Below are 235,000 nucleotides of genomic sequence, written 5' to 3'. Positions count from 1 at the left end.
GTACCTACTTCTGCAAATCTTCTAATAAAGTTTTCAATCAATCAATCAATCACACACACACACACACACACTCACAGTACGAAGGTCTGGTTCCAGATGGGGTTGAGGGTCTGCTTCCTGATGAGGGTCTGGTAGATGTCGTCAGGGGCAACGGCGTCCTTCACCACGGCCTTGCGGGGCTTGTTGTCTCTGGCGCCACGCGCTCGGCTCTCCTCCACATCCTCCAGGATGGTCAGCAGGCAGTAGGGGTCGCTGAGGCCTGGAGGACACACACACACACACACACACACACACACACATAGAGACATACAGAGAGAGACAGACAGACACACACACACACACACACACACACACACATACACACTCACACACACAGAGACACACAGAGAGACACACACACACACACACACAGACACACAGAGAGACACACAGAGAGGCACACAGAGACACACACACACACACACACACACACACACACAGAGGCACACAGACACACACACACACACACACACACACACACACACACACACACACACACAGAGAGACACACAGAGACACACAGAGAGAGACACACACACACACACACACACACACACACACAGAGACACACAGAGACACACAGACACACACACACACACACACACACACACACACACACACACACACACACACACACACACAGAGACACACAGAGACACACAGAGACACACAGAGACACACAGAGACACACACACACACCCCAGTCAGCTGAAAGTGTTCCTGTCTACATTGTTATGATGTTGTACCACAGACCAGAGAGAGGAGGACCTACCACTGATGTCTTTTCCCAGAATGCCCTTGGCCTCCTTCACCGTGGCCATCAGACAGTAGACAGGAGGCTGTGAACCAGACACACAACCACAATTACTACACTTCCTAACACACCCACCCATACCATAGATAGATAGATATAAAAAAAAAAATCATGCAACATATATAAAGAAAAACTGCATTCTGTTACAATGCTCCTTCAACTTGGAATGTACTTCAGAAACAGTTGAAACTCAGCATGTTCATTCATTCCAGTCTCTGACTTTAAACTGTGTGTTACAGAGACTTTGAATCATACATGCACATGTGGTTATCCTTTTATGACTGACTTATGACCGTTCACACACACATTCACACACCAATGGCGGCAAGCTACCATGCAAGGCGCCGGCCCGCTCATTTGGGAGCAATTTGGGGTTCAGTATCTTGCTCAAAGACACCCTGTTCTCACCTCTGCACTGTTGACCCGGTCCACCAGCCTGCTGTGTTCTGCCTCTGTCATGGAGAAGGCCTGGAGGGGGGTGGGGGGGGTTGGCAAGGGGGGAGGGGGAGGCTGAATGTGGTCCTCTGTGGCTCAGCGGGCTACCATCGCTAAGGTCGCAGGTTTGATTCCCGCAATTATAGAAATGTACTTAACAAACTTTCAGAGCACACATAGAGCACTCGTGTGTGTGTGTGTGTGTGTGCATGTGGAGTGTGTGTGTGTGTGTGTGTGTGTGCGTGTGGAGTGTGTGTGTGTGTGTGTGTGTGCGTGTGGAGTGTGCGTGTGTGTGTGTGTGTGTGTGCGTGTGGAGTGTGTGTGTGTGTGTGTGTGTGTGCGTGTGGAGTGTGTGTGTGTGTGTGCGTGTGGAGTGTGTGTGTGTGTGTGTGTGCGTGCGTGTGGAGTGTGTGTGTGTGTGTGTGTGCGTGTGGAGTGTGTGTGTGTGTGTGTGCGTGTGGAGTGTGTGTGTGTGTGTGTGTGGAGTGTGTGTAGACCCAGCTCACCTCTCTGATGTATTGGTGCAGCTGGCGGTCAGTGAAGGTCTCTCCTGAAGGCCTCCCCATGGTGTGTGTGACGGTGTACAGGAGCTCCTTATACAGGGGCTTCAGCTGAGACGGGGGGACACCAAGGGAGGGAACAGTCAGGGCTTTCACACTGCCAAGGAACCGTCCGGCGCGTTCAGACAGAAAATAAATTGGTTCGGAGGCTGAAAAGTTGGTTCGCAGCGGGAACCAGAAAGTACAACCGTGACGTCGTCAGTGGGTGTGTCTATGACATCGTCAGTGGGTGTGTCTATGACATCATCAGTGGGTGTGTCATATTCTAGGCTGCAGAGACCAGCAAGAAGGAAGGAGACAACATGTAGTCTAATCTAAATCTAATCATTAGTGATCAAAACAATATCCAAAGTTTCATCATTCTCTCTATCTTCCTCACATGCTCAGAAAACACACACACACGTAAGCCATTTTTATTCCAGTAACGGGGCAGCTGGTTAGTACGAGAAGGTGTTTAGAAAGTGTCTTTTGTTTTGTTTCATAGAAACAAAGGAGGGTGCGTGTGAGGGGGGCAGGGTGCATGCGGGGGGGTTGCAGGGTGCATGCGGGGGGGTTGCAGGGTGCATGCGAGGGGTTGGAAGGTGCATGCAGGATGGTTGCAGGGTGCATGCGGGGGGGTTGCAGGGTGCATGCAAGGGGTTGGAAGGTGCATGCAGGGCGGTTGGAAGGTGCATGCAGGGGGTTGGAAGGTGCATGCAGGGGGGTTGCAGGGTTGCATGTTTATTATGTCAGAACCGTGTATCAAACACGGTGCTCCAAGTAATGCTTGCATAATTGACTCTTAAGACCGGTACACACATAAAGATAATCTGGCCGATTTTGGCCCGATTTCCCCCCTTCCGACCAAGGACAGCAAACGCCCGATTATGGGATGGCTCTAAAGATTATCCTACAAGATTATCCTGTGGTGTGAGGTGTGTTAAGAGTCAATTTCTCCCAACAATCTGCTCGGAAAATGGTCGGGGCCAACGATCGTAAAAATTAAACGTGTTCAATATTAACGATCGTCGGCCCGACCATTTTCCGAGCAGATCAAAACGAAACTGACAACTTGCGAGTCGCGAGTCAGATTGTGACGTGGAATGGAATGTAGTCAATCAAGAAGCGAGCTGACTGACGCGTCTTCTTCTTTTCGTTCTTCAGAACTTTATTTGCCCTGTCGCACATGGCTGCCTCTACAGGTCAGTCAGGGTACTACTACCCTGATCACGCCAGATTTCTGGCTTGGGGGACGAGACTCTAGAGTCTAGAGTGTCGTAACGACAGATCTTTATGTATGTGGTGTGCTGTATTGGGAATATCGGAGCACACCGCACACAATATGATCAAAACTGTTCAATCCATGATTTTTTATCTTCATGTCTCTCTCAGATAAAAAAATCGGGGGGGGAATCGGCCAGATTATCTTTATGTGTGTATGGTTAGATGGTTAGTTGTACCTCTTGCTCCTTGTGTCTTTGCTCCTTCTCTTCTGGGTTCTCCTCTTCCTTAAAATCCTGGGAACACATTGGAGAGATACCACCTCAGACATCCTGTCTCCTACTGGTGTGTGTGTGTGTGTGTGTGTGTGTGTGTGTGTGTGTGTGTGTGTGTGTGTGTGTGTGTGTGTGTGTGTGTGTGTGTGTGTGTGAACTATGTTCAAGGAAATAGATGAATGCAACCTACTCTCCTGTCCTTCAGCCTCCTAGTCATCCCCAGTCTACGAGCATGGCCTTGGGATGCCTGGGGGAGGGAGGGAGGGAGGGAGGGAGGGAGAAAGGGAGGGAGGGAGAGAGGGAGGGAGAGAGGGAGGGAGAGAGGGAGGGAGGGAGGGAGAGAGGGAGGGAGGGAGAGAGGGAGGGAGGGAGAGAGGGAGGGAGAGAGAGAGGGAGGGAGGGAGAGAGGGAGGGAGGGAGGGAGGGAGGGAGGGAGGGAGAGAGGGAGGGAGAGAGAGAGAACAAGTAATAGAAAGTCAACAATTCAGCTCCATACATCGTATTACAATGTGAGATTACAGGGGATGATGGTTGTCATGGGGATGATGGTTGTCATTACCTGTGTGTGTCTATGCTTGGGTGAGCCTCGAGTCTGCATGGAGGAGAAAAAAAAAGGAGAGAGACAGCTGATCACTCTCAGCCCAATCATACTGCTAATAGTCAACCAAAACTGCACCTAATTTGATATATTAATATATTATTATTATTAATAATAATAATAATCATAACTTTTTATTTGTATAGCGCTTATCAAAACAATATGATATATTAATATATTAAGAATATGATATATTATATCCTATCATTCCAACTGCAAAATGAACATTAGGAGAGTGAAAGTGATAGCGATCAGAGAGAGGCAGAAAGAGCAGTGAGGACATATCATTTACGTAACCAGGCTAAGCAACACTGGAGTTTTCACAGCGGAACATTCCCATGCAAATAACACGACTGTCAGCCAGACTGAGGGGACTTCCTCATTGAGGCCGATATGGAAACAACCGCCAAGGCTCTGAGGTGAACACTGCTACTACCCTGCTACTACACTGCTACTACCCTGCTACTACCCTGCTACTACCCTGCTACTACCCTGCTACTGCCCTGCTACTACCCTGCTACTACCCTGCTACTACCCTGCTACTACCCTGCTACTACCCTGCTACTACCCTACTACTACCCTGCTACTACCCTGCTACTACCCTGCTACTACCCTGCTACTACCCTGCTACTACCCTGCTACTACCCTGCTACTACCCTGCTACTACCCTGCTACTACCCTGCTACTACCCTGCTACTACCCTGCTACTACCCTGCTACTACCCTACTACTACCCTGCTACTACCCTGCTACTACCCTGCTACTACCCTGCTACTACCCTGCTACTACCCTACTACTACCCTGCTACTACCCTGACTACTACCCTGCTACTACCCTGCTACTACCCTACTACTACCCTGCTACTACCCTACTACTACCCTGCTACTACCCTGCTACTACCCTGCTACTACCCTGCTACTACCCTGCTACTACCCTACTACTACCCTGCTACTACCCTGCTACTACCCTGCTACTACCCTGCTACTACCCTACTACTACCCTGCTACTACCCTGCTACTACCCTGCTACTACCCTACTACTACCCTGCTACTACCCTGCTACTACCCTGACTACTACCCTGCTACTACCCTGCTACTACCCTGCTACTACCCTGCTACTACCCTGCTACTACCCTACTACTACCCTACTACTACCCTGCTACTACCCTGCTACTACCCTGCTACTACCCTGCTACTACCCTGCTACTACCCTACTACTACCCTGCTACTACCCTGCTACTGCCCTGCTACTACCCTGCTACTACCCTGCTACTACCCTGCTACTACCCTACTACTACCCTGCTACTACCCTGCTACTACCCTGCTACTACCCTACTACTACCCTGCTACTACCCTGACTACTACCCTGCTACTACCCTGCTACTACCCTGCTACTACCCTGCTACTACCCTGCTACTACCCTACTACTACCCTACTACTACCCTGCTACTACCCTGCTACTGCCCTGCTACTACCCTGCTACTACCCTACTACTACCCTGCTACTACCCTGCTACTACCCTGCTACTACCCTGCTACTACCCTACTACTACACTGCTACTACCCTGCTACTACCCTGCTACTACCCTGCTACTACCCTGCTACTACCCTGCTACTGCCCTGCTACTACCCTGCTACTACCCTGCTACTACCCTGCTACTACCCTGCTACTGCCCTGCTACTACCCTGCTACTACCCTGCTACTACCCTGCTACTACCCTGCTACTACCCTACTACTACCCTGCTACTACCCTGCTACTACCCTACTACTACCCTGCTACTACCCTGCTACTACCCTGCTACTACCCTGCTACTAACCTGCTACTACCCTGCTACTGCCCTGCTACTACCCTGCTACTACCCTGCTACTAACCTGCTACTACCCTGCTACTACCCTACTACTACCCTCCTACTACCCTCCTACTACCCTCCTACTACCCTCCTACTACCCTGCTACTACCCTCCTACTACCCTGCTACTAACCTGCTACTACCCTACTACTACCCTACTACTACCCTGCTACTACCCTGCTACTACCCTGCTACTACCCTGCTACTACCCTACTACTACCCTGCTACTACCCTGCTACTACCCTGCTACTACCCTGCTACTACCCTGCTACTACCCTGCTACTACCCTACTACTACCCTACTACTACCCTGCTACTACCCTACTACTACCCTGCTACTACCCTACTACTACCCTGTTACTACCCTGCTACTACCCTGTTACTACCCTGCTACTACCCTGCTACTACCCTGCTACTACCCTGCTACTACCCTGCTACTACCCTGCTACTAACCTGCTACTACCCTGCTACTACCCTGCTACTACCCTACTACTACCCTGCTACTACCCTGCTACTACCCTGCTACTACCCTGCTACTACCCTGCTACTACCCTGCTACTACCCTGCTACTACCCTGCTACTACCCTGCTACTACCCTACTACTACCCTGCTACTACCCTGCTACTACCCTGCTACTACCCTACTACTACCCTGCTACTACCCTGCTACTAACCTGCTACTACCCTGCTACTACCCTGCTACTACCCTGCTACTAACCTGCTACTACCCTACTACTACCCTACTACTACCCTGCTACTACCCTGCTACTACCCTACTACTACCCTGCTACTACCCTGCTACTAACCTGCTACTACCCTACTACTACCCTGCTACTACCCTGCTACTAACCTGCTACTACCCTGCTACTACCCTGCTACTACCCTGCTACTACCCTGCTACTACCCTACTACTACCCTGCTACTAACCTGCTACTACCCTACTACTACCCTGCTACTACCCTACTACTACCCTGCTACTACCCTGCTACTAACCTGCTACTACCCTGCTACTACCCTGCTACTACCCTGCTACTAACCTGCTACTACCCTGCTACTACCCTGCTACTACCCTGCTACTACCCTGCTACTACCCTGCTACTACCCTACTACTACCCTGCTACTAACCTGCTACTACCCTACTACTACCCTGCTACTACCCTACTACTACCCTGCTACTACCCTGCTACTAACCTGCTACTACCCTGCTACTAACCTGCTACTACCCTACTACTACCCTGCTACTACCCTGCTACTAACCTGCTACTACCCTGCTACTACCCTGCTACTACCCTGCTACTACCCTGCTACTACCCTACTACTACCCTGCTACTAACCTGCTACTACCCTGCTACTACCCTGCTACTACCCTGCTACTACCCTGCTACTACCCTACTACTACCCTGCTACTAACCTGCTACTAACCTGCTACTACCCTGCTACTACCCTGCTACTACCCTGCTACTACCCTACTACTACCCTACTACTACCCTCCTACTACCCTACTACTACCCTGCTACTACCCTGCTACTACCCTGCTACTACCCTGACTACTACCCTGCTACTACCCTCCTACTACCCTGCTACTACCCTGCTACTACCCTCCTACTACCCTGCTACTACCCTCCTACTACCCTGCTACTACCCTGCTACTACCCTGCTACTACCCTGCTACTACCCTGCTACTACCCTGCTACTACCCTGCTACTACCCTGCTACTACCCTGCTACTACCCTACTACTACCCTGCTACTACCCTGCTACTACCCTGCTACTACCCTGCTACTACCCTGCTACTACCCTGCTACTACCCTACTACTACCCTACTACTACCCTGCTACTGCCCTGCTACTACCCTACTACTACCCTGCTACTACCCTGCTACTACCCTGCTACTACCCTGCTACTACCCTGCTACTACCCTACTACTACCCTACTACTACCCTGCTACTACCCTGCTACTACCCTGCTACTACCCTGCTACTACCCTGCTACTACCCTGCTACTACCCTACTACTACCCTACTACTACCCTGCTACTGCCCTGCTACTACCCTGCTACTACCCTGCTACTACCCTGCTACTACCCTACTACTACCCTGCTACTACCCTCCTACTACCCTCCTACTACCCTCCTACTACCCTGCTACTACCCTGCTACTACCCTGCTACTACCCTACTACTACCTTGCTACTGCCCTGCTACTACCCTACTACTACCCTACTACTACCCTGCTACTACCCTGCTACTACCCTGCTACTACCCTGCAACTACCCTGCTACTACCCTACTACTACCCTGCTACTACCCTGCTACTACCCTGCTACTACCCTGCTACTACCCTGCTACTACCCTACTACTACCCTGCTACTACCCTGCTACTACCCTACTACTACCCTGCTACTACCCTGCTACTACCCTCCTACTACCCTCCTACTACCCTCCTACTACCCTGCTACTACCCTGCTACTACCCTACTACTACCCTGCTACTACCCTGCTACTACCCTGCTACTACCCTGCTACTACCCTGCTACTACCCTGCTACTACCCTGCTACTACCCTGCTACTACCCTGCTACTACCCTCCTACTACCCTCCTACTACCCTCCTACTACCCTCCTACTACCCTGACTACTACCCTGCTACTACCCTACTACTACCCTGCTACTACCCTGCTACTACCCTGCTACTACCCTACTACTACCCTGCTACTACCCTGCTACTACCCTGCTACTACCCTGCTACTACCCTGCTACTACCCTGCTACTACCCTGCTACTACCCTACTACTACCCTACTACTACCCTGCTACTGCCCTGCTACTACCCTGCTACTACCCTGCTACTACCCTGCTACTACCCTACTACTACCCTGCTACTACCCTCCTACTACCCTCCTACTACCCTCCTACTACCCTGCTACTACCCTGCTACTACCCTGCTACTACCCTACTACTACCCTGCTACTGCCCTGCTACTACCCTACTACTACCCTGCTACTACCCTGCTACTACCCTGCTACTACCCTGCTACTACCCTGCTACTACCCTGCTACTACCCTGCTACTACCCTGCTACTACCCTACTACTACCCTGCTACTACCCTGCTACTAACCTGCTACTACCCTGCTACTACCCTGCTACTACCCTGCTACTAACCTGCTACTACCCTACTACTACCCTACTACTACCCTGCTACTACCCTGCTACTACCCTACTACTACCCTGCTACTACCCTGCTACTAACCTGCTACTACCCTACTACTACCCTGCTACTACCCTGCTACTAACCTGCTACTACCCTGCTACTACCCTGCTACTACCCTGCTACTACCCTGCTACTACCCTACTACTACCCTGCTACTAACCTGCTACTACCCTACTACTACCCTGCTACTACCCTGCTACTACCCTGCTACTACCCTGCTACTACCCTGCTACTACCCTGCTACTACCCTGCTACTACCCTGCTACTACCCTGCTACTACCCTGCTACTACCCTACTACTACCCTACTACTACCCTGCTACTGCCCTGCTACTACCCTGCTACTACCCTGCTACTACCCTGCTACTACCCTACTACTACCCTGCTACTACCCTCCTACTACCCTCCTACTACCCTCCTACTACCCTGCTACTACCCTGCTACTACCCTGCTACTACCCTACTACTACCCTGCTACTGCCCTGCTACTACCCTACTACTACCCTGCTACTACCCTGCTACTACCCTGCTACTACCCTGCTACTACCCTGCTACTACCCTGCTACTACCCTACTACTACCCTGCTACTACCCTGCTACTACCCTGCTACTACCCTGCTACTACCCTACTACTACCCTGCTACTACCCTGCTACTACCCTACTACTACCCTGCTACTACCCTGCTACTACCCTCCTACTACCCTCCTACTACCCTCCTACTACCCTGACTACTACCCTGCTACTACCCTGCTACTACCCTGCTACTACCCTGCTACTACCCTGCTACTACCCTGCTACTACCCTGCTACTACCCTGCTACTACCCTGCTACTACCCTGCTACTACCCTGCTACTACCCTCCTACTACCCTCCTACTACCCTCCTACTACCCTGACTACTACCCTGCTACTACCCTACTACTACCCTGCTACTACCCTGCTACTACCCTGCTACTACCCTACTACTACCCTGCTACTACCCTGCTACTACCCTGCTACTACCCTGCTACTACCCTACTACTACCCTACTACTACCCTGCTACTACCCTGCTACTACCCTGCTACTACCCTACTACTACCCTACTACTACCCTGCTACTACCCTGCTACTACCCTGCTACTACCCTACTACTACCCTGCTACTACCCTACTACTACCCTACTACTACCCTGCTACTACCCTGCTACTACCCTACTACTACCCTACTACTACCCTGCTACTACCCTGCTACTACCCTGCTACTACCCTACTACTACCCTACTACTACCCTGCTACTACCCTGCTACTACCCTGCTACTGCCCTGCTACTACCCTGCTACTACCCTGCTACTACCCTGCTACTACCCTACTACTACCCTGCTACTACCCTCCTACTACCCTCCTACTACCCTCCTACTACCCTGCTACTACCCTGCTACTACCCTGCTACTACCCTACTACTACCCTGCTACTGCCCTGCTACTACCCTACTACTACCCTGCTACTACCCTGCTACTACCCTGCTACTACCCTGCTACTACCCTGCTACTACCCTGCTACTACCCTACTACTACCCTGCTACTACCCTGCTACTACCCTGCTACTACCCTGCTACTACCCTACTACCCTACTACTACCCTGCTACTACCCTACTACTACCCTGCTACTACCCTGCTACTACCCTGCTACTACCCTGCTACTACCCTACTACTACCCTGCTACTACCCTACTACTACCCTGCTACTGCCCTGCTACTACCCTGCTACTACCCTGCTACTACCCTGCTACTACCCTGCTACTACCCTGCTACTACCCTGCTACTTATCATAGATGTTGGTGGTGTATCAGTTCTTGTCTTGTTAGATATGAGTGCTGCTTTTGATACAGTAGATCACACTAGATCTAATACATTGTTTAGAAAACTGTGTTGGTCTCGGGACTTTTAGAGTGGTTTAAATCTAAATTTATCTAACTGGTAGGCATTTCTCTCTGTTGTCCTGGGAGACTCTGTTTCTGATAATGTTGACATCACATGTGGGGTCCCTCAGGGGTCTATTCTTGGTCCCTTGCTCTTCTCCCTGTACATGATCCCATTAGGTGGAATCATCAGAAAACATGGTGTAAATTATCATATGCTGATGATACTCAGCTGTACATATCAGTATTGCCTGATAATTCACATGCACTCAGCTCACTGGAGAATTGTCTCTGAGATATAAAACATTTTCTACAACTAAATCAGGACAAAACTGAGATTCTTGTCATTGGACCAAAACCACAAAAAGACAAATTGTCGAATACAATGGGAACCTTGCTTTCAAACTGCAAACATGAAGCTAAGAATCTAGGTGTGAATATTGCAAAAGTTAGACATTTTCTCCGGCAAGCTGATGCAGAAGTGTTAATGCATGCTTTTGTTATTACATGTTTGGACTATTGTAACAGTCTCCTTTCTGGTCTTCCGAAGAAAGCTATTGGCCAACTGCAATTAGTCCAAAATGCAGCGAGAGTTTTAACCAAAACAAGCAGACGAGCTCATATAACTCCTATTTTAGAGACTCTACACTGGCTTCCTGTTAAGTTCAGAATAGATTTCATGATCCTTCTGCTTGTTTATAAAGCTCTCACTGGCACAGCACCAGAATATCTGAAAGACCTTTTGCTAGCATATCAGCCCAATAGAGCTCTCAGGTCTTCTGACGCTGGTTTTCTCTGTGTACCACATGTACAAAAGAAGAGATTTGGTGAGGCTGCATTCTCATTTTATGCACCCAAAATGTGGAATGCACTGCCAGTTTACATTAGGGATGCAACCTGTTCAAGTCAAGCAAATATGTTCAAGTCAAGACTAAAATCCCATCTTTTTAATATTGCCTTTAAATGACTAAATAAAGCAGATTAAAGCACTTTGAGTTGCAACGTTTGCAGGAAAAGCGCTATACAAATAAAAGTTATTATTATTATTATTATTACTACCCTACTACTACCCTGCTAGCCTAATGGGAAAAACAAATGGGAACCTCCTGTACCATCATTAGGAGTGTGAGCTTGACACACATGAAAACACACACAAACACATGCACACACACACACACACACACACACACACACACACACACACACACACACACACACACACACAAGGTCTATTCACAGAATTGCATCAGTGTTGACGGGTAGTTTCCCTACATGTAGTTCAACTGTCAGTTTAACTGCATTTTGCAGTAACTTGGTGGCAGTTAAACATTAAATGTACATTTTTTACATTAAGTAATGATTGCTCCCAATGAGCGGGCCGGCGCCTTGGTAGCTTGCCGCCATTGGTGTGTGAATATGTGTGTGAATGGGTGAATGAGAGGCCGTTGTAAAGCGCTTTGGAATAAGGCGCTATATAAGTCAGACCATTTATTTTGACAAACAATGGGCTGGTTTCAGGGCTTGAGTCTAGTCCTGGACTAAAGCACACTTTCAATGTAAAATCTCCATTGAAGATGCTTGTTAGTCTAGGATTAGTCCTAAGCCTTGTCTGTGAAACCGGCCCTAGGTTTCTCTCAAGGGCAGCTTTAGTGTGGTTCAACTCCTTCCCCTGTGAAGTAATGTGTAATCTTTAAAGCTTCCTCCACACTCAGTATCACTTGATCTGAACCAGAATCTGCAGTATGATTCACAGCAACAACCTCTCTAAAAATACCAAATGACCACTACAAAATGTTTCCATAGCAAGTACACTATTAGGCTTAAGCCTAATCCTAGACTAAAAAGCAATGGAGATTTTACATTGAAAGTGTGATTTCGTCCAAGACTAGCCTTGTCTGTGAAACTGGCCCTATATCTAATACTCTAATGACACGTTTAAGATGAGACTATTCAAAATATCTCAATGAACTATAACTTCATTTTAGCCAAGAGGGAACTTAACCAAAATAATTTGACCACTTGGTATTGTCAAACCACTCAAAACATCAGCAGGCCTATACTATAACACATAGTTAACACACACACACTGACTTAAACCAAAGATGATAAACAAATCATCACAGCACAGCATCGGTTTAGACCTCCATCCCATGCCATCATAGAATGACAATGGATAACACAACACACATGAGCATCCATACAGCACATCTATGTGTTGTAGTTACATAGAATATGACATTGGGTTCTTGCCTGTTGGGGTGGTGTTAGTAGATGTTCTGCTGGTGTGGTGAGACCGTCCTGCGTGGCCATCATGGTGTTGGCAGCAGACAAGCAAGCCTTCCTGGCGCGGCAGTGTACAGTGTTGTGGCAGGAGGCAGAGAGAGGCTCTGAGAGGCAACGCAGCACTTAACTAGCACACGGGAGGCGGAAGTCATGCACTTCCTGTAGAAGGTGGCCACAGTTACCAGCTGCAACTGTTTCTTCATCTGTGTACAAAATGCCACCTACCTCCCTGCAACACTCTGACTGTTAGGACACATGCTAAACAGCTAAACAGCCCGGTCATTTGACTGTTAGGACACATGCTAAACAGCTTAACAGGCCGGCCATTCTGAGCTAGATTTCACCACACCCAGTGATGGTGAGTGATCCAGTTAGGTGTGACTAAACATTGGTATTTTAGTATTGGTATTTTTGTAATTGAGTTCAGGGTAAAATAATTTCTTTAGGCAGAATGGTATATTCACTAAAAGCTGAAGAACTTTCAAATGGTTTGATGCTATTTTCAATGATGTGAAAAATCTGACTGTAAAATGGTGGAATGTAAAGATTTATACACTGTTCATTTCAAACTGGTTTTCACCTCACTTCAGTGACGGTGGGGGATCAAGTTAGGTGTGACATTAACTCATTAACATACTCTACAGGCGGGTCATTTTAATTGTTATTTACAAATGTTAGCCTCACTAAGATAACATCTCCAGTATTTTCAAGAGAGACCAGTTTCAGCAGGGTCAAGGGAACATAACAGTTGGAATGCTTTGACTACTGCTTCAGACCAGAGCTGAGGGACAAGTCACCCCCAGGCTGAGACCACAGGCCTGGGACCAGAGGATAAGACCACAGGCCTGGGACCAGAGGATGATACCACAGGTCTGGGACCAGAGGATAAGACCACAGGCCTGGGACCAGAAGATAAGACCACAGGTCTGGGACCAGAGGATAAGACCACAGGTCTGGGACCAGAGGATAAGACCACAGGTCTGGGACCAGAAGATAAGACCACAGGTCTGGGACCAGAAGATAAGACCACAGGTCTGGGACCAGAAGATAAGACCACAGGTCTGGGACCAGAAGATAAGACCACAGGTCTGGGACCAGAGGATAAGACCACAGGTCTGGGACCAGAGGATAAGACCACAGGTCTGGGACCAGAGGATAAGACCACAGGTCTGGGACCAGAGGATAAGACCACAGGTCTGGGACCAGAGGATAAGACCACAGGTCTGGGACCAGAGGATAAGACCACAGGTCTGGGACCAGAGGATGATACCAGGCCTGGGACCAGAGGATAAGACCACAGGTCTGGGACCAGAGGATAAGACCACAGGTCTGGGACCAGAAGATAAGACCACAGGTCTGGGACCAGAGGATAAGACCACAGGTCTGGGACCAGAGGATGATACCACAGGTCTGGGACCAGAGGATAAGACCACAGGTCTGGGACCAGAGGATAAGACCACAGGTCTGGGACCAGAGGATAAGACCACAGGTCTGGGACCAGAGGATAAAACCACAGGTCTGGGACCAGAGGATAAAACCACAGGTCTGGGACCAGAGGATAAAACCACAGGTCTGGGACCAGAGGATAAAACCACAGGTCTGGGACCAGAGGATAAGACCACAGGTCTGGGACCAGAGGATGATACCAGGCCTGGGACCAGAGGATAAGACCACAGGTCTGGGACCAGAGGATAAGACCACAGGTCTGGGACCAGAGGATGATACCAGGTCTGGGACCAGGATGATACAAGGTTCCTTCAACACAGAGGTTGTTACTGTCCTTTATTTTCTTACATCCCGCTCTATCATTCACTTTATTTTGCTTGTGGGCACGCACGCACGCACACGCGCGCACGCACACACACACACACACACACACACACACACACACACACACACACACTCACACACACACTCTCTTTAACACATCTGTACACATCTGAATATTTTTGACACATCTGTACACAGATCAGTGTTTCATATCTGTACACAGATCAGTGTTTCATATCTGTACACAGATCAGTGTTTCATATCTGTACACATCAGTGTTTCATATCTGTACACAGATCAGTGTTTCATATCTGTACACATCAGTGTTTCATATCTGTACACATCAGTGTTTCATATCTGTACACAGATCAGTGTTTCATATCTGTACACAGATCAGTGTTTCATATCTGTACACAGATCAGTGTTTAATATCTGTACACAGATCAGTGTTTCATATCTGTACACAGATCAGTGTTTCATATCTGCACACAGATCAGTGTTTCATATCTTTACACATCAGTGTTTCATATCTGTACACAGATCAGTGTTTCATATCTGTACACAGATCAGTGTTTCATATCTGTACACAGATCAGTGTTTCATATCTGTACACATCAGTGTTTCATATCTGTACACAGATCAGTGTTTCATATCTGTACACATCAGTGTTTCATATCTGTACACATCAGTGTTTCATATCTGTACACATCAGTGTTTCATATCTGTACACAGATCAGTGTTTCATATCTGTACACATCAGTGTTTCATATCTGTACACAGATCAGTGTTTCATATCTGTACACATCAGTGTTTCATATCTGTACACATCAGTGTTTCATATCTGTACACATCAGTGTTTCATATCTGTACACATCAGTGTTTCATATCTGTACACAGATCAGTGTTTCATATCTGTACACAGATCAGTGTTTCATATCTGTACACAGATCAGTGTTTCATATCTGTACACATCAGTGTTTCATATTTGTACACATCAGTGTTTCATATATGTACACAGATCAGTGTTTCATATCTGTACACATCAGTGTTTCATATCTGTACACAGATCAGTGTTTCATATCTGTACACAGATCAGTGTTTCATATCTGTACACATCAGTGTTTCATATCTGTACACAGATCAGTGTTTCATATCTGTACACACATCAGTGTTTCACAACTGTACACAGATCAGTGTTTCATATATGTACACAGATCAGTGTTTCATATCTGTACACAGATCAGTGTTTCATATCTGTACACATCAGTGTTTCATATCTGTACACATCAGTGTTTCATATACAGTATCAGTTACACACATACAGTATCAGTACACAGATCAGTGTTTCATATCTGTACACACATCAGTGTTTCATATCTGTACACAGATCAGTGTTTCATATCTTTACACATCAGTGTTTCATATCTGTACACAGATCAGTGTTTCATATCTGTACACATCAGTGTTTCATATACAGTATGTACACAGATCAGTGTTTCATATCTGTACACACATCAGTGTTTCATATCTGTACACAGATCAGTGTTTCATATCTGTACACAGATCAGTGTTTCATATCTGTACACATCAGTGTTTCATATCTGTACACAGATCAGTGTTTCATATCTGTACACATCAGTGTTTCATATCTGTACACAGATCAGTGTTTCATATCTGTACACAGATCAGTGTTTCATATCTGTACACAGATCAGTGTTTCATATCTGTACACAGATCAGTGTTTCATATCTGTACACAGATCAGTGTTTCATATTTGTACACAGATCAGTGTTTCATATCTGTACACAGATCAGTGTTTCATATCTTTACACATCAGTGTTTCATATCTGTACACAGATCAGTGTTTCATATCTGTACACATCAGTGTTTCATATCTGTACACAGATCAGTGTTTCATATCTGTACACATCAGTCTTTCATATCTGTACACAGATCAGTGTTTCATATCTGTACACATCAGTGTTTCATATCTGTACACAGATCAGTGTTTCATATCTGTACACAGATCAGTGTTTCATATCTGTACACAGATCAGTGTTTCATATCTGTACACAGATCAGTGTTTCATATCTGTACACAGATCAGTGTTTCATATCTGTACACAGATCAGTGTTTCATATTTGTACACATCAGTGTTTCATATATGTACACAGATCAGTGTTTCATATCTGTACACATCAGTGTTTCATATCTGTACACAGATCAGTGTTTCATATCTGTACACAGATCAGTGTTTCATATCTGTACACATCAGTGTTTCATATCTGTACACAGATCAGTGTTTCATATCTGTACACACATCAGTGTTTCACAACTGTACACAGATCAGTGTTTCATATCTGTACACAGATCAGTGTTTCATATCTGTACACAGATCAGTGTTTCATATCTGTACATAGATCAGTGTTTCATATCTGTACACAGATCAGTGTTTCATATCTGTACACATCAGTGTTTCATATCTGTACACAGATCAGTGTTTCATATCTGTACACATCAGTGTTTCATATCTGTACACAGATCAGTGTTTCATATCTGTACACAGATCAGTGTTTCATATCTGTACACAGATCAGTGTTTCATATCTGTACACATCAGTGTTTCATATCTGTACACAGCTCAGTGTTTCATATCTGTACACATCAGTGTTTCATATCTGTACACATCAGTGTTTCATATCTGTACACAGATCAATGTTTCATATCTATACACAGATCAGTGTTTCATATCTGTACACAGATCAGTGTTTCATATCTATACACAGATCAGTGTTTCATATCTGTACACAGATCAGTGTTTCATATCTGTACACAGATCAGTGTTTCCCGGCCATGGCCAGCTTCTCCCTCAGCTGTAACATGTGAAGCTCTTCTTCTGTCTGTTCAACAACACTTATCAGCATATCGCTCCAGATGACTTTCTCTCCAAACACTGACTTCCTCAATGTTGCTTTGGGCTTCTTAGTGGAACATTTGACTCTGTATTATGTCAGACGACAGGATTAGAATAATTATTACATGCAAATAAATACTGAACATAGTCGCTTTGCATCGGGATCGGAAGATATCTATGGCAGTATGTACAAGTGTAATATAATATTTATTATAGGCTACGCCCACCCATGTCATAAGCATTCATGTGGTTTTGAATTATTATAGCAAGATGTTGCACTTTAAATGCTTCTTCACCAATGAATTAATGTAGTAGATTAGTTATAGTTATAACTACTTTATAATGATTTGCTATGAATTATTATCTTATTATTAATTTTGCAATGCACTTAGAGCATTACCAGAATGTTCCAAGAGCCTGGAGGTTGAATGCTCAAACCTTGCTGCACAGTAGAGGAAACTTCTCTCCACTTCTGCTTGGTGAGGATGGTGGGCTGCACTTAGTGGGCGGGACCACACACACACACACACACACACACACACACACACACACACACACACACACACATGGTTATGACTCAGTTTGTCTGACACATACATGGTCATATGGAGCTGTGTGGGCATGAAGAAAGGTCATATAATCAGCCGGATCACAGTAACAAACCTAAAGCCTGCTGTCTTTAACTACATATTTAAGTTTCAATTGTTTTACTCCCAGGGATTACTGTACACATCTGAGAACTAGAACTCGTTTTTGATGCACTAAGCATCTTTGTGGTATTTTCTAATTGCCCACTCTGTGTTTATTATTGTTATTATTATTATTATTATTATTAGGATTGTTATTGTTATTGTTATTATTATTATTGTTTTTTTTATTATTGTTGTTGTTATTATATTGTTATTATTATTATTATTATTATTGTTATTATTATTATTATTGGTAATCGGAGGTGACGTCACCGTGGGCGTAACGCATGCAGGAAGTGCAGGTGCATCATCAGCACCATCACCTACTAACCCAGCAGCACCACAACACAGTCTCGTCTGGTCTGGGATCCAGTTTGGCTTTCAGACAGCGGAGAGATTCGGCTGTGTTTCACAGTCTTCTGTCTTTTCCTATCCTGCTCACCTCAGTCTACCCAGGGCGACATCACCCTTACCCTGCCTGGGGACGTCGCCATGTCTCTGAACCAGAACAGCTCAGAGTCTGGAGGAGTCATCATCAACAACAGCGAGAGGTAGAGATGCTAGTTCATGTAGCTAACGTAGCATCTGTCTTTGTATTTATGCGGTGTTGCTGTCAGCGTTACCCTTCTCTATAGTTGACCTATATAGTATCTATCTCTAGTGTGTGTTACTAGAGCTGCTCTACCATGACGTTGCGATGGATTTATGTCCCGACCAGCCCCGTAGCTCCACATGCTGCCATGACAACAGCTGCGCTGTCTGAGCTAACATAGCCGCCTAGCTAACATGTAGCATCGTACCGCATCGGCAAACATGATCCACTCTGATCCTGATGTAGCTAAATGACACCATAGCTACACCATCACCTACATCACCTACATCATCTACATCACCTACATCATCTACATCACCTACATCATCTACATCATCTACATCATCTACATCACCTACATCATCTACATCATCTACATCATCTACATCATCTACATCATCTACATCACCTACATCATCTACATCACCTACATCATCTACATCATCTACATCACCTACATCATCTACATCATCTACATCACCTACATCACCTACATCACCTACATCATCTACATCATCTACATCACCTACATCACCTACATCATCTACATCACCTACATCACCTACATCATCTACATCACCTACAAGTAACCATGCTGTCGCTCTGAGAACGTTGGTGCCTCCACGTCTCTTGTCCAATCAAATTACTTGGTTCCATTATGACGTTAAACCCAGTGTGCGCTCCGGCAAATTTACGAACGCGGCCTGTCAGAGAGAGCGCTACACCAACATTTATTTTTTATTTTTTAAATTTGTTTTTCAGATTTTATCCCCTTTTTCACCCAATTTGGTAGCCAATTGAACCCAACCTAGCATCATCCAATTATCCCCTGCCTATTGCGTAGGATCCGCCGCACGACCCCCGTGGCCGGCAGCCCCAGAGGAGATCGCCAGGCAGACTAGCTGACTGGCTCCTCGAGCCCAGCACCGTTATTCCGGCACCCCGGGGGCGCTGTTGCGCGACGGATCCTTGTCCGGAACTATTCCTATACCGCCCTCGAGAGCGGCCGCCCAATATGCCGCTCTCTGTGTGTGCCCCAGCCATATCCGGATCTGGCGAGCTGGGATTCGAACCCAGTCCCCGGTGGGCAGCTTGCACTAGTGGCTAGTGCTTAGACCGCTACACCACCGTGGGGCTACACCAACACTTTTAATGAATGGATTGAAGAGCCGCACACAGACAGCCAAAGAGCCGCCGCGGGTTGGCCACCCCTGATCTACAGGGAAAGTCTCAAAGATCTACCCGTCGATCCGACGGGTTGGTGACCACTAATCTACATCATCTACATCTAGGGATGCTCCGATTTATCGGCCACCGATTTAAATCGGCCGATTTCACTCCAAATGACTCGATCGGTGATCGGCAAAAATGGCCGATCGCAAAAACCGATCTTTTTATTTATTTATTTATTTCTGGGGAAGACAGATAACTGAACAGAAAACATAGGAGGACGTAACAGTATGTAAACCATGAAGGCCACGTTTATGATGTCTTTTATACAGCCATATCGACTGACTTGGGCTTCAGGCCCTAACTGGGTGATAGGCCAGACTTTTACTATGCCATAAAAATGGGTCTGCGTTTGCTTGGTGCCTAATGGATCAAAACTTTTGTCTAAAAAGCAAAAAATATGTAGGCTATCCAGTCAGTAGGCCTACAGTTATGTATTTTTAAAAAAAATCGGTATCGGTTGATCTTGAGGAAAAAAATCGGTGATCGGTATCGGCCCCAAAAATCCAGATCGGAGCATCCCTATCTACATCATCTACATCAGGGGTGCTCACACTTTTTAGGCTTGTGAGCTACTTTTCAAATTACCAGCTCAACAAGATCTACCAACCAAATAAAACATATTGCCATTGCTGCGAACACAAAAATGTACTGTAATAATAACAAATTAAGGCCACGCTACACTGTTTCAAAATCAAAGAAGAGATTTATTAAACTATATAACAAATATTCACACTGGTAGTCCATTAACATTAACTCAGGAGCTCTGAGTGGTTTACACCAGACTGGCCAGTGCCAAGCCAGGTGCCATCGACGTCTCCGGGCGGCGGAGTGTGTGTGTGTGTGTGTGTCTGTCTGTCTGTCTGTCTGTCTGTCTGTCTGTGTGTGTGTGTGTGCGTGTGTGTCTGTCTGTCTGTGTGTGCATGTGTGTGTGCTTGTGTCTGTCTGTCTGTGTGTGTGTGTGTGTGTGTGTGTGTGTGCGTGCTTGTCTGTGTGTGTGTGTGTGTGTGTGTGTGTGTTGTGAGGCGGCGCGGGGCTGAGTGATGCCCTCTCCTGTGTGGTCCAGACGGGAGGCGTCCCCGGCTACTTTTCTAAAAAAAATATTTAAATGTTTTTTTTTTCCAATTTTTTTTTTTTTTTTTTTTTTTTCAATGCCGTGTGATCTACCCACACTACCTTCGCGATCGACCGGTCGATCGCGATCGACGTAATGAGCACCCCTGATCTACATCATCTACATCATCTACATCACCTACATCACCTACATCATCTACATCACCTACATCACCTACATCATCTACATCATCTACATCATCTACATCACCTACATCACCTACATCATCTACATCATCTACATCACCTACATCATCTACATCATCTACATCACCTACATCATCTACATCATCTACATCACCTACATCATCTACATCATCTACATCATCTACATCATCTACATCACCTACATCACCTACATCATCTACATCACCTACATCATCTACATCATCTACATCATCTACATCACCTACATCACCTACATCATCTACATCATCTACATCACCTACATCATCTACATCACCTACATCATCTACATCACCTACATCATCTACATCACCTACATCATCTACATCATCTACATCACCTACATCCTCTACATCACCTACATCATCTACATCATCTACAACATCATCTACATCATCTACATCACCTACATCACCTACATCATCTACATCACCTACATCATCTACATCACCTACATCATCTACATCATCTACATCACCTAATTGCCTGTCGTGCCAAATACTCACTCCCCTATACACACTACCCTCTGCGCTTATGCGTTCGCTTCGTTCGCTTCCTTTCAATACAGCTTATTTAATTTAGTTAAAATTAGTGCTAATACCATACCACCATACCAGAACATCACAGCAGGAACAACCTATCTCAAAAAAGCGATCGTATTGTAATAAACCAATCCTGAAAGTTCTCTGTCGCTTACCAATAATCAAACCTAGAGAAATCAGCTACGAATGTCCCCTCCCCTCGCAGGTTCATCACAGTATATTACATAAATGTATTACTGTTGTGTTTTGGATGTTATCCCTAGTGCCATTCTGAGGTTAGCATTGCGATGTGTTCGTCTTAACGTTTACAAACTAAAATATACGATCGCTTTTTTGTGATATGTTGCTCCTCTTGTGATGTCCTGGAAACGAACGCATCAGCTGTCAGCGTCTTTTGTATTGATCAGCTGTCATCAGTGTTATTACGGGTACGTTCGTAAATGCACGAACGGTCAGTTCGCTCGGACAAAACCGTGTTTTCCGTCAGAGCACCCATCTCTGAGCGCTCCCAGAGCGCAGAGCTCTGAACTTTGGAACTTTGTTATGTTTTGATATGTTTTAATATGAGAAATTCGAAGTGGTCAGTTTATGAAAATAATACCATAAGATACGCCATATTGTGACACCCCCCCCCCCCCCAAAGTCCAATCAAAAATGAATAAATATTAGCATCATAAAACAGCAATTTGGAGAAATGCAACACCAGCACACTTAAAAACCGAACAATGTTAGTTGTAATGTACAGTTTTGTAGCCTACTGTTTGTTCTGCACCGGACATGTGTGAAATTGCAGCTGTTCCGTAGCAGTCTGTTTGTATTCTCTGATGTTGTCTGAGTTTGTTTAACACTCAGAAACAGCATTTTTATTCACATTCACATGGCTTTTCTGCTCTCTGGTAAACTAATGATAATGATATTCCAACTGCCCAGTTAAATCCAATCTATTATTTGGCATTCAGTGACATGCTTTTTAAATGATATAACACAGAATATTAGTCAACATTAATATTCAGGGAAGAAAATGGGGGGCGGTAAGAGGCCTGGATAATGGACAGGGGGGCGCTGGCCCAAAAAAGGTTGAGAACCACTGATCTACATCAACTACATCATCTACATCACCTACAGCCGTAATGACACCATAGATACATCACCTACATCACCTACAGCTGTTCTTATCTATGCCATTTTTCAGGTTTTCTGCTCGAAATGACATGCCCACAGTGAATATAGAATATCTCCACAATCACAAGGGCCTTCATAATGATCTTGGTATCAAATGAAAGCTAACACCTGTGGGGTGACTGTAGAAGTGTCAGAATCCAAATATATGTTACTATGTCAGAGTAAATAGAGCTAGAACATTGTGAAAAATCTCAAATTCACTCTCGCCTAAAGAAACAACAGCTTTTAGAGTGAATATCAGCTTGGAAACCTGACTGAATAAGCCCAAATCATCTAGGAATCAGTACTCCAGGGTCTGATGAGTAGCCTACTTGTGCCAAATTAGATGCTAGTAATGTGAGCCAATGCAACTTTGTACCTGTTTTAGTACAGGTATGTTTAGGCGGACAACCAAATTGTGCCATTTGGAGACATTTTGGCACCATCAGTGTATCAGACTTTCTCATGTATCAAGACTGTAAAATTGATTATATTTCATTGACCTATCACTATAGGTATAAATTGCATCCAAATCCAACTGTTTAGACTCTGTTTCCATCAAGCAGGGCCTTCCTGCGCGGTTTTCTAATAATTCTAATAATTAAATTAATTTTCTGTGCGCTCTTCTGTGCGCACAATGGCCTCGTTTTCACACCAGCTCCGTTTACGCAGTGAATTTTCTCCCGAACCCATTGGTCAAAATGTCATGATTGACCACTCATTTGAAGAGTCAGAGCCAATAGAATCGAGCAGAGGCGGAAAAAAAGACTTTCGAGGACCAATGATATGGAAATTCGGGGGTTGAAACCAAGCATGCTTGGTTTTCCTATGTGACGTGGCTGTAAACAAGGGCTTGTGACTCGCACTGTATTTACCGGTCGACGAAAAAAACGATATGGACGTTTAGAATGGAATCTAATTAATCGTTTGCGATATCGATGAACATTATTGATAAAGGTAAGCTCTTTATATCTGTTATGTTAAACATAGACCCGACTTTTCCCCCAAATATGGGGGAGTGGATAACACCATCTACATCACCTACAGCCTTAATGACAGCAGTGTTTCCTCTATATGCATTTATTGGTGGCGGGCCGCCACGAATGAATTTCCTCCGCCACCAAATGATTCAGACAGTCCACTTTGATTCAGGCTGCGCAGAAAGGCAGCGAGTTATTATGACCAGAGAACAGAAAAAAAGCATGTGTCCCTGAACACTCCGCCAATCACTGTGAGTAAACTGACTCTGAGAATGTCCTCACGTCACATTTTACCGTAATACCCTATATGTTGGTTGAAGTGCAACATCTCAGCTTTCAGGGACAGTTGGATTTTTTTCGATAGCACAAACCGTTTAGAAATTACGGTAATTACAATGTCGGGTGCGGATTTGTGCCGGCGGCGGTACATTCGGCGCAGAAGTGGTATCTATACCAGATAAATAATAACCATTTGCTTACGTAATTTTTCGTTTGTTTACATAGTCTGAAACTACAGATGGTAAGCTTTCAAATGATGCGTCATACATTGAAATCGGAAAAAAAATCAAGACGACACGAGTATTTGAATGTTTGTTTGTATCATGTTTTGCTCAAGAATGGTGACTGCTAAAAACGCTGCTAGCGGCTAACGTTTCGTTCTAAAACGAAAGTATTGTAACGTCCCCACTTGGACAGTGGTTGAAATAATGACAGATAGCTTCTCTCATGTAATCTGTGGGTTAAAAAAACGTATAAATCGTATAAAAAAACGATTCTTATGTGCCGTCACTTTAGCAACGACACAGTATTGTCAAGGGGAAAAGAAGGGGAGACGATTTTTTTATTGACAACGGAATTACATGCTGGAAAAACATGCAGCTAAAATTCAGGGAACATTTGGACAATAAGAGACACACAGGAGAAGTACGGGAAAACAGGGCTGATGTGGGTGTCATCAAAGGTAAGAGTTTGTTTTCTTTAACTCAGCTGATACTCAGCTGTTTACCGAATGCTCCATCTGACTGTGATTTTACTTCTGTAATGTGGTGGGTTGACATAATTCACTCACGGAACTATAGGTTGAGAGTATTGTTCCGTCCGCAGTTGAGTGCGTAGTACCCACGTTGTTTAGACTGTTCTATTTACTGCTTGAGTGTGTTGTTGACAATCGTTAATGTCCTTCATTAAACATTTAGCTTTGTCATTTGATACGCCGCCTACGACTACCATCTCTCTGCACTACAGTAAACAGTTCATCAGTAACGTTAGCCGCTTTTGTGCTCATGTAGGCCTACTTCGTATTATATTATAGTTGATGATCTTTGTGTGTGTGTATGTGACTGTCAGTCACAAGTTTATATTCTGTATATTCATTATTTTTTTTATTTTTTTGGGCCATCCTCTAGTTTTGGCTGAAATTAGGTCGTTGTTTTGAGCGCGCGTGCACGCGGGAAAAAAAAATCGGGCTATCCGCCACCAATGGAAAAATTCCTGGAGGAAACACTGTGACACCATAGCTACATCACCTACATCACCTACAGCCTTAATGACACCATAGCTACATCACCTACAGCCTTAATGACACCATAGCTACATCACCTACAGCCTTAATGACACCATAGCTACATCACCTACAGCCTTAATGACACCATAGCTACATCACCTACATCACCTACAGCCTTAATGACACCATAGCTACATCACCTACATCACCTACAGCCTTAATGACACCATAGCTACATCACCTACATCATTTACATCATCTACATCATATACACAGCCTTAGCACATAAGGTGAGGAAGTGTGCGTTGCAACAGCATTAGGCCTCAGGATGTCAGGATGTGTAGATGTTGTTGGCCAACATAAAGCTGTTCCAGAACATTCTGGCTGTGCAGCACCTGTCTTAAACGTGGTCCAGGTAGATAAACCTATTAGCTGTTGTACCAGTAACCTTAGATAACCAGTGGTCCAGGTGTATAAACCTATTAGCTGTTGTACCAGTAACCTTAGATAACCAGTGGTCCAGGTAGATAAACCTATTAGCTGTTGTACCAGTAACCTTAGATAACCAGTGGTCCAGGTGTATAAACCTATTAGCTGTTGTACCAGTAACCTTAGATAACCATTCCGGGTCACCAGGCGTCTTGGCTGTAGTAAGCCTATTACAGTTGACTATTTACTAGAAGTAAGAAGGGGACCACGTTTGGTGACTGGCTGGACAGTTACATGTCCCCCTGATCTCATGAGCCTGCGTTTGACTTCTCAGTGTATGGGGGGGAAAAACCAAGTGACTGTCAGGTTGATGAACATGTGTAAGTTGTCAAATGTACATGTAATGGAAAGTATTCACAGACTTGTTCATAAGTGTGTGTGTGTGCGTGCGTGCGTGCGTGTGTGTGTGTGTGTGTGCGCCTGCCTGCCCACATCTGCAGTCTGCTGATGAGCTATGAGAACGTGGAGCTGGTGTTCTGTGAAGCAGACAGCCTCCCTGACGCCTTCAGGAAGAGTAAGAAGGGCAGCATCTACCTCACCCCCTACAGGGTAAGACACCCCACACTCAACCCCTGATCCACCCCCCCCCCCCAAAAGCACTGCTCTAGTTTTGGGACGACTGGATACAATGTAAGCAATATGATGAAACTTCCAATATATCATAAGACAAGGTGGAGGGACATGGGTATTGAATACAGGTAGGGATTAGTGTTGTCACGATACCAATATTTTACCCTGCGATACTATACCAGCCCAAGTATCACGATACTGAGTAGTATCGCGATACCGCGGCACTTTTGTAACACTTTTTATTTTTATGAACATGCAATGTATTTATACAAGTTACAATAACTTAATGAGTGGTGCATGAATAATATGCATGTAATGCATTACACTGTAACTCTACAGGTAAGTAAAAGTACTGAAACCGATATTTTTGTGAATAACATGTTTATTAATAAGTAGTTTGAAACATCAAACAGACCAACTGGCCTTTTGCAAGAGTATAGCAAAGTAGGTGTGTGTGTGTGTGTGTGTGTGTGTGTGTGTGTGTGTGTGTGTGTGTGTGTGTCTGTCTGTCTGTCTGTCTGTGGGGTCTTTTTCACTTGAAAAGTAAAAGCAAACACTGGCATATCAAAAATATAGAGGGCTACTTCCAAGTTTAGATGTAATAAGCTCATGAGGTAAATGTATATGTTCATACAAAGGCTACACAGCAGCAGGATGATGATCAGTGATGATGTATAAATGTATCATAATGTCAATGATTCACTAAATTAGACGCAATTATGTTACGAGGCCGAGAATTTTAGTAGAATAGTTTTGCTGTGATATGATTGGACAATTTCTATTTTGGGGCGTGGCTTAGCGATAGGTCCATTGCATTTTATCAACATAAAAGTGGTTGTCAGATACATTAGAAAATATGACATTGGAAATATCCCCATGCTCTGAATGCATTAAAAACTGAAACTTGTTTATCATTCTAAACGGAGATAGAACCTTATCATTCTAAACGGAGATAGAACCTTATCATTCTAAACGGAGACAGAACCTTCTCATTCTAAACGGAGACAGAACCTTCTCATTCTAAACGGAGACAGAACCTTCTCATTCTAAACGGAGACAGAACCTTCTCATTCTAAACGGAGACAGAACCTTCTCATTCTAAACGGAGACAGAACCTTCTCATTCTAAACGGAGATAGAACCTTATCATTCTAAACGGAGATAGAACCTTATCATTCTAAACTCACGACTTGTTCTTGATTTGCTATTATTATTTCCTCCGGTTCAAGTAGGGGGGGGGGGTACCGTACCGGCGGCGTGTATCCCCCGACAACCACGTGGGTTTTGATTGACTCCGTGGACTAACCAATCAGCGTAAACCGGCTGAATTCTTTTTACTCGCGCCCAGACAGACATCCAGATAACGTCAATATGGTAATATTGTGACTGCGGAGATGTGCGCGAGCAAACAAACTGCGATCTGTCACAACGGTGTCGCGAGCCAGTCTTGTCCTCATTAGCAGAACCAGTGAATTTGGTAATAGAGGTAACACATTGCCCCGCTGGTACCGTGTTCAACACGGTAGTATAGTATTCCACGGTAGTACCGTTGTATAAAGCTTATGGTATAGTAGGCACCGTGACATTTTGGCACCGCGGTATATCGTTGGTACCGGTATATCGTGCAACACTAGTAGGGATAGGGGTAGATTTAGAATTAGGCTATAGACTCTCTCAAAAGATGATAAGTAGTATTGTTGTAGTTTTATATCAAATATGCTGAGGATTGAAGTCTAGCTACATTCTGGGAAATTGAGCACTAAAGGGAGGCCTTTCCCTTCCTGTAAGAGATGTGCCTGTGAGAACTGTGATTGGTTAAGCAAGAAGAGTGATCTCATAATCACTTTCACATCGTACTGTACAGGGTTTCCGTTAACCGGTAATTCCCGGACTTTGTCCGGTAAAAGTTGTTGAAGTCCGACAAATTGAAAACTCGTCGGACATAAATGTCCGGTGAAAATAATTCCCTCTAAGCACAATTTGAATACAATTCGCTAAAGTTCACATTCTGATTCCTTCTATTTTAAAAAAGACGAATATATAGGCTATGTATTTATTTTATTATGATATGATTTGACACCGGCATGATGATGACTCCTAATGTGTAGGCTGCCTATGCGAAACAGCGGTTGTTTCCGGTGTGCGCTATAACTCGTGCACAATCGAGTCGAGGCAGAGAGGAGGATAGCGATGTTTCTCTCTGTGATAGTGTGATTATGCAAGCCTTTTCTGAAAGGGATGAGAACCCGATTGTTTCAGCTTCTCCCAGGGAGAAAGTGATAGAGTTACCATCCTCCCCGAGTCCTACCATACCATCCGCTGACAGCCTATCTCTGCCTGTAACCGGCGAGCGATTGCGTGTCGCTCAAGTAGCTGATCAGTCATTAAACAAATGTTTTTTACATGCAGCTAGTGAGGAATCTGAAATAGGGGGCAACGTAGTTTATTTCCTTAACGATGGGATATTAATGCGTAAATGGTCTCCTCCTAATGCAAATGGTTGTGAGTGGAATACTGTAAAACAAGTGGTTGTGCCTGTGCCAGACAACAGGTGTACAGGTAGCACATGAGAGCCAGTGGTCAGGACATTTAGGTATAACTAAAACTTATCAGCTGATATTGAAACATTTCTTTTGGCCCGGACTGAAGGCGGATGTTGCCAAGCACTGCCGCTGTTGCCATACTTGTCAGATGGCGGGTAAGCCTAGTCAATCCATTCCACCCGCACCATTGCATCCCATTCCTGCTATAGGGGAGCCATTTGAACGTGTAATAATTGATTGTGTTGGACCTTTGCCTAGGACTAAAAGTGGAAGTCAGTATTTGCTTACTATTATGTGCGCTGCTACTCGTTTTCCCGAAGCTGTTCCGTTGCGTAACATATCAGCCAGCTCAGTGGTGAAAGCTTTAACAATGTTTTTTTCCACATTCGGTCTTCCTCTTGTTATACAATCTGACCAGGGCACTAACTTTCAGTCTAAGCTTTTCAAACAAGCCCTAAGAACGTTAGGGGTACGATGTCACGCCAGAAGCCTACATGCTTGCACTGTTCAATAAAATGTTATACATCTAGACATTGTGGTATTTCTTTATATACGTATCCCAGCCTGCCTATTGTTTCTCAATAAACAGTTATGTTCTCCTCATTGACATACTCCCGAGTCCGATTAAGTATGATTTGACAGGCAGCTAAACGAAATGCCTTCCCAACCAGCGAGACCTGGTTATAGAAATGACGTTGTTTTATTGATTAAAAAAAGGGTAAAACTGGAAAGAGAAAATAGAAAACTCACATTAATCCCAAACAATTTAACAAACTTCAGTTAACGTAATGTGGAGTCTGTTCATTGATCGATGCTGTCTGTTCAGTTCCCAGTGAGGCGCCCGTTCAGCGCTGGACATAATGGCATAGCGCGCATGCGAATCATGTTATATTATTATATATTATATAGCTCGCATCTAATCGTATCGGATGAGAAATAGACATTAAATGGCATATATAGGCCGCTACACAACAGTAATCACAGTGACAAACAGCTATATTAGATTTTTTTTATTTTTTATTTTTTTTATATTTTAATATGATGACCGGAATATATCACGTTTGTCCGGTAAATCGAAATCTTCCCGGACACGATGTCCGGCGGCAATTTTTTCTAACGGAAACCCTGGTACTGTAGCAATGACAATAAAGACCATTCATTCATTCATAAGGCAGTCTTCTATAAATGTGTGTTATATAAATATGGGCTTTTTGACTGCTATTTTCTCTCTGCGCTCATGTGACTGCTTAATAAAAGGCCTCTTTTGAGTCAATTGATTTAAGGTCTTTGTGCTTTATAAGTTTTACTCAATCTACTAATAATCAATTAAATCCACAACAGTATCATTAATATACAGTGTTTCCTCTATATGCATTGATTTGTGGCGGCCCGCCACAAATAGATTCTATTCCGCCACTAATTCATTCAGTCCACTGAGTCGTTGTTTTTTTGGGGTGGATGGCGAGATATCTGGGCTCACTCATGTGGCTAGGCTAAGGCTGGCTGTGTGTGGCTAGGCTAAGGCTGGCTGTGTGTGGCTAGGCTAAGGCTGGCTGTGTGTGGCTAGGCTCAAGCTAGCTACAGCTTAGCTCGGGTGATTTACGCTTGTTTTCCGCTAGAGTGAAAACGCGCACGTCTTTGTTTTGAGCGCACGCCAAAGGTGAGTGCCCCTAATGTGGAAAATCCTGGAGGAAACACTGTGTATACATATACTATGTATCAATAATGCTAACCTGTATTTGAGAAGGTTTGACTGGCAGGTGAGATGTGAGCTGAGATTGTCGCCCCCCCAGGTGATCTTCCTGGCTAAGGGCCGTGACGCCCTGCAGTCCTTCATGATGCCCTTCTACCTGATGAAGGGCTGTGAGGTCAAGCAGCCCGTGCTGGGGGCCAACTACATCAAAGGCACCGTCAGCGCAGAGCCCGGAGGTGTGTGTGCGCGTGCGAGAGTGTGTGTGTGTGTATGTGTGCGTGCGAGAGTGTGTGTATGTGTGCGTGTGCGTGTATGTGTGCGTGCAAGAGTGTGTGTGTGTGTGTGTGTGTGTGTGCGTGCGTGTATGTGTGCGTGCAAGAGTGTGTGTGTGTATGTGTGCGTGCGAGAGTGTGTGTATGTGTGCGTGTATGTGTGCGTGCAAGAGTGTGTGTGTGTGCGTGCGTGCATGTGTGCGTGCGAGAGTGAGTATGTGTGTGTGCGTGTGTGCGTGCAAGATTGTGTGTGTGTGTGTGTGTGTGCGTGCAAGAGTGTGTGTGTGTGTGTTTGTTTGTATGTACGTCACTGGTATCTTTCACCAGATCTAAAACAGCCGTGTGTGTGTTGTGATCCTGTCTGTGTTTTTTGAGCGCTTGTATAACTGTACTACATATCTGAGAGAGCAGTAATGCTAAAAATGCTAAATGCTAAAAATGGATTGAAAAATAAAGTGAACCTTTGACCTCTCTGCTACACTCACTGGAGATGTGAAGCTTGTCTTACCTGCTTTAGTCGTGAGAACATCAGGATTTTGTTCAGAATCAGAATCATTTTTATTGCTTATACTTATATAGAAGTACATTCGATCAGAATATACAAAAAAACAACAACAATGTAATAAACAACACTAAGCAAAAATAGTTTAAAAAGACTGGAGGTCCTAGCAGAGACAACCAGTCTTCAGGTGACGGATGTAGCAGGACTCTTTCGTACAAATGACCCAATAAGTATGGATCTCCTTTATGGCCAGATGGTTGTTGTGGACCAGTGTGTGTGACGTGTCCTCCTCTCTCCACATCCAGGAGGCTGGGAGGGCTCGGCACACTTCAAGATCATCTTTGCTGCAGGTGGAGCCATCGAGTTTGGCCAGTACATGTTACAGGTGGCAGCTCAAGGTACAGGAGCATGACGAGGACTGTATTAGAGAGAGTAGAGTGGTGGTGATGGTGGAGGAGGAGGTGGTGGTGGTGGAGGAGGTGGTGGTGGTGGTGGAGGAGGTAGAGGAGGAGGAGGTGGTGGTGGTGGAGGAGGAAGTGGTGGTGGAGGAGGAGGTGGTGGAGGAGGTAGAGGAGGAGGTGGTGGTAGAGGAGTTGGTGGTGGTGGAGGAGGTAGAGGTGGTGGTGGTGGAGGAGGAGGTGATGGTGGTAGAGGAGGAGGTGGTGGTGGAGGAGGTAGAGGAGATGGTGGTGGAGGAGGTAGAGGTGGTGGTGGTGGAGGAGGTAGAGGAGGTGGTGGTGGTGGAGGAGGAGGTGGTGGTGGAGGATGTAGAGGCGGTGGTGGTGGTGAAGGAGGTACAGGAGGTGGTGGTGGAGGAGGTAGAGGAGGTGGTGGTGGAGGTGGTGGAGATGGTGGTGGTGGTGGTGGAGGAGGTGGAGGAGGAGGTGGTGGGGAGGTGGTGGTGGTGGAAGTAGTGGAGGAGGTGGTGGTGGTGGTGGTGGAGGAGGTAGCGGTGGTGGTGGTGGAGGAGGAGGTGGTGGTGGAGGAGGTGGTGGAGGAGGTGGTGGAGGTGGTGGTGGTGGTGGTGGAGGAGGTGGTGGTGGTGGTGGTGGAGGAGGAGGTGGTGGTGGTGGTGGAGGAGGTAGAGGTGGTGGTGGTGGTGGTGGAGGAGGTAGAAGTGGTGGTGGTGGAGGAGGTAGAGGAGGAGGTGGTGGTGGAGGAGGTGGTGGTGGAGGAGGTAGAGGTGGTGGTGGTGGAGGAGGTAGAGGAGGTGGTGGTGGTGGTGGAGGACGTAGAGGAGGAGGTGGTGGTGGTGGTGGAGGAGGTGGTGGTGGAGGAGGGAATGATGGAATCCCCACCAGCTGTATGGATCCTGTAGTACATATCACTCTGATCGGCATCTTAATATTGAATTCATCCCCACGGTCATGAGCTGAAACCTTGACAATTGTCCAGATGTAGTATTTCCAGACATGGGGTGAGCAGGGTTAGCATGTTGAATGTTAGCTTTAGCTCTCCCCTGCGTTCACCTGTCTGCTCTTCTCTCTTCTCTCTCTCTCTCCCTCCCTCCCCCCCCCTCTCTCTCTCTCTCTCTCTCCCTCCCCCCCCTCTCTCTCTCTCTCTCTCTCTCCCTCCCCCCCCCCCTCTCTCTCTCTCTCCCTCAGCGTCCAGAGGACAGCCGGTGTCGGGGGGGTTCGGGGGGGGCTGCCCCTACATGGCTAACGGAGCATACGCCTACCCCCCCCCCTCCAACGGCATGTACCCTACCGGCCCTCCCCCTGGCTACACCTACTCCAACCCCCCTCCCCCAGGTAAGACCCCCCCCCCCCCCTGGCTACACCTACTCCAACCCTCCTCCCCCAGGTAAGACCACCCCCCAGTTCTGAATACTTGATAATAATAATAATAATAATAACGCTTTATTTGTATAGCGCTTTTCCTGCAAACGTTGCAGCTCAAATTGCTTTAATCATTATATAATCATAAGTTAATTATTTAGTCATTTAAAGGCAATATTAAAAAGCTGGGCTTTTAGTCTTGACTTGAACATACAATATATCTCAAAAGTGAGTACACCCTTTAGATTTTTGCAAATATTCTGTCATATCCTTTCAGGGGATAACACTATCTTAATGAAACTTTGATATAACTTAAAGTAGTCAGTGTGCTGCTTGAATAACAGTATAGATTTATTGTCCATTGAAAATTACTCAGTACACAGCTGTTAATGTCTAAACAGCTGGCAACAAAAGTGAGTACACCCCATAGTGAACATGTCTAAATTGTGCCCAAAGTGTCAATAGTTTGTGTGACCACCATTGTTATCTAGCACTGCTTTAACCCTCCTGGGCATGGAATTCACCAGAGCTGCACAGGTTGCTTCTGGAATCTTCTTCCACTCCTCCATGACAACATCACGGAGCCCACGGATGTTGGACACCTTGCAATCCTCCACCTTCCTCTTGAGGATGCCCCACATGTGCTCAATTGGGTTTAGGTCTGGAGACATACTTGGCCAGTCCGTCACCTTAACCTTCAGCTTCTTCAGCAAGGCCGTTGTCATCTTGGAGGTGTGTTTAGGGTCATTATCATGTTGGAAAACTGCCCTACGGCCCAGTTTCCGAAGAGAGGGGATCATGCTCTGCTGCAGGATGTCACAGTATATATTGGAATTCATGTGTCCCTCAATGAAATGCAGCTCCCCAGTGCCGGCAGCACTCATGCAGCCCCAGACCATGATGCTGCCACCACCATGCTTGACTGTAGGCAAAACACATTTGTCTTGGTACTCCTCCAGGGTGCCGCCACACACGCCGGACACCATCTGACCCAAACAGGTTTATTTTGGTCTCATCAGACCACAGGACATGGTTCCAGTAACTCATGTTCTTGGATTCATTGTCTTCAGCAAACTGTTTGCGGGCTTTCTTATGCATCGGTTTCAGAAGAGGCTTCTGTCTGGGGCGACGGCCATACAAACCGATTTGATGCAGTGTGTGGCGTATGGTCTGGGCACTGACAGGCTGACATCCCACTTCTGCAACCTCTGCAGCAATGCTGGAAGCACTCGCACATCTATTTTTGGAAACTAACCTCTGGATATGACGCTGAGCACGTGGACTCAACTTATTTGGTCGACCCTGGCGAGGCCTGTTCCGAGTGGAACCTGTCCTGGAAAACCGCTGTATGATCTTAGCCACTGTGCTGCAACTCATTTTCAGGGTGTTGGCAATCTTCTTATAGCCAAGGCCATCTTTGTGAAGCGCAATAATCCTTTTTTTCAGCCGCTCAGAGAGTTCCTTGCCATGAGGTGCCATGTTGTCCAGCATTCAGAGAGAATTGTGCCCAAAACACCAAATTTAACAGCCCTGCTTATCATTTACACCTGAATCCTTGTAACACTAACGAGTCACATGACACCAGGGCGGGAAAACAACATCATTGGGCACAATTAGGACATGTTCACTATGGTGTGTACTCACTTTTGTTGCCAGCTGTTTAGAGATTAACAGCTGTGTACTGAGTAATTTTCAAAGGACAATAAATCTATACTGTTATTCAAGCAGCACACTGACTACTTTAAGTTATATCAAAGTTTCAGTAGGATAATGTTATCCCCTGAAAGGATATAACAGAATATTTGCAAAAATCGAAAGGGTGTACTCACTTTTGAGATATACTGTATGAATGAATGAATGAATGAATGAATGGTCTTTATTGTCATTACTACAGTACAGGTACCAAACAACGAAATTTAGGAGGGGTGGCTCCCCTGGTGTTAGGAAAGAAAAAAAACTTTAAAAAAAAACACAAGAAGGGAAGGAGCTGGTTTACATAAATAAAGGCTATGTACACTATCCACTATACTATACTGTACAGATAGACGACTAGGGTTGTCATATTGCACATAGTGTTATTGCACATTTATTTAAAGTGTCGCAGTTTGCAGGCTTGAAATGTACATATTTGTGCCTCAGCACTACACCTGATTTTTTCAGTCCAGCAGCTGCCATCAATCCGTCCAGACTGTCCAGGGCCCAGAACCTAGGTCTTTGCTGTGTTCAGGGCCTGGACGGCCCTGTGGTAGAAGCTGTTCTTCAGTCTGTTTGTCCTTGCGGCCATGGTCCTGAACCGCCTTTTCGAGGGCAGCCGGGTAAAGTGTTCGTACCCAGGGTGGGTTGGGTCCCTGGAGATCTTGGAGGCCTTCCTGAGACAGCGTGTGTTGTACAGCTCTTCCAGAGAGGGGAGGGGGGCGCCGGTGATCTTCTGGGCTGTTCTCACGACTCTCTGTAGCGCATTTCTCTCCGCGGTTGTGCAGCTGGAGAACCAGTTGCAGATGCCGTAGGTGAGGATGCTCTCCACTGCGCCGCGGTAGAAGGTCACCAGTATCTCCTGCTTGCTGTGTTCCTCTCAAGATGTATAGCCGCTGTTGTGCCTTCTTGATGGTGGCTTTTGTGTTGTCCTTCCAGGCCAGGTCATCCTGCATGTGCACCCCCAGGAATCGGAGGGTTGAGACTCTCTCCACGCTCTCTCCGTCGATGAGCAGGGGCTGGATCTCGGACTTTTTCCTCCTGAAGTCTACGATGATTTCCTGGGTCTTTGACTTGTTCAGCAGCAGGTTGTTAACCTTGCACAGCTTGCTCAGTTGCTCTACCTCATCTCTGTACGCCGCCTCGTCCCCCCCCGAGATGCATCCCACCACGGTGGTGTCGTCTGCAAACTTTACGATGGAGTTGCTGGGGTGGACGGGGGTGAAGTCGTAGGTGTAGAGGTTGTAGAGGATGGGGCTTAGCACGCAGCCCTGAGGGGACCCAGTGCTGAGTCTGAGGGCTGTGGAGGTGTGGGGGCCCACCCGCACCCTCTGGGGGCGGTCGGTCAGGAAGTCCTTGATCCATGCACATATAGAGTGTGATAGACCCAGGTCTAGTAGTTTGGTCACTAGCCTGTCTGGAAGGATGGTGTTGAAGGCGGAGCTGAAGTCCACAAAGAGCAGTCTCACGTAGCTGTTTCCCCTCTCCAGGTGGGATAGAGTGGCGTGGAGAGTCGTCACGATGGCGTCCTCTGTGGACCTGTGGGCTCTGTAGGCGAACTGGTATGGATCCAGGTTGGGCGGGAGGCGTGTGAGTATGTGGGCCCGGACTAGTTTCTCGAAGCACTTCATGATGATTGGTGTGAGTGCCACCGGGCGGTAGTCGTTTAGGCAGCTCACCGTGCTGTATGTGCTGAGGTTGCATCCCTAATGTAAACTGGCAGTGCATTCCACAATTTGGGTGCATAAAATGAGAATGCAGCCTCACCAAATCTCTTCTTTTGTACATGTGGTACACAGAGAAAACCAGCATCAGAAGACCTGAGAGCTCTATTGGGCTGATATGCTAGCAAAAGGTCTGAACATATTCTGGTGCTGTGCCAGTGAGAGCTTTATAAACAAGCAGAAGGATCTTGAAATCTATTCTGAACTTAACAGGAAGCCAGTGTAGAGTCTCTAAAATAGGAGTTATATGAGCTCGTCTGCTTGTTTTGGTTAAAACTCTTGCTGCTGCATTTTGGGCTAGTTGCAGCTGGCCAATAGCTTTCTGAGAGAAGACCAGAAAGGAGACTGTTACAATAATCCAAACGTGTAATAGTCATAATATTGATGACATTAATACCCAGCTACCTGTCTGTCTGTCTCTGCAGGTGTGTTCTACTCCACCCCCCCAGCGTTTGACGGCCCAGCAGCCTACATGCCCCCCCCTCCCTACTCCGCCCCCCTGGGGCAGCAGCCCCCCCACGATCCAGACCTGCCCTCCACACCCGCAGGTCAGACCTCAACACTACTAGCCTTGTTTTCTCCATTCGCCTAACTTCATAGAAACTGTCTCTTGCTTCTCTCTCTCTCTCTATCTCTGTCTGTCTCTCTCTCTGTCTCTCTCTCTCTCTCTGTCTTTCTCCCTCCCTCTTGCAGTTCTCGTTCCATTTTGCTGGTGTCTTTCTTTCTCTCTCTCCTCCTTCCATCTTTGTCACGAGTTCAACCCCACTTGTGCAATAAGTAATTACCTTGTTGCTTGCTGTGCCCAAGCATTAATGAATGTTCCCTCCCCCCCCCCCCCAGCGGAGGCTAAGGCAGCTGAAGCCGCAGCCAGTGCCAGCTGTGCCACGCTCCCCCCCACCCATGTGTACCTACCACAGGTACGCCTGTTTCCAACCCAAACGTTACTGCTACCACAGTCTGCCTTACAGTCAGGCTCACAAGAAGGTGTTCTGTAGTTTTTATAACTACAGTTACTATTTGTAGTTCTTTCAGTCAGGTTCTGTATTAAAAGCCCCCCCCCCCCCCAATAGTGTTTATGTCCTGTTCATTTCAACATCGTTTCTGACCAATGAACACAAGGCAGCAGCCAGCTGGGACAGCGGTAGAGAACCAGTAGTCCAGTAGCAGGCAGGCCCCTCAGCTCCACAGCAAGCCCCAGGTGCTCCAGCTGTACCTCTCAGAAGGAAAGCACTCAGTGTCATTCATTAGTTACCTCAGAGTTATGTCGTGGATTTAATTGATTCTTACTAGATTGAGTAAAACCTTATAAAGCACAAAGAGCTTAAATCAATTGTCTCCAAAGAGGCCTTTTATTAAGCCAAGTCACATGAGCGCAGAAAGAAAATAGCAGACAAAAAGCTTGGTCATGAGGTCATTATTCTTGGGAACCAATCATATTATACAAATCTGTGATTGCACAAGTTATGGGCCCTGTCCACAGTCTAAATTATTCACTGCGCCACAGATCTTGGTACATCTCTTACAGGAAGGAAACGGGCCTTCCTTGAGTGCTAGATTCGCCAAAATGTAGAGAGACTTAAATTCTCAGTATAAAATGATATAAAACTACAACAGTTACCTCAGAATATAAGATAAGATAGACTTCCTGAAGGAAGTTTTTCTTAGACACCCACAGTACAGCGTCTGCTGGTCGAACAACAACACAACAACAAATTAAAAGAAGCAACGAAGAAAATGTAAAGTTGAAAGTTCTGTCTACCTACTTACTGTGTAACTGTGATCTTGTCTTCCCTTCTTCCCACTCTTCCAGGACAAGCCTCCTCCTTACTCCCCTCCTGAAGACAAGAAGACTCAGTAGTGCTTCTTCACTCCCGCTCTCCCTCTCCTCCCACGGCCTGTACCCTCCATCCTCATCCCTCCATCCCTCCGCTGTCTCTCCTCCATCCTCATCTGACTATCTCTATTCCTCTTCTTCCTCCCCTCCCTTTCTCTCTTGCCACTCTCGCTCACATTCCTGTTAGTGATGTTTAGCTCTGACCAGCTACGTTAGCTCCTGTTAGCTCATGTTAGCTCCTGTTAGCTCAGCTCCACTCTCTCCCGGCTAGCGTGCAGGCCCCATTCTTGACTCACATTCCTGACTCTGACTAAAAAACAGTATTATTACGTACAGCTCTTCTGGAATGGATGATATGATTGTAGTAGTTTTGGGCCAAAGCTGTCAGGACATGGTAGATACGCTAGGTTTCCCGCGTCGCTAAACAAGACAATGACAAAGTTGGCTAAAGCAGAAAACAAGACCTCCACCCAGGCTAGAGATGTTACGAGGTAGACGTGGTGAGTAGCTTATTCCTTTTATGAGACTGTTGACCTATCAAAACTGGACTGAATGAAGTCATTTCTTTGCTAATCTATCGGGGGGGGGGGGGGGGCGGGGGGTAGCTTAATGCAGTTGTATTTTTTTTTTTTATACTTTTGATTCAAGTGTACAGGCTTTTAATGTGTCGTTAAAACGGAAGGAGCTGTAGAGACACTTGAGAAAGAAAATAAAAAAGTTCTCTCAGCAGGACTAACCTGGGTCAGGTGGTATAGAGTCAGGTGGTATAGAGTGACGTTGTTGTGCAGATGAAGGGGCCAGAATGACCCGTACAGAGAACAGTCAATCCCTGATCCTAGATTAAACCAGACCGAGGGAGGGGGAGGACTAGGTAGGGGTAGGGAGGGCTAGGTAGGGCTAGGGAGGGCTAGGAAGGACTAGGTAGGACTAGGGAGGGGTAGGGAGGACTAGGGAGGGGTAGGGAGGACTAGGGAGGGGTAGGGAGGAATAGGGAGGGGTAGGGAGGAATAGGGAGGGGTAGGGAGGAATAGGGAGGGCGAGGGAGGACTAGGGAGGGGTAGGGAGTCCTAGGGAGGGGTAGGGAGGACTAGGGAGGGGAGGATAATCTGCTACAATGCGTAAGTGTGCGAATGTAGAGCAGTCGCCCTATGATGTCACGTCCTGTCTGGTCACCCCTCTCTGAACATTCTAGAAACACACCCACCCACCCAACATCACTCTGCAGTGTTGTAGGTTCACAGACTAAAGCGCTGGTCCGTAGATCTTCTCTGGTGCTGCAGTAAGGGTTCAGCTTCTCTCGTGGTGTAACAGCGTACCTGACACGTAGATCTTCTCTGGTGCTGCAGTAAGGGTTCAGCTTCTCTGGTCCGTAGATCTTCTCTGGTGCTGCAGTAAGGGTTCAGCTTCTCTCGTGGTGTAACAGCGTAGATCTTCTCTGGTGCTGCAGTAAGGGTTCAGCTTCTCTCGTAACACATGTAACAGCGTACCTGACATGTCTCTGAGGTCCGTCTGATCTGAGCACCTTAAGTATCCGGGCCTCTCTCTTTCTCTGTCTCTCTCTGGCACAAGACGGCTGAGTCTTTGCACTTTCTGTATGCTATGCATCGGGGGCCCCTGTTTGCTGTCATGGCTGTGTGTAAAATAAGTCATATATGGCTATATTTATTTCAAACTTCCCACTAATTTATTGAGTGACTTTTGATTTGAAAACGGTAAAAAAAGATGCTATTCCAAGAAAAACGAAAAAAACAAGCATGGTGTCAATTGATTGTTACTAATATGCATTGGATTGGATTTTATTAAACTGATCTTGTGTGATATGAAGAGTTTCAATGTTATTATTATTATTTATTTTTTTATTTTTTTACATAATTTCTTTTGTCTATCTCACATATGGTATGTTATATACCTGGTTCCAACACAACATAACATAACAAGCTAACATTGACATCAGCTTCAGAAAGTCAACAGGGATGTCCAGTGAAAGGCCCGCAGCCTTTAAAGAGTTGTTCCCTCCTCAGGCGGAGAAGGGTCCCTCCAGTAGTCCTGTCCTGTGCTTCTGGAGACCTTGTGCAAATCCACATCAGCGTTCCCAAGACTTGGCAGTGGCTTCAGGAAGTATTTAGATCCCTTCACTTTTTCCACATTCTTTTGTGTCATAGACTAAATGTAAAAATGATTAAATGTTGTTTTCTTTGTCATTATGGGGTGATTCAATGTGTGGATTGATGGCAATAATAATAAAAAAAAAAAATCGGTCTATAACACAACAAAATGTGGAAAACGTGAAGGGGGGGGTCTGAATACTTCCTGAAGCCAGTGTATGTATCCTACCTGTCCAACGTCCTGGGTGGTCCTGTGTCCCAGACCAATCCGGGGTCAGAGCATAGCTGTGAGCTCTGTACTCATCGTCTGTGGTGACGTCTTCAGGTCCAAGAGGCCCGTACAAACATCTGGACAGTAACAGAACAATCTCCTCACAACTGTCTGTGTCCAATGTCTGTACTGGGGGGGGGGGGCGACAACTGGTTTGGTTCCTGTTTTGGAGTGGTCCCTTCTGTAACTACACTAGTTCTATCTGTGGCAACCAACCAAACAACCTTGATGTGTTTAGTTCAACAATATGTTCTCTAAAAACGACATCTTCTCTACCTGACTGATGAAGTCTTCTCTACCTCTTATGGGAAAACGGGGGTTGTAGTTTTAAGTAAGAGGACGGAAGGTCTCACATACACAGGGGTAGGTCCCTATACACTTAAGTGGCTTACTTTCCTAACACACGGTGCTGTGTGTAACCTACAGCACTACCTCCTATCTCAACAGCCTGGAGAGGTGCAAGCAGCTCCACCTAACCAAATGGATGGGCTTCCACCTGTCCAGACCTTTTACATCTACAGTGTCTGTCCCTTCTCTTCCCTCTCCATGTCTCCCTTCTCTTCCCTCTCCATGTCTCCCTTCCCTTCCCTCTCCATGTCTCCCTTCCCTTCCCTCTCCATGTCTCCCTTCCCTTCCCTCTCCATGTCTCCCTTCCCTTCCCTCTCCATGTCTCCCTTCCCTCTCCATGTCTCCCTTCCCTTCCCTCTCCATGTCTCCCTTCCCTCTCCATGTCTCCCTTCCCTCTCCATGTCTCCCTTCCCTTCCCTCTCCATGACTCCCTTCCCTCTCCATGTCTCTCTTCCCTCTCCATGTCTCCCTTCCCTCTCCATGTCTCCCTTCCCTTCCCTCTCCATGTCTCCCTTCCCTCTCCATGTCTCCCTTCCCTTCCCTCTCCATGTCTCCCTTCCCTCTCCATGTCTCCCTTCCCTCTCCATGTCTCCCTTCTCTCTCCATGTCTCCCTTCTCTCTCCATGTCTCCCTTCCCTCTCCATGTCTCCCTTCCCTTCCCTCTCCATGACTCCCTTCACATATCTCAGAGAAGAAGACTAGGCTAAGACCAGGGGAGGCTGGTGGAGGTAGAGAACGGAGGACTGAGGCTCATGGGAACGAGGGATCCGTTCCATGCATTACAACGAGCCCGACCTCTACCTCCCCCAGCCTCCCCTGGTGTTCTACCTCCCCCAGCCTCTCCTTGTGTTCTACCTCCCCCAGCCTCCCCTGGTGTTCTACCTCCCCCAGCCTCCCCTGGTGTTCTACCTCCCCCAGCCTCTCCTTGTGTTCTACCTCCCCCAGCCTCCCCTGGTGTTCTACCTCCCCCAGCCTCCCCTGGTGTTCTACCTCCCCCAGCCTCCCCTGGTGTTCTACCTCCCCCAGCCTCCCCTGGTGTTCTACCTCCCCCAGCCTCTCCTTGTGTTCTACCTCCCCCAGCCTCCCCTGGTGTTCTACCTCCCCCAGCCTCTCCTGGTGTTCTACCTCCCCCAGCCTCCCCAGGTGTTCTACCTCCCCCAGCCTCCCCTGGTGTTCTACCTCCCCCAGCCTCTCCTTGTGTTCTACCTCCCCCAGCCTCCCCTGGTGTTCTACCTCCCCCAGCCTCCCCTGGTGTTCTACCTCCCCCAGCCTCCCCTGGTGTTCTACCTCCCCCAGCCTCCCCTGGTGTTCTACCTCCCCCAGCCTCCCCTGGTGTTCTACCTCCCCCAGCCTCTCCTGGTGTTCTACCTCCCCCAGCCTCCCCTGGTGTTCTACCTCCCCCAGTGTTCTACCTCCCCCAGCCTCCCCTGGTGTTCTACCTCCCCCAGCCTCCCCTGGTGTTCTACCTCCCCCAGCCTCTCCTGGTGTTCTACCTCCCCCAGTGTTCTACCTCCCCCAGCCTCTCCTGGTGTTCTACCTCCCCCAGCCTCTCCTGGTGTTCTACCTCCCCCAGTGTTCTACCTCCCCCAGCCTCTCCTGGTGTTCTACCTCCCCCAGCCTCCCCTGGTGTTCTACCTCCCCCAGCCTCCCCTGGTGTTCTACCTCCCCCAGCCTCCCCTGGTGTTCTACCTCCCCCAGTGTTCTACCTCCCCCAGCCTCTCCTGGTGTTCTACCTCCCCCAGCCTCCCCTGGTGTTCTTCCTCCCCCAGTGAGCTCTATTTCTCTCCCAGCCCAGGACTCAAACAGCCCTTTTTGATATTATATCTCATCAAGGTTTTGATGAGTAGCCTAGCTAACCCACAGTAGCAGAGTCCTATAATAGTGCTGGGTCTGGGCTCGAACGAAAGTCAGCTCTCAAGGAACCAGGAAGGGTATTCCATCGACGTCGCTAAAGGTCAATCCAGGCTTATTTTGATCAATCCCGCAAGATTTACAAAAGAATCCAGCCTAATTTTGAGAACTCTTGCGAGACTTATCAAAATAAGCCTGGATCTTTCCTTTAGCAACGTTGATGGAATACCCCCCTGGTTAGTAGCCATTGTCGTCGTAGGCAAGGTGGTATCTTGCGGACCTTGTGGGCCTGTCGTTGAAGGTAGACGCTGCCTCTACCTGACCACTGATCCAGGGTGAGGGTTAAGTCTGGATTTTCGCCCCCCAAATGGTTAGGGTTAGAACCGCGGGGACGCTGATTCCTCACAGACAAACTTCCACCTCGAGCAGCCTCGTGTCTGTCCACCATTTAGTTTTTCCGTTACATAACCGAAACCTCCGCCGCTGCCGTCGCCCCTGGTTACATAACCGAAGCCGTCGCCCCTGGTTACATAACCGAAGCCTCCGCCGCCGTCGCCCCTGGTTTTACTACCCTCCCCGTTTTCCCGCCCTTTTCCAGCCGGCTATGTGGAGCACAGCGTGATGCTGACGCCCTCCCCTATCCAGCAGGCGGGGAACAGCTCCTGGGTGAAGGCGCAGTGGAAGGCGTGCAGCCGGGCCTGGCCGTCTCCGTAGTAGGTCAGCGTGCCCGCCTCGTAGTCCAGCAGCATGCCGATGCGCCGCTGCAGCTGCGGGGGTCCCGCCACCACCACCTCCCTGCGGCCGGCGTGCCAGGCGCTCAGCTGACGCTCGTCCAACTGCAGACTCCAGGACAGCTCGTTCATCCCCACCATGCACCTCTTCCCCTTCTCCTTCCGGGGGATGCCCTCGTACGTCACCTGGGAGGAGGGGGGAAACAGGATGTGATGTCAGTAGCATCCAGAGCAGCGCTGCTAGGATCCTGATGAGGGTGCGCAAATATGATCACATCACCCCCATCCTCAAATCACTTCACTGGCTCACTCAGAATTGAGTTCACGGTCTCCCTCCTCACCCACCAGTGCATCCATGGAACTGCCCCCCCCCCCCTACCTCAAGGAACTCCTCCATACCCCTCAGACCTCCTCACGCTCCCTCCGCTCTGCTGCCACCAACCTCCTCAAGACCCCCAGGACCAAGCTCCGCACCATGGGGGATCGGGCTTTCTGCTGGGCTGCTCCCAGGCTGTGGAATGCTCTCCCTGACCACCTAAGGGCACCACAGACTGTGGATGCTTTTAAATGAGGCCTTAAAACCTGCCTTTTTAATAGAGCCTTTTATTTAGCCTTTTTAAATTTAAATCTTTATTGTTTTATTATTTTTATCTTTCTTCTTGTTTTTAATCTGTAGCACTTTGAGATTTCAAATAAAATGTATTATTATTATTATGTAATGTTGTTATTTCAGTATTTACCCACATGCTCCTGCTATTTAACCCCTTACCATTCGTGTATGATTAGCCTAAAACACCTAGCCATTGTATACCCAAAGTCAATTGGAAGCTGTTCTGGAACCATCTGGAGTAATGCATGGGGTTGGTCTCCTTTGGAAGGTAACACTCTGAAGTTTGTTCCTCAAGAGTAACAATGACTAAGTGGCACTGGCATTGAGAAATACATAATACATAAAAAGTTTGAACACACTGAAATAAACGGTTTTTTAAAAATCATTTTCACCTAAATATATTTTTTGTAATGTAAACAAACCTTGTATAATGTTGTCAGAATGTTAGCGATCGGTGGTCAACTATAAGGCTTTATTGGTGAGTTTGATCAAATCTGTCAATGTAGTGTGTTTGTTATTATTAGTCATGTATTATTACTTGTATATAAAAACACTAGAAGCGATAAGACTCCTGGGCCCCCAGCCCAGCTATGCCTACAGTCTACATTCACATCTATGGCTCTCACCCCCAGGTAGGCCCAGGGCTATGGTTCTGGTTCTTACCCCTAGGTAGGCCCAGGGCTATGGTTCTGGTTCTTACCCCCAGGTAGGCCCAGGGCTATGGTTCTGGTTCTTACCCCCAGGTAGGCCCAGGGCTATGGTTCTGGTTCTTACCCCCAGGTAGGCCCAGGGCTATGGTTATGGTTCTGGTTCTTACCCCCAGGTAGGCCCAGGGCTTGGACACCTCCAGTTCCCAGTAGTGGCGCCCCCTGGTGAAGCCCTGGAAGCACAGCACCTGCCAGGTGTGGTCGAAGCGGGCCTCGTGGACCGGCACCGGGCGTGGCCCCGACGTCAGGTGCTCCGCCCGCCGGTTCTCCTGGGAGAGGAGGAGGTGCACGTTGGCCGTGCGGGGGTCAAAGGTCAGGGAGCAGCGGTCTGCGTGGGGGAGGAGAAGGGAAGATGTTGACATGAGGGAGGACATAGATGGTCTGCTAGACTGTGTCACAGACTATATCAAGTTCTGCGAGGAGAGCATCGTCCCCATTAAAAAGGTACGGTGCTTTCCTAACAACAAGCCGTGGATAAATGGGAACATCAAGAACCTTCTGAAAAGGAAGAGGAGGCTGTTTAAGGCAGGGGACACTGAGGGAGCCAGGGCCACTCAGAAGGAGGTGAAGAAGGAGCTGAGAGCAGCCAAAGAGGAATACAGGAGGAAATTGGAGGGCGGGCTAGTGGCCCACAGCTCAAAGGAGGTGTGGAAGGGTTTCAAGAAGATCACGGGCCACAAGCAGCCACATACTGTGGTGGAGGGGACCCGAGAGCAGGCGGATGACCTGAACTGCTTCTTTAACAGGTTTGACCAACCATCCCCCTGTCACCCCCCACAGCCCTCTCCTCCCCTCTCCAATGTACCGCACCCCTGGCAACAGTAGCCCCCACTCCCCCTGACCCCCTCACACCCCAGCAGCAATTGCCTCCCCTTACCAACACCAGGAGCCAGGGAGCATGCTTCACACCTGGAGACACCGGTACTCACAGCTTTATAACATCTGAGCAGGTGAGAAGGCAGCTCTCCAGGGTGAATGTGAACAAGTCCAGAGGTCCAGACAACATCAACCCCAGGGTTCTGAAGGTGTGTGCTGCAGAGCTGGAGGACACATTCCAACATCTCTTCAGTCTATCTCTAAGACTGAGGAGGGTGCCACAGCTCTGGAAGACCTCTTGCATCGTCCCAGTGCCAAAGAAGGGACGGCCCAGCACCCCAAACGACTACAGACCTGTCGCCCTGACACCACAGGTCATGAAGATCCTGGAGAGGCTAGTGCTGCAACACCTTAAGCCCCAGGTGAAGGACTTCCTGGACCCCCGGCAGTTTGCATACCAGGAGAGCATGGGGGTGGAGGATGCCATCATTTACATGCTGCACAGGGCCTACACACACCTGGAGAGGCCACAGAGCATGGTGAGGACCATGTTCTTCGACTTCTCCAGTGCATTTAACACTATCAAGCCATCACTGCTGGCTGACAAACTAGCAGTGATGTGTGTGGAGGACTCCCTGACGGCTTGGATCCACAACTACCTCACAGACAGGCGTCAGTATGTGAGACTGCAGGGCTGTCAGTCTGAGGTGGTGGTGTGCAACACCGGTGCCCCCCAGGGAACTGTTCTGTCACCCTTTCTCTTCACCCTCTATACCTCCGACTTCCAGTTTAGCTCCGACCAGTGCCACCTGCAGAAGTTTTCGGATGACTCCTCTATCGTCGGTTACATCACAGATGACAGGGATGAGGAGTACAGGGCCCTGGTGGAGAGCTTTGTGCAGTGGTGCGACACCAACTACCTTTTGCTTAACACCAGCAAAACAAAGGAGTTGGTGGTGGATTTTAGGAGGAAGAGAAGGACCCCAGCCCCCATCACCATCAAGGGGGTGGAAGTCGAGAGGGTGGACTCCTACAGGTACCTGGGAGTACAAATTAATAACAAACTGGACTGGACTGACAACACCGAGGCTCTTCTCAGGAAAGGGCAGAGCAGACTGTTTTTCCTGAGAAGGCTGAGGTCTTTCGGTGTCTGCAACAAGCTGCTGCAAATGTTTTATCAGTCGGTGGTTGCCAGCGTTCTGTTCTTCGCCGTGGCCTGCTGGGGTGGAAACATCTGTGCCAGGGATGCTGCGAAGCTAAACAAACTGGTGAAGAAGGCCAGCTCTGTGGTGGGGACCGGGCTGGACAGCCTAGAGGTGGTGGCAGAACAGAGGATGGGGAAAAAACTGGCGGCCATGCTGGCCAATCCCTCCCACCCGATGTACTGCGAGCTGGCGGGGATGAGGAGCAAGTTCAGCCACAGATTTGTTCTCCCCCGTCAAAGTACAAAAATATTTGGACAGTCCTTTGTTCCAGCTGCACTCCGACTCTACAACCAGGCCCTGCAGGGTGGGGGAGACCTGGAGCTGGAACTTTTGGAACTTTTTACTTATTGAGCCTGCACTGTTTTATGTATTTTATTGAATGTTTTCTGTTTTCTGTATTGAATGTTTTCTGCCCTAACTGAGCTGTTTGACAACAACATTTCCCCATTGGGGACAATAAAGGTTTTCAATCAATCAATCAATGATTGAAGAGAGTCTCTCTCTCTCTCTCTCTCTCTCTCTCTCTCTCTCTGTCTGTCTGTCTGTCTGTCTGTCTCTCTCCCTCTCCTCTCCCTCCTGCCCCCTCTCCTCCTGTGTTTAGGTGAGCTATGGAAGCAGCTTACAGGCGTTGAGGCCCTCCTTCCCTGCAGGGTGGCAGGGGGCCGCGGGGCTGGGGACCACGGCCAGGACAGGACGCTTATCCTGGGGGGAACCTGGGGGAAGGAGAGAGGGAAGGCGTTAGAGCACAGACACTGACCAGAGAAAAAGAGGAGAGGACACTGACCAGAGAAAGAGAGAGAAGGAGAGAGAGAGAAGGAGAGAGAGACAGATAGAAAGAAAGAGAGACAGAGAGAGACAGACAGACAGACAGAGGGACAGAGAGAGGCAGAGAGAGAGAGAGACAGAGAGAGAGAGGGAGAGAAGGAGATGAGTACACATCCACCCCCTCTCTCTCTCTCTCTCTCTCTCTCTCTCTCTCTCTCTCTCTCTCTCTAGTCCAGAGCGTAGGCGTGGGTCCAGGGTGGTTACCTTGCTGGTCCTGGCCCACGGCGGTGCTGACAGCCTTCTCCAGGTCCTCTGCCACCAGCTTGGAGGCCCGGGTCAGGACCTCGGTGACCCCGCTCAGCCGCTCCTGCAGGGTGGGGGTCACCTCCACCTGGATGGGCTTCAGACGGGGGACCTCCACCAGCCTGGACTCCTGCAGCAGGATAACACACATTAACATGGATCAGAGTAGAGTAGAGTAGATCAGAGTAGATCAGAGTAGAGTAGAGCAGAGTAGATCAGAGTAGAGTAGAGTAGAGCAGAGTAGAGTAGATCAGAGTAGATCAGAGTAGAGTAGAGCAGAGTAGATCAGAGTAGAGTAGAGTAGAGCAGAGTAGAGTAGATCAGAGTAGATCAGAGTAGAGCAGAGCAGAGTAGATCAGAGTAGAGTAGATCAGAGTAGAGTGGAGTAGAGTAGAGCAGAGCAGAGTAGAGTAGAGTAGATCAGAGTAGAGTAGATCAGAGTAGAGTAGAGCAGAGTAGATCAGAGTAGGAGGAGCAGAGTAGAGTAGAGTAGAGTACAGTACAGTAGAGTAGATCAGAGTAGAGTAGAGCAGAGTAGATCAGAGTAGAGTAGAGCAGAGTAGATCAGAGTAGAGTAGATCAGAGTAGAGTAGAGCAGAGTAGAGCAGAGTAGAGTAGAGTAGAGCAGAGTAGAGCAGAGTAGAGTAGAGCAGAGTAGAGTAGATCAGAGCAGAGTAGAGTACAGTAGATCAGAGTAGAGTAGATCAGAGTAGAGTAGAGCAGAGTAGATCAGAGTAGAGTAGATCAGAGTAGAGTAGAGTAGAGCAGAGTACAGTACAGTAGAGTAGATCAGAGTAGAGTACAGTAGAGTATATTATATTAGAGTAGATCAGAGTAGAGTATATTAGAGTAGAGCAGAGTAGAGTAGAGTAGAGCAGAGTAGAGTATATTAGAGTAGAGCAGAGTAGATCAGAGTAGAGTAAAGTAGAGTAGAGCAGAGTAGATCAGAGTAGAGTAAAGTAGAGCAGATCAGAGTAGAGTAGGGTATAGTACAGTAGATCAGAGTAGAGTAGAGCAGAGTAGATCAGAGTAGAGTAGATCAGAGTAGAGCAGAGTAGAGTAGATCAGAGTAGAGTAGAGTAGAGCAGATCAGAGTAGAGTAGATCAGAGTAGAGCAGAGTAGAGTACAGTAGAGTAGATCAGAGTAGAGTACAGTAGAGTATATTATATTAGAGTAGATCAGAGTAGAGTATATTAGAGTAGATCAGAGTAGAGTAGAGCAGAGTAGAGTATATTATATTAGAGTAGATCAGAGTAGAGTATATTAGAGTAGAGCAGAGTAGAGCAGAGCAGAGTAGAGTAGATCAGAGTAGAGCAGAGTAGAGCAGAGTAGAGTAGAGCAGAGTAGAGCAGAGCAGAGTAGAGTAGAGTAGAACAGAGTAGAGTAGAACAGAGCAGAGTAGAGTAGATCAGAGTAGAGTAGAGCAGAGTAGAGCAGAGTAGAGTAGAGCAGAGTAGAGTATATTATATTAGAGTAGATCAGAGTAGAGTAGAGTAGATCAGAGCAGAGTAGAGTAGAGTAGAGCAGAGTAGAGTAGAGTAGATCAGAGTAGAGCAGAGTAGATCAGAGTAGAGTAGATCAGAGTATATTATATTAGAGTAGATCAGAGTAGAGTATATTATATTAGAGTAGAGCAGAGTAGAGCAGAGCAGAGTAGAGTATATTAGAGCAGAGTAGATCAGAGTAGAGTAAAGTAGAGCAGAGTAGAGTAGATTAGAGTAGAGTAGAGTAGAGTAGAGCAGAGTAGATCAGAGTAGAGTAGATCAGAGTAGAGTAGATCAGAGTAGATCAGAGTAGAGTAGATCAGAGTAGAGTATATTAGAGTAGAGCAGAGTAGATCAGAGTAGAGTAGAGTAGAGCAGAGCAGAGTAGAGCAGAGTAGAGTAGATCAGAGTAGAGTATATTAGAGTAGAGCAGAGTAGAGCAGAGTAGAGTAGATCAGAGTAGAGTAGAGTAGAGAAGAGCAGAGTAGAGCAGAGTAGATCAGAGTAGAGCAGAGTAGAGTAGAACAGAGTAGAGCAGAGCAGGGTAGAGTAGAGCAGAGCAGAGTAGAGTAGAGCAGAGTAGAGTAGAGCAGAGTAGAGCAGAGTAGAGTAGAGTAGATCAGAGTAGAGCAGAGTAGAGTAGATCAGAGTAGAGTAGAGCAGAGTAGAGTAGAGCAGAGTAGAGTAGAGCAGAGAAGATCAGAGTAGAGTAGAGTAGATCAGAGTAGAGTAGATCAGAGTAGAGTAGAGTATATTATATTAGAGTAGATCAGAGTAGAGTATATTATATTAGAGTAGAGCAGAGTAGAGTAGATCAGAGTAGAGCAGAGTAGAGTAGATCAGAGTAGAGCAGAGCAGAGTAGATCAGAGTAGAGTACAGTAGAGTATATTATATTAGAGTAGATCAGAGTAGAGTATATTACAGTAGATCAGAGCAGAGCAGAGTAGAGTAGATCAGAGTAGAGTAGATCAGAGTAGAGCAGAGTAGATCAGAGTAGAGTACAGTAGAGTAGAGTAGAGTACAGTAGATCAGAGTAGAGTAGAGTAGAGTACAGTAGAGTAGATTATATTAGAGTAGATCAGAGTAGAGTATATTAGAGTAGAGCAGAGTAGAGTACAGTAGATCAGAGTAGAGTAGATCAGAGTAGAGTATATTAGAGTAGAGCAGAGTAGAGTAGATTAGAGTAGAGCAGAGTAGAGTAGAGTAGAGTAGATCAGAGTAGAGTAGAGTACAGTAGAGTATATTAGATCAGAGTAGAGTAGAGCAGAGTAGAGTAGAGCAGAGTAGCGTAGAGTAGATCAGAGTAGAGTAGAGCAGAGTACAGCACAGTAGAGTACAGCAGAATAGAGTAGAGTAGAGTAGAGCAGAATAGAGTAGAGTAGAGCAGAATAGAGTAGAGTAGAGTAGAGTAGAATAGAGTAGAGTACAGTAGAGTAGAGCAGAATAGAGTAGAGTAGATCAGAGTTGAGTAGAGTAGAGCAGAGTAGAGTAGAGTAGAGCAGAGTAGAGTAGATTAGAGTAGAGCAGAGCAGAGTAGAGTAGAGTACAGTAGAGTAGATCAGAGTAGAGTACAGTAGAGTAGATCAGAGTAGAGTAGATCAGAGTAGAGTACAGTAGAGTAGATCAGAGTAGAGTAGAGTACAGTAGAGTATATTGTATTAGAGTAGATCAGAGTAGAGTATATTAGAGTAGATCAGAGTAGAGCAGAGTGGAGTAGAGTAGATCAGAGTAGATCAGAGTAGAGTAGAGTACAGTAGAGTATATTATATTAGAGTAGATCAGAGTAGAGTATATTAGATCAGAGTAGAGCAGAGTAGAGTAAAGTAGAGCAGAGTAGAGTAAAGTAGAGCAGAGTAGAGTAGATCAGAGTAGAGTAGAGCAGAGTAGATCAGAGTAGAGTACAGTAGAGTAGATCAGAGTAGAGTATATTATATTAGAGTAGATCAGAGTAGAGTAGATCAGAGTAGAGTAGATCAGATTAGAGCAGAGTAGATAAGAGCAGAGTAGATCAGAGTAGAGTAGAGTAGAGCAGAGTAGATCAGAGTAGAGTAGAGTAGATCAGAGTAGAGCAGAGTAGAGCAGATCAGAGTAGAGTAGATTAGAGTAGAGCAGAGTAGATCAGAGTAGAGTAGAGTAGAGCAGAGTAGATCAGAGTAGAGTAGAGTAGATCAGAGTAGAGCAGAGTAGAGTAGAGCAGATCAGAGTAGAGTACAGTAGAGTAGATCAGAGTAGAGTAGAGTAGATCAGAGTAGAGTAGATTATATTAGAGTAGATCAGAGTAGAGTATATTAGAGTAGAGTAGATCAGAGTAGAGTAGACCAGAGTAGAGTACAGTAGAGTATATTATATTAGAGTAGATCAGAGTAGAGTAGAGTAGATCAGAGTAGAGTATATTAGAGTAGAAGAGAGTAGAGTAGAGTAGATTAGAGTAGAAGAGAGTAGAGTAGATTAGAGTAGAGTAGAGTAGAGTAGAATGGAGTAGAATAGAGTAGATTAGAGTAGATTCAACTTTATTGTCATTGCAGAGTACAAGTACTATACATCGAAATGCAGTTTAGCATCTAACCAGAAGTGTAAATAGTGATATAGTGCAAAACATGAGAATGTAGACAAAATAGGATGCGTACAGTTATGATGTGATATGTACAGTTACGGTAGATATGTACAGTTAAGGTAGCTATGTACAGTTAAGGTAGCTATGTACAGTTAAGGTAGATATGTACAGTTAAGGTAGCTATGTACAGTTAAGGTAGCTATGTACAGGTAAGGTAGCTATGTACAGTTAAGGTAGATATGTACAGTTAAGGTAGATATGTACAGTTATGGTAGCTATGTACAGGTAAGGTAGATATGTACAGTTAAGGTAGATATGTACAGTTAAGGTAGATATGTACAGTTATGGTAGCTATGTACAGGTAAGGTAGATATGTACAGTTAAGGTAGATATGTACAGTTAAGGTAGATATGTACAGTTAAGGTAGATATGTACAGTTAAGGTAGCTATGTACAGTTAAGGTAGCTATGTACAGTTATGTACAGTTAAGGTAGATATGTACAGTTAAGGTAGATATGTACAGTTATGGTAGATATGTACAGGTAAGGTAGCTATGTACAGTTAAGGTAGCTATGTACAGTTAAGGTAGCTATGTACAGTTATGGTAGCTATGTACAGTTAAGGTAGCTATGTACAGTTAAGGTAGATATGTACAGTTAAGGTAGCTATGTACAGTTAAGGTAGCTATGTACAGTTGTTTTTTATTTTATTTTAACCTTTATTTAACCAGGCAAACATGTAATAACAAATTCTTATTTGCAAATGCAGCCTGACCAAAAAGCAATGGCTCTTTGGGGGGGGGGGGGGGGGGGGGGATGGGAACTTATATAGCGCCTTTATCCAAAGCGCTTTACAACGGCCTCTCATTCACCCATTCACACACACATTCACACACCAATGGCGGTAAGCTACCATGCAAGGCGCTCACTGGGAGGAATTTGGGGTTCAGTGTCTTGCCCAAGGACACTTCGACATGTGGCCAGCCGGGGCTCGAACCGCCGATCTGCCAACCTTGCGATCATTAGACGGCGGCTCTACCTCCTGAGCCACAGCCCCCTATGAGGCCTACCTGTATGAGCTGGGTGTCAGGCAGGGCTGCTAGGAGACCTACCTGTATAAGGCCTACCTGTATGAGGTCTACCTGTATGAGACCTACCTGTATGAGGTCTACCTGTATGAGACCTACCTGTATGAGGTCTACCTGTATGAGGTCTACCTGTATGAGGTCTACCTGTATGAGGTCTACCTGTAGGAGACCTACCTGTATGAGGTCTACCTGTATGAGACCTACCTGTAGGAGACCTACCTGTATGAGACCTACCTGTATGAGGTCTACCTGTATGAGGTCTACCTGTATGAGACCTACCTGTATGAGGTCTACCTGTATGAGGTCTACCTGTATGAGACCTACCTGTATGAGGTCTACCTGTATGAGACCTACCTGTATGAGACCTACCTGTATGAGGTCTACCTGTATGAGACCTACCTGTATGAGGTCTACCTGTATGAGGTCTACCTGTATGAGACCTACCTGTATGAGGTCTACCTGTATGAGGTCTACCTGTATGAGACCTACCTGTATGAGACCTACCTGTATGAGACCTACCTGTATGAGGTCTACCTGTATGAGGTCTACCTGTATGAGACCTACCTGTATGAGACCTACCTGTATGAGGTCTACCTGTATGAGGTCTACCTGTATGAGGTCTACCTGTATGAGACCTACCTGTATGAGACCTACCTGTATGAGGTCTACCTGTATGAGGTCTACCTGTATGAGGTCTACCTGTATGAGGTCTACCTGTATGAGACCTACCTGTATGAGGTCTACCTGTATGAGACCTACCTGTATGAGGTCTACCTGTATGAGACCTACCTGTATGAGGTCTACCTGTATGAGGTCTACCTGTATGAGACCTACCTGTATGAGGTCTACCTGTATGAGGTCTACCTGTATGAGACCTACCTGTATGAGACCTACCTGTATGAGGTCTACCTGTATGAGACCTACCTGTATGAGACCTACCTGTATGAGGTCTACCTGTATGAGGTCTACCTGTATGAGGTCTACCTGTATGAGGTCTACCTGTATGAGGTCTACCTGTATGAGGTCTACCTGTATGAGGTCTACCTGTATGAGACCTACCTGTATGAGGTCTACCTGTATGAGGTCCACCTGTATGAGACCTACCTGTATGAGACCTACCTGTATGAGGTCTACCTGTATGAGACCTACCTGTATGAGGTCTACCTGTATGAGGTCTACCTGTATGAGACCTACCTGTATGAGACCTACCTGTATGAGACCTACCTGTATGAGGTCTACCTGTATGAGACCTACCTGTATGAGACCTACCTGTATGAGGTCTACCTGTATGAGGTCTACCTGTATGAGGTCTACCTGTATGAGACCTACCTGTATGAGACCTACCTGTATGAGACCTACCTGTATGAGGTCCACCTGTATGAGACCTACCTGTATGAGGTCTACCTGTATGAGGTCCACCTGTATGAGACCTACCTGTATGAGACTAGGGCTGGGTTCAAAAAATCGATTTCCCGATTCTGAATCGATCTTCATTAAATGAGCGATTATCGATTCATAAATCCCGAGATCGATCTTCTTCTTTTTTCTTTTCTTTTTTTTTTTTTGCTTGCAGCTTCAACCCGCAACGAGATCTCGTGGCCAGATCTCGCGCTACAAGAATTTATCATATCTCACGCAACGTGAGGTCTCAACACTAAAATCTAAAAACATGGCAGGGACACTCAAGTCACCACCAGGCTTAAAGTCAGATGTCTGGGTGCATTTTGGATTTTAAAAATGTGACGATAGAGATGAGCTGGACAAAAGCAAAGTCATATGTAAATAAAAAGTACATTCATGTAACTGCTTTGGAGTCAATTCATTGATATGTTTAACAATGCTACATATTATAGGGTTCCTTGAACCATTTATAGCATTAGTTCGGAGAATCTCTTTCATATTCAAGCAAAAAATGTATATTGTAACTAGATCGAATCGGAATCGAATCGAATCGAATCGGGAGCTGTGAATCGGAATCGAATCGTTTTGGGAAATCAGTGGCGATACCCAGCCCTATATGAGACCTACCTGTATGAGGTCTACCTGTATGAGACCTACCTGTATGAGACCTACCTGTATGAGACCTACCTGTATGAGACCTACCTGTATGAGGTCTACCTGTATGAGGTCTACCTGTATGAGGTCTACCTGTATGAGACCTACCTGTATGAGGTCTACCTGTATGAGACCTACCTGTATGAGCTGGGTGTCAGGCAGAGTGCGCAGGGCGGCGATGTGTCCCTGGCTCTCTCTGACCTGCTGAGCCCGCTCCTGCAGCTCGGCCAGCCGGGCCTGGGCCTGGGAGAGGACCGCCTCCGTCTCCTGCTGGATGAAACGCTCCGTGGAGTCCTGCTTCTCCGCCAGCACCTTCAGCAGCATGCTGAACTTGGCGCTTACCCAGTGGGACGTCTGTTGTAGGGTCACCTAGAGGCACGGGAGGGAGATGTTAGGTCACCTAGAGGCACGGGAGGGAGATGTTAGGTCAACTAGAGGCACGGGAGGGAGATGTTAGGTCAACTAGAGGCACGGGAGGGAGATGTTAGGTCAACTAGAGGCACGGGAGGGAGATGTTAGGTCAACTAGAGGCACGGGAGGGAGATGTTAGGTCACCTAGAGGCACGGGAGGGAGATGTTAGGTCACCTAGAGGCACGGGAGGGAGATGTTAGGTCACCTAGAGGCACGGGAGGGAGATGTTAGGTCAACTAGAGGCACGGGAGGGAGATGTTAGGTCACCTAGAGGCATGGGAGGGAGATGTTAGGTCAACTAGAGGCATGGGAGGGAGATGTTAGGTCACCTAGAGGCACGGGAGGGAGATGTTAGGTCACCTAGAGGCATGGGAGGGAGATGTTAGGTCAACTAGAGGCATGGGAGGGAGATGTTAGGTCAACTAGAGGCATGGGAGGGAGATGTTAGGTCAACTACGTAGAGGCACGGGAGGGAGATGTTAGGTCAACTAGAGGCACGGGAGGGAGATGTTAGGTCAACTAGAGGCACGGGAGGGAGATGTTAGGTCAACTAGAGGCATGGGAGGGAGATATTAGGTCAACTAGAGGCATGGGAGGGAGATGTTAGGTCAACTAGAGGCATGGGAGGGAGATGTTAGGTCAACTAGAGGCATGGGAGGGAGATGTTAGGTCAACTAGAGGCATGGGAGGGAGATGTTAGGTCACCTAGAGGCACGGGAGGGAGATGTTAGGTCACCTAGAGGCATGGGAGGGAGATATTAGGTCAACTAGAGGCATGGGAGGGAGATGTTAGGTCAACTAGAGGCATGGGAGGGAGATGTTAGGTCAACTAGAGGCATGGGAGGGAGATGTTAGGTCAACTAGAGGCATGGGAGGGAGATGTTAGGTGAACTAGAGGCATGGGAGGGAGATGTTAGGTCAACTGAAGGCAGGGGAGGGAGATGTTAGGTCAACTGAAGGCACGGGAGGAAGATGTTAGGTCACGTGTCGTGGCGTGTAATAAACTAAGGACACAGTGTTGTATGTATGGGGTATTGAATTGGGGGGGGGTAAGACCCTGCGACATACCAGCGTCATGTCCAGGGGGGGTGTACTTCTGCTTCTGCCCCCTAAGTGCCGTTAGGCTCCAGAACCATCGGTTCTCAAGGCTGCTTACTTACTTACAGTGTTGTATGTCCTGTGTAACATGGTGTAACTACAGTGTTGTATGTCCTGTGTAACATGGTGTAACTACAGTGTTGTATGTCCTGTGTAACATGGTGTAACTACAGTGTTGTATGTCCTGTGTAACATGGTGTAACTACAGTGTTGTATGTCCTGTGTAACATGGTGTAACTACAGTGTTGTATGTCCTGTGTAACATGGTGTAACTACAGTGTTGTATGTCCTGTGTAACATGGTGTAACTACAGTGTTGTATATCCTGTGTAACATGGTGTAACTACAGTGTGAATACATGTGTTTAGTGTCACTTCACCTTGGCTTTGGCCAGATTCTCCGTCAGCTCAGCGATGCTCCTCTCTGTCTCCTCCATGCGTAGCCCCAGGTCCATACTCTTGCTCCTCAACAGCAACTGTTACCACAGAATCACAACATAACAACTGTTACCACACAGTCACAACATAACAACTGTTACCACACAGTCACAACATAACAACTGTTACCACACAGCCACAACATAACAACTGTTACCACACAGTCACAACATAACAACTGTTACCACACAGTCACAACATAACAACTGTTACCACACAGCCACAACATAACAACTGTTACCACACAGTCACAACATAACAACTGTTACCACACAGTCACAACATAACAGCTGTTACCACACAGTCACAACATAACAACTGTTACCACACAGAATCACAACATAACAACTGTTACCACACAGTCACAACATAACAACTGTTACCACAGAATCACAACATAACAACTGTTACCACACAGCCACAACATAACAACTGTTACCACACAGTCACAACATAACAACTGTTACCACACAGTCACAACATAACAACTGTTACCACACTAGGGCTGCAACAACGAATCGATTAAATCGATAATAATCGATAACGAAAATCGTTGGCGACGAATGCCATTATCGATTCGTCGTTTTTTTTTTTTTTTTTTTTTTTTTTTTCGGGTTTTGTTTCCATAACAAACCTACTTCCTGTTGACGCACGCCACGCTGTCTTGCGGCCGGTGTAGGCATCGCGAATCATAGCGAATCATAGCGCTACCTATGGCCGGAAAGGGTAGAACCTATGACTGTCCTATGACTGTCTGCTGTCAGGACATGCTAGTGAGTTAGCTAGCAGGGTTAGCTCGCTGCTGCCGCTAGCTGACTGTCACTACGCTGCTCGTCCAGCTGTAGTCTGCGTAGCTGTGCTGAGAACCAGAGCACTAACTATGTTTCTATAGAGGAGGGTTACACTAACTATGTTTCTATAGAGGAGGGTTACAGCTAACTTCCTATTGTTTTATTATATAAGTTCTGCTGGGCTCAGCCCTTCCATGGTCTCCTGCTCTCCATGCAAATGCAGAGTGAGGCACTGACTGTCGCCTAGCCTATTGTATGGAGTGAGAGGACACATTGCATTGTTTTGGAGCATATCTGTTATATAAAAACATTAGTGTCTTGTCTGTAGCCTATATTGCACTTTGGGTTACTGACCTTTACATTAAGCAAAGTTATTACCTAAAACAATGCATGTATTGAGCTAGAGTTCAACTACTTTATTGAAACAATCTACCGCCATAGTCCATGGCCTGTTGTTAAACTTATTTGATGTAGCAAAGCCTTTTTTATTTATATTATTTTTTATTTTTTTATTAATACTTATTCATTTTGCACATGTATATGTATAGGCCTGGCTGATTTAGAAAACATAAAATACAATTTGCAAAATAAATATAAAAAAAAAAAAAAACTTTTTTTAAAATCTTTTCCCCCCGCTTTTTGTGTATCCGATTAATCGATTAATCGATAAGATAATCGGCAGATTAATCGATTATCAAAATAATCGTTAGTTGCAGCCCACACAGTCACAACATAACAACTGTTACCACACAGTCACAACATAACAACTGTTACCACACAGTCACAACATAACAACTGTTACCACACAGCCACAACATAACAACTGTTACCACACAGTCACAACATAACAACTGTTACCACAGAATCACAACATAACAACTGTTACCACACAGCCACAACATAACAACTGTTACCACAGAATCACAACATAACAACTGTTACCACACAGTCACAACATAACAACTGTTACCACAGAATCACAACATAGCAACTGTTACCACACAGTCACAACATAACAACTGTTACCACACAGCCACAACATAACAACTGTTACCACACAGTCACAACATAACAACTGTTACCACACAGCCACAACATAACAACTGTTACCACACAGCCACAACATAACAACTGTTACCACACAGTCACAACATAACAACTGTTACCACACAGTCACAACATAACAACTGTTACCACACAGTCACAACATAACAACTGTTACCACAGAATCACAACATAGCAACTGTTACCACACAGTCACAACATAACAACTGTTACCACACAGCCACAACATAACAACTGTTACCACAGAATCACAACATAACAACTGTTACCACACAGTCACAACATAACAACTGTTACCACACAGCCACAACATAACAACTGTTACCACACAGTCACAACATAACAACTGTTACCACACAGCCACAACATAACAACTGTTACCACACAGCCACAACATAACAACTGTTACCACACAGCCACAACATAACAACTGTTACCACACAGTCACAACATAACAACTGTTACCACACAGCCACAACATAACAACTGTTACCACAGAATCACAACATAACAACTGTTACCACACAGCCACAACATAACAACTGTTACCACACAGTCACAACATAACAACTGTTACCACAGAATCACAACATTACAACTGTTACCACAGAATCACAACATAACAACTGTTACCACACAGTCACAACATAACAACTGTTACCACAGAATCACAACATAACAACTGTTACCACACAGCCACAACATAACAACTGTTACCACACAGCCACAACATAACAACTGTTACCACACAGTCACAACATAACAACTATTACCACAGAATCACAACATTACAACTGGGCCCTGTTCCTACAACGCTGATTAAATCAGATCTGGGTTTAAATCAGATCCGGGCTCTAATTTCAGCTTGCATTCCGTTCCATCAATGTGGCTCAAATAATTTGCTGCTTGGTTGCTATGCAACCAATCCTTCTGAACAAACCTGGTAGCGACCAGGTTTACGGGCTGGTTTAGGTAATACGTGCGTCAAAAATGTCTCACAGGCGGAAACTACATCCCGAACGAAAGTGTCTTTTAGGAAATATTAGTTCCCACTTTTTACGAGATAGATAGATAGATAGTTTGATTGTGTAATAGATAGATAATTTGATATTTTGAAAGTGTAGCCAGCTAGAGGTCCGAAGGTTTCCGGTTCGATACTTGATTATTATTTTTATTATTTTTATTTTTTTTACATTAAACCGAAGCCTTCATGCAAATCGATTTACAATATATCTGTCTAAGTGTATCATCTATCCATCAGTAATCATAAGGAAAATAATCTATGCCAAATCCAGGGTCCAGTTAGAAGAACATCATTTACTACTCAGAAAGGCTTCAAACACCATTGTAATCGTGTCAGTTCTTGTAAGTTAGCCTACACCATCATTTTACAGCCTACATACCTTTTTAGATTAGATTTTAGATTAGATTCAGACAACGAAGTGCAGTAAAAAGTGTGTCAGAAGAGGGATTTGAACCACCGTCTTAAAATGACGAATTAATACCATGGCAGCTGTCAATACCACTATGCCATCGTGACAATATGACTGTATGTAGCCTGCTGCTGATATCACCACAGTAGTAAATATTCATTTATTAAAATATGAACATATATGAACCTACGCATTTAATCGGTCAGCAATTTCTTGCCAAACCATTTTCCTCGCCTTGTTAATTAATAGCCGCTGCGCAGGCTAGTATCTTCATTTCGACAGTCGGCTCTTCTGGGCTCTTTATGTCTGTGTGCACACGCCCAAATCGAGTATTTCCAAACCGGTGTTCTGCACACTGATGACACAAGGCTGATCCTCGTTCGAGGAAACACTTGAGGCTTGAATCCCAATCACGAGTTGCCTGAACTTTTAATTTAATCGCCGATATACTAATCCAACGTACGTGGAATAGCCCCCTGTTACCACAGAATTACAACATAACAACTGTTACCACACAGCCACAACATAACAACTGTTACCACACAGCCACAACATAACAACTGTTACCACACAGTCACAACATAACAACTGTTACCACACAGTCACAACATAACAACTGTTACCACACAGTCACAACATAACAACTGTTACCACACAGTCACAACATAACAACTGTTACCACACAGCCACAACATAACAACTGTTACCACACAGTCACAACATAACAACTGTTACCACACAGCCACAACATAACAGTGAGTCTGAATGATAGGAAGCCATGTTAGAATTCAACTTCACACAATGTTTTGAAGCGATTTACGATCCGGGGCCTCCAAAACATTTTCTATTGATTAGGCAAAGGTAGGTTTGAGGGGGGGGGGTCTACTAGTACTACCCTGTCTAGGTACTGGACGGAAACACTGATCCGCATACAACATCCACAGCACACAGCATACTCCCCCCACTGCACTAACAATACTTTATGACTACCTGACTACCTGGTCACCACCTACCTGAACTCTAGACTACTCCACTGTGAAGAGAAATAAAGTCTCACTTCACTTCACTTCGCACCATATTGCAGTCACACCGTATGACAGTGTGTCACATCGCACTGCAACCTGCACAGCGTTGTTGCTGTAGTATTTTGTTTACAATAAGAATGTTGATATGCTGATTCCTGTTCTGCTGCTTTCACCTATTCTCTCTGACGCTATCGTTGATTGTTGTCCATACCCAGCTTATTCTTTATATCCTGCTTATTCTATTATTGATTTTGTACATCTTTTTGTATTTCCACTTCTTCTAATTATTGATTTTGGATGTCTACTGCAATGCCAATGCCTAATTGAACCTGTACCCAGGAATTGTACTCCTTGTATCTGTACATTGATGTAATAAAAGCAATAGACCTATCGTTAAGCCACGGCCCCTTTGAAAACTCGGACAAACAAACAACGCTCGCTCAAATTCTTCACTGACAGTGACTGACTGACTCACCGTGATTGAATGACATTCAATGACTTACAATGGCGGGAGTTCAAATTTCTGATTTACCACAGCAAGTAATAGACATGTTTTTTTTAAAAAAGATGACAAGAATATTTAGTCTAGAAGCTTTTCACCATCAGATATTAGCGAGTTGTTTGTCAGAGTTTTCGGACCTGTAGTGACCTGTAGTATTTTGGGGGCGTGGCTTAGCAATAGGTCTATTATTTATTTTTATTTTTTTGATTTTATCCCTTTTTCACCCAATTTGGTATCCAATTGAACCCAACCTAGCATCCAATTATCCCCTGCCTATTGCGTAGGATCCGCCGCACGACCCCGTGGCCGGCAGCCCCAGAGGAGATCACCAGGCAGACTAGCTGACTGGCTCTTCGAGCCCAGCACCGTTATTCCGGCACCCCGGGGGCGCTGTTGCGCGACGGATCCTTGTCCGGAAATAGTCCTATACCGCCCTCTGGAGCGGCCGCTCAATATGCCGCTCCCTGTGTGCCTCGGCCATATCCGGATCTGGCGAGACCGGGATTCGATCCCAGTCCCCGGTGGGCAGCTTGCACTAGTGGCTAGTGCTTAGACCGCTACGCCACCGCGGGGCACTGCAATAGGTCTATTCTGACACGGTCTGATACTCGCCTCTCTGTTCTCCCTCTCCACCTCCAGCAGCACCTGCCTGTGGTCCTTACACTCCGCCAGGGCGCACTCACAGCACACGCACAGGTTGTCCCTCTGGCAGTAGTACACCAGGGGCTTACTGTGGCGCTCGCACAGCTCCAGAGGGGCGGTCCTGGTGCTCTCGCCCCGCATCACAGGGGCGGCCGTGTCTCTACCGGACGGGCCGGTGGCGCTGGTGGCGCTGGCCTCAGCCAGGACAGAGAGGGAGACGTTCCGTTTGAGGACGGGACGGGTGGCGAACTTCTCGTTGCAGTTGGGGCACTGAGGCCCGATGTCGGCCTTGCTCTTAGCGTCCCAGTGGGCCGTGATGCAGTCCCGGCAGAAGGTGTGACCGCACGGGAGGGTGGCGGGGAACCGGAACCGGTCCAGACAGATGGCACAGGACAAGTTTGGGTTATCCATCCCTGCAGGTTATGGTTGTGTAACAGCACACACCTTCAGATCTGTAGGGAGATGAGGAGAGAGGTGAGGATCTCTCGGAGCTAAATAAAATAAAGAATAAAAGTGTCATGCTGTATGAGACAATGTAGAAGTGGACATTTATGTTGATGACACAATACTACCTAGCCAGTAGCCCCCCCCCACACACACACACACACACACACGCACACGCGCACACACACGCGCGCGCGCGCACGCGCGCACACACACACGCACAGCACAGCTTAGCTTAGCTTAGTTTAGCTAGCTACTGTACATAGACAGCTGACTAACAGATGGAGATATGAGCTCAGTTCTAATAAAGGCAGCACGTTTACAACAGAGGGTTAGGGTTAGGTGGAGGGTCCTCACCAGGTCAGGACATGGATGTATAATGGATGTAGGGCATCTGTCAGCTGGGATGCTGCCTCGCCACAATGATGAAGCTCCATCTTCTTCTTCTTCTTCTTCTTCTTCTTCTTCTTCTTTTTATTTGATTGGCGGTTGGCAACCAGCTTAAGGTGCATTACCGCCACCTACTGGACTGTGTGGCGCATTACCACCCCCTACCGGACTGTGTGGAACGTTAGCTTGACAGGGGGGGAAATGTAAATGAAAGATATAAACAAAATGGTGGGGAGGGGTAGAGTTAAATCCTACCTATCAATCCTGTTTCTTTCAAATATTTAATTATTTACTTTAACTGTGTTTCCAAGTAAGTTCCCTACAGTAAACCTTAACTTAACCTTCTGAATTGCTGTTTTCAGGAGCTTTCTCTGTTCTTCATATTTTCCACATTCCAGCAGCACATGCTGAACAGATTCCGGGTTATTGCAGTGTGCACAAATGCCGTTTGGGTGTTTTCCTATTCTGTAAAGTGTGTCATTCAACCCAGTATGACCTATCCTGAGCCGGGATATCACTGTCTCTTCTTTCCGGTTCCTGCCCATCCTACTTCCTATTCCGACTTTCTTTTGAATGTTAAACAAATGCCTTCCTGTTTCATTTCTGTTCCAGTTTTCTTGCCATAGTTCCTGCATGTGTATTTTAATGATTGATTTTACCTCAGCTTTACTAAGTGGAATATCCATTTCTATTGTTTGTGACTTAATTGATTGCTTAGCTAATATATCCGCATCTTCATTTCCTTCTACCCCTACATGAGCAGGAACCCAAACAAAGCAAACAGTGATGTATCCATACTATATATTACATACATTAAATGATGGATCTTGAAAACAATATCCTGTCTGCATGATTTCAACGATCTGATACTTGACAGTGCTGCCCAACTGTGACGCGATCTGGTGGAATGACCAAAGAGGGGGCAAAGTCATTTTCCTGTTTTTTACATATGCTTAAACTACAGATTGTAAGCTTTCAAATGATGTGTCATACATAGACATCGGGAAAAAATGTAAGACAACATGAGTATTTGAAACTTGTTAACCCTGAAAACTAAATCCTGAGGAAACGGCTTTCAAAGATTTGGGACTTTTTCACACCTTCACACCGGCAGGTAATGGGCGGTAACAATAGCTGGTCAACCCCACCCCCAACCACTCCCCCTCTAGATTGACAGCTATCAGCTGTCAATACTGGTCACTGGGTCAGACAGCTATAGTTATACAGCTATAACATTATTACCTAGCAAGGTATTACCTAAGCTAATTACCCAGCTTATTATTATTTATGGTTGTTGTAACTGTTATTGTTAGTCTTTTAATGATACAAAAAAGTCTTCAATCAGAATCAGAATTTATTTTACAGTACACAAGAATAAAAATATTTCGCTTTGGTTCTTCAACAAGGTACATAGTCACAATAATAAGTAATAAAGTGATAAGTATAAGTGATGGTAGTCGCACTACAGCAGAACAATGGTGCGACAAGCTGTGCAAAGTACAATCAGTGTGCAAACATTAGTGTTAGTCACTGGGTCAGATAGACTTTTCAAAGAGAAGTTTACAGTACTTAGCTAGATATTGCCATCTACCCCCAGTTTACTTAATTTGATTAGCAATCCTTCCTTCCACAACATATCATAAGCTTTCTCAACATCGAAAAAGACAGCTAACACCATTTCTTTGTTAGTTTGAGCTTTCCTAATTTCTGACTCAAGACGTAAAATGGAATCCATAGTATTTCTTCCTCTACGGAACCCACTTTGAAAAGGAGAGAACAACTCTTTACTTTCTAAATAGTATGTTAGCCTTTCTGTAATCATTCGCTCCATAGTTTTCCCTAACTGTGATGTAAGTGCTATTGGTCTATAGCTTGATGGATCTGATGGGTCTTTACCTGGTTTTAAAATAGGTACAATGATTGAGTGTTTCCATTTGTTTGGAATTTTACCTGATTCCCACACTTTATTAAACAACTTTAATACTAAATCTAATGCATGATCCTTCATATGAGCTAACATACTATAGCAAATACCATCCTTCCCTGGTGATGATTGCCTCCTCACATTTACAGCCCTTTTTAATTCAAGCAATGTAAAAGGTAAATCTAAACTATCCCTTGTTGCACTCTTCTTTACATTAACATCTATATTCTGAGCAAGAATTGTATCCCTACGGTGTCTAGCATTTACTGTTAAATTTCCTGAACTGTGAACTTTCACTAGTGTTTCTGCCAGAAGTTCTGCCTTATCTTTATTACTGACTGCTGATTTATTGCTACCTGTCAACACTGGTAATAGTAACGGCGGATTTCCTGGAGAAATACAGCATTGACAAGGACATCGCCAGGCTACCGGGAGAGCACTGGTTCACAGTCCCCTCCCTGAGGCGGAAACGCCGGCGGCGAGATCGTAAGAAAAGGCGAGGCCGTCGGGGAGGCCTGCTAGCAAGGCTGAGGAGAAGCCCAAACAAACCAGCATTGCCAAGCATTTTCCTCTCTAACGTCAGATCCCTGACGAACAAGATGGATGAACTGAGACTACAGGTGGCCAAAAACAACATCGTTGGGGATAGCTGTGTGATTATTCTGACCGAAACCTGGCTAAATGACAACATTGTGGACGCTACTGTTAGCTTAGAGGGGCGCACGCTACATCGCGCTGACCGAACGGAGCTTAGCGGGAAGTCAAGAGGAGGTGGGATCATAATATCGACGAAGGATAGCTGGTGCTTAAACACGAAAACTGTAAGTAGCCACTGCTCCCCAGACCTGGAATACTTGACTGTTAAATGCCGACCCACATACCTCCCTAGGGAGTTTAACGCGGTGCTAATTACATGTGTGTATATAGCGCCTAGCGCAGACAGCAAAGTAGCACTGGCGCGTCTATATGAAGTCATTAGTAGCCAACAAAGCACTGATCCACAGGCTATTCACATCATAGCGGGGGACTTTAATCATGTCGACCTGAAGGCTGTACTACCCAAGTTCTATCAGCATGTAAAATGTGCAACGAGAGGAGAAAAAACACTGGATAAGGTATACACCAACATCAAACGTGCTTACAAGGCTAGTCCGCTAGCTCATCTAGGCATGTCTGACCATGTGTCAATCCTCCTGATCCCTGCATACACTACAATGGGGAAAAGTGCTCCCATCACCACTAAGACTGTCAGAACCTGGCCAGAAGGGTCCGCTCCACTGCAGATCTGCCTAAATGACACCCTATGGCAGGAATATGAGCATGAGGACCTGGAACAGTACACGTCGTCGGTTCTGAACCACATAGTGAACTGCACCAACTCAGTCACCGTGGACAAACGGGTCCGGGTCTACCCCAACACGAAGCCATGGATGACTGGGAAGGTCCAAAAACTGATAAATGAGAGGGACAACGCCTTCTTCGCAGGGAAGCGCACACCGCTGTACAGCTCCACCAGGGCCAACCTAAAGCGCGGCATCAAAGCGGCCAAGGCAGAGCACAGAGAGAAGATTGAGGAATGCCTCCTGAGCAACGACTCCAGGCGGATGTGGCAGGGGGTTCAGCAGATGACAAACTTCAGAGCCAACAGGCTCACAGCCGCAGAGGACGACCCCCTGCTGGCGGGAAAGCTGAACACCTTCTACGCCCGGTTCGACGAGGGGCGAACGGAGGTAACCACAACACAAACACCACTCTCTCCAGCTCTCAGCAGCCTCACCCTCACAGAGCATGAGGTGAGACGCGTACTGAAGGCGGTGGACCCCAGGAAAGCCTCGGGGCCGGATGGCGTCCTGGGACGGGTGCTGAGAGACTGCGCCGACCAGCTGGCCGGGGTTTTCACCAACATCTTTAACCAGTCCCTGTCCCAGGCCACCATCCCACCCTGCCTGAAAACCTCAACTATCATCCCAGTCCCGAAGAAAAGCATGGTGAGCTGCCTAAACGACTACCGCCCGGTGGCACTCACACCAATCATCATGAAGTGCTTCGAGAAACTAGTCCGGGCCCACATACTCACACGCCTCCCGCCCAACCTGGATCCATACCAGTTCGCCTACAGAGCCCACAGGTCCACAGAGGACGCCATAGCGACGACTCTCCACGCCACTCTATCCCACCTGGAGAGGGGAAACAGCTACGCGAGACTGCTCTTCGTGGACTTCAGCTCCGCCTTCAACACCATCCTTCCAGACAGGCTAGTGACCAAACTACTAGACCTGGGTCTATCACACTCTATATGTGCGTGGATCAAGGACTTCCTGACCGACCGCCCCCAGAGGGTGCGGGTGGGCCCCCACACCTCCACAGCCCTCAGCCTCAGCACTGGGTCCCCCCAGGGCTGCGTGCTAAGCCCCATCCTCTACAACCTCTACACCCACGACTTCACCCCCGTCCACCCCAGCAACTACATCGTAAAGTTTGCAGACGACACCACCGTGGTGGGATGTATCTCGGGGGGGGACGAGGCGGCGTACAGGGATGAGGTAGAGCAACTGAGCAAGCTGTGCAAGGTTAACAACCTGCTGCTAAACAAGTCAATGACCCAGGAATTCATCGTAGACTTCAGGAGGAAAAAGTCCGAGATCCAGCCCCTGCTCATCGACGGAGAGAGCGTGGAGAGAGTCTCAACCCTCCGATTCCTGGGACATCACATGCGGGATGACCTGGCCTGGAAGGACAACACAAAAGGCACCATCAAGAGGGCACAACAGCGGCTATACACCCTGAGATGCCTCAGGAAAGAACACAACAAGCAGGAGATACTGGTGGCCTTCTACCACGGCGCAGTGGAGAGCATCCTCACCTACGGCATCTGCAACTTCCACAGCTGCACAACAGCGGAGAGAAACGCGCTACAGAGAGTCGTGAGAACAGCACAGAAGATCACCGGCGCCCCCCTCCCCTCTCTGGAGGAGCTGTACAACACACGCTGTCTCAGGAGGGCCTCCAAGATCTCCAGGGACCCGACCCACCCTGGGCACGTACACTTTGTCAGGCTGCCCTCGAACAGGAGGTACAGGACCCCGGCCGCTAAGACAAACAGACTGAAGGACTGCTTCTACCACAGGGCCGTCAAGGCCCTGAACACAGAAAAGGCCTAAGTTCTGGGCCCAGGACAGTCCGGACGGATTGTATGGCAGCTAGTGCTGAGGCACAAACATGTACATTTTCAAGCCTGCAAACTGTGACACTTTAAAATAACGTGAAAAAATACTTTTGTGCAATATGACAACCCTAGTTGACTATCTGTGCAGTATAGTACAGTGGATTGTGTACATAGCCTTTATTGATGTAAACCAGCTCCTTTACCTTCTTGTGATTTTATGCTTTTATGCTTTTTCTAAAATGTGTTTTTTTTTTCCTTCCCTTTCCTAACACCAGGGGAGCCACCCCTCCTAAATTTCGTTGTTTGGTACCTGTACTGTATTCCTGTACTTGTATTCCATTCAAATGGAATGTGTGATTACTGTAATAACCTAGAATCGGTGCAGCATGTATTACTGGAGTGTGAGGATTATGAGGAGCAGAGAGCCCCCCCCCCAATTTTGTTTATTTCTTTCATGTTAAGTTTTCCCTGTCAAATATACCGTCCAAACACAGTCCGGTAGGTGGCGGTAATGCGCCTCAAGTTGGTCGCAAACTGCCATTCAAACTGAGAAGAAGAAGAAGAAGATCTTGCGCACATCGTCATCACTATCGTCATTCCAAAATGGCGCTGCGTCTGGTGTGTGTGTCTGCGCTGCGGACGGGGACAGGTCTAGCGGTCAGGACATTTGGCACAGCAGGTGAGATTTAGTTTTGAGACAATAACATTCTGTTTCTGTAGTGTTTAACTGAACATGATGGATGATCTGGGTCTGGTTGTGTCGCTGGCGGCTACCGCTACATGTCCATCCCTGACCAGACGGTCTGCAGGGTTAGGTCTACGGCTGTCATCCTGTCCCTCTATGTCCTGACCAGACAGTCTGCAGGGTTAGGTCTACGGCTGTCATCCTGTCCCTCTATGCCCTGACCAGACAGTCTGCAGGGCAGGAGGCTACAGCTACATGTCCATCCCTGACCAGACGGTCTGCAGGGTTAGGTCTACGGCTGTCATCCTGTCCCTCTATGTCCTGACCAGACAGTCTGCAGGGTTAGGTCTACGGCTGTCATCCTGTCCCTCTATGTCCTGACCAGACAGTCTGCAGGGTTAGGTCTACGGCTGTCATCCTGTCCCTCTATGCCCTGACCAGACAGTCTGCAGGGTTAGGTCTACGGCTGTCATCCTGTCCCTCTATGCCCTGACCAGACAGTCTGCAGGGTTAGGTCTACGGCTGTCATCCTGTCCCTCTATGCCCTGACCAGACAGTCTGCAGGGTTAGGTCTACGGCTGTCATCCTGTCCCTCTATGCCCTGACCAGACAGTCTGCAGGGTTAGGTCTACGGCTGTCATCCTGTCCCTCTATGTCCTGACCAGACAGTCTGCAGGGTTAGGTCTACGGCTGTCATCCTGTCCCTCTATGCCCTGACCAGACAGTCTGCAGGGTTAGGTCTACGGCTGTCATCCTGTCCCTCTATGCCCTGACCAGACAGTCTGCAGGGTTAGGTCTACGGCTGTCATCCTGTCCCTCTATGCCCTGACCAGACAGTCTGCAGGGTTAGGTCTACGGCTGTCATCCTGTCCCTCTATGCCCTGACCAGACAGTCTGCAGGGTTAGGTCTACGGCTGTCATCCTGTCCCTCTATGTCCTGACCAGACAGTCTGCAGGGTTAGGTCTACGGCTGTCATCCTGTCCCTCTATGCCCTGACCAGACAGTCTGCAGGGCAGGAGGCTACAGCTACATGTCCATCCCTGATCAGACAGTCTGCAGGGCAGAGGGCTACAGCTGTCATCCTGTCCCTCTTCTCCAACCTCCCACGGGTCCTTGAAATCATTGAAAGTGTGTGAATAAAAAAAATCAAGGTCTTAAAAGTTTTTGAAAATAGACGTGGGTCATTGAAAGTGCTCTGAATATGCAACACTCCTCTGAATATGCAACACTCCTCTGAATATGCAACACTCCTCTGAATATGCAACACTCCTCTGAATATGCAACACTCCTCTGAATATGCAACACTCCTCTGAATATGCAACACTCCTCTAGTCTCTGGACCTCCCTGGCCCCCAGGTCTCTAGTCTCTGGACCTCCCTGGCCCCCAGGTCTCTAGTCTCTGGACCTCCCTGGCCCCCAGGTCTCTAGTCTCTGGACCTCCCTGGCCCCCAGGTCTCTAGTCTCTGGACCTCCCTGGCCCCCAGGTCTCTAGTCTCTGGACCTCCCTGGCCCCCAGGTCTGTGGCAGCTCGTCATTGTGTCCATCCATCCACATCATGGTGTCGTCTTGTTATTCTAACTTGCTGTTTGAATGTTTATTATCACAGCAGTCTTACGTCGCCGGGCAGCTCCACTGGGCCCCATGCCTAACCAGGACATAGACCATGAGAACCTGGAGGCGTTAGAGAAATACCGCAGCTACACCCGCTACCTCAGGAGGGCGGAGGAGGCCAGGAACCAGCCTGCCTGGTGGAGGACATACAGACAGTACCAGGACCTGGAGGAACCTGACCATGGTAGGAACCCTGACCCTGACCCTGACCTTGACCATGACCATGGTATGACCCCTGACCCTAACCCAGACCATGGTATGACCCCTGACCATGACCCTGACCATGGTATGACCCCTGACCATGTTATGTTTATTTTTTATTTTTTATAATGCGCCTCCCATCCAACTTTTACATCGGCCCGGGGCGCAGCCCGGGTAAAGGAACAGATAAAGACAAAGACAAGGAACACAGAAAGCAAACAGACACAGACGACTTAAACGTAAATCTCAGGCATACAATTCACAACAAATAGGGAGTAGACTTGGGGAATATCATTTAGGAAGAGGTGGGTTTTTAACTTGGCTCTAAAGGAGTCCAGAGTGGGGGCAAACTTGATGGCAGAAGGGAGCGCGTTCCACAGGGTCGGTGCTATCACCGCAAAGGCACGGTCACCGGTCACCCTTCCTCTTGAGGTACGTGGGACCCTCAGGCTGAGTTGGGCGTCGGACATGAGCCTGGGTCTGGGCCTTGAGGAGGTAGACTGGTCCAGGATGTCCTTGATGTAGGGTGGGGCGAGACTGTTGAGAGCTTTAAAGACAAAGGTGCAGATTTTGAACTTCACTCTCTTCTTCACTGGGAGCCAGTGCCATGACCCTGACCCTGACCATGGTAGGAACCCTGACCCTAACCCTGACCATGGTATGACCCCTGACAGGAACCCTGACCCTAACCCTGACCCTAACACTAACCCTGACCCTAACCATGGTAGGAACCCTGACCCTAACACTAACCCTAACCCTGGTAGGAACCCTGACCCTAACACTAACCCTGACCCTAACCCTGGTAGGAACCCTGACCCTAACCCTGGTAGGAACCCTGACCCTAACCCTGGTAGGAACCCTGACCCTAACACTAACCCTGACCCTAACCATGGTAGGAACCCTGACCCTAACACTAACCCTGACCCTAACCATGGTAGGAACCCTGACCCTAACACTAACCCTGACCCTAACCCTAACCATGGTAGGAACCCTGACCCTAACACTAACCCTGACCCTAACCCTGGTAGGAACCCTGACCCTAACACTAACCCTGACCCTAACCCTAACCATGGTAGGAACCCTGACCCTAACACTAACCCTGACCATAACCATGGTAGGAACCCTGACCCTAACACTAACCCTGACCCTAACCCTAACCATGGTAGGAACCCTGACCATGACCATGGTAGGAACCCTAATCCTGACCATGGTAGGAACCCTGACCATGACCATGGTATGAACTCTGACCCTAACCCTGAACCCTAACCCTGGTATGAACCCTGACCCTGACCCTGACCCTAACCCTAACCATGGTATGAACCCTGACCCTAACCCTGACCATGGTACGAATTCATGGTCATTTGACCAACTTCAGCAATGCTTCTGACAACACGTCTGTCTGCCCCAGCACAGAGGTACTATAGTAGCCTGCTCCTCTCTGTCTGACTGCCCCAGCACAGAGGTACTATAGTAGCCTGCTCCTCTCTGTCTGACTGCCCCAGCACAGAGGTACTATAGTAGCCTGCTCCTCTCTGTCTGTCTGCCCCAGCACAGAGGTACTATAGTAGCCTGCTCCTCTCTGTCTGACTGCCCCAGCACAGAGGTACTATAGTAGCCTGCTCCTCTCTGTCTGACTGCCCCAGCACAGAGGTACTATAGTAGCCTGCTCCTATCTGTCTGAGGGGTTGCTGGTTCAAGATGTTCTAGGCTACTAAATGAATATACTAGGCAAACAAAACAAACCCCTCCTAAAGACCTCTTCATCCCCACAACTCCATGTACAGTTCAGGGCTTAAAGTTCTCCGGCACGGTGCCGGATTTCCGGCGTGGGGGAATTTTGAGCAAAGAAAATTAAAATAAATCACATGCTATTTGTAAGTGTAATTTAAAGAGTCATCTTCAGCAAAGAGACAGTTCCGCCTACCAATGGTATCACATTGCTCAAGCCAACTAACGACTTCTAGCCAATCGGAGGCAGAGTAGTGGGGCGGGCATTAAGAAGTTTGAATGAGTGTAATGTTAGCTTGTAGAGACGTTCGCTTTTAGCAGCCCGCTATCTCGCTAACTTTAGTAAGAGTCTATTTTTTTTTTATGATTAATAGTTTTTTATTATTTTCAATTAACAGACAATGAACAAACATCCATTACACGTAACAGTTGACATTGAACAATACATTAAAAAGACAAAAAATAGACACAACAAAACATAAAGGTGATGTACAGCAATGTAAACCTACAGCATTGTCTAACAATCATACTTATAGCAGTTTACTTTCACTTTTTACATTTGGGATATTATTTATAATTAAATTAAATAAATAAAAATAAATAAAAATGTTGCTATTTACATGAGCTGGAGTTGCCATTATTTCTCAATATATGCGTGATACTGCCCCCATTTCAAGCGGTATTCCTCCACCTTATCTAGCAGCCTATATGATAATTGTTCTAGGGCTGCCAGCTGCCCAAGAGAAATGTGCCACAGAGACGGTGCTGGTGCTGTTGAGGCCTTCCACTCTTTAACTAATAGTTTCCGTCCTAGCATTAACGCTGTCTGGATCCAATTGGCGAGTGGTGGAGTCACCTCACTTAATGCTGTGGGGTCACCCAAAATAAAAAGACTGGGGGTGAACGGAATGTCAAGGCCGACAATTTTTTCCAGATAACCATGGATGGCTAGCCAAAACTCCTGGGTTTTTGGACATCCCCAAAGCATATGCACTAGAGTACTATTCCTGTCCCTACACCTCCAGCACTCCGAACTGTCGACCAGACCCACTCTATGTAGCCTTGATGGTGTCCAGTAGATTCTGTTAATAATCTTGAATTGGATCAGTCTCGTTCGGAGTTCCCTTGACATTTTTTTCCCATTCTTGAGAATTCTTCCCCATTCTGCCTCTGTAAATGATACATTTAAGTCTATTTCCCATGTTAGTTTAAGCGACCATATGTTTGGGTCTGAGGCCACTAGGATCCTCGAATAGTAAGCAGAGGCTTCATGACCTAGTCCAAAGATGTTCAGAAACCATTCAAGTGTATCACCACTAGGTGGGGCAGTTGTGGGGGAGCCAAATGTTTGCACCATTAAGTGTCTTAGCTGTAAATACTTCCAGAATTGATTGTGTGGTAAATCAAATTCCCTTCTAAGAGCCTCAAAAGATTTTAGCGTTCCATCCTGGTATAGGTCTCCTAGAACTTCGATACCTTTTTGAAACCAGGGCTTCCAAAAGAAGGGCGATTTATCTATACACAGCTTGGGATTCAGCCAGATCCCAGCAGACTGGTGAAGATAGGGGTCAAATTTAAAGATGTAAGCAACTCTCTTCCAAACCCATTGTATATGGGATACAATAGGGTGCGATCGATTCTCTTGGGCTAGTCTGGCCGTAATACAGCACCTGAGTGCCAGAGGGGTGCAGATTGCACTTTCAATATGGAACCACGGGGGGGCTCTCTCTGGAGGCAGAGTCCAGTGTGCCATGTGCCTGAGAGTGAAAGCATAATGGTAATATAACAGGTTAGGAACACCAAGACCTCCTCGGTCTACAGGCCTCTGCAGTTTCCGCAGGCTCATTCTAGGACGTTTGTTGTTCCATAAGAATTTATTACAAATTTGATCAAATTGTTTAAAGTAGTGTAGTGGGATTCGGACTGGGAGAGCTTGTAACAGGTAGTTAAATTTAGGAACACAGGTCATCTTTATTATATTTACTTTGCCCCACATGGAGAGAAATAGTGGAGACCACCGCTCTACATCTGCCCGCAGTTTATCCAATAGGGGGACAAAGTTTATTTTAACTAAATCAGCCAGTGAGGGGGGGAATGTTAGGCCAAGATATCTAATGCCTTTCTTCGGCCAAGAAAAGGTGCCTGCTTGAAAAAGGGATTTGGGACAATATGGCGAAAGAGGAAGAGCCTCCGACTTTGTCCAGTTCACTTTATAACCTGAAATAGATGAGAACTTGTCAATGATTCTAAATAGGGAGGAAAGAGAGCGTTCTGGATCTGAGACAAATAAAAGAATGTCATCCGCATATAGCATCAGTTTATGACATCTATCACCGATTTGAATGCCTGGAAACGTGGGTTCTCTCCGGATAGCCATTGCTAACGGTTCGAGAGCAACAGCGAAGAGCAGAGGGGAGAGGGGGTCCCCCTGTCTCGTACCCCTACCCAGCTCAAAGGGAGATGACATAATGCCATTGGTAAGCACTGATGCCGTAGGGTTAGTATATATAAGACTAATCCACTCTATAAACTTCTTGCTGAAACCAAAGCATTCCAGGGCGGAGAGCAAGTATTGCCACTCCACCCTATCGAACGCCTTCTCAGCGTCCAACGAGATGGCGGCCATGGGAGAGGCATTGTCCCGAGTGGCCCACATAATATCAACAAATCTCCTAACATTGTCTGCAGAGGAACGGGAGCGTATAAAACCGACCTGGTCGGGGTGAATCAGAGAGGTTATCACCTTGTCAAGGCGGTTAGCCAGAATTTTTGATAATATCTTACTATCGCAGGAGGTTAAACTGATAGGTCTGAAATTCTTACAATCTAAAGGGTCCTTCCCTTCCTTCAAAATAAGGGTAATAATGGCCTCCGATAGAGTAGGAGGAAGTTTTCCCTTTTCCAGGGCTTCGTTATAGGTGTTTAGTAGTAATGGAGCAAGTTCTTTGGAGTAGGCCTTGTAGAACTCGGCCGTAAAGCCATCTACACCTGGCGCTTTACTTGAAGGTAGGTGCTTAATAACGTCAACTATCTCCTCAATAGTAATATGTGAGTCAAGACTCTCGAGCTGGTCCTCAGATAACGACGGAAGATTGAGAGTTGATAAAAAAGAAGTGATGTCTGTTTTGTTCACCTTTGACTCAGAGGTGTAAAGGTTTACATAGAAGTCACGGAATGCACAATTTATTTCTTTGGGGTCATAAAGAAGATGCCCATTGCCCCCCCTAATGGCTGGAATAGTGCTCCGTGCTTCTCTTTGTTTAATATATCTGGCGAGTAGTCTACCGGCCTTATCTCCCTCCTCAAAATATTTTTGTCTAGCTCGAAAGAGACAGAATTCAGCCTTTTTGGTCATAATTGAATTAAACTCAAATTTTTGTTTAGTCAACCTGGTAAGATTGACAGATGATGTATTTTTTTTAAACTCTGACTCTGCGGCTTTGATCTGTTTCTCTAGTTCCTGTAGTTTAGCATAGTGTTCCTTCTTTTTAAATGAAGAATGTTGAATTATATGACCTCTCGAAACAGCTTTCAAGGCTTCCCAGGCTATCCCTGCAGATGGGGCTGTTGGTAAATGTGTTTCTGTATAGAGCTCGATTTGTGATCTAAGTGATTCCTTAAAAGTCTCATCCAGTAAAAGACTAGAATTTAGTCTCCATCTAGTCGACCTATTCTGCCTATTAACGGACAGTATATGGAGAAATATTGGACTATGATCCGACAAGATTATATTGCCGATGTCACTCGATGCTACAGCGGACAACAATGACTGAGAAACCAGAAAGAAGTCTATCCTAGAGAAAGAACGGTGGGGGGAAGAGAAGAATGTATAATCGCTTGAAGACGGGTTTTGTAGCCGCCAGACGTCCACCAGGCCAGACGCCCTGGACAAATCTTTGAGCACCATATGCGCTCTAGAAGTGCGGGTTAATGAAGAGCTATGATCCAACACCGGGTCCATTACTTCATTAAAATCGCCACCCATAATAATGGGATAGTCTCCCATATCATTCAATTTCTTTTCAAGTAGTCCAAAAAATGCAGGGTCATCTATATTTGGGCCGTACACATTTGCTAGTATAATATAGTTACCCTGAATCTCACATAGCATCAGTAGAATTCTCCCTGCCTTATCCGTACTCTCTCTTAGACATTTGAATTGTAGAGTCTAGTAAGATTTTTTTTTAGTAAGAGTCTATTAAAATGGAAGCCAAGTTTCTTAAACCTGGCGAAGACACAGCTATACTAGAACAAGGAGTAAGGAATAAATGGCGCTGAGCATAGATAGAGGAGAGTAGTGGCGGGAAGCCTTATGGGACGTGGTGCCTCAAACTGAGGGAGCTGGGTGCTTGTTTCTGTACGCCGTGCTCAAAGAAACTCGTCTACGGCAGTAGTGGGAAGAAGGTTATTGCTCGACATGCCTCAGATCCCGGTCACCAAGCTTCGGTTCGAGCGCTTGCTCATACAACAACCTTGCCGGGAGCGACGGCTACAGGTACCACTTAGGGATGGGACGATTATCGTGTTTATCGTTAATCGCGATAAAAACACCCGCGATAACTTTATCGTGGAGAATTTTAATTAGTTGAATAATCGTCATAATCGTTTTTTTTTTAATTATTATTATTTTTAAATGACTGGACTTTTTAAATAGGCACTACATTTTATAAACACTGCTTTGTCTGTCTGTTTTTATTGTATGTATTAATGTATGTGACCTATGTGTGTTTTTTTGGGGGGGGGGTTAATATTTCACAGTGTTTCACAGAGACATGTACACAACAGGACATAACAACAACAACTAGTATCCGTGGGGGAGGTTATTGTCCCATTAATAGTAGAAAACTAGTTTTGCACTTTGTTATGCAGTACATTGTCCATAAACAGAAAATGTTTAAAAACAAAACAAAAACAAAAAAACAGGGGGGGGGGGGAGGAGGCCATGTCACATATCAGAAATAAACAGAAAAGAAAATGACACAACAAATGCCATACTATATGGGGGGGATCACCCCCATCGGAGACAGCATCCATGTCTTACAGTCCTAAACACAGCGGCAGCACAACACCAGCACAGTAAATAATATTGTGACCCATACATTGTAGATCTGTTACACATTAGTCTTGTGTACTTTCTTGAGTGTAATCCACCAAACCTTTCATTACAATGGCAGCCAGGCTGGTACCAATATAATCTAAGAACGGAGACCAAATCTTATAGAATGTCTTTATCTTAAACTTAGACCTATATGTCAGATATTCCATAGGAATCATATCAAAAATTACCTTGTGCCATCCAGCTATTGTAGGCGGTTTGCAGTCTATCCATTTCAGCAATATATTTTTCCTTGCACAAAAAGTGAGGATACACAGAAGTCTTTTGGAATGCATACTTTTAAGTTGTTTGTCTGGGAACCCAAACAATAGACACATGGGGTCCTTATCCAATGTAACATCTAGAATTAGATGAATTTTATCCACTATACCTTTCCAGTAATCATCTATATATCTACAAGTCCAAACACAATGAACAAAGCTCCCAACCTCGGTAATACACTTTGTACACATTTCCGATTTGTTATGATCCATTTTATGTCTAAGTTGGGGAGTAATCTGCAAACGTTGTAGTAGTCTAAATTGCGTTTCCTTCGTCCTATTACAGATTGAGATGTCGTTTGCCGATTGCCATATTAGTGACCAAGTTGCTTCATCAGTATTAATGTTCAGGTCATTATTCCAGTCTTTGGGCGTAAATGCAGGTTTGCCTTTATCATATTTCGAAAGTGCTCTATACCCAAGCCCCAGAATGCCTCTCGTCTTTCCAGCAGAGACTATCTCCTCCAGCGGAGAGGGTTGGTGACAGAGGCCAGTGTCTTTTTGGCTATTTAAAAAACTTCGTATCTGAAGGTATCTGAAAAACTCATTTCGTGGTAGGTCATATTTCTTACATAATTGGTCAAATGAAAGTAGTATTTCCGTATCATATAAATGTCCGATAGTAACCATCCCTTTGCTGTCCCACCGCTTGAAACCCCTATCCGTGGCACCAGGGGAGAAGTCTATGTTGCCCCAAACTGGCGAGAGGGAGGATGTCATAATCGTATGTTATAAATAAATAGTAATATAATTGAGATTTCTCACATTTGCACTTTAACCTATCTTGAAGCTTTCAAGTCTCTAAGCCACAAGGCTAGCACTCAGTTTGATGACAGAAAAGTGTCAGTGTTCAAGTTTTGTTTGACAGTATTTTTTTCCTTTATTTATGCAGTGATACCTTATAATTTATCATTACCTTATTTAAGATTTTATTAAAGATTTTTATTTTTGTCAAGATGTTTTTAAAATGATGTTAATGTTATTAACATGATTCAATAAAAATACAACAAAATCTAAGTTAAAGTGATTACAGTGTGTTTTATTGGCATTCTAAAAAAAAGTTTTTTTTTTTTTTTTTTTTTTTTAAATTCTCGCGATAATATCGTGGATCGCGATTATTTTGCCCACGATAATCGTGACATGACCTTTTCTAATCGTCCCACCCCTAGTACCACTTCATCTTCAATGACCGACCGTGTTTGCGAGCAAAAGATCCGAGTGTGCGCGTTTATAGCTGAGCATGATCTGTCTTTCACAATGGCTCAGCCACTCGTCGATTTGTGCAAGAAGCTACCAGAAGACAGAAATGCACTGACAAAGCTGTCCGTTTCCAATCAGCACGCCAGCTATTTAAACACACATGGCCTTTGTCCCGGAATTTAAAAAACGGCTGTGTGAAAAGCTTAAAAAAAGCAACGTTTTCAATGAATATCGACGAAGCTACTAGTCTTAACATGGACAAAATCCTCAATGTCCTTGTTCGTTTTTTTGATGATGATCTGGCCAAAGTAACAACACAACACCTAGCCAGCAGGAAAGTAAACATCGCCAACTCGTCAGCCCTCATGCAGGAGCTCAAAGATATCCTGGAGTCCAATGGTCTTGACTGGTCACTAGTCATCAGTATTCTACTTGATGTAGATCTATTGATCTATTGTTACAGTGATAGTGGCTTAATAAGTGATGCAATCAGTTTGGCCTTAAGTGATTTAATCAGTTTGTTCTTTTAAAGACATCTAAATATATTATTTTATTTTGTATTGAGTATAAAACAGTATTAATGCATTTTAACATTGAGAGATATATTTTGTATTGACTATAAAATAGTATTAATGCATTTAAACATTGAGACAAGAATCTGTCTTCTGTACCCGCTCTCCCAATATCTCAAACTGTGACCCCCCTCCCCAAGTTTCAGGCACAGGATTTTTTCCCACTTTAAGCCCTGACAGTTTCTCTACTGTAAAAAAAAAGAAGGGGAAAAAAGTAATTATTCCTCCTTCTAGCATTGTGGCCCCTGGTCCTATAGCACAGCCCTTGTTTTTCTTATGATGATGATGATGATGATGATGATGATGATGATGGATAGATGATTCACTTACTTAGACAAATATACTTTGGATAAAGGTGTCTGCTAAATGTCTCAAATGTAAATGTGAAATGGGATCTTCTTCCCCTGCCCATCCTATTGCTACGTTGAGATTGCTATGCAGACATTTCTGTAGCTTATGACAGCATCATGTATACAGAGGACGTTGTCATGTCTCTCTATCTGATGAGCAGCCTGTATCCGCTAGGAAGCGGCTGTGGCTCAGGAGGTAGAGGCTGGCGGAGGTAGAGGCTGGTGGAGGTAGAGGCTATGGCTCAGGAGGTAGAGGCTGGTGAAGGTAGAGGCTGTGGCTCAGGAGGTAGAGGCTGGTGGAGGTAGAGGCTGGTGGAGGTAGAGGCTGTGGCTCAGGAGGTAGAGGCTGGTGGAGGTAGAGGCTGTGGCTCAGGAGGTAGAGGCTGGTGAATGTAGAGGCTGTGACTCAGGAGGTAGAGGCTGGTGGAGGTTAGGGATGGACGGTTTCCAATTATTGAAACCGAAAAACCGTCAAAGACTAAAACCGGGGTTTTCCGGTTAACCGAAAAAAAAATAATAAAAAAATAAAAAAAAATAAGGAAGAGCGCCAATTTCAAATAATTGAGCCCTACTGCTACAATACACTCATGTCGAACACCATTAAAACACCGTAAGCACAGTCGCAACACATTTAGGCTACTGAGTTTCACAAATATAAGTGGAAAGGCAGACTTTTGTAAGCTACACCATACATGAAAACACATGAACACTTAACACACCAGCTCCGCTGATCCAGGGTGCACGCCTGCACGGAAGATCATCTCTTGGAACAGCGTCTTCATTGAATGAACTGCTTTCTCAATATCTTGGTTCTTAGACAAAGTTTCAGCTGCTGCTCAATGTATTTAAATATTTGAATACTGCTCAATAATCACTGAAATATTAGACTTAGAATTATGCAGTGAACATACTTAAAGCTTTTCATAAAAACCACATGCCGCGAGACTGACTCGTCCTGAACTGTCGTAAGTCAATCAACAAAGAATGCCCCATCAAAATAAAAGTGCCCATGGTAGAGCTGTCAAAATAGAGCTTTCAAAATAAATGTACTAATACAGATAGAGATAAATACAGAACTACCTTTGCGTCACTAAGTGACCGCGTATCTTCTGAGACATGCGTTCTGTCATCACTTTCAGTAGCGCCTTCACACACAGTGGCGCTGTGCACAAACACTCTTGATCCGTATATTGTTTTATTATATTGTGGTTTAGTAAATACTGCACTTGGAGTTACATTCAATGCATGATTTGTGCTATAGAACATAAATAAAGTTTGATTGATTGATATCAAATCAAATCACATTTTATTTCTATAGTGCATTTCTCACAAAAGTGACCCAATGCGCTTTACAGAGAGCAGCGAAAATGATCTTATTAAATGTAAGCGAGTAATTGTAAAAAAACCTTTCCTATCTACCAATAACTGAAGGCAACTATCTTTCCCGTAGAGTGATTCGTTACCCTTAAATATAATCCCAATTAGATATTAATCCTCAGTTATTCTTCACAACTGACCAAACCTCTCACTCATTGCGCGGCAGATTCAGACTGTATCAGTTATTTTCACACACGACAAACATGTTCCAGTTTTATTCTTATTCTATTTTATTCTTCTAAAAAAAAAAGAAGAAAAAAAAGAAATCCGGTTTCAGACGGTTTTGATAAAAAACCGTTTCTATTTTTATAAACCCCGGTTTTCGATATAACCGAAAAACCGTCCATCCCTAGTGGAGGTAGAGGCTGTGTCTCAGGAGGTAGAGGCTGTGTCTCAGGAGGTAGAGGCTGTGTCTCAGGAGGTAGAAGCTGTTGGAGGTAGAGGCTGTGTCTCAGGAGGTAGAGGCTGTGTCTCAGGAGGTAGAGGCTGTGTCTCAGGAGGTAGAGGCTGTGCCTCAGGAGGTAGAGGCTGTGCCTCAGGAGGTAGAGGCTGTGCCTCAGGAGGTAGAGGCTGGTGGAGGTAGAGGCTGGTGGAGGTAGAGGCTGGTGGAGGTAGACGCTGTGGAAGTAGAGGAGGTGTCTAACTGTGTGTGTGTGTGTGTGTGTGTGTGTTGTAGGGGCTGAGCGGGTGAACATCGGACTGCCACATTACCGTCCCTCTAGGATGAAGGAGGCGCGGGAGAGGAAGAGGCTGGTCAAGGAGAACAGAAGCAGCGTGGAGCTGGAGAGAGCTACCCGTCTGAGGACCTGTGAGTCCCTCTGGTCTAACCCTGGTCCTAACCCTGGTCCTAACCCTGGTCCTAACCCTGGTCCTAGCAGAGATTATTTTTCTTGCGATGACTGATGGACAGATGATTCACTTACTAAAGCCCGGTACACACATAGGGCTTTCACACCGGCAAAGAACCGTGCCGGTTCGCATTCGGAAACCTCCGAACGTTGGCGCTGTCTGGCGAACGACGTTCGGAGATTCCCAAACGCGAACGCGAACCGGCACGGTTCTTTGCCGGTGTGAAAGCCTTAACAGCGTTATAATACTATAATAATACTGTAAAAAGATATAAATGTATAAATAAATTATATAATCTTCATTTAATTATTTTGTTATTTAAAGGCAATATTAAAAGGATGGGTTCACGCGAGATTTCTGGCGTGGGGAACGAGACTAGAGAGTCTGGAGTCTGTCGTAACGATAATCTTTATGTCTGTGGGGTGCTGAAATGGGAAAATCGGCGCACACCACACACAATACGATCAAGGTTGATAAAACCTTTAATTAACCTTTTTTAATTGAAAATGTTTATTGTTTTATCTTGTTTTTAATTGTAGCACTTTGAGATTCTTTATGTAAAGTGCTTTACAAATAAAATGTATTATTATTATTATGGGTCATTGAAAGTGCTTGAATTCCCCTCTCTCTCTCTCAAAAAAAAAAAGTGCTTAACTTAACACAGTAACTTTACACATATTTCACAATATATAGTTTTGCTGTGCTGTGGTTGAGAAGGCAAGAGACCATCTAGTGTTCACACATTCAAGCCTCTATTTTAATTGTTGTCTGTGAGCGGATAGTTCCTATTATATCAATTCTCATCTAGATCTGTCTCAAACTATGCCGTGTTGGGTCCTTGAATTTGAGGGAATTGAGTCTTGAAAGTCCTTGAAAAGTGCTTGAATTTGATGTTTCAGAAGGTGTGGGAACCCTGTAAAAAACAAACCAACCATTAGTATTGTTAGAAGTGTTGTGTGTTTCCCTCTCCAGTCAGGATCCCTCTGGGCCGCGTGCAGGCTGTCTGGGAGGAGACCTGCGGGCCTCACCAGGTCCAGAAGCTGGCCGACCACTACGCCGTGTACAGGGATCTGTTCCCCATGGCCTACTTCGTACCGCGCGTCCCCCTACTCATCCACTATGGCCAGGAGAACAGCGCACAGGTGCATTATGGGAATCCCCTGACTCCGACACAGGTGAGAGAGACAACCGGGAGGGGTGATTTCCTGCTGCTGTGTTTTGACGGCGTGGTCCAGTCTGATGACAACCCCCCCTAACACTAGAACAGCCATGGTGGGGTCATTAACACTAGAACAGCCATGGTGGGGTCATTAACACTAGAACAGCCATGGGTGGCAGTGTTTCCTCCAGGATTTTTCACATTAGTGGCGGAGCGGTTATCTTTCGGGTGCACGCGCTTTAAAACTGGCGCTCAAAACAAAGACGTAGTTTCACCAAAAACTAGAGGGTGGCAACAATTATTAGGGAATATTGCACTACGGTCATATGTTTAGGTGCACGCACCGGAAAGGGAATTAGATAGACTACTGTTCTAATGTTTACACCTGCATTCGCCCTGCTCAGGACTTGTTTAATTATTGTCATTTCGCAGAGTCATTTCATTAACGCAAATGAACAAATGGAATATTGTTCTTATTTATAATTAAACAACGTGATGCAGTCAAGCAGACAAATCCAGCAAAGAGGAAGGCTCACACGGACATCGGCAAATAACGCCACCCGGGAATCTGTATACGGACATCGGCAAATAACGCCACCCGGGAATCTGTATACGGACATCGGCAAATAACGCCACCCGGGAATCTGTATACGGACATCGGCAAATAACGCCACCCGGGAATCTGAATAGCCTACGGACATGTCGTCAAAGAACAGAACTGGTAATTAACAGAACTGGTATAAGAACATGAACCAGAGAACAGCAGTAAATGCAATAACCCACAGTCGTCGCTGATGATGTTGCATTTTCGATTAGGATACGTATGGGATTAAAGGCACCGGCGTGTGTCCCGCTAAATTCGGACCAATCACAAAACTGTTTTGAAAGCGCGTCGCCTCGTGCCGCGCGCCCGTTGAGTCTCGATTGCAGTGTGAACACAAACGACGAGGTTAATTGCAACATTGTAACATATTGTAAATAACTACGCCCTAAATTGTAACGAAATGTTGGTCTGGAAGCGGCCTAAATCTAGCTTCAATCTGCTTTTTTTCTGTTCTCCGGTCATAATAACTCGCTGCCTTTTTGTGCAGTCTGAATCAATTAGTGGCGGAGGAAATTCTTTCGTGGCGGCCCGCCACAAATAAATGCATAGAGGAAACACTGGGTGGGTCATTAACACTAGAACAGCCATGGTGGAGTCATTAAAACACTAGAACAGCCATGGTGGGGTCATTAACACTAGAACAGCCATGGGTGGGGTCATTAACACTAGAACAGCCAAGGGTGGGGTCATTAACACTAGAACAACCATGGTGGGGTCATTAACACTAGAACAGTCATGGGTGGGGTCATTAACACTAGAACAGCCAAGGGTGGGGTCATTAACACTAGAACAGCCATGGGTGGGGTCATTAACACTAGAACAGCCAAGGGTGGGGTCATTAACACTAGAACAGCCAAGGGTGGGGTCATTAACACTAGAACAGCCATGGGTGGGGTCATTAACACTAGAACAGCCAAGGGTGGGGTCATTAACACTAGAACAGCCAAGGGTGGGGTCATTAACACTAGAACAGCCATGGGTGGGGTCATTAACACTAGAACAGCCATGGGTGGGGTCAATAACACTAGAACAGCCATGGGTGGGGTCATTAACACTAGAACAGCCATGGGTGGGGTCATTAACACTAGAACAGCCATGGTGGGGTCATTAACACTAGAACAGCCATGGTGGGGTCATTAACACTAGAACAACCATGGTGGGGTCATTAACACTAGAACAGCCATGGGTGGGGTCATTAACACTAGAACAGCCAAGGGTGGGGTCATTAACACTAGAACAGCCAAGGGTGGGGTCATTAACACTAGAACAGCCATGGGTGGGGTCATTAACACTAGAACAACCATGGTGGGGTCATTAACACTAGAACAGCCATGGTGGGGTCATTAACACTAGAACAGCCATGGGTGGGGTCATTAACACTAGAACAGCCAAGGGTGGGGTCATTAACACTAGAACAGCCATGGGTGGGGTCATTAACACTAGAACAGCCATGGGTGGGGTCATTAACACTAGAACAGCCATGGGTGGGGTCATTAACACTAGAACAGCCATGGGTGGGGTCATTTACACTAGAACAGCCATGGGCGGGGTCATTAACACTAGAACAGCCATGGGTGGGGTCATTAACACTTGAACAGCCATGGGTGGGGTCATTAACACTAGAACAGCCATGGTGGGGTCATTAACACTAGAACAGCCATGGGTGGGGTCATTAACACTAGAACAGCCATGGGTGGGTCATTAACACTAGAACAGCCATGGGTGGGGTCATTAACACTAGAACAGCCATGGGTGGGTCATTAACACTAGAACAGCCATGGTGGGGGTCATTAACACTAGAACAGCCATGGTGGGGTCATTAACACTAGAACAGCCATGGTGTGGTCATTAACACTAGAACAGCCATTGGTTGGGTTATTAACACTAGAACAGCCATGGGTGGGGTCATTAACACTAGAACAGCCATGGGTGGGGTCATTAACACTAGAACAGCCATGGGTGGGGTCATTTGACATTGAGTAAAATAATTGTTTATATCTTTGCACTCGATCAAATTTCAGGACCCTCCTTTCATGACTTTTCCTAGTTATGTGCGTTCTACCACCCAGTATCCTTACCTCAGGATAAGCTAGTATAAATCTATTTGGATGTTTTTCTGTGTAGGAGGCAGGCTAATTTACAGGATGGTCGTTGTGTATAAGTAGCAGCTTCCCATTGTAAAGACTATGGTGACCATTTGACCCCCGAGGCGGCTCTTACAGTAGGTGAAAAAGGCACAGCTGTTCTAGTGCTAGCCCCTTCCTTTAGACCTTACTTCAGTGGTTTCAGTGGAAATCAGAGCTATGGGGGCTCCACCTTTATTGGAGGGGTGGGGGGGTCGTCACATCTGTCTAGAGGTCGTCTTTTTAGCTCTCTGAATGCAACTTTGTAAGATGGCGTCTCTGATCTGTCTTTTTAACCTGTTCTTCCCTTCTTCCATTTGTTGTCCTCTCTGCTCCTGTTCCTCTGTTCCCCTCCCTCTGTTCTCTTCTCTTCCTCCTCCCTCTGTTCTCCTCTCCTCCTGCTGTCTCTCCTCTTCTCTCCTCCTCCCTCTGTTCTCCTCCTCCCTCTCTCCTCTCCTCCTGGGTGTATCAGGCAGCTGAGGCTCCTCAGGTCAGCTTCGAGGCAGAGGAGGGCTCACTGTGGACGCTGCTGCTCACTAACCCAGGTGAGCCTCTCTGGCAGACAGCAGTGGCAGTTGCACTGTACGTCCACAGGGGTGCGCTGTCTCACAAGAATGAATGAATGAATGAAAGAAAGAAAGAACGAATGAACGTGTGTGTGGTGGCCGTTGGTGATACAAGACAATACAACTACAAGCGCCGTACGTCAATAAAGACTTTCTGTTTCAGACGAGCATCTGCTGGACAGCGAGGGGGAGTATGTCCACTGGCTGGTGTGAGTATAGCTGATGAAGATGTACTTCTGTTATTTCAGTTTCATGTTTATTGTTACAGCCGTTATGTGTGTTTGTTATGCGTTAAGTGACTATGGGGTGTATTAATTAAGTGACTATATCGTATATTAATTAGGTGACTACAGTATATGTGACAGTCTAATGCTTTGGTCCTCATGTCGGGATCTGATGTAATGATCTAACTTTTCTTTCGAAAAATTTCAACACATTTCCGCGTCGTTGAAAATCAATGACACATCGCTAGTCGACTAACACAGCTTGTTTTGTGAGCCTGCTAACAATGTAAAGTAGTGTTGTAGTTAACTAGGTAGCAGTGGGGATTACTCACCCAATCCATTGCGTTGCAGTATTTTAGGCTTGACTAGCGAGTTTGTGTTGTGATTCTCAACAACGTTGAAATGTAGTTCCGTGTTTCAAAACAAAAGTCTGAACATGTTTGATCGGTTGGCGACATGTGGACCAGATGATCAGACTGGGTCACATATTAATTCTCTCCTGTTGACTGGTCCAGGGGGAACATCCCTGGTGGTGAGGTGAGCTCAGGCGAGGAGCTCTGTCACTACCTCTCTCCGTTCCCAGCCAAGGGCACGGGCCTCCAGCGCATGGTCTACATCCTGTTCAGACAGGAAGGACCCGTCGACTTCCAGAAAGACATCAAACCGTTGCCATGGTGAGCCACAGGAGATACGCTAGTCTTTTGTTTTGTTACCGTGCCATTCTTCAGCTGTTAGACACACAGAAACACGTCTGCAGACAGACGCTTAGTTTCACTCACACATGGGGTTTAGTTAAGCAATATCACTGGAGTGCTGTTATATCAGCACGCCTGTGATTCGGTCGTAGACAATCCGTGCTGTGATTCAGAACAACAGCACGACCTCGAGTGTGATATTGCTTTTATACAACAGTTCTACAGCAATAAGCGACAACAGATTATGATTTGTTTGTTTATTTAATCATTTATTTTGGCTCCACCAACAAAAAATTGTCCCGCAACTGAACTGTTGCCTAGTAACCTGAACACAAACATCCGCAGGCGAGCTACTTTGTATCGTGTACATTTATCTGTACATTCAGTGAAATATGACTCGGTTGACAGTCGCTTTGGTGGTGAATGTGTGAATGCGATTCAGACGAGTTGACAGATACATTGATCAGATACATTGCTCCATCGTTTCCTGTTCTCGGTGGATGGTCTCCAGTAACTTTTTAGTGAGCTTTCAGACGTTATATTTGAAAATATATCCATCTTTGTTTGAAACCAACACACTGATAGATAATCTGATAGATAACGACCATTAATGTAGTCTAATTAACGGTCATTTAATAGAACACCTGTGCGGCGGAGTGATGCATATAGTTAAAAGTCCTGTTATACTGTATATCGGCACTCATGGAATGCCTCTTGTCCAATCAAATTACTTGGTCGGAACTAACTGTTGTATAAATATCCTATATCTGTGACTGTTGTCACAATGACTATCTCTCTCTCTCGGCCGGTGGCAATTAAACTGTCTAATGGCAATCTTGACTGTACGCTAGCTGGCTAACAACAAAGAACATGGCGTTAGCTAGACAGCTGCTCTGCACGTTAAGCACATCACAACATGCTGATGACACACATAACTACTAGGGGTGCAACGGTTCTCGGTTTTTTTACGGACGGTACGGTTTGCGTTCCACGGCTCAATTCACTAGTGAACCGTGACGGTTTTCGGTTTTCGTTTTTTTTTTTACCTTTATTTTACCAGGAAGTCACATTGAGATTAAAACCTCTTTTACAAGAGAGACCTGGCCAAGACAGGGTCAAAATAGTAGCTTAAAAAAACAGTTCAGATAACAAGACAGGACATAAGACAGTGGCAACAATACAATAGACAAACAATGGTAGGGGTATTTACAAGGTGATTAAAACATTGAGAAGTCTAACCAAAGCAGGTACAGCGAGCGGTGACCACATCCTTTAATCTACGCTTTAAGATACTTATGGAAATAAGGGCCTCTAATTTAAAAGTAGTCTGTAGGTCATTCCAAGACCAAGGGCCATAATAAGACAAGCTTGCCCTTCCAACATTGTTCATGATAAGTGGCACCTTGTATTGTAGCCATCTACGAGACCTGAGACCCGAGCCACTCGGTATAGGGATGAACTTCAGGCCCAGATAATTCGGTAAGAAGCCAGAGATGATTTTAAACACAAGAGTGTACCAGTGTTGGAGCCTTCTGACAGAAAGAGATGGCCATCCAACCAGACTATACAGTGTACAGTGATGGGTCCTGAAGGCACTATTGGTGATGTATCTTAGAACCGAATGATACAGGGGGTCTAGCTTGGATAAAGTGGACAGAGAAGCAAACCTATATACTGTATCACCATAATCCAATTGTGAAAGGAAAAGGGCGGAGACAAGACGTTTTCTGGAAGCCAAGGAAAAGCAAGATTTAAATCTATACAGGAAGCCCACTGTACGCTTAAGCTTTATGGCGAGAAGATCAATTTGGCCGCGTTCGTAAATTAGCTCTGAGAGCGCCGGAGCGTCCACGTGAATGCCTCGAACGCGGCCTTTGGTCAGAGGTCGAGTTGGTCTGGAACGTTTGTTTCTGAACCGAACCGTACCGAAAACCGTGACCCAAAATACCGAACCGTACCGAACCGTGGGCCAACTGAACCGTTGCACCCCTAATAACTACACAACTACACCTCGTTCCAAATTATTATGCAAATTATATTTTTCTCAGATTTTCCTAAATAGTCGATGCAAATGACAATCAGTATAATTTTCAAGTCATCAACCGTTAATTCAAATTTTATTGAACAAACCTCCCAATGATAACAGTATTTTTTTATTTTTATAAAAAACTAAAAATGCACTGTTCCAAATTATTATGCACAACAGAGTTTCAAAACATTTTATCGGTGGTAAAGAACTAAAAATGGTAATTTGATGAATTTAGGGTTAGGAGGTCATATTAGGAGGTCATATTTACTCTAATCAAAAGCTATTTCAAACAAAAACATCTTAACAGGTCAAGTTACATGTTAACATAGGACCCCTTCTTTGATATCACCTTCACAATTATTGCATCCATTGAACTTGTGAGTTTTTGGACAGTTTCTGCTTGAATTTCTTTGCAGGATGCCAGAATAGCCTCCCAGAGCTGCTGTTTTGATGTGAACTGCCTCCCACCCTCATATATATGTTGCTTGAGGATGCTCCAAAGGTTCTCAATAGGGTTGAGGTCAGGGGAAGATGGGGGCCACACCATGAGTTTCTCTCCTTTTATGCCTATAGCAGCCAATGACACAGAGGTATTCTTTGCAGCATGACATGGTGCATTGTCATGCATGAAGATGATTTTGCTACGGAAGGCACGGTTCTTCTTTTTGTACCACGGAAGAAAGTGGTCAGTCAGAAACTCTACATACTTTGCCGAGGTCATTTTCACACCTTCAGGGACCTTAAAAGGGCCTACCAGCTCTCTCCCCATGATTCCGGCCCAAAACATGACTCCGCCACCTCCTTGCTGACGTCGCAGCCTTGTTGGGACATGGTGGCCATCCACCAACCATCCACTACTCCATCCATCTGGACCATCCAGGGTTGCACGGCACTCATCAGTAAACAAGACTGTTTGGAAATTAGTCTTCATGTATTTCTGAGCCCACTGTCATGCTGCAAAGAATACCTCTGTGTCATTGGCTGCTATAGGCATAAAAGGAGAGAAACTCATGGTGTGGCCCCCATTTTCCCCTGACCTCAAACCTATTGAGAACCTTTGGAGCATCCTCAAGCAAAATATATATGAGGGTGGGAGGCAGTTCACATCAAAACAGCAGCTCTGGGAGGCTATTCTGGCATCCTGCAAAGAAATTCAAGCAGAAACTGTCCAAAAACTCACAAGTTCAATGGATGCAAGAATTGTGAAGGTGATATCAAAGAAGGGGTCCTATGTTAACATGTAACTTGACCTGTTAAGATGTTTTTGTTTGAAATAGCTTTTGATTTCAGTAAATATGACCTCCTAATATGACCTCCTAACCCTAAATTCATCAAATTACCATTTTTAGTTCTTTACAACCTATAAAATGTTTTGAAACTCTGTTGTGCATAATAATTTGGAACAGTGCATTTTGAGTTTTTTTATTTAAAAAAAAAAAATACTGTTATCATTGGGAGGTTTGTTCAATAACATTTGAATTATACTCTAACGGTTGATGACTTGAAAATTATACTGATTGTCATTTGCATCGACTATTTAGGAAAATCTGAGAAAAATATAATTTGCATAATAATTTGGAACGAGGTGTAGATGACACACAGTCCCTTTTTTATTGATGAGGATACATGGATACCGGATAAAAATACATTTTATGATAATAAAGAGGCATGGATTACTTCATAGGTCGCTGTGTTATGACATTATCTGGGTCACATAACAGTGAAACAATTGTATTGTTAATCGCAGTTATTTCTGAGACAATTCATTGTACAGCAAAATTTGGAATTGTTACAGGCCTAACTCTCATGTGCTCCCCCCGCCCCCCTCTCTCTCTCATGTCCTCCCCCCTCCGCCCTCTCTCTCTCTCTCATGTCCTCCCCCCGCCCCCCTCTCTCTCATGTGCTCCCCCCGCCCCCCTCTCTCTCATGTCCTCCCCCCGCCCCCTTCTCTCTCATGTCCTCCCCCCGCCCCCTTCTCTCTCATGTCCTCCCCCCGCCCCCTTCTCTCTCATGTCCTCCCCCCGCCCCCTCTCTCTCATGTCCTCCCCCCTCTCTCTCATGTGCTCCCCCCACCCCCCTCTCTCTCATGTCCTCCCCCCGCCTCCCTCTCTCTCATGTCCTCCCCCCGCCCCCATCTCTCTCATGTCCTCCCCCCGCCCCCCTCTCTCATGTCCTCCCCCCGCCCCCCTCTCTCTCATGTCCTCCCCCCGCCCCCCTCTCTCTCATGTCCTCCCCCCGCCCCCCTCTCTCTCATGTCCTCCCCCCGCCCCCCTCTCTCTCATGTCCTCCCCCCGCCCCCCTCTCTCTCATGTCCTCCCCCCGCCCCCCTCTCTCTCATGTCCTCCCCCCGCCCCCCTCTCTCTCATGTCCTCCCCCCTCTCTCTCATGTCCTCCCCCCGCCCCCCTCTCTCTCATGTCCTCCCCCCACCCCCCTCTCCCTCTCATGTGCTCCCCCCACCCCCCTCTCATGTGCTCCCCCCGCCCCCCTCCCTCTCATGTGCTCCCCCCGCCCCCCTCTCTCTCATGTCCTCCCCCCACCCCCCCCTCTCTCTCATGTCCTCCCCCCGCCCCCCCCTCTCTCTCATGTCCTCCCCCCACCCCCCCCTCTCTCTCATGTCCTCCCCCGCCCCCCTCTCTCTCATGTGCTCCCCCCTCCCCCCTCTCTCTCTCTCATGTGCTCCCCCCGCCCCCCTCCCTCTCATGTGCTCCCCCCGCCCCCCTCTCTCTCATGTCCTCCCCCCACCCCCCCCTCTCTCTCATGTCCTCCCCCCTCTCTCTCTCATGTGCTCCCCCCGCCCCAGCCATTCCCTGGCCCAGCGGACATTTAGCACAGTGGAGTTCTACAGGAGCCACCAGGACCGTCTGACCCCAGCAGGCCTGGCCTTCTACCAGACTCAGTGGGACGAGTCAGTCACCAGAACCTTCCACAGCACGCTGAGTACGTACCACACACACACAGCATGCTGATGTGTGGTTGTGACTAACTTTAAAGAGGGTTCAGATGTGTGTTTAGGGGGGGGGGAAACGTTATCCGTTCTCCTTTCCAGGGAAGTTCCTAAACAGCAGATGTTCACCGTCCTTGTCTCCACCCTGTCCCCCCCCCCCTCCCTCCAGACATGAAGGAGCCGGTGTTTGAGGTGGAGTGGGACCCTGTGTACCACCCCCCCCAGGTGAAATACCCCCACGGCCAGCCCCTGCGCTACCTGGACAGGTACAGAGAGGGGAAGGAGCACAGCTTCGGAATCTACTGACCCTGCCTCACACACACACACAGGCCAGTGACATCACTGGGTGATATAATAATGTATGTTAATATAATAAAGCTTTTATACTAAAGTCAGTGTTGTCTGGTCCATAGTGTCTCTGGTCAGAAGTGTTTTACACAAAACAAAATAAAGGGAGTGATGGGGAACAAACACAAAACATGTTTACCTCAAAATAAGTCATCCACGTTAATCGTGCTAGGCTAACTAGCTAGCATGCTGGTTAGTGAGTTGGACGGTGAATGGAAGGTTGTGAGTTCAAATTCCACCTGAAAGACCACCACTAAACTAGATAGCTACATGGACATTGGGAATTCAGTTGAAGTGATTCTGCATGCAGGGTCATCAACATGTAAACTGAGGGGTAAATGTGTTTTAACATGCAAATAGATCCCATATGTCAACAAAAACAAACAATACAGTAAAATAACTCCTTATTTCGTTGGTTATGAAGAGGTACAAATAAGCGATTCTTTAAGAAAATACAGTATTTTGTAGTTTTTGTCTGAGAAATAAATAAAATAATATTTTTCTGTCAATTTGTCTGCAATCTAATTTTGTTATATATATATATATATATTTTTAAAATGGTGTCGTGAGTTGAGTGCACCGTTACATCCCTATCATATATACATTCAAGAGCTTTGGTAAAAAAATCACAATATTTTCAGTCTCTACCTACATAACTCTACATTGTTCTATATTTATTTTTACAAATAATGATTTGGATTAAAGAATAAGTCATTGATGCGCTTCGATAAAACATTTAAGCCACATTTGTAAGGTTTTTCATTTGCCCCCCATGTCAACATTACTTTCTTGCCATTTGACTAGACTAGGTCCAGACTAGACCAGATCCTGACTAGACCAGGTCCAGACTAGACTAGGTCCAGACTAGACCAGATCCAGACTAGACCAGGTCCAGACTAGACTAGGTCCAGACTAGACTAGATCCAGACTAGACCAGATCCAGACTAGACTAGGTCCAGACTAGACCAGATCCAGACTAGACCAGGTCCTGACTAGACTAGATCCAGACTAGACCAGGTCCTGACTAGACTAGATCCAGACTAGACCAGGTCCTGACTAGACTAGATCCAGACTAGACCAGATCCAGACTAGACCAGATCCAGACTAGACCAGATCCAGACTAGACCAGATCCAGACTAGACCAGATCCAGACTAGACCAGATCCAGACTAGACCAGATCCAGACTAGACCAGGTCCAGACTAGACTAGATCCTGACTAGACCAGATCCAGACTAGACCAGGTCCTGACTAGACTAGATCCAGACTAGACTAGGTCCTGACTAGACTAGATCCAGACTAGACCAGATCCAGACTAGACTAGATCCAGACTAGACCAGATCCAGACTAGACTAGACCAGATCCAGACTAGACTAGGTCCAGACTAGACTAGACCAGGTCCTGACTAGACTAGATCCTGACTAGACTAGATCCAGACTAGACCAGATCCAGACTAGACTAGGTCCAGACTAGACCAGATCCAGACTAGACCAGATCCAGACTAGACTAGGTCCAGACTAGACCAGGTCCTGACTAGACCAGGTCCTGACTAGACTAGGTCCAGACTAGACCAGATCCTGACTAGACCAGATCCTGACTAGACTAGGTCCAGACTAGACTAGGTCCAGACTAGACTAGGTCCAGACTAGACCAGATCCAGACTAGACCAGATCCAGACTAGACTAGATCCAGACTAGACCAGATCCAGACTAGACCAGGTCCTGACTAGACCCGGTCCTGACTAGACTAGGTCCAGACTAGACCAGGTCCTGACTAGACCAGGTCCTGACTAGACCAGGTCCTGACTAGACCAGATCCTGACTAGACTAGGTCCAGACTAGACCAGATCCAGACTAGACCAGGTCCTGACTAGACTAGATCCAGACTAGACTAGGTCCAGACTAGACCAGATCCAGACTAGACCAGGTCCTGACTAGACCAGATCCAGACTAGACCAGGTCCAGACTAGACCAGATCCAGACTAGACCAGATCCAGACTAGACCAGATCCTGACTAGACTAGACCAGATCCAGACTAGACTAGACCAGATCCAGACTAGACCAGGTCCTGACTAGACCAGATCCTGACTAGACTAGGTCCTGACTAGACTAGGTCCTGGCGTGCTGCAGCATCATGTCGACATCCAGCATTTTTTCTCTGGGTTTTCCTTTGACATCTCCTCTCCTGGTCTCCTCAGCGTTGATCTTCTCCCAGTCTGAGAAGGAAACAGGGTTCACCCCTGCAAGAGACACAGAGACAGGGTCAACACTGCATAGAGACACTGAGACAGGGTCAACACTGCACAGACACAGGGTCAACACTGAGACACAGAGACAGAGGGTCAGAACTATGACTCATGGTGAGCGTACAGTATTTAGTACTGCTGGGTCTGAGCTTCACATTTACACTTCAAATGAGGAGGGAAGGGGAGGAGAGAGGAGGGGAGGGGAGGAGAGAGGAGTGGAGCGGGGAGGTGGGAGAGGAGTGGAGCGAGGAGGTGGGGAGGAGAGAGGAGGGGAGGGGAGGGGAGAAGAGTAAGTAAAGCTTTATTTGTATAGCACCTTTCATACAGGAAATGCTGCTCAAAGTGCTTTACAACAGGAATAAAAACATAAAGTGTTTATATACCAGCATAAAATGAATATAAAAGCAGGGGAAAACAGAACGAAGAAAAGGTAAAGATTAAAAAAAAAGGGAAACAATGTACCTAACCCTAATTGATTGATTGATTGATTGAGATTGTTTATTTAAGGTAAGCCCCTTGAGAAGAATCTTCTCATTTTCGAGGGGGTCCTAATCTCTGCCTTAACGAATTAAAGAGGAGACGAGGTGGGAAGGGGAGAGGGGAGGAGGGGAGAGGAGGGGAGGAGGGGAGGAGAGGAGAGGAGACACTAACAGGCAGGGGTTCCTCTGCAGACCTCATGTCATTTCAGATGATTTCCTAAAGACGGGAGAGGAGAAGTGTGTGTGCGGGTCGGGTGCTATACCTCTGGTCTCCAGCAGGGGGCAGACCTCCAGGGAGCCAGGCTTGGCAGTAGACACGTCCAGCAGGCCTGAGGCCAGGTCCTGCAGAAGCGTGCGGGCCGTGTCCATGCTGTCGCTCAGCGTGGTGGCGATCACCCCTGTAGGCCCACGCTTCACCCAGCCACTGCAGTACAGACCTGAAGGGTTTTTAAATTTATTTATAGAAAAGTATGACACCATATATCCATATTCAAGAGCTTTGGTAAAAATCATAATATTTTCAGTATTTATCTACAAAACCAACCCTACATTGTTATTTTTGATATTATTTGGACACCCACAATCAGAGTACGATCAAGGTTGCCCCTAAACCCTGATCTAAGGTCAGTTTAGCATTTTCCCACCTAGCGTAAACCTAGGGTTTGGTGGAGAGGTAAACTGATCCTAGACCAGCCTCGAGGAGGGGGTTAGGGTTAGCGTACCTGCGGCCTGCTCCACGCGGCCCTGGCTGTTGGGGATGATGGCCTTGCGGGGGTCGAAGGGCACGGCGGGGTCGATGCGGAGGCTCTTGTAGCCGATGCTGGCGATGACCAGGCCGCACGCTACGTCCTCCACCTCGCCTGTAGCCACCGCCCTGGCACCATCACCTGAACCCTGGGGAGAGACAGCTAGCTTAGCACCATCACCCTGGGGAGAGACAGCTAGCTTAGCACCATCACCCTGGGGAGAGACAGCTAGCTTAGCACCATCACCCTGGGGAGAGACAGCAAGCTTAGCACCATCACCCTGGGGAGAGACAGCTAGCTTAGCACCATCACCCTGGGGAGAGACAGCTAGCTTAGCACCATCACCCTGGGGAGAGACAGCTAGCTTAGCACCATCACCCTGGGGAGAGACATCAGGTTAGCCCCAAGTTAGCCTCCAGGCCCCAGGTTAGCCTCCAGGTTAGCCCCCAGGCCCCACACCCTGTAGGGACCCCCCCCCCCCTCCTCACCTCCAGCCTGTTGACCCCCAGCCTGACCCCCCCGGCCCTGGTCAGGTGGTCTGGGGAGGGCAGCACCTCCAGGGGGCTGCGTAGGAAGCGTAGCGCCCAGCTCCGCTCCGCCTGGCTCCGCCTCTCTAGCTCCGCCCCCCCGGGGGGCTCCAGGGCCGCCTTCACCAGCAGCTCCGTCAGACGCTTCCTGGGCCTAGGGAGGTCTGGGGGGGGAGGGAGGGACAGACAGACAGACAGACGGACGGACAAAACTGACATTTACCACCATGTTTTTTTTTTTTTCACTTCAACCTAACAACCTAACACTTCAACCTAACAACCTAACACTTCCACCTAACAACCTAACACTTCAACCTAACACTTCCACCTAACAACCTAACACTTCAACCTAACAACCTAACACTTCAACCTAACAACCTAACACTTCCACCTAACACTTCAACCTAACACCTCAACCTAACACTTCAACCTAACAACCTAACACTTCCACCTAACAACCTAACACTTCAACCTAACACTTCCACCTAACAACCTAACACTTCAACCTAACAACCTAACACTTCCACCTAACACTTCCACCTAACACTTCCACCTAACACTTCAACCTAACACTTCCACCTAACAACCTAACACTTCAACCTAACAACCTAACACTTCCACCTAACAACCTAACACTTCAACCTAACACTTCAACCTAACACTTCAACCTAACAACCTAACACTTCAACCTAACAACCTAACACTTCAACCTAACACTTCCACCTAACACTTCAACCTAACAACCTAACACTTCCACCTAACAACCTAACACTTCAACCTAACAACCTAACACTTCCACCTAACAACCTAACACTTCAACCTAACACTTCAACCTAACACTTCCACCTAACAACCTAACACTTCAACCTAACACTTCAACCTAACAACCTAACACTTCAACCTAACAACCTAACACTTCCACCTAACAACCTAACACTTCAACCTAACAACCTAACACTTCAACCTAACAACCTAACACTTCCACCTAACAACCTAACACTTCAACCTAACAACCTAACACTTCCACCTAACAACCTAACACTTCAACCTAACAACCTAACACTTCCACCTAACACTTCAACCTAACAACCTAACACTTCAACCTAACAACCTAACACTTCCACCTAACAACCTAACACTTCAACCTAACACTCCCACCTAACAACCTAACACTTCCACCTAACAACCTAACATTTCAACCTAACACTCCCACCTAACAACCTAACACTTCCACCTAACAACCTAACACTTCAACCTAACACTCCCACCTAACAACCTAACACTTCCACCTAACAACCTAACACTTCAACCTAACAACCTAACACTTCCACCTAACAACCTAACACTTCAACCTAACACTTCAACCTAACAACCTAACACTTCCACCTAACAACCTAACACTTCCACCTAACAACCTAACACTTCAACCTAACAACCTAACACTTCAACCTAACACTTCAACCTAACAACCTAACACTTCCACCTAACAACCTAACACTTCAACCTAACAACCTAACACTTCCACCTAACAACCTAACACTTCAACCCAACACTTCAACCTAACAACCTAACACTTCCACCTAACAACCTAACACTTCAACCTAACACTCCCACCTAACAACCTAACACTTCCACCTAACAACCTAACACTTCAACCTAACACTTCAACCTAACAACCTAACACTTCCACCTAACAACCTAACACTTCAACCTAACAACCTAACACTTCAACCTAACACTTCCACCTAACAACCTAACACTTCCACCTAACAACCTCACACTTCAACCTAACACTTACACCTAACAACCTAACACTTCAACATAACACTTCCACCTAACAACCTAACACTTCCACCTAACAACCTAACACTTCCACCTAACAACCTAACACTTCAACCTAACAACCTAACACTTCAACCTAACACTTCCACCTAACAACCTAACACTTCAACCTAACACTTCAAACTAACAACCTAACACTTCAACCTAACAACCTAACACTTCAACCTAACACTTCCACCTAACAACCTAACACTTCCACCTAACAACCTCACACTTCAACCTAACACTTCAACCTAACACTTCCACCTAACAACCTAACACTTCCACCTAACAACCTAACACTTCCACCTAAAAACCTAACACGTCAACCTAACACTTCAACCTAACAACCTAACACTTCCACCTAACAACCTAACCTAACACTTCAACCTAACAACCTAACACTTCAACCTAACAACCTCACACTTCAACCTAACACTTCCACCTAACAACCTAACACTTCAACCTAACAACCTAACACTTCAACCTAACACTTCCACCTAACAACCTCACACTTCAACCTAACACTTCAACCTAACACTTCCACCTAACAACCTAACACTTCAACCTAACACTTCAACCTCACACTTCAACCTAACACTTCAACCTCACACTTCAACCTCACACTTCAACCTAACAACCTAACACTTCAACCTAACAACCTAACACTTCAACCTAACACTTCAACCTAACAACCTAACACTTCAACCTAACAACCTAACACTTCAACCTAACACTTCAACCTAACAACCTAACACTTTCACCTAACAACCTAACACTTCCACCTAACAACCTAACACTTCCACCTAACAACCTCACACTTCAACCTAACAACCTAACAACCTAACACTTCAACCTAACAACCTAACAACCTAACACTTCAACCTAACACTTCAACCTAACACTTCAACCTAACACTTCCACCTAACAACCTAACACTTCAACCTAACACTTCAACCTCACACTTCAACCTAACACTTCAACCTCACACTTCAACCTCACACTTCTCAACCTAACAACCTCACACTTCAACCTAACAACCTAACACTTCAACCTAACACTTCCACCTAACAACCTAACACTTCAACCTAACAACCTAACACTTCCATCTAACAACCTAACACTTCCACCTAACAACCTAACACTTCCACCTAACAACCTAACACTTCAACCTAACACTTCCACCTAACAACCTAACACTTCAACCTAACAACCTAACACTTCAACCTAACACTTCAACCTAACACTTTAACCTCACACTTCAACCTAACAACCTAACACTTCAACCTAACACTTCAACCTCACACTTCAACGTAACAACCTAACACTTCAACCTAACAACCTAACACTGCAACCTAACAACCTAACACTTCAACCTAACAACCTAACACTTCAACCTAACAACCTAACACTTCAACCTAACACTTCAACCTAACAACCTAACACTTCAACCTAACAACCTAACACTTCAACCTAACAACCTAACACTTCCACCTAACAACCTAACACTTCAACCTAACAACCTAACACTTCAACCTAACAACCTAACACTTCAACCTAACAACCTAACACTTCAACCTAACAACCTAACACTTCAACCTAACACTTCAACCTAACAACCTAACACTTCCACCTAACAACCTAACACTTCAACCTAACAACCTAACACTTCAACCTAACAACCTAACACTTCAACCTAACACTTCCACCTAACACTTCCACCTAACAACCTAACACTTCAACCTAACACTTCAACCTAACAACCTAACACTTCCACCTAACAACCTAACACTTCCACCTAACAACCTAACACTTCAACCTAACAACCTAACACTTCAACCTAACAACCTAACACTTCCACCTAACAACCTAACACTTCAACCTAACACTTCAACCTAACAACCTAACACTTCAACCTAACAACCTAACACTTCAACCTAACACTTCAACCTAACAACCTAACACTTCAACCTAACAACCTAACACTTCAACCTCACACTTCAACCTAACACTTCAACCTAACAACCTAACACTTCAACCTAACAACCTAACACTTCAACCTAAAACTTCCACCTAACAACCTAACACTTCCACCTAACAACCTAACACTTCAACCTAACACTTCCACCTAACAACCTAACACTTCAACCTAACAACCTAACACTTCAACCTAACACTTCCACCTAACAACCTAACACTTCCACCTAACAACCTAACACTTCCACCTAACACTTCCACCTAACAACCTAACACTTCCACCTAACAACCTAACACTTCCACCTAACAACCTAACACTTCAACCTAACAACCTAACACTTCCACCTAACAACCTAACACTTCAACCTAACAACCTAACACTTCAACCTAACACTTCAACCTAACACTTCCACCTAACAACCTAACACTTCCACCTAACAACCTCACACTTCAACCTAACACTTCCACCTAACAACCTAACACTTCAACCAAACACTTCCACCTAACAACCTAACACTTCAACCTAACACTTCAACCTAACAACCTAACACTTCAACCTAACGCTTCAACCTAACAACCTAACACTTCCACCTAACAACCTAACACTTCAACCTAACACTTCAACCTAACAACCTAACACCTCAACCTAACACTTCAACCTAACAACCTAACACTTCAACCTAACACTTCAACCTAACACTTCAACCTAACAACCTAACACTTCCACCTAACAACCTAACACTTCAACCTAACAACCTAACACTTCCACCTAACAACCTAACACTTCAACCTAACAACCTCACACTTCAACCCTTACACTGCCACCTAACAACCTAACACTTCCACCTAACAACCTAACACTTCCACCTAACACTTCCACCTAACACTTCCACCTAACAACCTAACACTTCAACCTAACAACCTAACACTTCCACCTAACAACCTAACACTTCAACCTAACAACCTAACACTTCAACCTAACACTTAAACCTAACACATCAACCTCACACTTCAACCTAACACTTCAACCTAACACTTCAACCTAACAACCTAACACTTCCACCTAACAACCTAACACTTCCACCTAACAACCTAACACTTCCACCTAACAACCTAACACTTCAACCTAACACTTCCACCTAACAACCTAACACTTCAACCTAACAACCTAACACTTCAACCTAACACTTCAACCTAACACTTCCACCTAACAACCTAACACTTCAACCTAACAACCTAACACTTCCACCTAACACTTCAACCTTACAACCTAACACTTCCACCTAACAACCTAACACTTCCACCTAACAACCTAACACTTCAACCTCACACTTCAACCTAACAACCTAACACTTCAACCTAACAACCTAACACTTCAACCTAACACTGCAACCTAACAACCTAACACTTCAACCTAACACTTCAACCTCACACTTCAACCTAACAACCTAACACTTCCACCTAACAACCTAACACTTCAACCTAACAACCTAACACTTCAACCTAACAACCTAACACTTCAACCTAACAACCTAACACTTCAACCTAACACTTCAACCTAACAACCTAACACTTCCACCTAACAACCTAACACTTCAACCTAACAACCTAACACTTCAACCTAACAACCTAACACTTCAACCTAACAACCTAACACTTCAACCTAACAACCTAACACTTCAGCCTAACACTTCAACCTAACAACCTAACACTTCCACCTAACAACCTAACACTTCCACCTAACAACCTAACACTTCAACCTAACAACCTAACACTTCAACCTAACAACCTAACACTTCAACCTAACACTTCCACCTAACACTTCCACCTAACAACCTAACACTTCAACCTAACACTTCAACCTAACAACCTAACACTTCCACCTAACAACCTAACACTTCAACCTAACACTTCAACCTAACAACCTAACACTTCAACCTAACAACCTAACACTTCAACCTAACAACCTAACACTTCAACCTAACAACCTAACACTTCAACCTAACAACCTAACACTTCAACCTAACACTTCAACCTAACAACCTAACACTTCCACCTAACAACCTAACACTTCAACCTAACAACCTAACACTTCAACCTAACAACCTAACACTTCAACCTCACACTTCAACCTCACACTTCAACATAACACTTCAACCTAACAACCTAACACTTCAACCTAACAACCTAACACTTCAACCTAACAACCTAACACTTCAACCTAACACTTCCACCTAACAACCTAACACTTCCACCTAACAACCTAACACTTCCACCTAACAACCTAACACTTCCACCTAACAACCTAACACTTCCACCTAACAACCTAACACTTCCACCTAACAACCTAACACTTCAACCTAACAACCTAACACTTCCACCTAACAACCTAACACTTCAACCTAACAACCTAACACTTCAACCTAACAACCTAACACTTCCACCTAACAACCTAACACTTCAACCTAACACTTCAACCTAACAACCTAACACTTCAACCTAACACTTCAACCTAACAACCTAACACTTCAACCTAACAACCTAACACTTCAACCTAACAACCTAACACTTCAACCTAACAACCTAACACTTCAACCTAACAACCTAACACTTCAACCTCACACTTCAACATAACACTTCAACCTAACAACCTAACACTTCAACCTAACAACCTAACACTTCAACCTAACACTTCCACCTAACAACCTAACACTTCAACCTAACAACCTAACACTTCAACCTAACACTTCCACCTAACAACCTAACACTTCCACCTAACAACCTAACACTTCCACCTAACAACCTAACACTTCCACCTAACAACCTAACACTTCCACCTAACAACCTAACACTTCAACCTAACAACCTAACACTTCCACCTAACAACCTAACACTTCAACCTAACAACCTAACAACCTAACACTTCAACCTAACACTTCCACCTAACCTCACACTTCAACCTAACACTTCAACCTAACACTTCCACCTAACAACCTAACACTTCCATCTAACAACCTCACACTTCACCCTAACACTTCCACCTAACAACCTAACACTTCAACCAAACACTTCCACCTAACAACCTAACACTTCAACCTAACACTTCCACCTAACAACCTAACACTTCCACCTAACACTTCCACCTAACAACCTAACACTTCCACCTAACAACCTAACACTTCAACCTAACACTTCAACCTAACACTTCCACCTAACAACCTAACACTTCAACCTAACAACCTAACACTTCAACCTAACACTTCAACCTAACACTTCAACCTAACAACCTAACACTTCCACCTAACAACCTAACACTTCAACCTAACAACCTAACACTTCAACCTAACAACCTAACACTTCCACCTAACAACCTAACACTTCAACCTAACAACCTCACACTTCAACCTAACACTGCCACCTAACAACCTAACACTTCCACCTAACAACCTAACACTTCCACCTAACACTTCCACCTAACACTTCCACCTAACACTTCCACCTAACAACCTAACACTTCAACCTAACAACCTAACACTTCCACCTAACAACCTAACACTTCAACCTAACAACCTAACACTTCAACCTAACACTTAAACCTAACACATCAACCTCACACTTCAACCTAACACTTCAACCTAACACTTCAACCTAACAACCTAACACTTCAACCTAACACTTCAACCTAACACTTCAACCTAACAACCTAACACTTCCACCTAACAACCTAACACTTCCACCTAACAACCTAACACTTCCACCTAACAACCTAACACTTCAACCTAACACTTCCACCTAACAACCTAACACTTCAACCTAACAACCTAACACTTCAACCTAACACTTCAACCTAACACTTCCACCTAACAACCTAACACTTCAACCTAACAACCTAACACTTCCACCTAACACTTCAACCTTACAACCTAACACTTCCACCTAACAACCTAACACTTCCACCTAACAACCTAACACTTCAACCTCACACTTCAACCTAACAACCTAACACTTCAACCTAACAACCTAACACTTCAACCTAACACTGCAACCTAACAACCTAACACTTCAACCTAACACTTCAACCTCACACTTCAACCTAACAACCTAACACTTCCACCTAACAACCTAACACTTCAACCTAACAACCTAACACTTCAACCTAACAACCTAACACTTCAACCTAACAACCTAACACTTCAACCTAACACTTCAACCTAACAACCTAACACTTCCACCTAACAACCTAACACTTCAACCTAACAACCTAACACTTCAACCTAACAACCTAACACTTCAACCTAACAACCTAACACTTCAACCTAACAACCTAACACTTCAGCCTAACACTTCAACCTAACAACCTAACACTTCCACCTAACAACCTAACACTTCCACCTAACAACCTAACACTTCAACCTAACAACCTAACACTTCAACCTAACAACCTAACACTTCAACCTAACACTTCCACCTAACACTTCCACCTAACAACCTAACACTTCAACCTAACACTTCAACCTAACAACCTAACACTTCCACCTAACAACCTAACACTTCAACCTAACACTTCAACCTAACAACCTAACACTTCAACCTAACAACCTAACACTTCAACCTAACAACCTAACACTTCAACCTAACAACCTAAAACTTCAACCTAACAACCTAACACTTCAACCTAACACTTCAACCTAACAACCTAACACTTCCACCTAACAACCTAACACTTCAACCTAACAACCTAACACTTCAACCTAACAACCTCACACTTCAACCTCACACTTCAACATAACACTTCAACCTAACAACCTAACACTTCAACCTAACAACCTAACACTTCAACCTAACAACCTAACACTTCCACCTAACAACCTAACACTTCAACCTAACAACCTAACACTTCAACCTAACACTTCCACCTAACAACCTAACACTTCCACCTAACAACCTAACACTTCCACCTAACAACCTAACACTTCCACCTAACAACCTAACACTTCCACCTAACAACCTAACACTTCCACCTAACAACCTAACACTTCAACCTAACAACCTAACACTTCCACCTAACAACCTAACACTTCAACCTAACAACCTAACACTTCAACCTAACACTTCAACCTAACAACCTAACACTTCCACCTAACAACCTAACACTTCAACCTAACACTTCAACCTAACAACCTAACACTTCAACCTAACAACCTAACACTTCAACCTAACAACCTAACACTTCAACCTAACAACCTAACACTTCAACCTAACAACCTAACACTTCAACCTAACAACCTAACACTTCAACCTAACAACCTAACACTTCAACCTCACACTTCAACATAACACTTCAACCTAACAACCTAACACTTCAACCTAACAACCTAACACTTCAACCTAACAACCTAACACTTCAACCTAACACTTCCACCTAACAACCTAACACTTCAACCTAACAACCTAACACTTCAACCTAACACTTCCACCTAACAACCTAACACTTCCACCTAACAACCTAACACTTCCACCTAACAACCTAACACTTCCACCTAACAACCTAACACTTCCACCTAACAACCTAACACTTCCACCTAACAACCTAACACTTCCACCTAACAACCTAACACTTCAACCTAACAACCTAACACTTCCACCTAACAACCTAACACTTCAACCTAACAACCTAACAACCTAACACTTCAACCTAACACTTCCACCTAACCTCACACTTCAACCTAACACTTCAACCTAACACTTCCACCTAACAACCTAACACTTCCATCTAACAACCTCACACTTCACCCTAACACTTCCACCTAACAACCTAACACTTCAACCAAACACTTCCACCTAACAACCTAACACTTCAACCTAACACTTCCACCTAACAACCTAACACTTCAACCTAACACTTCCACCTAACAACCTAACACTTCCACCTAACAACCTAACACTTCAACCTAACACTTCAACCTAACACTTCCACCTAACAACCTAACACTTCAACCTAACAACCTAACACTTCAACCTAACACTTCAACCTAACACTTCAACCTAACAACCTAACACTTCCACCTAACAACCTAACACTTCAACCTAACAACCTAACACTTCAACCTAACAACCTAACACTTCCACCTAACAACATAACACTTCAACCTAACAACCTCACACTTCAACCTAACACTGCCACCTAACAACCTAACACTTCCACCTAACAACCTAACACTTCAACCTAACACTTCCACCTAACACTTCAACCTAACAACCTCACACTTCCACCTAACAACCTAACACTTCAACCTAACACTTCCACCTAACAACCTAACACTTCCACCTAACAACCTAACACTTCCACCTAACAACCTAACACTTCAACCTAACAATCTAACACTTAAACCTAACACATCAACCTCACACTTCAACCTAACACTTCAACCTAACAACCTAACACTTCAACCTAACACTTCAACCTAACACTTCAACCTAACACTTCCACCTAACAACCTAACACTTCCACCTAACAACCTAACACTTCCACCTAACAACCTAACACTTCAACCTAACACTTCCACCTAACAACCTAACACTTCAACCTAACAACCTAACACTTCAACCTAACACTTCCACCTAACAACCTAACACTTCAACCTAACACTTCAACCTAACAACCTAACACTTCCACCTAACAACCTAACACTTCCACCTAACAACCTAACACTTCAACCTAACAACCTAACACTTCCACCTAACAACCTAACACTTCAACCTAACACTTCAACCTTACAACCTAACACTTCCACCTAACAACCTAACACTTCAACCTAACAACCTAACACTTCAACCTAACACTTCCACCTAACAACCTAACACTTCAACCTAACACTTCCACCTAACAACCTAACACTTCCACCTAACAACCTAACACTTCAACCTAACACTTCAACCTAACAACCTAACACTTCCACCTAACAACCTAACACTTCAACCTAACAACCTAACACTTCAACCTAACACTTCAACCTAACAACCTCACACTTCAACCTAACACTTCCACCTAACAACCTAACACTTCCACCTAACAACCTCACACTTCAACCTAACACTTCCACCTAACAACCTAACACTTCCACCTAACAACCTAACACTTCAACCTAACACTTCAACCTAACACTTCCACCTAACAACCTAACACTTCAACCTAACAACCTAACACTTCAACCTAACACTTCAACCTAACACTTCCACCTAACAACCTAACACTTCAACCTAACAACCTAACACTTCAACCTAACACTTCAACCTAACACTTCCACCTAACAACCTAACACTTCAACCTAACAACCTAACACTTCAACCTAACACTTCCACCTAACAACCTAACACTTCAACCTAACACTTCAACCTAACAACCTAACACTTCCACCTAACAACCTAACACTTCAACCTAACATTTCCACCTAACAACCTAACACTTCCACCTAACAACCTAACACTTCCACCTAACAACCTAACACTTCAACCTAACACTTCCACCTAACAACCTAACACTTCAACCTAACAACCTAACACTTCAACCTAACACTTGCACCTAACAACCTAACACTTCAACCTAACACTTCAACCTAACAACCTAACACTTCCACCTAACAACCTAACACTTCCACCTAACAACCTAACACTTCAACCTAACAACCTAACACTTCCACCTAACAACCTAACACTTCAACCTAACACTTCAACCTTACAACCTAACACTTCCACCTAACAACCTAACACTTCAACCTAACAACCTAACACTTCAACCTAACACTTCCACCTAACAACCTAACACTTCAACCTAACACTTCCACCTAACAACCTAACACTTCCACCTAACAACCTAACACTTCAACCTAACACTTCAACCTAACAACCTAACACTTCCACCTAACAACCTAACACTTCAACCTAACAACCTAACACTTCAACCTAACACTTCAACCTAACAACCTCACACTTCAACCTAACACTTCCACCTAACAACCTAACACTTCCACCTAACAACCTCACACTTCAACCTAACACTTCCACCTAACAACCTAACACTTCCACCTAACAACCTAACACTTCAACCTAACACTTCAACCTAACACTTCCACCTAACAACCTAACACTTCAACCTCACACTTCAACCTAACTACCTAACACTTCCACCTAACAACCTAACACTTCAACCTAACACTTCAACCTAACACTTCCACCTAACAACCTAACACTTCAACCTAACAACCTAACACTTCAACCTAACACTTCAACCTCACACTTCAACCTCATACTTCAACCTCACACTTCAACCTAACACTTCAACCTCACACTTCAACCTAACACTTCAACCTAACACTTCAACCTAACACTTCAACCTCACACTTCAACCTAACACTTCCACCTAACAACCTAACACTTCAACCTAACAACCTCACACTTCAACCTAACACTGCCACCTAACAACCTAACACTTCCACCTAACAACCTAACACTTCCACCTAACACTTCAACCTAACAACCTAACACTTCCACCTAACAACCTAACACTTCAACCTAACAACCCAACACTTCAACCTAACAACCTAACACTTCCACCTAACAACCTAACACTTCTACCTAACACTTCAACCTAACACTTCCACCTAACAACCTAACACTTCAACCTAACAACCTCACACTTCCACCTAACAACCTAACACTTCAACCTCACACTTCAACCTCACACTTCAACCTCACACTTCAACCTAACACTTCAACCTAACAACCTAACACTTCAACCTAACAACCTAACACTTCCACCTAACAACCTAACACTTCCACCTAACAACCTAACACTTTCACCTAACAACCTAACACTTCAACCTAACAACCTAACACTTCCACCTAACAACCTAACACTTCAACCTAACAACCTAACACTTCAACGTAACACTTCAACCTAACACTTCCACCTAACAACCTAACACTTCAACCTAACAACCTAACACTTCCACCTAACAACCTAACACTTCCACCTAACAACCTAACACTTCAACCTAACAACCTAACACTTCCACCTAACAACCTAACACTTCAACCTAACACTTCAACCTAACAACCTAACACTTCCACCTAACAACCTAACACTTCAACCTAACAACCTAACACTTCAACCTAACAACCTAACACTTCCACCTAACAACCTAACACTTCCACCTAACACTTCAACCTAACACTTCAACCTAACACTTCCACCTAACAACCTAACACTTCAACCTAACAACCTCACACTTCCACCTAACAACCTAACACTTCAACCTCACACTTCAACCTAACACTTCAACCTAACACTTCAACCTAACAACCTAACACTTCAACCTAACAACCTAACACTTCCACCTAACAACCTAACACTTCCACCTAACAACCTAACACTTCAACCTAACAACCTAACACTTCCACCTAACAACCTAACACTTCAACCTAACAACCTAACACTTCCACCTAACAACCTAACACTTCAACCTAACAACCTAACACTTCAACCTAACACTTCCACCTAACAACCTCACACTTCAACCTAACACTTCCACCTAACAACCTAACACTTCCACCTAACAACCTAACACTTCAACCTAACACTTCGACCTAACACTTCCACCTAACAACCTAACACTTCCACCTAACAACCTAACACTTCAACCTAACACTTCAACCTAACAACCTAACACTTCCACCTAACAACCTAACACTTCAACCTAACAACCTAACACTTCAACCTAACACTTCAACCTAACAACCTCACACTTCAACCTAACACTTCCACCTAACAACCTAACACTTCCACCTAACAACCTCACACTTCAACCTAACACTTCCACCTAACAACCTAACACTTCCACCTAACAACCTAACACTTCAACCTAACACTTCCACCTAACAACCTAACACTTCAACCTAACACTTCAACCTAACACTTCAACCTAACACTTCCACCTAACAACCTAACACTTCAACCTAACAACCTAACACTTCCACCTAACAACCTAACACTTCAACCTAACACTTCAACCTAACACTTCCACCTAACAACCTAACACTTCAACCTAACACTTCAACCTAACAACCTAACACTTCAACCTAACACTTCAACCTAACACTTCCACCTAACAACCTAACACTTCAACCTAACACTTCAACCTAACAACCTAACACTTCAACCTAACACTTCAACCTCACACTTCAACCTAACACTTCAACCTCACACTTCAACCTCACACTTCAACCTAACACTTCAACCTCACACTTCAACCTAACACTTCAACCTAACACTTCAACCTCACACTTCAACCTCACACTTCAACCTCACACTTCAACCTAACACTTCAATCTAACACTTCAACCTAACACTTCAACCTAACACTTCAACCTAACACTTCAACCTAACAACCTAACACTTCAACCTAACAACCTAACACTTCCACCTAACAACCTAACACTTCAACCTAACAACCTAACATTTCCACCTAACAACCTCACACTTCAACCTAACAACCTAACACTTCCACCTAACAACCTAACACTTCAACCTAACAACCTCACACTTCAACCTAACAACCTAACACTTCAACCTAACAACCTAACACTTCCACCTAACAACCTAACACTTCAACCTAACACTTCAACCTAACAACCTAACACTTCCACCTAACAACCTAACACTTCAACCTAACACTTCCACCTAGCAACCTAACACTTCAACCTAACAACCTCACACTTCAACCTAACAACCTAACACTTCAACCTAACACTTCCACCTAACAACCTAACACTTCCACCTAACAACCTAACACTTCCACCTAACAACCTAACACTTCAACCTAACAACCTAACACTTCCACCTAACAACCTAACACTTCCACCTAACAACCAAACACTTCCACCTAACACTTCAACCTTACACTTCAACCTAACAACCTAACACTTCAACCTAACAACCTAACACTTCCACCTAACACTTCAACCTAACACTTCAACCTAACAACCTAACACTTCAACCTAACAACCTAACACTTCAACCTAACACTTCAACCTCACACTTCAACCTAACAACCTAACACTTCAACCTAACACTTCAACCTAACAACCTAACACTTCAACCTAACACTTCAACCTAACACTTCAACCTAACAACCTCACACTTCAACCTAACACTTCCACCTAACAACCTAACACTTCCACCTAACAACCTAACACTTCAACCTAACACTTCAACCTAACACTTCCACCTAACAACCTAACACTTCCACCTAACAACCTAACACTTCAACCTAACACTTCAACCTAACAACCTAACACTTCCACCTAACAACCTAACACTTCAACCTAACAACCTAACACTTCAACCTAACACTTCAACCTAACAACCTCACACTTCAACCTAACACTTCCACCTAACAACCTAACACTTCCACCTAACAACCTCACACTTCAACCTAACACTTCCACCTAACAACCTAACACTTTCACCTAACAACCTAACGCTTCAACCTAACACTTCAACCTAACACTTCCACCTAACAACCTAACACTTCAACCTCACACTTCAACCTAACAACCTAACACTTCCACCTAACAACCTAACACTTCAACCTAACACTTCAACCTAACAACCTAACACTTCAACCTAACACTTCAACCTCACACTTCAACCTCACACTTCAACCTAACACTTCAACCTAACACTTCAACCTAACACTTCAACCTAACACTTCAACCTAACACTTCAACCTAACACTTCAACCTCACACTTCAACCTAACACTTCCACCTAACAACCTAACACTTCAACCTAACACTGCCACCTAACAACCTAACACTTCCACCTAACAACCTAACACTTCCACCTAACACTTCAACCTAACACTTCAACCTAACACTTCCACCTAACAACCTAACACTTCAACCTAACAACCTCACACTTCCACCTAACAACCTAACACTTCAACCTAACACTTCCACCTAACAACCTAACACTTCAACCTAACAACCTAACACTTCAACCTAACAACCTAACACTTCAACCTAACACTTCAACCTCACACTTCAACCTAACACTTCAACCTAACACTTCAACCTAACAACCTAACACTTCAACCTAACAACCTAACACTTCAACCTAACACTTCAACCTCACACTTCAACCTAACACTTCAACCTAACACTTCAACCTAACAACCTAACACTTCAACCTAACACTTCAACCTAACAACCTAACACTTCCACCTAACAACCTAACACTTCCACCTAACAACCTAACACTTCCACCTAACAACCTAACACTTCAACCTAACAACCTAACACTTCCACCTAACAACCTAACACTTCAACCTAACAACCTAACACTTCAACGTAACACTTCAACCTAACACTTCCACCTAACAACCTAACACTTCAACCTAACAACCTAACACTTCCACCTAACAACCTAACACTTCCACCTAACAACTTATCACTTCAACCTAACAACCTAACACTTCCACCTAACAACCTAACACTTCAACCTTACACTTCAACCTAACAACCTAACACTTCCACCTAACAACCTAACACTTCAACCTAACAACCTAACACTTCAACCTAACACTTCCACCTAACAACCTCACACTTCAACCTAACACTTCCACCTAACAACCTAACACTTCCACCTAACAACCTAACACTTCAACCTAACACTTCCACCTAACAACCTCACACTTCAACCTAACACTTCCACCTAACAACCTAACACTTCCACCTAACAACCTAACACTTCAACCTAACACTTCAACCTAACACTTCCACCTAACAACCTAACACTTCAACCTAACACTTCAACCTAACAACCTAACACTTCCACCTAACAACCTAACACTTCAACCTAACAACCTAACACTTCAACCTAACACTTCAACCTAACAACCTCACACTTCAACCTAACACTTCCACCTAACAACCTAACACTTCCACCTAACAACCTCACACTTCAACCTAACACTTCCACCTAACAACCTAACACTTCCACCTAACAACCTAACACTTCAACCTAACACTTCCACCTAACAACCTAACACTTCAACCTAACACTTCCACCTAACAACCTAACACTTCAACCTAACACTTCAACCTAACACTTCAACCTAACACTTCCACCTAACAACCTAACACTTCAACCTAACACTTCAACCTAACAACCTAACACTTCAACCTAACACTTCAACCTAACACTTCCACCTAACAACCTAACACTTCAACCTAACACTTCAACCTAACAACCTAACACTTCAACCTAACACTTCAACCTAACAACCTAACACTTCAACCTAACACTTCAACCTCACACTTCAACCTAACACTTCAACCTCACACTTCAACCTAACACTTCCACCTAACACTTCAACCTCACACTTCAACCTAACACTTCAACCTCACACTTCAACCTAACACTTCAATCTAACACTTCAACCTAACACTTCAACCTAACACTTCAACCTAACAACCTAACACTTCAACTTAACAACCTAACACTTCAACCTAACAACCTAACACTTCAACCTAACACTTCCACCTAACAACCTAACACTTCAACCTAACAACCTAACACTTCCACCTAACAACCTCACACTTCAACCTAACAACCTAACACTTCCACCTAACACTTCCACCTAACAACCTAACACTTCCACCTAACAACCTAACACTTCAACCTAACAACCTCACACTTCAACCTAACAACCTAACACTTCAACCTAACAACCTAACACTTCCACCTAACAACCTAACACTTCAACCTAACACTTCAACCTAACAACCTAACACTTCAACCTAACACTTCCACCTAACAACCTAACACTTCAACCTAACAACCTAACACTTCCACCTAACAACCTCACACTTCAACCTAACAACCTAACACTTCCACCTAACACTTCCACCTAACAACCTAACACTTCAACCTAACAACCTCACACTTCAACCTAACACTTCAACCTAACAACCTAACACTTCAACCTAACAACCTAACACTTCCACCTAACAACCTAACACTTCAACCTAACAACCTCACACTTCAACCTAACAACCTAACACTTCCACCTAACACTTCAACCTAACACTTCAACCTAACACTTCAACCTAACACTTCCACCTAACAACCTAATACTTCAACCTAACAACCTCACACTTCAACCTAACAACCTAACACTTCAACCTAACACTTCCACCTAACAACCTAACACTTCCACCTAACAACCTAACACTTCCACCTAACAACCTAACACTTCAACCTAACAACCTAACACTTCCACCTAACAACCTAACACTTCCACCTAACAACCTAACACTTCCACCTAACACTTCAACCTAACACTTCAACCTAACAACCTAACACTTCAACCTAACAACCTAACACTTCCACCTAACAACCTAACACTTCCACCTAACACTTCAACCTAACAACCTAACACTTCAACCTAACAACCTAACACTTCAACCTAACACTTCAACCTAACACTTCAACCTCACACTTCAACCTAACAACCTAACACTTCAACCTAACAACCTAACACTTCAACCTAACAACCTAACACTTCAACCTAACAACCTAACACTTCCACCTAACAACCTAACACTTCAACCTAACACTTCAACCTAACAACCTAACACTTCAACCTAACAACCTAACACTTCAACCTAACACTTCAACCTCACACTTCAACCTCACACTTCAACCTAACAACCTAACACTTCAACCTAACAACCTAACACTTCAACCTAACAACCTAACACTTCAACCTAACACATTGAGGTTTAATCCCCTCCACCACTATCTGCATCTCTTTCATCTGACAGAATCTCTCTCAACCTTTTACAAACATCTGTCAGACCTGGGCCAGAACCCCAGAGGTAACCTCCTTAGGTAGGAAGAAACCTTAAGAGGAACCAGACAACCACCTCTCACCTTTCAGCGCCTCTGAGATGCCCTCAAACTCAGCTGCCACCATCTCTGGCCTGGTGCCAGGCAGCTTCACCATCTCTCTCAGCTCCTGGAGGAACACAACCAGAAGGTCTCATGTCTGGATACCAAACACAACATGACAACTTGTCTGATAACAAGGTCATGCACTTTAGGCAAGGCAAGTTTATTTATAGCACATTTCATACAACAGGGGCAATTCAAAGTGCTTTGCATACATTATTAAAATACAGCAAGGAGGAACATAGTAAGAAAATAAAAATGAATAAAAGCAAATATAGGTCCTGGGTTTGACCTGGGTTTGACTTTAGGCTCCACTCCCAGATTAGGAGCTTCCCACAGTTCCCAGGTGGGAAATATTAAGATGGCTTCAGGCAACAGACAGCAAACTCCTAACAACACAGCCACACCGAACACAGCCACAGAGCCATTTGGGGTTCAGTGTCTTGCCCAAGGACACCTCGACATGTGGCCAAGCCGGGGGTTCAAACCGTCGATCTGCCGACCTTGCGATCATTAGACGTTGGTTCAACCTCCTACCACAGCCGCCCCGTGGTGGAGACAGGCAGGGAGAGAAGGGTGAAGGGTGGAGGCTGGCAGGCTGCTGTACCTTGATGGTGCAGGCCATCTGCAGGGGCCCTCTCCTGCCCACGATGAGGACCTGCCGCACCCGGCTCTCTGCCAGGGCGTCCAGGGCCGTCTGGGTGATGTCAGTCTTCTACAGGAGAGATGGAGGTTAACTATGGAGGTTAACACTACAGCCATAACACAACAGCCATGGGTGGGGTCATTAACACTAGAACAGCCACGGGTGGGGTCATTAACACTAGAACAGCCATGGGTGGGGTCATTAACACTAGAACAGCCATGGGTGGGGTCATTAACACTAGAACATCTATGGGTGTGGTCATTAACACTAGAACAGCCATGGGTGGGGTCATTAACACTAGAACAGCCATGGGTGGGGTCATTAACACTAGAACAGCCATGGGTGGTGTCATTAACACTAGAACAGCCATGGGTGGGGTCATTAACACTAGAACAGCCATGGGTGGGGTCATTTCAGATTCAGATTCAGATTCAGATAACGTTTATTGCCATTATGCATACACATATAGGAATTTGCTTCGGCATTACAGTAAGTGCGTTTATACTTTTTTTTCACGTGTATACGAAAACAAATGCAAAAAACAGGACAACACAGGACAGACAACAGTGCATTGGATAGTGCAACATATATAAAGTGCAGTGCAGAGTTTTTACAGTGAGTCCAGTGCATATTCAGTCCTGGGCAGACTTGGGGGCGGGGGGGAGGGGGAAGCCAGAGTCATTTATCAGCCTGGCGGCTGAGGGGAAGAAACTGAGCCTGTGGCGGGCCTTCAGTGCCTTAGGCAGCCGCAACCTTCTTCCAGAGGGAAGCAGGGTGAGGAGGCCGTGGCCGGGGTGGAAGGGGTCGGCCATGATCTTTCTTGCCCTCCTCAGAGCCCTGGTGTCATGCAAGGAGTTGAGGGAGGGCAAGGGACAGCCGATCACCCTCTCTGCTGAACGTAACACCCGCTGCAACTTGGCCTTGTCCTTGGTCGTTGCAGCAGGGAACCAGGTGATGATGGAGTGGGTGAGGATGGACTCTATGATGGCCGTGTAAAACTGGACCATCATGGACCTCGGCAGCCTGAATTTCCTCAGCTGCCGGAGGAAGAACATCCTCTTCTGGGCCTTCTTCGTGAGGGCCTCAGTGTTCCGCTCCCACTTGAGGTCCCGGGAGATGGTCATGCCTAGAAAGCGGCATGACTCCACGGAGGCCACCGGGGTACCTCCCAGCGTGATGGGAGGGGGCAGGGCTGCTTTCCTACGGAAGTCCACCACCATCTCCACTGTTTTCAGAGCATTGAGCTCCAGATTGTTTAAACTGCACCAGCTCTGCAGCTACTCGATCTCACCCCTGTAGGCAGATTCGTCCCCCCCGGAGATGAGGCCCACCAGGGTGGTGTCGTCTGCAAACTTCAGGAGCTTGACCGAGGGGTGGCGGGAGACACAGCTGTTGGTGTATAGGGAGAATAGTGCTGGAGACAGGACGCAGCCCTGCGGGGAGCCCGTGCTGGTGGACCTGGAGCTGGAAATGCTCTTCCCCAGCTTCACCCGCTGAGACCTGTCAGTCAGGAAGTCCGTGATCCACCTGCAGGTGGAGTCCGGCACCTGCAGCAGGGATAGCTGGTGCTCCAGGATGTGTGGGAGGATCGTGTTGAAGGCCGAGCTGAAGTCCACGAACAGGATCCTGGCGTAGTTGCCTGCAGTGTCTAGGTGTTCTAGTACGTAGTGCAGAGCCATGTTCACGGCGTCCTCCGTGGATCTATTGGCTCTGTACGCGAACTGCAGGGGGTCCAGCACAGGATCCGTGATGAGCTTCAGGTAGGCCAGGACAAGGCGCTCCAGGACCTTCATGACGACAGGGGTCAGAGCGACGGGTCTGTAGTCGTTGAGGCCTGTGACCTTGGCCTTCTTGGGGACGGGGATGATGGTTGATGCCTTGAGGCACGCTGGGACGTGACACAGCTCCAGCGAGGCGTTGAAGATGTGGGTAAACACCGGGGCCAGCTGGTCGGCGCAGTGCTTCAGGACAGAGGGAGAGACGGAATCCGGACCAGCTGCCTTCCGGGGATTCTGCCTCTTAAACAGTCTGTTTACCTCTCGCACTGTGACAGAGAGAGGGGGTGGGGAAAGGGGGGTGGGGGTGGGCGGGGCGGGTGAGGAGGGGGGAGGGAGGGGAGGGTGGGGGTAGCAGGAGGGACATTGGCCCCCCTGGGGGACGGGGGTGGTGGTTGTAGCCGGGGGGGGGGGTGGAGGGAGAGGGCGGGGGTGGACGGGAACCTCTCTTTCTCAAACCTACAGTAGAACTCGTTCAGCTCGTTAGCGAGAGGGAGGTTGTCGGACATCAGCGGGGACTTGGGTTTGTAGTTGGTGATGGTCTTTAGGCGTTTCCAGACGGAGGCGGAATCCCCCTCAGAGAGCTGTAGCTGCAGCTTCTCCGAAAAGCGATGCTTCGCCTCCTTCACCGCTTTGGCGAACCTGTACTTGGCCTGCTTGACCCGGTCCACGTCCCCACTGCGCCTAGCCACCTCCTTCTCTGACCTCAGACGCCTGAGTTGGGATGAAAACCAGGGCTGGTCGTTGTTGAAGGACTTCCTGGAGCGGAGGGGGACACACACCTCCTCGCCAAAGCTGATAAATGATGTAACAGTGTCTGTGTATACATCCAGATTGTTACCAGCCTCTGGCCCCGCCCACTCCACCAAGTCCTGGTCACAGCCTGCACTCTCCAACCAGGCGCAGAGTCGCTCACATGCCTCACTGGACCACACCCTGAAGCGCCGTACAACAGGCTTAGAGAGTTTTAACCTCTGCCTGTAGCGAGGGATCAGGTGTATGAGGATGTGGTCACTGTAGCCCAGTGCAGCACGGGGGACAGAATGGTAAGCTTGACGAGCTGTACAGTAGCAATGGTCCAGAGTGTTCACCCCCCTGGTGGGACACGTGACTTGCTGCCTGTATTTGGGGAGCGCCCGGCTAAGATTAGCCTGGTTAAAATCCCCCATAACAACAACAAAACTGTCCGGGTAACTACGTTCCACACTCATCAATTGCTCTGCCAGTGTGTCTACTGCTGCGGTGACGTCAGCATCAGGTGGAATGTAGAACTCGCGGGGGGAATAGAATGGACGACAGAGTATGAATAGGTATTCTATAGCCGTGGAACAGTGTTTGTGGAGCACTGTCACCTCGGAACTCCAGCGCACGTTTACAAAGAACAGTAACCCCCCACCCCTCGACTTGCTCACCGCCTCGAAGTCTCTGTCAGCCCGGAACGCGGAGAATCCCTCTAGCTCCACCGCCTCGTCAGGGACAGATGAAGATAGATGCATCTCCGTGAACGCGAAGACAGCCGAGGAGTGGAAGTCGCTGTTCCTCGCAACGAGACACCGGAGTTCATCCATTTTATTGCAAAGGGAGTTCACGTTGCTCAGGAATATGCCCGGTAGTGGTGGTCGCGTCCCTCTCCGCCGTAGGCGAACCAAGCAGCCGGCTCTCCGACCTCGCTGCCTCTTGATCCACCTCACAGCTCTGGCGAAAAACGCGGTCCCCCTCACAAGCATATCCAGAATGTCCGTGGAACGGGTGAGTAGTTTGGGGAAGATGTCCGGTGGGGTTAAGCCCCTGATGTGCAGTAGTACGTCGTTTGTGTACGACGTTAGGCAGGACACAGAGACACAGAACAGACAGAACACAACAAACTGTAACGCCATAGCAGCCATGGACGGCGCCATCTTGGATCACGTCAGCACGTCACGTCACGGTTTCCACTGTACCGGGCAGATGGTTCTCATTAACACTAGAACAGCCAGGGGTGGGGTCATTAACACTAGAACAGCCATGGGTGGGGTCATTAACACTAGAACAGCCAGGGGTGGGGTCATTAACACTAGAACAGCCATGGGTGTGGTCATTAACACTAGAACAGCCAGGGGCGGAGTCATTAACACTAGAACAGCCATGGGTGGTGTCATTAACACTAGAACAGCCATGGGTGGGGTCATTAACACTAGAACAGCCATGGGTGGGGTCATTAACACTAGAACAGCCATGGGTGGGGTCATTAACACTAGAACAGCCATGGGTGGGGTCATTAACACTAGAACAGCCAGGGGTGGGGTCATTAACACTAGAACAGCCATGGGTGGAGTCATTAACACTAGAACAGCCATGGGTGTGGTCATTAACACTAGAACAGCCAGGGGCGGAGTCATTAACACTAGAACAGCCATGGGTGGTGTCATTAACACTAGAACAGCCATGGGTGGGGTCATTAACACTAGAACATTCAGGGGTGGGGTCATTAACACTAGAACAGCCATGGGTGGGGTCATTAACACTAGAACAGCCATGGGTGGGGTCATTAACACTAGAACAGCAATGGGTGGGGTCATTAACACTAGAACAGCCATGGGTGGGGTCATTAACACTAGAACAGCCAGGGGTGGGGTCATTAACACTAGAACAGCCATGGGTGGAGTCATTAACACTAGAACAGCCAGGGGTGGGGTCATTAACACTAGAACAGCCATGGGTGGGGTCATTAACACTAGAACAGCCAGGGGTGGGGTCATTAACACTAGAACAGCCATGGGTGGAGTCATTAACACTAGAACAGCCATGGGTGGGGTCATTTGACCCTGTGAGTAAAACATTTCTTATATCTTTGCACTCGATAACATTTTAGGACCCTCCTTTCATGGATATGTGCGTTCTACCACCCAGTATCCTTACATTTTCAAAATGACATCAGGATAAGCTAGTATAAAGCTATTTTGCATTTTTTCTGTGTAGGACGCAGGCTAACAGGGTATATACAGGAATCTTGAGGTTAATTTCAACGACAAGACTTTTTAAAGAACTTGTCAATATTTTTCCAGACCTCACCGCCACTTCAAGCTGTAACCGTTTACATCAGTGACACCTTTAAGTTAAACGTTTTAGTTTGCAATAGACTAGACCACTATCATACAACAGAATTTCCGGTTCATCTTTATTTTTTTATAAAACGAATAAATTCACAAACTTAAAAAAAAAAATTATAGGACTCAAACTCTTTGGACAGAGTCTAATTCAGAAAAATACCAACAAAATTCAAGACCTCATAAAATCGTGATAAGACTTTTTAATACTTATTAAGGTCTTGATTTTCCCAAAATTTATTTATCAACTTTTAATACTTTTCAAGACACCGCGGATACCCTGGCTAATTTACAAGCCAGTTGTTGTGTGTAAATAGCAGCTTTCCATTATAAAGGCTCTTTTAGTAGGTATAATAGGCACAGCAGTTCTAGTGTACACAGCTGGGTGATACCAGTCTTCTACAGAGGTGAGACAGAGTTTAACTACACATCAATCACCTCAGACATGTTATACAGCTTTATTTGGAGACTCCTAATTCCATAATGCCTAGGGTCAATATTTGGAAATACTTTTCACCAACACTAACAAGGATGGACAGTCTTTAATGCATCAAGTGCAGCTTTGATGAAGCTCAGCAGACATTAGGGCTGCAACTAACGATTATTTTGATAATCGATTAATCTGCCGATTATTTTTTCGATTAATCGGATACAAATGAAAAAAACAGATTTCTTTTGCAAATTTTATTTTATGTTTTCTAAATCAGCCAGGCCTATACATATACATGTGCAAAATGAATAAGTATTAATAAAAAATAAAAAATAATATAAATAAAAAAGGCTTTGCTACATCAAATAGGTTTAACAACAGGCCATGGACTATGGCGGTAGATTGTTTCAATAAAGTAATTGAACTCTAGCTCAATACATGCATTGTTTTAGGTACTGTATTTTCCGCACTATAAGGCGCACTTAAAAGCCTTTAATTTTCAGTGTGCGCCTTATAATCCGGAGCGCCTTATATATGGATCAATTGGTTAATTGGTTGATCCATACTGGTTGTACACGGCGCTCAAGGCGCTCTGTCAAAATGTTTCAGTACGACTGGTAAACTACCAAGCCGCACCGCTTGCAGCATTACGGTAATCAGCTAGTAGAAGCGTCTCTACAGTCACTATTCGAATGAAGGCAACAGCGCTAGCACGGGACATGAACATCGATGAATTTCGAGGCGGTCCTTCTTGGTGCTTTCAACTTGAAGTTTTAAAGTACCCACTCGATATAATAAACAACAGTTTAACGATCACTAAACACTTATAATTTGTGTATTGGATTCATTATTCTCGTTTGCCAGAGGCTACCGGTAAGGGAGGGTTGACTTGTAAACATACTTTCGTTTTAGCTCGTGTTCAAAAGTAAGAACTGTGTGTTCATCTAGTTATGTGTAGTTATGTGTTTTTAGCATGTCGATGTTCTCCCAGTATGTTGTGATGATATTAAAATACAGTTTAGACCTTCGTAGCGATGTGTTTTGTTAGCAGCGTTCGTAGCTGTGGCTGCGTTCAGAGTCACTTTTCTCCCATTCAGTGTTTGAGGTGAACCAACATTCAAATACGCCTGTCGTGTTCAATCTTTCTCTGATTTGAATGTATGACACATCATTTGAAAGCTTACAATCTGTAGTTTAAGCATGTGTAAAAACTGAAAAATTACGTTGCACATTTCACCAGGAGCTGTCACATATTGGTTGTTGGTTATAATTGTATAGCCTATTGTTTGTTTTCTGGTGTTGTTTTCTTGTTTTGCTCTGTTTGTAGTCTACTTGATGTATTTTTATCAGCTGTTAAATCACCACAGCGGTTAATCCACTAATAGAGATAATACCAGATTGAAAATGCTTGTAGCTAACTACTCTATATCTCGTGGTCGCAGCTATTGCGAATTGCTATTCACGCGAGTCAGCTGTGAATCACCGCAGGTCCTTGACGCTTGTTGCAAAAATGGATGACGAACGGCTGATACTTGGTGGAAAAAAATATATTTTTGACAGTGGGGCAGGTAGAACGTTGACGGTGACGCAACGCTCAGGTGGAGCATGGACAACGGGAAGTTGACACAACACCGATGGAGAGGTGACGCAACGCAGTAGGTGGAGCTTGGGCGTAACGCAACCCCAGTCAAACGTTTGACTGCAGTATCTTCTATTCTATGCGCCTTATAATCCGGTGCGCCCTGTATATGAAAACAGTTCTAAAATAGGCCATTCATTGAAGGTGCGCCTTATAATCCGGTGCGCCTTATAGTGCGGAAAATACGGTAATAACTTTGCTTAATGTAAAGGTCAGTAACCCAAAGTGCAATATAGGCTACAGACAAGACACTCATGTTTTTATAGAACAGATATGCTCCAAAACAATGCAATGTGTCCTCTCACTCCATACAATAGGCTAGGCTACAGTCAGTGCCTCACTCTAACTCACGGGTAGCTTGGTAGGCTACCACTAGCTAGCCTTTAGCTTATCACCTCTGCTCTACCACTGACGTTAGCCAGCTAGCTAAATACACTCGTCATGCAATATTGAATTCATGAATGCGAGCAAACACTCACTGGCTATCGCATTACATTACAGTCATTTAGCTGACGCTTCGCCAGAACTCACAAGTGCATCTCCTTACTAATACAAGTGACTATGAGCATACTCCGATGCTGAAGGCATAGAATGCCTCCGTAGCGACGAGGGACGACGACCGCGGGTTCCCCTGCAAGAAACCACACACACACCTGTCTAACTCGGAACCGACGGCTTCGATATCATCTACAAACTGTGGACGCTGCCGTACAACTTCCTGTCGAGAATCGTCTGCGCCACCGCGTCTGTCATCGTCCGCAGGAGGAGAGGAGGTCCCCAAGCCCGAATCGAAGAGAATTGTACCACGCCGGCTCCGCAAGACAGCGTGGCGTGCGTCAACAGGAAGTAGGTTTGTTATGGAACAAGACCCGACGAATCGATAATGGAATTCGTCGCCAACGAATTTCATTATCGATTTTTATCGATTTCATTGATCCGTTGTTGCAGCCCTAGCAGACATCATTATTGTCAGAAAGCAAAACATCCTGGACTCACCCACACACACCCGACCACCCACCCACCCACACACACCCACACACACCCGCCCACCCCCCCACGCCCAGGCCCAGCCCTGACCTCACCATTAACATGTCCAGAGGAGACAGCAGTATCCTGGCTACATCCAAGGCCACGTTCCCCTGGCCCATGATCACCGCTCTCTCACAGCTCAGGTCTGGTCTCAGCTGGGAGGAGAGACAGACAGACAGACAAGACAGACAGACAGACAAGACAGACATACAGACAAGACAGACAGACAGGCAGACAGACAGAGACAGACAGGACAGACAAAACAGACAGACAGACAGACAGACAAGACAGACAGACAGACAGACAGACAAGACAGACAGACAGACAAGACAGACAGACAGGCAGACAGGCAGACAGACAGAGACAGACAGGACAGACAAAACAGACAGACAGACAAGACAGACAGACAAGACAGACAGACAAGACAGACAGACAGACAGACAGACAGACAGAGACAGACAGGACAGACAAAACAGACAGACAGACAGACAAGACAGACAGACAAGACAGACAGACAGACAGACAAGACAGACAAACAAACAGACAGACAGACAAGACAGACAAGACAAGACAGACAGACAGACAGACAGACAGACAGACAGACAGACAGACAGACAGGCAGACAGGCAGACAGGCAGACAGGCAGGCAGGCAGGCAGACAGGCAGACAGGCAGACACACAGACAGACAGACAGGCAGACAGACAGGCAGGCAAGACAGACAGACAGACATGCAGGCAGACAGGCAGGCAGACAGACACACAGACAGACAGACAGACAGGCAGACAGGCAGGCAAGACAGACAGACATGCAGGCAGACAGACAGGCAGACAGGCAGACAGACAGGCAGACAGGCAGACAGACAGGCAGACAGGCAGACAGACAGGCAGGCAGGCAGGCAGACAGACAGACAGACACACAGACAGACAGGCAGGCAGACAGACAGGCAGACAGACAGACAGGCAGGCAGACAGACAGACAGGCAGACAGGCAGACAGACAGACAGGCAGGAATGAGACGATTACAGAGGCAGAGAGAGGTAGTATCAGGACACTGTTCTCCAGAGAAATTGGCTTCAAATTGGCTTCACACTTGATGGAGACACAACAGGTGACAGGGGCGTACCTCTTTGTTGCGAGGCAGGCCGTTGTACCAGCCCACGAAGTCCCTGGCAGAGTGCACGCCCTGCAGCCCCTCTCCCGGGACCCCCATGGTCCTGGTGCCCTCCGCTCCATAGCTCTGCACACACACACACACACACGCGCGCACACACACACACATGCACACACACACACGCGCACACACACACACACATACACATACTGGTGAGCCACACAGACACACACCTCCCAGTCCTCCCCCTGGTCCTCCCAGCCCTCCCCCTGGTCCTCCCAGCCCTCCCCCTGGTCCTCCCAGCCCTCCCCCTGGTCCTCCAGCCCTCCCCCTGGTCCTCCCAGCCCTCCCCCTGGTCCTCCCAGCCCTCCCTCTGGTCCTCCAGCCCTCCCCCTGGTCCTCCAGCCCTCCCCCTGGTCCTCCCAGCCCTCCCCCTGGCCCTCCAGCCCTCCCCCTGGTCCTCCAGCCCTCCCCCTGGTCCTCCAGCCCTCCCCCTGGTCCTCCAGCCCTCCTCCTGGTTCTCCAGCCTTCCCCCTGGTCCTCCCAGCCCTCCCCCTGGCCCTCCAGCCCTCCCCCTGGTCCTCCAGCCCTCCCCCTGGTCCTCCAGCCCTCCCCCTGGTCCTCCAGCCCTCCTCCTGGTTCTCCAGCCTTCCCCCTGGTTCTCCAGCCCTCCCCCTGGCCCTCCAGCCTTTCCCTGGTCCTCCAGCCCTCCCCCTGGTCCTCCCAGCCCTCCCCCTGGTCCTCCAGCCCTCCCCCTGGTCCTCCAGTCCTCCCCCTGGTCCTCCCAGCCCTCCCCCTGGTCCTCCCAGCCCTCCCCCTGGTCCTCCCAGCCTCCCCCTGGTCCTCCAGCCCTCCCCCTGGTCCTCCAGCCCTCCCCCTGGTCCTCCAGCCATCCCCCTGGTCCTCCAGCCCTCCCCCTGGTCCTCCAGCCCTCCCCCTGGTCCTCCCAGCCCTCCAGCCCTCCCTGCAGGTCATGTGACTGTCATGTGACTCTCACCAGCACCACAGCGTGGTAGGCCTTCTGCAGCTCCCCCACGCTCACGTCCTTCCCCACGCTCACGTTGCCGTGGAAACCACACCGTGCATGCTGGGCCGTCTGAGTGAAGGTGTTGATGACGTTCTGTGGAGACAAACACAGAGGCCTAACTTCTTCTTCCTACGTTTGGAACGCACCCCACCCCAGATGCTAACCCCCTCAATATGCTAACCCCCCCCCCAATATGCTAACCCCCTCAATATGCTAACCCCCCCAGATGCTAAGGTAGCACAGCAGCCAGACCAGGGTCAAAGGTCAGACCAGGGGGGGGAGAGAGAGAGAGAGAGAGAGAGAGAGAGAGAGAGAGAGAGAGAGAGAGAGAGAGAGAGAGAGAGAGAGAGAGAGAGAACCCCTCCTGTCCCTGTCCCACAGAGTCTTCTGTCTGGGTTTGACATCAGTTCTGTCTCTCTCTGGGTTCTACAGTTCTGTCTCTCTCTGGGTTCTACAGTTCTGTCTCTCTCTGGGTTCTACAGTTCTGTCTCTCTCTGGGTTCTACAGTTCTGTCTCTCTGGGTTCTACATTTCTGTCTCTCTCTGGGTTCTACAGTTCTGTCTCTCTCTGGGTTCTACAGTTCTGTCTCTCTCTGGGTTCTACAGTTCTGTCTCTCTCTAGGTTCTACAGTTCTGTCTCTCTCTGGGTTCTACAGTTCTGTCTCTCTCTGGGTTCTACAGTTCTGTCTCTCTCTGGGTTCTACAGTTCTGTCTCTCTCTGGGTTCTACAGTTCTGTCTCTCTCTGGGTTCTACAGTTCTGTCTCTCTCTGGGTTCTACAGTTCTGTCTCTCTCTGGGTTCTACAGTTCTGTCTCTCTCTGGGTTCTACAGTTCTGTCTCTCTCTGGGTTCTACAGTTCTGTCTCTCTCTGGGTTCTACAGTTCTGTCTCTCTCTGGGTTCTACAGTTCTGTCTCTCTCTGGGTTCTACAGTTGTGATGAAGCAGAGAGACAACACAGAGGTGCCCACACGCCAAAGATAATGTGGGCTGCTTGTCGCGCGCCGACCTTTTCTGTTTCCTGTTTCATGGGTAACACCTCTGAGTCTCTGTTTCATGGGTAACACCTCTGAGTCTAAAAAAAAACACAGCAGTGGCAGAGTCGGTGGTTTAGACTGAGCCCTGGACCAAGCTAGCGAGCTAGCAGGCTGGTATGTGGAGCAGAGCTTGGCTGGGGTTAGCGAAGCAAGGGGGTTAGCACCAACTTGTATAGGTCAGCGCAGAAATCAACCAATCATGATGATAAATGTGCTAGCAGTTGGTCACATTCAAGGTCACATTCAAACATCCTATACAACGTGTCTCCTCGTCCTGCATTTCACCCAGTGAATATTATATATATTTCCTTTTATCTACAACAACAAAAATCCACCTACTGTACAAAAAAACTGTTTCTGATTAAGAGTGTGTGTATGTATGTATGTATGTCTGTATGTGTGTGTGTGTGTGTGCCTGTGTATACTACTATGTGGGGACTGAGGTCTGACAGCACAACCACGGTGTGGGGACTCGAAATCGGTGTGGGGACCCAAAACGGGTCCCCACACCGATTTTCATTGAATTTGGTAGAAAAAGTGTTGCTGATATGTCTAGTGCAAATATTTCTATGTTTTAAATTTTGACCCACACTGCTACATAAGTCTGAAAAGAGTGCTTAATCAGTGTTTAGAGTGCGCCCCTGGTGGCAAAATCGGCATTTTTTACTATTTTTTTCACAGAAATGGCAGAAATTTTAACACACATTTAACACTCCTGCAGCCAATCATATGAGCTGCCCGTCTGTCACGTGCACTTTGCATCAAGCACATGATTGGGGGTGGAGACAGGTGTGCAGGTTTGGCTGAAGATCTAATTAGTGGGGACGGAGCACACTTCGTTTCGCGTTGTGCCGTTGGAGAATAATACAAGATTGTGCGCGAGTGTGCGCGCGAGACGAGTGTGTGCGCGCGACGCGAGAGTTTTTGCAGGGTGAAACGCTAGCAAATATACTGGCTGAGTGTTCTGACAGAGAACGCTGGTTAACATTGGTCTTATTATTGTGACTAGAAAGTGTGTGACTATAATTCCATGGTGTAAATAGCAGTGGCGGCTGGTTTTTGGGTGGGGCACAGGTTATGGCACTTGTTTTTATTACCTTTCCATGTTTTACAAAGCAAATTCCTTGTATGTGTGAACGTACTTGGCAATACACTTTTCTGATTCTGATTCTGATGGGGGCATGCTTTTAAAATCTGTACCTATTACAGTATTTCCATAATTTCCTAATTCATATTTCTCCATATTTTAATAACGCAGGGTATTTGCAACATAGCAATTACCAGGAAGTGAATTAAGATATAAGATAATATGGGACCTTTATTGTTAAAACTATACTGAGCACAGTTCCCTCTCGAAAAGGTTAAATATACACCTCGTTCCAAATTATTATGCAAATTATATTTTTATCAGATTTTCCTAAATAGTCGATGCAAATGACAATCAGTATAATTTTCAAGTCATCAACCGTTATTACCATAATTCAAATGTTATTGAACAAACCTCCCAATGATAACAGTATTTTTTTTTTAAATAAAAAAACTCAAAATTCACTGTTCCAAATTATTATGCACAACAGAGTTTCAAAACATTTTATAGGTTGTAAAGAACAAACAATTGTGATGAATTTAGGGTTAGGAGGTCATATTAGGAGGTCATATTTACTGAAATCAAAAGCTATTTCAAACAAAAACATCTTACAGTTTTTCTCAATTGCTTTGGTGCATTTCTCTGATCAGAATTGAAATTCTCATAACTGTTAGTTCAACCTCCACAACATTTAGTCATTTGTGCACATCATAGTAGCAGTTTCTCATTCCTTCAAACAAATTGCAAATGCTTTTGGACATGCATCAATTGCTGTCATACAATTCTCTGCTGTTTTATAACATTATCATTTGCTTATGTCATGTCAGTCAAAATGAACTATACTTTTGGATGCTTAATAGTAATTCCCTATAAAACTAAGTCCTCATTTCATTGCTTGAGTCATTACATCCAAAAATGTTGAACAAGTTGTCAAAATCTGTCAAGCAAATTGTATACATTTCTTTATCATTTTTCCTGAAAATGTCTCCCAAATTGAACAATTTCTCTCTGTTATTGTTCACTACAGTAATATGGGTTAAAGCCGTATATCTCATGTTTACTGTACATTACTGTAATTTTACTCTGCACCACATAGACAAGACAAGGCAAGACAACCTTGCAGAGGTGGAAAAGGGCCCCTTTTTACTCCACAACAAGAGGAAGCCATTTGTGCAATGGTGATTGCAAACAATGCCATAAGGTTGAGAGAGATACAAAGCGCTGTTATAGAGGATGACAATATCTTTGGGAATATTGAATCCGTTTCAATCGCTACAATTGACTGCTCAGGAGAAATGAAATGTGCATGAAACAATTGTACAATGTGCCATTTGAACGGAACAGCGACAGAGTGAAGGAGATCCGTCACCAGTATGTACAGGTAAAACATTTATGTGTTCTATGCATACTCTAATGTCCAGTGCTGTAAACTGGTTACTTTGTGTAGTGCCATGCAGTACACTTACATGACAATTCATACTGTACAATATGTTGTCCAAAATGAGTTTTTTTCTCTCTCTCTCTATTCTGGGATAAAGTGTGTACTGGAGCTGGAGGCCAGGGAACCGCTGCACACATTCATATACGTTGATGAGGCGTTAATCTGGCAAAAGGTAGAAGGCGTGGCAGAAATCACATTGGACAGAGAGCAACCATTGATGTCCCAGGCCAACGAGGAGGGAATATTACAATGTGTGCAGCCGTCTCAGAAAACGGCGTCCTCACCCATATACCCTGTCTTGGTCCACACAACACAACATCTGCTGACTTTTTTAGACACTCTTTACAGGGACATAATCCCTGAGAATGAGAGGGGTCTAAATGGAGACCATCTGAACAAGTATGTTGTTGTATGGGATAATGTGCGTTTTCACCACTCAGATCTGGTCAGACAGTGGTTTGCAGCACATGAAAGGATGCTGGTGGAATATCTCCCTCCCTACTCCCCATTCCTGAATCCAATAGAGGAGTTTTTCTCTGCCTGGAGGTGGAAGGCAAATGACCGGCATCCACATACCCAAATGGCCTTGCTAGCAGAGGGTGGATTCGCCACTCAGGGAGATACTTTCCTCGCTGCATTACCAGGGACGATATTCGCTGTGATGTCGATGAAAATATGTGGCCAGACAGACAGGAACGTCTGGATGTCAATGAATGATTTACAGTATGTTGGATGTTCCAATTCAGTTCTAATATGTACTGCAATATTGTTTACAGTTGTGCACAGCTCTACCCAAAGGGTGTTTCTTATGTTTGTGGTAAACAAGTTTGTATTTTTCTTTTGCACAATGCTGTGAACAAATTAGAATTGCAAAGAGCATATGCAGTAAAAATGTGAAACATAACTATTCAGCGTCTTGTACTTATTTACCTCACTAAATACAGTAATGTGTAACCCACTGTAGATTTCAAATGGCTGTGCAAATAGTGTATAGTACTGTCTTGAGCATTTTCAGGTAGTGTCACCAAGATCTGACTTTTTTGCATTGGAAAACACTTACAGAGTGAACTGTCATAATGAAAACATGACAAAGCCATTTGACTATCTTGTTCATAAACAATGGTGTCAGGACTTTTCATTTTGATGACATTGACACTTTCATTGACATGAATACTTGCTTTTGAGGAATGAACTATCCATTTTGAGCAAGTGACACGCTTTTGCAGGTTAACACCTAGGTTTTGCAGTTTGTACTAATTGTTCTGAGAAATGCACTAACTGTGGTGCAAATGTTAATAGTGATGTGAGAAATGCACCAAAGCGACTGAGAAAAACTGTAACAGGTCAAGTTACATGTTAACATAGGACCCCTTCTTTGATATCACCTTCACAATTCTTGCATCCATTGAACTTGTGAGTTTTTGGACAGTTTCTGCTTGAATTTCTTTGCAGGATGCCAGAATAGCCTCCCAGAGCTGCTGTTTTGATGTGAACTGCCTCCCACCCTCATATATATTTTTGCTTGAGGATGCTCCAAAGGTTCTCAATAGGGTTGAGGTCAGGGGAAGATGGGGGCCACACCATGAGTTTCTCTCCTTTTATGCTTATAGCAGCCAATGACACAGAGGTATTCTGGTGATGTCTCCCCTCCCCCGCCCCAACCTGCAGCTGACCTGGCTGTGACCTTTCAGAGGGCCAAGCAGTATGGCACCAATTCAGTCTGAGAAACAGACCAACAGAAATCTGCAGCAGTAGTTTTATTAACAGTAGACTGATTTTATTTTAAGTTTATATCATTCTAATAACATACTATTGTGATTTCCCTTTTTTTTTTAAATCTGTATTTCCTGTTTTTTCACTGTTAAAATATATTGAGCATATAATTGAGCGCTGTTTGGTGATACATTGGGCTAGAGACTAAAGTTCAGGAGGTCGGAAATGTTAAATGAACGGCTGAGGCCTGAGTGTGCTGCTAGCTGTGGAAGGTGCTGTGTGGGGGAGGGGGAGGCGAATAGTGAGTGACTAAATTGAGCGCTGTTTGGTGATACATTGGGCTAGAGACTTGAAATCACTTTTGGCTGAAAGCTGGCATCCCACTGATGGTGTGTGTCTTTTTCTGTTCCCCTGGCTACATAGGAAGTGTCCCAAAAGTGAGCCTAAAGTTCAGGAGGTCGGCAATGTTAAATGAACGGCTGAGGCCTGAGTGTATTAGTAATAAGTACTATATTTGTAATTTTAAGGAGAGTTCTGTAAATGCGTTAATGTAGTGTACCAAAACTGTGTATTAAAAATGACAGCATTCTCAATCATGCAAGCCATATAATGGTTTAAATTATAAAAACATTTAAAACTGTTGTTTTATCTTTAAATAATTACAAAACATAAAGGGATTAAGCAGTTCTACATTTATGAATAATAATTATTCATCTTGTTCCAGAAAACCAGTTATTCCCGTGTGCATTGAATGCAGCAGTAGCTTTGGGGAAAGTTTGGAGGTGCAGGTGGTTAATTGATGTCTCCCCTCCCCCGCCCCAACCTGCAGCTGACCTGGCTGTGACCTTTCAGAGGGCCAAGCAGTATGGAACCAATTCAGTCTGAGAAACAGACCAACAGAAATCTGCAGCAGTAGTTTTATTAACAGTAGACTGATTTTATTTTAAGTTTATATCATTCTAATAACATACTATTGTGATTTATTTTATTTTTTTAAATCTGTATTTCCTGTTTTTTCACTGTTAAAATATATTGAGCATATAATTGAGTGCTGTTTGGTGATACATTGGGCTAGAGACTTGAAATCACTTTTGGCTGAAAGCTGGCATCCCACTGATGGTGTGTGTCTTTTTCTGTTCCCCTGGCTACATAGGAAGTGTCCCAAAGGTGAGCCTAAAGTTCAGGAGGTCGCCAATGTTAAACGGCTGAGTGGGGAGGGGTAGTGAGTGACTAAATTGAGTGCTGTTTGGTGATACATTGGGCTAGAGACCTGAAATCACTTTTGGCTGAAAGCTGGCATCCCACTGATGGTGTGTGTCTTTTTCTGTTCCCCTGGCTACATAGGAAGTGTCCCAAAAGTGAGCCTAAAGTTCAGGAGGTCGCCAATGTTAAACGGCTGAGTGGGTCACAGTGATTGACTAAATTGAGCGCTGTTTGGTGATACATTGGGCTAGAGACTTGAAATCACTTTTGTCTGAAAGCTGGCATCCCCCTGATGGTGTGTGTCTTTTTCTGTTCCCCTGGCTACATAGGAAGTGTCCCAAAAGTGAGCCTAAAGTTCAGGAGGTCGCCAATGTTAAACGGCTGAGTGGGGAGGGGTAGTGAGTGACTAAATTGAGTGCTGTTTGGTGATACATTGGGCTAGAGACCTGAAATCACTTTTGGCTGAAAGCTGGCATCCCACTGATGGTGTGTGTCTTTTTCTGTTCCCCTGGCTACATAGGAAGTGTCCCAAAAGTGAGCCTAAAGTTCAGGAGGTCGCCAATGTTAAACGGCTGAGTGGGGAGGGGTAGTGAGTGACTAAATTGAGCGCTGTTTGGTGATACATTGGGCTAGAGACTTGAAATCACTTTTGGCTGAAAGCTGGCATCCCACTGATGGTGTGTGTCTTTTTCTGTTCCCCTGGCTACATAGGAAGTGTCCCAAAAGTGAGCCTAAAGTTCAGGAGGTCGCCAATGTTAAATGAACGGCTGAGGCCTGAGTGTGCTGCTGTCTGTGGAAGGTGCTGTGTGGGGGAGGGGTAGGCGAATAGTGAGTGACTAAATTGAGCGCTGTTTGGTGATACATTGGGCTAGAGAGTATTGAGTTACATGCTAAGCTGTATCAGTGCTAACTAGAGTATTGAGTTACATGCTAAGCTGTATCAGTGCTAACTAGAGTACTGAGTTACATGCTAAGCTGTATCAGTGCTAACTAGAGTACTGAGTTACATGCTAAGCTGTATCAGTGCTAACTACAGTATTGAGTTACATGCTAAGCTGTATCAGTGCTAACTAGAGTACTGAGTTACATGCTAAGCTGTATCAGTGATAACTACTGTACTGAGTTACATGCTAAGCTGTATCAGTGCTAACTAGAGTACTGAGTTACATGCTAAGCTGTAACCCGAGTTAACAATAACTATACAATTATAGTGACAATAACAACAATAACAACAATAACATAGTGACAATAACTCACTATGTCAACCTGAGTGCGCTCCCGGGAGATTAAACAAACGCACCCAAAGTCTTCAAGGGTTCAGGGCTTGGATAAGGGCTCCATTTGGGATTCAACCAAAGTGTGTTAAGGTGTTCCCCAGAAAGATGGTAACATCTGAAAGTGTGTTAAGGTGTTCCCCAGAAAGATGGTAACATCTGAAAGTGTGTTATGGTGTCCCCAGAAAGATGGTAACATCTGAAAGTGTGTTATGGTGTCCCCAGAAAGATGGTAACCTCTGAAAGTGTGTTATGGTGTCCCCGGAAAGATAGTAATATCTGAAAGTGTGTTATGGTGTCCCCAGAAAGATGGTAACATCTGAAAGTGTGTTAAGGTGTTCCCCAGAAAGATGGTAACATCTGAAAGTGTGTTATGGTGTCCCCAGAAAGATGGTAACATCTGAAAGAGTGTTATGGTGTCCCCAGAAAGATGGTAACATCTGAAAGTGTGTTATGGTGTCCCCGGAAAGATAGTAATATCTGAAAGTGTGTTATGGTGTCCCCAGAAAGATAGCAACCTGAGACTCCCCACATGGGTGGAAGAAGTCATGTCTTGAAAAAAGTATTGAATATTGCTAATTTGAAGTGAGATTCTGGTTCCTGAATTTTTTCTGATCATGCCTGATTTTTCTCAGTGCTGTACGGTGTCTAGAAAGGGGTGTCCCCACACGGGAGGTCCTAGTCATATTGTCCCACAATGTAGCATAAACAAGTATGTGTGTGTGTGTGTGTGTGTGTGTGTGTGTGTGTGTGTGTGTGTGTGTGTGTGTGTGTGTGTGTGTGTGTGTGTGTGCGTGCGTGTTAATGGTTTAATCAGAGTACAAAAGTACATTTTGTCTGCCCCTGTCTGTCATTAATCTATCAAATAATCAAACAATTAATCAACAGGTTGAGATCCTGACCTTGACCTCTGGATGGTCTGGGGCGACCCCGAACCTTACAAGTCCGAAGGGGACAGGAAGTCTCTCGTATATGTCCACCTGCACGTCCGGGTGAGTCTGTGAGAGAGGGGGGGAGGAGACAACAATTTAACTACTTGACTTTTCATTGGTTATCCAGCTCCCAGGCACCACTCTCATGGTTATCCAGCTCCCAGGCACCACTCTCATGGTTATCCAGCTCCCAGGCACCACTCTCATGGTTATCCAGCTCCCAGGCACCACTCTCATGGTTATCCAGCTCCCAGGCACCACTCTCATGGTTATACAGCTCCCAGGCACCACTCTCATGGTTATCCAGCTCCCAGGCACCACTCTCATGGTTATCCAGCTCCCAGGCACCACTCTCATGGCAATATTTTAATGTGATTAGCAACATTGGTGGATATTTCTGCTACAGGTATTTCTGTGAAAACGTTTATCACTGCATTGTGAGCAAGTTAAGGAAACATTCAGGCTGCCGTCAAACCCACAGATGACACATGAACATACTGGCAAGTAAAAAATAGTCTATTCTCTATAATGTACCAATATACACAAGAGATCTATTGATAGAGCCGTGTGAACCATCTCCTGACCTGTGCACTTCTGTATGTGTGTATATGGTAGTCTCTAAGGTGTGAGGTGATTAACACTAGAACCGCCATGACGTCAATTTGACCCAAGTGGGTTTTTCAATTGTATATAACTATGTTTTAATAAAATATTGAAGTCCCCCCGTCTTTGACTTTTCCTAAAATGGTGTTGTGTTGCACTTCCTATTATTAAATATGGTATAGATACATCTAAATAAAAAATACAGGCATTTATACCTATAACCGCCACAACGTCAAATCGACCCACATATAAAAATGCATTATAACCGCTATAGGCAACGGCACAAACAATAGTCCCTCTACGCGGCATTGCATTGTTTATGTCGTTGCCTAGCAATTACAATGATATGATTCAAAGTCTACTCATTCTCTCCGAGGGACTGCGTGGCTGGTCTGCTTGTATCCTTACCCAGGTATGGGAAGCCATTCAGCAGGTATTTGCTCTCAACATCTGCTGCCAGCCAAAACTTAATTCCAAATTGATCTGGCTTGTTGGGCATATATTGCGTGAACCGGCACCTTGTTTTCGTCGGGAACAGCTGTTCATCCACGGTGATGTCCTGCCCTGGCTTCTAGCATGAGATGCAGTTTTGTCTGAATCTCTCCCACACTTCAGCCATGAGCGCAAACCTGTCGGTGGTCAACCGGGATCTCCTGAAACCGGTTCTGAGATAATGTGGAGTTGAAAAAGGCATTTCCCCTGCCCCGCGGTGGTGTAGCGGTCTACGCACTGGCCACTAGTGCATGCTGCCCACCGGGGCCGGGGTTCGTATCCCGGCTCGCCAGATCCAGATATGGCCGAGGCACACGGGAAGCGGCATATTGGGCGGCCGCTTCCGAGGGCGGTATAGGAGTATTTCTGGACAAGGATCCGTCGCGCAACACCGCCCCCTGGGTGCCGGAATAACGGTGCTGGGCTCGAGGAGCCAGTCAGCTAGTCTGCCTGGCGGCCTCTTCTGGGACTGCCGGCCACGGGGTCGTGCGGCGGATCCTATGCAATAGGCAGGGGATAATTGGATGCTAGGTTGGGTTCAATTGGCTACCAAATTGGGTGAAAAAGGGATAAAATCTGAAGAAAAAAAATAAAAATAAATAAATAAAAAAAGGCATTTCCCCAAGTTTTTTCCGGCAGTATCCACCCCTCACATATAGCAGAGCAATAAATGCCTTCAGCTCAGCGACTGAGACATCCCAGGAGGCGCGCTTTCTTTCGTCACATTCTGTTGCAACATAGGCCGATGCTGTGGTTATTATGGTCCATTTGGGGTAGGTACTTTGTTAATTTAGTTTTTTATGTGGTGAATGACGTTTTACGCCTATCACACCACCCAAATATTCTTCTAATAGCCTACCCATTTCCAGTGTTATTTTTGACTGATTTACATTGACGTACAGGCAAAGCGATGAGTGTTGTCAAAGATACTTAAATTATAAAACAAGAGGACCAACACCATTTTATGACTTGAAATATTCATTTGTGAACACAATGCCTTAATACAATGACAGAGTACATTTTGTTGTAGGCTCGGATACTAGAAATGCCGTAGCCAGGCACAGACGTCAATTTGAGCCGTTGGCGGTTTTAGGTATACAGCGCCCTCTGGCGGTTCTAGTGTTAAACAGACCAGGGTTCCCACACCTTCTGAAACATCAAATTCAAGCACCTTTCAAGGACTTTCAAGACTCAATTTCCTCAAATTCAAGGACCCAACACGGCATAGTTTGAGACAGATCTAGATGAGAATTGATATAATAGGAACTATCCGCTCACAGACAACAATTAAAATAGAGGCTTGAATGTGTGAACACTAGATGGTCTCTTGCCTTCTCTACCACAGCACAGCAAAACTATATATTGTGAAATATGTGTAAAGTTAAGCAGTACAGAAACGTATTTGGGTCAATGACGGATAAGGTTTTCAGAAGTGCAAAAAGTTAAAAAGTTAAATGATGCATAACACATTTTCCATTAATAATATATTTTAGATTTTGCATTTGTTAGGGATTTGTATTAAAATAACTAGAAGTGATAAATCAAGTACTGTGTGTTCATTTAAATAATATGTGACTGAGGTCAGTTGAAGTCTCACAGAACCATAAAAGAGAGGTTCTGCTTTTGAGCGACATGGGGGGAAGGGGCTCCTGACTGGGAGAAAGTGCTGTAGATTGCTTATTTTTACCTATGTACTAACAACCATTTTGTACCTGCTGTTATGATATTCTATTTTCCTATACTCATTTTATACTATCATAACTAATGATTAATGATAAGTCTATTCTTCTATACTGTATTTTAACTTGTTAATCGAATCCCAAGTCATGGGAGTCTGTGGGCCTGGCAACAGTGATGTTTACACAAGCGATCCTGATAAGGACATAGGACCTACAGACCTGGTCAGGAGGGAATGTGTTTGAAGATTAAATAACTGGCCAATTAGTGCTTTAAAACGCACGTAGAATACACCCAAAATAACTATCAAAATATCTGTGCATCCTAAAAACATAACTGTGTGCATATGCTTACTGGTTCCTTAAAAAAACATTAGAATGTGTGTGTGTCTAACGTCGCGCTAGGCTGCTCAGGATACCGTTGCCGACAGAGTGTCCGAACACTCTCACCATGACAAACGACCGGGGGGTCAGAAGAAGAAGATAACACACAGCACACTCGCATGGACACCGAAAGAAGTCGAAAGCCACATACCGATATAAAACAGACGCTTACCATAAAACCTGCCAGAGGGACAGCCCATCCCTAAATGTTAAGGAAAATGTTTAAAGACTATGCTCCAAGGCGAAACGGGGCTCTTGTCCGGTGAAGCTTCTGCAGTTAACCAGCTATACTGGCCTGCGGAGGTGAAGCTAGATAAGACCCCTTTCCATGGAATGAAATGCTATTGTTTGCTGATGCTATTGCTTGCTGATGCTATTGTTTGCTGATGTGCTCGAATAAATATTCTCTTAAAGAACAGTTCAGTAGTGGTGCCGAATATATGATTGGATCATTTTATCTTAGAAGTTATATCAAGGACGTCTCGTTGAGATTAAACGAACTCGCTTGTAAGTGACGACTCAATTAAATCAATTCTGGAGAAGTTGATCGCCTTACAAAATTGGTGACCCCGACGTGATCTCAACGGGACGCAAGGAGGAGTGGACGAGACTGGATTCGGGCTGAGCACTTTCACGGATCCAATGATTATCAGGTGGGCAGAGCCATTTCATGAAATCTGCTTAGGTAGACAATAGTGTTTTAGGTGGAAGTGCTGGGCCTGAATCGTGTGTCAAACCCATTCTGATCTGCGTCTGTGAAGATCCGTCACAAAGTAAGGATGATAATTAATTAAATTGACAAATGAATTAAATTGACATTCTGTAAATTATTGAGCACCACTATCTGATATAAGCACATCTTGTATTAACGTGTGATGGACCTCGACCCGCCGAGGTCTAAGTAGACTAAAGGAAGGGACAGTATACTAGGTCCTGGATATTAGATTTCAGGGGTAACCAGGCCCGCCGAGATCTGATTAGGCTTAAGGAAGGGACAGTAGGTCCTGGATACTAGATTTCAGGGGTAACCAGGCCCGCCGAGATCCAAGTTAGGACAGTAGGTCCTGGATACAGGAAGGGACAGTAGCTAAGTCCTGGATATTAAGGGGTAACCAGGCCCCAGGAAAGGACGATTGTCCTGGATTTTAAAGGGGTAACCAGGCCCCGGTTGAAATACCTTGCAGCCAAGTGAGAAGTGTAGGTCATTGCGAGTAGGGTAGCGTCCACGACAGGACTGCAGTCCGGTGGAGGTCCTATATTGGCGTGCCTCCTCTCACAAGGGGCGCTAAAACAATCGTGACGTTAGGATTATAAGGTTCTATCTTCATTTTAGTCAAAATTTAGTTTTTTGCATAATCTGATCCATTAGGTGTTTATTAATGTGTGGTGTTATTTTTAAAATGTTGACATTTTGAGTTAGTAATTCATAAAATACAAAGGTTCCATCTCACAAAACATAATGGAATGTAAAAACTTTGACGCTCAATATCTCTGAACTACCCTAAACGGAGATATAACCTTATAATTCTAAAACTCACGCATGTTACGTAATATTGTCTGTAAATAATAGTTGGAATTGTTATTATTATTGTTGTTATTATTGTTACTAAAAGGGGTAGTCGAGTAAAACGCCCCAGAGCAATCGGTTATACTCTCAAAATGGCCAGAAAAAGAGAATTTTCATATGAAACTTGACAGTCTATTCTTGTTCTTAGAAATGAAGGCTATTCCATGTGAGAAATTGCCAAGAAACTGAACATTTCCTACAACGGTGTGTACTACTCCCTTCAGAGAACAGCACAAAAAGGCTCTAACCAGAGTAGAAAGAGAAGTGGGAGGCCCCGGTGCACAACTGAGCAAGAAGACAAGTACATTAGAGTCTCTAGTTTGAGAAATAGACGCCTCTCACAGGTCCTGAACTGGCAGCTTCATTAAATGGTACCCGCAAAACGCCAGTGTCAACGTCTACAGTGAAGAGGCGACTCCGGGATACTGGCCTTCTAGGCAGAGTGGCAAGGAAAAAGCCATATCTGAGACTGGCCCTGGCTCCTCTCAACACTGCTTACAATAGAATGTGCAGATTTGTCCTTGGCTGTCCCTTTCATACTCACCACTAGGGGTGGGCATCGACGATCGATAATTGATCGATAAGGATCTTGGTCGATCACAAAATAAAAAAGTTGGTCGATCACAACAAAAAATATGACCAAATTTTTTATTTTGTGATCGACCAAGATCCTTATCGATCAATTAGCGATCGTCGATGCCCACCCCTACTCACCACTGTACAATGTATCAAGCACTCAAATGACCATCCATAAATATTAGACGACACATTCACTGGCTTCAAATTCTATTTAAATGTATTTATTTAAACTATCCTTATTATTTAAAACAGTATCTTGTTCCTTTTATTTCAAATTATCAATTTAGGCACTCCTCGCAGCTTTACTTTTCTGTCCCCCATGCAAAGAAAACAGTAGGGAAAAGAGCTTTTATGTTCAAAGGCCCAGTAGACTGGAATAACCTGCCTCCAGACATTAGATCAATTTCATCTTTAGGTAGGTTTAAAAACGCCCTATCCTCCCACTTTGAGTTGCAATGTTCTTGTTTTCATTGAAGCTGTTACTTACGTTACTTGATTCCTTTATGAAATTTCTTATATCACGTAATGTGTATTCATTCTTTGTATTCTAGATCCAATCTCCCTCTGTTTACTAGCTGTTTTGTGGTTTGTGTTTTCGTGTTTTTTGTTGTTTGTTGTCTATTGTCTGTGTGTTGTATTGTAAACTGTACTGTTACCTGTCTGCTTCTGTTGTAATGTAATGTTTGTCATTTATGTTAGGACCCCCTCGAAAACGAGATGGTGCATCTCAAGGGGTTTAATCCTAATAAAGAAAATTCAATGGCCAATAAAAGGAAAATATGAATATGGGTAAAAGAACACAGACATTGAACAGAGGAAGATTGGAAAAAAGTGTTATGGACAGACAAATCGAAGTTTGAGGTGTTTGGATCACACAGAAGAACATTTGTGAGACGCAGAACAAGTGAAAAGATGCTGGAAGTGCCTGACGCCATCTGTCAAGCATGGTGGAGGTAATTAGGGATGCACGATATGCATTTTTTTTCAACCGATACCGATAACCGATGTTTACCTGCTTCTCGTGGCCGATAACCGATATGATAACCGATATGAGAACAGATATAATATATAACAACCATAACCAAAAAAATCGCTATTATGACGATGTACTTGATCTATTTATATCGATCTATTCTTGCCAATTCCTTATTACCAGTGGAAAGGGGGAAGGCTAAAACACTTTGAATGGAATAGATAGGACTTTCCGTTCAATGGAGGAAGCATGATACTCGCGCAGAGTTCATCTCGCTTTCACCCCCGTTGATGTATTAAACAATCTAAGCAATCTAATCAGAGCAGTTGTTATTATGTAATATTATTGATGGATGTGCCATTTTTGATGGAGAGCAGTGAGCGGATGACTGGATGTGAGCATGTATTTGACTAATGCCGATAGATTCGCGTCGCAGGCGCAGCATCATGAGCGAGACAACCGGAACCGGAAATATTTCCGGCTTCATATTATCGGCTCTATATCGGCTAAAATTTAATAAAACCGATAAATATTTAATAACATTAATTTCCCAATATCGGGCCGATATTTTGGCGCCGATAATATTGTGCATCCCTAGAGGTAATGTGATGGTCTGGGGCTGCTTTGGTGCTGGTAACGTGGGAGATTTGTACTTATTATCAAGACTATTACCGTATGGAATAGTGGATTACCCCGAGGTCGTGTTGTGTCGTGTCCGGTTTTGTTTGTTTTGTTATATGTCAATACTGAATGGGAAGGAACACCCCACTGAACGAACGTGCGGGCTGTTCAGTATCCCCGCGGACCACGCCACGATACATCGGAGCCAGGTAAGCCATTTCCCCTTAACATCTACCTGGGTGCTGTCAGCTAACCCTGAGCTAATCTACCTGTGTCCGGCCTCGGCCCTGTGTGGGAACGAGCCCATTGACTATCAATGTACGCACATTGCTGTTGGGTCGTGACAGTACGCAAGAAGTGCCCATCAAGCCAATCCAACTTGTGGGAGGTGCTTCAGGAAGCACCCTGGGGTGACATTTCTTCAGATTACCTCAACAAATTAACAGCTAGAATGCCAAAGGTCTGCAATGCTGTAATTGCTGCAAAGGGAGCATTCTTTGACGAAAGCAAAGTTTGAAGGACAAAATTATTATTTCAAATAAAAATAATTATTTCTAACCTTGTCAATGTCTTGACTATATTTTCTATTCATTTTGCAACTCATTTGATAAATAAAAGTAAATAAAAAAAACAGTTGCAGGCCACTAAGCCACTCATAGGGCTTTCACAGCGGCAAAGAACCGTTCTGGTTCGCGTTCAGGAACCTCTGAACCTTGGTGCTGTCTGGCGAACCAGCCCGCGTTCATACCAGTGTAACCAGAACCATCCACGTCATCAACGCTGGGTGATGAAGGGGCGGGATAAACAAAAATGTCACAACTAGATGGCAGCTACTTCACTGGACATGAGGAGAATATCTTCCACTACAGTATCTGAAATAAACACTATTTTCTATCAAACAAAACAAGACACTTTCTGCACACGTTCTCTTACTAACCAGCTGCTCTATTGCTGGAATAGAAATGGCTTACGAAATGTGGATGTGCATGTGCGTGTTTGCTGAGCATGTGAGGAAGATAGAGAGAATTATGAAACTTTTGATAATTGTTTTGATCACTAATGATTAAATTTATATTAGATTAAAATGTTCTCCTTCCTTCTTGCTGGTCTTTGCAGCCTAGAATATGACACACCCACTGATGATGTCATAGACACACCCACTGACGACGTGACTGTTCTACGTTTTGGTTCCCGCTTGAGAACCACTATTTTCTGGTTCCCGCTGCGAACCAACTTTTCAGTCTCCGAATCAATTGAGTTTCGGTCTGAATGCGCCGGCTGGTTCCAGACTTGGTTCGCGAACGCGAACCGTAATGGTTCTTTGCCGGTGTGAACGCTCTATCAGAGGGGTCAACATTCAATCCATTGACATAAACACAGCCTGGCTTACAATCTCTGACTACCCAGTCCTGATCCATCTGATCCTAGACCCCGTCACTACCAGTCTCTAAGAGAATTTAATTCAAAGTACACCTAATTACATACAAATCACAAAATGGTCTTGGACCTGATCTACATATCAGATCTCCTCCCAGATCTCCTCCCACCCTATATTCCCGCAAGGCCCCTAAGGTCAGCTGAGATTAATCAGCTAATCATTCTAAGAGTTCAAACAAAACACGGTGCAGCAGCTTTCAGTCACGCTGCTGCATGCTCCTGGAACAAACTCCCTGAAGAAATCAAACAGGCCCAAACCTTTAAAATATTTAAATCTAAGCTAAAAACCTTTTGCAGCAGTTATGATTAAACACAAACACTTCTATGTATGTATTTTATCCATGAACTATTGTCTTATTGAATGTTTGATCTATTTACTTCTTACATTTGCTTTTATTCATTGTCATTATTTTTCTTACTAGGCTCCTCCCCACTTGCTGTATTTTAATGCTGTAGTAGGCCTATGTTAAGCACTTTGAATTGCCCCTGTTGTATGAAATGTGCTATACAAATAAACCTGCCTTGCCTTGCAGGTAAACAGAGCAGCAGCACTCACCTTCAGGAGGTGTTGAGCAGTGTAGAAGCCTGCGGGCCCGCCTCCTACGATACACACCTTTGGGCCAGAGGCCGGGGCGGAGGCCAGCCCACGCACTGCTGAGGAGGGTGGAGTCAAGTACATTGATGTTCTACTGCAGAGTTGGAAACCTAGCGTATTGTAGCTAGAGATTCTTCATGTGCTAACTTCAAACCATGATACACACCTCACCCATTACTGTACGTCGACCATGACACAATGCACAATCACACAAGGTACAAGGCAATGAATGACAATGTCATTGATATTATCTTACATTTATTCTCATTTACAGCCTAGATCATTTGTTCTTATTTTTTTACCATTCTCTTTTAGAGTAGTTTGGGTTATATGTTGTTGTTTTTTATGTCCTATGCACCAACTTCACCAAGACACTTTCCTGTGCAAAATGTACAAGAAAACAACAATAACCCAACAACAATACACTTTTTATTTTTCAAATAAAAATAATTCTGTTATAATCACTAGATCCTTACCCTGCAGTTGTGCGGTCCTGGTGCATCTTGACAACGTCCGTAATAATTTCTGCATCTTAATCCTACACAGTATGACTTTATAAGAGCTCATGTTTCTGGGTGGCTGGTACGAGCTTCGTCCTTGGTGTGTAGGGAGGGTCCAGGGATAATAGTCTACAGGTCCAAGGATAATAGTCTACAGGTCCAATGATAAGGTTTACAGTCAATCAACCAGCTTGTCTGGCTAGTAACTAGCTATAGCTAAAGCATACATACATACATATACACAGCAACCAACGATTTTAGGAAAACACCTGTCAGCATAACATCTGTACAGTTTCAACTGATGCACTTCTATCTGATTAGCAGGTGAGCTAACACGTCTAGCACCAAGATCCCATTCATGTGCGAGTCCCAGGGCTAACTAGGGCTAACGTTAGCCTCGTTAGCACTTCTTAAAGTTCTTGGTAGCAGATAGATATATGTTCCGCTTTCTAACATTATTCTTTTAGTCTTCAATAACAAGCGGGCTTCTCTGAGCGAGACAGCTGCTGTCTAACAGACAGATGCTACTAAGATACTTTAAATCTCCTTTAAAAAGCGTTATATGTAAATAAGAAGTTATCAAACTAACCGCTTTATCCTGCGCACCGTGTCTCCTCCTCAATGCGTCGTCCTGAAACTATAGCTTTTATATACTGTTCCTATATACAGTACAATACCTGCTGCTAGTGTAACCTGTGACCTGTTAGAAACCTCCCTGCCAGGAGAAACACAGACGTTAGACAACATTGGGTTGGTGGGATCCCCTGGGCACACACACGCACGCGCGCACACACACACACACACACACACACACATACACACACACGCACGCACGCACGCACGCACACACACACACACACACACACACACACACACACACACACACACACACACACACACACACACACACATTTGAATACTTTATTTGGTTCCACAAATTATATTACACAAACAGGGAATCAAATATTTCGGGGCTAAGCAGCACTGAACACTCAAGGGTACACATAACACCTCCTTCTCCACACGGCCAAGCTGCCAATAATAGCTGAGACAGAGCTAAATTTGGCAACCTGTTTGGCCTTTCTTTTAGACATTGCAGCAATTCTCAGACCCCTCATGGTGCATTTATATACATGGCCCAGACTTCCAAACACAAGTATGCTGAATTTACACCTGTACCCAAAGCTGGTTATCGTACCAAGCAGTGGTTGGTATTTGATATACTTGTCCTGGAAAGTCTGGTCCATGTACAGGTCAAAGGGGCAGCCTACTTCTACAATCAGCACCTCCTTGTGGCTGGTGTCAACAAAGACAACATCAGGTGTATTTGGGATGTTGGCAAAAATGTCATTGGTAAAACCAAACCACTCTGGTAACACTCTGGCATGCTTGTACATCATAGCTGCGCTAGATGGTAATATGTTTTGTACTGTATCAGACACAATGTCCACAATAATTCAAAAATGGTATGTGCAATGGATTCTAGGTGTTGTGAATCCTGATGGTTTAAACAGAATGGACTGTGAGTGTGGGGATACCAGGTGGACAGATTGTACTTGGTCGGTAATACCTGCAGTCTTGCTTTGATGGTGAATTTCAAAACATCCTCACCAACAGCGGCGAACACTAGAACAGCCGTGAGGTGTTAAACAGCACCAGTGAGTACAAAAAACATTCTACCTTTGCACTCGATCACATTTCAGGACCCTCCTTTCATGACTTTTCCTAGATATGTGCGTTCTACCACCCAGCATTTTTACATTTTCAAAATCGAGTTAGTATAAAGCGTTTTAGCAGTATTTTTGTGTGTGTCTGTGTACTTGTGGCTGCCATCTATTTCTCCAAGCCTGCAATTCTCTTTTATATCAGCAGAGGTAGCAAGGGGGCACACACTGTGCTCAAATTCAGGCTTCAGTGCTGAATGAGACACAGTGCATAAGACTGATATTTGTGTTTATATATAGGCTACAATAACAATCAAAATAAGATATGTATATGTGCAGACAGTTATGAAAATGATAAACTGTACAGTATGTCTCCCAATCAATGTTCGTTCAGACAATACAACCAAAGGCGTAAAAATACTGATGTTCTCATAATGTAATTATATATATAGCTAAATTAGACTGTAGACTGCTATGGAGGTATATTGAAACCAATATATAGATTATATATATAGATTATATATACAACCTGATTGGATTAAATAAGATTCTGTTGTGATTGTGTTGACATTGTTGTGATTGCAAAATAAATCTTGGTTATGTAATGTGTAAAGAACATGATGACACGAATGCCTATTATGATGATATGCAAAAGGGACAATCTGTCTATGAATCTTGGTTCAATCAAGGTTGTACATAGATATACGCAGATTCATATTTGGATAGTTGATTTTGGCACCATTGTATAGTAGCCAATTGCAGAGAGTATACATTATTTTGTTTGTTTACTGCACATTATAAATGAAATGATGTGTATTAATTATTTTTGTTGGTTTGAATCCTCACTGTGTTCATGTGTCTGCTGATGTTAGGGCCGGCGTGAAGTTCACGACAAATAAACAGACTGTGTGAAGCTCATAACTATGATAACACAATATTGCAATATTTATTACTATTCTTTTTTAATAATGATAATCAACTTTCATTCATTAGTAAAGCTCCCGCAGTCTCAATCAATCTCCTCTCCATATATAGCATTTAATCTGTTCCATAGTTCGTTCTCAGCTGACTCAAGCTTCATCAGATTGCTCTAATAATTTCCCCACTTCTCTGCTTATAGGAACTTTATGCATTTTAGAGAAACATGCAGAGCATGTATTTGACAAAGAAACGTGTAGGCTAAGAACTAGTTTCTAAAGTGAGTTACAATCACTTGATGGTTGATACACGGGGGAGGGTAATCTTATTGATCGTTTCCCATTAGCAAACAATAGCTGCCAATTCATGAGCGAGCCAAGCGGGTTTCAAAGCTGCCAAGCGGGTTTCAAAGCTGCCAAGCAGGTTTCAACGCTTACAAGCTTACAGCAGTCGATTGTCTGCTGATGTTACGGGCACGGCCGGCGTGAAGTTCACGACAAATAAACAGACGTTATCACTGTGAAGCTCATAACTATGATAACACAATATTGCAATATTTATTACTATTATTTTTGTATAATAATAATCAACCATCATTCGTTAGTAATGAAAACTCCCGCAGTTCCGATCAATCTCCTCTCCACTTTACACATTACATAACCAAGATCTCTTTTGACATCACAACAATGTCAACACAATCACAACAGAATCTTATTTTATCCAACCAGGTTTTATATTTTGATTATGACATCATGTCTTTCAACATTGTCACACTTTTCATTACACACATTAGCGGATTTATCATTCTGTACTCTTTCTCTCCTTTCTTTCATGTATTTTCTTTTCTTTTTCTCAATTAGTAGTCTCCTAATCTCGCTACAGTTTGAGCGAGACTGTAACTGTCATTGTTTGAATGAATGAATGAATGAATGGTCTTTATTTGTCATTGATATAGTACAGGTACCAAACAACGAAATTTGGGAGGGGGGGCTCCCCTGGTGCTAGGAAACTAGGTGCTAGGAACTGGTGCTATAACTGTGTTCATGTTATAATGTTTAGTGAACGAACAATTGTTGGGTGTTTGCCACAAATCGGAATTATCTTGCCGTGAAATGTACATCAAATAACATGATGTCGGCGATCTACTAGAACTGCGGGACGACTGCAATGTAGGCTACCATATATATCTGCCATATCATACCGTTTTATATTGAAAAATATGATGGTAAATAAATACATGTGGGACCGATGTATGATATGGCAGAGGTGTGGTGTGTATCAGTCTGTCTCGTTCCAGCGAGTCAACTCGTGTTGACTCAATAAGACATGCGCTTGATGGGGGGAGGGTTGATGGCTGGCTCTCGATCGTTTCCGATCAATGAACAAAGACATCGGGTTCCCCCGCAGTCACAGTGCTACATGAAAATATCTAGCCACACACCACATAGCATACCTCCGCCCTATATGTATTTATCATCATATTTCTCAATATAAAACGGAGGTACGATATATGGCAGATATATGTATGGTATATTATGGCAGTTTCTGGCGCCTGTCCCGTTCTGTTGTTCAAAGAATATAATATAAAACGCATCACTGCACTGCTGTCTGTCCTGTGTTGTTTTGTTTGCATTGCATTTTAGCACAGTGCGCCGATTAGATAGAAGATGTTCTACAGAGGGTGATGTAACCCCTCCCTCCCCTCCCTTCCCCCACCCCTCCCCTGCTGTTGTGTCTCGATACCTGGTCAACACAGCTTGGGATTCCAAGGAAATTACTTGGAACTATGTGTGAAAGGGACAACATTGCAATATATATTACAGTTATTTTTTAATAATGATAATCAACTTTCATTCGTTAGTAATGAAAACTCCCGCAGTCTCGTTACATACATGCATACGTTATTATATATATAAATAAAGCCTTGAACTGGCCAAGCATAAAGGCTGAAGATGGAAAGTCACTACAGGCCTATGCACTGTATTTGAGAGGATGCAACAATGCCATGCAAGACTTGCACTATCTGGAAGAGCTTGATAGCCCATCAAACCTCAGGCTTATTGTTTCTAAGTTGCCCTACAAGTATAGGGATAAATGGAGGTCTATTGCCTGCAATATACTTGAGATTAGTCATGGCAGGGCTAAATTCAAAGACCTTGTTGGCTTCATTGGAAAAACAAGCCACAATTGTTTTAGATCCTTTGAATTTAGATTACCATCCCCCATGCTTCAACCATTATATCAAGTGAATGGAACTGACTTTAGAAACGAGTTATTCTGGTTTATTTGCGAGGACCACAGGAAAGGCCAAGGATTTCCACTTACACATGTGTGAGGAAAAGTAACAGCGTTTTGTTACAGAACTGTTCGCAAATGTTCCATTTGTTCATTTGCTTTATTGAGGTGACTCTGCGAAATGACAATAACTAAACAAGTCCTGACAACAAAAATATATGTATAATATTGTATATAATGTTTTTTCTGTATATCACTGTAGACCACAGTCTCACTCACATATACACAACACAACACTGTTGTGTATAATACAGTTTTCTCAGTCGCTTTGGTGCATTTCTCACATCACTATTAACATTTGCACAACAGTTGTCAGTGTCATCAAAATGAAAAGTCCTGACACCATTGTTTATGAACAAGATAGTCAAATGGCTTTGTCATGTTTTCATTATGACAGTTCACTCTGTAAGTGTTTTCCAATGCAAAAAAATTAGATCTTGAAAGTGAAACCGCAGGGTGCGTTCGTAAATTCGCTATGAGAGCGCCGGAGCGCACACCGGGTTCAACGTCATAAAGGGACCAGGTAATTTGATTGGACAAGAGGCATTCCATGGGTGCTAACCAGATTTCCAGGGCGAATTTACGAACGCATGCTAGCGAATTCGACGACGAAAATCGTCAGAGGAGATATACGGGTTATTTTGATAAGCTGGACACATTTTGGGAATATATATTGGTACTTTCTCACCTGAAAACATATTAAAACTTCATAAAATGACATGGTAACACTTGTAAAGGCAAAATCACAGCATTTTTTTTTTGAAAAAAAATGGAGGATTCAAAACGCCTTCTGCTTGCCGGTGCGAAATGCATTCTGGGAAAAGGCGTCGGAGCCTGGCAGACGGCCTTGTGTGACATCGCCCTCCAGCGATCTTTGTGCGTCAGTACACTCTTCTCTATGTTAAACTATCATAGTGCTGAATCACACCTCATCGCGATTGAATAAGGTCGCGATCCGCCGCGGTCCTAGTGTTAAACACTGAGTGTGAGACTGAGTGGTCAGCGAACTCCAAACAAGCTAGCTTTCCCTGTAGTCTGAGTCCACACCAGTGCTGCCTGATCTCAGACTGCTTCAGGCTGAGCAGAACCCTCCTTGCAGAGTCTCTGTGCAGTCCGACAGTCTCTTCCTGCGGTGTTGTGATGTCGGCCTTTACAATCACACAGGGGTCTGTGATCACCTCATCAGAGACAGGGACTTCAGTCTGTGTGTTAAGTTCTGTCCATCTTAGCTGAACTCCAGTCTGGTTGCAGAGGTCATTGAGATCCGGCCAGTCAGACCAGACCCGAAGCCCTTGGCCTGGGAATCCAGTTTCCCAGAGTCTTTCCTCCTGAAGCCGAGGAAATCGTTCTGGTGTGCGCTGGCCAGGGGGATCTTCCTTCTGCGTAGATCCAGTAGGAGAGAGGCCCTGGCCATTTCTCTAACGGTGGAATCGTCATTGTTAAGCATGTGGAGCAGGTGGGCTAGCCTGGTGGCTATGTAGGTCCACTCGACATTGGGGACTCCCAGCCCTCCCTCTCCACATGGGAGAAAGATCATGCCCCGTGTGGAGTGTGTGTTGAGGCCCACCCACTTTCTGACCAGCTGGACAGTTCTGTTCGTCATCTCTCTCAGTGCCTTGAGAGGGATGTGCACATTGGCGAAGAGGTGTTGGATTTTAGCCAGAGCCACCTCTCTCACAGCCTGGAGCGAAAACAGCTTTTATGGGAAGTATGGACTTACCATCTGGGTGGGCAAATTCTAGATGTGATTTTTTTATTCCTATACATCCCTAGATTATGTTTTGATATGATAGACCTTTTGGTTTGGCAGCTTATTAGTGGTTATCACCTCTTAAAGGTATGGAGTGCTTTTCTTCAAAACCGGAATTTTGACAGAAAAAGTCCCCTGCCATATCTTGCTCCCCTTCGTATGATTCGCGCGTAGCTGTGCTGTGGTTGTGATAGAGACATGAGCCCTTTCATGTTCTTTATGCGCCTGAGTCTCCTAAACATGGTGGAATTGTTTGGAGCTCTATGAGCTCTCAGAAATATAACTCTTATAAGTACTTAAAACAAAGGAAAAAATGCCACCAAAGCTAAATAAACAAAATGCGATGGAGGAGGAAATGGAGGAAATCAGAAAATCACTGAACTTTATGTCAGAGGAGTTAAGCAAAGTTGCCAAACAACAAACCAAACTTATGGAACTAATGGATGAGGTGAAACATCTGAAAACGCTTATCAAGGAAAAGGATAAAAAGGTTGATGATCTGGAGAAAAGAATCGACGACATGGAACAATATTCCCGAATGGAAGATTTGGTGATAACCGGACTGGAGACCAAGCATCAAACATATGCCAGGGCGGCGTCAGGCACAGCAACAAACAAAGGTGAGGACGCACCTGCACATGAACTACAAACACTGGAACAACAAATCATACAATTCTTTGAAAAGAAAAACATGCCTATTGAAAGCAATACAATTGCAGCTTGTCATACACTTCCCCGAAAGGACAGCAGATCAACGCCTGCAATAATAGTTCGTTTTGCTAATCGAAAAAGCAAGATTGAACTACTAAAACAGGGTAGGAAGCTGTCTGGGACGGGAGTGTATTTAAATGAACATCTTACCAAAAAGAATGCTGAAATTGCCTGGCAAGCACGCATTCTAAGGAAGCAAAACAAGTTGCAAGGCACTTGGACAAGAAACTGTAAAGTGATGATTAGGCCCAATGGATCTCCTGAAACCTCCAAAGGGTTTATGGTGAGAGAACTAAAAGACTTAGACCAGTACAAATAATGACTGTGAAATACCTGAACAGACAACAATTCAAATTTGAGTGGAAAAACTTGGACAGACAATGACTGCTATAATGGGAACGGACGAGGATTATTCCTTTCCACTCAATGACATTAATGATGATGAGTTTGGAGAAATGGGATCACTGGACTGTGTGGATTATAATCCAGCTGCACCCAAAAACTATGAAGAGTTGAACTTGAAAACCTTTGACTTTACAGAGCACAAAATGTATGACATTGAGAACAACATCGACCCAGAGAACCACTTCTACAACAATAATAACTGCAACTGTGAATACTACACAGAGGAACAATTCAAAAGTAATATAAAAATGGATGGTAACTTATCAATAATACACTTCAACAGTAGAAGTCTTTATAGAAACTTTACAAAAACTAAGGACTATTTGAGACAGTTCACCAAGTTCAGCATCATTGCTGTATCGGAGACATGGCTCAGTAAAGAGAAAGAAGCCGATGTGGGACTTGAGGACTATGAACTATTTACCACCAACAGAACAAACAAGAAGGGAGGAGGAGTTGCCTTGTATGTAAATAATGACTTTGACTGTAAAATAGTAAAAAATATGTCAATAACAATAGAAAACATTATGGATTGTGTCACTGTAGAAATACATATGGAGAAATCTAAGAGCATAATAATAAGCTGTGTATATAGAACTCCAGGATCCTGTCTTGACACATTCAAAGATATGATGGTTGATATGTATGATAAACTAAATGACAGAAAGATGGTCTTTGTATGTGGGGACTTAAATATAGATTTGTTGAACCTAAATGAACACAAACAAATTAGAGACTTCATGGACACAATGTACAGTATAAGTCTATTTCCTACAATCTTAAAACCAACCAGAATAACAAGTAACAGTGCTACTTTAATAGACAACATTTTTACCAATGAAATTGGGAGTAAAATTGTAAGTGGAATGCTATTAAATGACATAAGTGACCACCTTCCTGTTTTTGCAACCATACAGAACTGTACCAAGATTAAAACTCATAGAAATTCCGAAACTCAGAAATTGATTCGTAACAGAACATCAGAAGCTATAGAGGCTCTGAAGGGAGACTTAAGGAAGCAAAGCTGGCATAGGGTCATTTCAAACAATAATCCAAACAAAGCTTATGATGAATTTCTCTCCACATTTTTCACCTTGTATGACATACACTGTCCACTACAAAAACAGAGAAAACACAAATATGAAGACAAGCCCTGGATCACAAGAGGACTAGAAAATGCATGCAAAAAGAAAAATATACTATATAAACAGTTCTTAAAGGACAGATCAAAGGTAGCAGAAAATAAATACAAAACCTACAGAAATAAATTAACTAGTATAATGAGATACAATAAAAAGGAATATTATAATAAACTATTGGAACAACACAGAAGTAATACACAAGGTACATGGAAAGTGCTAAACAGCATAATTAAAAAGGGTACAAAAAAATCGGACTACCCAAATTACTTTAATAAAGATAAACTAAACATAACTAAACCAAAAGAGATTGTCGATGAGTTTAATGATTACTTTGTCAATGTTGGCTATAACTTAGCAAATGAAATTGTGGACCCGATAACGAAGGACGGTGTAGACGAAGATATTATTGATATAAACACCAACACCATATTTCTGAAGAAAATTGAAGAGAAGGAACTGATTGATGTGGTAACCAAATTTAAGAATAAAAAAATCTACAGATTGTAATGACATAGATATGAGACTAGTAAAAAATATTATAGAATATATTGCAAAGCCACTGACTCATATCTGTAACCAATCATTTCAAACCGGCATATTTCCCAACCAAATGAAAATAGCAAAGGTCATTCCTATCTACAAAAATGGAAACAAGCACAGTTTCTCCAATTATAGACCAATTTCTCTCCTTCCTCAGTTCTCAAAAATATTAGAAAAACTGTTTGTAGTAAGACTGGACGATTTTATAGAAAAACAAAACCTACTGAGTGACCATCAATTTGGATTTAGAGCAAATCGATCCACTACAATGGCAGTGATGGAATTGATTGAAAAAATATCCACAAAAATTGAAAGTAAAGATTATACTGTAGGGATATTCATAGATCTAAAGAAAGCATTTGATACTATTGATCATAGATTATTAATAAGAAAACTTGATAGATATGGAATTAGAGGGTTAGCAAATTTATGGATTAGAAACTATCTTGATAATAGACACCAGTATGTACAAATAAACAATGATAAATCTGAACTGCTAAGGGTCACATGTGGGGTCCCACAAGGTTCAGTGCTGGGTCCAAAGCTGTTTATTCTATACATCAATGATATTTGCAATGTGTCCAAGTTGTTAAATTTTGTTTTGTTTGCAGATGATACTAATTTATTTTGTTCTGGCAAAGATTTGGAGCAGCTTCTGGATACAGTGGAAACGGAACTAAAAACTATAAAACGATGGTTTGACACAAACAAGTTGTCATTGAACTTAGAAAAAACTAAACTTATGATATTTGGAAATCGAAAAATAAATAATCAAGTACAAATCAAGATAGATAATGTTGAAATTGAAAGAGTTTATGAAAACAAATTTTTGGGAGTTGTTATAGACCACAAACTATGTTGGAAAACACACATAAACTACTTAAAGACTAAAATATCAAAGTCTATTGCAATACTGCATAAAACAAAAGACATACTTAATCCAAATTCATTACACATATTGTACCGCTCTCTAATAGTTCCATACATAACCTACTGTGTGGAAGTGTGGGGAAACACATACAAAACAATCACAAATCCAATTTATTTGCTACAGAAAAGAGCTATACGAATTATAAACAGAGCTGCCTATCAAGAACCAACTAACAAATTATTCATAAACACCTATGATCTCAAATTTAAAGAATTGGTGGACTTCAAAATGGCACAAGTCATGTATAAAGTAAAAAATAAGATGCTTCCAGACTGTATCCAGAGACTATTTCAAGTTAGACAGAGTAATTATGAACTCAGAGGAATATGTATGTTTATGAAAACAAAGATTAGAACAAATGCAAAACAAAGATGTATAACAGTTAAAGGAGTTAATTTATGGAATACTTTTGAAAAGGAAATGAAAATGTGTAGTACATTAAAAGGATTTAAAAAAATATTTAAAAATAAGATGATTAACAAGTATAAAACAGAGGTTTAAATATAGTTTTTGTTTGGTATTTTTATTTTATTTTTTGAACTTTTTGTTGACATGCGTAAGTGACATTTTGTTTATAAAAGTTTCAATGTTTTGATTATGCATTCATGGGGGGACATGCATACATGTAACAAGGGTAGGTGCAATAAGCCACGGCTTCAGCCTACACCTTTTTGGCCCTGATGTTATAAATTGTGACTATGTACATTTTCTTATATCTGTATTGTGAATTGTATAGGGGACCAAAATAAACATTCTCAATCAATCAATCAATCAAACACGTAGAGACCAACCCCGAGTCGATCAATGATTCCTACGAGCTACGGTAACTTTCCGGCACCTACCCACTACCGGTGAATGCCTAATTTTTGCGGTTTTCCGGAGATAATTGTGCAGTAGGTGCGGGAGAGTTACCATAGCTCAGCGTAGGAAGCTCTGAACGACTCGGGGTTGGTCTCTACTTGTTCAGGAGACCCAGCACAGCCCGAGCTAAGTGCGACTCACGCGAAGGGGAGCAGAATATGGCAGGGCACTTTTTTTCTTCTTCTTTTTTTTGTGGACCCGAATGCAGGACACTGAGGCAGATGAAAGGTCAAACCCATGGATGGGTACATTTATTGTTTTCTGAATTTTTATGTTTAAATATACATATGATACATGATCTACTTAAAATATTTCCATAACTTTCCAGAATAGAAATCTAATCAGTAAAAAAAGATCTAAAACTAATCTAAGCAAGCCTTTAGAATATGGATAATAAAACATACAATACATAGCATAAAATAAAATAAAAATCTTACTATACTCCTCTTACTGTATTGTCTTTGTATAATGTACGTAAAGCACTTTGAATTGTCGTATGAAATGTGCGATACAAATAAACTTGCCTTGCCTAAACCCTTTTTGAAGGTTTTGTTTATGTCCAGGTTTCACACATCTCTGTAGTTACATGTTCAGTGAGTGAGTCTAGTTGCTGGTGACCGCTAGGACCATAGGCAGATGCCTTGTTGGTAAGTAATTTGTTCAAAGCAAAAAAACAAATAAAGTGTGTGTTTACCTCCTCAAATAAATTAACTTAGCCCCAGCCAGATCCATATTTAGAGGTAAGTTACCTCAGGTAACTTTAGCTAGCAAGCTAGTTTAGAGTTAGTGGTAATGTATATCTAGCTGGTTAGATAACTAAGCGACCTTGGGTTCCCTGAAAGGTGCTATATAAATGCAAGTTATTATTATTATTATTATTATTATAACTAGCTAGCTAGTTTTTTCCACCATAAATCATCTCCTGAAGCCACAACCATCTCCCACTACTGAGGCTACAGAGCAGCGATGTAACAGCTTCATTGACTTTTTCAGATCCAAGGTCAACAACATTCACTCTCTGATGCCCAGCTCTTCCTCTCTGTCTCCCTCTGCTACCAACCCCTCGCCTGGGAGTTTGCCATCTCTCCCATGTTTCACAGAGGTTCAACAGAGCCACATTATGGAAATCCTTAGAGGAATGAAATCATGCACTTGCGCCCTGGACCCCATTCCCACTGCTCTGCTCAAGTCATACGCCTATCTCCAACCTTGCCTTCCTGTCCAAGGTGCTAGTAAAGGAAGTTGCTTCCCAACTCCAGGATCACCTCAAACACAACAACCTGTTTGAAAGATTTCAGTCAGGCTTTCGCTCAGCCCACAGTACAGAAACGGCTATGCTAAGGGTGACGAATGAACTACTGATGACATCCTCCTGGACCTGACAGCAGCATTTGACATGGTGGATCACACTATCCTCCTAGAGCGCCTCCACGCCACCATTGGACTCTCAGACTCTGCACTGAAGTGGTTTCAGTCCTATCTCTCTGGCAGGACTGAATACGTCTCACTGGTAGGGCTTTCACACCGGGAGTTCCGAACACCGGTTCGCGTTCGCGTTTGGAAACCTGCGTTCGGAACTGCCGGTGTGAAAGCCCTATGTGAGGATGCAAGTCCAGACTTCTCCCTGTTACCTGTGGTGTTCCACAGGGGTCGGTTCTCGGCCTCATCCTCTTCATCACCTACATGCTCCCCCTCGGTCGTGTCATCACCAGATATGGGATGTCTTTCCATTGTTATGCTGATGACACACAGCTCTACATTAAAACTGCCCCAAGCCCCTCTGCAGCCATGTCATGTCTCACCACCTGTCTAGAGGAGATAAAGGCAAGGATGAACAACAACTTCCTTCAGTTAAACAGTAACAAATCCGAAGCTCTTCTTGTTGGCACCCCACACCAGGTTCAGTCTTCGCCCATATCACAGCTCACCTTCGAGGGTCAAGTCATCCCCTTCTCCTCCTCAGTCTCAAATATGTGGGTTAGGTTTGACCCTCACCTGACCTTCAGTGACCATATAAAACACCTGTGCAAAACCTCCTTCTATCATCTCAGAAATATTTCCAAACTCCGTCCCACTCTAACCCTGTCAGATGCAGAGAACTTGTCCATGCCTTTCAGTACTGCAATGCGCTCTTCATCGGGATTCCTGGCAAAAGCATACAGAAGCTGCCATACATCCAGAACAGCGCTGCCAGGATCCTGATGAGAGTCCGCAAATACAAGCACATAACCCCCGTTCTACACTCACTACACTGGCTCCCTGTCTCATTCAGGGTTGACTACAAAGTCCTTCTTCTCACCCACAAATGCATCAACGGACACGCACCTCCCTATCTACAAGAACTCATCACTCCACAAACCTCCACCCGCACCCTCAGGTCTTCAAACAGCTTGCTCCTCCAGGTCCCCAATACCAGGCTCCGCACCATGGGGGACCGAGCCTTCTGTTCGGCTGCGCCGTGCCTGTGGAACAGCCTTCCTAGCCAGCTAAGGGCAGTACAGAGCCTGTGGAACAGCCTTCCTAGCCAGCTAAGGGCAGTACAGAGCCTGTGGAACAGCCTTCCTAGCCAGCTAAGGGCAGTACAGAGCCTGTGGAACAGCCTTCCTAGCCAGCTAAGGGCAGTACAGAGCCCGTGGAACAGCCTTCCTAGCCAGCTAAGGGCAGTACAGAGCCTGGACTCTTTTAAGACAGGCCTTTGACTGTTGAACTGTGTTCATTCTTGTGATTTATTTTGTGTTTTTTTACTATGTTTTTTACTTATTATGTTGTTGTTGTTTTTTTACTCTGTAGCACTCTGAGATTCTTTTGAATGAAAAGTGCAATACAAATGAAATGCATTATTATTATTTATAGTTAATAACACTTTAGTTAGCTAGTGTGACACTCACAATTGTGTTGTCACAATTTTGTATATATTGTATTGTATTAATTTGGTAATTATTTGTTGCAATGTTCACCTCCCGCCACTAGAGGGCGTTTATCTTTTCCGAGCTATCGGTACAATAATGAAGAAATACGCTCCTCAATGTCAATGAAGTATTTAATGACAAAGATGAAGAAGCCCTGCAGTGATACAAACAATAGAAGCATGAATTGAGATAAAGTATAAGCAGGGTAAATGTATAATATATAACTTAACCAGAAACCTTTGAATAACAAACTTACAGGAATTAGGTGGACAGCTTAATAGACGGCCACCGTAACATGAACGTCTGAAACTAATCAAATAATAACATGGCCGACTCCTGACTGAGCCGGACAGCATAACAAACGACATACTGCCACCTAGTGGACGGCGGTATACCCTTCATCCCCCCCAGGAACTCCCTCTCACCAAGTGCCAATGGGCGGAGTGGCTTCGAGTGAGCCTGCAGGGACTCAGTGGTACGGGACATCCGGGTCCGAAGGGCATCCTCCTTTGCCGCCCATGCTTGGCGCCAGAGCGGTCGGATATGTGGGTTCGAGAACTTCTCAAGCCTGTTGACGAAGGAAAGCGAACCTCGAAGGGGGTGACCGAAGATAATCTGCGCCGGTGAGAGGTTGCAGTCGGGGTCAGGCGTGTTGCGTAACTGTATCATGGCACGCAGAAAGCGGTCATGATCGAGACTGCCAGTCGGGCCAGTGTTGGACATCAGGAGGCGCTTCGCAGACTTCACTGCAACTTCCGCTCTTCCGTTTGACTGTGGGAAAGCAACAGAGGACACACGGTGGTTGACGCCCCACAAACGGAGGAAGTCCTGTGTCTGGCCTGCTGTGAACTCCGGACCACCGTCGCTCGAAAGTTCCTCCGGCACGCCAAAGGAGCCAAAGAACGCACGGAGGTGGCGAACCAGCCCAGCTGAGCCTCCCATATCAGTGCCTGCTGTGGAGCATAGGACCTCCACCCAGCCCGATAGTCGATCTCCGATAACTAGGTAGTGACGACCTCCATAGTCAAAGAAGTCAGCAAACACCGCCTCGAATGGGGTGGACGGTGGCGAGGATGGTAGGGGGGGCGTGGCTGCTTGTGACGGAGCGTTCCGGTTACAGTCCGCACATCCGTACCTGGCGGCTCGGATGTCCTCTGACATCCCTGGCCAGTAGACTATGGCACGGGCCTGTTGCCCCATCGCCGAGATCCCTTGGTGGGCGTCATGGAGGTGTCGAAGGACGCTGTCGCGGAGGGATGGAGGGACCACGACGCGGTCATGATATAGCAGGACGCCGTCCTGTGCGTAAATTGACTCACAGACTGGTGATAGACTCGCCAGGGCGGGGTCGTTCATATCAACCCTGTCCCCATGTTCGATCAGGTGCAGAAGGTGGCTGAGGTATGCATCACTTGCTGTTTCTCGTGCAAGGAGGGTCCAAGAGACGGCTCCGAGCTCTTGTGCATCGGCGCGGATGGAAGCCATAAGTGCTGACTCCACGGCGTCAGGCACGCCCGGCAATCCCAGTGAGAGGCCGTTCGCTGAGCCTGATGGAGACGGATGTCTTGAGGTTGCGTCAGCGGCATAGTTGCTCTTTCCAGGCAGGTGCACAATGTCGAAGCGCCATGGGAGGGTACGCTGCTTGAGTCTAAACAGGCGTGAGTTTGTTATCTCATCTAGTGTACGGTCGCCAAAGATCTTCACCAGGGGCTTATGGTCTGTAACTACGACGAGGTTGTCGCTCCCCTGCGTGAAGTACCGTGCTTGCTCCAGACCCCAGGCCACGGCTAGGGCCTCTCCTTCGATGGCCGCACTGTTGCAACGGGCTCGTGTCCTCAGATTAGACAGCCTGCTCAACAAGCAAAATTATGTCTCCTGTTTTATTTCGTCTTTCTACATAAAACAGGTATGTAAAGTCACCAAGAAGGAAAACGTTTTAAGAACCAGATGTATAATAATATAAAGTGTTAGTTGATACAGTTATAGGTATTGTTATCCACTGAGGGGTGTATTCTGTCGAACTTTGCAAGTTCGCTAGCATTGAGGCTAGTGGCATGCTAATTTGCGTTGAGGGGGAGAGTGGTGATTCGCGCCAGTGTTAAGTGTTTCTTTTGTTTCGTTTTGGCTCCTGGGCTCAATGGGTTTGGTTTGTGAATCAGTTAGTATGTATGTATGTATGTATGTATGTATGTATGTATGTATGTATGTATGTATGTAATAAAAGTATAAGCTCACTTCAGTTACTGTTGGTAAGTGTAGCCTAGTTTTGTATGTAAATATGTAGTTTGCTGGACAGAGGCTGATATATTTTGAATATTGTGTTGAAGATAATAAAATATAATAATAAAATATAGATAATAAGATTATAGTGAACTGTAATAAAAACAGTAAGGAGCGTAACAGTTAGTGTTAATAGGTCAATTTATTTAATTGGTTTAGTATTGCATGAAGTACAGGTAGAAATATGATGTGTACATGGTGTGATGTGTACATGGAAGTTTGTTAGGTTATGATGATTGTTGGTTGGAAGGATGGTTGTTGAGATGCATGGGGAACAATGAGAGTGCATAAAGAGAAGATTAATTTGATGTTAAGTAAATAAAGATTAGACAGCCTGCTAAACAAGCAAAATGATGTCTCCTGTTTTATTTCGTCTTTCTACATAAAACAGACCCTATATGTTGCTGGCCCCGCCCCTTACCAAGGTGGGACCTGTAACACTAGCTTAACTAGCAAAGTAGCCTGTTGTGTACCCAGGCTTGAGACAGGGTTTTATATTGTAGTAATATTAATGTAACTTAATTTACATTAAATTTACAGAAGATTCCTTGTTTGTAGCCCCTCTAAGTTGTAATGAGATCTGCCCCAATTACTGCACCCTGACAATATTTTAGTTTAGAATAAGGTTGGTAATTTAATGTCAAACTAGATGTATTCCTCTATTTCAGAGACCCACATCATCAGCAGTAAGTGTAAGTCTAATGATGGATCCAACTTCAGGTGAATGCAGCAGCAACCTGCCAAGAAAGCGGCATGGACAGCATCATCCACTGCTCTGATGATGGACAGCATCATCCACTGCTCAGATCATGGACAGCATCATCCACTGCTCTGATCATGGACAGCATCATCCACTGCTCTGATCATGGACAGCATCATCCACTGCTCTGATCATGGACAGCATCATCCACTGCTCTGATGATGACTCACACTCAAACCTGGTGTCACCCCAAAACCTGGACTCATGGTAAGAAATCAAACAAAGGATAATACTTATGGAATGGAATGGAATGGAATGGAATGGACTTTATTTGAAAAACAGATGGAATGAAGTGGTTATTCACTTTATACAAATAAAGTGAATAACAGGCTGATAGTCTTTGATATCTGCACTCTGGTTGACTGAGTAACAAGTGAAAAAGAATGATGTAACGTTAATGTTACAGCTAGTAAACATGGAGTAACCACATTAAGTATGCCCTTGTAGTGACCGCTCGTTAGTGAGCAGAGTATTCGTAATTCACGGCGTTCCAGCCTGTACAAAGCACTGTTGATATGTTTGTGTTTACTCAATCACCCAGGCTGCTTAGCGGGGTGATATGACGGGATATAAGTGGGACAAAGATGGATGAATGTTGTTGTTGTCAGTACGCATGCAGAGAGTGAGAATAAAGCACATGATTGTTTTTCTACCGGCAAACCGACTACATCGTCCAGTTATTGCCGTCACTCCTACATTGGTGACCCTGACATTCTCTCGAACGTTTTCGGAGATAATTTGAACATGACAACAAACGCAGTTTCACTCAAGCTGCCCGTTTTTTGGGAACAAAATGCCAACGCATGGTTTGCACAAGCTGAAGCTCAATTCGCCCTCAGGGATATTACCGTGGATCATACCAAATACTACTACGTGGTAGCAGCTTTAACCAATTCAACGGCAGCGAGAGTGGTGAGTCTTATTGAAAACCCACCGGCACAGCACAAATATGTTACCTTGAAGGCGCACCTCATAGATACGTTTTGTTTGTCTGAATCTGAACGTGCACGCCAGCTCCTCTCTCTCCCTGGGCTCGGTGACACAAAACCCTCTGAACTGATGGACCACATGCTAGCTTTGCTGGGCGACCATCAGCCGTGTTTTCTTTTTAGAGAGCTTTTTCTGCAACAGTTACCAGACCAGGTTCGTTTTTCAATGGCTAATTCCATCAAAACAGACTTTCGTCAGCTAGCCAAGGAAGCGGATATATTTTTCTCAGCTGGGAAGAAGTGTTTTACAGCCACCATGGATGAGTTTGGGTTCCAACCACTCTCCATCTCCGCTACTGCTGTGGCCCGACGGGTGAGGCCGTCGGGGTTGTGCTTTTACCATATGAAATTCGGGGACAAAGCTAAGAAGTGCCTACCACCATGCAACTTCAGTGTGTCGGGAAACGCACAGGCCGCCACTCATTAGCAGCTGTGGGTGCCGGCCATTCTGCAGGCTTGCTGTACGTCACTGACTCCCTCTCCGGCCGCCGTTTTCTGTGTGACACAGGTGCCCAGGTGAGTGTGCTGCCCGTATCGGCAATAGACATTAAAACAGGGAAACAAGGACCCTCCCTTGAGGCTGCCAATGGCAGTGCTATCGCTACCTTCGGCAGGCGCACTGTGGGTTTGTGTTTTGCTGACCAGCGTTTTACCTGGAGTTTTGTGTTGGCCAAAGTGTCTACTCCCCTCTTAGGCGCTGACTTTCTCTGCGCTAACAGCCTCCTGGTGGACGTGGGGAACCGCCGACTCGTCAACGCTGAGACATTCGGCTCTTTGTCATGTGAGCGCAGTGACGCAGCCACAATGAAGCTGTCCAGTGCTGTCTCGCCGGCTGACGATTTCTCTCCTCTTCTATTGGAGTTCTCAGACATCACAACACCTACCTTCTCGGCTGCTACCACCAAACACGGCGTCATGCATTACATCTCCACGGAAGGCCCACCAGTGCATGCCAGGGCCCGTCGCCTCGACCCACACAAGCTCACCATCGCGAAAGAGGAGTTTGCAGCCATGGAGGCACTTGGCATCATTCGCCGTTCTGACAGTCCTTGGGCCTCGCCTCTCCATCTCGTTCCCAAGTCCAACGGAGGCTGGCGTCCGTGCGGCGACTACCGGCGTCTAAATGATGTCACCACACCTGACCGTTACCCCGTTCCACACATTCAAGACTTTTCAGCCCATCTAGCGGGCGCGTCTATTTTTTCTAAAGTGGATTTGGTACGGGGATACCACCAGGTGCCAGTTAGCCCTCAGGACGTCCCCAAGACAGCGGTTATAACACCATTCGGACTTTTTGAGTTTTTGAGGATGCCGTTTGGCCTCAAGAATGCTGCCCAGACCTTTCAGAGGTTGATGGACGCCATGCTGGGCAACCTCCCTTTTGTGTTTGTCTACCTAGACGATATCCTGGTAGCTAGCACGTCCAAGGCAGAGCACCTATCCCACCTCCGTCTCCTCTTCAGTCGCCTCCGGGAACATGGATTAATCATCAACCCAGCAAAGTGCCAGTTTGGACTGCCTGCCATGGATTTCCTCGGCCACCACATCACTACTGCTGGGGCGGTCCCGCTGCCATCAAAGGTGGACGCTGTGCTGCAGCTCCCACGCCCTACCAGCATTAGAGCTTTACAGGAGTTCCTGGGGATGGTGAATTTCTACCATCGATTCATCCCCCAGGCTGCCCACCTAATGCGACCTCTGTATGGGGCTCTCAAGGACAAGACCCCTAAGCACATCATCGCATGGTCCGACGAAATGTCAAAGGCATTCTCAGACACCAAGGAAGCCCTCGCGAGCGCGACCATGCTGACTCACCCCGTGCCTGAAGCTTCCGTGGCCTTGACAACTGATGCCTCAGATTATGCCGTTGGAGGCGTTTACGAACAGCTGGTCAAGGGGGTTTGGCAACCCCTGGCATTTTTCAGCCGACAACTCCGCTCCAGTGAGCAAAAATACAGCACCTTTGACCGAGAGCTCCTTGCTCTGTACTTGGCAGTCAGGCACTTCCGTTTCCTGCTGGAGGCTCGTCCATTCACAGTTTTTGTGGACCACAAACCCTTGATTTTTGCCATGGCTAAGGTGTCGGAGCCGTGGTCTGCCAGGCAGCAGCGTCATCTGGCTTATATCTCCGAGTTCACTACAGACATTCGGCATGTGGCGGGGAAGGACAACCCTGTAGCTGACTGCCTCTCTCGTGCCACTATCGGGGCTGTCCACCTCGGCATCGACTACGCCCATATGGCTGCGGATCAGGTTTCGGACCCAGACATCCAGGCATGCAGGACTAAAGTTTCTGGCCTCCAGTTGGCGGACATCCCCTTCAGTGACGACGGCACAACGCTGCTTTGTGACGTGTCCATGGAGCAGCCGCGCCCCGTGGTTCCACATGCATGGAGACGGCAAGTTTTCGAGGCCATACATGGCCTCTCACACCCAGGCAGGAAACCTTCGCAGCGCCTGATTGCGGCGAAATTCGTCTGGCCCAGGATGAAGGTTGACATTGGTGGGTGGGTCAAGACCTGCGTGCCATGCCAACGTGCGAAGGTCCATCGTCATGTTAAGGCCCCGCTGGAGCGGTTCACGGTCCCAGAAAGACGCTTCGACCATGTCAACATTGATCTGGTGGGTCCCCTTCCCGCCTCCAGGGGGTACACTCACCTTCTGACGATGGTGGACAGGACCACCCGTTGGCCAGAGGCCGTCCCACTGACGGAGACTACCACAGCTGAGGTGGCCCGCGCATTCATCGGCACCTGGGTCTCCAGGTTTGGGGTCCCCTCAGACCTTTCCTCTGATCGGGGGGCCCAGTTCACTTCTGGCTTATGGACTTCCATTACTCAGCAGCTGGGTGTCTCCCTCCACCGCACTACGGCTTACCACCCACAGGCCAATGGCCTGTGTGAACGTTTTCACCGGTCCATGAAGGCTGCCCTTAAAGCCGATCTCCGGGGCGACGGCTGGGTCGACAGGCTTCCTTGGGTGATGCTGGGACTCCGTACTGCACCTAAGGAGGACCTCCTTTCGTCCTCTGCTGAGCTGGTGTACGGCCAACCCCTCCGGGTTCCGGGGGATTTCCTCCCCTGTGCTACGGTCCCCTGGTCAGCACCAGAACAGCGAAGTGCGCTGCTGGACAAGGCCAAGTCCTTCCGGCCGATCCCTACCTCATGCCATGGCGTTCCTAAGGTACGTGTCCCGCCTGATCTGAAGCCAGCGGGGTATGTCTTTATCCGCCAAGACGCCCATCGAGCCCCTCTGCAACCGCCCTATGATGGTCCCTACCGGGTCGTGGAGACAGGCGACAAATCCTTTATTATCGACATGGGGGGTAGTAAGGAACGCATCTCGGTGGATCGCCTTAAGCCAGCTCATCTGGACTTAGACCGTCCCATCGAGGTGGCCCACCCGCCCCGCCGCGGTCGCCCCCCTGTTAAAACAGTCCCGACCCTAGCTCCTGCAGACCCCCTGCCCTGCCGTCCGAGGCCGGCCAAACGTCCGCCTGTTGTTTTTCCCCTGCCTCGGTCTCCTGTGCCTGCTCAAGGGCGCCAGAGTCGCTTTGGGCGAGTTATCAGAGTCCCTGACCGTTTTTTGGGGCCGGTTCTTGTGAATTCTGGGGGGACGTGTGTAGTGACCGCTCGTTAGTGAGCAGAGTATTCGTAATTCACGGCGTTCCAGCCTGTACAAAGCACTGTTGATATGTTTGTGTTTACTCAATCACCCAGGCTGCTTAGCGGGGTGATATGACGGGATATAAGTGGGACAAAGATGGATGAATGTTGTTGTTGTCAGTACGCATGCAGAGAGTGAGAATAAAGCACATGATTGTTTTTCTACCGGCAAACCGACTACATCGTCCAGTTATTGCCGTCACTCCTACACCCTTATGGTAGTATGTATGTATACAGAACATGACTCAAATCTATCCTAAGATGTAACACTAACTAACTAAGTTTGTTTAATGTCCCAGGGGGGATTTGATTTCACAGTACTATACACAGGCCAACAATACATGTAATATATCGTCATATAACACAGGACAAGACTCTAAATACAATATAAGTGGTGAGCACAGAGTCTGCCCTGATATACATACTGTAACATAACTAGCCTCAGCCCATCAATTATGTAATTCTATACAAATATAAATGATGGTGACTGGCAGGGGGAGCTACGTGTGCTGACCTCCCTCTGTGCCCAGAACCACCACAATTAGTTTGCTTCATTAAAGGGTGTGAATGTATATGTGTTCTCCAGTGCCTTTTGTCCGCTTTAAGGTGGTGGTAAGTTGAAGGTTGAAGGCAAAATTTAGAGCGCGCACATTATATTCTCCCTCTGGGCTAAGCCCCGGATCTCCTACGATCCTAAATCCGCCCCTGCTGCCGAACCAAAAGGTCTATCATATCAAAACATAATCTAGGGATGTATAGGAATAAAAAAATCACATCTAGAATTTTCCCAGAATTTGGTAATGAAAAATGGTTTGGCCCAAGGACTATTAGTTAAAATCAGCATGTCTCATAATTGGCAATTATTAAAAGCGGCAATGTGAACCCATTACGAGACTAAACACCAGTGGCGGCTGGCCGATAGAGGGCGCTGGGGCGCCGCCCCCACCGTCACTTCCTAGTTGCGATTTGTAAAAGTATTTTTTTTAAATAAACATTGTTTATTCACAAAATGCGGCTGATATTCTGTCGGCGCCTATCAGCATTCATTAAAAATCCTCCAATACAATACATTTTTTTATCTGTGTGTGTGGAAAATTCACTGTTAAAATACATCGGGGGAGGAGTCGGGACGCCGGTCGAATGCAAGTCTATCGCAGGCCAAATACTTTTCGCTTACACGTGAGCTGTAGCAGCGCTCCAATTGGCTGTCTCCTATTTCTCGGCCGGGGCGCAAAAAATTGCGTCCTGAATATCCGGTTGTTAAGTCTGACGTCAAACGTGACTGTTACGTCTGTAGTTTTACGACAGTTTGGACTTTACTACAGTGCCGTGTTATGTTATGTGTTAGGACGACTTACGTTAGTTGGCTAACACGATGTTGAATAAATGGAGTACGCTCCGACTTGAAGCTCTGAGTATCAGTCTCCGTTATTGAACATATCATTGGCGACGAGGATGGCTGATTGTTCTCTACCACCACCCCCTCCTTTCCTAGCAGTCCCGGCAGAACCACCGATTCCGTGGGGCCGCTGGATTTCCTCTTTCGAGACATATATCCTAGCCGCCGGCTTGGAGGAGATCTCCGACAAGAGGAAATGTGCGCTGCTGCGGCACTGCCTAGGAGCGGAGGGTCAGCGCGTGTTCGGAACTCTCGGCACTGCGGCGAAATACACAGACGCTGTGGAACTATTGAAGCAACACTTCGCCCCTCCACAAAGCGCTCTTCTCCGCCACGTCATATTCAAACGAAGACACCAACGTACAGGTGAGACAGTGACACAGTATGTGGCTGATCTGCGGGGTTTGGCGAGCTTATGCAAGTTCGGGACATTACAGAACGAAATGATAAGAGACCAACTCATCTTACACACGAACTGTGACAAGATTAGGGAAAAACTGTTACTGGAAAATGATGAACTTACATTATCAGCAGCTTTGAACATAGCGGTCCAGGTTGAAACGCAGTGGCGGGCGGTGCATTTCACACCTAGGCCTTCAGTGATGTCCGACACATTCCTACCTGAATTATTCTACCTCTTAATACCATCGTTATGACGACATGGCTCTAGAAACTAGACAGAAACACAGTATAACCGGGCGTTGCATCACCTTAACATAGTCAGACAAGTACAACAGAGTTATATTAATATTTCCGAAGCATTTTTAATCAATAAATCCGCATTTACAATGAAGAGTGTTAAACTAACATATTTAAGATCGCTACATTACCCACGTCTGTCGTCTCGTCCACCATAATAGCGACAAAGGGTGCCTTTTTAATCTCCATTTTGATCTCTTCTCCCATCACTTCAGCAATAGCAAAAATCAGGTCGTTTTGTATTTTGCCTGACGTCCCAGTAAACACTTTGTTTGTGGACAGGTGGTAATGTAAATCTGGGTTGTTTTCAGCAAGAAAAGCTCAACGTAGTTTCCTCTGTTTGTGGACTCGGCACTTTCATCCTGTCCCCTAAATGAAAGTTATTGTTTACCCCAAAACAGGACACAATCGATCAGTATTATCGATCAGTCAACGAAAGGGTGACACTTGTTCGTTGAGCTGTAAATCCACTCGCGTGTCCCCAAAGGTGTTCAAAAATCCCACATCTACCGGCATAGTTACGCATCTCAATAGTGAATATCAATAGTGCGTATCAATAGTGCGTATCCAATCAAAAGACGTGCTGGGTGCTAACATCATTGAGCCTTACAGCAGGCGCCGTTGTTGCTATTGCTCACCAACTCGAAATCTACGTAGGTTTCCACTAGGAACGCCACAGGTGTTCTCTCGTTCAACGTTAAGTTACAGGTCGTATCCGCGGCACGATTTATTGTGCAGGCGGGCAGATTTTGGAGCCCCCTGGCAACACATTTTGATTGGATAAAAGCTCTAACATAAAGGCCAGCCCTCCAAATCTCAATCGGAGACTGGAAGCAGCGCAACCAAGAGGAAAGCTATGAAATGAAGAGAATAGACTATGGGGAATCATTAATACATATTTGTGGAAAAAATATATTAAAATAAAATGTATATTCTGATGATGTTTAGGCCAGCAGAGAAGGCCTTGCTGGCCCTGACGGCACACCACTGTTGAAACGGCCTTGGAATGTGCAGTTAGTTTTTCAGCCTCTCCCAGCTCACCGGCAGCGGGCGCGCACAGCCTACAGGTGCCCCTCCTCCACGTGAGTACAGCCAGCGGCGGGGAGAGCATTTTACTGGCCTCTCGGTCACGCGACCAGCCACACCAGCCGTGTGGGAATTGTGGCTCTTCTGCACACAATTCAAGAGCTCAGACATGCCCAGCCCGTGGTAAAACCTGCTCCAACTGCGGGAGATTAAACCACTTTCACAAGGTCTGCAGGTCTGCCCCAGCTAGAGCTTCCCAGTCACCTACCACAGTCATCCATAATGTCAGCTCAGGACGAGCGCTATTCAAAACATGCTCGTTGATGGTTGGTGATGTCACTCTGCCGCTCCTCCTAGACACTGTAGCCACAGTGTCCCTTGTGAACTTGACGACCTATACACAGTTTTTCTCCCATGTGCCCCTGGGGTTGCCCTCCACCACTCTGCGTGGCTATGCCAACTCTGAGATTGACATTGTGGGCTCTTTTCAGCTGCCTGTGAAGTACGGGGAGAGGACACTGCCGGCCTTCAGGTTCAATGTTGCACGCCACGGGACCAACCTGTTAGGCCTCGACCTGTTCAACGCCCTCGGTTTCACCCTGCTAGACACAGCTGGCTCAGAGATTCACACCGTTTCCATCCCCTGGCAGCAACAGTGGCCTGCGCTGTTCAGCGGTGTAGGCTGCCTCGACACTTTTGCCCACCAGCCTCTGTTAGATCCTACAGTGATGCCTGTTATACAGCCCCTCCGCCGCTCCCCCCTGGCTCTCCGCGATGACATCTCTTCTCAACTACAGAGCATGCTCGATAGCGACATCATTGAGCAGGTGAATGCATCGCCTTGGATCTCCAACCTGGTGGTGGCGAAGAAGAAGTCTGGGGGGCTGCGCATCTGCGTGGATCTGAGAGCGGTAAACAAGGCCATCATCCCTGACAAATACCCCCTGCCAACGATAGAGGAGCTCACCGCCCAGTTCTACGGGTCCAGCGTGTTCTCTAAACTGGACCTCCGTCAGGGTTACCTCCAAGTGCCACTACACCCGGAGAGCCTCAACCTCACAGAGGGGTTTTCCGCTACAAACGCATGGCTTTCGGTTTAAGCTCCGCCCCCAGCTGCTTCCAAAAGATCATGGCCTCCATCTTCGCTGGGATCCCAGGTGTGGCCATCTATCTTGATGACATCGTGGTTCACGGGGCCACCGTCGAGAGCCACGACGATCGTCTCCACAGTGTGTTCAGTGCATTGGCCAAGCATCACCTCACACTCAATGGTGAGAAGTGTGTATTCGCCGCCCCAGCCATTGACTTTGTGGGGTTCCGCCTCTCAGCTGATGGCACGTACCCGCTGCACTCGCGAACACCGAGGCCATCCATCATGTCCCGGAGCCCACCACAGCCGCTCAGGTGGCCTCCTTCCTAGGCATGACGGCGTACTACCTCCGTTTCCTGCCACAGTACTCGGCCACAACCACACCACTGCGGAAGCTGTTGAAGCATGATGAGTCCCCGGTCCATCCAGTTCAAGCCACAGTCACCAAACACCAGCGCTTGATGAAGGATCGTTTCGACAGGGCCAGACGTGCTAGGCCACCTGTCATTGCTGTGTCGGACTGGGTCAGGATCCGACGACCTCATCGGGACAACAAACTCCAGTCGTTTTGGTCTGACCCTGTCCAGGTCAGCAAACAGCTTGGCCCGGCCTCGTTTAGGCTCGCCGACGCCACTCGCTGGCATGCTACCCGCCTGCGTAAGGTGCAGCCTCCCCCTGGCCCAGCGCTGGGTGTGGCCTCTTCCACAGTCTTGCCAGCCGCACGGTTGGATGAAGCAGCAACCCCGGCCTACCAGGCTCAGCCCCAAGGCGTGGAGCCGCCACCAGTGGCTGTGGCTGCACCAGAGCCACGTCTGGTTCGAGCACGCAACAGGCCCGATCACTTGCGTGACTACATGACTGAGTATCACACCTAGGTTGTGTGAGGGGGGGGGAAATGTTACGTCTGTAGTTTTACGACAGTTTGGACTTTACTACAGTGCCGTGTTATGTTATGTGTTAGGACGACTTACGTTAGTTGGCTAACACGATGTTGAATAAATGGAGTACGCTCCGACTTGAAGCTCCGAGTATCAGTCTCCGTTATTGAACATATCAGTGACGTTTTGCAATTTCCGGCTCCAAACCGGCTCAAAACAATGTGGTGGTCTGTAAACTGTGCAGAAATGAAATGGCCTATCACAGCAGTACATCTGCAATGAACGAGCACCTCAAGCGAAAGCATCCTGGAGCTCTTTGTGAAGACAGCCGCAAGATAGCACCGTAAGTCAGCGTTGTATTTCTGTTCACTTTTCCGGCCGTGTATGAGTGAAAAATGGATAGCTACTAGCTAATGTTACACAAGCAATGTAGCTCACCACAGTTTGTATGTCTTGTCTTCTGGTGTTAGTAACGTTAGCTATGTAGCTGGCTAGCTACGGTAGCCTATTGTCATTGTGGTGCTCGCACCTACTGTACGTTATCTAGCTCGTAGCTCGCATGCTACGTTAGCATCAATTTAGCTAATCATAACATAGCAGCGAGAGTAACGTTAGCTAGCTATGTAGCTACTAGCTAGCTATGTGTTGTGGTGATGGACAGACTTCTAAATGGCCATGTTGGCATTCAAGTTGGCTAAACATAGCAGTGAGGTGGAAATGAAGGAGCCTACACATGATAAGATTTTTTTTAACGAACAGAACTTTCTTATTCTGCTAGAATTGGGCTTCATTGGTAATACCATAATGGCATATTTACAGTACATGGACAGTGGATTGAAGCATTTGAAATGTCTGTTTTGTATAGTATAGTTGGACATGTTTTTTTTTCCAGGTGAGAGAGTAATGTCAAAATGACATTATCTGACTGCATTGCCCACAGCAATCCAAAATTCAATTATAATTATGTTATAAATTGATATGGATCAATATATATATAACTTATTAGATTATAAATACTCTGGTTGTTATGTTTGCCTTTTGGTTGACAGCAAAAGGGAGAGAGGAGGATAGAGAGGGAGAGAAGGAGAGAGAGCAGGATGGTGTCGGCACACCAGAGAGAGATAGCAAGAACCAGGTGAGAAAGTGGACAGGTAGTCAAGACCACATAAGTAAGTAGCCTTCAGAACCGATGGTTCTCGAGCCTAATGGCCCATAGGGAAGGAGCCTATCTCCTGTTTCCGTAGCGTGAGGCGGCTTAATGTACCAAGTTAGTACACCCCCTGGACATGACGCTGGTATGTCGCAGGGTCTTACCCCCTGGGGGGGGGGGGGGGTCCATGCCACGGTCCATGCCACCCCCCCAAGGCAGCAAACCTAGGGGAAACACTGTTATTCTCATGCTAAAATCTACTGTAAATCCAGATTTTAAAGTTGATATTCTTCCCCGTGGAGCATGCCCCCATAACCTGTGCCCCACCCAAATTTTTTAGCACCAGCCGCCACTGCTAAACACACATATTTTGAGCCAACATACCCACTCGGCCCTGACACCATTCAATCTCCTGGCAAGACAAGATAGAGCTAATTTCTCTCACTGAACAAGAGAAAGTGGGGGAGTGGGATATAAGAGGGAAAGGAAGAAAAGTAGGTGTTAAAACTGTTCAATTGGTAAGATGTGTTGAGATTGTTTATTATAAAGTTGGTTGAGACTCTTAAGATTTGAAATGGAGTTAACAAAAAAGAAGAGAAAGGGAAACTCAAGCTACACTTTTTATTTAATTTTTCACAATTTATTTTAAGATGCACATTTTTCAAAAGCTCTCTCTTATGCATTTTTACAGATATCTACTTCATCTCAAAGTAAAACAAAGAGCAGAGAAGCACAGCATGTCCCACAAACAGATGGGTAGTAGAGAAAATAAAATGAAACAAAGCAAATGGAAAGTTGTCCGGAAGTGTTTCAATAATCATGTTAATATATTCTGATTAAGTATTAATTTAGATGGTGTCACGTCTCATATACATGTTCCATGTTTCCCAGTACTTCTCAAATATATTGACTTAAACTCTCAAAAGGTGACATAACAACAATGTCTTGGAAAATGTCCAGACACTGTTCCTGTTTTGGAGGGTATACGTTAAGCCAGTTTATGGTAACAGCTTTCTTATTTTAGTCAAATAGACGTTTTCTCTCAACATCAGCAATGTTTATCACTACATCAGCTATGTTCCCCAGACACATGACATGGCAGGTGTTTGGGATCTCCAGAACATGTCAGAATGACCAGCCCCCATGTTCCCACACACAGCCTCCCACAGTGTTGATGTGTAGAAAGTTGTCAGCTTTTTATTTTGGGTGTTGTGAAAAAGCAAAACTAAGCTCTTCCAGCAGAATTCTCTCCATATTAGCAAGTCTGTGGATGTGTCACACATATGTGATACCATTCATATGTGATACCATTCATATGTGATACCATTCCTCCCCTGTTATTTTGATCTTTAACTCTGCCTCCCATTTCGCTTTTCTGTTGCTTCCCCCCAAAGCTGGTAGAAAGCTTGGTAGAAAGCTTGGTAGAAAGCAGAGACGATCCCTTCTGTTTGTATACATCCTCAATCACCTCAATCACATTATTTGAAGTTGCATCTGGTTCCTGTCTAATCTCTTTTGTACATAGGGTTAGGTTAATGCAAGGGTTAGGTACAACACCTGTTTTCATCAGAGTGTGACAGGTGAGGCTCTGCCCTGACCGCGTCCCTGCGTCAGAGGATGTGGTACCTCAGCCAGATAAGTGCTAACGTGACACTATATTAACAGAAAGTGAAAACCCCAAAAAACTAAAGAGTGAAGCATGCACGTACAGAACGGTAGAAATGGCACAGTATTGACTTGCACGTCAATAATTTTGACATCAGCACCATGGAGTTTTTTTTTTGTTGCAATTTACGAATATTTATAAAATGTTTTGGTGGAAAACTGCTAGAATTACAAAAACGATATTTACAGTGCTTTGACAAACAGGTTCTTGTACACCACACACAAGCACAGACATGTAACAACTCTATGCAAATTCAATTAACATGATTTGTGACACAGTCTGATCATTTGGTCCTCATATCGGCAACCAATCAAAATGTTCAGACTTTTCTTTTGAAACACAGAACTATGCTTCAACGTTGTCGAGAATCACAACACAAACTCGCTAGTCAATCCTAACCCACTGCTACCTAGTTAACTATAACACTACTTTACATTGTTAGCAGGCTCACAAAACAAGCTGTGTTAGCTGACTAGCGATGTGTCATTGATTTTAAACAACTCGGAAATGTGTTTACATTTTTCAAAAGAAAAGTCTGATCATTATGAGGACCAAAGCATTAGAACGTGACACATTTTCTTCACTCCAAAATCACAATATTCCCATGAAGTCACGGGTGGCAGGAGAGCGGTAGTTTGTGTAGATGGACTGGTAGTCCAGCTGGGGTGGACACACGTGGCCATGGTGCTGGTCCTGGTGGGCTGGACACACGTGGCCATGGTGCTGGTCCTGGTGGGCCGGACACACGTGGCCATGGTGCTGGTCCTGGTGGGCTGGACACACGTGGCCATGGTGCTGGTCCTGGTGGGCCGGACACACGTGGCCATGGTGCTGGTCCTGGTGGGCTGGACACACGTGGCCATGGTGCTGGTCCTGGTGGGCCGGACACACGTGGCCATGGTGCTGGTCCTGGTGGGCCGGACACACGTGGCCATGGTGCTGGTCCTGGTGGGCTGGACACACGTGGCCATGGTGCTGGTCCTGCTGGGGTGGACACACGTGGCCATGGTGCTGGTCCTGCTGGGGTGGTCTGGTCCTGGGTGGTGTGTAGTGCTTCTGGGTCTGTAGAAACACAGAGGAGACCAAACTGAATAACCCACAACCCACATCCCCACGGCAACAATGCGGTCGCGTTGTTAACTACTTAGGCAAGGCAAGGCAAGTTTATTTGTACAGCACATTTCAACAGGGGCAATTCAAAGTGCTTTACATACATTATTAAAGAATACAGCAAGAGGAGCATAGTAAGAAAATCAAAATGTCAATGAATAAAAGCGATTATAAGAAGTAAATAGATAAAACATTCAATAAGACAATAGTTCATTGATAAAAGACATTGATAGAAGTGTTTGTGTTTAATCATAACTGCTGTAAAACATGAAGGCTTTTAGCTTAGATTTAAATATTTTTAGGGTTTGGATTTGATTTCTTCAGGGAGTTTGTTCCAGGAGCATGCAGCAGCGTGACTGAAAGCTGCTGCACCGTGTTTTGCTTTCACTCTTGGAATGATTAGCTGATTAGTCTCAGCTGACCTTAAGGGCCTTGTGGGAATATCGGGTGGAAGGAGATCTGATATGTATTTTTGTCCAAGACTATTTTGTGATTTGTATGTAATTAGGAGTAGATTGAATTCAATTCTCTGAGAGACTGGTAGCCAGTGCAGAGATCTCAGGATTGGTGTAATGTGTTCAAACTTCTTCGTTTTTGTTAGGACCCTAGCAGCGGCGTTTTGGATGAGCTGCAATTTACGAACAGCTCCTTTAGATAGGCCTGTTAGTAGACCAGCTCCTTTAGACCAGCTCCAAGAGTCCTGTTAGTAGACCATTACAATAATCATGTCTACTCGAAACAAATGCATGGATGAGTTTTTCATGGTCTTGTTTGGACATGAAACCTCTTACCCTCGTGCATCTCCACACCAGCGCTGCGATGAAGGAGGTGAACATGAGGCTGAAGGCAGCCACGCTCAGGACCACCAGGAGGAGCTCCATGGTGCTGACCTGCTCACAGCCCTCCTCTGGATCCCTCTCTGGGTGAGGCCACGGTTGAGGGTGAGACAGCATTTTAATCAAAGGCCAAGGGTGATCCCTATTCATTTACAGCCCATTCAGAAAGTGAGTTGAAATGCACACAATAATGAGTCTAAATATATCTCAATATCATTCATGAATTGCATTTCACTTTTTGAACAGAATTGTCTGGTAAACAGCTGTGCCACCAGATGTGTTTGATAGTCTCTACTCTGAAGGGAAAATCAATGAAGTTACACCTATTCTTTATTCTTTACAGTTCTTTTATCTGTGTTTATACCTCGTCCTTTAGCAGACACTTTTAGCAGACACTTTTAATCCAAAGCGCCTTACAATTACGAATTACAGGGGCTTTCCCCCTGGAGCAACTGAGGGCTAAGTGCCTTACTCAAGGACACACTAGTGGTGGTGTTCCCAGGTCTTACTCAAGGACACACTAGTGGTGGTGTTCCCAGGTCTTACTCAAGGACACACTAGTGGTGGTGTTCCCAGGTCTTACTCAAGGACACACTAGTGGTGGTGTTCCCAGGTCTTACTCAAGGACTAAACACTAGTGGTGGTGTTCCCAGGTCTTACTCAAGGGGCCTCATTCATAGAACGTGCTTAGATCAAATTTTTATCTTACCCGTGTCGTACGTAGAAAACCACGTCAACGTAGTGATTTATACAATTTCAACGTGAGTCAATTTGATCGTGGAAACGATCGTAGCTCGACGTCGAGTATTCAACTTGCTTACGCACATTACCTACTGGTTATGCGGAGTTATTACAGCCATGTGAGCCGCACTGGAAAAACGTTGCCTACTGTAATTCATGCGAAGTTTAAGTGGCTCGTAATAAAATTAACGATGTTGTTATCAGCCGAGAAAATGAGTTTAATTCAAGATTTAAAAGGAACTGATGTTTATGATTGTATTTCAGTCTTCCTTTATATTCCTCCGGAGCTGTCTATCTCCCCTTCAACATGCCTAGTGCGTTCCACAACGGACCTTCCCCGGCCACGTGCTAAATTATACTGGACTTTCTCCGGTGTCTGGGAGTTCGCAGCCATATAAGAATAAGACCACCTGATAAGAATAAGACCATTATATTATTACAGTATAAGCAGCACTCGAGTTGAGGGTGGATGGCATCCCCCCTGAAATAAAAACAGTCAAAATCGCCCCCCTCTTTCCATACTTAATGTCATTTTATCAATGAACGTGGTATTACTGCTATTTCAAGGTGCGAGGGGGCACGCACACATGCAATGACATTTTTACTGACACTGAAGTCACTGACGCTGAGGGGATGCTAAAATTGTCCTCTTATGATAAAATCCACCATCCCCCCTGATTTTCTTTTACAACTTGAGTACTGAGTATAAGCATGTGCCTGTTAGTTGTCATGATCAAACGTTACAAATGCAATTGACCGAGAAGCCACCCTTCTCTGCCCTCTCCCACTTCCAGACGAACGCCTACCCTATATTATAGCACTTGTCTTAATTCAGCCGCTATAATTGAGCCGCTATCACAGGGCGTTAATACAAACCTCATTCACCTGCGTTCAATTCCAAGCCAGGACACACTAGTGGTGGTGTTTGTTTCAGGCGGGATTTGAACTCACAACCTTCCGATCACCAGCCCAACTCACTATCCACCCATTCCCTTGAAAAGCGACCTTGAGTTTGTGAAAGGCGTTATATAAATGTAAGTTATTATTATTATTATAGTGACTGACTATACCTCTGATAATGATGATGGTCCCGCTGCTCTGCAGGGTCTCTGTGGTGGTCTTCTCAGCGTTGAAGTAGGTCCAGCAGCAGTAGTAGCTGTCCGTGTCCTCCACCCGCAGCTGGGACAGCCTCACGGTGAACCCACAGCACCCACGCTCTGTCTGGGGGTCCGTCTGGGGGGGGGGGCCCGGGACCACCTGGATGCGGTCCTCGAAGCTCGGGTTCTTTGTGATCTTCTTCACGGCTCCTGCCGCGTCCATGTGGAGGAACAGCACGTCTCTGTTGCTGTGGAAACGACCCCGCAGGTACAGCCCCGTGGGGTCAGGCTGGGAGGTGGAGCACAGGATGTCAGCCGAGGAGTTGACCCTCATCAGGGAGAGAGATGGGGGGCTCTGGGACACTGGCAGGGAGAGAGAGAGAGAGAGAGAGAGAGAGAGAGAGAGAGAGAGAGAGAGAGAGAGAGAGAGAGGGAGAGAGAGAGAGAGATGAGGGACTGAGACACTGGCAGGGGGAGAGAGAGAGAGAGAGAGCTGAGGGACTGAGACACTGGCAGGGGGAGAGAGAGGGTCCAGATTCATCCCTGACCACGTGACCTGGTTAGAATAGACACCTATGAGGCGTAGCTGTAGCATGCTAGCATGGGAACTGGAATTGCGGTCTGGAATTACTCCCTGTGGCCTTAAAGCAGCTGCCATCAAACAAGTAGCATCATGGTGAAACACACACACACACACACACACAGGCACACACGCACACAGACACAGACGCACACATAGACAGACACGCACACACACACACACACACGCGCACACACACACACACACACACACACAGACACACAAACACACACACAGACACAGACGCACACACACAGACACACAGATGCATGCACGCACGCACACACACACACACACACACACACACACACACACAAACACTCTGCACGCACGGACATAAACGCACATGCCTGCACACACACACGCACGCACACACACACACACACACACGCGCACACACACACACACACACACACACACACACGACTCTCTCTCCCACTCACCTGTCCAGGTGAACACAGCAGGTGTCCAGAGGTATCCCAACACACAGCTCAGCAGCACGGCCTCCATCATCCTGCCTCTGGGGCTGCAGGTGCAGCGATCAGACACACACACAACTGTCTGACTGACTGACTGACTGACACGTCAGTGGAAGGCAGGAGGGAGAAAAAGAGAAGCCGCTTCCTCTCTGACTCGTGCACAGGAAATGTCATTTTTATGTTGTTATTCTCTGCTCGATGTCAGGGTGTAAACCTGCCTGCGTGTTTCCTTTCTGTATAACAGATTGTTGTTGTAGATACTCGTGTGATGCAATGACAGGACAACAGAGTGTGATGCAATGACAGGACAACAGAGGAACATTGCAAAATGTAAGAATCAGTTCAAACCCTAATTTGCAAGAGCTCAAGAACAACAAGAGCACTAGAACAACAAGAGCTCTAGAACAACAAGAACTCTAGAACACCAAGAGCACTAGAACAACAAGAGCTCTAGAACAACAAGAGCTCTAGAACAACAAGAGCACTAGAACAACAAGAGCACTAGAACACCAAGAGCACTAGAACACCAAGAGCACTAGAACAACAAGAGCACTAGAACACCAAGAGCACTAGAACAACAAGAGCTCTAGAACAACAAGAGCTCTAGAACATAATGTTAGCGAACGTGCTACGCTAAAGACGTTTACCAACGAAGCCGCAACCAAAAGAGAACAGAGTCGCTATAAAAGTTGAAGATTTTAATAATTAGCCCTCATACTTATACACAATACAGGAAACAAAATCGAATCCTACAGTAAACACACTCTCCCCACTACAGCAGGGGTCTGGTCTGTGGCGGGGGGGGGGGGGGGGGAGAAATCAAACACAAACCAACCCCATTTTCACAACTAGATGGCAGCTAATTCACTGGAAATGAGGATAATATCTTCCACTACAGTATCTGAAATAAACACTATTTTCTATGAAACAAAACAAAAGACACTTTCTACACGCGTTCTCTTACTAATCAGCTGCTCCATTACTGGAATAGAAATGGCTTATGAAATTCGCGTTCGCGCATGTCCGCACGCGTGTGTGTGTGTGTATGTTTGCTGAGCATGTGAGGAAGATAGAGAGAATAATGAAACTTTTGATATTGTTTTTGATCACTAATGATTAGATTTAGATTAGATTACATTTTGTCTACTTCCACCTTGCTGGTCTCTGCAGCCTAGAATATGACACGCCCACTGACGACGTGACTGTTCCACGTTTTGTTTTGCGCTTGAGAACCACTATTTTCTGGTTCCCGCTGCGAACCAACTTTTCAGGCTCCGAACCAATTGAGTTTCGGTCTGAACGCGCCGGCCGGTTCCAGACTTGGTTTGCGAACGCGAACCGGCACGGTTCTTTGCCGGTGTGAACACCCTATGAGTGGTTGGGGGAGTGAGTTCCAGAGGCGGGGTGCAGCTTGTGAAAAAGCACGGTCTCCGAAGCATTTGAGTTTCAAGGGTGGGACAGTGAGGGGAACAGTGGATGAGGATCGGAGGGTACGGGTAGGGCGATGGGGGAGAAGGTAAGGGGGGGCCAGGCTATGGAGGGCTTTGTAGGTGAGGAGGAGTACTTTGAATTTGATACGTTCTTTGATATATCAACATGTGTCCATTCAGTAAGTCATAATGTAAGACACCGTACTGTAGTCATACTGCACCAACAGAATGGTTAAAGACCGTGATTTACAGTGCCCCGCGGTGGTGTAGCGGTCTAAGCACTAGCCACTAGTGCAAGCTGCCCACCGGGGACTGGGATCGAATCCCAGCTCACCAGACCCGGATATGGCCAGGGCACACACAGGGAGCGGCATATTGAGCGGCCGCTCCCGAGGGCGGTATAGGAATATTTCCGGACAAGGATCCGTCGCGCAACAGCGCCCCCGGAGTGCCGGAATAACGGTGCTGGGCTCGAGGAGCCAGTCAGCTAGTCTGCCTGGCGGCCTCCTCTGGGGCTGCCGGCCACGGGGTCGTGCGGCGGATCCTACGCAATAGGCAGGGGATAATTGGATGCTAGGTTGGGTTCAATTGGATACCAAATTGGGTGAAAAAGGGATAAAATCTGAAAAAAAAAGAAAAAAAAAAAGACCGTGATTTAAGCAGCAAAGATCTTCATTTATTTAATTTTTTAAACTTTTTGGTGACATATTCCAGTGAAACGTTACAATTAATGAGTTCACTGAATAGGTGACAGTGGGGGACATGGGTTCTCCTGCTCCATCCATGTGATGTTACGCATCCACCAGACTGCTCGCCTCAGGCCAAAACTCCAACTGCCACCCGCAGCTTTGGTTGATGATGGCAAACCGCCCTCGTCAGATGCTGATGTTGTGGGGGGTGAGGTTGGGGTGGGGGGGGGCTGTTGCGGGGCGCTGCTGTGGGTGTCCCAGTAGCAGGTCTTGGAGGTTACGGCCTGTCCCTCTTCTCCTCTCTGTGTCCACAGCAGCTTCATGCCTGGAGGTAGGCTGCTGCTGCACCCCCACACAGGAGTCTCACTGCATGTTCTCACACACACACACACACACACACACACACACACACACACACATTAGGCTACTAATTGTAAGAAGGACTGAAATAACAGCACATAAACATGAGTATTAGTTTGACACACCTGTCTGTCTCCTGAGCCGTCCCCTTCCATGCCTGTTTGTAAATGTCACCAGCCACACCGTACAGCCAGCGCATATCACATGACACGTCTGGAATCCAGTCCACTAGTCTGAGGGGCGTCATCACATCATCATGTCAACATAATAATAATAATAATAATAATAATAATAATAATAATTCATTGTATTTATATAGCGCTTTTGCGGGGCTCAAAGACGCTGACAATATGGGAAAAACAACAAGCAACAGATAACATGAGCACATAGAACCAGGGTTTCCGTTAACCGGTAATTACCGGTCTTTGTCCGGTAAAATTTGTTGAAGTCCGACAAATTTAAACCTCTTCGGTCATAATGTCCAGTGAAAATAAAGCACAATTTGAATACAATTCGCTAAAGTTCACATTCTGATTCCTTCTATATTAAAAAAGACGAATATATAGGCTATATATTTCTTTTATTATGATATGATTTGACGCTGGCATGATGATGACTCCTAATGTGTAGGCTAGCCTATGCGAAACAGCGGCGGCAGGGTTGCCAGATGGGATTGACAATACAGCCTAACCAGTCTATTACCGCTAAACCCAGTAGCCCATTTGGCGATAACCCGGCCCATCTGGCAACCCTGCGCAGCGGGCCACCATAATAATAACTTTTATTTGTATAGGCTAGCGCTTTTAACCCGCAAACGTTGCAGCTCAAAGTGCACCATAGCGAGCGAGAGGTAAACATGGCAAGACAAAGTAAGCTTAACAATGACTTCATGAAACCAAGCTACAATGAGTCTGAGGAGAAGTCTGACTGTAAAGAGATGGAGGCGGCTCGAGGGTTCCGAGTTGAATGGAAAGAACATTTCCCCTGGCTGCGTTTAGATGGGGAAGGAAAAATGTTCTGCTCACCGTGCAAAAAATCGGGGAGGAATAACGGATTCACGAGAGGAGCAACGAATATGAGAATGTCGGCTCTCACTGATCACAGGCGGTGCAGTGACCACATATCGGCGGTCAGGCCACTGCGAGCAGGCTAATGAAACGGCTAACAATAAGCTGCACTCTCAGCTACAAGTTGCATTTCACATGGCAAAAAATGGCATCGCATGTCATCAGTATGTGGGACTGACTGAGCTACTGAAAGCAGTTAAGGCTCCAGATTGTGTCTTGAGTGAGGGCATTTACCGCCACAGCGACTCCGTTGACATTGTGGCGCGCGTTCAGCGCTGGACATGGCATAGGGCGCATGCGAATCATGAAAGCCTGTATTATATTTATTATATAGCTCGCATCTAATTGTATCGGATGAGAAATAGACATTAAACGGCATATATAGGCTACACAACAGCTAATCACCGCGACAAACAGCTATATTATATTTGAATATGATGACCGGAATATCTCACGTTTGTCCGGTAAATTGAAATCTTCCCGGACACGTTGACCGGCACAAATGTTTTCTAACGGAAACCCTGCATAGAACACAGAGTTAACGAACAGGCACAGGGAACAATTAACACAGCAATGTCCAGGGGAGGGAGGGGGGGTGACAGGGTAAGGGGAGATGGTTAGGGGTAGGGAAGGTTGTATGCGTGGGAGAACAGGTAGGTTTTGAGATGGGATTTAAAAGTGTAGAGTGAGGGTGAGTCTCGAGTGGTTGAGGGAGAGAGTTCCAGAGGCGGGGTGCAGCTCGTGAAAAAGCACAGTCATGTGCTACTACGTGCGTGGCCTAATCATCTACCTTCATGACATTAAAGATATAGTTCACCCAGACGACACGTTTATCCCATTTATAACATCTACCTTTATGACATTAAAGATATAGTTCACGCAGACTACACGTTTATCCCATTTATAACATCTACCTTTATGACATTAAATAAAAAGTACATCATGACACCAGTGGGCCCTCACAGGGTCATCCCTATGTTCCCCGGGTCCTATGTTCCCCGGGTCCTATGTTCCCTGGTCCTATGTTCCCCAGGCCCTATGTTCCCTGGGTCCTATGTTCCCTGGGTCCTATGTTCCCTGGGTCCTATGTTCCCCGGGTCCTATGTTCCCCAGGTCCTATGTTCCCCAGGCCCAGTTAATTGCAAGTCTGAATGCTTTATACACCCCTCAAATAAAATTTCTGTACCCTGCCACACACAGCCCACACAGACACCAAACACAAAACCACTCAAGCTAGCACTTTTCAATGCCAGATCCTTAGCTAATAAGTCTCTCTTAATCAACGACTTGATTAGCTCCTATGAACTAGATTTCTTATTCATCACTGAGACCTGGTTAGATAAAGATAACAAGACACCAATTCTTATTGAGTCAGCACCCCCCAATTTTAGAACCTTAGATGTCAATAGATCCCACAAAAAAGGTGGTGGAATCGCCTCTTTCTCCCGAGACAGTTTTAACTGCAAACAGAAATCCTTCGGGGAATTTTTATCATTTGAATATCTTTCAGTTGGTTTTAAATGTTCCACTCGAATTCTTTTTATAATTTTATACAGACCACCCCAATACTCTACTAGCTTCTTTAATGAACTTACAGAGCTTCTCTCCATCATTACTACTGAATTTAATGGTCTGATCATTGCTGGTGATTTCAATATTCATGTAGATAACTCAGAGGACAACAAAGCTAAAGAACTCTCTGTTCTGTTAGATGTTTTTGAACTTCAACAACATGTGAACCTCCCTACTCATAATCGAGGTCACACTCTGGACCTTATCATCACCAAAGGCCTAGATATTTCAAATGTTGTTGTAACTGACATTGCCCTGTCTGACCACTGTTGCATATTCTTTCCTGTTATTCAAACTATGTCTAAAACTATTTCCAAACGATATATCAATGAAAAGATCAGTGCACTGTTCACACAGGCCTTTTCCCTAGCCCCCCCCCCCCCAAACTTCTATTCCAACCTCAGTAAATGACCGTCTACACGATTTCAACTTAAAAATCACAAAAACCATTGATGATATTGCACCCATTAGATCCAAATGCATCTCTGGTAAGCAAAAAGCTCCCTGGAGAACTGCCCCATCCGTAAAGACCCAAAAAAGAGAATGTCGTAAAGCAGAGCGCAGATGAAGAAAAACAAACCTTCAAGTCCACTATGATATCTATAAAGAGAATCTTCAAAACTATAACTTAGAAATAAAAAGCGCCAGGCAATCATTTTTCTCTAAGATCATAAACAATAACATAAATAATGCCCGCATCCTTTTCAGAACTGTTGACAGACTAACAAATCCCCCAACACCCATTGCTCAGGAATTTCACTCAACTAGTAAATGCAATGAGCTTGCATCCTTTTTTAACAATAAAATAGAAACCATTAGACAAGGCATTAGGTCTTCTGTGTCAGGCATGAAAAACATGTCCCCATTAACAACCCCAAATAGGTCGGACATAACAACCATGTCACAATTTAACACCATTGATTACAAGACCCTAGATAAAATCATGTCACGTCTTAAACCATCCACCTGTGCCCTTGATGTCCTGCCAACAAGCTTTTTAAAAAACATATTTAGCTGCATGGCAGGCGAACTAATACAAATAATTAACACCTCCCTTTCATCAGGAATCTTCCCTGAAGCCCTGAAGACTGCAGTTATTAAGCCTCTACTAAAAAAGAACGGCCTAGACCCATTTGTACTAAACAACTACAGACCCATATCAAACCTTCCCTGTACAGGAAAATTATTATTAAATGGTTGCCCACGAACAACTTAGCAATTATTTGACCCTAAATTATCTCTTTGATGACTTTCAATCAGGCTTTCGCCCGCTACATAGCACTGAAACGGCCCTTATTAAGGTCCTTAATGACATTAGCGTAAACACAGACTCCGGAAAAATCTCAGTTTTGGTACTACTAGATCTTAGTGCTGCCTTTGACACTGCAGACCATGACATTCTAATAGATAGACTAAAAACCTGGGTAGGACTTTCGGGCAGTGCCCTAAGCTGGTTTAGATCCTACCTACAGGACAGAAGCTACTATGTCTCCATTGGCAACTTTGTATCTGACCAAATTAAAATGACATGTGGGGTTCCCCAAGGGTCAATCCTTGGCCCCCTTCTATTCAATCTCTACATGCTTCCATTGGGACACATCATAAAAAAAGAACAAAATTGCCTACCACAACTATACGGATGACACTCAAATCTACATAGCCCTCTCACCGAACGACTATAGTCCCATTGACAATCTCTGTAATTGCATTGAGCAAATAAACGCCTGGATGACACAAAACTTCCTCCAACTAAACAAGGACAAAACAGAGATAATTGTATTCGGTGCACCTGACAAAAGATCGAAAGTCAGTGCAAAACTCGATTCTCTCTCTCTTCACACAGAAAAAGGTCAGAAATCTTGGTGTAATTCTAGACTCCGATCTAAACTTCAACAGCCACATAAACTCGATAACTAAATCAGCCTACTATCACCTGAAAAACATAACAAGAATGAGAGGTTTCATGTCCAAGCAAGACCTTGAAAAACTCATCCATGCATTTGTTTCGAGTAGACTTGATTATTGTAATGGTCTACTAACAGGCCTATCTAAAGGAGCTGTTCGTAAATTGCAGCTCATCCAAAACGCCGCTGCTAGGGTCCTAACAAAAACAAAGACATTTGAACACATTACACCAATCATGAGATCCCTCCACTGGCTACCAGTCTCTCAGAGAATTGAATTCAAAATCATTTTGAAATTACATACAAATCACAAAATGGTCTTGGACCAAAATACATATCAGATCTCCTCCCACCCTATATTCCCGCAAGGTCCCTAAGGTCAGCTGAGACAAATCAGCTAATAATTCCAAGAGTAAAAACAAAACACGGTGCAGCAGCTTTCAGTCACGCTGCTGCATGCTCCTGGAACAAACTCCCTGAAGAAATCAAACAGGCCCAAACCCTTAAAATATTTAAATCTAAGCTAAAAACCTTCATGTTTTTCACCAGTTATGATTAAACACAAACACTTCTATCAATGTATTTTTTCCATTAACTATTGTCTTTTTAAATTTAAAATCTATTTACTTCTTATATTTGCTTTTATTCATTGTAATTTTTATTTTCTTATGCTCCTCTTGCTGTATTTTTAAATAATGCATGTAAAGCACTTTGAATTGCCCCTGTTGTATGAAATGTGCTATACAAATAAACTTGCCTTGCCTATGTTCCCCAGGCCCTATGTTTCCCGGGTCCTATGTTCCCTGGTCCTATGTTCCCTGGTCCTATGTTCCCTGGTCCTATGTTCCCTGGTCCTATGTTCCCTGTTCCTATGTTCCCCGGGTCCTATGTTCCCTGGTCCTATGTTCCCCAGGCCCTATGTTCCCCGGGTCCTATGTTCCCGGGTCCTATGTTCCCTGGTCCTATGTTCCCTGGTCCTATGTTCCCCGGGTCCTATGTTCCCCGGGTCCTATGTTCCCCGGGTCCTATGTTCCCTGGGTCCTATATTCCCCGGGTCCTATGTTCCCCGGGTCCTATGTTCCCCGGTACCGTAGCTCCCTCTCGAAAAAGGGTCCTATGTTCCCCGCTCCGAAAAAGTAGCCATACAGTAGGCTGACTCCCCTCAGGGAGTAGGCTGACTCCCCTCAGGGAGTAGGCTGACTCACCTCAGGGAGTAGGCTGACTCACCTCAGGGAGTAGGCTGACTCACCTCAGGGAGTAAGGCTGACTCACCTCAGGGAGTAAGGCTGACTCACCTCAGGGCCATGCAGTAGGCTGACTCACCTCAGGGAGTAAGGCTGACTCACCTCAGGGAGTAAGGCTGACTCACCTCAGGGCCATGCAGTAGGCTGACTCACCTCAGGGCCATGCAGTAGGCGGACTCCAGTGGCAGGGTGTAGGGCAGCAGCAGGTAAGAGGCGATGCGTACCGGGAGCAGCTCTGTCACCTGGGCAAACACACTGCCTGCACGGCTCTCCCTGCACGCCTCACACAACACTGACACACACACAGACCCAGACATAGACATAGACATGGACACACACACACACACACACACACACACACACACCTGGTTAGAGAGGTCCAGTAAAGACATACTGTAGGGCTGGTTAGAGGTCCTGTAAAGACATACTGTAGGCCTGGTTAGAGAGTAAAGACATACTGTAGGCCTGGTAAGAGAGGTCCTGTAAAGACATACTGTAGGCCTGGTTAGAGAGGTCCAGTAAAGACATACTGTAGGCCTGGTAAGAGAGGTCCTGTAAAGACATACTGTAGGCCTGGTTAGAGAGGTCCAGTAAAGACATACTGTAGGCCTGGTTAGAGAGGTCCTGTAAAGACATACTGTAGGCCTGGTTAGAGAGGTAAAGACATACTGTAGGCCTGGTTAGAGAGGTAAAGACATACTGTAGGCCTGGTTAGAGGTCCTGTAAAGACATACTGTAGGCCTGGTTAGAGAGTAAAGACATACTGTAGGCCTGGTTAGAGAGTAAAGACATACTGTAGGCCTGGTTAGAGAGTAAAGACATACTGTAGGCCTGGTTAGAGAGTAAAGACATACTGTAGGCCTGGTTAGAGAGTAAAGACATACTGTAGGCCTGGTTAGAGAGGTCCTGTAGAGACATACTGTAGGGCTGGTTAGAGAGGTCCTGTAGAGACATACTGTAGGGCTGGTTAGAGAGGTCCTGTAGAGACATACTGTAGGGCTGGTTAGAGAGGTCCAGTAAAGACATACTGTAGGCCTGGTTAGAGAGGTCCAGTAAAGACATACTGTAGGCCTGGTTAGAGAGGTCCAGTAAAGACATCCTGTAGGCCTGGTTAGAGAGGTCCTGTAGAGACATACTGTAGGCCTGGTTAGAGAGGTCCTGTAAAGACTCTCCTACCTAAAAACCCACACCACCCCCCTGATGGACACTTATCAATTTGCCTATCGTGCCAACAGATCTGTTGAGGATGCTGTCAATCTAGCCCTCCATCACACACTACTTCATCTGGAATCACCCAACACCTACGCCCGCATCCTATTCATTGACTTTAGCTCAGCCTTCAATACAATAGACCCGGTCAATCTTTTCAACAAACTGGTGGACATTAGGGGTGCAACGGTTCAGTTGGCCCACGGTTCGGTACGGTTCGGTATTTTGGGTCACGGTTTTCGGTACGGTTCGGTTCAGAAACAAATGCTACTATTTATTTACAAACTGTTACTTTACTTTATTTTGCTTATACATAATATGGAACTTTAACATACACATGTATATGTTATGTATATAATGTATATATAATTGTATATAAACAAAAAACACTTTCAAATGTCCAAAAATAAATAAACACTTCTCGAAAGTAAAAGTGCACTTTAGCCTTGACAGCTGGTAGCCCGTATACAAACAGGAGGAAAACAAATTCACACTACAAAAGTAACACTTTCCACATAGCGTTCCAACATGTCATGTGTTGTATTCCAACGAGTTGCGACATCGTGGATTAATTTGTGTTTTGGTAAGTCTAACATATCTTGTTTAATTGTCAGAATATGGTGGGCTGTGGTGCTTTTGTTGAAGAAAGTGACTGCATGTCTGATCTTACCCAGGAGGCGGGACACCGGGGTTATTGCCACTGCCTTCTTGGCGGCGAGATTTACGACGTGCGCAAAGCAGCCGATCTGTGGCCCCAGTCCACCAGCTTCATGGATCGCATTTACGATATTTGCTGCGTTGTCTGTTGTTACGGGAATTGTTATGTTTGGCCTCTCCAACTTCCACTCAGTCACTGCATTTGTTAGTTCCTCTGCCAGGTGCGCGCTGGTATGGCTTTCGTATAGTGGACGAGTTTGCAGTACTGCGCTCTGCATCTCCCAATCCGGTGACATGTAGTGGACCGTGACAGTGAGGTAACTCTCCGTTGCCCGGGAGGTCCAACCCTCCGTAGTCAGTGCAAAGCTCTGTGTTTTTGCCAAATCGTCTTCAATGCCTCTGCGCGTTGTTTGGTAAATACCGGGGATTATTTTGGTGCTGAATGATGTACGGGAGGGGACACTGTAACGGGGCTCGAGAGTTTTTATCAGATTTCGAAAACCCAAATCTCCAACCACCGAAAAGGGCTGCAAATCCTTTGCAATGAACATCCCCACTGCATTGGTTATTTTTTTGTGTTTCTCTGAAGTGGTAGTGTACGTCTGTCCGAACGCATCAGAGAGAGACTGCTGTCTGCTCACTGACGCTACCTGACTGGCTTTCCTGCTCCCAGTCAGTGTTATCGTTGAGTGGTAGCGGCGAATATGCTGGTTCATGTTAGAGGTGCAACCATTTGCATATGGCACACGCTTTAAGCAGAGCTTGCAGACAGTAATATTTCTGTCCACTGTTTTCCCCCCCTTATTGTCGTATTCAACGGGAAAAGCGAATTGACCCCACACCGCAGACTTGTAGGAATCCGGGGCTTCCTCAAACTGTTGCGGCGCTCTCAGAGCTAATTTACGAACGCAGCCAAATCGCAGCATAAACCGAAAACCGTCACGGTTCACTAGTGAATTGAGCCGTGGAACGCAAACCGTACCGTCCGTAAAAAAACCGAGAACCGTTGCACCCCTAGTGGACATGAACATTGACCCCTGCATCTGCCACTGGATACGGAGCTTCCTGTGGAAAAGATGACAGTGGGTCAAGATGAACAGCCTTTCATCTCGACCCCTGACCCTCAGCACAGGCGCCCCCCAGGGATGCGTCCTCTCACCCTGGCTCTTCTCCCTCTACACCAACCACCTGATATCTCTCCACAGCTCAGTCACCTTTATGAAATATGCGGATGACACTACCATAATCGGACTCATAACAAACAATAATGAAGACCATTACCGCGAGCAGATAGCCCAAGCAGTCACTTGGTGCCTCAACAACAACCTCCAGCTCAACTCATCAAAAACACAAGAAATCATTAGGGCTGGGTTAAAAAAATCGATTTCCCGATTCTGAATCGATCTTCATTAAATGAGCGATTTATCGATTCATAAGTCCCGAGATCGATCTTTCATGTTTTTTTTGTTGTGAGATCTCGTGGCCAGATCTCGCGATACAAGAATTTATCACGCAACGCACGTGAGGTCTCAACACTAAAATCTAAAAACATGGCGATGGCACGGACACTCAAGTCACCACCCGGCTTAAAGTCAGATGTCTGGGTGCATTTTGGATTTAAAAAATTTGACGATAGAGATGATCTGGACAAAAGCAAAGTCATATGTAAGCTGTGCGCAGTGGAAGTTAAATTTAGTGGAAACACCACAAATCTACGGAACCACTTATTGAGGCATCACCCTGACGTGAAACACGGAACAGCGGAGCCGAAACAGACCTCGCTGATAAAGACGTTTGGTTGCAAATTGCAATCAAATTCTCCCCGTGCCCAACAAATTACAGAGGCTGTAGCACATTTTATTTGCAAGGATATACGCCCGTACAGCGTTGTTGAAAATGCTGGCTTTCGAAAACTCGTCACTGTATTAGAACCACGCTACGTGTTACCGACACGCAAACAGTTGAGTGAAGTGATAGTCCCAGACATGTACGCGCAGGTGAAACGTGATATCGCAACTTCACTTCAGCAAGCAGAGAGAGTTGCCATAACGTGTGACAGCTGGACATCCAGAGCAATGGATTCGTACCTGACAATCACTTGCCACTATATCAATGATGACTGGAGTCTCACGTCTCATGTTCTTCAGACTAGGGCAGTTGAAACCAGCCACACTGCAAGTAATCTAGCTGACCTGTTGTCCGAGGCGATACAAGATTGGGAGCTTACAAACAAAGATCCAGTCATCATAACGGACAATGCTGCAAATATGGTCCACGCTGTGCATTTGATGGAGCGATTGCACATTGGCCGTTTTGCGCACACGCTCAATTTAGCTTCACAAGCAGCTCTCAAAATCACAGCTGTCGCGCGCTTGCTTGGCCGCGTGAGGCGTATCACGTCATTTTTCCATCGCAGTACTACGGCAAACCACACGCTCAAAGAGAAACAACGGATGCTGGAGCTGCCTGCTCATAAGCTTGTGATTGACGTGGTGACCCGGTGGAACAGCGCTCTGGACATGCTGGAACGCTTCCTGGAGCAGCAACCAGCCATCTCAGCAACTCTGATGTCACCTGAAGTGCGCAGGAACGAAAGCGATCTCTGCACTCTGACAGAGGCTGACATAACGGTCGCAGAAGATGTGGTGAAAGCTCTTGGGCCGATGAAGGCAGCCACACTGGTGATGTCTGAAGAGAACTCCCCGACTGTCTCCGTTATTGCGCCTCTCCAGGCACAGCTACTGGAGAAGATGAGCAGTGACCCCCACGACTCCACAGTGATTAAGGACCTCAAGACTGCTATATACAACAACTTCAATTCAAGGTATGCTCAGGCCTACTTAACGTCACTGTGTGTGTGTGTGTGTGTGTGTGTGTGTGTGTGTGTGTGTGTGTGTGTGTGTGTGGTAAGTAACCTTGAGTTATGAAATGAATACAGTGGGTCTCTAAAAGGCTACTTAATTTGTAACCCCTGTGTTATGTTATTAGAATTTTACATGCTAAAATATTAGGAGTTGTATTAAGAAAATACATGGTGTGCGTGAGTCAGTCAGTCTGTGCATGCATGTAACTGTATGCATGCATGTGTAATGTAATGTAATGAAATGTGTTTTAAGTTAAAACAAATTAAATCTCTTTTAAGATATGCAGCCCTGAAGGACAAGCTGTATGTAACATCAGCATTAGATCCTCGCTTCAAGGCCCTGCCCTTCTTATCTGATGAGGTCCGAGACGACACATTCGATAGATTGATGACTGAAGCTGCTGGCCTGGAGCAAGCAGAGGCATCTAATGTAAGTTGACATGTAGAAATAACTTATTGTTACTGTATACTACAGTATTTTAATAATCATTAATCAATTATTAATCAATTATGTTTCTTCCTGACTATTTTCATCTTTCCAACAGCAAGAATCTGATGGTGATGGAACTGAGGATGAGGAGGCTGCGCAGCAGGAAGACAACACCCTTTGTCCTCCTGTTAAAGTGGCTTATGCCCCTTCTCCATCAAAGAGGTCAAAGGAATCCTCTGCACTGATGTCTCTCCTTGGATCAGCCTACACCCCAAAAGCCATAGCAGTACCACAGAAATCTCTGGCTGAGAAGGCAAAGGAAGAAGTGAAAAGATACAGGGTAAAACCTGTTCCACTCTCTGAAAACCCCCTGGCCTGGTGGAAGGTGCATGCAGGGGAGTATCCCCTTTTGGCACGCCAAGCAAAGCGGTCTCTGTGTGTCCCCGGGACCAGTGTCGCTTCTGAGAGAGTTTTCTCAACCGCTGGTGATATCGTTACTGCACAGAGAAGCTGCCTCACTCCGCAACATGTAGATCAGCTCCTTTTTTTGCAGAAGAATCTTTCAATCTCCAAAAATTGAGAAAGCAGTAATGAAGGGCTTTAGTTTCATGGACATTATGGTTTACAATGTGTGTTTTTGTTCCCCAAAATACCCTCATCTATTGCACTATTTTCGTTTGAGTTTTGCACATTTTTATTTTGTATATATAAACCCCTCAAAAAACGTTCGGAAACGCTTTTTTTGTTGATTATTACCGGTAGGCTATGTTTGTAGCCCCTTTATTTACATCGGCTGCAGTAAAGCACGTTAAAAAGCACTTTTTGTAGTTGCAAAATGTTTCTCAATGATGTTCATATGTTCCAATAAAATGTGTTCCAATAAAAAGTACATTCATGTAACTGCTTTGGAGTCAATTCATTGATATGTTTAACAATGCTACATGTTATAGGGTTCCTTGAACCATTTATAGCATAAATTCTGAGAATCTCTTTCATATTCAAGCAAAAAATGTATATTTTAACTAGATCGAATCGGAATCGAATCGAATCGAATCGAATCGAATCGTGAATCGAATCGAATCGTGAGCTGGTGAATCGGAATCGAATCGTTTTGGGAAATCAGTGGCGATACCCAGCCCTAGAAATCATCGTAGACTTCAGGCACAGCCCCCCCCCCCAAAAAAAAACATCAACATCCTTGGAGAACCCATAACCATAACGGACTCCTTCAAATTCCTTGGCACTCACATCAGCAACTCCCTCAAATGGAACACCAACACAGACTTAATCACAAAAAAAGCCCACCAACGACTATTTTTTCTTAGACAGCTCAAAAAATTCAAAGTAAAACAAAAACTCCTCCTTCAGTTCTACACCGCCATCATTGAGAGCATACTCACCTCATCCATCACAGTTTGGTACGGCAGCTCGGACAGTAAATCACGGAAAAAACTACAGCGAATAGTAAGAAAATCATCTAAGATCATCGGCACCCCTCTCCCATCAGTTGAATCACTATATCTCAAACGCACCACAAACAGAGCACATAAAATTATCTCTGACCCCTCCCACCCTGCTCACCACCTGTTTCAACTGTTGCCCTCTGGACGGCGCTACCGATCCCTGGCCACCAAAACATCCCGCTTCAAAAACAGTTTTTTCCCCTCTGCCATAAGGACTCTCAACACCTGACTCACTGCACTGTATAAATTGTAAATTGTAAATATGTTCTGTCTTGTCTTGTGGTTATGTGTGTTCATGTCCATGTAATAGTCATGTACAATGTGTGTATGTTTTTTGACACTGCTTCTGAGCTGTACCGACAACAAATTCCACCGACCTAGGTCGTGTGGTCATTAAACTATTCATTCATTCATTCATTCATACTGTAGGCCTGTTTAGAGAGGTCCTGTAAAGACATACTGTAGGCTTGGTTAGAGAGGTAAAGACATACTGTAGCCCTGGTTAGAGAGGTCCAGTAAAGACATACTGTAGGCCTGGTTAGAGAGGTCCTGTAAAGACATACTGTAGGCCTGGTTAGAGAGGTCCTGTAAAGACATACTGTATCCCTGGTTAGAGAGTAAAGACATCCTGTATCCCTGCTTAGAGAGGTCCAGTAAAGACATATGGCGCTTTTCCACTACAGGGCCAGCCCGGGTCAGCACGGCTCGCTTCGGCACGCTTTTGAACAGTTCTGGGTACGAGACGTTTTCCACTATACAGGAACGACCCGGGACTGTAGGAGGAGTTACGTGTCATAAGATTCCCCCCGCTATACAGATACAGCATATGTCAAAATGCAGCACTATCATGCACAGATCAGCCTTACAACATGTAACGTTAAGTGCCTGTTACTTGCCGCTTTCAGTTCTAGTAGACTAGTTTAGATATCGCAACCAGGGAAATGCCGACATGAAATGCGACACGATTCTATTTTTATTTCTCCCAACACGTTGAACACTGTGCTTTTTTTTGTTGGTGAACTACCGTAATAAGCCTAAAAAAGTTCAACTGTTCAAAAAGTGCAACTTCTCTGCTTTCAGAAACTGTTTGAATTTTTTAGATTGGGCATATAGTTCATGAATTACGTTAGTTTGAAGGAACGCTGTAGAATTCGCTGTAGACAGCTCCGGTTTCGGAGCAAGACGCGAATCTATCGGCATTAGTCAAATACATGCTCATATCCAGTCATCCGCTCACTGCTCTCCATCAAAAATGGCACATCCATCAATAATATTACATAACTATCACACTCTGGGGGGGACGAGGCGGCGTACAGGGATGAGGTAGAGCAGCTGAGCAAGCTGTGCAAGGTTAACAACCTGCTGCTGAACCAGTCAAAGACCCAGGAAATCATCGTGGACTTCAGGAGGAAAGAATCTGAGGTCCAGCCCCTGCTCGTCGATGGAGGGAGCGTGGAGAGAGTCTCAACCCTCCGATTCCTGGGGGTGCACATACAGGATGACCTGTCCTGGAAGATCAACACAGCAGCCATCATCAAGAAGGCACAACAGCGGCTCTTCTTCCTGAGAGTCCTCAGGAAAGACCACATCGGACAGGAGATGCTGGTGACCTTCTACCGCTGCGCAGTGGAGAGCATCCTCACCTACTGCATCTGCATCTGGTTCTCCAGCTGCACAGCCGCAGAGAGGAATGCGCTACAGAGAGTCGTGAGATTGGCCCAGAAAATCACCGGCGCCCCCCTCCCCTCTCTGGAAGAGCTGTACAACACACGCTGCCTCAGGAAGGCCTTCAAGGTCTCCAGAGAACCATCCCACCCTGGGTACGAACACTTTGCTCCACCCTGGGTACGAACACTTTGCCCTGAACACAGCAAAGACCTAGGTTCTAGGCCCTGGACAATCTAGACAAATTGATGGCAGCTACTAGATTGAAATCAAGTGTAATACTGAAACACAACTGTGTACATTTCAAACCTGCAAACTGCGACACTTTAAATGAATGTGCAATAACACTGTTGTGTCCTGTCCCTTTAAGACTGAATCACGTGTTAGACTAACTAGGAAGTTGAAGTGTCATGCTGAGAAGTTATGCTGAGTAGTTTGCTGCTATACTCATGCTGTAAAGAATAAACCTGCGTTTGATGGACCACGTTCTCTATCTACTTATTATTACTTACAAGTCCAGTCCGGACATCACAATTGGCGACGAGTAATCGGAGTTTACTAGTTTTTTACAATGGCTGTAAACGTGCCGTTTCCCTGTTTTTTCCTGCCTGCGCCTGGTGAGCCCACCATTCCATTCAAGACATGGCGGCAAATTTTTGAGAACTATTTGCTGGTCATCAATGCTAGCGGTAATGCTTGGCCTGCTGCACGGCGTAGAGCCGTCTTACTACACTGCCTGGGCACCGAGGGACAGCGTCTCTTCTACTCGCTCCCGAACACAGGTGCAGATTACGATACTGCAATGACTGCGTTGGAGGAGTACTTTGTGCCCAAGACAAACACTGTTGCTGAACGCCATGCTTTCCGTAAGAGAGTACAGATGCAGAATGAAACGGTCCTTCAGTATGTGATTGCACTACGTGAACTTGCAGCTACGTGCGACTATGGCGATCGTGCGGATGAGGCGATCCGTGATCAGCTAGTTGAACATCTACACAACCCGCGGATCCGTGAAAGACTTTTGATGGACAATACACTTACACTGGAAAGGGCCATGACAACTGCTACACAGATTGAGGCTGCTACGGAGCAAGCTAAGGCCTTCTGTGAGCCGCGGGCTGCATCTGTGCAGGCGGTGCAGCACACTCCACAACGAAAAGGGGGACAGTGGGGTAAGCGTACAAAGCCTAGGGAGGCTTCACAGCGGAAAACATGTTACCGCTGTGGATCAGATGGACATTTAGCTAATGCAACTAACTGCCCAGCTGCATCAGTTACATGCAGACAATGCAACAGAGTGGGTCACTTTGCCAAGGTGTGTCGCAGTACACAGACACACACCAAGGAGGTACGTGAGGTTGATCTCCCTGAATTTACAGTGTTATATACTGAACATTCTGCACGTAATAGTGATAAGATCACATGCACTGTGGAGATTATTTCAGAACACTCACAGTCCAGTAAAGTGGAATTGCTGGTTGACACTGGTTCATCTGTCTCTATACTGCCACAGAGCATCTACGCACAGTACTTTAAAAACATTCCACTTACTGAACCGACTGCCAGGCTGGTGTCTTACTCTAAAACCAGCATTCCAGTGCTGGGGTGCATGTCTGCTGATGTTTCTCTCCATGGCCGCACTGCTCCAGGTACCTTCTTCATTGTGGAGAGGGGGACCTCACTGATGGGGAGGGACCTAATGACTGTGTTAAGTGTGCATATTGCAAACAACAAAGTGCTGCCTCCTAATGACTCTGCATCTCTGCCTACTCCTGTGCTCCAGTGCACTACTGCATCTGCTCCCGCTGCTGTAGGGTGTGCAGAAAACTTTGTGCACCGCGTGAAGGTCGATTCCTCTGTCACACCGGTACGCCAAAAGCTGCGCCGGCTACCGCTGTCTGTCAGAGACGCAGTTTCTGATGAACTGAAGCGCTTACTCGCTGCTGGAGTGATCGAACCTGTCGACGCCTCTGCTTGGGTGTCCCCCATTGTCGTCATACAAAAGAAGACTGGAAAAATAAGGATGTGTGTCGACCTGCGTGAGCCCAATAAGGCGGTCATTATTGACGCCTTTCCACTGCCTCATATGGATGAGCTCCTTTCCAGCCTGAAAGGCTCCACCATCTTCTCATCCATCGACCTGGCTAACGCCTACTACCAGGTGCCTCTTGCTGAGGAGTCACGCGACCTAACGGCATTCATCACCCATGATGGACTGTATCGGTTCTGCCGTGTGCCATATAGACTGGCATCAGCGCCAGCTGCCTTTCAGAAGATGATGAGCATCATTCTCGCTGACCTGCCGGGTGTGGAGTACTACATTGATGATGTCATCATACATGGCAGTGACAGGCACACACATGACGAGTCTCTTAAAGTTACCCTGCAACGTCTGAAATCTGCTGGCTTGCAGCTTAATAACGACAAATGCCGTTTCCATGAGCCCAGTCTACCATTCCTGGGTCACACTGTCTCTACTGATGGTCTGCTTCCAGACACTGTACGCATACAGGCCATCGCTGAGGCTCCAGCACCCACTGACGCTACTACACTGCGTTCCTTCCTCGGCTTGCTCTCCTGGTACTCTAAGTTCCTGCCCAACCATGCCACTGTGGTGGAACCTATGCGAGCATGCCTGAGACAGACGGACAGTGCATTTCAGTGGACTGACGAAGCACAAGCCAGTTATGAAAGGGTCAAGCAACTGCTGGTAAAGAGCCAAGCCCTAGCATTGTTTGATCCTGCACTGCACACTATCATATCTACAGATGCATCTGACTACGGGTTGGGTGCTGTGATGTCACAAGTGGGCCCTGACAACGTTGAGAGAACTGTTGCGTTTGCATCTCGAACTCTCTCTGCTGCTGAGCGCAAATATGCTGTTGTGGAAAAGGAAGCCCTGGCCTGCGTCTGGGCTGTGGAGCGGTGGCGCACTTACTTGTGGGGACGCCGTTTCACTCTGAAGACGGACCACCAAGCGCTCACGACACTGATGACTACAAAGGGTGTCGGTCGCGCTGGTCTACGTGTTGCAAGATGGTCTGCCCGTCTCATGTCCTACAACTACGATGTCACCTACCGTCCAGGCTCTGACAACGCACCTGCCGACTGCATGTCTCGCTTACCTCTGCCTGCTGCATCTGCTCCGGCTGACGACGACACGGAGTACGTTGCTCTTCTCACCTCTACTAGTGAGTCTCTCTCTGCTGCTGACCTGGACTCTGCCTGTGCCTCATGTCCCGAGCTCACAATGCTCCGCGTCATCATCTCAAGTGGTTGGCCTCCTTCCTCTAAAGGTCTCGACCCTGTCTTGTTACCATACTACCCACTCCGCCATGAACTGTCTGTGAAGGACAGCTTCATATTTCGAGGCTCCAGAGTGCTTGTCCCTGACGCTCTCCGCCCTGCACTGATCTCCATTGCTCACGAGTCCCACCAAGGAGTGGTGCGGACCAAACAGAGACTTCGTGAACTGTACTGGTGGCCTAAAATGGATGATCAGGTGCTCAGTGCTATCCGTGCCTGCCACTTGTGCCAGTCAAATGACAAGACAGCAAAGCCACGTCCAGGTCCACTGCAACCTGTACCACTTCCTGATGGGCCATGGCAAAAGGTTGCCATGGATATAGTCGGCCCATTCGAAACAGCTGCTCCAGACTGCAGATACGCTGTTACAATGACTGACTACTTTAGTAAATGGCCTGAGGTAGCCTTCACCCGAGACATCACTACTAACACTGTGCTTGCCTTTATGTCATCTGTGTTCAGCCGGCATGGGAACCCGCTGAGCATTGTCACTGACAACGGTGTGCAGTTTACGTCTGCATCATTCACATCCTTCCTGAAAGACAGACAAATCTCACACAGCCGATCTTCTCTCTACTACCCTGCTGCTAATGGGGCCATAGAAAGGTTCAATCGGGTGCTGAAACAAACCATCCAGCTGGCCATTCAGCAACATCAGCCTTGGAAACCAGCTGTGGTAGACTTTCTCCAGGTCTACCGTGCCACTCCTCATGCCACTACTGGTTCATCTCCTTTTGAACTGCTCCACGGTCGGCCCATGCGAACCAAGCTGACTCTGTTACCTCCTGCTCCTGAGTGTACTCCGGCGACGATGAACATTCGCCACAGAGTCAGTGAACGACTGACTGCGCAAGATGAAGGCCTACACTGATGCCAAACGTGGTGCACGTCCTCCTGCTTTTCAAAAAGGGGACAAAGTGCGGGTTAAGAATCCTCTGCATGTGATGAAAGGTCACAGAAGGTACAGTGATCCTCTCACCATAAGCAAGAAGGTGGGGGACAGCACATACATTCTGAGTGATGGAAAGACTTGGAATGCCTCTCATCTCACTGCTTTCCCAGACACTGCCGCAACCACAGACAGAGACACTGTAGAGCCTGTGGTTGATCATTCACCCAGGCCTAGACGTAATATCCAGAGGTCTGGATGGCTAAAGGACTATGTCTCTTGAATAGCCTAATAATGGGTCACTGACAGTTGTTGAATTGTATTCCTGTTGTATGGGGATTGTTGCACTTATACTGTTTGCACTACTTTGGTCTATTGTTATTGTATTAGACTGTCATTACCTAGATTAATAATATTTAAGTTTCCTTATGTGATATTGATTGGGTAATGTGATATTGTTTTGTTTATACATGCTGAATCTACTTTATCTAATTTAATTTTTGCTTGCCTTGTTGTTAGTACAAGTAACTCTTTTCCAGAAAGGGGGAAATGTTGTGTCCTGTCCCTTTAAGACTGAATCACGTGTTAGACTAACTAGGAAGTTGAAGTGTCATGCTGAGAAGTTATGCTGAGTAGTTTGCTGCTATACTCATGCTGTAAAGAATAAACCTGCGTTTGATGGACCACGTTCTCTATCTACTTATTATTACTTACAAGTCCAGTCCGGACATCACAAACACTATGTGCAATATGACAACCCTAGGGTACATAAGGTTCAGAGAATAGGAAATGTTAGAATAGGTATAGCATAGCATAGAGTACAGCACAGTGTTTTATTTGTATAGTATAGTATAGTGGATAGTGTACATAGCCTTTATTTATGTAAACCAGCTCTTTTCCCTTCTTGTTTTTAGTTTTTTTTTTCCTAGCACCAGGGGAGCCCCCCCTCCCAAATTTCGTTGTTTGGTACCTGTACTATATCAATGACAATAAAGACCATTCATTCATTCATTCATAATAACAACTGCTCTGATTAGATTGCTTAGATTGTTTAATACCTCAACGGGGGGAAAAGCGAGATGAACTCGCGAGTATCATGCTTCCTCCATTGAACGGAAAGTCCTATCTATTCCATTCAAAGTGTTTTAGCTTTCCCCCTTCCCATTGGTAATAAGGAATTGGCAAGAATAGATCGATATCAATAGATCAACATAATGCAGCACTATCATGCACAGATCAGCCTTAAAACATGTAACGTTAGATATATAACGGAGTAAGTGATATTTTCTGAGAGGGAAATCTGTTGTGGTATTTAAAAATGGCGGTTAGCGATGAAATCTATGAACATGGGATGACGATTTCCATTGACCAATCAACGGTGTGCAGCGTCACACGTCACACGCAGCCTGGCAAAAAGGTACCTTTCGGCCCTGTAGTTCCTGCTCGTGAAGGGTAGCTAAAGAACCGAGCCGAGCCGAGCCGACCCGGGCCGACAAATGGAAAAGCGGCAAAGAAGCAGGCCAGCCCGGGCTGATCCGGGCTGGCCCTGTAGTGGAAAAGCGCCAATACTGTAGGCCTGGTTAGAGGTCCTGTAAAGACATACTGTAGGCCTGGTTAGAGGTCCTGTAAAGACATACTGTAGGCCTGGTTAGAGGTCTTGTAGAGACACGTCCCGTGTTTCATAATTCTGAGTATCTGGACTCGTCCAGTGACTGCTGTGAAAGGACAGCTGACAACATAGGAAAGTCTGTGTGACGGCTTGGAGAGACAGCTGACTGGAGGGAATAGACCCCACTGGGGCTGTCATGGGCTAGCTACCCATGGCGGCAGTCTCCGACGCTGTTTCAGTTTGTTGAAGACACCCGCCAAATGCTACAGAAAGTAAACAAAGAAACAAAGAAACCCCTAGAGCCTGCGAGAGCGGGGGCGCAAGATGGCTCAACGATTGACAACACGGCTACAGACCCAGGAACGGACACGACTACGAGCACGAACACGGCACACGAGACAACCGCAGCAGCAGCAGGACACTCACTTCAGGTATGCACCTGTGGTTGGGAGAAAATGACATCAGCCAGGGGGTTGAAGATCCACCAAGGAAAGAAAGGGTGCTTGAGAAAGCAGAGACAAGGGCCTCGCATTGACCACTACTTCTTACGAAGCAACCAGTCAAATCAGTCGATTGAAGCACAGCGACGGGACAAAAACCAAAGTTCGCAGAGCATCAGCACCCCTGTCACTGAGGAGGATAATACAAGCACAGAAATGCCGGTGGAGGAACCTACCCAACCACAGAGACCTCCCAAGGAGGAAAAGATCAAAGGGCACAGACCGAGTGTGAAGTGGCCCAAAGCTGTTGAAAAGAGAGAGTGGGAAACAGTCAACAACGACCTGATAAAAATCCTGGAGCAACAAGTGGGCACAGCAGAGAAAAAGCTTGACCGGATCGGCGATATCATCTACCACTATGGAGAAGAGCGCTTTGGAGTGAACATTAGGAGAAGTGACAAAGCAACACCAGCGCCAGCCAAATCCAGGAGGCAGCAAGAGATCGAAAGACTGGTCAGAGAGAGAAGGCAGCTGAGAAAGCAGTGGAAGAAGGCCTCTGATGCAGAGAGAGAAGGTCTCATGCTACTCCAGGGGGACATCAAATGCCGGTTGGCAACCTTGCGAAGAGCGGAGAACTTGAGGAAACTTCGCAAGAGGAAGGAACACACAAGAACTCGGTTCTATAAAAACCCCTTCAAGTTCGTCAAAGATCTCTTCGTTAAGGAAAAAAGCGGAATCCTGAAAACTCCAAAGCAGGAACTTGAAGAACATCTGGAAAAGGTCCACCAGGACACGAAAAGGCACGAACAGCTAGTCATCCCACATGACATCCCACCTATTCAACCTCCTGATGTCAACCTGGAGACTGGCCCTCCAAAATGGAAGGAAGAAGAGAATACAGTACGGCGCGCAAGATCAGCATCAGCCCCTGGGCCGAATGGTGTACCGTATAAGCTCTACAAGAACGCACCAGATGTTCTATGCTATATTTGGAGGCTCATGAGGATAGTGTGGCAGAAGGGAATAATACCTAAGGCGTGGCGAAGGGCGGGAGGTGTGCTAATTCCCAAGGAGAAGGATGCGACAGACATCAGTCAATTCCGGCCAATCTGCCTTCTCAACGTTGAAGGGAAAATCTTTTTCAGCGTAATAGCACAGAGGCTGTCCACCTACCTGGTGAAGAACAAGTACGTAGATACATCCGTACAGAAGGCCGGCATTCCTGGGTTCTCTGGTTGCTTGGAGCATACCAGTATGATCTGGCACCAGATCCAAGCAGCAAAGAAGGACAAAAGAGACCTCCATGTCATCTTCCTTGACCTGGCCAATGCCTTTGGCTCAGTTCCCCATAACCTCCTCTGGGAATCCTTCGACTTTTTCCACGTTCCATCATCCATCACTACCCTAGTAAAAGCCTACTTCGAAGACCTGCAACTGTGCTTCACAACAGCCGACTTCACAACATCATGGCAGCGCATAGAAGTAGGCATCATGGCAGGCTGTACAATCTCACCCCTGGCCTTCACAATGGCCATGGAGGTCATCATCAGGGCCTCAAGATGGGTGGTCGGGGGTGAGCGAACTAAGAACGGGATCCGCCTTCCACCTATCCGAGCATACATGGATGACATGACCACTCTGACCACTACTGCAGCATGCACCAGGCGGCTACTTGGAAAACTGCAGGAGAACATCAAGTGGGCCCGGATGAAAATCAAGCCGAGCAAGTCACGAAGCATCTCTATAGTCAAGGGAGAGCTTAAAAACGTGAAGTTCTGTATTGGGGACGACCCAATACCAACAGTGTTAGAGCAACCTGTAAAAAGCCTGGGTAGATGGTATAACGCAAGCCTCAGGGACAAAGACCAAGTGCAGCAGCTAAGGCAGGACATCACCAACAGTCTGGAAAACATCAACAAGACCCTACTGCCAGGGAAGCTCAAGCTCTGGTGCCTGCAATTTGGACTTCTCCCTCGGGTAATGTGGCCACTCACTATCTATGAGGTCCCAATAACAACTGTGGAGAAGATGGAGCGAACCATTACTTCATATGTGAAGAAATGGCTCGGTGTCCCACGCTGTCTGACCAACATCGGCCTCTATGGAAAAGGGGTCCTTGAACTACCCATCACGAGCCTCACCGAAGAGTACAAGTGCTCTAAAGTAAGACTCCAGATGACGTTGAAGGATTCCAGAGACCAGACCATCAGCAATGCTGTACCACCCCTTATAACTGGACGGAAATGGACACCATCTGACGCGGTGCAGCATGCTACGTCAGCCCTGAGGCACAATGACATCGTGGGGCATGTCCAGCTGGGAAGAGGAGGCTTTGGCCTTGCAGCAAGTAAACCAACTTGGCGTAAGGCCTCAACATCAGAGAGGAGGAAAATGGTGGTCGAGGAGGTGCGCCGTCAGGAGGAGGCTAAAAGAAGCGCGAAGGCCGTCTCTCTTGCAAAGCAGGGACAATGGATGAGGTGGGAAGGTCTGGAAAGGAGAAAGCTCAGCTGGAGGGAGCTCTGGGGAATGGAGGCAAGCAACATCAGCTTCATCATCAGAGCTACCTATGATGTGCTCCCATCTCCAAAGAACCTTCACCAGTGGTATGGTGAGGACCCAACCTGTGCCCTCTGCCCAACTCCAGCGACTCTCAAACACATCTTGTCCGGTTGTAAAACCAGCCTCACACAAGGCCGCTACACCTGGAGGCACAACCAGGTCCTCAAGAGCCTGGCAGCAGCTCTTGAGAGCAAGAGGAATACCACCAACTCCTTGCCCTTGAAAGCAACCAATTGATGGACGGTTTTTCGGTTAAACCGAAAACCGGGGTTTATAAAAATAGAAACGTTTTTTTATCAAAACCGTCTGAAACCGGATTTTTTTTTTTTTTTTTGAAGAATAAAATAGAATAAGAATAAAACTGGAACATGTCACATGTTTGTCGTGTGTGAAAATAACAATGATACAGTCTGAATCTGCCGCGCAATGAGTGAGAGGTTTGGTCAGTTGTGAAGAATAACTGAGGATTAATATCTAATTGGGATTATATTTAAGGGTAACGAATCACTCTATGGGAAAGATAGTTGCCTTCAGTTATTGGTAGATAGGAAAGGTTTTTTACAATTACTCGCTTACATTTAATAAGATCATTTTCGCTGCTCTCTGTAAAGCGCATTGGGTCACTTTTGTGAGAAATGCGCTATAGAAATAAAATGTGATTTGATTTGATATCAATCAATCAATCAAACTTTATTTATGTTCTATAGCACAAATCATGCATTGAATGTAACTCCAAGTGCAGTATTTACTAAACAACAATATAATAAAACAAGAGCTATACGGATCAAGAGTGTTTGTGCACAGCGCCACTGTGTGTGAAGGCGCTACTGAAAGTGATGACAGAACGCATGTCTCAGAAGATACGCGGTCACTTAGTGACGCAAAGGTAGTTCTGTATTTATCTCTATCTGTATTAGTACATTTATTTTGAAAGCTCTATTTTGACAGCTCTACCATGGGCACTTTTATTTTGATGGGGCATTCTTTGTTGATTGACTTACGACAGTTCAGGACGAGTCAGTCTCGTGGCATGTGGTTTTTATGAAAAGCTTTAAGTATGTTCACTGCATAATTCTAAGTCTAATATTTCAGTGATTATTGAGCAGTATTAAAATATTTAAATACATTGAGCAGCAGCTGAAACTTTGTCTAAGAACCAAGATATTGAGAAAGCAGTTCATTCAATGAAGACGCTGTTCCAAGAGATGATCTTCCGTGCAGGCGTGCACCCTGGATCAGCGGAGCTGGTGTGTTAAGTGTTCATGTGTTTTCATGTATGGTGTAGCTTACAAAAGTCTGCCTTTCCACTTATATTTGTGAAACTAAGTAGCCTAAATGTGTTGCGACTGTGCTTACGGTTTTTTTAATGGTGTTCGACATGAGTGTATTGTAGCAGTAGGGCTCAATTATTTGAAATTGGCGCTCTTTTTTTTATTTAATTTATTTATTATTCCTTTTTTTTTTTTTTTTTATGTATTTTTCGGTTAACCGGAAAACCGCGGTTTTACTCTCTGACGGTTTTTCGGTTTCAATAATTGGAAACCGTCCATCCCTAATCACGGCACCAACATTCATCCGAGAGGGACAGAAAAAGTCCAACCATCCTCCAACCAAACCAGAAGCTGGACAGCTAGCCATGGCCCGGGATTGGAAGATGCTAGTCGATATTGGCCAGCAACTAATCTTTCCACCCGAGATTGCAGCCACCACCCTTAGACCAGACTTGGTACTCTGGTCCCCTTCACTGAAGTCTGTTTACATCATAGAGCTCACAGTCCCGTGGGAGAATTCAGCTGAAGAGGCCTGTGAGCGCAAGAAACTGCGCTACACAGAACTGGCAGCAGACGCTCAACAACGAGGATGGAAGGCAAAAGTCTATCCGGGTGAAGTGGGATGCAGAGGTTTCGTGGCTTCTTCCACCGTTAGGCTGCTGAAAGACCTTGGCATGCATGGACAGGCTCTGCGACAGACAATTAGATCACTCTCTGAAGCAGCCAGTGGATATGGATCAAGCGGAAGGACCCTTGCTGGGCTCAAAGAACAGCAACATGACCCGCTCACTAATCCCCCCCCTACCCCCACTCCCACTTGAGAACCCAGGTCAGAACCCTCCAGGAGGAGGGTGAACAAGGTATGCGGTCTGCTCTAGGCCTGACTCAGGGAAGAGGACACCCCTGCCTTGCATAGTCCCGTGGGCTGCGCCATTTAAACAACCAGGCAATTCTCATGATTGGGCATGGGACACAAGCTCAGGCTTGATCACCCTGTAGCTGGCCGCCTTAGATGAGGGTGTCTAGTGTTGAAAAGGCCGAAACACCCCATGATTCAAAGGTACTCTACTGATGATGTGTCCCGAAATTTAACATCCTTCCCATGTCTGAGATACAGCTCCCATGCCACTCTCAACATCAAGGCAAACCTCATGTGCGTACCATCCATTGGCACAATGGACAGTATAACATCACGTCCCGTGTTTCATAATTCTGAGTAAAGACATACTGTAGGCCTGGTTAGAGAGGTCCAGTAAAGACATACTGTATCCCTGGTTAGAGAGTAAAGACATACTGTATCCCTGGTTAGAGAGGTCCAGTAAAGACATACTGTAGCCCTGGTTAGAGAGTAAAGATATACTGCAGGCCTGGTTAGAGAGCTCTGTGGGAGCTCTGCCTTGTATTGAGCAACAGTTGGGGGGGAAATGTTGACATCAAGAAAAGCTAAATGATGTTTATATGAGTTATGACAGTGTACATTTTGTTACCCTTTTTAACAAGGACTGGTAGGTTTTCGATACTTTGTTCATCCAGCCACCAGTGATGCTTGCGTGGAGGGTTGAGTCTCCGTAACAGGTTGGTCTTGGTGGACTCCGTCTCTTCAGCAGTGGCTTCTGTCGGGTCATTCACCATCTCACAGCAAGAGGGCGCAGGAGAGTCTCTTTCAGTCAACATACTGGAGGGACACTCAGTCGGTAGGAGGTCTAGATTTGAATGAATGAATGATCTTTATTGTCATTGTACGGGTACAACGAAATTTAAATGCAAACCCTAGGTGCTAACAATGAAAACACCGTCCTAAGATAATAAAACACAGTCCCAAGATAATAAAAAACAAGAATGAGATAAATAGACATAAATATACCTAAAAGTAATCGGTAGGAATCCGAGTATGTATCTATTATGTAAACTTCTATACACTATATGGCCTATTCACAGGGGGGTATATAGACATGGGGTAAGCATACGGTGTTAGCATGTAACTATGTACTTTTATAAACATATGAACTAGTAAACTTATATACATACTTACTACATACATGTATATATATATATATATATAGACAGAGTAATATAGATATATATATAGACAGAGTAATTATGAACTCAGAGGAATATGTATGTTTATGAAAACAAAGATTAGAACAAATGCAAAACAAAGATGTATAACAGTTAAAGGAGTTAATTTATGGAATACTTTTGAAAAGGAAATGAAAATGTGTAGTACATTAAAAGGATTTTAAAAATTATTTAAAAATAAGATGATTAACAAGTATAAAACAGAGGTTTAAATATAGTTTTTTTTTTTTTTTTTTTTTTTTTACTTTTTGTTGACATGCGTAAGTGACATTTTTGTTTATAAAAGTTTCAATGTTTTGATTATGCATTCATGGGGGGACATGCATACATGTAACAAGGGTAGGCGCAATAAGCCACGGCTTCAGCCTACACCTTTTTGGTCCTGATGTTATAAATTGTGACTATGCACATTTTCTTATATCTGTATTGTGAATTGTATAGGGGACCAAAATAAACATTCTCAATTCAATTCAATTCAATATAGATTTTACATCAATGAATGAATGACAGGAGGTTATGCCAGAGAGAGCTTTTTTGGATCCATACCCTAGAAAGTCTACAACCCCTAGGTCTAAATGAGGATTTTGACATGAGTGTTATGCTATGAATAAATTACTTTAGATGTGTATGTTCTATGCTATATGATGGCTACTGCCTGCCTTCTCTATAGTTTTTTTGTTCTGCTATGTATATATATTGTAAATATTGGTTTGTGGTGTTTCCTGTCTCATGAACACTTGTGTATGTTTTTGTAGTTTTTATTGTTATCCATGTGTCGTCTCCCTTTTTGTCACCTTGTCAAGAGCCAGGCAAGCGTAACACCACTAAATCTAAGACTACAATTCCCTTGATGCTTAGTCACTAGGCGAATTTTTTTGACACAGTTGTGTTGTGCATTGGCTAAATCGAGTGATGTTGTTTGAACCCTTAAAACCACTGCATTCACTTGTCACTGCTTTATGCCTGAAGAAGGTCTATGGTCTAGGTCTACCGAAAGCTCGCAATAAACTATGTTTTTTTTGCACAGTGTTTGAGTGTGGGGATGCTGTTATTTTGCACATCAATGAATGAAGAAATCCATTAGAGAAAAATCTTCATGAACATTATGTTATTGAACATCGACAGTCTGTAGTAAAAAAGAGGAACTCACTGTGCTCTCGTAAGAAGCGAAGAGCGTCCATGTACCCGTTGTGGCATATCTCCGCCATAGCCTGTCAAACATACAGTACCAGTCAAAAGTGCGAACACACATTCTCATTCAATGGTTTTCTTATTGGTAAATGGTAAATGGACTGACTTATATAGCGCCTTATTCCAAAGCGCTTTACAATGGCCTCTCATTCACCCATTCACCCACACACCAATGGCGACAAGCTAGCATGCAAGGCGGCGGCCCGCTCACTGGGAGCAATTTGGGGTTCAGTGTCTTGCCCAAGGACACTTCGACATGTGGCCAACCGGGGTCGAACTGCCGATCTGCCAACCTTGTAATCATAAGACGCCGGCTCTACCTCCTGACTCTACCTCCTGACTCTACCTCCTGACTCTACCTCCTGACTCTACCTCCTGACTCTACCTCCTGACTCTACCTCCTGACTCTACCTCCTGACTCTACCTCCTGACTCTTGACTCTACCTCCTGACTCTACCTCCTGACTCTACCTCCTGACTCTACCTCCTGACTCTACCTCCTGACTCTACCTCCTGACTCTACCTCCTGACTCTACCTCCTGACTCTACCTCCTGACTCTACCTCCTGACTCTACCTCCTGACTCTACCTCCTGACTCTACCTCCTGACTCTACCTCCTGACTCTACCTCCTGACTCTACCTCCTGACTCTACCTCCTGCGCCACAGCCGGCCCATTTGTTATCCCCCGCCCCCTTATTACAGCCGCGCCCTTATTATTATATATTATTATTATATATTATTATTATATATTATTATTATATATTATTATTATATATTATTATTATATATTATTATTATATATTATTATTATATATTATTATTATATATTATTATTATATATTATTATTATATATTATTATTCTATATTATTATTATATATTATAATTCTATATTATTATTATATATTATTATTATATATTATAATTATATATTATTATTATATATTATAATTCTATATTATTATTATATATTATTATTATATATTATTATTATATATTATAATTATATATTATAATTATATATTATTATTATATATTATAATTCTATATTATTATTATATATTATTATTATATATTATAATTCTATATTATTATTCTATATTATTATTATATATTATTATTATATATTATAATTATATATTATTATTATATATTATAATTATATATTATTATTATATATTATTATTATATATTATAATTATATATTATTATTATATATTATTATTATATATTATTATTATATATTATTATTATATATTATTATTATATATTATAATTATATATTATTATTATATATTATTATTATATATTATTATTATATATTATTTTCTACATTGTAGATCAATACTGAAGACATCAAAACTATGAAAGAACACATATGGAATTATGTAGGAAACAAAAAAAGTGTTAAACAAACCAGAATATGTATTTTATATTTTAGATTCTTCAAAGTAGCCACCTTTTGCTTTTTTAGTGGTTTTCTCCCACGTATTCCAGAGAAGAGATTCAGAGAAGTGTTCTTTCATAGTTTTGATGTCTTCAGTATTAATCTACAATCTAGAAAATAATTTAAAAAAATAAAGAAAACCATTGAATGAGAAGGCGTGTCCAAACCTTTTACTGTAAAAAAAACAAAAACGTATTTGCTGGAGCGCACACTGGGTTCGACGTCATAATGAAACCAAGTAATTTGATTGGACAAGAGGCAGTCACGTTGACGCTCCGGCGCTCTCAGAGCGAGTTTACGAACGCGGCCATTAGAGATTACAATCAAGAGTCCGAACTGTCACTGTGGCTCACCTCAGGCTCTGGTGGGAAAAGTGAGTTGGTCACTCGTAACAGGTTGTCAGCGTTCATCTGGATACTGACGTTATTGAAGCGCACCTGGTGGAAGTTGAGAGTGCTCTCCCTGGGGCACACGTCACTCTCGCCAGAGAACGGTGAAACGGTGATGGTGCTCTTCACCTCAAAATGTGGCAAGTTGTTGCTAATGGCTCCGTCCACATAACGCTGTATACAGTGGGGGTAATAAGTATTGAACACATCAACATTTTGTCCGGTAAATGTAATTCCAATGAGCTTATTCAAGTGAAATTTGCACCAGAGTTTGGTATTAACTCAAACAATCCAGACAAAACTATCTAAAGATTAAAGTCCATATATAAATAAAGTTGTTTGTAATAAAGTGGAATGAAACAGGAAAAAACAGTACACCACAGCAAGGAAAGGCAAGGAACCAGCTGAAAACCATAACTAATTAGGGGGCAACACTACCTCCAATCTGTGCTAATGAATGGTGTCAAGATACACCATTGAGAGGTGTCAAGATACTTCTGTATATATAAGGGAATAATTGATAAGTCAGTGAAACAACATTCAGACTGCTGAGTTGGTAAAACCAGTGACATCATACACAGGGACATTGTACAGGCTGAGGAGAGAGCAACACTAAATAAGTCAAGTTTGAGTTAAAGTTGATCCTCCTCAACTCACCTCTCCACGGTAAGAAGGAGGAATCACGCCACAATAGAAGGGGAGAAAGCAGCTACATATGAGCGCCTATGGATATAAAATTAGATTAGATTAGATTTATTGTGCCCAGGAGGAAATTCATTTTCACACCACTGTACAGTATACATATATACATACATACAACACCGTATAACACAGACTACAACAGACAGTACTACACATGACAGATACACAAGTACACACACTCAGCGCCGTCTATTATTTAAGGCAACAATGGCGGCGGGGATATTAATCGCCTTTAGGATATTTCGTGGGGTAAAAAAGAAAATCTCGGATGATGGAGAGTATGTGGATACTTACTCAGATAAACACACTCAACTAACATGTAAACACACTTAACTAACATGTAAACACACTTAACTAACATGTAAACACACTCAACTAACATGTAAACACACTTAACTAACATGTAAACACACTTAACTAACATGTAAACACACTTAACTAACATGTAAACACACTTAACTAACATGTAAACACACTTAACTAACATGTAAACACACTCAACTAACATGTAAACACACTTAACTAACATGTAAACACACTTAACTAAGATGTAAACACACTCAACTAACATGTAAACACACTCAACTAACATGTAAACACACTTAACTAACATGTAAACACACTTAACTAACATGTAAACACACTCAACTAACAGGTAAAGGCACTCATGGTTGATATGGTATATATATATATATATAACTAACATCTGAGGCCATATTTCCCCTGTGGGTTTACCTGCCCAGGGATTGCTGATGCAATTTAGCTACCCAGCTAATTCAGGGAGAGTCAATGACTCTAGCCATTCTCCCTTTTAAATAAACGAATAAATTAAAAAAGTATATCTTGAACCAGGTATTTATTCCGCTTTATAGTGCCAGCATGTGTTTTTCGGCTTCAGTCTATGTGTCTATATGTCTTAAACATGTCCTACAATTGTACCTGAATGAGTTCCTCTTTATTGTCAAACTCTGATGCCAAGACGTTCTTCCCATCGGAGACTCGGGTGAGCGACACGTAGAGTCTCCCAGAGGCACGGAGGTGGGCGTCGTCTGGTAAGTAACGGACCAGACAGTCACGGACGATCTTCAGCAGGTTGAAAGAGGGGTGTAAAGTACCAAGGTGTCGCTTTCTGCCTTCTTTGGCCATTGACATCAAATTCTCACAGCATTGCTCTGTAAGGAGAAAAATACATTGTATCCGAAAACACAGGTAGGCCCAGATGGACAATAAAAAACACAGTCATGGCAATGGAATAATGTCCCCCCCCTCTTCCCCTACATCAGGGCCAGCCCATATAGACCTTGTTATGTGCAAGTGTGTTGCTTTTATAGTTTAAATATGTTGATTTAAGTATTTATTATTTTTAATACTTTGCAGTTGTTAATTGTTATTTAGTTTTTCTACTTTCTCTCTTTTTTTCACTTTTATATTGCTATGTCAAAATATTTTTGCTTTTATTGATGTGTATTTGTCATTTTTATAGTTATTTTGTTAATTTCTATTGAGTGTGTGTGTTCATCTAGCCCCCACCGGCCCTGCCCTACATCTCACGAACTTCAATGTTTTAGCTGACAAATAACCATAAGCCCACTACTTACCAATAGGCATTCCAATGGCGAGCACCGCGGCAATCAGCGCTCCTACCGACGCCCCAGAGATGTTGGATGCGCCTTGAACAAGTTGTGGGACTCGTTCGAGGAAACAACTGGAGGCGCCGACATAATAAATGCCCATGAACCCACAACCAGCAAACGAAATATTCCATTCGTCTTTCAAGTAGAACATCTTTGAAACACAAGACAGCTTGCTTTTGAGAAACTCAAGACAGCTTGCTTTTGAGAAGCTCACAGACTCCCAGGCAGCGCCGTGGTTCACCACAGCTGGTGTCAATCAGCGTCACCTCGTCCACAGGCAGCAGCGCTCAGCGGAAGTCTGACAACGAGATTAATAATCGCAGCAATCCATACGAATAATCCTGATTCCCTACACACTGCACTGGGTAAATATGGGTTAGGGGTAGCGTTAGCCCAGTATTTCAGAACGTTTAATCTAGATCAGAATGATGCTTAGCATGAACAACTGTGTCAACATTGATATGCGCAGTTGACGTAAATGAGTTGTTGACACAGTAACTAAACATACTAAATTACTAAATTACATCTGCATGCTTCATACATGCTTGAGGGGAAACACATTAAGGCTTGAAGATGTATCAATTGGATTCTACAAAGGCAGAGTGGTCATCCCACTTCCTTTCTATGTTCCAAATTAAAGCACAGTGGCTGTGTTCGGAATGGCATACTAGCATACTACTCATAATAGATATGACGTAGATTTGAGTATGCGAGAAATCTAGTATGTATACTAGATTTTCGCAATTATTTAAGTATGATATGACTGGACACTACTGGGGTACTAAATCCCCAAAATGCATTGCGCGTCTCTTCAGCCTCGTCAAACTATGTCATACAAACTCGTCATACAGCTGTTGTTTACATTGGTCCGATAGCCTGGAGACCGAAAGCTTGCAATAAACAAATCGTTTTAAAATAAAAAATCCAACTTTATTTGTGTCCTACACACACGTTCGCTTAGTATTTGACTGCTTGTAGCCAATCACGAATGATCCCAGTATTGTAGCTTCAGACGGACAAGTTGGTTGTATTGTGCTTGCTGCAGCAAGCCCACAATATTATTGCTCATATATATTTATTTTAATCCTGTTCTTTTACCAACTGCTAAGACAACAATATAGTAAGCTAGTTACTTGAGCTAGCTAAAGATATTGGCCCCCCAAATCATTTTACAACTTGTTTAGCAATTATGTTACAATGTTTCTGTCAAACTCTGCAGTGAAGGTATCTAAGCAAGGTAGGATGCGTTTGTAAATTCGCTCCGAGACCGCCGGAGCGCACACTGGGTTCAACGTCAAAAAGGGACCAGGTAATTCGATTGGACAAGAGGCATTCCATGAGTGCTGATCAGATTTCCAGGGCGAATTTACGAACGCAGCCGTAATGTAGCTAGCGAGCAGAAGAGGGAAAAAAACGTCAGATCAGATATATAAACGGCTTAGTAGGAGGGGATACCATTATTCCATGGCACGACTTCCAAAGTAAATATAAGTTGGCCAACGCTGAATACTTCAGATACATGCAGCTAAGAAGCTACATAAATCTAAATTTTAATTTAAAATCATTTGGGCAGCAGAGTACAATTGAGGATATCATATTTGATGGAGAAATTGATAAGAATTTGATAGGTAAAATTTATAGAACTCTACAGTACCTATGTAGCTGAAAAACTGTTAGAAAGTAGGATTGAGATGTGGAATCGAGAACTAGGAAGAACAGATATAGGTTTAAAATGGAAAGAGTGTTGGAATACTACAAATGACATGACAGTTAATGAAAATCTACGTTTAATCCAATATAAGATAATGTATAGAGTCTACCACACGCGAGATAAAATCCATAAGTATTATAGTAATGTATCAGATAACTGTTTAAAGTGTGGGAAAAAAGACTCACTAATACACGCATTCTGGGAGTGTCCCAGAGTACAGAAAACATGGGTTGACATAGAACATTGGCTCTCAGGGGTACATAAGGAAAGATTCAAATTTGATCCTTCAATCTGTCTTTTCCAGGATGTAGCCACAGTAAGATACCCTAGGGGGTGGATAATTATGTACTCATCAATTATATTTAAAAAACTAATACTTGGAAGTTGGAAATCAAGTAAACCTCCAACACTACAACAATGGAAAAACGAAATTCTTTATTATACCAATATAGAGAAGAATTTAGCCATAGACAATAATAAGAAAGATCAGTTTGAAAAGATATGGGGAGAGATAGTGAAGGCCTTAGCTAAGACGTAAAGATAGTGCAAGAAACATAGTACTAAGAGATTAATTAGATTATGCATTAGAAATATTAGTTATGAATGAATGAATGAATGAATGGACTTTATTGTCATTGCTACAGTACAGGTACCAAACAACGAAATTTAGGAGGGGTGGCTCCCCTGGTGTTAGGAAAGGGAAAAAAAAACACTTTTAGAAAAAGAATAAAATCACAAGAAGGTAAGGAGCTGGTTTACATAAATAAAGGCTATGTACACAATCCACTGTACTATACTGCACAGATAGTCAACTAGGGTTGTCATATTGCACAAAAGTATTTTTTCACGTTATTTAAAGTGTCACAGTTTGCAGGCTTGAAATGTACATGTTTGTGCCTCAGCACTAGCTGCCATACAATCCGTCCAGACTGTCCTGGGCCCAGAACTTAGGCCTTTGCTGTGTTCAGGGCCTTGACGGCCCTGTGGTAGAAGCAGTTCTTCAGTCTGTTTGTCTTAGCGGCCGGGGTCCTGTACCTCCTTTTCGAGGGCAGCCTGATAAAGTGTACGTGCCCAGGGTGGGTCGGGTCCCTGGAGATCTTGGAGGCCTTCCTGAGACAGCGTGTGTTGTACAGCTCTTCCAGAGAGGGGAGGGGGGCGCCGGTGATCTTCTGTGCTGTTCTCACGACTCTCTGTAGCGCGTTTCTCTCCGCTGTTGTGCAGCTGTAGAACCAGTTGCAGATGCTGTAGGTGAGGATGCTCTCCACTGCGCCGCGGTAGAAGGCCACCAGTATCTCCTGCTTGTTGTGTTCTTTCCTGAGGCATCTCAGGGTGTATAGGATAAGTATAGGGGGTAAACTGGGATAAACTTTAGACGGTTTTAAAAAAGTGGGGCTTTGGGATGTTAGGATGTGTTGTGATGTTTGTCAAGGTGTGATGTGTTGTGATGTTTGTCAAGTTGTGATGTGTTGTGATGTATATCAAGGTGTGATGTGTGGTGATGTATGTCAAGTTGTGATGTGTTGTGATGTATGTCAAGCTGTGATGCGTTGTGATGTATGTCAAGTTGAGATGTGTTGTGATGTTTGTCAAGCTGTGATGTATTGTGATGTTTGTCAAGTAAAAAGAAAATGGAAAATAAAATCTTACCAAAAAAAAAGATATATTTCAGGTTATTTTGATAAACTGGACACATTTTGGGAATATATATGCTTACTTTCCCGCCTGAAAACATATTAAAACTTCATAAAATGACATGTTAACAAGTGTAGAGCCAAAACTACAGCTTTTAGCCAATGCAGGTTTAAAATGGAGGATTTAAATTCCCCGCTGCCTGCCGGTGCGAAATGCATTCTGGGAGGCAGTATGCATACTGCAATGGTCGGCTGGTTTTGGCATACTTATTATGAATTTAGTAGGCAGTATGCAGTATATACTCATTGAGTATGCTAGTATGTAGTATGCTAGTATGCCATTTCGAACACAGCCAGTGAGTACAGGCTAGCTAGCTAGACATAAATAATTAGCTCGCTAGCTAATCTTCTTCACAAACCCGAGTTTGTACATGAGGCAGTGGCACTCTACTCTCACCTACGGACTCATGAGTCATGCTGCAACAACAGGAGATACCTCTTCTTCCTCCTCCTCCTCCTCCTCTTGCCCTCGCCTGCGCCTAACTGTGGTATATTTTAAACACACACACATACCAGGGCATGCAAGGGCATGATGCCCTCTAACAATGGGGGTTCTATGGCAACCAGATGACCAACAGAGACCTCTGGGGGTTGGGACCGCTTGTAAGCACACACACACACACACTCTGGCCCCTCCCCCTTGACCTGATAGGACTTTGTTTATAGGGAGAGACCTCCTGGCCTCCCCCTCTTGACCATCTAGGTGACTGTGATAGGATCACTGGTAGATATTTGCATAAGAAAAGGGGAACAAAAAGGGCAGGAGAGGGGAGATCTGTCTCTTACCACCCCAGCCGACCAGCAGACCACCAGCCCAGACACCAGGCTCAGCTATTGGTATATGTATCTGTTTTGTACTTTGATTAAATCGTCTTAAACTCAATAACTGTTCTTTGATTCATAACCAACAAAATTAACCTCATAAGTGGCGAGCCAAGCGAAGGAGTCAGAAATAACCATCTTTTCACAGTCATTTTGCAACTCTTCAATTCAACAAAGGTAGGTTTCTGCAGAGACCCCTCCCCCGTTGATTGGTGTGTGCAAAGTTGACTGTGGATCTCAGATAAGTTATAGTCAAAAGAATCTTGTGTAAAGTTAATCTTGTTGGAATAGAAACAAACCTTTCATAATCTTTAAGCTGGGGTGGGTGAGGGCCGGACTTTGAAGCCCGTTTTTTGGAAATATAGTGTTTATATGGTATTATGGAATATCGTGTGTGTCTGTGTAAAATTGTGTAAAATTGTGTTTATGGAATGAGTATTCCTAATTTGATAAAGTGTAAGTAGACTGTGAAGTCTGTTTTGTAAGAAAGAGCATTATTGTAGTATTTTGGGAGCCATTGTCCTTTGTCCTTTGTCAGCGGAGCAAAAACACGCACGCTCAGGCACGCGCGGACACACACAGGCCTAGATATCTCTGTGAAGAGACCGTGTAAAAAGCATATACATTGTATGAGTATTTGAATAAGATTTAGTTTGGTAACTAATAGTTAAATTGCATTGAAAGATAATCTTGAAATTGTTGTCTGAAAATAACATTATTGTGGAAAGCAAAGTATATGTTGTGAGACTAATCCCACAGGAGCGCTTTTTCCCCAGAAGAAAGGGCAAAGACTTGTTATACCCCTCCCCCTCCCTTTCTCTCTGTTCGTTTTCAAATAGACGCGCGCTCACACATGCAGAGCGTCCGCGCTCGTACACAAATACATTCCTTCATTCACGGGGCAGAAACGCCCTAGGGGGCTGCGTGTGATTGTTGCATTACTTATCTCTTACAGATAAAGATACATTCATTCACATAGACTGTAGTATTTATAAAGATAGAAAGATAGTGAATTGATCATCGGGGTATTTTAAATAGTTTAAAGGTACGGTTACTAGGAAAACAGAGGAGTTTACACGGGGAACGCGCGCATGCGCAAACCTTACACACACGGAGACTCAATTCATTTTCACACACAGCAGTGAGCGCGGAGCTCACTTTCGAACCCTTTCTTTCATTTTTCATTTTGTGATAAAGTTGTGATCGTTGAATCACGAAAGTTTAAGCATTGTTTGTTAGAAGTAAAGCTAGATTGTTGGCTTTTGATAGATTCAAAGGAAAAGAGGCCATTCGTGCGTGAGACAGGGCTGCTCTCCCTGACCAGAATCACAGCAGGGGCACAGCAGGATTTATCACCCCCAATAAAACGACTCTCTGCCTGCTTGCAGAATGTTGGTGAAATCATTTACAGTCATAGATTGATGTTTGTAAATGATTGTTCTATATTACATTACTTTAGTTAATTTAATTAATTACTAATTGGTTGAATAATAATTCAGATCATTCATTGTCTATTTCACAAAACAATTGATTGATTCCACAGGTTTGATCAAATGTCTGTGACAATCTAATGAAAAACCATTCTGAATAATCATTCTGTTGTTTGATAATTTGATAACAGATAATTGACTCCACAGGTATAATAATTCTAACTAACCATTCATTCCTTTCACTTAACAGTTGATTTATTTACAGGTTGTAATTAATATTTGTAAGTTACATCTTTTATTTTAGTTAGAGGGTCCACAGCTTTTGATTAGGAATAGCAGAATAGTTCGTGTAATGTTTAGACCACCTACTGCCACCTGGTGGTAGACTAGATACACTGTCAAGAGTCAAGACCCGGTCATGCGCAGTCGGGAGTCAGTCAATGCATATGCTGTAATGCGAGCACGTCGAATAACTAAAGAGTCCAATTGATATCCAGTGTGTGTCTCATCATTTATACATTATATTCTTGCTAGACGTCAGAATATCACAATGGCGACGAGGATTCAAAGTGGAAACGCCACCAGTGTCGATTTTTGAAGGAGGAAGAAGAAGAATCCGTCCGGAAAAGTCGAAGTGAGTAGTTAGCTAAGCTACCCAGGCTAACGATAGCATCATGCAGTCGGCATTTTCGGGCCACATGGCCATACAGCCATTCAACACAGAAACCGATCCCAGTTCGCTTGGAACGCGATGGAACAAATGGATCAACCGATTTGAAAATTACACCGTAGCCACAAACATCACTCAAGAAATAAGGAAGAGGGCACTGCTGCTTCACTTAGCTGGAGAGAGAGTCCATGATATCTACGACACGCTGGCTGACGACAGTGATGACTATGAAAACACAAAAACGAAGCTCCACGGATATTTCTCACCGAAAAAGAACACACAATACCTTGTGTACAAGTTCAGACAAGCCATACAGCTTCCCGGTGAGTCTTTAGACACATTTCATACCAGACTGAGGATGCTAGCTAAAGATTGTGAATTTGCAGATGCAGACAGAGAAATAGTCGCGCAAATAATACAGAGCTGTACCTCAACACGGCTGCGCAGGAGAGCGCTCAGAGAGCCAAACATGACTTTGACTAATATGTTAGACCTAGGAAGAATGTTAGAGATCTCTGAACAACAGGCAGAAAGCATAGAAGAGAAGGCTGTCACCGCAATCTCATTGACTGCCAAAGACGCCAATTGGCGTCTTATAGAATAGTAACGTTGACTGCTTATAGAATTTTTTTTTTTTTCGCGGGGATCGCGTTATTGACATGTTCTACACCTAGCGAGTGAATTTCAGACTTGGGTGTAATGTATTTCGGTCCCAGATGGGGGCAGACTAGTAGTTCGATAAAAGCCTGGAGAAGGAAGTGGCTTGCTGTGGGTTGTAGTAATGGCGAAACGGATCAGGGTATGTGCCAAACGCGGCGCGGAGCATTGCGGCGCGGAGCATTGCGGAGCATCGCGGAGCATCGCGGCCATCGCGCGACTCGGATGATACAGAAAAAGTGCAGAAAAAAAAAAAAAGTTCTGCAGAAAAAGCTCGTTTTCTCTGTTTATTGGTCAAAATCAGGTGTTTTTGCTGAAACCACCCTATGTTCTACGGCCGATTTCTAAACACTCAAAGAGGCTAGAAACAAACTTTCTTTTTCTGATGAAAGAAGAGAGTCAAACGTTTTGGTAGATATGTTCAATGTTTATGTAGTCCGAAAAGTCAATATTTGGTGGGTCTTCAAAGTTCAGCGAAAATGCCCCAAAAGTCTGGCAGTGTGGAGCTCTCCGCCCTGAACATGGCTGGCAGTCAAAGAGTTAATGCACTGCATCTCAAGGGCGCCAAACAGCAACATGCAGCATACAGGCGCAAAGAGAAGAGCTTGCAATGTAGAAACTGTGGAGGAAATTATCCACACGAGGGTGACTGTCCAGCCAGAGGGAAGGACTGCAGGGCCTGTGGAAAGCCTAACCACTATGCCAAACACTGCCGTGGTCAGAAATTAGCACATCAAAGCCAAGAGGAAGACACAGCTCACTACAAGCAGCGGAGCACTAAGAAAGTGAACCAGGTGACAGCATGCTTCGAGACCAAATCAAGAGACTCATCAAGTGGAGACGAAAGGTATGTGTATGTAATCAACAGCACAAGTATACAGCAACCCCAGACCAACATCAAGCTGAATGGTGTCAGTGTTAAAATACTGATTGATTCAGGAGCAGCTGTCAACATAATTAATGAAGATGTGTTAAACACACTTGACCCAAAGCCTATGCTCAGCACAGCCATGATCAAAATATTTCCATATGGGTCCAACAACGCTCTACCTATCATTGGTAAATTTGCATGCAAAGTACAGGCTACTAACAAGCGGACAGAGAGTGTGTTCTACGTTCTCAGAGGCGACGCCGGACAATCTCTGCTCAGCTACGCAACTGCCAGTGAACTAGGGCTGATCCAGATCATCAATATGGTGAACACGCCGCCAGTGATGCCACCCAGTGGGCGTACTGTCGCAGATGAACTCGTGCAGAGCTACCCAGAGCTTTTCACCGGAATCGGAAAGCTGAAAGACTTCCAGGTGAAACTGCATATAGACCCCGACATCCAACCGACGTGCCAGCCGCACAGACGGGTCCCTTTCCATGTCCGTCAGAAGGTCGAGGCGGAGCTTCAGAAGCTGGAGAACGACGGTATCATTGAAACTATATCTGGACCAACACCCTGGGTTTCCCCGATCGTCACACCACCGAAGCCAAAAGACCCTGATAAAGTCCGAATCTGCGTTGATATGCGTCAGGCGAACACAGCAATTCAGCGAGAACGACATATCACCCCAACAATGGACGATGTAATACACGAGCTGAACGGTGCCAAGGTATTCTCGAAGTTGGACCTCACAGCAGGCTACCACCAGCTCGAGCTGCATCCAGAGAGTCGTTACATCACAACGTTCACAACACACCTCGGGCTAAGAAGATACAAACGCCTGAACTTCGGTATATCATCCGCCGCTGAAGTGTTCCAGAACGCCATCTGCCAGACGCTGCAAGGTATACCGGGCGTGAAGAACCTCAGCGATGACATCATCATCTATGGCGTCTCTCAGGAAGCACACGACGACACTCTGAGAGCAGTGTTTAAAAGACTGAAAGACAGTGGTTTGACACTCAATCGCAACAAATGCGAATTCAACAAGCAGCGCCTTGAATTCTTTGGGTTCATTTTTTCTGCCGACGGGATTTCTACAGATCCAAAGAAGGTGTCAGCCATTCACGACGCCAGCGACCCCAAAGACCCAGGTGAGATCAGAAGTCTTCTGGGCATGGCCAACTACTGCGCCAGGTTCATAAAGGACTACTCAACCATCACTGCACCGCTCCGTGGGCTCACGAAGAAGGACGCTCCGTGGCAGTGGGGCAGTGATCAAGCTACGGCACTCCAGACGCTCAAGGACAGCCTGACGAGCGACACAACAATGTCATATTTCGATCCCAGGAAGGAGACGGAGCTCATTGTTGATGGAAGTCCGGTGGGGCTAGGCGCCATCCTCTGTCAGAAAGGAGGAGGGGGAGAGAAGCGCATCATAGCCTACGCCAGCCGCGCACTCAGCGATGTAGAAACGAGATACTCGCAAACAGAACGTGAGGCCCTAGCCATCATCTGGAGCTGCGAACATTTTCACCTGTATCTGTATGGACATCCATTCACCATGGTAACCGACCACAAACCATTGGAGATGATATGGAATAACCCGAGATCAAAACAACCTGCACGGATCGAGAGATGGGGCCTCAGACTACAGCCGTACAACTTCAGAGTGGAATATAGAAAAGGAGCTGACAATCCAGCTGACTACATGTCTAGACACCCCCTCCCGGTACAGTCGTCACAGAACACAAGAGCATCCAAGGTTGCAGAGGAGTACGTTAACTTCGTAGCACTTCAAGCAACACCCAAGGCGATGACACTACAAGAGATACAGCGAGAGACATTGAAAGACACAATCCTGCAACAGGTCAGTGCACACATCATAAATGACTCATGGCGTTTCATCACAGACCGCTCACCAGGTGCTGCTGCACTGAAACCATACAAGCTCGTCAGTGATGAACTCACAGTGTCCACAGGTAACGACATCATACTGCGAGGCACCAGGATTGTCATACCTGCAGCTCTACAGCAGAGGGCGCTGCAGATTGCTCATGAAAGCCACCAGGGCGTAGCTAAGACAAAGGCCCTACTCAGAGAAAAGGTATGGTTCCCTACCATAGACCAACAGGTAGAGACCATCACCAAGACCTGCCTCCCATGTCAAGTGAACACTCCAGTCACCCAGACCGAACCACTCAAAATGTCTGAGCTGCCAGACGCACCATGGCACAGTGTTAGTGCTGACTTTTATGGCCCACTCCCATCGGGAGAATATCTGTTAGTTATAGTCGATGACTACACACGATACCCAATTGTTGAGGCTATTCGATCTACCTCAGCAAACACAGTCATACCAGTCATGGACAAAGTCTTCTCCATGTTTGGAATCCCAAGAGTTGTTAAGACTGACAACGGACCTCCTTTCAACAGCAACCAGTTCGCTGAGTTTGCCAACTACCTAGGGTTCAAGCACAGGAAGATAACACCTCTATGGCCACAAGCTAATGCCACAGCTGAGAGATTCATGCGCACCGTCGGGAAAGTAATCAGAATCGCCCAGATGCAGAGGATGCCATGGAAACAACAGCTGCACGTCTTCCTGCGTGAGTACAGGTCCACTCCCCACAGCACGACGAACACGTCACCTGCCGAGTTACTATTCCAACGGAAGATGACCACCAAGCTACCCTCAGCAGACACAATCACCATCCCTGCTGACGAAGAGATACGCAGAATCGACAGAGAGGCCAAGGCAAAGATGAAAGCTCTTTCAGATGCTCGACGACACGCTACGCCTTCTAACATCAAGCCAGGAGACACCGTCCTGTGTCGTCAACCAAAACAGAACAAGCTTACTACGCCTTACAACGCAGAGCCGCTCACAGTCATCGATGTCAAAGGTTCCATGATAACAGCTGGAAGAAGTGGTTACACCACCACTAGGAACAGTTCATTCTTTAAGAAGATTGTCCGAGACAACCCAGACACTCTAATGGACTTAAGTTCAGAGGTCAGTGAGGAAGTAGGTCCAGCTACGCCTCCACCCGCACCTCCGCCGAGGTATCCAGTTAGGGAGAACAGACAACCTCCCGCATACCTGCGTGACTTCGATTAAAGAGCAGGAGTACCAAAGGACTGTTAACATGTTCTTCTGAGTTAACAATGTTCCAAGTTAATGGACTGTTTGAATGTTATACATCTATATAAATCTGAGAACAATAGACTGATTAAAGTAACACAAAAATGTATTTTGATTTGCTACTTTGTTGAGAGCCATGTTTTAGTTCAGGAACCAGTGTGTGCTAAATGTTATGCACTTTATCATTTATTAAAAAAAAGGAGTGATGTAATGTTTAGACCACCTACTGCCACCTGGTGGTAGACTAGATACACTGTCAAGAGTCAAGACCCGGTCATGCGCAGTCGGGAGTCAGTCAATGCATATGCTGTAATGCGAGCACGTCGAATAACTAAAGAGTCCAATTGATATCCAGTGTGTGTCTCATCATTTATACATTATATTCTTGCTACACGTCAGAATATCACAGTTCGTATTGATAGTTGAGCAGTAAAAGGGTTTTTATAGATCAGTGAATACTTAGGTGTTGACCAGCCTTTGTTGTTTAATAATTGTGTTGACCAGAACTGTAATTAGTATTGAATGAGTAATTAAGTGACATATATTCATAAACAATTAGGAAAAATATTTAAGTATAAAGTACTTACACAGAGATTAGATTTAAGTTAATACTGCACTGACATACACAAGAGGCAAATCTGTTATTCTGAGTTGTAGGGTTCTGTGTGGACAGTTAATACAGTTAAGTTAGACTAGCATCTGTTTAGCAGATACGGCAAAAGAAGGTGGGTTGTAAGAAAAGTACACCTTATAGAATATCTTCAGCATATTGAGCAGTATAAATCAATCAGCTTAAGATGGGGGCAAATTCAACGAAGATATTAAAAGATATTAGTGAACATAGTGGAATATTGGCTACTTTATCCCCTATGGCTATAGTAGAAAAAATGAATCCTCTTGTTAAGGTAATTAGCAAAATGTAAACGAAATGGAATAGTCATTGGGCAGACATTGAACAGCCGTGGCCGAAAGAGGGCACCTTCGACTTACGAGTTAATAGACATGACCATTTTTTTTGACACCAACCAATATCAGATTATACCAAAGCAAATCATTATTCCATCCCATAGGGGCTAAAGTAGTCACCAATGCTCATCATTCCAAACAGATGTACATAAATCAGCTATTGATATTTTATTACTTTACCACATTTTTCCTGTAGGATGATGGAGTAATTGACTTTGTAAATTATATTAATATTATAATAATACTCTATGCTATGCTATACCTATTCTAACATGTCCTATTCTCTGCAACCTTATGTACCCTAGGGTTGTCATATTGCACATAGTGTTATTGCACATTCATTTAAAGTGTCGCAGTTTGCAGGCTTGAAATGTACACATTTGTAATCATCATCATCATAAGTGATTATAAACAGCCTACCTTGCTGCTGGGAATGGAAGCATGTTGGTATGAACTATGGTAACTACAGTATGGTAGCCTAGTAGCTATCTTACTGCCCATCTGAGTGGAATACATGTTTCAATAGCCAAATCAGTTACAGAGATGCATATGCTTCATACATATGCTTGAGGGGAAACAAATGAAGGCTTGAAGATTTATCAATTGGATAATAACATTCCTAAAATCACCACTGGACAACCATAGGATGTATGTGTTTGTTTGTTTTGGTTCAGGGTGATTTTCTCTGCTAGTTGAATTGAGGTGTACCAACATTCAAATAAACAATCTTCAACTATTTTCAACTGCTTTCAGAGTATGACACATCCTTTGAGAGTTTACAATCTACACTTTCATAATGTGTAAAAAAATAAAAAAGGAAAGATGACCTTGCCGACTTTCCACCTTTCACCAGCCGCTGACACTCACATTGGTATGAAATTGTGCCAGTGATGTCATTGATGCATTATTTCATAAGGGAACATTTCAACCTCATGACTCACAATAACAGCAATCTGCCCACAGTGTGGGAATGATATTAGATAGTGATTATGATATTAGATAGTGATATTAGATAGTGATTATGATATTAGATAGTGATTATGATATTAGATAGTGATTATGATATTAGATAGATATTATGATATTAGATAGTGATTATGATATTAGATAGTGATATGAATGAATGAATGGAATGGTCTTTATTGTCATTGATATAGTACAGGTACCAAACAACGAAATTTGGGAGGGGGGGCTCCCCTGGAAAGAAAAAGAAAAACAAGAAGGGAAAGGAGCTGGTTTACATAAATAAAGGCTATGTACACTATCCACTATACTATACTGTACAAATAAAACACTGTGCTGTACTCTATGCTATGCTATACCTATTCTAACCTATTGCTTAACACGTCTTTATGATCTAATCATCACATAAACAAATAAGAGATTTGTTTAGATTTTGGTTGTCATGCTGATTACTATCCTTTCTATGACCAGGATAGGAGACGGACAGGATAGGAGACAGACAGGATAGGAGACAGAGGAGAGGAGGAGGAGACAGACAGGATAGGAGACAGAGGAGAGGAGGAGGAGGAGACAGACAGGAGGAGAGACAGAGGAGATGAGGAGACAGACAGGATAGGAGACAGGAGAGACAGAGGAGATGAGGAGACAGACAGACAGGATAGGAGACAGGAGGAGAGACAGAGGAGATGAGGAGACAGACAGGATAGGAGACAGGAGGAGAGAGCAGAGGAGATGAGGAGACAGACAGACAGGATAGGAGACAGGAGGAGAGACAGAGGAGATGAGGAGGAGAGAGGAGATGAGACAGACAGGATAGGAGACAGGAGGAGAGAGCAGAGGAGATGAGGATGACAGATGAAACACCAGAGAGCTGCTGGAGTGGTGCTTCTCTTACTGTTCCTCAGGGCTCTACTTGAGTGGTGCTTCTCTTACTGTTCCTCAGGGTTCTACTGCTGCTGCTGAAAATAACAATGCTAACCAAGTTGAATGAGAACTCAGATTGTACTCATTTTGTTTATTTTCATTTTATGTTGTGAAAGTCTATGCACCTTACCAGAATCTTTTGGTAGAACCCCCCCCCCCCCCCCCCCCTCCGACGAAACATGGGCTGGGCTCCGATGTATCAAGAGTCAAGACCCTAACGCCTCTGAGCAGGACAGAGAATCGCATGCCAGACAGGAGTAGGGGTCGTCACATCATCGAGTTAGAGGACAAACACAGTTCACTGAGACGCTAACAGCTTCAATCATCATGTCTGCTACCAAGGCAGCCAGAACAAACAGGCATTTATATTTGATGACTAAATCCAGAGAGAGAGAGAGAGACAGAGAGAGAGAGAGAGAGACAGAGAGAGACAGAGAGAGAGAGGGAGAGAGAGAGAGTTTTTATGCTTGGTTTTAATGCTCAACATGTGTAAAATAAAACAACTTAAAAAAGTATCACTTGGTCTTCGTTTGCTTTAAACATCAACACAACATCAAACTTAAACATGGTCACATGACTTTACATCAAACAGGATCACATGACTTTACATCAAACTTAAACATGGTCACATGACTTTACATCAAACATGTTCTGGACCGCTGGGGAGAACAACAACACACACACCTCCTACCCAGGTCACTCTGCCTCACCTCACTCCTCCTACCCAGGTCACTCTGCCTCACCTCACTCCTCCTACCCAGCTCACTCTGCCTCACCTCACTCCTCCTACCCAGGTCACTCTGCCTCACCTCACTCCTCCTACCCAGGTCACTCTGCCTCACCTCACTCCTCCTACCCAGGTCACTCTGCCTCACCTCACTCCTCCTACCCAGGTCACTCTGCCTCACCTCACTCCTCCTACCCAGGTCACTCTGCCTCACCTCACTCCTCCTACCCAGGTCACTCTGCCTCACCTCACTCCTCCTACCCAGGTCACTCTGCCTCACATCACTCCTCCTACCCAGGTCACTCTGCCTCACCTCACTCCTCCTACCCAGGTCACTCTGCCTCACCTCACTCCTCCTACCCAGGTCACTCTGCCTCACCTCACTCCTCCTACCCAGGTCACTCTGCCTCACCTCACTCCTCCTACCCAGGTCACTCTGCCTCACATCACTCCTCCTACCCAGGTCACTCTGCCTCACCTCACTCCTCCTACCCAGGTCACTCTGCCTCACCTCACTCCTCCTACCCAGGTCACTCTGCCTCACCTCACTCCTCCTACCCAGGTCACTCTGCCTCACCTCACTCCTCCTACCCAGGTCACTCTGCCTCACCTCACTCCTCCTACCCAGGTCACTCTGCCTCACCTCACTCCTCCTACCCAGCTCACTCTGCCTCACTTCACTCCTCCTACCCAGGTCACTCTGCCTCACCTCACTCCTCCTACCCAGGTCACTCTGCCTCACATCACTCCTCCTACCCAGGTCACTCTGCCTCACATCACTCCTCCTACCCAGGTCACTCTGCCTCACCTCACTCCTCCTACCCAGGTCACTCTGCCTCACCTCACTCCTCCTACCCAGGTCACTCTGCCTCACCTCACTCCTCCTACCCAGGTCACTCTGCCTCACCTCACTCCTCCTACCCAGGTCACTCTGCCTCACCTCACTCCTCCTACCCAGGTCACTCTGCCTCACCTCACTCCTCCTACCCAGCTCACTCTGCCTCACCTCACTCCTCCTACCCAGGTCACTCTGCCTCACTCCTCCTACCCAGGTCACTCTGCCTCACCTCACTCCTCCTACCCAGGTCACTCTGCCTCACATCACTCCTCCTACCCAGGTCACTCTGCCTCACCTCACTCCTCCTACCCAGGTCACTCTGCCTCACCTCACTCCTCCTACCCAGGTCACTCTGCCTCACCTCACTCCTCCTACCCAGCTCACTCTGCCTCACCTCACTCCTCCTACCCAGGTCACTCTGCATCACTCCTCCTACCCAGGTCACTCTGCCTCACCTCACTCCTCCTACCCAGGTCACTCTGCCTCACCTGCACTGACGTGGATCACATGACAGGTGATGTCACACAGACAGGTGATGTGACACAGAGACAGGTGATGTGTATCACATCACATGACAGGTGATGTAAGCATCACCATGGCAACCTCTCAGCAGTGTGTATCACACAGGACGGGTGAAAGCGTTACCATGGCAACTTCTCAGCAGTGTGTATCACGTGAGTGCGGTCTGCCAGAGAGCAGAGATAGAGAGAGAGACAGAGAGAGAGAGACAGAGAGAGACAGAGAGAGAGACAGAGAGAGACAGAGAGAGACAGAGAGAGAGAGAGAGAGAGACAAAGACAGAGAGAGAGCCAGAGAGTGAGAAAGGGAGAGACAGAGAGACAGAGAGAGAGCCAGAGAGAGAGAAAGGGAGAGACAGAGAGACAGAGAGAGAGAGACACAGAGAGAGAGAGAGACACAGAGAGAGACAGAGAGAGAGAGACAGAGACAGAGAGAGACATAGACAGAGAGACAAGTTAGACATCCCTATTCAAATCTGGCTCAAATTATTGGACTCCGTTATAGAACCCATTTTCCTCTATGGTTGCGAGGTCTGGGGTCCACCTGCCAACCAAGATTTAGCAAAATGGGACAAACACCAAATTGAGACTCTGCATGCAGAGTTCTGCAAATCCATTCTTCGTATCCAATGTAAAACACCAAATAACGCATGCAGCGCAGAATTAGGACGATACCCACTAATTATAAAAATTCAAAAGAGAGCGTTTAAATGTTACAACCACCTAAAAGAAAGTCACCCTGACACGCTCCACAACAAAGCCCTTACCCACAGAGAGATTCTAGGGAGATGCCGCCTCAGCCAGCTAGTTCTGGGACGCTCACAGTCACAAGCAGAGCCACCTATTAGACTAAACCAAATTATAAGAAAACAAAAAGAAAATTACCTGACACATTGGCAAGAATCAACCAAAAACCAGAGCAAATTGGAATGCTATTTGGCCCTAAACAGAAAATACACAGTGGCAGAATACCTGAGTACTGTGATAGACCCAAAACTAAGGAAATCCTTCACTATGTACAGACTCAGTGAACACAACCTGGCCATCGAGAAAGGACGCCACAGGCAGACCTGTCTCCCCAGACCAGACAGACTGTGCACCCACTGCACACAAAACCAGGTGGAAACAGAGCTACACTTCTTAACTACCTGCCAGCTGTACAAGGACATCAGGGACACATACTTCCCACTGATCAACAACATCCAGGGAGACTTTGAGGACTTGACCAATGTCGAAAGGCTACCATATCTGCTGGGTGAGGTACAGCAATGTGCAAACACAGCAGCAAGATTTGTTAGCTGCTGTGATAGAAAAAGGCAATCAAATGGGCTAAAACCACCATAAGAATTTAAATACGTTTTATTTCATTTATTTATTCTAGTATGTAATCTATTTGTAATCTATTTATTTGTAATCTAGTATGTAATCTATTTATTTATGTACATTACATTCTTTTTGTTTTAGTTTTTTTATCTTCACACAAAAAATTGAGAGAGAGAGCCAGAGAGAGAGAAAGGGAGAGACAGAGAGACACAGAGAGAGAGAGAGACGGAGAGAGAGAGAGAGAGACAGAGAGAGACAGAGAGAGAGAGAGAGAGAGACAGAGACAGAGAGAGAGAGAGACAGAGACAGAGAGAGAGAGAGACAGAGACAGAGAGAGAGAGAGACAGAGACAGAGACAGAGAGAGAGAGAGACAGAGACAGAGAGAGAGAGAGAGAGAGAGAGAGAGGTGACTCCAGTGCGTATGACTACGAGGACCACAATATGAGAGATACTTTTCTGTCATTTTTGCATTTTGGAATCACATGGAAACAAACAAACAAAAATCACATGGAAACAAACAAAAAACGATTTCCCAGCTCACTTGGACACTTGGTTGCATTGTTGGATTTTAGCTTCTTCTGAAATGCAATTGCAGCAACACAGATATCAGATAGGCACCCGAACCTTCCCCCAGGCATGTTTTAAAGAAGTCCATATTGACAGAACATGTCAGAGTTCCCAGCCACATCCCCTCTGGTTAGACAGAACATGTCAGAGTTCCCAGCCACATCCCCTCTGGTTAGACGTCCCTCCTAGAGGATTTCTCCTCTCTCTCTCAGGATCTCGACGGCATTTCCTTCATATCCAAGTCCACAGAAGTAAATGAGATGAAACAGCACCACCTTGTGGAGGATTGAAGAGGTTTCAAGGGGACGTGAGTGACACACTGATCTGTACCTCCTCATGTTCTGAAACATGAGGGAACATCCTGTGTGAGTCCAGCAGTTAGGACATGGAGAACACATTATTGTCCAATCCCCTGCTTCCAGTCCTCTTCTCTCTTCTCTCCTCTCATCTCCTCCAGTCCTGTCCTCTCCTCTCCTCCAGTCCTGTCCTCTCCTCTCCTCTCCTCTCTCTCCTCCAGTCCTGTCCTGTCCTGTCCTCTCCTCTCTCTCCCCTCCCCTCCCCTCCCCTCCCCTCTCCTCTCCTCTCCTCTCCTCTCCTCTCCTCTCCTCTCCTCTCCTCTCCTCTCCTCTCCTCTCCTCTCTCTCCCCTCCCCTCCCCTCCCCTCCCCTCTCCTCTCCTCTCCTCTCCTCTCCTCTCCTCTCCTCCCCTCCCATCCCCTCCTCCCATGAAGAGCATAATATCTGGTACCACTTCCCCTAGGAGCTGTTGTAGGATCTACCCCCCTTCCTCCCCTCCCCTCTCACCACTGTATGTGTGGGGGCTGTGTGTGTGTGTGTGTGTGGCCGGGGCGTGTGTGTGTGTACTGCGTGTGCAGCAGTGCGATGGCGTGTGGGGAGTCTTGGCCCAGCAGCCAGTCCTGGTAGAGGGTGTGCAGGGCAGCGTTGCATTCTGGGAGCTGGACGGGCAGGCTGGTGTAGGCCTCCTCCATCTGCTGGACCAGGGCCTTGTCCACCCGGCCCCCCGGCCCCCCCCCCCACCTCGCCCTCCGCCTGGCCACGACCGCTCACACAGCCTGGGGGAGAGGGAAGGAGGGGGGGAGAGGGAGAGAGAGACAGAGACAGGGAGAGAGAGAGAGAGAGAGACAGGGAGAGAGGGAGACAGGGAGACAGAGAGAGACAGAGACAGAGAGAGAGAGAGACAGAGACAGGGAGAGAGAGAGACAGGGAGAGAGGGAGACAGGGAGGAAGGGAGACAGAGAGAGAGAGAGACAAAGATAGACAGAGTGTGTGTGTGACACAGAGAGAGAGAGAGAGAGAGAGAGAGAGAGAGAGCAGGAGAGAGAGACAGAGAGAAAAAAAGAGAGAGAGAGAGGGAGAGAGACAGAGAGAAAGAAAGAGAGAGAGAGACAGAGAGAGAGACAGCGAGAGAGACAGAGAGAGAGAGAGGCAGGGAGAGAGAGACAGAGAGAGAGACAGAGAGAGAGAGGGAGGGAGGGAGAGAGAAAGACAGAGAGAGAGAGGGAGAGAGAGAGAAAGACAGAGAGGGAGAGAGAGAGAGTGAGGGAGAGAGAGTGACTTCATGAATGGTGTCATGATATCCAGTGCACCAGGAGAATAATGATAATAATAATAATAATAATAATAACAATAATAACAATAATAACTTTTTATTTGAATAGCACTTTTCCTGCAGATGTTGCAGCTCCAATCATTATATAATCATTGTTTTATTATTGAGTCATTTAAAGGCAATATTAAAAAGATGGGTTTTTAGTCTTGACTTGAAGATTCCATTCCAGAGGCCAGGACAGAGGCTCTGCTGCCATGGCAACGCTTTCCCAATCAAAAGTCAAAAACACGGGGCGCTTGGTGGCGGAGCACACTATCGGTAACTAACACACTAAGGCTTCAGCCATGGAATCGCAGGGTCCCCGGTTCCATTCTGGCTGGCAACATATCCTGCATATCTCCTCTCTCTTTCCTTCCTGGCGATCTCTATTGTTTCTATTCCAATAAAGCAGAAATGTCCTAAAAACATATATATAATAATAATAACTTTAATGCAGTTTACATTAGGGATGCAACCTCAGCACATATGTTCAAGTCAAGACTAAAACCCCAACTTTTTAAATATCACCTTTAAATGACTAAACGACACCATCAGATCTCAGAGAAGAGCGTGGAGACAGGCGGAACGCAGGTGGAAAAAGGACGGGCTGACCATCTCACTCGAGATTTTGAGGGAAAAGCAGAGGACCTATCAGAAGGTCGTAAAGACTGAAAGGGCTAAGTACTTTGCCACTCTCATCTCCATTAACTCACACAACCCCAGATTGTTATTCAGGACGATCAACACCGTTGTTCACCCCCCCCCTACCGTCATCCAGGATCCATCCCCGGCTAAGTGCGAGGAATTTTTATCCTTTTTTTCTGATAGTCACCAATATCAGAAAAAACATCCCGCACTCCACCAAGGACTTAGCCACCACACTGGGATGTTCATCCACGTTCTCCAGCTTCTGTCCCTTCACTCTACCAGCCCTATCCAAGATGGCCGCTGTACTGAAGCCGGCCTCATCGCCTCTGGACCCCATCCCTACCCCCCTCCTCAAAGAGGTGTTCGACACAGTAGGGCCACACATCCTCTCAATAATCAACAGCTCGCTGGCCACTGGCATTGTTCCGCCCACCCTCAAACAAGCAGTGGTACAGCCTCTCCTTAAGAAACCCAACCTGGACCCTTCCAACCTCAGTAACTACAGACCCATCTCCAAGCTCCCAGTCGTGGCCAAGCTCCTGGAAAAGGCTGTCCTCAGCCAGCTATGGCCCTACCTCCAACAGAACAACATCCTGGAGAAGTTTCAGTCTGGCTTCAGACCTGGCCACAGCACTGAGTCGGCACTTTTAAAGGTTTGGAACGACCTCCTCCTCATCGCAGACTCCAGGAAATGTGCTGCCCTGGTCCTCCTGGACCTCAGCGCAGCTTTTGACACCATAGACCAGGGGTGCTCACACTTTTTAGGCTTGTGAGCTACTTTTCAAATTACCAGCTCAACAAGATCTACCAACCAAATAAAACATATTGCCATTGCTGCGAACAC

At 45.3% G+C, this 235,000-nt stretch overlaps 7 protein-coding genes across 8 annotated transcripts in view; 2 read left to right on the top strand and 5 right to left on the bottom strand.

Moving 5' to 3' along the window:
* unc13d (unc-13 homolog D (C. elegans)) overlaps positions 1-13,342 on the bottom strand; it is a gene marked incomplete at both ends in the record, with an annotated part of 48,405 nt that extends 35,063 nt beyond the window's left edge. The window contains 7 exons of the mRNA XM_080542571.1: positions 76-259; positions 812-878; positions 1,262-1,321; positions 1,795-1,899; positions 3,288-3,344; positions 3,514-3,570; positions 13,322-13,342. Coding sequence (XP_080398697.1) covers positions 76-259; positions 812-878; positions 1,262-1,321; positions 1,795-1,899; positions 3,288-3,344; positions 3,514-3,570; positions 13,322-13,342 — 551 coding nt within the window. The remainder of the gene's footprint in view (positions 1-75; positions 260-811; positions 879-1,261; positions 1,322-1,794; positions 1,900-3,287; positions 3,345-3,513; positions 3,571-13,321) is intronic.
* Positions 13,343-18,863: 5,521 nt separating this feature from the next.
* On the top strand, positions 18,864-39,446 carry wbp2 (WW domain binding protein 2). The gene is made up of 8 exons (XM_080541461.1): positions 18,864-19,062; positions 26,749-26,857; positions 31,214-31,349; positions 32,193-32,285; positions 33,492-33,638; positions 37,507-37,629; positions 37,922-37,998; positions 38,892-39,446. Exons 1-8 carry the CDS (start codon positions 19,004-19,006, stop codon positions 38,937-38,939), a joined length of 792 nt encoding a protein of 263 aa, XP_080397587.1. The 5' UTR covers positions 18,864-19,003; the 3' UTR covers positions 38,940-39,446.
* A 4,646-nt stretch (positions 39,447-44,092) lies between these two features.
* trim65 (tripartite motif containing 65) lies at positions 44,093-63,624 on the bottom strand (the record flags this gene model as incomplete). Its single annotated transcript, XM_080541979.1, has 7 exons — positions 44,093-44,407; positions 45,649-45,866; positions 48,183-48,272; positions 48,589-48,757; positions 55,948-56,178; positions 57,698-57,793; positions 63,184-63,624. 7 exons carry the CDS (start codon positions 63,622-63,624, stop codon positions 44,093-44,095), a joined length of 1,560 nt encoding a protein of 519 aa, XP_080398105.1.
* Positions 63,625-69,740: 6,116 nt separating this feature from the next.
* Positions 69,741-93,756, top strand: mrpl38 (mitochondrial ribosomal protein L38; the record flags this gene model as incomplete). Of its 2 annotated transcripts, none has more annotated exons than XM_080542596.1 (9): positions 69,741-69,816; positions 71,430-71,618; positions 82,915-83,046; positions 84,060-84,262; positions 87,446-87,518; positions 87,703-87,748; positions 88,279-88,437; positions 93,289-93,425; positions 93,602-93,756. In XM_080542596.1, 9 exons carry the CDS (start codon positions 69,741-69,743, stop codon positions 93,736-93,738), a joined length of 1,152 nt encoding a protein of 383 aa, XP_080398722.1. In that variant the 3' UTR covers positions 93,739-93,756. The 2 variants fall into 2 exon arrangements, with proteins under 2 accessions (XP_080398722.1, XP_080398723.1); XM_080542597.1 differs by lacking the exon at positions 69,741-69,816 and adding an exon at positions 71,297-71,339.
* A 2,129-nt stretch (positions 93,757-95,885) lies between these two features.
* On the bottom strand, positions 95,886-146,044 carry fdxr (ferredoxin reductase; the record flags this gene model as incomplete). Its single annotated transcript, XM_080542592.1, has 13 exons — positions 146,027-146,044; positions 145,414-145,588; positions 144,899-144,996; positions 135,981-136,076; positions 127,298-127,420; positions 126,313-126,426; positions 125,243-125,344; positions 117,192-117,299; positions 116,567-116,651; positions 97,736-97,938; positions 97,224-97,395; positions 96,765-96,938; positions 95,886-96,016 (listed from the first exon to the last, which is right to left on the bottom strand). The coding sequence occupies exons 2-13, from the start codon at positions 145,502-145,504 to the stop codon at positions 95,886-95,888; spliced, it is 1,497 nt and encodes a 498-aa protein (XP_080398718.1). The 5' UTR covers positions 145,505-145,588; positions 146,027-146,044.
* Positions 146,045-211,674: 65,630 nt separating this feature from the next.
* Positions 211,675-217,894, bottom strand: LOC308168095 (patatin-like phospholipase domain-containing protein 2; the record flags this gene model as incomplete). Its single annotated transcript, XM_080542570.1, has 4 exons — positions 211,675-211,914; positions 212,398-212,463; positions 213,382-213,614; positions 217,876-217,894. 4 exons carry the CDS (start codon positions 217,892-217,894, stop codon positions 211,675-211,677), a joined length of 558 nt encoding a protein of 185 aa, XP_080398696.1.
* A 14,805-nt stretch (positions 217,895-232,699) lies between these two features.
* The window catches only part of narf (nuclear prelamin A recognition factor), a gene marked incomplete at its 3' end in the record, with an annotated part of 22,566 nt that continues 20,265 nt past the window's right edge, over positions 232,700-235,000 (bottom strand). The window contains 2 exon segments of the mRNA XM_080542591.1: positions 232,700-232,933; positions 232,935-232,972. Of these exon segments, the coding sequence (XP_080398717.1) occupies positions 232,700-232,933; positions 232,935-232,972 (272 nt within the window).

This window comes from Nansenia antarctica, assembly GCF_963989245.1.
Source record: "Nansenia antarctica genome assembly, chromosome: 11".
NCBI lineage: Eukaryota > Metazoa > Chordata > Actinopteri > Argentiniformes > Microstomatidae > Nansenia > Nansenia antarctica.
Note: the sequence above shows the minus strand (reverse complement) of the source record. Positions and strands in the feature narration are given on the sequence as shown.

What these genes read in the sequence shown, in the direction of transcription:
- wbp2 (XM_080541461.1), top strand. Translation starts at nt 19,004, where the DNA reads ATGTCTCTGAACCAGAACAGCTCAGAGTCTGGAGGAGTCATCATCAAC. An exon ending in ATCATCAACAACAGCGAGAG is followed by an intron (nt 19,063 to 26,748) that starts GTAGAGATGCTA and finishes CCACATCTGCAG; the next exon opens with TCTGCTGATGAGCTATGAGA. An exon ending in TCTACCTCACCCCCTACAGG is followed by an intron (nt 26,858 to 31,213) that starts GTAAGACACCCC and finishes TCGCCCCCCCAG; the next exon opens with GTGATCTTCCTGGCTAAGGG.